The 245,980-nt window shown below is 33.0% G+C and overlaps 26 protein-coding genes and 3 long non-coding RNA genes across 53 annotated transcripts; 12 read left to right on the top strand and 17 right to left on the bottom strand.

Annotated features, from left to right (window-relative positions):
- Nucleotides 1-2,713: 2,713 nt before the first annotated feature.
- LOC105254246 (probable beta-hexosaminidase fdl) lies at nt 2,714-38,698 on the bottom strand. 5 transcript variants are annotated; one of them, XM_011262794.3, is made up of 8 exons: nt 38,215-38,698; nt 20,149-20,205; nt 8,001-8,144; nt 7,421-7,522; nt 4,800-5,062; nt 4,119-4,730; nt 3,240-3,969; nt 2,714-3,174 (listed from the first exon to the last, which is right to left on the bottom strand). In XM_011262794.3, the coding sequence occupies exons 3-8, from the start codon at nt 8,132-8,134 to the stop codon at nt 3,027-3,029; spliced, it is 1,989 nt and encodes a 662-aa protein (XP_011261096.1). In that variant the 5' UTR covers nt 8,135-8,144; nt 20,149-20,205; nt 38,215-38,698; the 3' UTR covers nt 2,714-3,026. The 5 variants fall into 5 exon arrangements, with proteins under 5 accessions (XP_011261096.1, XP_019883995.1, XP_019883996.1 ...); XM_020028436.2 differs by having other exon boundaries at nt 7,421-7,519; XM_020028437.2 differs by lacking the exon at nt 7,421-7,522.
- LOC105254244 lies at nt 11,625-28,256 on the top strand. 4 transcript variants are annotated; one of them, XM_011262788.3, is made up of 6 exons: nt 11,625-11,804; nt 22,762-22,926; nt 24,011-24,194; nt 24,276-24,636; nt 25,811-25,967; nt 27,180-27,497. In XM_011262788.3, exons 4-6 carry the CDS (start codon nt 24,470-24,472, stop codon nt 27,495-27,497), a joined length of 642 nt encoding a protein of 213 aa, XP_011261090.1. In that variant the 5' UTR covers nt 11,625-11,804; nt 22,762-22,926; nt 24,011-24,194; nt 24,276-24,469. The 4 variants fall into 4 exon arrangements, with proteins under 4 accessions (XP_011261090.1, XP_011261093.1, XP_011261092.1 ...); XM_011262791.3 differs by having other exon boundaries at nt 24,011-24,636; nt 25,823-25,967; nt 27,180-28,256; XM_011262790.3 differs by having other exon boundaries at nt 24,011-24,636; nt 27,183-28,256.
- A 216-nt stretch (nt 38,699-38,914) lies between the features above and the next one.
- Nucleotides 38,915-45,244, top strand: LOC105254247 (dyslexia-associated protein KIAA0319). Its single transcript, XM_025410236.1, has 15 exons — nt 38,915-39,306; nt 39,850-40,261; nt 40,398-40,567; nt 40,765-41,151; nt 41,228-41,453; nt 41,751-42,124; nt 42,364-42,475; nt 42,545-42,693; nt 42,810-43,000; nt 43,204-43,303; nt 43,388-43,708; nt 43,842-43,943; nt 44,021-44,206; nt 44,511-44,663; nt 44,732-45,244. Exons 2-14 carry the CDS (start codon nt 39,855-39,857, stop codon nt 44,660-44,662), a joined length of 2,877 nt encoding a protein of 958 aa, XP_025266021.1. The 5' UTR covers nt 38,915-39,306; nt 39,850-39,854; the 3' UTR covers nt 44,663; nt 44,732-45,244.
- Nucleotides 45,245-45,529: 285 nt separating this feature from the next.
- LOC105254248 (tripartite motif-containing protein 45) lies at nt 45,530-47,913 on the top strand. The gene is made up of 6 exons (XM_011262800.3): nt 45,530-45,721; nt 45,794-45,985; nt 46,241-46,494; nt 46,648-46,868; nt 47,109-47,309; nt 47,636-47,913. The coding sequence occupies exons 2-6, from the start codon at nt 45,807-45,809 to the stop codon at nt 47,858-47,860; spliced, it is 1,080 nt and encodes a 359-aa protein (XP_011261102.2). The 5' UTR covers nt 45,530-45,721; nt 45,794-45,806; the 3' UTR covers nt 47,861-47,913.
- A 1,300-nt stretch (nt 47,914-49,213) lies between these two features.
- On the bottom strand, nt 49,214-50,134 carry LOC105254254 (the record flags this gene model as incomplete). Its single annotated transcript, XM_020028435.1, has 3 exons — nt 49,214-49,353; nt 49,657-49,785; nt 49,870-50,134. Coding segments are annotated over 3 exons (525 nt in total), but the record flags the coding sequence as incomplete, so codon positions are not given.
- A 643-nt stretch (nt 50,135-50,777) lies between these two features.
- On the bottom strand, nt 50,778-52,131 carry LOC105254249 (peflin). Its single transcript, XM_011262801.3, has 4 exons — nt 51,912-52,131; nt 51,498-51,672; nt 51,099-51,377; nt 50,778-50,884 (listed from the first exon to the last, which is right to left on the bottom strand). Exons 1-4 carry the CDS (start codon nt 51,921-51,923, stop codon nt 50,793-50,795), a joined length of 558 nt encoding a protein of 185 aa, XP_011261103.1. The 5' UTR covers nt 51,924-52,131; the 3' UTR covers nt 50,778-50,792.
- Nucleotides 52,132-52,448: 317 nt separating this feature from the next.
- On the top strand, nt 52,449-55,157 carry LOC105254252 (survival of motor neuron-related-splicing factor 30). Of its 2 annotated transcripts, XM_025410250.1 has the most exons (6): nt 52,449-52,855; nt 52,966-53,189; nt 53,705-53,854; nt 54,122-54,127; nt 54,479-54,629; nt 54,723-55,157. In XM_025410250.1, the coding sequence occupies exons 1-6, from the start codon at nt 52,817-52,819 to the stop codon at nt 54,864-54,866; spliced, it is 714 nt and encodes a 237-aa protein (XP_025266035.1). In that variant the 5' UTR covers nt 52,449-52,816; the 3' UTR covers nt 54,867-55,157. The 2 variants fall into 2 exon arrangements, with proteins under 2 accessions (XP_025266035.1, XP_011261106.1); XM_011262804.3 differs by lacking the exon at nt 54,122-54,127 and having other exon boundaries at nt 52,451-52,855.
- On the bottom strand, nt 53,937-56,865 carry LOC105254250 (GDP-D-glucose phosphorylase 1). Of its 2 annotated transcripts, none has more exons than XM_011262803.3 (5): nt 56,570-56,865; nt 56,230-56,510; nt 56,039-56,141; nt 55,649-55,958; nt 53,937-54,161 (listed from the first exon to the last, which is right to left on the bottom strand). In XM_011262803.3, exons 1-5 carry the CDS (start codon nt 56,774-56,776, stop codon nt 54,064-54,066), a joined length of 999 nt encoding a protein of 332 aa, XP_011261105.1. In that variant the 5' UTR covers nt 56,777-56,865; the 3' UTR covers nt 53,937-54,063. The 2 variants fall into 2 exon arrangements, with proteins under 2 accessions (XP_011261105.1, XP_011261104.1); XM_011262802.3 differs by lacking the exon at nt 53,937-54,161 and adding an exon at nt 55,343-55,565 and having other exon boundaries at nt 56,570-56,864.
- Nucleotides 56,866-57,199: 334 nt separating this feature from the next.
- Nucleotides 57,200-60,750, bottom strand: LOC105254253 (probable DNA-directed RNA polymerase III subunit RPC6). 2 transcript variants are annotated; one of them, XM_025410266.1, is made up of 4 exons: nt 60,563-60,750; nt 57,709-58,330; nt 57,449-57,610; nt 57,200-57,383 (listed from the first exon to the last, which is right to left on the bottom strand). In XM_025410266.1, exons 1-4 carry the CDS (start codon nt 60,646-60,648, stop codon nt 57,309-57,311), a joined length of 945 nt encoding a protein of 314 aa, XP_025266051.1. In that variant the 5' UTR covers nt 60,649-60,750; the 3' UTR covers nt 57,200-57,308. The 2 variants fall into 2 exon arrangements, with proteins under 2 accessions (XP_025266051.1, XP_011261107.1); XM_011262805.3 differs by lacking the exon at nt 60,563-60,750 and adding an exon at nt 58,679-59,118.
- A 3,989-nt stretch (nt 60,751-64,739) lies between these two features.
- Nucleotides 64,740-66,402, bottom strand: LOC112638455 (28S ribosomal protein S5, mitochondrial-like). Of its 2 annotated transcripts, XR_003123005.1 has the most exons (4): nt 66,059-66,203; nt 65,691-65,910; nt 65,440-65,615; nt 64,740-64,751 (listed from the first exon to the last, which is right to left on the bottom strand). XR_003123005.1 is itself a non-coding variant. In XM_025410248.1 (3 exons), the coding sequence occupies exons 1-3, from the start codon at nt 66,285-66,287 to the stop codon at nt 65,738-65,740; spliced, it is 372 nt and encodes a 123-aa protein (XP_025266033.1). In that variant the 5' UTR covers nt 66,288-66,402; the 3' UTR covers nt 65,721-65,737. The 2 variants fall into 2 exon arrangements, 1 of the variants encoding a protein (XP_025266033.1); XM_025410248.1 differs by lacking the exons at nt 64,740-64,751; nt 65,440-65,615 and adding an exon at nt 66,211-66,402 and having other exon boundaries at nt 65,721-65,910; nt 66,059-66,180.
- Nucleotides 66,403-68,109: 1,707 nt separating this feature from the next.
- LOC105254675 (ejaculatory bulb-specific protein 3) lies at nt 68,110-69,056 on the top strand. Its single transcript, XM_011263500.3, has 2 exons — nt 68,110-68,598; nt 68,866-69,056. The coding sequence occupies exons 1-2, from the start codon at nt 68,391-68,393 to the stop codon at nt 69,024-69,026; spliced, it is 369 nt and encodes a 122-aa protein (XP_011261802.1). The 5' UTR covers nt 68,110-68,390; the 3' UTR covers nt 69,027-69,056.
- Nucleotides 69,057-69,250: 194 nt separating this feature from the next.
- Nucleotides 69,251-70,761, bottom strand: LOC105254676 (ejaculatory bulb-specific protein 3). The gene is made up of 3 exons (XM_011263501.2): nt 70,368-70,761; nt 69,800-70,026; nt 69,251-69,511 (listed from the first exon to the last, which is right to left on the bottom strand). The coding sequence occupies exons 2-3, from the start codon at nt 69,990-69,992 to the stop codon at nt 69,324-69,326; spliced, it is 381 nt and encodes a 126-aa protein (XP_011261803.1). The 5' UTR covers nt 69,993-70,026; nt 70,368-70,761; the 3' UTR covers nt 69,251-69,323.
- A 1,142-nt stretch (nt 70,762-71,903) lies between these two features.
- Nucleotides 71,904-74,012, bottom strand: LOC105254677 (nudC domain-containing protein 1). Its single transcript, XM_011263502.2, has 4 exons — nt 73,872-74,012; nt 72,794-73,775; nt 72,196-72,563; nt 71,904-72,103 (listed from the first exon to the last, which is right to left on the bottom strand). Exons 1-4 carry the CDS (start codon nt 73,984-73,986, stop codon nt 71,904-71,906), a joined length of 1,665 nt encoding a protein of 554 aa, XP_011261804.2. The 5' UTR covers nt 73,987-74,012.
- Nucleotides 74,013-75,195: 1,183 nt separating this feature from the next.
- LOC105254678 (decaprenyl-diphosphate synthase subunit 2) lies at nt 75,196-78,276 on the bottom strand. The gene is made up of 7 exons (XM_011263503.2): nt 78,014-78,276; nt 76,715-77,089; nt 76,523-76,648; nt 76,145-76,352; nt 75,723-75,989; nt 75,467-75,622; nt 75,196-75,371 (listed from the first exon to the last, which is right to left on the bottom strand). Exons 2-7 carry the CDS (start codon nt 77,041-77,043, stop codon nt 75,216-75,218), a joined length of 1,242 nt encoding a protein of 413 aa, XP_011261805.1. The 5' UTR covers nt 77,044-77,089; nt 78,014-78,276; the 3' UTR covers nt 75,196-75,215.
- Nucleotides 78,277-78,445: 169 nt separating this feature from the next.
- Nucleotides 78,446-84,716, top strand: LOC105254679 (ATP-binding cassette sub-family B member 7, mitochondrial). Of its 2 annotated transcripts, XM_025410235.1 has the most exons (13): nt 78,644-78,810; nt 79,200-79,487; nt 81,158-81,409; nt 81,483-81,690; nt 81,786-81,952; nt 82,047-82,325; nt 82,406-82,580; nt 82,708-82,865; nt 82,999-83,162; nt 83,281-83,410; nt 83,520-83,795; nt 83,872-84,131; nt 84,619-84,716. In XM_025410235.1, exons 3-12 carry the CDS (start codon nt 81,368-81,370, stop codon nt 84,124-84,126), a joined length of 1,854 nt encoding a protein of 617 aa, XP_025266020.1. In that variant the 5' UTR covers nt 78,644-78,810; nt 79,200-79,487; nt 81,158-81,367; the 3' UTR covers nt 84,127-84,131; nt 84,619-84,716. The 2 variants fall into 2 exon arrangements, with proteins under 2 accessions (XP_011261806.1, XP_025266020.1); XM_011263504.3 differs by lacking the exon at nt 79,200-79,487 and having other exon boundaries at nt 78,446-78,810.
- Nucleotides 84,652-88,676, top strand: LOC105254695 (uncharacterized protein MAL8P1.12). Its single transcript, XM_025410234.1, has 9 exons — nt 84,652-84,830; nt 85,160-85,272; nt 85,366-85,520; nt 85,604-85,822; nt 85,896-86,015; nt 86,204-86,430; nt 86,558-86,627; nt 86,717-87,165; nt 87,326-88,676. Exons 1-9 carry the CDS (start codon nt 84,769-84,771, stop codon nt 88,536-88,538), a joined length of 2,628 nt encoding a protein of 875 aa, XP_025266019.1. The 5' UTR covers nt 84,652-84,768; the 3' UTR covers nt 88,539-88,676.
- A 1,100-nt stretch (nt 88,677-89,776) lies between these two features.
- Nucleotides 89,777-90,961, top strand: LOC105254680 (trafficking protein particle complex subunit 3). The gene is made up of 2 exons (XM_011263507.3): nt 89,777-90,059; nt 90,333-90,961. Exons 1-2 carry the CDS (start codon nt 90,021-90,023, stop codon nt 90,828-90,830), a joined length of 537 nt encoding a protein of 178 aa, XP_011261809.1. The 5' UTR covers nt 89,777-90,020; the 3' UTR covers nt 90,831-90,961.
- Nucleotides 90,962-93,362: 2,401 nt separating this feature from the next.
- Nucleotides 93,363-95,640, bottom strand: LOC105254681 (lysM and putative peptidoglycan-binding domain-containing protein 2). 2 transcript variants are annotated; one of them, XM_011263509.3, is made up of 5 exons: nt 95,367-95,640; nt 94,889-95,209; nt 94,597-94,746; nt 94,371-94,491; nt 93,363-94,148 (listed from the first exon to the last, which is right to left on the bottom strand). In XM_011263509.3, the coding sequence occupies exons 2-5, from the start codon at nt 95,063-95,065 to the stop codon at nt 93,988-93,990; spliced, it is 609 nt and encodes a 202-aa protein (XP_011261811.1). In that variant the 5' UTR covers nt 95,066-95,209; nt 95,367-95,640; the 3' UTR covers nt 93,363-93,987. The 2 variants fall into 2 exon arrangements, with proteins under 2 accessions (XP_011261811.1, XP_011261810.1); XM_011263508.3 differs by having other exon boundaries at nt 93,745-94,148; nt 94,367-94,491; nt 95,367-95,639.
- Nucleotides 95,641-96,854: 1,214 nt separating this feature from the next.
- LOC105254683 (striatin-3) lies at nt 96,855-101,733 on the bottom strand. Its single transcript, XM_011263510.3, has 11 exons — nt 100,987-101,733; nt 100,477-100,580; nt 99,762-99,989; nt 99,365-99,566; nt 98,977-99,138; nt 98,706-98,847; nt 98,392-98,519; nt 98,123-98,301; nt 97,690-98,027; nt 97,172-97,483; nt 96,855-97,036 (listed from the first exon to the last, which is right to left on the bottom strand). The coding sequence occupies exons 1-11, from the start codon at nt 101,254-101,256 to the stop codon at nt 96,867-96,869; spliced, it is 2,235 nt and encodes a 744-aa protein (XP_011261812.1). The 5' UTR covers nt 101,257-101,733; the 3' UTR covers nt 96,855-96,866.
- A 37-nt stretch (nt 101,734-101,770) lies between these two features.
- On the top strand, nt 101,771-114,697 carry LOC105254684 (activating transcription factor 7-interacting protein 1). Of its 4 annotated transcripts, none has more exons than XM_025410214.1 (15): nt 101,772-101,923; nt 109,305-109,625; nt 109,802-109,909; nt 110,081-111,061; nt 111,450-111,778; nt 111,986-112,246; nt 112,338-112,658; nt 112,753-112,900; nt 113,024-113,205; nt 113,298-113,396; nt 113,508-113,562; nt 113,743-113,801; nt 113,915-114,014; nt 114,104-114,273; nt 114,367-114,697. In XM_025410214.1, the coding sequence occupies exons 1-15, from the start codon at nt 101,884-101,886 to the stop codon at nt 114,460-114,462; spliced, it is 3,270 nt and encodes a 1,089-aa protein (XP_025265999.1). In that variant the 5' UTR covers nt 101,772-101,883; the 3' UTR covers nt 114,463-114,697. The 4 variants fall into 4 exon arrangements, with proteins under 4 accessions (XP_025266000.1, XP_025265999.1, XP_011261815.1 ...); XM_011263513.3 differs by lacking the exon at nt 101,772-101,923 and adding an exon at nt 103,576-103,735; XM_011263515.3 differs by lacking the exon at nt 101,772-101,923 and adding an exon at nt 106,838-107,360.
- A 2,299-nt stretch (nt 114,698-116,996) lies between these two features.
- LOC105254685 (probable E3 ubiquitin-protein ligase RNF144A) lies at nt 116,997-120,376 on the top strand. Its single transcript, XM_011263516.3, has 4 exons — nt 116,997-118,774; nt 118,878-119,040; nt 119,162-119,484; nt 119,817-120,376. Exons 1-4 carry the CDS (start codon nt 118,091-118,093, stop codon nt 120,051-120,053), a joined length of 1,407 nt encoding a protein of 468 aa, XP_011261818.1. The 5' UTR covers nt 116,997-118,090; the 3' UTR covers nt 120,054-120,376.
- A 2,725-nt stretch (nt 120,377-123,101) lies between these two features.
- Nucleotides 123,102-131,266, bottom strand: LOC105254686 (activating transcription factor of chaperone). 2 transcript variants are annotated; one of them, XM_011263517.3, is made up of 3 exons: nt 131,083-131,266; nt 130,017-130,334; nt 123,102-124,511 (listed from the first exon to the last, which is right to left on the bottom strand). In XM_011263517.3, exons 2-3 carry the CDS (start codon nt 130,237-130,239, stop codon nt 123,634-123,636), a joined length of 1,101 nt encoding a protein of 366 aa, XP_011261819.1. In that variant the 5' UTR covers nt 130,240-130,334; nt 131,083-131,266; the 3' UTR covers nt 123,102-123,633. The 2 variants fall into 2 exon arrangements, with proteins under 2 accessions (XP_011261819.1, XP_011261820.1); XM_011263518.3 differs by lacking the exons at nt 130,017-130,334; nt 131,083-131,266 and adding an exon at nt 127,030-128,010.
- A 1,787-nt stretch (nt 131,267-133,053) lies between these two features.
- LOC105254688 (inactive hydroxysteroid dehydrogenase-like protein 1) lies at nt 133,054-142,435 on the bottom strand. 5 transcript variants are annotated; one of them, XM_011263520.2, is made up of 6 exons: nt 138,557-138,674; nt 136,997-137,187; nt 135,135-135,344; nt 134,516-134,752; nt 133,502-133,845; nt 133,054-133,291 (listed from the first exon to the last, which is right to left on the bottom strand). In XM_011263520.2, the coding sequence occupies exons 3-6, from the start codon at nt 135,292-135,294 to the stop codon at nt 133,070-133,072; spliced, it is 963 nt and encodes a 320-aa protein (XP_011261822.1). In that variant the 5' UTR covers nt 135,295-135,344; nt 136,997-137,187; nt 138,557-138,674; the 3' UTR covers nt 133,054-133,069. The 5 variants fall into 5 exon arrangements, with proteins under 5 accessions (XP_011261822.1, XP_011261823.1, XP_011261825.1 ...); XM_011263521.2 differs by having other exon boundaries at nt 136,997-137,155; nt 138,557-138,636; XM_011263523.3 differs by lacking the exons at nt 136,997-137,187; nt 138,557-138,674 and adding an exon at nt 142,372-142,435.
- On the top strand, nt 138,642-143,005 carry LOC105254687 (carbohydrate sulfotransferase 11). Of its 2 annotated transcripts, none has more exons than XM_025410242.1 (5): nt 138,642-138,788; nt 141,060-141,448; nt 141,611-141,898; nt 142,374-142,609; nt 142,709-143,005. In XM_025410242.1, the coding sequence occupies exons 2-5, from the start codon at nt 141,131-141,133 to the stop codon at nt 142,872-142,874; spliced, it is 1,008 nt and encodes a 335-aa protein (XP_025266027.1). In that variant the 5' UTR covers nt 138,642-138,788; nt 141,060-141,130; the 3' UTR covers nt 142,875-143,005. The 2 variants fall into 2 exon arrangements, with proteins under 2 accessions (XP_025266027.1, XP_011261821.1); XM_011263519.3 differs by lacking the exon at nt 138,642-138,788 and adding an exon at nt 138,983-139,130.
- Nucleotides 143,006-144,994: 1,989 nt separating this feature from the next.
- Nucleotides 144,995-146,462, top strand: LOC105254690. The gene is made up of 3 exons (XR_889462.3): nt 144,995-145,210; nt 145,510-145,664; nt 146,158-146,462. It is a non-coding gene; the product is annotated as an uncharacterized LOC105254690 (long non-coding RNA).
- A 1,396-nt stretch (nt 146,463-147,858) lies between these two features.
- Nucleotides 147,859-150,619, bottom strand: LOC105254696 (sodium channel protein Nach). 2 transcript variants are annotated; one of them, XM_011263531.3, is made up of 9 exons: nt 150,215-150,619; nt 149,880-150,096; nt 149,492-149,749; nt 149,270-149,417; nt 148,938-149,015; nt 148,583-148,804; nt 148,322-148,506; nt 148,132-148,235; nt 147,859-148,068 (listed from the first exon to the last, which is right to left on the bottom strand). In XM_011263531.3, exons 1-9 carry the CDS (start codon nt 150,498-150,500, stop codon nt 147,950-147,952), a joined length of 1,617 nt encoding a protein of 538 aa, XP_011261833.1. In that variant the 5' UTR covers nt 150,501-150,619; the 3' UTR covers nt 147,859-147,949. The 2 variants fall into 2 exon arrangements, with proteins under 2 accessions (XP_011261833.1, XP_025266050.1); XM_025410265.1 differs by having other exon boundaries at nt 147,859-148,235.
- A 346-nt stretch (nt 150,620-150,965) lies between these two features.
- Nucleotides 150,966-155,736, bottom strand: LOC105254691 (cAMP-dependent protein kinase catalytic subunit PRKX). The gene is made up of 5 exons (XM_011263525.3): nt 154,450-155,736; nt 152,915-153,077; nt 152,278-152,541; nt 151,572-151,902; nt 150,966-151,399 (listed from the first exon to the last, which is right to left on the bottom strand). Exons 1-5 carry the CDS (start codon nt 154,538-154,540, stop codon nt 151,253-151,255), a joined length of 996 nt encoding a protein of 331 aa, XP_011261827.1. The 5' UTR covers nt 154,541-155,736; the 3' UTR covers nt 150,966-151,252.
- A 2,538-nt stretch (nt 155,737-158,274) lies between these two features.
- Nucleotides 158,275-161,277, bottom strand: LOC112638454. Of its 2 annotated transcripts, XR_003123004.1 has the most exons (4): nt 160,748-161,277; nt 159,722-159,916; nt 158,568-159,351; nt 158,275-158,500 (listed from the first exon to the last, which is right to left on the bottom strand). It is a non-coding gene; the product is annotated as an uncharacterized LOC112638454 (long non-coding RNA). The 2 variants fall into 2 exon arrangements; XR_003123003.1 differs by having other exon boundaries at nt 158,275-159,351; nt 160,748-161,271.
- A 3,459-nt stretch (nt 161,278-164,736) lies between these two features.
- LOC112638456 lies at nt 164,737-166,672 on the bottom strand. The gene is made up of 3 exons (XR_003123006.1): nt 165,994-166,672; nt 165,831-165,885; nt 164,737-165,736 (listed from the first exon to the last, which is right to left on the bottom strand). It is a non-coding gene; the product is annotated as an uncharacterized LOC112638456 (long non-coding RNA).
- Between the last annotated feature and the right edge of the window lie 79,308 nt (nt 166,673-245,980).

The raw sequence follows: 245,980 nt of genomic DNA, 5'->3' as shown, positions 1-245,980 counted from the left end.
AACATGCACACACACACGCGCATACATACACACACACACAAAATTGTGTCTTATTTACATACATTCATCGTTGCGGACCGAAAAGTCGCATAACATAAGTATACGTACCGTTAATATCACCGTTCTAATCGTCATAAATTTTTTATTTCTTGTTTGTTAAGATCGTAGAACATTTTTGTTACGCATAACGTTTTTTTTATTTATCGAACTCAGTTTCGATCATTGCGATTAAAACGAACACGACATAAGAAATAACCGGAGGAGTAATTCGTGCGCATATAACTGTAATTTTGAAGTCTTTTAATGTCTACGTTATTCATCTTATACTATGACATCAAAAAAAATCACGAATAAAATAATATAATAAAATATTGATATAATAAATATATATATATATATATATATATATATATATTACATTAAATATAACGTAGTAAATGCCATAAAATCATTCAACAAATTAGATGCTATTTTATTAAGCGAAAAGCTTTTATCGTAAATTTTACTAATTAATTGTTATATATTTTATATCGCGTATATTTTAGTATCATAATCAAGGATGATTAACATAGGCATTTAACACCTTTAACATAATTGAAATTGCATATATTATATCTGAAAACGCACAAGAGAATTAGCTCCTCTTACAGCCATCGATATCAATAAGTACAGATATCCCATCATCTTTTTTTCTAAACTTGTATTATATTATTACTTCATATCCCCATCGTTTCGCCTTTACTTACTTATCTAAATTCTATCTATCGATTTACCTAATTATCTAACTAATTCGTCTTTATCTACATATATATCTAAATATTATATGTTGCTCCCTACGTCGTTACGAAATATTTACAAATTTTCGCGTGTTTTAATTCATAGGCCGTGTTGTACTACAGGAAATAAAGGAGACGAATTCCATGTTGCTTCTCTGCCATCATTATTCGCATCATTCAAATCCCATTGAAATTATTATAATCGGGCGAGCTTTTTTGCATGAGTTCTATTAATCGAATTTTTATTATGATTATACGAACATTATATTATGAATGCGGGTTTCGATTAAAAATTGCAATACAGTAACGAAATCTTAAAGATTTAAAAATGCAGATTATATAAAAGAAAAACATGAAATATATATATATATATATATATATATATATATATATATATATAATATAAGCAATATAATTTAATTCCTTTAAACTTTAAAATCTCTCAAATTATCGAGTTAAGGAATAAAGCAATATTTGAAAAGGCTGCAATTAAATTAATTATATTTTTAATTTATGAAAATAATTCTGTGTTTTATAGAAGAATAAAATACTGAAAGAAATATATTAAATGCTGTAAAGTTAAAGAATGTTACAAATTACACAAATTTGACATAGCTAATCTAGAATCTTACATAAATTACCTTTTTCCTAGATTGGAGATATCCTCAAAAACGTATCCTTCGTTCTCCACGCGTGCATAAAAATTATTCGACAATTATATTATACTCTGCCCTGAGTATTTTTGCGTTGAGAGATAAGTAGAAAGTTTGATTAGCCGACAGGTCGACAAATCTCATTGATATCAAATGTTCTCATTATCACCATTTTTAATACAGATCAACCATAAACAAGTACATATACACATACACACATACACGTACGCATATTCTCTTTTTCTCTCTTTCTTTCTATCAACATTCAAATCATGTCAGCATGACGATAATGCTTTCTATTTATACTTTCAATAATATAATTTCGATTTAGAAAGCTATAAATTACACAATATAAAATTTCTCTCTGCCACTTCTCGCAGCTATCATGTAGTCCTTTGTCATTGGTATCCTAAGTAGGTTTCGAATAACGCGTTAATAAACTTTATGCGTGTTGATAACGCACTTGAGGCAACGATGCGTTGTTTTATCCGACATCATTTACCGTTTCAAGGTCTTCACGTTCTTCTCGTTCTAATTGATTAACGAAACATGCTTGTCATTTCTCGATATTAGAACACATCGTACAATTATCTCAATTTGTCTCAATTACACATTATCGTACAGTATAAGATAATTAAATGCTCTCTCTTCATAACAGAGTATCATTCAGAAGTCTAGTTTCATCGAGTTGACAAATAAAGAGCAGTATGAAGAAACAATGATTATATTGTGTTGATTTTTAAAAAGTTCAAGAGCATAAAAAATTTTCATATTTTAATATGGAAAAAAATAGAATTAAGAATAACGCATAATTTCATAATACATTCGTATTAAAATTTCGTTGCAATTTAAAAATAATATATTTCTTCTTGATATGGAATTTATTATCAAAATAAGTGTTTAAACATAGAAAAAAATTAAAAGATCTGCGATATTTTTACATTAACGCAATTGAATTACAATTTGAATTTGAACATCATAATAATTAATAATTGCGAAAGCATTACACTGAAACAATTTTTACATTCTTGACTGCGATTCTTGTTAAGTAGACGCTTATAAAACTAAGCTCGCCAAAGCACTTTTCAAAAGAAATTCAATTGTCCTACGTTATAAATCATGTATTCAAGATAATCATGTATTCAAGATAATACATGTTGATTTAAATTCACAACTTACCTGTCGTCGCTTGTATAATCTTATAGCTCTGGCATATCTATGTGTTTACGCACACACAGAGTGCGTAAATGATGGTTTTTGAATCAATTATCATTCACTATATTGATACTGTCTTCGAAATTGTCTCGTATTTCTTTGACGTTTGTCGCATCTCGCGAATGATGAATATCATTATTCGATAAATTGGATGATTTATCGAGCAGGAACGATTGTCAAGTATGTCGACAGGTTATCGAGAAATTTCGTGAATCACGAATACGCGATGTAATTGCGCGTCGGACGAAATCGATTTCGACAAGGCTTGTGGTAGACATCGTCTTTTCTTACGGTGTCCCAGTTTCATACGATTATCAGTACTGCAGGTACAGCACTCGCGGGACGACTGATTGATAGTTCGCGAATTTCTAACGATCAGAGGTCAGAGACATTTACCGGGGTTCTGGGAACACCAATACGGCCACATGGACTCCGTCTTGATGCCTCTGCTATTCAGAATTTCGATGTGCATGGCCAATCTGGTGTAAACATTTTCATCCGTGGAATAACTATTCGTCGGTAAGTCACTCCTGAAAAAGATTTTCTTCGTAAAAATATTCCTAAAAATGACATTCTTCTATATAATATTATTTACCATAGTCGTTCAGCAAACGCTGACGCCCTGGGCCATAGTCGAGGTCCCAAGGATGATTGTCCAGTTTGCTCGTTCCAGATCGCCGCTTCGCCGCCGAGCACCAGAGGCAGCTGCTGTGGTGGATAATCCTTCCACGGACGATGATTGTAGACGGTTTGCCAGGTACGATATTCGCCGCACGCGGCTTCACCGCTCTCTCGCCACCTGCCAAAGCCGCAGTCCAGATACCATGCGTCTACATGCGAAAGGATTACGCGAAAGCCGTCCTCCAGTAAGTCCGGTGTTTCCGGCCAATTGCTACCACCCCAGGATTGGATGACATGGATCTTCGGATCGAAGTACATCATGATGTATGGTCTTTTGGTCAATGGCGAGCTCCATATAATCACTGCTTTCGGCACTTTATCGTGATTCGCCCGGATCAATCGTTGCAACATCTTCGTCTCGAATTCCGCCCACAGAGCATGATGATCTGTCATGTTCTGCGCCTGCATAGCCAAAGTGATGTTGCCGTACTGTGCCCAACATTCGAGGTTTACCTCATCGCCACCGAGATGCACCACATCGCGCACCTCGGTGAGGTCCAACAGCTCCCGGTACAGACCCTCGAGTATTCGATACGTGTGTTCGTTTATAGGATTCAACTGGCCGCAATTCGGCTCGCCACAATATGACGACCACGGCTGTTGATCCACGCATAATGCCAACTCACCGAAACCATGTTCCGCACCTAGCATCATACACAAAAATGATCTATTTTAGTAAATAAAAATTAATACTAAAAAATGTGACAATTCTAATAATTTTAAAATCATATAGACCTACGTAATATCTCTTTATTTTATGTATTTAGAATTAAGATTTTGCACTTGAACTTACCCCATTGCCACCCAGCGCCAGCATGAGCCGGAGAATCGATCTCGATGATGATTCTGACACCACGTATCCTCGCGTAATCGGTCAGATCCTTCACGTCATCGGGTGTGTAAATCTGATCGCCGCTGTAAGCGCCCCATCTCGCCATCTCCGGAAATTGTGCCGAATCGAAGGGAAAACTCTGAGAGTCAGTAAGATGCCAGTGAAAGGTATTAAGCTTCGTAGCTGCCATACCGTCGATCACTCTCTTCAGCTCCTCGACGGAGAAAAATTGCCTGCCGGTGTCGACTAGGAGGCCGCGATAAGGGAATATGGGTTTGTCCTCGATAGAAGCTCGTGTAAGAACACGAAGAGCACCCTGCTTGCCAGCGGCCTCGTCCCACCAGATCAATTGACTGAGAGTCTCGAGACCGTGTCGCAGCCCGAAATAACTTTTTCCCGTGATTCTGGCCTCCAGGATCTTCCCTTTCGATGCAACTTCCAGCTTGTATGATTCGTCGGTGTCCAGAGATAGAGTGGTGCCCCGTGCGTTATCAGCGCTCAGATATATGATGAATGTATCGATACCGGATCGACTTTTGGCGTTCAATACTTTGATCAGACTTCTGATGTTCCCTGCCATTAAATAAACATCTTTGAGATGTTCCAGGATACGCTTCTCTCCTTGGGTTTATCAACACTCACCAATGAAGACATCCTTCGCTTGCTCCAACAGATCCTTCGTTTCTTGGTCATTCGTATCGATAGTGACGAATTCGATTTGCTGAAGATGCAGGATGACACTGTCATCGCCGAGGACGACATTCCCAGTCGGTCTGGGCCACAATAGACGAGCGTTCCCTCCACAATGCGCGGTGCAGGTCGCCAAGGACGTCCTCGAGGATCTTACTGCTCGCCTCTCGCATCGATTTGCTACACATGCCCAGGACCACGGACTTTGAAACGTCCTACGAGTGTAAAAGTTGAGTTTGTAAGTTGGTCCATTTTACTTGCGTAATATTTTACGTGATATAATGTATATATATGATGCTTGGTAATTTATGTGACACGAAAAATATTGAAAATTTAATATCTCTTACATAAAAGAAATCTATTAATTTCTCTCTAAAAAGAAATAACTTATTTCTTCTCTAAATTTTATTGATCTATCTGTACTTTGTACATGTCATAGATTATCAAGTACTGTATATAGTTATGTTTTTTTTTTAATTATCTAGAGTTTATGCGACATTTGTTTTGTAATCGATATAGAAAGAGTTAAAAATAGATATGTTCAAGGATAGATAAGTTCAAGGAAATATATATAGTAAACAATGTTAATTTCAAGCTCCATTTTGCAGAGTTAAGATGGTTAGGAAATTTAGTTTGTCGCAATAAATGATCATATCTATTTTTATAAACGCCACATTATTTATATATTTATTATATAATTATTTGATATAATTATTGCAATCAATTATATTTCATATTTAATAATTGGCTCAACAATAGCGATAACAGACAATATATAAATGCATAAAATGAAAAATAAAAACAAGGAAAAACTAAATTACAAAATTAAGATTAAAGTTTAATATTATAAACAAATAATTAAGATAAAAAATCACAAGTTAAATTTATATTTTAAAACTATTTCATCAATATGTATAGTATGTACATATATACATAATATATACATATTTATTATATACATATTTATTTTTATTTTAATAAAAAGAAATATATCTTTATAAAAATAATTACCAAAATATTCCATAATCAATTGGAATCAGCACTATTTTATTATTAGATTGTAAGTCGTTTAATAACATGTTAATCAAATAATTTCGTAAATCGAAAGTGGAAAGAAAACGAATCTTTACAATTCTCTCATTTTGACAAAAAATATAAAATCCATCTTCGCAACTCATTTTCTATTCTTTGCCAAACTGATAATATCGTAACTCTGAGAAATGAAAAGCTGCTCATTACAATGGTAAGATGAATAAGAGTACAAAAAGTACCACTGGGATTGTTCGAATTAAATGTTCAGGAAAAGGAAGAGTAGAAGAGAAAAACGATGTTTGCTGATCGAAGCGCAGGAAAATAGTTGGCTAATCATGAACGGGAAAAAGTCTACCCAAAGTTAAAAAAAATGAACGAATGTATCGTTAGAAAATGAATGTTTCGATGAAATTCCAAAGGAAATTGCGAATAAAGCAACGATGATTTTAACTGATTAATAAAACCTTAAATTAGAATTATATACAGAATTGTAAAATTATATTTTATACTAGAAATTGATGCGATTGTCCATGAATAAAATGCAAAAAAAATTTCCTCTCGAAGAAAAATTTCCTTTTCGAAGAATCTTTTCAATCCTTCGCAATTTCATAAACTTGTAGCCAAACTTGCACTGTATTTCAAAAAGCAAAAGCGAGTTGTTTTCAAAATTAAGGCTGGGAAAATCGGGTTCGCGAAGCGGGTCAGGACAGATGCAACACGGTGCGCGAGCAGTATAATCTGCGAAATACGGAAAACAATGGTGCGCAACAATAGTGTACGTTTAGTATGATGGACGTGTTCGGGCAAGTGGATTAAACGAATGAATGTCAGAATGAGGTGCGACGTTGCAAGGAAAACGAGAAGTGCAAGACTAGAGAATATACGAGAGTTCCCACGCGAAAATTCAGAACATTTGGGAATTTGTTCACGAAGCAATCGACGTGTTGTAGGTCGCGCCCGAATAACGTCTTAATTGGGAGAATGATGTCTGATTGGTATCGGGTTAGCACGTGACTGGTTTCGAAAAGAGGAAAAAAAATATAACGAGATATTTATAACCCAAATATAATACATAGCTTAGCTTTTCAAAAATATATCCAATATATTTCAAATACATGTTGATATTTATATAGAAAAGATTCAATAAATATATATAAACAAATAAAGAGAGATATAATATTATTATGGATTTTATCTTACAAAACCTGTAACATTTGAACCTTTTTTTATCGTAAAACATAAATTTTATTTTTCTATAAAACTTCCAATTTAAACGCACTTCTTTTTTTAAAAATTAAAAATGTTTATTTTTATTTTCAATAACAATTCAAAATTAAATGTACATGATATCATTCAATGTGTAACTTGATGAATGATAAAGTTCAACGTATTTTTAAATATCTTTTTTTTTTCAAACCAGACACATCCAAACAGACCAATCGAGGCAAAAGCGGAGATGAATTCGAGCTTAAGGCATCAGAAATACGCGGTACAGCTCGTCTAGCTTAAAATTCCATCCCCAATCAGAAACTGTCCGTTACCTAGACTCTTCCAGATACTCGTAAAGCCGTTCCTCGGGTCCGATGGTGGTTTCATTACCCACCAGGTAATTAACCAAGCCGCGTTGCAAGTCCTCTAGTCTTCTTCGATGCGCGTTGTGATGCGAGAGAGAGTACGAAATAAATTCAAAATAAAAAAAACATGCAATGTGAAAATAATCAAAAGGCATTGGGGATTAAAATATATCGCGAAAAATAAATCTGGCCACGCGTTAGTGAAAATTATAGGAACATAAAAATTAAAAAGAAGAAAGGCACCTTTCGCACATATATGTTTCATTTAGTTATAAATCGGAAATATTTCCAATTTTTCTATAAATTTTCGTAATTTCTTTTCTTCATAAAAAATAATATACATATAAAATCATACATCGAAGCATGAGATAGCGGTGCCCAAAAAAAGTCGCCCGCTTTTCTAAATATAGGCAAATAAATCGACTATTCTAGATATAATTACTCATCCTCAAGAGTGAAACATCAATTACTATTTTTTTATCTGTCAAATCATATGTTTGAGGGAAAATAAATAGAATAAACTGTAATCTTGCCGGAAATTGCTCACCGACGAGTCGCAAACGGCTGCAGCGATGCGAGCGGCGGAGCATGAGCATACATGGCGATCAGCAGGACTCCGGTCATCAGGACGAGGAAGAGGAGAACTCTCCTCATCCATCCGCTGGGCATGCTACCCACCATTCTGGCGAGTCTGTAAATAAACGAAAGGGAAAAAATTATGTGTACGGTTGCCGGAACTCGCGGCTCGAACGAGCGGATTAATTAGATTGAGGCAATCATTTCATCGCAACGTTAGCGATATCTCTCATGTTTAAATCGTTTATCATTTCCTCGTCCATAAACTGATGAATAAAATTATTCGATGAGAAAAGCGCAAATTTCTTCCGCGTTTATTCTCATTTCTTATTAGCATTTAGCGTAACCGATTATTTCAAACATTTTTTATATAATTTCTATATAATTTCAATCGTGCTCTAACGCGTGAAAAAAAGATAAATATATTTAAATTATAGATATTTAAATGTATATTATATAGTCATATTTTCTCTATTTTCTGCTCTATTTTCATTTTAATTAAAGCGATAAATGTAGTCGTTTTTAATGATGGTTAATTAATACGTATTGTGAATTGAAAATTCTTATTTCCGGTCAGATCATGGTTACATTTCAATTTTAACACGAAGACAAGATGATTCACATTTACTAGCAAATGCACAACAAGGATATAGATGCGCATTCCTATTGCGAAATCTTGAGATGGTGACACATGAGAGATAAGGCGTGATTTACGTGGAAAGCGTGTCTGCATAAAGACACAGTGCGGTATATCTCGAGATTAGAGACCTGAAAGGAAATGCTCCTCGCGTATTTCCGGCGATTCTTCTAGCGCGGGAAAACGCGTTGTTCTTTTTCATCGGGCCAAACAACGAGAAAGACAGCGGCGAAAGTGTTTCGGACGTAAATGCACGCGCGTAAAAGCGCTTGCTTTCCCACTTTATGATCTCACGAAGATTTATGGACCTTTGCCAGGCATCGCCTTTCTGATATTATATTACATTTCCGTCGGAAACCCAAGCAGATTTTCATCCCTCGCGATACGATCCGTCGAGACATATCCGATGTTACAGTTCAGTTTCTCGATATAAATACGTTGAGGAAATTTCGTATAAATGCAATATTCGCGATATTTGCGGAAATCGAATTATTTCGCAAATTCACGTTTAATAAGAATATTTTAATGCTAAAGAAAATTTCATGTTAAAATTACATAAAATTAAATATTTTAAATATCTCAATAATTAAATAATAGATTAAATATAATAGATTTATAATAGATATAATATATTATATCTTAGGATTTTACCTTAGGATTATATAATAGATTAAATATATAATAAATATAATACAATGAATGATCGATTATCAGAGAGAGAGAGAGAGAGAGAGAGAGAGAGAGAGAGAGAGAGAGAGAGAGAGAGAGAGAGAGAGAGAGAGAGAGAGAGAGAGAGAGATATTATTCATTTATTAAATATTTTATACATATATTTTAAACACATACATATATATATACATATAGCATATATAAATATTAATTTAATAAATAAATAAATATATATATATATATATATATTTATTAAAATTTAATAAATGAATAATCTCTCTCTTTTCCTTTTTGATAATAAATAATCGATCACTCATTGTATTATGTTCTATTATATTATTTTTCTCTTTATTGAAAAATGCGATCTCATTTTTGTCAGAAAAACACGTTCTATTAACGACTGCTACATTTCTGAGATGACCGAGTGTTTATTTCGACTTCGCATCGTAAAGAGAAGCAGCATCGTCGAGTGTTGTTACTTATCGTGGTAAGTGATGGTGTCTACGGACCACCTGTCGAATTGCACAGAAATACACTTTGGACGAGCCAAGCTCTAAGCTTAGCTAGTTCAGCTCTCAAAATATGAAACGCGAAGACGGTACCGCGGTTCTGATTACTACATAGACAACACTTGGCACCTTGCTAAGGTGCTTAGACCCGGGGATAGGCACTTTAGGTTTGGATGCCGTTGTCCGAAATGAGTCACAATGTTCTACATGCTAATTTATTCCATCGTAATCATAAGCCTACCGTCTGACACGACAGTTATAAGAGAAGCAACACTGGTTTTAACAATTTTCGTGAACTGTTATTTTTAATTCCGAGTACGTATCTGATGTGTTTTGCATTTGGGCAACTCTAATGACATTCATGCACGAAACCAAGACGACTAAGCGAAATAGAACGGTACAAAACTCGAAAAAATCGATCGCAAGTAACGGCAAACTGATCGATATCAAACAACTATACTAAATCAAAAGGCATGACTCAGTAAATATCGTATCCAAAAAGAAAAAAAATGATCATAGAGAGTTTTGGCAAAAATTCTATATATGCTACATATTTTTAAAATGTAAACATTTGTCAGATGGAACTTTTCTTTGTCATAAATAAATAAATCTTTGTATAAATAATTAAGCAGTGAACAAGATAAATAAAAGATAACAAGCAGAATTTTACAATACACAACGAATCATTAAAGATATCAAAGATATTAATATAACTAAAAAGCAGAATTATACACACATGCACATTTTATATATAACAACATCACAGACATATTAAATATATTAAAAAAAATAAAATAATACATATATGTGTATATAAATTTTATGTTTTTCTTTTCCTGTAAAAAGATATAATAAAAATACACTTTAATATAATTGTGCTTAGTGTGTAATTACTTTAATCATAAATTAACATAATTACTTCAATATAACTACAATAAAATGATACAAATAATATTTAATTTTATTATACAATTCACGATAAAATATTAAGATAATAAAAAAGTTATATTAATAGGAATATGTGCTTTTAATCTTTCATAATAGGATTTCTCCTCGTATTATAAATTTCACTTTCTAAAAAACAGACTTGATCGACGATGCGAGAAACTAAACGACATAAGTACACTGTCCATACCACTAGATCACTGTCTACGTCACGTAGATCAACTCCTCGCATAAGACCACAATTTCCACGTCGAGAATCCAATTCGACAGAGATCGTTTGAATTTCGCACGACACTCGGATGAAATACTATACCGTCGTGATACCTATGTGACGACATCGGGAACCACGACGGAGAGATCCAACCGACTGACGATCCAACACCGCACCGCACCAAACCACGTTGTCCGAAATACACCCTCGCGCGAACGGGTGGTTTAACATTACCGCCACGCCGGTGCAAAGGCAGGTATAAAACCTTCTTCCTCTCTTTCTCTCTCGAGTAACGAGGGTGGTGGCGGAAGCGGGACTAACGCGAAAGAAAGAGAGGCGCAGCGACGAGGGTGAGTCGAAAGAGGGTGGTCAAGAGAGTGTGACGCAACGACGCGGACGACGAAGTCGAAGAAGGTGGGAGCGACGGCGGCCTCCGTTGTTCGTGCCTCCGGCACACGTGAACTATACCTAAATGCCGTGCCTGGCCGCGGGTCGCGTGGCGTAGCCAAGCAACGAGCGTGCCATGACCGTCGTCGCCGATAGTCTCCGACGGAACGGTACTAAGGACGGACCGGACGCAGAATTTGCCCGACGCAGGACGGGATCGTCGTCAACGTCTCGCCTCCCCGTGCGCGCGGTCGACGCCGCGCGTCACGCACGCGGCGTCGCACCGTCGTCGTCGTCGTGGTGATCAACTTGGAACGAATGGACACCAGCCAGGATTGTCATCGATCGCCAGAAACGGTACCGCAGGTGTTTAGCGAGCGACCGATCGACCAGCCTCTGTCGTGTACTGAGAAAAAGGTTGGTTTCACTTAGCAAATTGACACTTGTCACAGGGCAAACAGGTATCAAGTGAAATTGGAGGGTGCGATGTAGCTAATACCCGACGGATGGATTTATGTTTTGAAAAATTCTCTAGATTAAGTAGCTCTATATCTAAAAAATATCTGTTCAAAAATTAAAGATGAATTAACTTGAAGAGCTTTCTTAAATAATTGAAGAAAAAAATCAATATTGAATCAATATCTTTAGAAAATTAAATTTAGATTAATTTTTTTATTTGAAAAAGAGATAAATTAGAAAAATTCAACATTGCATTCTTCAATTAATAAAATGCTTTTATTGATTTTATTGGCAAGTAAATGAATTAAAAAATATTAATTTTTTTTTGTTAACTTTGGATTTATTTAGTGAATCAACTAATAGTTTCGTTTTCTCATCGATAATTTTCTCTTTATAAGTTGAAAAAATGCGTTTATTAAAACAAGGATTAAGAAATGTAAAATATTAAACAGGCTGTTTAATAATAGCAACATTTCGTGAGAGCTTCTAGTTCTAAAACAAATTAGCTGATGTAATTAGGTAATAAAACTATAGAATATTTAGATATAATTTCAAGTAAGCGCTTTTCTGTGTTACCTTGAACACCCTACATAAAGATCTCATTTGGCACGCTTAAAGCACTGCTATTAATATTCAAAGGGAAGGGAACCGAAAAATATATTTTCAAAAATTAAAGATGAGAATTAATTTGAAGAGCTTTCTTAAATAATTGAAGAAAAAAATCAATATCTTTAGAAAATTAAATTTAGATTAATTTTTTTATTTGAAAAAAAGATAAATTAGAAAAATTCAACATTGCATTCTTCAATTAATAAAATGCTTTTATTGATTTTATTGGCAAGTAAATGAATTAAGAAATATTAATTTTTTTTGTTAACTTTGGATTTATTTACTGAAACAACTAATAGTTACGTTTTCTCATCGATAATTTTCTCCTTATAAGTTGAAAAAATGCGTTTATTAAAACAAGGATTAAGAAATGTAAAATATTAAACAGGCTGTTTAATAATAGCAACATTTCGAGAGCTTCTAGTCTAAAACAAATTAGCTAATGTAATTAGGTAATAAAACTATAGAATATTTAGATATAATTTCAAGTAAGCGCTTTACTGTGTTACCTTGAACACCCTACATAAAGGTCACATTTGGCACGCTTAAAGCACTGCTATTAATATTCAAAGGGAAGGGAACCGTAAATCACTAATTTAATTACGCTTTAATCGAACGTAAATAATACCTCGAATTTACATCGTTTGATCCGTGTACAAGCTCATAAGAATACCAATATCCGAGGTCAATAATAATTGATATTCGGACATTAAAGATACTCCCTTCTGGCATTAATCGCAAAATGATCGAAATTTCGCATTTTCGTTCTTTAAAAATATTTGCGTATCTTCTCTCTCATAATATCGATAACAAATATATTCGTGAGAAATATTTATTCAGCTACTATATCGCGTACGCGAACGTGACATTGCATAGCAATGATCGTCAGCACTTGTGTGTGCAATGTCGTATATATCTCTCCGCTTCTAAGGACCTTAAATTATTCTCTGTACCTCAGAAGCAACGTGTAATACCATTGATGACGTCCTCACTCTCTCATCCCATCGCAATCGTTAGATTATAAAATGATATGCTGGCGCACGTCTTGCGGCAAGTCATCTTGCCAAGGATCCTCACGTGGCATTAAATCACATGACATTCGTAATCACGACAGCTTGACGGTATTAATTGTCATTATGAAATACATTCAAAAGCGGTTTTAAATACTTGGATAACCATGGAATATAATCGAACCGTCACAAATGAGTATATTATGTATGACATTCGATGTCATGACATCAAATACGGGAGCACAATTAGCACGATATTTCATATCCGGTGGTGTCGGATGCATTAATTATTGTAAAAAACATTTTTAGCAAAAAAAGACAGTAGACTGAATTAATCTGTATTTACAATAATCGCAGAATATAGTATCATTTCGATATTATTTTGTATTCTCATTATTGCTAACAATAATTTTCGATAATCAAGATACTGATAAACATTATGTAAAATATTGTTATTAAAGAGTTAAATTAAATAATCTAAGTATAAGTAAACAAAAATTGGAAAAAAATATGATTAATTAAGGATTATGTACAAGTATATATATATTAAGATTATTAGTAGTAAGTAATAGTATTAAAATAAACATGAGTAATAGTATTAAAATAAACATCTGTGGGGGAATCTAGCTATTTTTTTATCCTCCTCATAAAAAATATAGCTAATAAAAGTGAATCTAAATAAAAAATAAATCTAATATTAAAACAAGCACATACAAAATTAAGAAACGATTTAAGCGAAAAAATTAGAAATGTAAATTTCATTAATGATTAATTTAATATTGAGTCTTAGGTTACCATTTGAAAAATAACTTATTGAATGTATCTACTAAATTTACTGAAATTCTACTTTTCACTAATTGGATTCACTAAAAAATTTAAGATAGTAACTGTATGCTACATGTTCCACAATCAATTAACCGTTTTCATTAGTTTGATTGAAAATCTCGTCGCAATATATTAAATCATTTAAACAAAAGCGTAGGATATATTTTCTTGTTCCATTTTTTTATTGTTCTTGTTATATTTTGGATTAAATTTAGTATTTTGTTTGAACTAATAATTCTGTAAAAAAACAACTTCAAAAGCTTTATTAACGAGTATTTTATTAAATTACTGCCGTTTACAACTCTAATTTTACTTGTTTTGATTTTTTTGTGATTTTATATAAAAATGAGAGTAGTCAACAATAATTTATCATATAAAAGAAATAATTGAAAATTCAGATTTGCTTTGCATGACAATTCGATACGTGAGAGATTCCTTTTTTATCAAATCTTAAAAAGTAAAGAATATAATTTGTGTTTAATGTGCTCCTTATAATGATTATATTTATTCAATAATTACAAAATTAGTTTTCATTTAGTATGTCATCGACCCATAAACTCTTTGATCGCAACAATATATAACCATTTAATTATAATCTTCACTTATTATAATTTGCGGCTTGACTTTCGAAATACACCTTATAATATTGACGACCAATGTTTCAAATCCTCAATTGCGATCGCTATAACCATCATTTTAGCTCTTTTCAATTAATTGAGTTTAACGAGGAAAGCTCCGAGGGCATTATCTTGTGAAGATCGGCTTCAGCCAAGTAGTGAATCGTGCGCGTCAAGCTGAGCCGAGGCGTTCGATACAAAATGGGAAAAAGGCCGACGTGGTTTTGCGTGGTCGAGGGCGAACCCACCTACATCTACAACATCGGTGGAGGCACCCATGTAGCTCTATATATAGAACCCGTAGGTTATATACACCGTATGTTACGTGTCTACGACGCGTCTTTTAATCGATACATGCACGCAATCACGCTCGATGTCATATGTCCATCAGGCTTATTTAAAAGTGGTTTTGTTTGTATCATGTTTTTGCAATTTGAAAGTTTTGTTTTATCTGACTAATTGTAAGATATTATTCAAAAGATGTCGTGTCACGGCTATAAAACATCGCGATAATGATAGTTTTGTCCATAACATGATTTTTGAACCTTTAAAATTTAATTTTGCTTATCTGGTAATTCCAATAGTAGTAAAATATTCAATATAAAGTGAGGAAAAAATTAATAACGCGTTATTATAAAATATATGGTGATGATAATATTTTATTTTATAATTTTCAAGACGTAGGAATTTAATTTTAATTTATAATCAATTTTATTCAATGAGACTTAAGAGGCAAAAAAATTCTGATAATGCTATTATATAATAATAACATAATAATGAACAATGATAGCCACTTTGTGATCTTCTAAATTGAAAATTATGATTTTCTTTAATTGATAAGTTTATTTTAATCAATGAAACGTTGCCTCATGATTGAGAAATGCACAAGTATGATATATCATAATTAAACTTAATTTAGAAAGTCTTCGTGCTAAATTAAAGGTAATCTTATCTTTCTTTCAACTAATCGCTTTAATTAAAGATAATTAAAAGTGACGAAGCAATTACAGTCGGATAGTTCTTACATCTTAAATAATGAAAATAGCGTTAATGAATTTTATTTTCACACATGAAAATCGCAAGACTCATGTTTTTTATATAAATTTTGTATGCAAATAAGAATGCCATTAAATTTGAAAGAATTACTCAAGCAGTCAAGGTAAATGCAATTCCTCACCGTGTTTCTGTAAAATATATTGAAGTTCATTGCACCAATTAAATGCACTGGTGATGTGTTATAGAAGTCAAATTTGCACACGATACGAGTTAACACTAGGTGTGCATAATTTTCGCTACATATCACGTCGGGGAAACTAATTGGAGTACAGCGACATTATGTGACAACACCAATTAGCGAACCGCAAATAGTGTGAACATATGCTTTCCTAATGTGGTTACTTGCAGTCCTCGTTTATTTACATTTCATCCTTGTATCTTGAGAGTGAGTAAAAATTTCGACAATAAGGAGAAAATTAAAAAATATTTCATTTAAATTAAGAACTTTTAATATGTTTTAAAAACTTATACATGTAAAATGTGTTTCATACCTGTATTAAAGAGAAACTTGCACGATATTCTGTTTTTAATAAAGTTTAATTATTACAAAATCGAACGAATTAATGGAACTTCTTAACTAGGAAAAGATAATTTCGAGAACTTGTCGTGCAAAACCGATGATTGCGACGACAGATTTTCTTAACTACTTCCTTCTCATGAAACTTTTTGTAGCTTTGAAAAAATAAATGTTATAAATTTTAAAAAGAACAATTATATATACATATATACATATGAATATATTCAGGATGTCCCAGTTATCTTCCGTCATCTTTCAAAGACAGATTCCTGGGATCTGAAGACGATTTTTCCTCAACGAAAATGAGGCACTAATAATTTTCGAATTATAAGTGATTGGAAATAAGGGGTTTTTCATAAAATAAGCTTTGTAGAAATAAAATATTAACAACACACATTCTTTGATTAATTTTAAATAGAATTTACTTTAGTTGAGTTTTAATTTAAGACTTAATTGCAAAGATATATGATGATAAAAACATGCAAAAAATGATGACCTTCATTGATATTTTCGCTGAGGAAAAATCGTCGTCAAATGATCCCAGGAATCTGTCTTTGAAAGATGACGAAAGATAACTGGGATACCCTCTCTCTCTCTCTCTCTCTCTCTCTGTGTGTGTGTGTGTGTGTGTGTGTGTATACATACGTATATATGAACATATATGGTATATATGAATATGTAAATGTGTGTATGTATATTTGCATTGTAATTAATTTTTTTGTAATAAATCTAATAAACTTCTAATAGAACTTATATTATTTATACCATTAAGATACTCTCCAATATAATTAACTAATACACTTATTAATGCACTAATTATAATATGAAATATCTATGTGATTTTCATTACATTAATTACTAAATTAGATAAATTAGAAAAATAAAGAAAATAAAAAAACTATTATTATTAATTAACTTTAAAATTAAAAACAAATAAATTATTAAAAATTAAAAACTGCAATGTCAAACAATATCTATTATGTGTGTGAAAAGAAATCGATTAATTTTAATTAACAACAAAGCGATTCTTTTTTTACGAATTGTCATCTTGATCATAACATAAATAAAGAATGTGTGTTTAAAGATCGCGACGTTAATATTACGTAAACTGAAGTGTTCTAGATGTTTTAACCAACATCGATTTCGCTATCAGGCGCAGTATCTTTAGAATACAGCGTATTATATAAAAGTATACGATATGATGGCGATAACTGTCACGTCGATATGCCCGATACGAAGAAAAAAAACGAATGATCCGCACGTACATCAACGAATTGAACACGTAACGTGAAAAATATACCGAAACAATTTGGCGAAATTGGAGACGAATGTATCCACGATCGAAGTCTTGATATGCATAAATTTGCATTGTCGCCGATGCGCAGGAACACTCCGGTGAATAATTCGAGAGTTCCACTGGCCTTCGGAAAAGTTGCAAAAGTAAGGACATACAGAAAGAGCTTATATAGCCGTGGCTTTAATGCGGTTAATGTCGCTAAATGTCGCTGGGTCATTACTAAGGGGAAATGGCCCATAAGATACGACAGATTTCATTTATTGTTAGAAGGGGACACCTCGTCACGGTGACTGCTGTCATTGATGGTTTTTACAGTTTCAAAAAGCTATAAAGTACACAAGTATGGAGGAAATTGTGGATAATTAAAAACATTCCTCTTTATTCAAGGCTAATATTTAAATGACGCGAGTGACATATTCTATAAATTATTGAAGCTTTATGTGAAATATCTAATTAATCTAATTAATTTTTTCATTATTACTAAAAAAAACTTGTAAAATTATTTTCTAATTTTTCTCAAAGTTATTTTACAAATATATAATATACAAATATATCCATAAAGATTCAAATCCATATTAACGATGGATTCTATGGATATTGTTGAGAATCTACCTTGGTTGTTGAACGTATTGGAGAGAGGCTTAACTTGAAGAAGTAGATCAAAAGCACGGATGCGTTACGAACGTTCCATGATTAATACAAATTCTCGGCAGATGCCTCAATATTTAGAAAACAACTACCTCTAGTAGCCTTAAGCTTTGCATTTACCGTACGATTAATAATACATAATGATATATGTGCGAATGATATTTACTATCTCTTTCATACATGTATATGTAAATACTCTCGTTATATATTATTATAGATTTAATTATACAACATTCTACAAGAAAAAAAAATTAATACTAATTGAAATCAATTAAAAAATAATCATCAACAATCTGTTATTTGTATTAATAGTGTAAATAATAAAAAGTTATATATGAAAGTCATCTGCGATTTGTATCAAGAAATGTCGATGACCTCGAATGATTATCAAACTGTGAAAATTTCTTTAAAAGACCTAATCAGCAGATGCATATAACAACTGCAAAATACGGTACTATATCGTGAGAGAATATCGCGCTGTAGAGCTGATGTGAGCCAAGGCCGTCGATTAGCAAGAAAGCCCGATTGAAGCGTTCGAATATATGACACTGATACTTCATGAATTAAAAATTAAAAGAAATTGGAGAGAACTCATCATAATAGTTACAAATAGCTTCTAAAAATATACGGAAGAGGTTAGTTCGGAGAAATGTTCTAAAAGTATCACTAATAGAGAGAAAGAATTTACATAAAAAAATATTTGTTTTATATCAATAATTGTGTTGAAAACAATCGAGAATTAAAGATAAATTAAACTGCAGAAATGTAAACCTCTTGCATGTTTCATGGACAGTTAAATATTATTCAGAGGAAATCAATTTTTTTTCCCAGATAAAAAATCGAGATGTAAAAGTAATCATCCGTAAAAATCTATACAAGCATAAAATGTTATTTTTAAATAAAGTATGTTACACAATTGCAAAAAACCTAAATAAAGTTTTAACGTCGGGTCGAATATCGCGTGACATCATGGCCTCCTCAGATAATCAAGCAGGTGCATGGGTGGTTGATTAGGTTAAATGCGCAGCTGAATAGTCGGCGACTCTAGATCCGAATGGGGTAGAAGATAATTTGCCGTAATAATTGTTTAGGTCGATAAGTGCAACAATATTGCTAATATTAACCGTAATTGTATCTATCGAATACTGTTCTAATGAGATATCAATTAGTTTCGCTTCGGGTAGAAATAGTGCGATTATATGAAAATTTTCCTCTCGATTAGATAAATAAGAATGAATAGGAACGTGAATGAATAGGAACATGAATAATATGTATCAAAATATTAATGCAATGATAGATAATTACATGATTACATGATTGCATAATGCAAATCAAAGTACACGATTAAAAATTATTATATGAAAATTTTGATATGTATCATTAGCTTTTTTAGTATATTATCGACAATCAAATAATGGGGGCAAATAATAAAATTACTTAGAATAATTTAATAATATAATATAAAAAAGTATATATATTACGCATTACGCAATTAGATCTCACATCATATCTCTTTCATTAAAATTTATTGTTAATATATAGAAAACAAAAATAATTTGTTTCTTTTATTTAATGGTTTAAGAATTCTTGGGTTATGAATTAATTAAGAGCAAAGTTTCTACTCGTACATCTTATCAAGTAATTATCGTATATCTTTAAGTTAAACATAGTAAAACATAAATTACATAACACGCGTTTGTTCTATTTTACATTGTAGACTTACCTGTAATTCGGGCGGTCTTGCAAACTTCCTCATCTAACGTCTTTCATTTACGCGAATCTGCAACAAACGACATACATTCCCATTGTAAAGTCTGGAGTAATACAATTTCGAGCAGTGATCTCGTCTCTCGAATATATGATGTGCGAATTTTCATGCAGCGCTTCATGCTCACTATTTTTAGTATCAATATCAATCCAATCCATAACATTTTATGCTTGTATAGATTGCTTAAAATTCACTACGAGTTGCAATGATTTTATGAGTTATACCATCTTTTATCTATGCAGTCTCCGCCACACAGACATAAGTTTAATAGCCGTTATTGATTAGTTCGTCGCATAAAAGAACATATGATGTCATCGTACAGCATCGTACAACAGCGTAAACTATACTCATTATCGATTAAAAAAAAATATGTTGAATGAACTCCTTTCCTGATAAAATGACTATGCAATTAATAATGTATTGTAATAACCCAATAATATAGTATCATAAATAAATGTATATAATGTTTAACATATCAAATAAAAATATCTCCAAATTCTGATAAAATTAAATTTATATTATAAACTGCATCGTATACGTAATAAATGCAAATAATGTTTCAATTACTATTTTTTAATTTTGATATTGTCAGCACGTTAATATTTTATAAGGATTATTGTTATCATCTCGCAGATCATTTTAATAAAAATAAATAAATAAGTTATTTAGATAATTATTATATTAATAACGAATAAAATCGCAATTGAATTTTATTAACAATTTATGTATACATGCGAGGCTATAAATATTCCTAGAGTTTTACATCATACATTATCAAATCCGATTGCAACTTCATTAATACGCCAGGCAGAAATGCGGATACCATACCGCTAAGAAACGAAGAAAAGAAACGTATCAGAGTAGCAAAGTGAGGTAAAGACGCGGTCACAAGTTTTCTAGCCTTTCTCTTTATGTGCAGTTTCGCCTCTCACAAATACACGTAAAAGGTATGAAAAATTTGCATCACGTTGTCTTGAGAATATAAGCTAAAAATATTTCCAGCGATTCAATATTTATGTATTTGTTAAAATTAGACGTTGTGATTATAAATCAATTATTAATCGATTTTAAGACAATCTTAAACTTCATCAATGAGGAATATAAATCAATAAATTTTAAGTCTTGCGTTATAATATTGTGTATATATAACTCAAATTTAAATTAAATTAATTAAACAATTTTAATTTATACTAACGTTATATTAGTAACATAATGGAATAATTTATATTAATGAATTTATATTAATATTTGAATTATATATATATATATATATATATATATATATATATATATATATACACATATTATACGTCTATCATATCATAGAATAAATCAAAGATTTGAAATTTATTTAGAGCAAACCTTATTGAAAAAAAAAAACATTTCTTGAAATAAAGTTTGAAGTTTGAAATTTTCTTTTCCTCGATTTATATGCGCATGATCACGTTAAATATCTTAACCGCAGTCTAATAAATTAACACCAAGTGGATTATCCTTGAAATTAACTAACGTATCGGACGGTAAAATGAGTATTTAAAATGAGTATTGATCGCTATCTGAGAGTGGGACGACTCCTAAGGGAATATTCTCTCTGATATATTCTTGATGATATTTACTCTTCCAATTATATCGCAAAATAAACAAATGTAAATAGCATCGAGAAAAATAATATTATATACGTTATTTCATTTCGATTTTGAAATATATTTCCGTTAGCAGAAACTATCTCGTTAATGCGCTTATTCTGAAATTCACAAAGTTTATTCAACGAAATTGAAATTCTTATAAGCAAACAATTAATGAATTGATATTCTGTTATAATATAACAGAAAATAATAATGAAAATTGTGTCAAAATTAATGAATGAATTAAAAACTAAAAATATATATTTCTAGCGGTTTATTATGTTCATGTATTCGTTAAAGCTAGAAAAAAATATATTTTCATCAAGAGTGCATAAATAATAAACTTTAAAAATATTTTTAATTCTTTCATTAATTTTGACATGATTTTCATCATTTTCCTATTAAAGTAATTAATTTTATTAATTTATCCTTTATTTATTTAATAATTGTTCATTATATATATATAACGATTTCTATAGTTTTTTGTTTGATCAAATGATAGCTAATATCTATATCAAATTTCTGATATTCATTCAATCTATCATTTTTCACTTATCGAATCTAGAACTTGTGCGTATTCTTTTCCAAATAGATATTAAATAAATAATTTATTTTTGTTGTGTATATATATATATATATATATATATATATATATATATTCTATTTGCACAACAAAAATAAATTTTTTATTTAATATCTATTTGGAAAAGAATACGCACAAGTACTAGATTCGATATATATATATATATATATATATATATATATATATATATTTGCACAACAAAAATAAATTATTTATTTAATATCTTTTTGGAAAAGAATACGCACAAGTTCTAGATTCGATAAGTGAAAAATGGATAGATTGAATAAATATCAGAAATTTGATATAGATATCAGCTATCATTTGGTCAAACAAGAAACTACAGAAATCGTTTATTTACAGATTGTGATAAGGAAACAAGACGCGTTCTTTCTGACAGAAGACGAGGCTATCGACTGAAATTCGACGTGCTGGAGAAACGATGACGTGCGCGTTTCACGCGCGAGTAAACCTGCCTCCGGAAATCCGTAAAGTCGCGCGATCGCGGAGGAGTTCCTCGCACTACACGTGAGTACAATGAGGAATTCAATTTGGACCATTGGCATTCCGCGTGAATCGCATCGCGACTCGACTTTGCAAAAAAGCGAAATGGGCGAAATTCGCACTGTCGACTTCGCGACACGACGAAATAATGCGACGTCTGTGAGTACAATGAGGAAATTTTATCTACCGCAACAAAAACGCGTGATAAAAGTATCTCTGTTTAACGGTAAACGTACCGTTAAACAAAGACAATAATACAGGTCACGGATTGCGAAGAACATTTATTGAATTGGCACTATTCCAAACCGATTTATTGTTTCTTAGCTGTTAATTTAATGCCAGTTTAAATGTTTATTTGAAGCATTTAAATTAATATTTGCAACATATACACTCATTATTTTTATAAAATGCATAATGTTAATCTTTTTTAATAATTCTTACACAACTGTTATTTTTATATATCGATTTATCTATCATAATTTTATCATTGTTATTTTATATAGGTATAAAAATGTAGATATAAAAATGCACATAATATTTTTAATCAATTTTTCTCTTCGCATTTTAAAAGAAGTTAATTATCACTGTTATCACAATTATATCACTGTTGCATTGACATGAAACATATTCGCAGAAAGATTTAATTTTAAAGAAAAAATGAATAAAATCATATATTTAGTGACAATATACATTTGATTTCATTATTAATTTTGAAAATTAGAGCATGTCTTAAATTCTAAGTTTATTCTAGTTCAATTTAATTTATATATTAAATATTTTATTTATATATCTCAATATTATACATATTATTGCATACGAACACGTGTGATGACACAAGAATGACAGCAATTCTTTGATTTTTTCTATTTTTTTCTTTAAAATTAAATCTTTCTGCGAGCATGTCTCACGTCAATGCAACAGTAATATAATTGACTTCTTTTAAAATGCAAAGAGAAAAATTGATTTAAAAATGTGTATTTTTATACCTACATAAAATAACAATAATAAAATTATGATGGACAAGTCAACATATAAAAATAACAGTTGTATAAGAATTATAAAAGGCAAAAATTATGCATTTTATAAAAATAATGACAATGTATTCCAGATCTGAGGTTCATTTCAGCCGCGAAGATCCCCCCGAGCGATCTAGTCGATCGTAATGTAAAATCGATCGTGCTCGGGGGGAACCGAAGAGAGGAATGCATCCGGCGGGCTTTTTCGACGAGAGGCGTTTCCGGAAACGATAGACTCCTTCTCAGGCCGATCAGCAGCAATCTCGGAGTAGCACGGTTCGAGATTACTCCGCTCTCGATCTTTCAAACTATCCCGACTGATAACTATCAGCAATACTCTCCTTCTCTCTCTTTTAGCAATTACCACATATATCGATCTCGATGCACGAGATTTCTCTGGCAAGCCTAACGAGGCAGGAAGAATTACAACTCTAGAGAGGAAGGAGGAGGGATAATTAAATTCAGTTAATTAGCTGCTATTCGATGCTATTTGCAAAGAACAGGAAGAGATGCGATTAGAAGAGTTTTTATAGGACGAAAATAAAGACATAATGCAGAAGATAGCGGTAATGCAGACCGCGATACACAAAGGCTATAATAATGGCAGCAATGTTGATGCGAGTAACGCCCTGCCAGATTACAACGACTCGTCGTCGACCAGCAAGAGCGGTCGTTTCGACGCGGATCTGCACGGCAACGTTAACCTTCTTCTTGGTAGGTGAGTAACAATCGTGCCGGCCGATGCTAACAGCATGGTTTGGAAAGCAAACGTCATTAAATTAATTCCGAAGATGCCTTCTTATATAAGTCAATTTCATATCTGACAAGCGACCCTAATCTCTCAATATCTTAATATATTATATAGTCTGTATATTAAATTAAATCATTGCACGAAATAAACTTTAAATTGTCTAGATAGCCAATGATTGAAAATTCAATTATTCGAAGGGTGACAGGTTCAATAAATACATTAGAAATAAATTGACTATTGAAAGAACGCAAGATATTTCTTCGCAACAAGTATTATATTATTGTGAAATTGAATTTCATATGAATATAAATAAATAAGTAAATCGTGTATATATGAATATTAATTACATTGATACTATATATTTTTTCTTTTTTTAACATCTTTTAAAATATTAACTATTTGATAAAATATTAATTAAAATATTTGAAATTTCTTTCCGAGAGTATATTTATATTTTGCGAAAAATTAATAATATTGTTAACAATATTCTACAAATTAGAATTGAAGTAGTTGAAAGAGTTCTATTGTCATATTCCATATATATGAAAATAAATATTCATATAGACAAAATTAAATACGTTGTTAAATCTCTGGATAATTAATTTTTATTACAAGTCACTTTGAAAAATCTAAAATAAAAAGGTCTACCATAAATGTTAAATAATTATCGTAATTACCAATGATGTATAGTGCATTGTGTATATATTAAAGAAGAAAAAGATAAAAGTTATTTGATTTTTAAATACTTGTCGCGATAAAACTCTTCGAGCAAACATCGAAAAATGAGAAAGTTGCTATAATACAATAATTGTTCTATATCTCTTAAATTAATACCTATTCTGTCATCTTTCAAATTAACCTTTATTAATATGTTTATATATACGTTTAAAGTATTTTTGCGACATGCAGTTTTATCTAATCGCTGCAGAAAGTTATTTGTCAAAATGTAACAGGTGTTAAAAGTTACGTTTTATATCCATGTTTAATAATTTCCGCTTCCATTGGGAAAAATCGCACGCTCACTTTTTCACTAAGGCAGTCATCTGCCCTTTATAGCAGCCTCGTTTTTCCCCTGGATGCACGGGCACCTTTTTGCACAAAAAGCACCGTCTAAACATCGCCTATATTGGTTCGCTTTTAGCGCCATGATCAGCGCTGTGATCATGATGGTGGTGCTCATATGCTACTGCTGTCACAAGAACGTCCGGAAGCATCGACCACAGGAATATTCGCAGTACTGGAGGGCCGAGCCAGACATTCATAGTCTAGAAGTCTTTACCATGGATGCACATGCCATGGTAAGTGAAAATTTCTAATCGAAAGATTATTTTCATCGTAGATATTGCAAAAATTATCTCCGTTGAAATCATAATCTTTAATATTAAGTTTTTACACAAATATAAAGTGGAAATAAAATCTTTTATTAACTCTAAGAAGATATTAACTATAAATTTTATTAAGCTTTCTCTGCTATAAAATCTGTAGATTAGTTTAAACACTGGTTACGTTAAAAAAATGTATGTATGTGAAGAAATAATTTGAAACATATTAATTTATATGCTCTATATCTCTCTGAGTATATGTGTGCGTGCAGCCTTTTTATATTTTATTCTATCTTATTTTAATTATTGTTTATTATATATCATGGAATTTTTTAAATTCCACGATATATCTGTGCTTAAAAAAATAAAATCAATTCGAAATGCAGCCAGATATAGCGATTTATTATCCGCATACATCTCTGACGTTTGATTCACGGGAAGTCTTCTATTTTCGATATTAAAAATTTTCATAATGAGGTCTCGCTGGACGTTTTCCAAATTTTATCCACATTTACTCCGAAGCATCTCTTCCGAAAATACTTTTCGCTATATCTGGGATACTCTACAATGTTACATGAAGCTACTCTTAAATCATGCCATCTACTCGACATGTGCACCGCGAGTCGCTATTTCCATGTACCGACCTTTTACGCAATCTCTCATAGTCGCTCACCTCTTTGTGGTTGCATACACAATTAAATAAAAATTCGCATATCTCGTAGAAACCACGCCCTCGTGTTATACATATAAACAGGCCGCGAGAACAACGCCTGGAATTGTACACTGCAATGCGACAACGTGCATATTTCGCACCTTCGTCTTGAGAATGTCCTCAAGTTTACAGATGAAATGGAGAAATAAAACACAAAGAAATGGAGAAATAAAACACAAAGAACACAAAAGATAAAATATTACCAGCTTGCATAGTAACATAACTACAAAAAAAATTTTTTTAAATATGTTTTAAATATGTAAAAATTAGAAATTGGTTGATCATTAAAAAATATAATTTTAAAAAAGCATTTAAATATTCATTTTTATTATTATGCGGATGATCTATTAATATATTATTTATTATATTAATATATTATTTAGTTTTAGATTGAATGTTTGTATATCTTATTCTTTATATTTTTATTTTTTCACGTTTTACTCTCTTGCACTTCTAACAATTCCGTCTCTCTCCAGCAGTGTCTCGAGAGATCGACGGGAACTCAAGCCCATCAGGAAGAGGGAGTGTCCACATCTCTTCCGCTGTGTCCCGTGACCTCAGGTCCGCCGCCAGCTTACGAGAGTCTCATCTTCGACCCTCGGGCACTGCCCTCGCCGACCGACAAGAAAGACGAGTCTGACGATCCCGGTAGCATTATCTCGCCCCCGGTGAACAGCCTACCCAGCGAATCGGAGGCCAACAGGATCAACAAGCGAGAAGATGTCCCGAGGGACGATCAGGGTTTGCCTTCCTACGAGGCCGCCCTAAAATTAGAAGCTGACGGCTACGTTTAAGTGCTGGATAAGGATCGAAAACTGCTTCGAACTGCGGATCTTGAATCGTGAAAATTTCCGTCGCCGAGTCACGGATTTCAGAATAAAATACCATGATCGATACCATGGGCGGCTCTGATTGGCTGTGAACGATAGCTGTTGACAGCTGAAGTCATCAATATCGACGCGAAAACATCTGCAAAAGTTACCATTCCGAACGACACAGACAGCTGAGATTGGATTCTTGATTAAAAGAATAGGTTGAGAAACAAAATAGTTAAACTCATTTTCTAACTAGATTTGCCGTCCGAAAATAAGATGCAAGAGATTGTGAGCGCTTGTTTTTGAAAAATTCTGACAAACTTTTTTTATCTCTGTGTTATATTTAAGATGCACAAAAATGCAGAGTGATTTCAATCCAACGGATAAGAAAGAAAGATAAAAAGCAAGAATTCTTTTTGGAAATATAAATAGTATATAATATATGAAAAATGCATGTATAGAGGAAAATCTTACTATAAAGAAAAAAGTTCTAAAAAAAAGTTGAAACATTATTTTTTTCTCATCTTATTGAAAAGTTTCTGAGAAACTCGTAACTAGTAAAATATTACAAAAGATAAGTGCCTGAATTCATTATTTTTTTACGCGTTAAAATGAAAAAAATGAAACAAGATGAAACAAAGCATTGAGGTGAGACAATTTTTCCAAAGTACATACTATTTTTCTTTGTATCAAACAAAACGACACGTAAAATCTTTTCGAATAATTTTTTCGATATAAAATATAATAAAAGAAAATTTTCGTAAAATGTAACATTCCTCGATTTTTCTATTTTTCGATGATCTCTATGATACGTCGATAATATATTAAATGTAGAGCGTGTATGTCGTAGAAATATGCATATTCAATTTTAAATTGCGCCAGAAAAGAATATAGACAAGCGTACGAGACATAAGTCAATATGTATATGAAATATGTACATGTATATGAAAAAACGGTACATAAATTGTGTAGTCAGGCAGTGAAGAGAAAGACCTAATTTCACAGATAATTACATTTTATAGACACTAAGGAGAAGAATTCTTAACGGCATATTTTTCCCCTTAGTCATTAGTTTAAGAGAGCAAGAGAGAACGTATACAAAACGTGTCACCGTTAGATTTCCGTTTGAATAAACAATGCGCATAGCAATAAATGATATTTCGCAGAATAGTGCACGACATCGCGAAGTTTATGTACATTTCGCTGAGAGACTGTTTCAAAACCATATCATTTCACATACACCTTTCCTCTGTATGATAGGGCGAATATGTAAATAAAGATCTATGCATTTTATGTACATTCGATATGCATTTTCAAGCGTGCTGCGGCACGACAATCGCAATGATGATTTATTATTGTACACAGCACGAATATTATGCAGTGAGCGTCATCGATAAATTGGTGCCTATCACGAACGAAATTATGCCGAAATTATTTCGATTTATTTACATTAATATAAAGTTTATTGTGCGAATAAGACTTGCAAATAAGAATTTTTTCTGTCTCCAATTATAACTGCAATAATAATTAATGCAATGTATCATTAACAGGACGCAGATAATGTTGTGTAAATAATACTAATCGCTACGTTTCTCTCGCCTTGTACATATTTTAATAATCGAATCGTGAGATTATTTCATCGGGCTTACTTAATTGCGACAGCAATTAGCCTGCAGATTTGCAAGAGAGAAATGATAACCTTGATATCTAGAGAAAAAAATATTTGCTTGAAAAGGCACTTTATCGAACGAATCGCGTGTTTTACCGAACCGGCTAGCGATAAAATGCGATGCTTTTGCTAAAAGCTATCTTATTTAAGGTACGCGATACGGCAACGCGAAAATTATGCAGTAAAAGCCTTAATTGAGCAGACGAGTTCCATTAGCGTTCACCATTATTCATTAAATTTTTTCTGTGTCAGCGATATTATTTATGTACATTATCATTAAAGATATATAATCTAAAGAGGAACGATCGCTAATGACTTTAATCAATGCTAATCGTTCGAAATTGTCAGTATAGTTTTAAAATAATTGGAATCTACGAAGTATCAATATTATAAAGAATAAGAATCTAGGGAATCCACTTATTTCCAATCTCTTATGCACTGCAAAATTAATTAGTCTCCAATCTACCTTGATATTTTTGCTAAGAGAAAATCATAATAGGTGTTATATCTCAACTCGATTGAAAAATCTGTTGTTAAAAGTTAATGCGAGAAAAGTAGGACATATATATATATTAAAACATGTTTATATGATATCATCTCGATAGGAAATTGACTGATGTACGCGATGAGATCGCAAGGAGGAAACAACACAATACATCATACATGTATATCCGACGATAAATACGGGTAAAATACCACGATATCGACGAAGCGTCGCAAACTATAATTCAACAATGATTGCGCTGTGTCAATGACGATAAATCTAAGAGCGTAGTTACGTGCACGCTATCACATAATCGGTGTGATTCATTAAGTGCACGCGTGCAGGAAAAACAACTAGCATAAACGCAAAGTGTGTTATAAATATATATTTGCCCGAATAAGAAAACAGTTCATATTAGTAAAAATAAAATAAAATAAAGCTTTATATATTTCTCCCTTAAATGGTTCAATGATTCATAAATTTTTCATATGGAGCTTTAAATAACAAGGTAAATAAACTTATTTCCTTTTGTTACCTAAAAATAATTCATAAATATTTTAACAGATACTAAATAAGGCTAATTAAATTAATGTTGATTTGTTATTTTAATAGCACAGTATATTTTCAAGTATTATTTAAAATTAACTCTTTATATATCGTTTAATAATTAATGATCAAAAGAGAAAAATCGTAAAAGTAATTATACTAAAAAAATATATATAAAGTGTGTGAAAGAATCAAGTACAATGCAGACGCGAAGGATAAAATAATACTCGGTATATCTTTTAAAATCAACGTGAAACGGCACCGAGACAACATAAAATCATATATCGTGACGCGAATAATTACAGAAAAGTGCAAATTACGATTTACCCGCGCGTTACTTCGCCGCAGTTTTATCGTAAAACAACCATTTCATCATCGTACATAATAATAATATCCAATCCAAAACCAATATTACGTCATAGCTTACTATTGCACGTAGCGTCAATATCCTTTCATCACGCGATTTATGCGAAAAATGAAACCAAACAAAAAATATGTAATAATTAAAAATAATTTTCGCTCCGCAGCCTGATGATTTGCGAGGATTCTGTGGCAAAATCCGAAATACCTAATTGCTAACGCGATACGCATACGATTCATCTCGGATATATCATAATTAGATTATGTTTACACAGAATAACCCGTGTTTACATTTCCCAAAGGTGTAACGCAGAACCGTGCCAGTTGCTCCGTTATCAATTTAGCTAGTTGCATGACAGCATACACGCTTCCACAGATAAGCCGATATTGTATATAATACTTTTAGTATGCACATATTGCTGCTATGAAAGATATAGCAGAAAGAAAGATAGATGTTTGTAATATAATGCGATAATATAGCAATAACTCAAAATGTATTTTAAATAAAAATTTATATAAAAGCATCAAGTTAATAATAAATAAATTAGAGATTAGAAATAAATTAGTATAAAAAAATTTTTCAAAATAATGCATATCAAGGAAAATGTTAATTCAAAAAACCCGTTAAAATTGGAAGCAATTTTGAAATCAAAAAAATTTAAAGTTTCTTTAAATTTAGTTATTTAAAAAAAGATATTTAAAAATTGTTTTCAATCTTTTTGCAATTTTAAATATTGCATGTAATCAAAGTTATATAAGAACAAAGTGAAGTTGTTAAATAAAATAAATGTTGCGCGTAGAGCTCTCGAAATAAATTTGTCAGTAGAGCGATTGCAGAGTTTATTTTTCTCTCTGAGCTTCATAAAATACACTGTCGGGCAATTTTCCTTCATGGCTCTTCATTAAGTTTCAATCGGCCATTAAATGTATCGGTATTGCTTGATGCACGTATACGTATACATGCATTATTCAACGATAGTTTGGCGATTGTTCCGACAAAAGTAGAATAACTCGTTTCATGCAACGTCACAATATATTGACATCACATATATTGACTCGCAAAACTTTAAGCGTATGAAAAGACAACAGAATCGCGACAAACGTAAAATAATTATCCATGAAGAGATAATAAATAATTATCCATGAAAGAGATAATAGAATACGGAGGTAGACATCAATAACGCGATTTATGTCATCGCCCTCAATTAAAGCAACCTTTACTTTCATGCGTCTAGATTAGTAATAACGAACATGTTTCGCTGACGAACAACCTGTGCTTGTTAACCACATGGCAAATTTATGAAACGATGAACGTTAAAATGTCAAACAAATTGAAATTTTAATTATTGAAATAAAATTGTTTGTTTTATATACAACAGTTGATATAATTTTAAATTTCATTTGATGTTTGTAATACTGCTGTACTTTGTCATGTAAAATACGATGCTTGTCGAAAATGTCATTAAATGTACAAACATATAAACAGTATTCACTTAATATTTCTCAGTTCATATTTTTCATACAAAAGAACATTTCATCTTTTAAAATTATTTATCTGCCAAAGCTTATTAAAATTAATAATTAAATATTGCAAACTAAGAGACAAAATTATGCAAAAGAAAATCTCTCCCAATAATATTAATATTGATCAATAAATATTACTATGCGTATAATAATAAATTATAATTATAATTATGACAAGTTATCATAAACAAGAATTTTATATGGCATACATTATAAGACGACATAATTCTCTTCGAATAAACGAGTAATAATCTGATATAAAGCTGATATTACTCGGATTGATTTTTACGAGTATACTAGTATCCATGTCACGAGCCAAATTGTTTCAATGACCGTCGACTGCACGAGGAATAATATATGTGATAAGTAGTCCACGATGTGATAAGTAGTGTTACCATATGCCATGTACAAATGTCTGTTATCATTTTTGTCACTGACATTAATGCGTAACGATGAAATATAACGTATTAAAGTAATAAGATTCATTACAATTTAATATGATATTATTTAATATATGTAGTTCTTTCTTAGTCATTGGAGAAAAAAATTATCAACAAATATTTTGAATGCGCAAGGATAGGCAGCGGAACGAAGAAATCTGCCAGATTTGCAAGACTAATAAAAAAGCAAAACTAATAAAATAAATGATGGCAAAAATACAGATGATGGAAAATACAAATAATAATAAATAAATATAAAATAAACTTAATAAGTGATGTTGTTTAAATAATTTTTATCATTGACAATCAATTTTTGTTAGAATTTATTTTAATCTTGAGAGAAAATTGGACTGTTTCTTTAAGTTATTATGTATTTATCATCTGTATATTATGTATTATTATGTATTTCTCAAAAATTATTTTTTAAAAGAGATAAAGAAAAACTAAAGAAAATCAATATATATATATATATATATATATATATATATATATAATACTTTACAATTTAAATTATATTTATTACATATTAATTTAGATATATATTTTAATTGTATATTTTAATTTAAATATTATTTTTTCAAAAATTATTATTAAAATATATAATTAAATATAAAAAGAAGAGAAAGAGAGAAAACAAAGAGAGGAAAAAATAAATGAACAGAAGATATAATTAATTATATCGTAATATCATTATATCATAATATAATTATATCATCAATAATTAATTATATCATATAAAATCATAAATTATAATTATAAACATAATTATATGTGCATTTAGAATTATACGTTTCAGAAGACATGGTTCGTTGATCTTATACGTATCTAAACAATCACGGATTAGCTTGTTTACTAAAAATATGGCAAATGTATTTACAAGTTTACATATATATATAGATCATAAAATGAGTTTGACAGTCTTCCGCTGTAGTTTGATACCATTCGCTTAATAGGATATTTTGAACTTAAATGTCTTCTTTTAAGCTCACAACACATGTTTCTCACTTATGTGCATTCGCGCGAATGTATGTGTATTTACACGTCATGCACACTTAAGCACATCGTAAAGATTACGGAGTTTTTTTCATCGTTATATAAGATGTATAAAGTTATTCATTAAATGATATTTTTGCATCTGGAAATTGTCAGAGATTATAATTATTAAGAGATTAAATTGTAGAGATTATAATTATTATAAATTATATAACATTATAATAACATTCAATAATAAAATTTATAAGCGCTTTTTACTTTTTTTACGTTATTACAATTTATACATGTGCATACGATATATAAAATAGTGACAATTTTTATTTTTATAATATATATATTATATATATATATATATATATATATATATATATACATATATATATATATATATATATATATATATAGCATTCTATTATTCGAATTTTAAATTTTAAACTTCAGTTAACCTGGCATTTCTATTATGAGAAATTCGAATGTATGATATAATTAAGTATTAATTTAATTATGTCATATATATTCGAGTGATATAATTAGATTGCCAATTTGTTATTTCTAAATTCCGAATTTAAACTTTTATTAATTTCTCTTTTTTTTCTCTCTTTTTATCTTAATTTTTGGAAAGTTTAAATATTCAAAGTTTAAATATTCAGCATTGAGAGAAATCATTACTAGAAACCAGATAAACTAATGTGTAATATTAAAATTTATATCTATATTTTTAATACTAATTTCATACTAGTTAGAAATAGTGGAAATTCAAGATTCGAAAAATAAATTAATAATAAATTAGCATTTAATTATGTCATAAATGTAAATTTTGTCATAATAGAAATATAAATTAGTATATTAATGAATTTTAATACGTTCAAATAAGTATTTTAATCATATCTACTTAAATCAGTTTATGGAAAAAAGGATAGAAGATAAAAAAATTAATATCTCTCTTATCTTTAAAAATGATCGAATAAATTGATAATTAAATATTCATATACATAATTTTCGATGTAATCATCGAAAATTTTTTCGATGTAATCATCAAATAATTATATTTCTGATGTCACATTCAATTAACACATTTTCAACAATTCGTGTAACTTTACATTTTTTTAATAAGTGCAAAGATACATTTGCTCTTCAATATTTACATGAATTATTTCACCATCTTATCAAAACGCAAACATAATATATCTCTGCTTATGTAATATCGTCTACAAATATAATCTTTGATGATAACAAAAAAAATTATGACATCGATGAATTGTCAATAATTGGAACTTGATTTAAACATTCATAGAAAATTAATACTTAATCTGTATTTACTCCTATCGTGAAAATAATTTTTTCAACCGATAAATTCAACATCTCAAATATAATAAAACGTAATAAATGTTGTAATAAAAACAGCAATTATATGTAAAACCGTATATCGCAAACACATAAACAGAAAACGTAACAGAACGATATATTATAACGATATGTTATAACAACTTCGATAATAAAGTAATACTTCATTGAACTATTGTAATCGCGTATGCAAAGAAACGTATGTGCGATCATAACGCCAGCACGACGAAGGTATTATCTATAAATTATTAGTGAGATGTTTTATCTATTATATTGATATAGTACGAATAAATCGTGGATCGATAGATTTATCTGGAAAATATGGCCGATTAAATTCTATCCCACGGCGAATTGATAATGTTATCGCGACAAGTACATAATTCACATATTTTGCGATAATTTGACCATCGCATTGAAATTTTGCCATTCAATGATATTGTAACTGTCCCGTGATGAAATTTCAAAGAAAATTAATTACGCAAGAATGATTGATAAAAAGATTGATATACATTTTGTAAATAAATACCTACTGCCTTTGTATGATATATAACAAACGTTACAATTTAGTCAATATTTTTTATCTGGAATATCATTTTAAAATATATTATCGTCAGAAGAGAAATGTAGGTGTAAAAATACTCATAAATATAGACAATATTTTGAGAACGGATTCTTTAATAAAAAAGAATCCGTTTTAAGAATCTTTTTTAAGCTCTTCAATCTTCATACGTATTTTAATAAATTTTAAATAAAAATTTAATAAATGTTTTTAAAAAAAGAATGATATTTGATTGTTTTTTTTTTTGCGCATTTACATTAAATCTTTAAAATTTTTAAAAATATATATTTAAAGAAAAAGTCCAAGATGCAAAAGGATTATAGGAAAAGCTTCAAAAAAATACCAATAATGTTCTATAACGTTCTATAATGATAAATAGTCACGTAGTTATTATTATCGCCTTATCGGATTAATCGCCTTAATAGAAGAACAGGGAAAATTGACAGTTCGCTGGATCACGGTCGCACTTATTTACATAGAGATTAAAATGATTAAATACCCGCACCGTTTGGCTTCCATTACAAGCTGTCCTCGCGATCGAGCTGACCTTACACAACTTAAACACTGCTTTCATTTAGGATCGCTTCAGGATCGATTTCACCTTGAATTGAAAAGCGTACGCATGGGTGCGAAACGTATGCTTCCAATCAAGTGTGCACGCGATTCTTCCGAAACATGTAATTTTTAACATATTCGAAAGATTCAAGCACTACTTTATGCGCTTATAATTTGTAAGTATATGCTAAAGGTAACTTTATTTTAATATAATCCAATAAAAAATAAATCAATCTCTTCTTGGTAAAAATATATGAGAGATAACTTATTTTTAAAAGAGTAAATTATTTTTAAAAGGCGACTGCAAAAAAAAATTTTAATGAAAAAAATTTTATTTTTGAATTAAAAATTTCTATTTTTCAATTGTATTTTCTAATTTTTGAATTTTATTTTGACTTGAATCTTGATTTAAAACATAGTTATTTAACTCGCAAGAATTCATTATATATGTGAATCTTCGATTTTTGGAATTTTGAGAACTATAAGAAAATATAACAGATAAAAAGAAAAATTATCCATATTCAACAAGGCATTCTATTCAGGCGTCCTGAACACTTATTACGTAATATTACGGGATGAGAAAGCAAAAGTTTGTAGAATGCAATTAAATAGTCTTATTAAGCAGTCTTATTATTTCAATTGAAAATTCAAATTTTATATATCACTCCATTATTTAAATGTTATGATCTCATTTTCAAAGAGGACTTTACTTTTTAATTAGAGATTTAAATTATCAAGACATTTTTAATAACGAAAAAATTCATCAAATTTTAAGTTTGTAAGTATAATTCGAAAATCCATTGTTAAAAATGGAGACCGCAATTTCGATGATATTTTGTGTCTTAATTATTTCATAATACTTCTAGTCTAGATTTATTCACGAGTGAGGGTATACATTTCCGACGAGTTGCGCACGCGAGGTGCATACGCCACGATGCATCACGAACGCACGGTATGGAGCGAATGTAACGATCTGGGCGGCGAGAATGGAAAGGCGAACGGCAGATCGAACGCCAAAGATTCACATATATATATATATATATATATATATATATATATATATATATGTGTGTGTGTGTAAAATGCATCCGATTAGGTGACTTTTCGAGGATAAATTTGTTAGTAAATTTTAAAAAATAATACTTTCAAGAAACTTTTTTAGCATCTTTAACAAAGTATAAGTAAGCTTAAGTTAACAAATTCCTCAAACTATGGCATCTACTTCAGAGATAAGAAAAAGATTAAAAATTAAAATATATTTAGACATGTCATACATATAGAGAGAAAAAGGCTCTCTTTAAGTTTAGAAATATCAAATTATTATGCTGTATTACTTTCTGATATTAATTAATTATTGATATATATAATAATAGAACGACAACGTTTTTTTTTCAAATTCTAATGTCAAGTTTGTATATACGAGATCTATTCTCTTCAGGCATTTGACAGAAAAACATTATCAAAATAAAGACGTGCGCGTACGAACATTTTTCGTCACTTGTTGACATGTCCGTAAACTGAGGAAAGTAATAATAAATTCGGTTGGATATATTAAAAACTGTCGTATAAAAATTTACAATAACAAGTAAAATAATTAATATTTTTACGAATTATTATTATCATTGTATTATTATCGTTTGTATTGAATAATAATATACATATACTGATTTGTATTGAATAATAATATATACTTTAATAATAATAATAACTTGTAGTATTAATTATCGTATTATTTTTTTAATTATACTATTGTAAATTTGACAGTCATTCATATACGTCAGTGTACGCTAATGCATCCAAAAGAATTCGTTAGAACTAACGCACATTGTATTTAATCAGTAAACTATCTGTACATATTGATAAAGCACAGTATCTTTCTTTTTTACTCAATCATTTATTTACTTATCAACTCGATATATGCATCATGTCGACTAGATGACGTTTATCGACAAAATGCTGAAGGCAATATTACACATATACAACGACGTTTAAATATTCGGTAAACGATCGGGCATCCGGTTCGCACACGAAAGCCGGCTTTCAATTATGATAATAAGATACTTTCGGAGCGCGCATAAACACGCGATCCTGCTGAGGATGCAGAAACAAAGGCGATCGGGCGCGATTTTCTAGATCGCCGCGGGTCGCGAATCACGGGAGGAAACGAACGGGAAAGGAAAGCGGAGCTGGACCAAGCTACACCGTATATCAACTTTACTCACCCTAACCTTCCAGCGTGATGGTCCTTCGGGATGAGCGGCGTGATGCCTCGTCCCTCTGATCACACGGAGATGAAGACCCGCGTCCTTGCACGCGCGCGATGCGGGATGCACGTAGAGGATCACGCACGAGTTACGCGGCGGCGGAGGCATCAATGGATAGTAGGAGAGACGCGTGAGTAACGGTATGTCTTAGCCATGTCGGGAGAGGATCGACATAGTGGGAGCGAGGGAGGGAGGGAGGGAGGGGGATGGAAGGGAGAGAGACAAGATGAGAGTAGAGAGGGAGGGGGGACACGATTTAACGCGCGCACGCACCGTGTCAATTCGAAGAAACACCGCCTGAACTCCGGTATCCCCGTTATCGTCGTGATCGGCGTCGACTCCGGTTCACTCTCTCCCATCGACGACATGTAGCGAGATATATGAGAGAGAAACGAAATATACCTCTCCCCGCTCGTATATCACGTCACATCTCACGTAGATACCGAACCGTACTGCGCATAGTGTCGCCTCGGCGCCGACAGCACCGCGAACGGCGTCGATGGCGCCATCTTGCGTCAGCTGGGTGGAAGCCGCGGGCGGAGACTCGAGCGACCGGTAAGTGTCGCAATCGATAACCTCGTTTGATAACGCGGAAAGTACACAGTTGCGACGTCATTGGTGCTCGCTAATTTAGATGGCGATAAAATGCAGGAATGACAGCGCGGTAGTGACAGCTCTGATTATTTCGATTCCCTGACGGAGCTTGCTTGTCAAACGAAAATTCGCTCCGGCTCCCTCGTATCTGTTATCGTCGGTTTGTTACGCACGATCGTTATTCCGGCGTGCGGCAGGAAATATGATAATTACCCGTATAATTTAGACCGCGCCGTTTGATAATATAACATGCTGTTAATATATGATAAGCTGCGCACGTCTGCAGACTGCTTTAACGTAAAACTCGCCGGGCTAATAATCGTCAACGGATCGCAAAGGGATTCACGATTGCGAGGAAGCGCTAAAAGTGATACATGTGTCATAGAATAATTTAACAATATCTCTGCTTGGCCTCTACAAGTGTTTCATTTTGTTTTCACGAGTGCTAAAAACCAAGTACGAATTCTGCTTCATTAGTTCTATTATTGACATTGATCTTTTTCTAACACGATGCCTCTTTCGTTTTTCTCTACGTATATTACGTTTTTGTCAATTTTGATTAAAAATATTCGTGAATACTTCAATAAAAATCTATGTTTGTATCTTACAATTTATATTATATTGTATTTATTTTTTGTCAGCGAACATACACTGAGTCATGTTAATTCTTATTAAGATTTTTGTCAATTTTAATTAAAAATACTAATAAATAATTGAATATAAATAATTTGACAAAAATCCATGTGTTTATATTTTATAATTAATATTATACTTTACATTTATTTTTTGTCGTTAATATATGTGCTGAAACATTAGTTCTTATATTATAATTTGAAATTTTATATATTTTTTCATTATTATTACTCGAAATATATATATCAATATAGTACATTATTTTAGAAATACAAATAAATATAAAAATAATATTTTAATATCTCATATAATGTAAGAGAAGAAGAGAATGTACACTTATATACTACTTTAATTTCTTTCATACAGCTAATATGACTGGAATATATCACTTGGGATTATATTTATTGCTATTGGAAAGTTGCATTGGCAGTTATCCCAGATGGGACATGCAACTGCTGTGCTCGGATTTATATCCGCGAGTTTTCACAAGTTATTTACCTCGTGGCAATTTAACCGGTGGAACTTATACACAACAAATTCACTTGTCCAATATACAGGACTGTGTTACGGCCTGTTGTAAGAAACATCTGTGTAATGTAGCATTCTTGCATAATGGTACATGTTATCATGTAGAATGTGATAATTCCATGGTGTGTGTACCATTGTACAGACCAGAATTAGCAAACGATAATCCACCAAGCATGGTACTGGTTAGACCTGTGGAGAATAACAAAATGTGGAGTGATTTCTTAGATCAAGTTAATGATGACACTATTGGGTAAGTTTCAATATTAAGCAGATAAAAGTATATACTTAGCATTTAAAAATTAGAGAATAATTATTTGCTTCTCTTCTCTAAATATTATGATGATTCCTTTCTTTAATATATTGCTACTCATGTGACCCATATTTAGGACACTGAGTACAGATGGCACAGAACAGGATCAAATGTTATTTAATGAAGCAAACAAAATCAGTTGTATAGATCAATCAGGTTGTCTAGATAATGAAATTTGTGTAAAACATGAAGAGACTGATGTTGGAACTTGTCAATGTCCTTTAGGCTTTAAACGAAACATTGCTGGTATGTATTTTATTTAATTACTTATGCGATTTTATAAAATATATATTTTTTAATTTTTTTATTACATATACTTACATACATGTTTTTATTATATCTAAAATAAAATGTTCTTTAATCTTGTATCTATTTTATCATATTTAGAAAGAATTAATGAATTTGAAATTAGATTTATATTTTTAATTTCTTTATTGTTATAGGTACTTGTATAATGATGCATGAAATAGAAACTGCTGAAATTGGTGTAACTCCAGAAGCAAAAGCTCAAACTATAAAAGATACTACTACATCAATTAAACCAACTATGAAACAATTATTAGTCTCAGCAGTTTCTAAAGAAGTAAGATTACCAGAAAATGAAGTTACATTGTCCGCATATACAGTTCCTGCTGAACGGGGAAACCAACATTATAATTATGCTTGGAGTTTGCTTAGTCAACCAGAAGGACATACTGGAACAATGACAGATCAGAATCGTATTACTGTTAAATTAAGTAATTTATCAGAAGGCTTATATACATTTAAAGTAGCTGTAAGCAGTCCAAATGCCTATGGAGAAGCTTATGCCAATGTCAGTGTTTTACCTCGTGAGTATTTCCTTTGTCTTTTCTTTTACTACAAGAATACATAATATCAATTATTATTCGAATTTTTATTTTTTAGCAAAACGTATCAACCAAGCACCTATTGCTATAATTACTCCTGCTTCTCAAATTGTAAAACTACCAAATACAGGCGCGGTTTTAGATGGTTCGAATAGTAAGGATGATGATCGTGTCATCTCTTATCATTGGGAATTGCAACAAGGTCCAATTGGATATCAGCCCAACCTTGTAGATACACCTACGCTTCAACTTAATAATCTTATTGCTGGCAATTATACGTTCAAGTTAGTACATGGTATAATTGTTCTATTATATTATATATAGTATAATTGTTCTATTATATTATATTATATATACAATATTATATTATGATTGTGAACGATTATATAACAAACAACAGTTATTTTATTTTTCTATATTCTTAAATTAAAGAAATTAATATTCTTTATAAATCTTAATATTAATATTATTATATTAAAATTAAGTTATTATATTAATATTAATATTAAGTTATATATATATATATATATATATATATATATATATTAATATTAATATTAAGATTAATATTTATTTTTCAGATTAACAGTCGAAGATTCAGATCATGTTACAAATTCGACAAGTGCCAATATAACTGTTTTGAAAGTGACCGACTATCCTCCTAGTGCAAATGCAGGACAAAATGTTATCATTTATCTACCTCAAAATACACTGACGCTTAATGGTAATCTAAGTACCGACGATCGAGGAATAGCCAGTTGGGAATGGACGAAAAGTCCGTCCGATCAGAATAAAGCAGTGGATATGCAAAACACAAGAACACCTTACTTACAATTATCAAATTTAGAGGAAGGAATGTATACATTTGTACTTAAAGTAACAGATGACTCGGAGCAATCTTCCACGGCGGAAGTACATGTATTCGTAAAACCTCCAACAAATAAACCGCCAAAAGGTATTATTTTTATTATCAACATTTCAACAGATTGCACACAATAAAATTCTTATAAATAAGAATCATATGTGTAAATATTTATGTTAAAAATCAATTGTATCTTTTTATAAAAAGAAGAACTTGTGAAAAAGATTAGTATTTCTGTGCTTTTGGATATAATATATATATATATATATATATATATATATATATATATATAAAATTTCCTGTATAATCTCAATTCTTTAATTTTGTTGTAGCTGATGCAGGTGAAGATATAAGCATAGCATTGCCAGTAACACATGCTGTTCTAAATGGTACAAGAAGTAAGGATGATATAAAGATTGTTTTATATCATTGGGAGCAAATAAGGTATATATCTAATTTCATTCTCACATTACACATTTTGCTTTACACTATCATGTTATCATTGTGTTATAGTGGACCTAATAATGCAGAATTCACCACAGTCAATGAATCTATTACAAATATTACAAAACTGACAAAGGGCGATTATATATTCAAACTGACTGTTGTTGATGATAATGGAAATGCAGATTCAGATACAGTTAGTGTGAAGGTAACACAAAGTATGTATTTATAATTCTTATATATGTGTATATATATATATATATATATATATATATATATACATGTAATGTTATTGCACAATATATATATTACTAATCTAAAAATTATTTTCTAGATAAAAACGCACCTCCGAAAGCGAATGCCGGTGGCGATCAAATTGTAACAGCGCCGATCAGTGCATTAATTATCAATGGTTCACAATCGAATGATGATCTAAGGATAGGACAATGGCTGTGGACCAGAGATCAATCTAGTCTTGCAATTGGTACTATAATTCAGGATACGGACAAATCACCAGTCTTAATGGTAAAATTAAATTAAATTCATATATTGTAATATTAGTATTATATTTCTGATGTTCATTGTTACATATATTATAATATTAATATTAGTATTTCTTCATATTAATATTAGTTTGTGATTTTATATTTTTAAATGTATTTTATACATATCTCTATGTACATTATGTATATACAGTAAATGCATACATTGTGTCACTTTTTTCATAGCTAACAGATGTAGTTCCTGGCCGTTATGTTTTTCGATTAAAAGTAACAGATGATCAGGGTTTGAGCAGTGAAGATACTGTGTCAGTAATTGTAAAACCTGGTTAGTATTGTAATTAAAAATAATGTATTTTCATTTCTTAATGTTGTAACTTAAAAAAAAATAATATTTTCTTATATCCCATAGATCCACAATTATTACATTTAGTAGAACTAACACTAAACATTGGGGCTAGCATGCTAACTGTTTCACAGAAAAATTCATTAGTAGTGAAACTGCAGATGTTATTACGAGACGAGGCTTCGATTGTCGTACGAAATTTGAGGGCCGAACCTCATACTGGAAAAGCCGTATTAATATTTTATGTTGAAAAGAAGGGAGGAAAGACTACATTACCAGGTCCAGAAGTAGTTAAGAGACTGAAAGAAAAATTACTACAAGATTCTGGTCTTTTACAATTGTCAGTGGCTAACATAGATACTGCTGTATGTCAGAACAATTGTTCAGGTATATAACACAAAGACTATTACATATATAAAATTTTATATCAAAATATATAATATATATATTTTTAAAAATAGATCTAAATTTTTTATACAGTTAAGTTATATAAAATTAATATTTTTCATATCATCTATAGGTCATGGTGTATGTCATCAAGAGACAAGACAATGTCTATGTGAAGCATTTTGGATGCAGAACTTAATACAAAAATATTTTGGTAATGGCGACTCTAATTGTGGTATGTTAAATTTTCTTGTTATTTATTATTTAATACAAAATAAACTTGCGTATCTCATATCTCAATTATCTTTTCAGATTGGAGTATTTTGTATGTGATAATAGCATTGCTATCATTAATTGTATGTTGGGTTGGGCTTATTTGGGGATTTGTTTGCTTATGCCAAAGAATATACGCCGGCAGAAGACGTTCACTTCGGCCTAAGAAAAAACCAGCACGTTATTCTTTACTACAACCAGAACCAGAAGATGACAGCAGCGCATGTATGTAATGTTTTCATTATACACTCTAGTCGGATAAATAATAAATATTTTGCATCGTTAATATTATTAATGCTATAAAATATTAAATATAGATTTACAAATAGATTTTCTTTTGATTTCTCTATAAAATATTGTCTGAATGACAAAGTTTTCTTTTTCAACAAATTATTATTTTAAATTGCTTTTTTCGCTATAATCATTTTAACAACTATACTTTTATTTTACATATGTACATGAAAGTATATTAGAATATTAATAATTTATTTATTATTAAATGATTTAATAATTTCTGTGTGTATCACAGTTTCAACTTATAATAAGATGGTGTTATCAGAATCCGATACCGATTCTGATGACGTCTTATTTGAGCATCGTAAGAGTAAAAGTGGCAGTCATATAAGAAATGGTAAATCTCAAAATGGATTTATTAAAGTTGGCCCTCGAGTAAAGACATGAGGTAAGCTTACTTTATTATAATAATACACATTGAATTAAAAAAAAAAAATATGATTTTACATATTCCAGAAGTGCAATGGTAACAAAGATGCAAAGATAAATAGCGCACAATCGTGTGAGTTTGGCCAAACTTAAAACTACTAGTCATGAACTTTCATGGTGTAAATTGTGACTTATGCACCTTATATGAACGATATATTGTCTCTCCAAGATCGGTATTGGTAAGAATGTTCTAAGAAAGTAGATGAAGTCTATCTAAGTATATTATTTATAGATATGCGAAAATAATAATTCACTCTTCGTCACGTTACTTAATTCTAATCTTAAGTATTAATTCTATTCTGTACCTTTATTATTGTGATTCTAATAGCGCCAATAATTGGTGACATGACGATACAAGGTCGCATATCGTCAAACTCGAGAGCTTGTCCAAGTATTATATTATGGCCTTAGAAAATATTTAAATTTTAAAATTGATATGTAAACACCTATTATATCTATATGTCGTTTATATGTACTGCTTACTCTTTAATATGTACATTATCAATCTTATTTTTACACTATATGGATACTAAATAAAATTTAATATCCATACTTACATCTGTTTTTGTTAATTTTTCTATAAAAAACTCATTTATCCATAATTTCTCATATATCCATTTTATTCAAAAACCGAAATTGCCGTTTGTACTTTTCCAATTTAATGTTATTTATAGATATTCTTGTTCTTATATTAATTAGTAATTTTTTTAAAGAGATCTTCTCTAAAAGAAAATTTATTATATAGAAGATAGCTCCCAATACAAATAAATGTAAATAATAAATATAAATTTCTGCAATAATAAATAAAGACTAATAGATTTATATAACATACCTCTTTACAACTAGTATATAGTTAAAATTTTGCATGTCAAAGAACGTTTCACGCGCGTTTGGCTCGTAGCCTATATTTTAAAGTTATTTTTAACTCTATGCTATGAACAAGTTTCAAGTAGCAAGAAGATTTCATACTACCCGTTGATCCATTTTCGTATCTTTTGTTAATATTAATGTTGTTTGGTGAGTTATTTTATTGTGATTTATTACAACGTATATTTATTGTATTCATATTAATTGTATTTTATTGTGTAGTGTATTATAATCAATGGATCTTATGAAGTGTTCAGCGAAACGTTCTTCAAAAAGTTGTTGCGGTCGCGAGACTGCAGTAGACAGCGATCTTGGAAGCTACGATCATATTTATGCAAGTTTAGTAGAATACAAAAATAAAGATACAAATATCGAAGTTAATGTTAATGAACCAATAACAACGGCAAATAAACGGTGAGCGAAAGCTTCAAATTCACTTAGATAATAAAACCTAGAAAAAATTTATTACATATATATATAAATATAAATATATATATATAAAATTCATTTATCCTAAACTTTTAAAAACGAATTAAAAATATTAATTCATTATATTATGATCATAAAATTAATGACATAATAAGTATATTAGTTTCATTATAATTCTTAATTATATAATTTTTAAGATTTTTATGTTCTTGGATATATTAAAAGTGATTTTATTTTCAGCAATGAAGATTCCAGAAAAAAATATGCTCCTCGATTCACAAATTCAAACATTCTTACATATCAGCCTTCTCCTGTTTTTCCTCGCAAAATGGGTAGCGAAGTTTATGAAGAACCGAGAGAAATAATAGATCCATACAAATCGCACGATCTAAATTTTCAATGTCCTAGATGCGGACAAAGGATGGAAGAACCTAGACTTCTTCCTTGTTTACATCCTATATGCTTATCGTGTGTTTATGAATTGATAAATAAATGTAAGTGAGAATTGGCACGAGCAAAATTTTAGTTTATAAAAAAAGGATTGTTTTCCCAGTTGATACAATTGCTCGTAGTTTTGATTGCATTAGAAACTATTTAACTCGTAATGAAAATATATTTTCTATATACAGCTATTTTTCTATTTACAGCTTCGTATGTTTCACTGAAGAACAAAATACGGAATAATAATCAAATGTATGCTCAACACAATATTCGTGAGACATGCCCCTTATGCGATTCCTATTTGCCGAATATTAATTCTACCATACCGCCGCCGCATTATCCCTTACAACATCGTTTAGTTATGGATACTATGCGGCGTAAATTGGTTAATAGAATACTTTGCGACACTTGCACAAGTGAAGTTCTGGTAACGATTTAGATATTATATAATATACATATATACATATTATATACAATATATATACATACATATAATTTAGTTCTTTCATTCTTTATTATTATTGTCAGTTGTTTCCTTGATATCATTATATTGCAATATGATTTTATATGTGTTCATAATGAATAAATATTAGAAAAATCACACAAATATAAGAATTCTCGGGAATATCTTATAAACAGGTTCTTCTTTATGTTATTTTTTTCTAAGGCGCTTATCCAGTGTTCTACATGTTTACGTAATTTTTGCTCGGAATGCAGCAGACAACATGAACAACAGAATATGGCAGAAGCAAGAACAATTAAACATTTAATGAGACCTCTGTGGGAGGCTACCAAAATACGAAGGATCATTTTATGTCAAACACATCCGACGCATGCCTTAAGATTTTATTGTATCGCGTGTCAGCAGGTCAAAAATTCTCTTTCTCTATATACATATATATGATATTAATTCTCTTTCTCTATATACATATATATGATATTAATTCTCTTTCTCTATATACATGATACTGTTTAAAATAAGAATACAAATATATTATTAAAAGAAACAATTGATTTCAAATAATTGAAATTTAATAAATTATTGATATTTTTTTTAATTAAATAGTTATTTTAATCGTTTTGTTTGAAGTTGACTCAATTAATTTTGACTTATATTTTATTATAGTTTATTATATTTATAGTTTATATAATTCGATCAGACATGTGTCTAAACTATTGATATAAAATTTTCAGGTGACATGTAAAGAATGTATGTGGAGTGCCCAGCATAGAGGTCATGCCAGTGAGGATGCACTCGGAGTGGGAAAGAGAGCTAGTGCATACTTAGCAACAATGTTGCAAAAAGCAAGAACATTTCTAAATTCTTTGTTGATTCAATATAATAATGATGTATTTTCAAATAATGGTTCCGAAGAACTGCAAAATGTAGCCACACCTTACAGGTATGTATTTATATAGTTAATATTATAAATTGGGAATTATATAAATTATATTGTTATAATAAAATATGATTATGTATTTTGCACAAAAGCACTCCACAATATTCTTTATAAAAATTTATAATTTTTTTTACTATAATAAAGATATAATCTGTATAGTACATACATAATAATTTAATGCATGGGTCTCTAAATAAAAGTTAGTGTTAATATAGTATAATATACAATTGTCATGTGATTAATATGAAAGTAATGAGCAAAAGAGAAAATATAATGAGATAATTGTCATTTGAGGTATATAACCATTATACATTCCAAAAATATGATTAATGCAAATTTGGATATAGTTATTAGTTAATATTATAATAATCAAGTTAATATCGCGATCAATAATTTAATTTAGAACATATTATTGTAACTTGGAACATATATATATCCAAGATTAGTTAAGTATTGAAATATTTATAATTAATTAATAAATATAAATGAGCATTTAAATGAGATTTTTACATTTTATATATATATATATATATATATATATATATATATATATATATGTGTGTGTGTGTGTGTGTGTGTGTATCTATGTATGTATGTATGTATGTATGTATGTATGTATGTATGTATATATGTATGTATGTATGCAAAAATGTACAATGCAAATAAATATTTATTTATATATACAATGTATTAAATTTTGTCTAAATAAAGAAATAAAATTAATACCAAATAAAAAATAGTGTAAAAAAATAATAAATAATTTGTGTAAAATAATTATATATATTATATATATATATATATATATATATATATATATATATATCAGACATTGTTATTTTAATTTCTGCATGATATTAATGTTATTTTAATTTTGATTATTGTTATAAACTGTAACATACAAAATATAATACATTAAATGATAATAAGATAAGCTTTCTTGTATAAAGAAAAAATTATATATAATTCTAACAAATGAAAAATCTAATTCAAAAATTACATTTCTAAATTAATGTATCTCAAAATCATAAGATATAGAACGTATAATTATTGACACTTATCTCATATAAAATATACATACTTCACTTTCATAATTAAATATGGTGAAATTAACTATGATTCATAAGTTGAATTTCCATTAAAATCTTGCATAAAATTATAAAAAGATAAAAGTTTGTTAACTATTTAATTTTATATCTATTTCATTAATGTTCTTTGAATTTTAATGATTGAACATTTACGATTTTTTCTAAATTAAATTTTATATATCTAGAGAAAACAACTTATAAATATAAATTTGCACTTTTTATATAATATTAACATAATCAAAACAAATTTAAGAGACAGAAATATTTAAAAGATATATTTATTAATTTATTAAGACTTACAATGTAAGTTGATGCATAGTTTTTCGTATCATTAAGCAGCGTCCGTTACGTAATATAGATCCACAACAAGACCAATGGTCAACACCTGGATGTCCAATATGTCCATGACCACAACCTTTATATCCACCTTTGAAATGAAATATATTATTTTTATTTATTTCTCTAAAACTTTATATAGAATTTATTATAAAAATCGCCTTTATATATATATATATATATATATACATACACACACATACATACATAACACTTTATATTATAAAATCATTTTATGAAAGTATTATAAAAATATTGTTTTTATATTAGTTTTTATAGTTTCTTTTTTTAATTGATATATTTCAATACATATGTTATATATATATATATATATATATATATATATATATATATATAATTTAGAGATTACTTGATCAACGAAATTAATTCTTACCAGGCATAGTACCTCTACAGCCACAAATTATTTCCTTTTTGCCACCACTAGAACAGAATGTGCAGCAATGATAAATACCATTATGTGTAAGTTTTAAAGTTGATAGTCTTCCATTTTTGTACCAATGTTCTATAGTAAAATATAATACATATTATTTTCTATTAAAAAAATCTTCAATCACATCAATCAACAATCATATCAGGTACATCTTACCATCTTCTTTATCCATTGTCACACCTAATTTATTTAATCTTCTTATTATTATTCTAGCAAGTGTTAGTATTTCTATTTCAGAACCATCAGCAAGTAAATCATTTACTAAAGAAATAGCATCTAAAAGATGCCTCGCTTTTCGTAGTCGATCAAATTCTCGAATTCTTTCCTGGGCTTGTTTCGTATGAAGTAATAAAACTTTGTAATCTTGTAAATTTGAAACATCTGCATTATTATCAGAGTATCTATATAAAAAGAATTTAAAGTAAAAAATTATATAACAATAATAATTTTAAATATCTTATAAATATAAGGTAACTTATTACATGTAATAAGTTACTATAAAACATTAATTAAAATAATATAAATAAGTAAACAAGAAATTTGTTTAATACATGAATTGTTTCACTATCATTCTACATTCAATATATAAAAAATTGAGATATATTGTATATATTTTATGTTAAGCATTGTCATGTGATTTTTATAATACCTATCTTTTAAAAAATACCTTAATACATATACACATTATTACTTAAATATATGAATGTGTAAGAGATAAATGCATCTCTTATTGTCATTTGAGGTATTGATATATGATTAGAATCAGGATATGTAAATAGCGCTTCTTATATTTATTAACACAATGCTATTTCTTATTTTAAGGTCATATTACAATTAGACATAAATAAAAGCTTAAATCTGCTAAGCAAGTTCTCTAAAAGCTTAGAATATTTCTAAAAAATACAAATACATTTTTATAAATTTAAAAACCTATACACATAAACCTGTTAATTCTTATATTCCTTTATATTCTCAATTAAGATAATAGAATTATAGAAAAATAAAATTTGCAATGCAAGCTACAATAATAGTTGCATCAAGTGATAATTTAATTGTCTTGGTTGCTAAAATAATAAGTATTATATGCTGCAACTAAGAGCTACTCCCAAGAAATCTTCAAAATTAATGCTGATTGTTCCAGTTTGATCTGTATCTCTTGTTCTAAATGCCTCTGCAAAATGACGTTTTAATAAATCATTCCATACATATACATACACATATAAATAAATAAATAAATAAGTAAAAAAAAAAAAAATATATATATATATATATATATATATATATATAGAGAGAGAGAGAGAGAGAGAGAGAGAGAGAGAAAGAGACATACACTAATATACATAATGTTGTCTCTCTCTTCTACACACCTATAAATTCTAATTTACCTGTAAATCTTTGTATCTGAACACACAATACTATAAACTGATCAACAGTAATAGATTGATGACCACGAAGATCGCTCTTTTTTATAAGGAATTCAATAAACTCCGAACTAAGTCTATAACCCATTTGTGTTAAAGCTGCATTTAATTCACTTTCTTGTATACTGCCTGAATTATCATGATCAAAACCACGAAAAACACCAAGCCAAGCATTTATATAATTATAGAGAGCTTGGAATTCTGATACATTTATAGTGCCATTCTTTTCTTTATCAAACATACCTACAGATTAAATAAAATTCTTGCCATTATCTCTTTAATCAATTATTGCTTATAAAAAAACAATTGTTTAGAATTTGATTCTTATTAAATTATAAATATATATAAAATTTGGATGCATACCAATCATTAATTTGCATGCTATATCAGAGAAGGTGCCTCCTTGACCATTAGCTAATGCTGATTGTAATTCTTTAGCTGTTATTTGTCCACTTCCATCTTTATCCACCATGGAAAACCATTGATTAATATTCGGATTTATTCCAGATTGAGAATTAGTAGAACCATACATTGTATTCTTAAAAGAATAGAAAAAATAAATATAACTAAAGAGAGTCGTACATTTTCTTCGTACACATACACATTCACAGACAATTTATAATAAATAAAATAAAGATAAATGCCACAATTTCTTTATAATATTTATCTGTGCATTAAAATTAATTATGCACATATCAAGCAGTTCAATAATAACAAGTAAGATGATAAAGTTGCCATATTATTGCTATGTATATACGTGCAATTATTTATAATTACCGGATACGCCATGATTGACAAATTTTTTCAGACTGTCATCATGTAAAATTCTGTGTTACATTTGATTGAGTTATGCAATATTCACCAATTATCAACAGCATATACTTGAATCATCGACAAATAAAGATATTTTACTTAGGCGAGAGCACACAAATATATAAACAAATAGAGAAAAAATATGGCGAAACTTATTGGTACGTCATGATCTACAATAGATAACGGGTCTGTTCTTTTCAGCTGTACTGCTGCACTAGTGCAATAAGTTAGAAAGAGACAAACATACTTTCTTTCACTCTAACTAATTGCACTAGTGCAGCAGTGCAGCTGAACAGACCCAATGTAAGCCTTAAAAGATTGACCAATCAAGTCGAGTATTCTCTTCATACTTGACTGTGATTGGTCAATCTCTTAAGGCTCAAATTATCTATTGTAAACCCGGCCTAATTGAAATGTGATTGGTCAGCGTTTCAATCATATGACGTATCGTGTTCTCCCTTTTACCTTTCAACAATTCCATGAGTCTTGGAACGCAGTATAAGCACAATTAAGTCGCCATCTTGCAGAGTTTATCGCTTTAGCTATTTTTATAATTGATATTTCTGTTGATATCTTTCAATCGACATCCTTTATCGGCATCCTTTTTTTATCCATAATTATTTCTTTAAATTCTTTACTTTAATCACTATTCTGACATCCGTCCGTGTATTATGATATATTAAAAAAAAAGCTAGCAACATTGCATGTGGCAACACTGTTCGCATTTTGCACTTTAAACAAGGGCATTATCGAGAGGAAGTGTCGTGAGAGAAAATATCTTATACATATTTAGAAGGTGAAAGAAGAAGGCTGTGAAACGTAAAACGCTGTGGCTTCGAATAATCTGTTTCTCGCTCGAATCAAACATCATGGATGATTTGCAGAATTACAAGTTACAGCTCCAACAGGTAAACCTTGTTATTCTTTCTTAACCTCAATAGCGATTAATCAGATGCAAATGAGAGTCTTAATCTCGTTTACAGTATTTCTGCGTTAACTCGTATATTTTGTGTTTCAGGTGGAAGCAGCTCTCACGACAGATCCGAATAACGAGGAGTTGATAAAGCTGAAATTTGATTTGAAGGAAGTAATAAAGCTGACACATGATTTAATTAAGTCACAACAACAGGAAAAAAGACAAGCCAATGGCATGGATGCTAAAGATCCTATTTTGCTTGCAGTTCTGGCCAATAAATGGAAGGTCGGCGATCAATGTATGGCACCTTGGAGCGAAGACGGCAAGTGAGTACTCTATATGAATTTAATAATATAATTGCATTTTATTTTAATTTTGCATGGATAGTTTATAATGTATATCGCATTGTTATGGGAGCTGAACATTTTGTGAGCCATTACTAGAAACTGAAATATAAAAATATTGTTTAATAAAAAAAAAGTTTTGATAAAATTCTACAAATTCTTAGATAGTTAATTGGAAATTGTAAAGTTTTGGCAAAATTTTTTATTTTATTTTTTGAATTATTTATTTTTCAGTTAATATTGGATGGACTTCATTTTAAGAAAGTTTTAATTTGAATTTAAACTGCCAAGTTTTATTTAATGTTGAACATTAAAAAGTTGCAGAAAAGGCCCCAAGGGTGTTAAGCAAGTATTTATCTCTCTCATGGATAGACTTTCAAAATATACATATATTTTGATATATTAATATTTTGGCTAAAAAAAAGCTCAATAGCTATTTTAAAATAAAACTTGCGCAGCTTTCATTTTTTATATTATATTTTTGTAATATTTTACAGATATTATGAAGCAACCATAGACTCGATAAGCGAAGATGGAGTTGTAAACATAACATTCAATGAATATAAAAACACTGATGTCACCATGCTCAGTCAATTGAAATCTGTTGCTAAGAGGCCAGCATCAGACTGGGCAGATCAAAAATCAAAGTAAGTTATTTTTAATCAATGATATTCATAAATGTATCACTTACAGATTAATATTTTGTACAATTTTGCATGCATCTGCCTTATGAGAAACAAAAAAAATATAAGGCAATTACTAATCTTATAATTTTCCCCTTGTCCTTCTTTTCTGAATTGGCAACAATACTCCACGATTGATATGATATTTGGTCTGAAATTACTCGTTATTGCTCTCATCCTTTGCCTTTATCCTTTGATGTTATATGGTCTGTATGTATCATCGGGTTCCAGAAAAAGGTAACAAGAATTGTCCAATTGCTCTGGTACCATACTTTATAAAACAATTTAATAATTGATATAATTAGAAAAGAAAGGAATTGTATACGTATAATTAGTTATATATAAGTATTGTTTTACTATTTTATAAATATTGATTTATTGAAATAAGTATTAAATAAGCATTAAATTTTTAAAATTAATTATCAATAATAATAGCATGCACACATGTGAATTTTAACTTTATATTCATACATATATATGTACTTAATAGAAATGTTGATAGTAATGGTTTTATTTATTATTAATTACTTATAAAATTAGCTTATTTCCTATATTATTTATCCACATGATAGATTCATTCATTTACAGGAAGATGCAAGCAGCTGCAGTGGCAGGTACAGATCCAAACAAACAAAGAGAATATCTTAAGAAGAAGAAGCAGAGGAAATTACAGCGATTTAAGGAATTAGAAGAAGAACGTGAGTTAGAGAAAAACAAATGGTTAGCGTTTACCAATAAGGTATGTATAGTTGAAGAATTCATTTATATATTTATCTTGATTCATCTGACTTATTATAATAAAATATATCAATCTTGTAATTATTTTTCACAGTCTTCAAAAAAAGGCGTCATAAAGAAAAGTATCTTTGCAACACCAGAGAATGTGAATGGTCGCGTGGGAATTGGTACCTGTGGCGTTAGTGGTCGAGAAATGACGAAGTTTAGTAATGGAGAAAAATGGAGACGAGGAGCTTAAATAACTTAAATGTAAATAAATAGATTATTATCCTTATAACTTGGTGAGAGATAGAAGAGATTTTTGCAGAACTACTATTATATTAAATATTAAAAAGAGACTGCTGATTTTTCACGAAAGTTGGTATAGATCGAATCAATGCGCGCAATCGAAGAATGGCGATGATGTGCGCAAAGATGATAAATTTTGTTAATACCGACTCTGTAATTTCCGAAATAATTTCGGATTTTTTATCATAACACAAAATTAACTGCGATAAATGTGAATATCTTTTTAGATTAATGTTTCTGTTGGTATAATTTCTTTACAAACAAATCCATTAATATAAATAAATGTATATAAATTAATCCATGGAGTTAGTTAGTTTAATCCATGGAGAAAACAATATAAAATATTCATTTAATACATATTTTTTTTAATGAAACAAAAAAATTTATATACAATGTATACAACTAAAGAACATGGAAAATATTTCGATTAATCTTAATATACAGGTTTATTACAATGCAATATAAGAAAACTGAGGAAATTTATCATTCCATTATTCACTAAATTTTTAATATAGCTTTTATTTTCTTTTTATTTATTTCTCTAAAAAATATTTAAGTTTATCTTTTACTGACAAAAAATATTCATCTGTAATATCATTAAGAACATTGCTTACTTTATCCTCTGTAAGATTATTGTATATATTTTCATCTAAAAATTATATATATATATATGTCAATATTATTTCTATTCCAACAAAAATAATATATCGTAAACATAGATATTATTCTTACCCCTAATTGATAAATGCCCAAAAAGTTCACACACTGCAGGTATAAATGCAGTAGTATCTTTAATACCAGGAGACGGTTTTCTAGCCCAAATATAAATGCGTATATCATTATACAAATCATCATTAAGTCCTGATTTTGCTCGTGTAATGTATACATTGTGCGCCACTTGATGTGATTGTAAGTAATTCACTATAAGAAATGTTTGAGACACAAAATCCCGAATATTTTTAAAACTAGACAACTTAAGACAGAATCCTTTTGCTGGATAATTTATCAATAAGTATACATTGGATGTATAACTGCAAAGATCCTGACAAAAAAACAGACATCTGTAATGTATTGTAAATAAGTTTTTATAGTAAGTAAATAATTGTCAAATATATTAATTACAATGTATTCAAGAAGCATTTCATATTTCAAATAATATAAATGCCAGTGTAAATGATTAACAGATGCATGAGCGCATAAGCTATTAAAGATAGCCCTCAAAGACCTAAAGTGGAGAATGAAAAAAGAAAAATAAATAAATATCTGTTACATTAAATTTTGATAAATTTCTGATAATACAACACAATTATTACCATGAATTACTTAAAAGACATAATTCTGTTACTTTATAAAGACTATACTCTGTCATAATTTGTGGTAAACATTTTAAACGTTCTGTAAGAACTAAACAATGACCCTGTTCCAAAGGACTGGCATTAATTGCAATTATATCATTTGTGTCACCATTGCCTATATCAAATAATATTTCTTGTTGTGCTAGTTTAGTAAAATTAAAACCTATAGAATTAAAAGGTTGCAGCATAGATGTGACAGATTCTGGTGCACGTCTACATTGAGCTCTTTCTGGATTTAACTGAAATTACGATATTGTGCATTAGATGAAAATATTCTTCTTATAAATGTAGAGTATACCTGTGCAAGAAATCTATATTCTCCTTTCAATGATTTACTGCTCCTTATATTTAAAATATATCTGAATGCTTTAGCTTCTTCGGCTTGTTTCCAGGTTTGTTGCAAAATATTATCAAATTGAGACTCTTGTTCCTTATTTAACTTAATGATAATATTAAAATCTTTTGCATCATAAAAAAATGTGGGAATTTGCCTATGTGAAAGCATCTTGCAATCGTGTATAATTTATATTAAATCGCGCAAATTATTAAAATATATGTATGTACATACATCATTCAATCATTTCAGAAGCATGCTTTACACTGATATTACATGCATGCTAAAGTTTATCGAATATACCGATTGGCTGTCAGATGAAAAATTTCTAGAATATTTTAATAGTCTTCTAGAAATTTCGCATCTGAGCCAATCGCATGTCTCATATATTCTGTCACGTGATTGTAATATTGTAAACTTGATGCAAGGAATTTGACCAATTCGAAAATTTCTTTTTATTCTCCTATTATGAAAATATTTTACAAAATAAACATTTTATTGTTATTATTATGTTATTATACGTATGACAAATAATGAAAAAGATATAATCATTAGATTTATTTTATATATATTTATTAATATTTAATGTTTATTATTTTATGTGACACAAATCATGACAATATATATCATAATATACATTCATAATATACATAAAAAGATTAAATTAAAGTTAGTTTACATTATTTTTATTTTGAAAATAATTTTAATCTAACCATTCTCTGATGTATTGGCATTTTATAGGAGTAACTGGCCCATCATCAAAGCAATGCTTTCTCACCTGTGAAAAAAACATACAATAAGAAAAAAACGTAATAAATACGATATATTTATAATGTATCTTACTGGACACAAGCCACAAGGAGTTCTAATTAATCCAGGTGAAATGACTAAAGGCTCAATTGCTCGGTATAAATTACTTCCATCTCCTGCAAGTATTCGTTCGACCTTGCCATCATAAACTAATGTATTTAAAATCATTTCTATATTTGTTACAGATAATTTCACCTATAAATATAAGATTTTCTTTAGCTTTAATAAAGAAACAGAGATAGATAAATACATTTGATAATCAGAAAATGTTTTGATACATTTAAGAATATTACCTTACTTATTCCTAAATCTGAAATAAATTTCCATACATCCTTAGATGAAGCAAATGTCATGTTCCTTGCAGCAACAGGCCCAATATTACAATTTTTCGTTTTTTCTTTTTTTTGCTCCAAAAATCGATAACATTGTTGATTTAATACATCAACAAATTCCGTTTCGAAATCTTGATCTTGGTACCATGCACCACCAGTTATTGATTCATCAGGTTCTAAGTTATATAGCATATACACTTTTTTCTTACTTGCTGCTACAGATTTAACAACTTTAATGAACTTTTTGGTCTCCAAACTTTTCAGAATCTTTTTTAATTGAGTATGCATCAAATTAGATTTAAATCTTATATCTCGAGTCCATATTCCTTTATTCCCTGCTTCTTCAATAATCTTATATACTACTTTCTCTTCATTATCTGCACCCTTAACAATTTTTGTTGGATCTCTCAAACGATAGGAAAGCACTCCTGTTTGTTTATTATTATAAAGCTCAAAACATTCTTGCTTCAAGAGCTTATTTATAATTTGTGCCCTTTGATCTGGCCGTAAATCAGGGATCTCAATAGCTAAGTCCTTATCAGAAATACCTTTGTTGGGTCTCGCTTGTGCTAGAGCAATTATTCTATAAAAGATGCAAAATATGTATACAAAATAGATGATAAAAAAATAAGATTTATAAGCCTTATAAAAAATATATGATAAATTGAATAAATGACACCAATGATTGAAGCTAACTGCTTCATGTTCTTCAATTTATAATTTTATATAATAATCAATATTACAAACATAATTATTTAAAACAATTATGAGAAAAAGAAAATAATTTAATGCATTAATTTTATATTCAGCTGAAATTGCATATTTTACATCTTTGATATTCAAGATTATCAAAAAAATTAAACGCACTGATATTGTTATATTTTGATATAAAATTAAAAATATCTTTAATTAAGATGAGACGAATTTATACTTTTGCTCAATTGTTTCTAGCCCATCAAGATTTGTGTTTACATTTCGTTCTTGTAAGCCGCTGCCTTCCGCTTCCATTATAATATAAAATAATATTTACACTTCAAAGCATGAAATTTACGTTGATATAAACATTCGGTTAAGGTTAGGGCACCATGAAGAAGTATAGTGTATAGTATTAGGGCTGTGTACAGAAACATCATCCGAGTGCTCCAGGGTATCATTTTATCTTTGTTGTTCACTGAATGTTAAACAAGAATAAAATGATACCTAGTAAAGTCACTAGATTAACAAAGGACCGCAATTTTGATCTCAATAAGATAAGCTGGAGCAAAAATGGCGTCCGATAGGATAGATATAGGCTGCGATTGCTGCATTTCTCCACGCAACAACCTGGCATTTTTGATATTTTCTTCTTTTTCTGCGCAACAGAAGGAGTTTTCTCACCTCACACACAATAGGACAAAGGACAAACCAGGATCAAGATTAGAAAAATTGCACTTAATATAGATAGCTACACAAAGTGTGCACTATCTGCACTATGCGGTACTTTGTTAATCTAGTGACTTTACCCGCGAGAATGTCAAGGTTCGTTCGAACGCGTGACGCGCGTAAACATAATACACGCATGTATGTGCGCCAACAGCTCTTTTAAGAAAATACTCAGGACTGAAACAGTTTCACCAACTGGTCAATTGATGAGTTTTTTGTATCAGTGATTGGTAGAACTGTCTCATATATGAAATAGTTGAATTGAACTTTTTTGAAAAGTTATTCGTCGTTGTCGCGATATTAACGTCCGGAATAAGTGGAATATATTCGTAAGTTATATACAATTTTATTATTAATAAATAGTTGATTGCTCTCGAAATACGATACTCGATTATACGATAGGAATCAAAATTATAAATTATTACTTTGTTGCAATCTTTACGAGCAATGATTATTCTTCTATTTCTATTTCGTTTCTATCCTAATATATATGTGTACACACACACACACACACATTTAGAATTCTAATATAATAAATAAATATTCTCTCTGATATCATTTGATCTAAATATAATTTGATTCAGAATGCGCAATAAAACGATCGAATAAAAATCGGATAATTAACATAACGGAAATATATATTTTTAAAGTTATATACAAGTATATCTTAAAGTCACACACACACACACACACGTACACGTACACACGGATTAATTATTTATTAAACGATTAATATACTTCGTGAAGTTATTTCCATTTTTATTTGCAATTATGATCTTTAATAAAGATTTCTCATCATAATAAAAAAATTTTATATCGTTTATCAAAAGTTTAAATTAGATTTAAAAGTATATTATTGCCTCTTTTCGATAATAATTGATTATTTCACTGTACCTATTTCGTGAATAGCTATCATTACAGAGATCGCGTAGAGTTTGACAATGCAATAAAATTAATAATAAAATTCCAATAAAATTAAATACAAATTAATTATAATAATTAAATATAAATTTGTTTATAATTAACTTTTTCTACGTTGAGAAAAGTTTTTCGTTTCTTTTGGAATATCTTAAAGATTCTTTTAACTAAATTTTACAAAATATATAACTATTAAATTTATAGTATTTAATATTTAGAAATAAATAGATAATATTTCATTTTTATATAGATTAAGTATACGATATTATTTATTAAAAGAACTAATATATCTTTTATGGATCTTTTTGTTAAGTTAATTATTTAGATCTACGATTGTTTTACTGCATTTCAATCCGAATTATATATTTAAATGATCGAAAAATAAAACGATAATAAAATAATAAGCAATATATATCTATTTTAAAAATAGTGTATATAAATAATAAATAATAAATAATTTTTATAAATTACTCACCGCATGTCTCTGGCTGCTTCAGGCTCTCTCCCTGCTTTCTGACTGTCCGATACTTTTTCAGATGTCCTTTTCTTTTGTTGTTTCATCCTTTGTTGTTTCCTCGTAGCAGTCACGTATTCACTCGCGAACAAACAATTATATTTCAGTTAATTATATTTCAGTCATATACAGAAACGATCGCGAGACACTTTGCACGGCACTCCCGATCGCAAAATAATCATACGAGATACGTATTTTTATAATATTATTATTATTTTATTATTATTGCAAGAGAGGAACACAAAAATTACAATAATTCGCTCGATTTTTAAACGAAGCCAAAATCATGCACCATTCGATTCTTACACTAATTAACTATTTCTATTTGTTGATGTATAATATATGCATAATAACGCGAATCATAAGATTAAAATATTAAAGTAATGTAAATTGATGATACAGCAATCGTTTAATTAATATGATATATATGCATGCAGTTTAGGAAAGTTTAAAACATCGGGCGAAATCGAATTTCATTCTACGCAATGTTAAAGAAATAATTATTATTCGTAAAGTTCGATAATCGGAGAATATTGCGAGAAAATTTGTAATTTTTGCCCCTTTCGCTTCAATTTTTATTTGCAATAATGAAAGATCGCGTTTCGATGAATTTATCGTCGCCACAATTGCATTTATTATAAGAGTTAATTATTTGTCATTTGTAATAGTCGAATTATTATATTTCGATCTAATCGCGATCGTACCTTTAGGAAAAGAATTCGATAATACGGAGCGGTCCGTATCGCTACTTTCTCCCGTTGGAATGTCGCCGTGCGAATGAGGGGAGGTCGTCGCGTATATAAACAATAGCGCGCTACGTCACAAGGCCAAATGACGTCACAAGGTCGAATGACGTGTTAGCTCACTGCTGAAATATTTAACGCGTACTGTGACGTATGTGAGAATTGTATTTATATACAAGTATATTTTTAAAGTCACACACACACACACACACACACACACACACACACACACACACGTACACTGAGAAAAAAAGTTGTTAACTCGACTAAACCGTTTAACTAAATTATTTTTTTTTTAATTGAAATATCGAAATATTTAAGTTAAATAAATGTTATGTTAGATTTATAATAGTTAAATATTCCAATTAAAAAGATAATAATTTAGTTAAATGGCTTAGTTAAGTTAACAACTTTTTTTCTCAGTGTACACAGTTTAATTATTTATTAAACCTCACGAGATGTATTAATCGTTTAATAATATAAGTGTATTTATATCCAAGTATATTTTTAAAGTCTCACACACACACGTACATTGAGAAAAAAAAGTTTTTGTTAACTCAACTAAACCGTTTAACTAAATTATTATTTTTTAAATTAAAATATTGAAATATTTAAGTTAAATAAATGTCATGTTAGATTTATAATAGTTAAATATTCCAGTTAAAAAGATAATAATTTAGTTAAATGGTTTAGTTAAGTTAACAACTTTTTTTCTTTTACAATTAGTCTTTTCTCTGCCTACTATTTGCTTGTTTTATTACGCTTTTAGAAAGTAAAGTTCTATAATGTAACTTTTAATTTTGTATTTCATATGAAATTATTATTTTAAACATAATAATTTTCTTTCTTTGCATTTCTATCATGAATAGACATTTCCAACCTTTACTAAAAAAACTAAAAATATCCCTCAATTTTTTCTCTCTTCGGACAATTTATTTACATTTATATATAATTCTCTTTATTCCTTTAAAAATGAACATCGAGAACAAGGTACACGAGTATTGTAAATGTCAAAAAATGATCGCGCGAATATTATAGTTGTGAATATATAAAAATAAATGCAATATACTATGAATTTTCTACGTTATATATTGAATCGAAATTGCACAAAAGAGAAAAAGAAGAACAAGCCTATGAATAGACATTTCCATTTTTTATTAAAAAAACAAAATTAAAAATATCTCTCAATTTTTTCTCTTCCTTCAGGCAAGTCTACATATATGACCAATATGATTAATTGATTCCATCTTTATATATTTATCATTATGTGCTATTAATTAAAGCCGTAAACAATATTTCAGAAATCAAAGTTGTGCGAACGTTGCGCGCAGGAATGGCCATGCGCAGAAACGAATGCGCAGTGGTTCGGCCGCCATGTTGGCGCGTGACTGCTACGTCATACGCGTCATTGCTACGTCATAGGCGTCCTACGTGACTCGGAGTCATACGCAGTTACACGGATCGTCGTACGTCCGCATTTTTCGCGTCTTTTAACCGTTTTTAAACGAATATCGCGAGTGAATGAGCGTCGAAAGTGTCCAAGGATGATCGCGCGACTTTTATAGTGTGTCGATGGAAACGCGCGACAGCGATTTTTGAAGATATCAGTGATGGCGTCATCGCGAAGATGGAACGAAGTTGCGTCGCGTTATTCGCGCTCTTGATGATGATTATCGGATGCGAGCGAGTATCGGGAGTGCCGAATAAAGTGTCGCGCGTTCGCGATGATATCGTGTGCATCAAGATTGGAATGGGACGTCCCGAGGCGAGCGAGTGGAGCGGCCTGTGGAACAGCCGGTGAACGGTGAGTAGATTTGATTTATCATATTTGCGTGACAATTCATGCTCATTCGACGCTTATACAGCATCGCGATGTCTCGAATTACGTTCGAACAAATCGGCGCCGCATCATAATTCGATGCGATGCCGTGCAATTCAAATAAAGTCGATCGCGTGAAGATGGTTCGGCTAGAAGATTTCAAATTTATTTTATATACGCGCAGTGCTGCACAGCCTATCTCGTAGGGCTGCCAACTGTTAAACGATAAATTTTTTCGATCTAACCTAACCTAATCTAACCTCTCAGTGTTTTAGATGTCAAATGTAAACACAAGTGTATGCTGCCTGGATTTTATCATGCTTTCAAAAATAATATTTAATAATTTTTATATTAATATTAAATATTTAATTATTTTTAATTATTTATTTATTTAATTATTTTATATTAATCGTATTAAATGTGCGACATACAGTTTTACACATTTTAATGAGAAGCATATAATATAATTGGTTAGGTTAGATTAAATTAAAACAAGCTGCTGTGATTCATTTAACGTAATAGCATTAATTTGACGAATGTGCAGCTATTGAAGTTAAATGATATTTGTGGACACATTTTTAAAGTAATCATGAGTGTCTTATCTCATCTTGATTATATGAAATTAAAATATAAAATATTTATGTATTCCACATTAACATTCATTACAAGTTATTCATTACAAGTACTATATTACTTTTCTTATATCTCAATCATATTTCATCGATGAAGCTTTTCATATATCGCAGACAATATGATACTGTGTGTGGAATTTTACACAGGTAATACATGGCACAAAAATAATTTGTTCTCAAGTATTGTGCGCATTTCTCAAAAATAAATCAAATTAAATTATTTTAAGTAGAATCCAAAAATCACTACATTGCCAGGATCGTATCTTATTATAACTGCGATATTATCACCTTTTAATATGTGTGCGCAGTATTACATACATAAAATATATAAATTTATTTGAAAACGTACAGAAATCTTTATCTTATTTATAATATTTATGATATAAAAGAAAATTGCAACTCTAATGAAACAGAGCGGTGGAATAATTGGTTGATACTTATGCTGGTCTACAATATTTATCCTTTTTTCATCATTAGATTTTTGGTGCTTTTTTTATTATACAGATGTTATCTGTAAATATAGTACTTGTAATGTTGCTTCTGTATCACTGTAAGCACACAAAAATGATAGCATTTGCAGGTAATTATGTTATACTTATATATCATAAGAAAGAGAAAATAAAATTAAAGTTGAATACTGAATGTACTCTAAAGTAAATCTCATCTAAATAAATAAATGCATAAATGTGCGCCCCACATTCCTCATGAAAAAAATACATAATATTAATTTTTATGTATTATTATTTTTAGATTTTTATTCTTTTAAATTCTCTAGATGCACTTTTCATTTCTCCTCTCTTTCTTTCCAACTACTAAATATAGATTTATCATTTTTAATATAGATCTGTTATTTTTAGTGTACATTATTGCAGTAAGTGGAATAAAGAGCAAATCTTTTGGCACATTTAAAATGTACAGGAAAGTTTTATCTGATGCGTTTTTTTCAATAGAAATATCTGAAAAAAATGCATACGTCTTTTTTAATCTTAGTCTTTCTAAATAAAAATTAGAATAATAAATTTGCAAAATAATTTGCTTTAATATATTTTTATTGCAAACATATGAAGCAAAGTGCTCAAGGTGCATCACTATGAAAACATCGATAGAATAAAAAATAGATCGCATACAAAAAAATTAAAATATTTACATTACATATTTGATATTTCTGCAAATATTTTCATTATTTTGAGATTGATTTGTTTCATGATATATTGCAATAATTAAAGTATGATTTCTGATATAATCTGCCATGAGACTGCAGAGAAAGCCAGCTTTAATTCTTTTGTTCAATATTTTTAATAATATAATAATTAAATTAAAGTTCTATGAAAATATGCTTGAAATACTAAATAAAAAAGATTGTTTCTTATGTACAACCTTATATCTTATAGTTTAAGTAAACAAAAAATTATTGTTAATAATATACATATATAAATTGATAATTAAATAAAACAATTAATTAATTAATCGACACAATCCACGTTTTTTTTTAGCTTTATGTCTAACATATATATATATATATATATATATATATATATATATATATATATATATGTATATATATTTTTATAAATAAAAAATGTTTCTTTCTAATATAAATTAAATAAAAAGTATAATATGCCTTTAAATACTTTATATACATACCTGTTGCAATAAACCAATAAAGAATGCTTTTACATTCCTCTTTGTACTTTGGCATGCATATCCTTTATCTCGCAACACGCTTTTATCGCATGATGACAAACAAGCCCATTATCCTTCATGAATTTTCTTTACAAATATTTTTATATTCTCAAACTGTGTAAATAAATCATGTAACACTGAAAAATACAAAGTGATATTAAAAGAGAAGAAATAAATTTTATATTATATAGTATTGACAATTATTATCTTACCAGTGTATTCCTTGTATGTAGGAATATACATTAGTCTTTGACCAGCCCTATTTAACCGTCTTTAGGGATGCTTTGGCTTTTGATAACGCAAATCCAGCTAATCCATTTCCATTTCCAGTTACTATAAATGAACTGATTCTAGTCTTACGTGCTAAATTACCGGTCATACAAGTTATCATTTTATTTTCCAAAATCCAGGTTTCAAAACTTTCAAATGTATCTGCAGAAAACAAAGATATTAATTATATAAGATTCTAATATTTAGAACTGAAACATCAAAAAAAAAATTGAAAATAGACATCGTATCACATGATTTTTGTATGTGTGTGATTTAATCATTATAATCCAATAATAGCATAAATATTAACCTTTTCCAATAAGATTTGATTCAATGCTTCTGCCATCCATTGTAACACTCGTCCAACCACATTCCAATGGCGATAATTTTATTTGCATTGGTCTGGTCTGACTTTGTGGTAATTCCATAAGTTTTTGCTTTTTTTCAAGATTTACAAGCAATTTTTGCTGTTGAATTAATTCTTTTCCTCTAAACACAGGAGTGTTTAGACCAGGAAATTGTATCGGAATTTTTCCCATGCCAATAATTTGCTCCTTATTTAGCTCTCTCTTTTCACTACTCTTCTTGCTCTACCTCTGCGTCTTCTTGCATTACTGATACTTGTCACACTCTTTCATAATTCATCTTCAGGTCCTATAGAACAAAAGCACAGTGAAATACAAATTATTTTCTACTGTAAATATAAACTATTATCAAAATGCGATATCCATAAAAGTTCTACTTACTATTCGCAAAAAATATAGAGTTCTCACATTATTTAATAAAGTGACTATTTTTAATAAATGTGAATGATTGACAAGCAATAAATTAAACAATATTAAACAATAATATACCTGAAAAAATTTCATAATTTTATTAGAGTTAAATTGATAAATTAATTTTAAATACACATTATATGTTAATTACATATAATGATTTAGAGACAATGATATATTTCATTTGCATTACCATTGTTTACAGATTGAACATTTTTTATCAAATTATTTACAACTCTAAATATGTAGCATACGACAAGCCATTTTTAAAATCTATAAAACAAACAACAAAGTTGTTCATAGTTTTCACTCTGTTTTGTCATAGTCTGCTTTTAGGCGATCTTAGGCCGGTATTCATAGTCCGATCTTATATTTGAGATCGTCTTAAGTTAGTATAAGTCCTTATTATTATAATTAAACGCAAAATGTATATATTATAAATTAAAAAAAACAAATATAAATATCCTATTCTAAAAAAGGCAAAAGTCGATTCTCGAATGTATCGGTTTATCTCAAAAATCTCGAAATGTATTGTTGGCTCTTTTTGTCGCTCTGATTGGTTTTTATGGTGTTGCATGTTTCGTGTTATTTGAGTGTTATTTATCATTTGACATCGCGAAGATTATATTGACAGTACAAAGAATTGGTAAATAAGAGAAAATAATTTCGAAAAGGTTAATTATGTTCATAAGTATATATGTCATTAAAAATATATAATGTAACAGAATAAATGGTGCGCGCGAAGCGCGCGCTTTGTTTTGTTCTAGTAATACAAATTTAAATACATATCTAAAATGTTATATATATATATATATATATATATATATATATATATATATATACAGGATGTATAAAAAGTATCGGGACGGTAAAATATCTCGAAAAGAGCATTTAGTAAACATTTCAGAAAAAAATGATTCGGATAAAAGTTGTAGGATTTCAAAAGATCTATTTACTGGCGCTATGATGGATGATGTCGCCAAGATCAGAGCAAGATCTTCAAAACTTTATATACAATACGAAAAATGCAAAAAAAGATAAGAATTTTGCGAGATATATTATTATTCTTGTGTGTTTAATGTGTTCGATATAATAAATATTTTAGTTTCTAAATTATTTGATAATTATTTTATATTTTGCAAAATGCATGTTGTTATGTATTTGTATATCTTTTTTTTCTTTTGAAATAATTTTACACAAAGAAAAAATATATCACACTAAAGAAGGAGAAAACATTTTATATAATTAATATATACTATAAATATATACAATGTACGAACAAAAATAATGCATTACATATAACAGAAATGTGCATAATACAATAATATTTTTTGTATAAAAATTTCTTACGAAATTTGCACTAAAAGTAAATTTCTAACGAAATAAAGTAATAGTAACATATATATATATATTTGTTTTATCCATTACGCCTATTATAATTTGTTGAGAGGAAGTACAAAATTTATTCAAAGTAAATGCTAATGTATTATTTTGAATCAGTTTAGTTAAAGAAAATGAAACATCCTAAAATTTAATTATCCTAAAATAACAAGAAACTTACATTTTAGAAAATTTCATTATTTTTGACGATGTCCCTGGCTGATTTAATGACTTGACAAACTAGATGTCCTTGTCGAAATAATTTATTCACGCGATATCTCTTTTTATTCTATTGGAGAAAAATTCCAGTTTGCCTTCTTTTTTACGACAAATAAGGACCGTCATTAAATGACCATGATATCTTCTTTGTTCAAAAACGATTTTTTTCATCGTTCTCGTCACGTATAAATAGCAATTGGAAATGTCCGAGCGTTCAGTTTTAGCCAAAGATTTGGAGAGTGAAACGTAAATTTAACTTTTTTTAAAATGACTAGATTAGCTAGTTGCACATTTGCTTGTCTCGTCGCGACATTGGCGGTGCTAATTGCGCATGCAGAAAATGAAAAATATTCGAGCAAATACGATCATATCGATGTTAACGAGGTGTTGGCTAATTCTCACTTGAGGAATCAATATGTCAGATGTTTAATAAATATTTCTCCTTGTACTATGGGATCTGCACGCTTCTTAAAAGGTAATCTTCACTTTTTTTAAATTTATTATAAACTACTAAGAACAGTGTTTTGTAATGTAATTGATATTAACTTTTTATTTATGAAAACTAATTTTATATATTACTAATATATATATATATTTCACTTATACATCATATCAAGATTTATAATTTATATATGAAATATTTTCAAAGATATAAATAAGCTTGTTATATCACGTTTTATACTTTTAAATTGTTTACATTACAATATTTGTCATTTATTATTTTAATTATGTCTTTTTTTAGATATATTTGCGGAAGCATTTATTACAAAGTGTAAAAAATGTACGGATAAGCAAATATACATTTTCAATGTGATTACCGATTGGTTTACGAAAAATGAACCTGAAACTTGGAATCATATAGTGCGAACAACAATCGAGGAAGCACAAAGGAAAAATGCATAATTGATTATAATTATTAATTATAGTTGTCGGATTAAGATGATAATCTGATTAAACCTGACTAAAATCTTTTGCTTAAAATCTTAAAGTAATTTATTTTTTGATAAGTTTCATAAAATTTTTTGTGAAAAACTGGACGAATTGCAATTTTATTAGATGGAGATACATACGAACAGAAGTAACAACATTACACAAATTTTTATTTTATTTGCATGCGTTTTATATACAAATAAATGATATTGATTGACCGATAGAGAAACTAAATTATTCATATGTAATATATAAATGAAAACTAACAAATTATTCTACTTGTGCTAGAAATTGTTCGAAATTTGCAACATACTCTTTGTTTGGGTCATATTTTTCAAGAAATCTCGTCCAGAGCTCTGGTTTATATTTTTTCAAATGATTGCCTATTTTTCTTGCTCCTTGTCTTTGTTTTAAATTGCACTTTTCGCAAATTGTAGCTACTGCTTCTGGAAGTATACCTATATATACGAGAACATCAAACTTTATTTAAGTTTACCTCAATATATGTATATGAATAAATATGTTAAAATATCATTATTTTAATTATTTTATAATTTATAAAAGTTTGTATATATACATTTAGCGTTATATTTCAATAAATATAAATCATATAAATGAGCTGCTATTCTTTTTTTACTTATTTCTTTGTTTTCTCACTTAAATGCAATATTTCTCTTTGTGCTTAAGAAAAATATAGCTCTCTTATAAAACTGTTATAATAAAATATCGAAATAAAATGCACTTACGTTTAAGACTGCGTGCATCGGCCGTACAGGAACCTTTTTCGAGAATGCAATCCAAATATTGATTTAAAAGACGATCACTATTAAGAACTGCATCTATGTCTACATTGTCATATATATCCGTATAATTTTCCGTCCCTGAAACGAGTCCAAAGAACACGAAACTGGACAGCAATAATAGAAATGCGAGTTTCATCTTTTTTCTTATTCTTTCCTCGTAGCAATCTATACTATGTAAATTATAACAGAAAAAGAAAATTAATCCTTTTATAAAGCCTTTTAATTATTATAAAAAGGAATGAGAGTGATCCCTTTTTGATAAAAGGCGATAAAATAAAAATAAAATAAGATAATGAATATCGTAATTTCCATCAATTTTGAAATAATGATGAAACAATCAAAAATTTTTTTCATTTTTAACATAAATACTATATAACAGTTAACTAAATTAAACTAACAATTAACAATTAACAAAAAAATTTACAATAACAAGAATTTTTCAATATTTTATTCAAAGACATAAGTTTTTTTTAATATAAAAAAGAAGTATAATACAATCACGTATTCTCACCTAAGAAGATTTCTCTAAATTTTACGTACTTGATCAAAGTCCTCACGTAAAGGCACAAATTTCACAAGAATAAGATATGCTAAAATCAGCGTATATGAATGTGTTGGGCGAAAAAAAAGAGAGACACTCATCAAATGTTTATTGTGCTTGTTATTATTATTCTGAGTTTGTATCTTTAATGAGTAGCGTACGAACGTGAAATTTTACCTATACAACCTGTAAATATATAATATTTATGCAGAATTGTGCACAATCTGCAATAAAATGCGGAATCAATTTATTCATCATGTCACGTATAAAATCTTTTGAAACGTGATAATATGCGATTTAAATATTTTCAGAATCATTCGATACATACATTTACACTCTTTCTTCATGATTTTTACAATTTCAATTTTTATATGATATCTAAGATATATATATATATATATATATATATATATATATATATATATGTTTGTATTTGTGTGTGTGTGTGTGTGTGTAAACATCTATATATTTGTATATTTATTTTCATCTTGTGAGATTGTAATTTTAAATAAATACAGATAAAAAGAAGATCGGAATTTAAAATGGAATTGGATGGAATTTAAAATAATTAAAATTATAATATTTTTACATATATTTATATACAGGATGTTTCATAAGTGGTGAGCAAAATTTCAGGAATGGATTCCTCATGCCTAGAGAAGAAAAAAAAGTTAATCAACATAGGTCCGGAAATGATTAGCTTTTGAGTTATTAAGATTTTTGTAATACAAAATTTGGTCTCATTTCTCGTCTTAAAAATCCTTTTACAGACATCAACAATGTTTTTCAAGTTCGGCGGCCTGAAAAACATTGTTGATGCCTATAAAAGGACTTCTAAGACGAGACATGAGACAAAATTTTGTATTACAAAAATCTTAACTCAAAAACTAAGCACTTATAACACCACTTATGAAACACCCTGTATATCTTAGATGAAAGACACATAACTATAAAATTTACCCAGGTAGAACGTGAAACTCACTTAGGTGACTCACCTAGGTGATTTTTAAGTGATAAATAAAATCATAAAAAATGAATAAAATTATGAAAAAACCATAACGTTATAATGATGTCATTATGAGTTTCATGTTCTATCTGGGTAAATAAAAAAATAAATTTAGGATAAAATATTTAGAATTTTTTAAAAACAGATTCAATCATTTAGAATATGTTAAAATAAATAAATAGTTAAAATAAACATGAAATCCTAGTAAATTAGAATAATTAACATATATATATGCAAAAGAAATAATAATAATTTTAATTCTTCTACTTAATTACTATTTCATTCAAAATAAAATGAGCAAAATATGAAAATAAGCAAAGTATAAAATGTAAGAGATGCGAATAAAAAAGATGATGATAAGACTATATCATGCTATTACTACCCACCTATAGCTTATTTAAATACCCATATAATATACTTAATATATTATATTATTTAAAACTATACAATATTTTAAAAATATTTGGAATTATTTATTAATAATAAGTATCATCTAATTATCATAAATAAATCTGTAAACGATATAATTTATCTTTTGAAAGTACAAACAAATATTTTTTTGTAGCAACAGCACCCATAATTGGAGAAGTTTCACAATTTAGATCTATTATTCTTTGCTTGGCTGTCTTTGCTCCGTCATCAGGTTTCTCATACAAAAATACATGTCTGGTATGTTCTACTATAGCTATATACGAACCGTCTATGGAACAAAAATGTATATATTAATATTTTTAATTACAGATAAATATAAGATATATAATAAATTTAAAGATTTTAATTTTAATGTCTTACCAGCTGGAGACACACAAAATTTTTTATTAGTTTTACTTGCTTCGACATAGCCAAATCTGGGAAAATTGTGGGTATGTCTTATATCCCATTGAGTATCATCGCTCACATCATCTATTATCCAAACACAAGCATCGTGATCATGCCTTAGGCACACTGCTTGCCCATATTTTCTTTTGCATGTGAATAGCACATGATTATTGCTTCCCAATCTGGCTAAATGTGTCGTTGTTTGTATAGAAAAATTAATTCTTTGTAAGAAATTATCCTTTCCTTCTAGGTCACATTCTTCTAACTGCTCAGCATTAAATCCTACACAAGGTTGATCCCCTCCAGTATTACTATTCTGATCTGTACATAAGTGTGCTAGCCTATAAATGATGATATTACATATATAATATATATAATTATACTATATTTGTGGGTTGTATAGCATATATATAATATATTGTATAGCATATATATATTGTAATATTTGCTTCTATTATTTTGAAAAATTGAAATACAAGAGAATCATAAAAGTATTGTGCAGAATGTTAAATATACCATTAATATTACTAAAAAATGTATAATGCTAAAATATGTAAATTATAAAAAATACCTTGTATGAATTTCTGCAGCAAGAGCATCATTGGGTAAACATTCACCTCCTGTATCACCTTTGATTAATTCACTCCACATTAATCCACTTTCATATTTACTTAGATCAATTTGCAACGTATCTTCTTTAAATCTCCAAGTTGCCATATTCTCCTCTAATCTATGTTGGCATTCTCCTTGTATTAATATTTCATTTTCCATTAAAACAGACAATTCTAATGGCTTGACTTGTATTTTAGGCTGTTTATTGGTATGATATTTAGGTATTTTAATCCAAACAGTAAGCGAATCTTCATCTTGTGACCAGTAATATTTTGGAGTCTTTATTTGTAAATCAATATTTGACTGTTTTATTTCATCTTTAGATTCTTGTGTATCTTCTTTTACAAAATCAATATTATTTTGACAGATGGAATGTAAATAATTACCATTTTTTTCCACGTAGACATAATCTACAGTACCTTGTACCTTTAATAACTGTTTGTCTGTGTGATAAATATTCTTTATCTCATTTTCCACATATTGCAAGGTATAGGATAACAATGTGAGCTGTGTATATTTTTTTTCATCATTTTGTGCAATTGTACACATAGTTACAATAATCTTTAAATCTTTTTCTATATATTGCACATTCATAATAACTCCAGGTTCTATAGGACCCAGTGAAAAAACTTTCATATTCTGTTCTGTATTTCCTATTAATATCTCTAGTTTTTCACCGCCATCAGAAACTACTGAAATCTTATTTAAAGTAAATTCAATTGATGGATTGTACATTAGTTTTGACAAGTCTATGTCTGCAGTATGTAATTTATACATTTGATCCAAGGAATTCTCCTTATTTAAACGCCAAACAATCCAATCTTTATCAATAAACCAACACGACATGTCATACACATTTTTAAATAAATGATTATGAAATGCAAATAGTCTTGCTTCTAACCAGGATTCTTGATTATGATTTGGTTCTATTCTGTATACCTCTGAAAAATATTAATTTTTTTATTAAAGAAAAATATCGTATTTTTATGAAAAACTGTATCTACATACAGATTATAAAATACAAACTAGAAACTTACGATTTTTTAGTTTGATTTCAGAAATTATAGAAACAGCATCAGTAGAAAATTGATACTTTTCAAAAGATGAATTTATCAAAGTTCTATTAGGACGTAATTCAATTATTTCTGTCATAGTTGTCCTTGTGTGTTTTTATAAAAAAAATTTATATATCTATAATATATCTGATCTGCAATATCAAAAATGTGTCAAACAGATAAACTTTTCACAGGATAACCCAACCTTATAGCCGCGATTGTAGTACCATCTAGTATCAATCTGTTATAATAAAAATTCCTTTTTTTATTTTAGTAGTGATAATTTTGTTTATTCACCATAAAATTTTATAAATAAAAAAAATAATACAAGCAAATTAATAATATTAATATATGCATGATTTATATAAATTTATATATAAATGACATATATACATATATTCCAAAATATACATAATGCATGTATAAGCTAAAATTTTATTTAAATAAAACAGTAAATATAAAATTTAAAAAAAATTTTTTTTGTTTATGACTTGCTCATTTACATATTGCGAAAAAAGAAATTGTTACTCCAATTTATTTTAAGCAATAACTTATAAAATATTTACACTTTATATTGTGATATATTAACTGTAAAATATATAATAGATATATAATAATAATGAAATGTACATATGGAGATATATAAGAGAGAGTATATAAGGAAATATATATATATATATATATATATATATATATATATATATATGAGAAATATAAAAGGAAATGTAACATTAGAAAATTGCTCATGACATTAAAAAAGTTTCAAATTATTTTATTAATTTATCAAGATAAAAGCAAAAGATTTTTTGTTCCAATTTGATCAATCAAATGTTTTAAAACTTTTGTAGCATCAAACAGAGTGCATTTATAATTTAAAGATTTCTTATTTTAAATTACATTCTAAATAATACTATGTATATAAAAAGTAATTTAATATCAGTATTTTTACAATAGTAATATTAATCAATACACAAATGTATATATGTTTAAAAAATACTTGTAAAAGATATCAAAACAATCTTCATAACATTTTCTTATTAAGATATTTAATTTGCATATAAAAATATATCTATAATGTATTAGTATATTCATATATATTAGTATATTCATATATTAGTATATTCATATATACATATAAAAAATATATCTATAATATTCTAGTATATTTATATATATTAGTAAGATTTCAATAAAATATATATATTATAGTTTAATAAAATTTATCTCATAAAAAATTATCTTTATCTATATATCTTTAGCTTTTTTATATAAAATATATATTATGTTTAGTATATTTAAAAATAAGCAATAAAAATTTATTTTTAACTAAAAATCACCTATTGCAACAATAATATTAGATAAGGCTTTTCTTGCATCACTTTCTTTAAACACATTTAAAACTTCCATAGCTTTTTGCGAATGTTCCTTTATAAGTTCTTTAGTTAATCCAATACCTGGACCAGCTGCAACAATCTCAAGTACCTGTACACGATTATATCTCTCTCAATATTGATTCATTAAATATAAACTGGAAAACACAAATTAATTTGATTATACATAAATTATTATTATTTTACCTTTAAATAATCGATATTTTCAACTGATTCTAATCCTTTGTCAAGTTCAGTTAAAATTGATGGATCATGTTCAACATGAAACATAATTGGAGCAGCGCACAAATTATGCAAGATTTCTTTGTCTTTATTAATACATAAACCTAAGTCCAAGGAAGCCTGTACAAATGTTATTGTATTAAATTTTTAAATTAAAATTTGCTTATTATTAACAAAATGCAAATATATATTTAATGCATATTTTCTTAAATTATATTACCTGCCAAGCTAAAGCTAGATGCTTGCCAAACTTGTAACCTTCTGTTTGTATTTCTTTACTATGTCCAGCTAACTGCAATGTGGCTTCACAACTTTTTCCAAGCAATGATCCAGCACCATAAACATTTAGAAGTGTCCATTCTTTAAGTGCATAACCCGTACGATTTTCAGGTGGTATTGATGGTATAGGAAAATTTTGATTGTCTCTACATGCTACAAATTCTGCTTGACATAAATCTTTTACTGCAGATGATATTAAGAACACAAGCTGAAAAAAAGACATTAATCTTATTTTAGCTGTGTATGTACATCTTAAATTATAGAAAATATACTAAACTCTTTCTTTTCTCTTTTTTTTTCTTATAATGAATACACTTCAACAAAATTTATATATAAGCAAAAATAATAAATATGCATATTTACATCTTGATTTCTGAGAGATGCTAATTCAGCACAACTATTACTAAGTAAGTAATCACCACATAACAATGCTATTTTATTGCCAAAGGTCATATTGTTCAATTCTGAGGATTCCACAGACAAAGCTTCATTTGTATTTATATTTACCAATCCTCTATGTATCAAATTGCTAATGCGTATCATTTCTGTAACTTCAGCTAATGCCCTTTGACTAAAATTTGTTTATACATTATAGATTAATTTCTTCTTTTCCATGAAATAGTAATATACATTAATTAAATAATGGTAATATACATTATATGTATTCATAACCAGGAACATTGAAAAAAATTATACTTATATAATACTTATGAAATACTATGTAATATTAAATTAATATACCTATGTAATACCCCTGCAGCCTTATCTTCTTCTACTGGTTTTGCATTTAAATGACCAGCAGCTTTAGAGATTAATAATATAATGAGACCAAATACTTGTGTGTTACGTCCATTATAGATAATACTTCTGTTGTCAAAAAATATAGATCATAACTTTATGCTTACAATTAGAGAAATATTGTGTTATACTTACTTAGCTGTTTTTAACAAAGGATGATTGGAGCCAACCAACTTCCTTAAATGCAATGCAACATTTGCAATTTCATCGCTCAATAGCCACCTTAAACTTAAGAAAGACGTTGGATATCCAACAATTTTTTCTGCCTCCGACATAGTTTTATTCCAGTCTGTTTTCTGATTCACTACTACTTTGTTTTCAGCTTGATTAACATTATTAAAATAAAATTTGTTTTGTGTTGAAATACAAATTGTTCTTTGTGGTTGAAAAATCTTTGATTTCCACAAAAATGTAGTCACAGGAATGTTTTTCCAAATTTTGAATATAGTTGTATTTGCAGACATTTTCTCTATTTTATTTAAAAAATTATTACTTTCTTTAGTAGTAATCCTATAATAAAAATACATTATTTAGTCAATAATTCTTTTCAAAATTAGGATTCAATATTTTAACGAAATATTAATTAGGTTGTTCAAAAAGTTATTGCAGTTTCTTAGAACACAAACTAATTAAAAATCAACCATATCAAAAACACAATTATTAAAACAAGAACCAATATCAAACAAAATTATTATTATCAAAATGTAGAGCAAAGTTTGCACTTTAAAATGATATATAACATACATAAAGAAAAAACAATTTTGTGAAAAAAAAGGGATAAATCTTAAATAACAAAAACCATAATAACTTTATGGATAACAAAGTAATTAAATGATCAAATTTTTGTTAAAAATATATTAAAAGAGTAGAACAGAAAATAAACAGAATTTAATCAAAATCACAGTACAAATCAGAAGCTAAATACCTGAGAAACTATATGTGCTTATAGATTAATAAAACAAGTGTGTCCAAACTTTCTCTTTGGCCTAACTTTCGAAAAATTTCTCACATACAATCGAATCTCACATATACATTTGTAAGATTATTTTTTGTTTAAAATATACATTTAAACTTTTAAAAATCATTGTTCTCTCTGTCACAAAAAAAAACACTTTCAATATTTATGAAATTTTCTTAAATTGTTTACATTATTTATAAAGTATAAAATTACTCTGCTTTATTAGGGATGTCTTCCTTTAAATGGGGATGATTTCTCTTAAATTGTGTGTTTTATATTATCACAGCGAAATTTTAAAAAATATAAAATTTAAATAATATATATTTATGAACAAAAAAAAAAGATCGAGGTTATACGTGGACGTACTTGATGCGAAACCAGGTTAAATATCTTTTATTCACATCGTATAAAAGTTAAGACAGCAGAACATTATCATTAAATAAAATTGACAGATTTTTAATTTCATTAAGACTCACCAATTACTCTCGACGGGCGCCAATTAAATTAAATAATAAAAACAGGTGCACGTTATATATACACGTACGTCACTTGATTCATTCAAATCGAGCTCGAAAAAATAATTTTGACGTTGATATTTGATGCACTTGTGGAATACGTTGTACGCGTCAAAGTGTCCAGTTGACGTTACAAAAGCTTCGAATCATAAAAAGCAGGATCCTGTTTCAATTGGTCAATCAAACGCTTCGTAGCTTTGTAACGCCAAATGGAATATGCTAGATGAAAAGTATAAGAAATTTTTAATTAATTATTTATAATGTGTGTGTACATATATATATATATATGTCTGTGCGTAGGTGTGTACAGATATAGATGTATGTCGCAATTTCCGGAAATTACTGTACTTAAAATGAGACAAATATATATTTAAGCGTCGGAAAAAAAGAGAAAGCGAAGTAAAAAGTGCAAAAAGTGCAAATGCTATGAACAGACACTTCACGTGTCGCGTGTTTTATGGCTGATCATGGTTTAGCGCAGCTGATCACGGTTATATGATCGCTACAATTTTAGATGATGGCGTTTATTTTTTAATATTTATTTAGTATTCTCGATGTTGTGAGAAGAAATCGCAGAGAAAAAAAGTACAATGACAAGCATATTGTGTAACCATTTGCTATGCAAGACACCGTGCGACAAAAAGCTGTGGAACATGATGAGAAAAATGTATCGTACCAGTATTTCAACACGATCAATGTTGTCTAATAAATTCTACGTTGCTGGATATAATTCTACATTTTCGCTCCTTAACGTTAGGGTAATACAACTAACAATGTACTTATGAATTGCATTTTATTATCATGATGCTCAATCATTAATCATATAATCATTATATAAAAGCATATATATATAACATATACGGAATTTATACATTTTTGTCATAATTATTAATTATGATAATATTTTTTATTCTTATATTCTTTAATATGTATATATGTATTTTATATTCTTTAATCTATAAGATTTATAATTTTTAAATTTAAACATGCGTGTTATAATACAATTACAGTTAACTTGAAATTTTATATATTATATACAAATTATCGCAATGTAAAAAATAACATATGAGAAATCATTATTTGATTGATTTAAAGATTTATTACATATATAAATTTTTTAGTATACAATAAAAGATTATTGTTACAGCTTCTATAGATAAAATATCTATAATATCTGCAATGGGGCGAACATTGAGAAAACGTCGCCAGAAGAAGAAGCTCAACTTTATAAAATTGAATGAGAATATTGAAGAATCATTAATATCTTTAAAATCCTGGCTTCTAAATGAAAACTGCTTATCGATTCGTCATTTGATACCAGAATATTTTCCTCTCACAGGCAGAGGCTTAAAAACTTTAAAACATATAGAGTGTAACGAAGTATTGATTCAATTACCATTTCGAATGTTAATAACGACAGATACACTATTGCAGAGTAATATTAGATTTTTATTTCTAAATACCACTGATAGTTTTAACCCTCAATGTATGCTTGCAACATTTCTTGTATATGAAACACATTTAGGGATAAAATCAAAATGGTATCTTTATCTAAAAACTCTTCCGCAATCTTTTACAAATCCAGATTTTTGTTCCAATAAAGAGAAAAGAATACTACCAAGTTTTATTTTAAATTCTTTACATCAAGCACATAGATTAGAAAGTAATTTTTCTTTACTAATGAAAGCTGTGAAACATCTGGATATTATCAATAAGAATCATTGTTCTCATTGCAATTTGCATCTACGAAAAATAATAACATTCGAAAAATATAAATGGGCATATTATGTTGTTAATACAAGAGCAGTATATATAGATACCAAGTTATTGCGCGAAAAAAATATATTTAACATAAAACAACCTAATAATCTGGCTTTAGCACCATTTCTAGATTTATTTAATCATAATGTCGATACCGCTGTCAAAGTATCTATTATTACAGATAATAATCAAAATCAGTTTTACCAAATTATTACTTTAAAACCATTTGATAGAGAATCACAAGTTTTTATTAATTATGGAGCACATAACAATCTTAAATTGTATATTGATTATGGATTTTTCATTCCATGCAATCCATTAGATGAAATCTATTTTGATATCTTGGAAATACAAAGATGTTTTGATATCCCAAGAAGCAAATTAGATTTTATTACATTCAATAGTTTCCACAAGAATATGTCATTTACTCGGGACGGTCTTAATTATAATGCGACTGTGACACTATTTATATTAGGTACAAAATTAGAAAAGAATCGTTGGAAAATGAAAATATATAGCAAATCATTTGATCCATATGAATTCTGTTTTATTAATAAATTAGGAATAAGTATTTTAAATATGAAAAAAATGGAATATACACATGTTTTAAATAATATGAGAAATTTAAAATCTAAAAGTCAAAGTTTTTCCATTGCAATTGATCTTGTAGATGAATATATCAATATCTTACATACAGCATTTAATTATATAAAAGAAACAGAAAAAACTGTACATCCAAGAAATCATAATTTACAGCAATCTTAAGATTATTTATATAATATTGTTCAGTCTGTACAATATAAAGCATAGAATATATTGAAAATATTTTTTTCATATTTATATGTACATCTGATATTTTATTACATGTATTTAAGATATTCTATATTTTTTACAAAGTATATGAACAGAGAGAAAGTAATAAATAATGATCAAAATGTATAGTTTTTAATTTTCCTTTTAGTATCAATTGCAGATACAAATATATTTCTCTTTAGAGATATTTCAAAACTATTAAATTTTTTTTGAAATTTTTATTATATATAATTTATATATGTATTAAATTATAATTTATAAACAGTTTATCATATGCAATATATCTTATGCAAAATAAAAGTGATATGATTAGTTTTTATATTTCTTTCAATTATTTGTCTTAAATCTTAAATTAAATCTTAATTAAAATTAATTTAATGAATTTAATCATATATATATATATATATATATATATATATATATATATATATACATATACATATATACATGTTCGTAAATATATATTTATTTTACTTCTTGTAGGATATATTAATAGAGATAAAAACTTTAAATTTTTCTTTTTTATTATAGTATTGCAGTGGGAATGTAATTGACCGTGCTCAGAAGAAGAAGAATGTGCCACAATCTAAATCTGTTGTGCCACCAATTAAATTTTCATCAGTTGTTACTGGATTAACTGGAGCAAAGCCTGGGCAGCAAAAAAGAAACTGTTTTCATCCTGGCATTTCCGGCTTGAATAGAGATGTGCTTGATTTACACAATAAACAATCTATCACCAGTATGGATATGTTGAAAGCCATGCTTAGATACATATGGCCAGAAGTGAATATAATTTATGATTTATGCAACATATATTGCAATATATATACAACATATTTATTATGTATCTTTGCAGGATGATTCAGAAATACGACAAAGAGTTAAAATTGCAGTGGGTTTACTTGTTGGAGCCAAGATCCTGAATGTTTTAGTACCATTTATTTTCAAGCATGCCGTGGATGTTTTAAATACGCACACTGCAACAATCAATGGTAGTGCTCTAATGGATTTAACAACCGCACCTGCGACAGTCGCGACTGTAGCAACCTCGCTACTCGTAGGATGTAAGAAGCGTTATATTTTTTGGATTATTTTAATATTTCAATATGTTAAAGAATTGTAACAGTTACACATAATTTCAGATTAACGTTCTTTGCAGATGGAATAGCACGTGCTGGTGCTGCGGGTTTCAGTGAACTCAGAAATGCGGTTTTTGCAAAGGTTGCACAACACTCTATTCGTAAAATAGGCAAAAATGTTTTTATACATCTACACAATCTTGATATGTCTTTTCATTTGAGCAGGCAGACTGGTGCTTTATCAAAGGTAATATTTAACATGTACCATTTTCTAGTCAAAATCGAAATTTGAAAAATGTTATAATATTAAGATTTGAAAAATATTTATATTCTTTTCACAGACAATCGATCGCGGCAGTCGCGGTATTAATTTTATTTTAAATGCTATGGTATTTAACATAATACCTACAGTATTCGAACTAGCATTAGTTAGTACAATATTGGGAATAAAATGCGGGGTAGAATATTCAGCTGTAGCGCTTGGTTGTGTAGGCGTTTATTCCGTATTCACATTGGCTGTTACACAATGGCGTACTAAGTTCAGGATTCACATGAATCGAGCAGAAAATGAAGCGAGCAATAAGGCAGTAGATTCACTCATCAATTACGAAACAGTAAAAGTCAGTAATGAAGCATAAGCTGCTTACTTTATTTTTAAAAGAAACGAAAAGTATGTTGAAATATGCTTCTTTTTCTTTAGTATTTTAATAATGAAAAATTCGAAGCAGAGAGATACGATGAATCTTTAAAAAACTATGAAACGGCATCTCTCAAGACTAGTACAAGTTTAGCGATGTTAAATTTTGGACAGAATGCTATTTTCAGTGGTGCGTTAAGTCTCATCATGGTGTTGGCGGCACAAAATATAATAAATGGTATATGTATTATTTATAGCTACGACTATTACATTAGTTAGAAATTATAGACTAGTCTCAGAAACTGTTAGAAGCACTATTCATAGAAAAACTAATGCATGTTGTATTTATTATCTTTTATGTTTAGGTACTATGACTGTTGGTGATTTGGTGATGGTAAATGCCTTGTTGTTTCAACTCTCAGTTCCTTTAGGCTTCTTAGGTTCTGTTTATCGAGAAGTAAGACAAGCTTTTATCGACATGCAAACTATGTTTACTCTCATGGCAACAGACACTGCAATTAAAGTAAGATTATTTAAATGTATTTTTTTATAAACTTTTTATCCTTATCTATGAAATAATCTGTAGATAGTCTATATGTCTCACAAATAATTTTAAATTAATAATTTTAAATTTTTTTTCTGGTATTTATTAACAGTCAAAAGAAAATGCACTGCGATTTTATGTGACACCAGATTCCTCGGAAATTCAATTTAAAAATGTAAATTTCCAATATGTTGAAGGAAAATCTATTTTTAAAAATATTTCATTTACCATACCAAGTGGTAAAAAGGTTGCTATTGTTGGAGGATCTGGTTGTGGGTAAGATATTAGCTATATAAATTGTTTGCAAATGATAATACAAAATTTAATAAATATTCAAATGATGATTATCAATAACACAATTATTCCATGCAACATTTTATCTTTCTCTATCTAGTAAGACAACAATTGTGAGACTGCTGTATAGATTTTTTGAACCACAAAGTGGCGATATTTATATCAATGGTCACAATATTAGAGATGTCGATTTAGATGATCTCAGAAATTGCATTTCGATTGTGCCACAAGTAAGATCAATATATCGCTTTTTGCTATTTTGATGATTTAAGCTAATTATATTTTGCATACAAATACTTTAGTAGTACTCTTTTTATTATAATTCATTACAAATTTTAGGACACAGTACTTTTTCATGAAAGTATATTTTATAATCTACACTATGGTAATTTGAAAAAATCATCTGAAGATGTTTTTGAAGCTGCAAAAATGGCAAATCTACATGATTCTATATTAAAATGGCCACAAGGATACGACACACCCGTAGGAGAACGCGGTTTGAAATTAAGTGGGGGAGAAAAACAAAGAGTTGCAATTGCTAGAGCAATTTTGAAAGATAGCCCTATATTAATCTTTGATGAAGCTACCTCTTCATTGGATTCTATTACAGAACATGTCAGTTTAAAAATTTTTTTTCACATTATTAAAAATCAGTTATATATTGTTTTAATAAGTATTTCGTTCATAACAGAACATACTTGATGCCCTACGTAAAGCAACAAATAAACGAACTTCAATTGTGATTGCACATCGTTTATTAACAGTCATGGATGCTGATGATGTACTCGTTCTAGATCAGGGTAATCTGATTGAAAGAGGCACTCATGAATCTTTATTATCTATGCCAAATTCTCTGTATAGTAAATTGTGGGAAACTCAACATATGGGTATGAAGAAACTACAAGGACAAGAAGAAAGAAATAAAACTGAACAATTAAAAATGTAATTTAGGTAAAAAAGTACATGTAATATATAAAAATGAGTGAAAAAAATCTTTTTAAGAAATAAATATAATAAACAAAAATGTTACACATATGTAATATCAACAATTTGTTACAAATAACCATCTTCTAATTTTCATTAAGATTGAAAACAATATTTGTTATGAATGTTTTAATGGATTAAACATAATACAAAGTAATTTTTAAATAATTTGTATTTAGAATTATATGTGCTAATTAGATATATATAAAATTCCTATGTAAATTGAGAAATATTATCTCATCTATCCAAATAATTATTATATAAAGAAATATATATTATATAGAATATATATTAGAATATATATTATGGAATATATAAAGTTGAGAGATATTTAATATATAAACAATTTTACATATTTATTTGATTAAGATAATAAATAATTAAAAATATATTAAATATATTCTAAATACTAAAGAAAAGCATTGATTACTATATATCAGTAATGCTTACATAGATGTTGCCTTAGCAACCATTTGAAACAATTATGGATGTCGACTAGCTCACAAGGAGCATTTGACAGTTCTATAACAACTTGGTAAAGTTGTAACAAATATAACACGCAACTAAAATGCGAGTCGTATAATGCGCTGTGTATAAATATAAAATGCAAACTGAAGCATCTATCTTGCCGGTTGTACAGCTTAATGTGCATAGAACGATCAATAGGTAAATAAAACTTTTTGAGAATTCATCTACTGTTTATAGTATATTTATAAATTGCATTTCTCATTATAAATATTCTGTAAACTTTTCAGATAATACACAAAGAAAATATATATTCCTAGTTAAAATTTATTTAAAACATTTTTTATAAATATATTTTTAACTTATATATGCATCTTCTTAAGGTTCATTGTTATTTATTCCAAGTATAGTTCAACTGATATTATATTATACAATATTAATTATAAAAACGTTATAAAAAAAGAGAAAATTATTATAAATATTACAATATTTTAAATTAACATTTTATTTATTAAATATGTAATTTGTAGAAAACCTGATTCAAAACCCAATTCAAAAAATTCAACACTGGAATCTAAAAAGCTGTCTCTTTACAAAAAAACATTACTTCCATCAAACAAAAAATGCTTGAATCCTTTACTTGGTTTGTATAAAAGCACAAAAATTCAAATGTATTAATTATTTTGTAATACTTAGATATATATACATATTTATATACATCTATATATATATATAGGTGCACCATATAGAGGTAGTATTAAACAACAATCATTATCGGATGAACCAAAATCTAGTAATAAAAGTGTTCTTGGACAAAGAGTAATGTCAGCAAAAATGCTTCGTTTCAAGCAACTACAAAATCAACTAGCTGATGCACATTATCATCTCAATGTAAGTTTTAAAAGATATTCTAATATGTTCTATGTATTTAATATTGTATGTGAATATTTAATACAAAAATAATTTCTTTATAGGAATTAGCAAATGAAAATAGATTATTAAAAGCATTGCAGAAAAGACAAGATTCCGCATTAAAACGTTATGAAGGTACAAATGCTGAGCTACCAAGACTTATAAATTCGCATCATGAAGAACTGAGAATACTTCAAACAAAATATAAGAAATTAAAAGAGTTACATAAGGATACATGCAACTTGCTAAAAGAAAAAGAAAATGAACTTTATTCTGTAAATGTGAGTTTCTCAATTGATATACTAACATGTAATGTAATATTTAGCATGTATTTTAGAAAATTTTATTTTGCAGTCACAAAATAAACATCTATTACAACTTAGTAAAGATCGAAATCTTGAAGAGAGAGAAAAGTTACAGTTGCAATTATCTGACATGAACCATAAAATGCAACAACAACAAGAAACTATACAGGTAATTATCAATATATTTATTTTATAATAATAACAAAAATATATATAATTACTAGTTATATATGTAAAGTATTTTATAATAATAAAATATGTACTAGTATATGTAACAAAAAAATATGTACTAGTTATATATGTAAAGTATACTAATTATATTATGAAATTGTGACCGACAAAATATTATCTTTGCAGCTCTTACACAGAAAGCTTGCACTTGAAACTAAAAGTTTAAAACATCAATTACATGTTGAGATTTCTAAACATAAAGAAACACAGAAAAACTTGCAAGAAACATTAGAGAAATTAAAAAGCTTAGAATATTTATTAGACAATAGAGAAAAAAGATTATATTATAATGGTCAGTTGCCAATTTATAATAAAGAGAAAAATCTAGGTAGTCATTCTTTTACAAATCTCAGGTACAAAAATTATTATAATTTATTTTAATTATTATCTAAATTATTATATATCTCTATATTTACTTCCAATAATGTATATACATAAAATAGATCTATTAAGATTTATTAATATATGTCTACATTTTAGCACCTCTAATCCAGTTAAAGTATCTAGCAGGAGTAAAAAAAGCGAAACTAATATATCAAAGGACAATTTGGTGAGAATAAAATACATGTAACTTATGTATAATTAAGTATGAAATATTTAACAAAGATTACAGATTTTTTAAATGTGATATAATTGTAGCCATTATTGGATACATTGGCGTCTAATGTTGATGAAAAAGTAAATCGAACGACGAATAATACGAATGATTCAGTGGATCAATTGAAATCGGAAACAATGGCAAGTCTACAACAAATACGAAAGTTTCGATTGCAAAGGTCATCACATATGCGTAAAAACGCACATTCTATGGATGATTTAAGATTTAGATCTAAAGATCCAGAAATGAAAATATATAATGAAAAAATTACAAAAGATTATAAAGAAATGTTGGAGAAAAATGATTTGACTAACGATAAAAACGAAAGTGGTAAATTGCGAAAATTATTTAGCAAAATAAAAAAACAAAAAGAAGCGAATATCGAATTCGACCATTCATCTGATGACGGAGAGAATGACAGTATTATTGAATACGATATGAAATCTTATGTCACAGATACTGCACAAAAATCTAGAGAATTATATGCAAGGTATATATAATAAGAAAATATATGTAGTTTTCTAAAAATATCATAACACAAATATTATATAATTAGATTATTTAGCATATTCATTTTTGTTGTATAATTATTGATATAACTCTAATTCTCTTTATACTGTTTTATAATTATTTTGTTGCTTCTATTATAGATTAATTAGCAACACAGACGATATCTCTGATACTTTGGATGATATGATGAAGAAGACAAATATTCATTATAGTGATGAAGAAGAAGAAGAATTAAATACAAGTTTAGCAAAAGATGTTATGTTTCAGAAACACACGAGCAAATTAAGAGTATTACAACATTATAGAAATAAAGATATTTATGATAGTGATTCTGAATTTGATTCCGATGAGAAGATAGATACAAATGGGGATTCTTCTATAGAATATAAAACTAATAATTTTCAAACCGATTTATCTGAGTATACCAAATTGAGTAAATCTTTTAATGATGTTCATTCAGATGATGCTTTAGAAACAAAAGAACAGTCTATCATTGACAAATTAAAGGATGCACAACTACAAAGGATGTCTAATCACATTCTAGATAATCTCCATATGGAAAACAAAGAAGTTCCTCAACAATCTTCAAAGAAATATTGGCTGGAAAGACAACAATTTCTGGAGAATAATGAAATAGAAAATTCACCTATCGACATTAAAAAAGAAGATTACATAAAGGAAAAAGATGAAACATATTTGAAAGATAAGCCAGTATATATTGATGTATCATATAACGAGGTAAATTGTGACACAAATAAAAATGAAGAAATGAAAAATTTGCCAAGTCCAAAAAGAAGAGAAGCCAAAAAAGACTCACAACAAGTTTATGAAGAAGAATGCACAACAAATTCTGATGAAAACAATCCTGGATATAATTTACAATTAGAAGAAGAGAATCTTAGGCCTAGAGTAGAGGAAAAGCCAAGTATAACACAAAGCAATGAAGAAACATTAAATACAAGTAATTTCAATGTAGAAACAAAAAATAAATTGAATGTTTCGTTAGAAGCAGAGAATGTTAACATTCCCACTATTATTCAATCTCAGACTGAGCAGACTAATAGTATAAAAGCTGAACGAATAGACAATAAACAAATAAATGACAAAAAAAAAATAATTAATTATGATAAAGAAAAACTATTAGCTACAATGAAAGCTATTGATGACAACGAAAATATTGAATATCTAAATCAAGGATACAAGAATCACAATACAAACAGAATGCAGATAACGGAGAATTTATATCGTGGCTTACCTACACACTCGAAACCAAAACGCGATATTATTAAAGATATATTTGAAGACAACCATATAGAAAATAAAGTCAGAGGCACTTGCAGTAAATCTCATTGAGATTTGAAAAAGTAAATCTCATTGAGATTTAAAGATAATAGTAAATAGCACAAAACTTATTTTCTCTTTTTTCAATTCCATTAAACTCTATGCGCAAATATATGACAGATGTAGTATATTATAAAAAGAAGGCATATATATTATATTTTTTCTAGAGTATATGGAAGTTTTTATCAACTTGCCTGAATATATGCCACTGAATATTAGATATACTTTATTCAAAATAAACCACACAAGAAGAATGCATGTATTTTGTCTTTTAATAAAAAATAAAATAAATTTAAAATCTATCTCACAAAGAATAAATCGTATATTTGAATAGATGACCACATCACATAGTGAAGATTTAGATATTTAAAATATGTTCTATTTGACACTACAAAAATTTAAATTATTCGATTAATTAATCAGAGGATTCCTCAATCAATTGACGTCTCGATTGCAATCGGTATTCAACCGATTTCATATTTACATATTGAACCCTCTATTTTGAAATGGTCAAGAAACTCAATTCTTCCTTCTCAATTATCTCTTTATGTTCTAAAAATACAGAAATAAAAATGTCATTACACTTTATTTGTTATTCATTCATTTTCTCATTTTATGAAATTACAAAAAACATTTATAAGATGATTTACAATCAATTAAAAAAATACTATATTGTTTCTTATTAACAACAAATGAGATTATTTAAATTAATGTGATCATTTAAATTATTTTACAATGTGATCATTTAATTTACAACTGATCATCACGAATAATAAATAAAATTTCCTTCTCTCTACAATCATCTATTTAATTAATTATTTCAACATGCATTATTATACACATACATTATTAATAATTTGCCAGAATAAATATGTATGTATTAATACTTATTCACACACATTATGTAACTAAACATATATGAGAAAATAAGTGCACAAGGAAGTTGTGTTATAATAGCGATTTTATCCTTAAAAGTTACCGAATAGGAGTACTGATCATATTTTTTTACGATATAATAAAAATAGTGGTTTTCTGATATTTTATGTGAATAAATAAATATCAGATTAATAATAACGAGATATATTTTATGTATTTATTCATTGTATTATTATGGATGTCCCAGAGCATTATATACAAGCGCTTGTGAGTAGGTAGAGCGTCGCCGACAAATGCCTGAAAAAAATTGTGCACATTATATATTACCCTCTGAGAACATTGTGGACACTGCCTTCGTAATTCATGTCCACAGAGGGCGTAAGGATTATCTAAAGGCGGGTTCGATGTTCACTCGCAATAAATAGCAAATTAGTCAAAGTCTGGTCAAAGTAACATAAAAATTTTATAAACAAAACCTTAATAATCTTTAATACATATGATATATATGTAATATGGTCAGACTTATATTGTATAAATGTATGTAGACGGAAATAATATTAAATAGATATCAGCTAGTAGTAGTTTAACGTCGATTGTCACTTAAGGCAATTGTCAACAATGTCACGAACTGGGACGAAGCTTGACGCGAAGAAAGTGGCAAGTATTACATTGTTTTGTATGCACACATATTAATTTAATATCGATAAATGTAATATAATTTTTTTTTATTTATTTCAAGTATAAAATTAGTCTTGAAAGGTTATGGCCATTATTAGTTTCAAAAAATGAGAATTAATGATTATTTTAAATTTTAAATTTATAAATTTTAAAAATTAATATTAATATACCAGCCGTGTGTATGCATCACAAGAAATAATATTCTGATTTAATTTATGCTTTGTTTATATATATATTTGTATTATATTACAGAATTCTGAATTATTTACTCTAACTTATGGCGCACTTGTGGCCCAATTGATTAAAGACTATGAAAATGTGGAAGATGCAAACAAACAATTAGAAAGAATGGGATATAATATAGGAATTCGACTGATAGAAGATTTTCTGGCGCGAACTGGTTCTGGTCGATGTTATGACTTTAGAGATACAGCAGAGAAGATTCAAAGTGGCTTCAAGATATTTCTTGGTATAACACCGTCAATTACAAATTGGAGCCCAGCTGGCGACGAATTCTCTCTATGTTTCGAGACAAATCCATTGACAGAATTTGTAGAATTACCAGATAATTGTTCAAACTTGAAGTATTGTAACATATTAACTGGTGTACTTCGAGGAGCTTGCGAAATGGTGCAAATGGAAATTGCTTGCTGGTTTGTACAAGACCAACTTAAAAATGATAATATAACTGAATTACGTGTAAAATTTGTCAAAAGATTAGAAGATGCAATACCAGCAGGCGAGGATTGAATATATCTGTTATCTAATGTGCAAATGTTATCTATAATTTTATCATTTTAATGATAAAAATTTTGTATTTTGTGTTATAATAATTACAAGATATATTAGTCACATATGTATTTTCTCATATACTATTTGCATCTCATTATTTTTCATTTAAAAATAATATATTAAAGATTTTTCCATATATTACAGTTTATATTAATGTAACTATGATGAAATGAAATATATGATAAATTTATATATACATATACACAAAAATATAGTACATACATTATTATTCTTATAACAATGAATAACATTATTTATTATTTTTACAATAATAATATATTTCTCTATAAAATATATTAAAAAATCTTGCTTTTAAATAGCACTCTAATAGATAATCTTTTTTTCCACAAAGAATGCATCTGTCTATGTACAAAAGAGGTTATAAAGGTTATATTCGTATTAAGTGTCGTACGTAAAAAGAGGGTTACACGAGATCTTATTTAGATTTTTGCAATTTTATATATACTTTTTTCAAGTTGCAAAGAGAGTATAATTTCGAGGAACATATATTCCAATTGTAATATCTCTTACTAAAATAATTACAATAGTATAATTAATGCTAGTACCATACACTTGGTAAGTTTTGTCAATGTTGTTTCATTTTTATAATATATTACAATAAATTATATAAAATATTACATACTACAATTCTTCTCTTTATAATTTTAACTTATATTTTATATTTCTTCGTCAATCAAATATCAATAGTAATAACATTAAAACTTAATAATAACGATAATTATTTTTTAGATATATATTTTTAAATTATTTTTTGCATTATCTGTTTTTAGTATATCATGGAAGTGAGATGCAAACATTGTTGTAAATCTCTTTTTAAAGGTGACTCTATTTTATTTAATGCACATCATGAAATAAAGCAGCATCCAATAGATTTAGGATGTCAGGCAGATAATTCTGATTACTGTTCATATATGACTTCAGAAAATGTACCAGACTGGATTATGAATATTATCAATCAGGTATATTTTCCTTATTAGAATTCAAAAAATATGTTTAAAAAATATGAGATATAAATCAAAATAATTATTTTTATAGGAATCTTGGACTAAAGGTAAATTACATTGCCCATATTGCAACAGTCGCTTAGGATCTTTTAACTTTGTAAGCAATACAAAGTGTTATTGTAATAAATATGTAACACCTCCCATAAGAATAGTTAACTCTAAAATAGATATACTATATGAAAGAATAAAATAAGAGATAAACATAAAAGATAAACTGTTAAAGAATATATATTTCTATGTATATATATATATATATTCCTCTTTTATATTTATATATATATTCCCCTTCTCCATATACTATTATATTCTTTATATTTCCAAGAACAATTTTTAAAATTAAGGAAAATATAAGAAATTATACTTTAAAATATATTTTAAATAATTTTTAATAATACTTTATATATATATATATATATATATATATATATATATATGTGTATATATATATTTTATTTTAAATAATAATTCAGGTTTTTTTATGCAATTACAACATATTAAAAAATAAAATTTATTAGTTTATTATATATTTCTTTAATTTTTTATTTAATATATATTTACATCTTTTTTTTATATAGTCACAATTAATTATATCTTTCTTAACTTATACATATGTATTAAGACTTATATATATTTATAGCATGATGAGAAAAAAGAACGCATCGAGATATTTTAACATCATATATATACAATGTGTAACATTTTATATATATTTTTACAATAAAATTACACTGTGTGTGTGTATATACTTTTTATAGAGAACATTTTGTCAACTAATACTGCTATCAACAATATATACAGCATAAAATAGAATTTTATTAGATTATGTACAAAATTGGAAACGTATGTATATACATATATATATATATATATACCTATCATGTATTGTATATCAAAGTATATCAAGTCTGGATATAAATATTCCTTTTTTAAAAATAATTTGCTAATTTAACTACTTCAACTAATTTTTTTATAAAAATTATAAGTATAAATAAAATCTTTCTAACTTTTGGATCCCTTTATATATTTTGAAGAATTATAATTTTTCTGGAATTGTAGGAGATTATAATATTCACATAATTGTATGATATTATTTAAGATAGCTTTTAATAATATTATACTCCAACAAAATTGAATAGTATTTGTAAAAAATTTAATTCAATTATGAATTAATATTATAGGAATTAATTTTTTCATATCTTTATATTCCTTATAGAAATTTGTTACTTTTTCTGTTTTTATTAATGTTTGTTAATAAAAACCTCGTTAGGATTTTAATAAATAAAATGATAACATTTACACATATATATTTAATATTACAAAAATGTTATATATCTTGTTTTTTATTGCAAGAAAAGGAAATTAAGAATTTATAATAATAAAGTAACTGAAAAAAAATAAAATATATTATTACTAACAAATATATAACAATTTATTTAAAAAGTTGTATCATATAGATAGATTCCATAATTTAATTATATATGTAATTTTGCGCTATTTCTCTATTATGCAGCTATTTTTTCATAATGTTGCCTTTAGTTTTTTGTGATTTTATCACAGTGGTTTATAAAGTTAACAAAAAAAAAGAAAGTAAAAAAATGCATATGAATTTTTATAATATATACCTAGACAAAAACCAAGTATCGAGAAAATTTTACATAGAAATTTGTATTCAAGGCACATATGGTCCACTAAACGTTAGTTAAATAGTTACTATAATGTTCAAATCGTATAAAAGTTAGTTGATCTATTCATATTAACATGACAAAAAAAATCATAAAGTTGAAATACAGTGCATTCATTATGTGAGATTAAATTTTAAAGTTATAAGAATACAATTTTTTGATAGCAAAAATCAAAAAAGACAATACAGTTCAATTAAATTTATAAATGGATCAATCAACATTGAATATGAGAAACAATCTCCTATATCACATTGATATACAGTACATCCTTTCCTACAAGCTTTTTAATAACAATCGAATCAGGATATTACAACCCAATGAAACTTAAATGCTACAACTGGAACATTTCATCTTGTTGCTGCTCAAGTCTTTGTAAGGAAGTCTTTACTTTTTTTCCTTGTGTCATTACTACAGCAGTTGGAAAATTATGCATATCACTAGAGGACATGGGTCTGACAGTATCAGAGGAGGGTGTCGAGTAAGTATTCGACGTAGTAGGAAATGAGTTTCGTAATTTAGCAGATCCACGCCGTCGTTGTACATAAACATCATTGCTATCAGTACAGAATCTGTAACAAAATGATTTATTGATGATATATATATGATTTTTTTGGTAGTAAATATTATGCTTAAACTCGAATTTGTAGATAATAAATTATGAAAATGTGCTTTTATTTTTGCATATCTTTTTTATATTATTAGTTTAATATTTTATATATAACACATGCTTGAAAAAAATTCAAATTTTATTTGAGTTATATTGCATAAAGCACAGGAAATAACTTACTCACTGTTCCCTTGAGCACGTTTGACTTCTTTCTTAACATTAGCTATTGAAGAATCCATTTTAGCTAAGAAATCACCAACTGAACTTTCATCATCAATAGATGATATAGATGAAGGACTAGATACCTAAAAATATTACATATGCATTTGTAAAACATGTTTATTCTTAATGAAGTATAATAACATCTGCTTTTTGTTTCTTTTTAAATTTTCTTGTTAAATTTTACTTACATTTGGAGGGATGTCATGTTCTTCAGGAGCTACGGATTCGTTATTACATACAGAGGCAGAATTATCTGCATTAATAGGAATAAGCAAATGTTCTCGTAAAAATAAACTATCTGAAGCCCATAATCTATTAATCCTTCTAATTTGTTCTGTCTGCAAAAATTGATCATATATATATTGGAATCATTATTGCTTAAAGCAATATCAATATTTTGGGATCATTGAATAAAGTACAAATGTGACAACAAATGTAAAATACAAAAATGAAAAGATCTTGTGCATAAATAAGCCATACCGTAACTCCATATTTCAGAGCTATTCCTTGGAGAGTATCTGTAGGACACACTGTGTGTTTCACTAAACTCTCGGTCCTTGTCATGTGTTTAGCTGTACTCCCATACTTTTTTAGAGCCTTCCCAGTATCTCGAATATATCTACGCTCCTCCATCTCTCTAGCACCATTTCGCTCCATTGCTAGGCCTTTAAGTGATGATGCTCATGAGAGAGTAAGACATATTGTAATTCGACGACGTTGTTTCAAATCAATGAGTCAATTCAAGAATCAGAGAAGATCAAGAAGATCAATCTATTTTATTCACATCGTCCCACGCATAACCTGTTAAGGATTTTATGGAATTAGACAATTAAACGTACTATCAATTTTCAATCAAACCAATGAAAGTCACATCGAAAAATTCGCATTGTTTCACTAATCTCTTTTCTTTATCTCTCAGCATCTTACGTGAGGTGAAACTTAAGGATATAGCACTTACGAGGTGCAATAATAAACGATTTCTAAGAAGTTGGAAGCGCTTTCATGCCTGGAATAGCGTGCACGCGCGTGCGAAATTTTATCATTCTCTTGGGATCATTGATAATTTTTCTCGCTGATTTTCATCGAATTAGTCACGAGGAAAATCACGGGATCACACCGATACATGTACGATACGAGCGCTATGGCTGATTAACGTGATCGCACCTGGGTGCGAAAAACTTAGATATGCAATAGCGAGTAGTGCATCCATACTGCATTGCTTACTGAGAGATGGCATTATGTATCATATGATTCAAATAAAATTGCAATCGCGATAAGGTGCAATTTTGAAAAGTATATGGAAAATAATTTCATTTTCTTTAGGTTCTCTTTTGATCTGCGTCTTTAAAATTATTCGAAAAAATTTCTTGTAAACAAAAAAAAAAAAAGAGAAAGGAAAAGAAAACGTGCACTCCGTTTCAAATCACGTGGGACTGCATAGAAAATGAGGCAATCATATAACAGCACGAGAGTCTCGAAAAATGTAATCAATCATTTTTATTAGGCTACATTACAAAAAATATTTAGTATTATATTTGTACGAGATAAATTAAAAATAAAAAAATTGAACTTAAAGCATAAAACGGCAATATTTGAATTTCGTTTTGTGGGCATATAAAATAAGAAAATAATGGAATGAGATTTTAATAAAAAAATGTTCATTATAATACGTTACACAGTTATCTATTTTTAAATACAATATATTACAGAGAAACACACAATTTTTTATATAATTTATTGTTATTATAATATATCTATTATAATTAGCTTAGGATTATTATTATCATTACTATGTTGTGTGCTAGCCTCGATGAATATATAAGGCAGCAGGAAAAATTATGTGTAATGGGAGACTAATGCATTTTTTTTTAGTTAGGACAACTGTATCGTCGATTATTACGGTTGTATTAATCCCCAGTAGCAATGTGCAACAGTAACGGCGATATTGGTAATAAATAGTTAACGTAAGGATAAATATTACGCTACCGCGGCAGTGTACTTCCTGGATTCTGTGGGTAAGGGGCTGGTTTCTCTAATTATCGGGACTATATCGGCTAATATTCTACATGATAGACCCCTCCCCGCTATTCTCCAAATAGTATTGTGGCTACTCAATGATGATTAACATCAACAAGCAGCGCGTTTATATTTAAAATTATTTCTTTCCATAAACTGTCACAGACAAGAGTTACGGATAAAATTTTCATTTCCTCTCTTATATGAATATCTATACGATCAATTTGATTTTTTTATAAACCGGTACCTTGGAAAAAGGGATCAGAGAACGATCAGAGTTACAACAGAAATTGGAAATGTGTATACGTATGTGTATATGTATGCGGATGGACACATAAAGTTATAAGGCTATCTAAAAAAGAATAAGAGTACAAAAACTGCTTGATTTGATGTAATAATAGAAATTATTTTGATGCGAGTGTATCTCTTGGATTTACACATTTCACACAAACACTTTGGCGAGAGCGTCGGCACCAGCGCTTGCTATAAATGGTCTTGATGGGTGAAACGCTACGTCCAAAATACTTTCGTCAAATTTCTTCCGATGTGCTGTTATCTCCTGAACACAAGTCTTGTTGTCCATATTCCATAATCTTATACTGCAATCATGACCTGCATAATAAGAAGTACTGAATTAGAAACACTAATACACATGACTTTAAAAATTAAATTTTCATTAAGTATAATTACACATTTTAAAATTTCGTTATCGTGATTTAATAAATTATTTTCTGTCTTTATACTTACTTCCTGAAAGTAAGTATAGACCATGAGGATCTACAGCGAGACTAGTAACTGCGTCCAAGTGTGCTACCATCGCGTGAGCAAGAGTAGCTGATCGGTGATCGTAAAATCGAATATGCCGATCTTCATGCGCGGCCACAACAAGTGGTAATGTTGGATGAGCTACAACGCGATTTACGCCTTTCGTTTCGTTCGCCTCGAGTCGCGCAACGATTGCGCCAGTTTCAGTATCAAATACCACGCAAGCTCCTTCATAAGCTACGACCAGCTTGTGCGGCTCGTCCCTGATAAAGTCTACTGAAGTTGGTATGCCGTCTATAAAAAGAAAAATCATTATGACATATTTAATAATCTACAAATATACAATATATAGAAAAAACTTACATTCAATCAATATTTGCTAGATAAAGTTCTGCGAATTTGACTTTTGTGTTATTTTAAATAAAACTTGCTCTACTTGCTAATAATTATCTAACAGTGTTAACGCTTTAAGTTTAAAACATTATATAATATTTATGTACCTTGTTCCGAGACATATGTATTGAGAAGAGGTTGTGTGGCCTGTGGAGCCCATAATTTTACAGTTCCGTCTGCGCTGAACGATAGCATGGTAGCACGCAGATGATACATACTCAAACCCCAAACGGCATTTGTGTGTCCTGTTAATGTGTGACTAAGGACACTTGGTTCGTACGAATCGTACGGATCAATGTTAGCTGATGGAAGTGTCCAACAATGGATATTGCCATCTAAGCCACCACTGTAACATCGATTGCCCGCACTGCACATGGCTAGACACAATACAGGTCCAGTATGTGATCTGAACGTGTATAGTGGTTCTACATCTAATGAAGCTGACCTGCACAGAAAAGTATAACAATATTTTATATACATTTCTTTAAATATGTTGTAATTATAAATGTGTTATCATAATAAGAAAACAAGAATACAAACTTCTTTGCTGGAACAGTCTTATGAAGATTCCACAATTTCAACGTGTGATCATCACTTGCAGTGATAAGAACTGGATCTGTGGGATGGAAGACAAGTGCCCTAACAGCATCGAAATGCGATCGTAATGTATATTTTGCATTCCACGTTTTTCTGAAGGTTTCTTTTGTGGTGGAAACTATCTGTATAATAATATATATTGGAGGCATTAGTAAATTATAACATTAACTTTCAATATTAATTTATGAAACAGAAGAATTCTTTCAACTTACATCGTATGATATTTCCGCATCATTATTAACACATAATTGCTCTAATTCTCCTAATTCCAATGTGGAATCACCTTCTTTATTTGAGTGTCTTGGATCTAATTGCAATTCTCTATGCATGTCTATTGCATCTGCATTATTTGATTGCAGAAAATAACAATTAGTAACAAGCAAGTAAAAAGATATTTTAATATATGTACTGATGTAAATAGATATGTAAATAAATACTAGAATGTAAATAGATACTTTAAAATAAATTTGAAATATAAATCTGACATCCAAAATATGTGAATTATACAATAAGAACTCTTACTTACTCCATTTTGAATGAGAATTCTTTTCCAGATAAATAGAACCAGGTGGTGATTCTTCAATTTCTGTGAGGAGATTTAATTCGTTTAATACCTCTTCTGCTTCTGCATCTGTGTCAACATCTTCTCCTAGCAGGGGCATAGATGTCTGCAAGAGAAAGGTAAAAGTTATAAATACAGAAAACAGAATACACAATACATAATACAAATACAGATAATACTCATATCATAAAGTGAAATATAATGAAAGTATAGAAATAATAATAATAATAATTACTTTATTTGGTTTGGTATCTGTATTTGCATCATAAATTTCATCTTCCACATCTCCTTCTTCTTCTTCCATATCCATATCTGTGTGACCCAAGAATTCAAAATTTGCTATAACAGCTGCTTCTGTGTCTAATATCATTGCTTCTGCTATAGAAGATGGCTGTTGCTAAAATAAAAATATTATATTTTTATGTAGACATTATAGATATAATATGCAATATATTTAGATTTTAATCATTTATTTCTAATTTCTAAAATTTTGTAATAAATTTTTATTTATATACATTCACGTGCGCATATATATATACACGCAACAAAAATTATAATTAGTACTAGCATTAGTGTTTCTTTCTAAAAGAATTTATCTAAAAACATTTATTCATAATGTTTACCTTTTTTGGAGGATGCTGTTGCTTTCCCCGACGTACAAGACTTTCATTATATTCTTGTTTATCTTGTACTCCTTCATTTCCATTTAATGCTGGAGTATTCATTTCCTCTGTGTCTGTGTTATTGTTTAAACCGAGCAATGATCTTACTCTGTTTGACCGTACATCTATTATTGTATCAGTATATCCAATCTCTTGTAAATATCTAAAAAAAAATCTTTTATGAAGATTTCTTTCTTTTATCTTTTAAAATTAAATATTTTAGATTAAATTAAAATATTTATATATTTTTTAGTTTTTATCTATGATACAATAAATAATATATAATAATAATAAAAAATTTTATATATTAATAACTTAAAAATTATATTTTTCTGAAAACAACAAATATTTTACATACTGCCTTAGAAGTTGACGACCTTGTCTCCAACTAACATTACTGACAGATGTGAATGAAGCTTCTCCATCTCCACCTCCTCCTCCGCTGCCACCGCCACTACCAGCACTACCTCCAACACCACCACCACTTTCAGAGATATTGCACGTAGTATCTTCTTCATAAAGAGGTGGTTTGATATCTCCTTGCATTATTAAGTCGGTACCATATTTTAGTTTGTGATACCTTGCTCTATAAAAATAAGAGATAACATTTAAATGTTATTGATATAAATTATGGATGTCTTTAAATATAGATATTTTAATGCAATCACATATACTTTAATAATAATTTAATAACATAATGTTGAGAATATCTACCTCATATATGATATTCAATTAATTTATATAATTTGTATTCTGAATTTAGTGTATGTTTGTGTACATAATTAATTAAAAATATATTTATCGTAATATCTTATATCTTAATCTTTTTTTTTAATAGATAAAAGAATAATTATTTAATTATCTTATTACAATATATATGCATGTGTGTGTATGTATATACACTATGTGTATGTCTGTATGTGTACACATACATTAAATATTATACTTTAATATTCGAATATTTTGAACTAAAAATATTATTTTTAAATAATTTATTTCAATTTATTTTCAAATAATGAAGCTGTATGTATGTGCAATTATATGTATACGTACATAAATAATTTATTATTTACCTTTCTTGCTTAAGCGCATATTCTAACATTTTTATTCTCCTCACAAGATCATTCTTCAAATTTTCTTGTCCTTTCCTTTCACCTTGAAGGAAAGCTATCCTAGCCTATACAACAAAATACAAAGAAAAGTTAATTAATATCAAGAATTTATCATTAATGATACTATTCTATATTTCTTATTTCATAGTTTGCTAAACATCATTTACATTGGTAATGTCAAATAGCTCGAGTATCAAGCAGAGAGGCACTTCTTATGTTTCACATGGCAAATGAAAAGCAACAGTGTTACGATGTGACTATATATTCAAATCACAAGACATTCATTACTAATACAGTCTATCGCGAACATCTGTATTATCCTAAAGCTGACAATTGGTTGGATTTTTTTTACGTTTCGATGATTCTTCCGTCACATGACAGCTGAAGCAGTAAGTACGAAGGAATAATCATCGCGCGTCCGAGTCGACGTACGATACAATTACCAGTGGTCGAATTGAAATCCGTATATACCTGAAATTCCGCTCTGTCCAGCTCCCATTGGGACCTCTCGAGCTCGAAGCGGGCCCACTCGTGTTGAATAAAGTGCAGAATACCAGGCATCGAGTACTGCGGTCGCTGGTCCTTGGCATCGCCGTTGCTGCCATTGTCGCTGCCGCCCTGGTGCTTATTGTTGGCGATGGAGACATTCGCGCCGCCGGCCAGCTGGCCGTTATGATTTTGGGACGCGGGGCTACAGCTATCCTCCATTGTGGCACCACAAAACTGGCTGGGCACCTTCATTTCATGACACGGCGGCCATTACAGCAACTTCCCTTTCTTCGCCGAGTACCCCGAGAGTGCTCTCCGGTCGGACAATATATTTCGATCGGCTCGTCGGGAAAGGAGAGACAATTATCACGCATGCGGACGCGATGCGTGCGCGTTTCGCGCGAGAAAAAATTCGCAGTCCCGCTCTCTCGCGAGATCTCGCTCTCGAGCGACGCTCTTGTGGAAAAGCGGAGGAATCTCGCGCACACGGATGATCGTTTCCTCTCGTCTCGCCTTTTTGCTACGCCGCCCTCGCTTCGTCAACAACGGGTCGACGGGTGAAAGTTGTCGCGCGACATGCCTCGTATCCAGCTGCGAGGGTCCTATCTGCACTTGGCCGATCGGTCCGCGCGCATCGTCGTCGAAAATCTTAATCTTACCCTTCAATCGGCCCGATTCACCGACGACATTCACTACCCCCTCGCGGCTATCCCTTTCGCCGAGCGGATCGCCCGTTTGTTTTTCTAGTCCTTGCTACGCGGCGCGTTACGGCCTCCACGTCGGTTTTTATTGGCTGTCCGTCTGTCCGCGAGCCACTCCGACGTTCCACCTGACGCACGGAAGCTCCATTCATCTCTGCGCGACAATCTCTGTGGACCAATGATGTTGATCGCGCGACTGTACACACGTCGGTACGAACGTGAGTAACCTTGTGAACTGAGCCTGATTATTCCCCATTCAAAAATATCATATATGTGTATGTACTTTCGTTCTCCATGACGTCGTTTATTATCCAATGAAGATAAAGTAAGAGAAATTTGGTTGATTTATTTAAAAATTTCTTTCGACCGGAAAGTCTGTCGTTCTGTAAACGAAGCTGAGCATAATATATAATATGAAGGTTGCAATGAATTTTAGTTTAATGAGAAAAATTTACGAAAAAGATTTTTTTAAATTTATTATATGTATTAAACATCAATAACAAAACAACTATTTTGTTACAAGTACCGCATTTCAGATATGTAAAGTAGTAAAATCTTGTTTTCATCGATTTTTGATACTGGCTGTACTCTAGTAATTTTTACTCAGTCGATATATGATTTATTGAAATAAATTACAAGTTTAAATTTCCATGTACTTAAGTCATTTAAAACTATCTCTTTATATTAACATGGATTTTCAGCCGTCCCTCTTATTCCAAATATACAAGTGAAGAAAAATAACGATCATGTGTACAATTTTATGTATAATTTGTGAAATAATTACATTAAATGATGCTCGTTGTAATCGCTTTGAACAGCGCTACAACTTTTATTCTATCGAAATATCTGCATAATATTAGTAAAAAATTATGCATATTTTTTCATTTTTAAATAGCTTTTCTAAGCAACTATTATACTCGCAATAAAGTTTAGGTCAAATCATTTAATTTGATATAAATTTATATGAAGTGTCTCTTTCTTATTTTATAAGAAGAGAATATACTTCACTCACTTCAGTCATTTATGATAAGACACCCTATATATTACTATACTTACAGTAGACACACAATACACACACACACACACACACACATACACACACATTTCTTATAAGTGATGAACATAGATACAAATGATAAAACACAATAATACAAAGTAATATTACAAATAATATAATAAATATAATCATAAATATAATCATAATATAAATATAAACAAAAAAATAAGAACATATAAACAACAATTTTTAAAGTGACTTAAAAATTTGAATTATGATGCCATTATATTGTTGTTTGAAAACAATACTATAGTAACATAATCTTCAGCATGTTTATGTACTAATACTCAAATTACTAAATTACTTTGTATCATATTTGTACATAATTTTGTATGTAATCGATATACACTTAGTGACAACAATTCGTCTTGAATTCTTAATAATACATTTCGATATACTTATTGCTTATATTAGATTTGCGATAACGGTTACTATTAGAATCTTATGTGACTGTAATTGTAACAACAAAGAAAATATTTTTGTATAAGTGTAAAGCTCTCCGACCGAAGGAAAAAAAATGTAGCTAAAATTGTTGGTCGGGAATTCAGGTGACTTCGCGCATGCGCAAACGAGATTTCATGTGAAATATAACAACGTATGATATACGTCGATAACTCTTAGATACGTATTTATTAATGAATTATAATTTATAAATATAATTTAGACTTTAATATTCCATCTTACGCTGAGTCTTAGATTCATGATATAAATATATATGTACATTAATTCATTGTAATTTTGTCGTGTTTCCCCCACGTCAATGTAATGTAACGTTAGGTGAGGTAACGGTAGGATAAGCATTGGCAACGTTGCCGAAGTCGCTTGTTTAGATTGCGATGTTGCAACGTTATTCGATGGTCAAGTATCAAAAGTGTAGTTCCATTTTAGCATATTTATAATAAATATAACTTGTTTCCACGTGGCGAAAAGTATATACGTCACTGCCCGAAATCTTTCCACGCAATAATATAACGTAAGTTCATCAATTATCATCATTCTACTATCTTAACATGGGTCTTAATATGGTTTGGGTCTTCTACATTGAATTTTTCATCAAGAAGTTATATTCAATTCGTATTAAGTATTAAAAACTTTATGTCGATAATCGGATTTTGTCGAAATTTTATTTTATACAAATTTGAAAGTATTATAATTTTGAGCCTTTAAAATGTTTGAAAAATTATATAGGAAGAGAAAGAGAGGTTAAGTAGTCTACATTAGTCGATGTCCAAGATTAAATGATTTTATTTTTTATTTAATTTCTTTAAAATAATTGATGGGAATTCATCATATAAAAGAAGCCTTGGGCCTTAAGGCCCAAATTTAAAAGCTGTTGTTATTATATAGAAATATTTTAATATAGAAAAGGCACCATTTTAGATAGCACTATATACGCCATTTTGTTATTATTTCTTCTATAAATGGTTTTATTGATTTAAAGGTGATTATGAGATTTTTTGTGACATTTCGTTTTTTATATCGTATTAGTATCATAAATTAATAGTAGTATCATAGATTAATAGTATCATAAATTAATAGTATATATAAGTGTGCACAATAATTTAACGAAATTTTGCAAATATATCCGTACAATTTGATGAAATTTTATTAGATCTAATAAATAAATATATTAATTGTATTTATTTTTAACTTTATTCAAATTAATTGTATTTATTTAACTTTGTTCTATTCAATTATTTTTCCGAATTATGTTGTTTATTAATAAGATAATGCCATGACCGAAATGCTATTGATCGGTTTAAATGCATATAACATTAAATGATTATAACATTTTTCATTCAATTAATTCTATTTTTTTATAGAGAGAACTCTCTTTGTAGACAAATTTATATATTTAATAGATTTATAATGTTTTATATATAGGTTATGAACGTAATTTTCATAACTTTTTGATAATTGCAACTTCATATATATATATATATATATATATATATATATTTTTTTTTTTTATGTATTACAAGTAATATCAAATAGAATAAAAAGTGCATTTCTTGAGATATATATCTAATGTTTTATATAAGTTTGTAGAAAAAAATATCAATCGATACAAGTGGAATATCCATTTGATACTATTTCTGTATTAAGCAGAATAATATTAATTAAATATAATCAATCGTTGCAAAATTTTATCTTTGAGAATAAAATTATAACTAAAATACAACATAAAATTGAGAAACTACTTCGTAGTATTATGTGATGACATAGTATCGTTATTGAGATAAAAGTGCCAACAGATGGCGATACTTGTTCAGTTGAACCTTCACTTAAAAATAGTTGATTATATTTTTGACTTAATAATATAGTTAATTCTTATAATTACTCTAAATTCTTAATAAATTTTTATATATTTTAATTTTACAAGAAATTATTACTTTTATAAAAAACAAAATAGTGTATGTTGCATTTGATATGATTTAGAAAATGTTTTTTTTGTTTTTTTTTCTATTTTTTAATTTTTTTTAAATAATAAAAGAGCTTAGCAATATTTATATCCAATATTATACTTCAAAATCTAGTATGCATAATTTCTAAAATTTTCCGCATTGTTTATTATATTTCTAAATTCGTCAATATTGTAGTAGAATAGTTTGTCTAAAATTAAATGAGATAAAAGTATTTGTTATTATCTATTCCAAAGAATTTTGAAAATATACGCGCAAATTCTTGGGCATATTAGTGAATGAATTTTTACGATCAGTAAACTAGCTTAAAGTTGATAAAAACGCTGCATAAGTATATTTCATAGGCATATGACTGCATAATTAAGACTGGTCATTTTTCAAACTTTGAATAATTCAAAAAATTTTGTTCAGAATATATATAAGATGAATAATAGCAATCAACAAAGATTTTGAGATTTTAAAAATATTTTCTATTTTACACACACACACACACACACACACACACACAAAATGCTGAGTTCTCGCAAGTGGCGCCCTCGCAGCGGAATATCGAATTTCAGAGGGGAGAATTGGCACCAAATTAGGGCAAAACTGGATTCAAAATATCAAGAATTTCTTAAAATGATTAAAATAGATACCGCAGTGAAGTTGTATTCTTTTATCGATTTCTCTAATAAAAATATCTATTATTTTATTGTGAATCACCATCAGACTAAGAATTCTTTGTTTTCTATATGATCAAAAAATATAAATTATACTATACTGTACTATTTAACATACGAAAGAGAAGGAAGAAAGATGCGTTTCGATATTCACTGCCAGTACTGAAAATCTATAACGTGAACGTAACGTAAACCATAGATTTTCAATACTGACAAATCTTACTCTATAGTTTACGTCACATACGCTATAGATTTCAGTATTAGCAGTGAATATCGAAACGCAACTATAGATGTTTATCTCCTTGTACCGGGCACCATCAATGCTAGGGTCGGTCCTGATTGTGTTTGATTAGTTGAAGTTCTCTAATTGGAGAAATATGCAAATATTGATTACGTTATAATTAATACAGTATAATTACGTTAAAATTCAATTTTATTAGTAAAAAATACGAAATTTTCATCATATCACCAACATCGACATTTACCAGATATGTATGGACATGATTAAATAAAATAATAAAATATATTAACATTATTTCTCGAGATTAAGTCAAGAATCTATATTACGATCAAATACCAGACTTAAGATCGAAATAAGCCAACAAAAATCGATTGCTCTGCAATACGACGAAGAACTGCGTCTTTTCTCCCACCATTGATTCTGCCATTGGTGCGTTGAGTAAGGAGTAGAGGGGACTGGTTCATCAATTGCTCAATAAAATGAATTCCCCTCCATATAGCTAAAGCTATATATAAATCATGGAAAGATCTCATATGAACACAACATATGTTAAATTTTATCGAAAAATTGTTCAATAATTTTATCGAAAAATTGTTCAATAATTGGACACGATGGAATTATAAATAGGAAATGAACCATACATATATATATAAAGTAGTATAAGATGAAATGAATTATGCAAAGATGTTATCTGATAAACATAATGTTAAAATGATAATGATTGTAAATATGATTAAAATAGAACGAAGCATATGAATACAATGACTAAAAACGAATAAATACAATGTCACATGGATGGAAAAAAAATTATCATCAGTGCATTTTTGTAACTCTTCCAAATAGAAATGGTGAATTTTTGGTGAATAATTGCCAGAATGTGGTTAAAAATGAAGTTCTCGTTATTGCGCAGCAAATTCTGTCGTAAGAGCATTCTGATGCTTCGTGTACATTCGGCCACCTTCGGAACGAATCTCGGGGCCTAAATGTAATGTATTCCACGCTCGATGCGCAAACCTGTCGATGACGCTTGTTCGCGCGGTTTCTTTAATTCGCATTTGTGTCTGAAAATATTAGTGATACATAGGGCAATAATAACGATGTTCACGAATCGTTTTATTGTCGATCGAAGTGTCCCTGTTCGCTTCGTAGCATCTCTTTGGTGTTGAATAAATGTTTCATTGAAGCTTAAACCAGCTTGTGTATTCTCGGTTCTCATAACCTTTAATGCCAACACGAAATGATTTGCCCTTTTTAAGTGGCATAACTTTTAAGGTAATAACCTTAAAGTGATTTCATATAAATAAATGCGTTTCTTTTCGATTTTTTTAAAATTGTGTACATATATATATATATATATATATATATATATATATATATAATTCGTCAATATAACAAATCGTTAAAAATACCATATTGGAGATACGAAATTATGTTGAAAATATGAAACAATTTCGTTTTCAAATATGAAAGTTACATAGTTATTCGTTTATTATAAATCAGAATCAGAAATACGTTCTTTGTCCGCCATCTTTTGCTTCGCTATGCCGATAAATCGGGGCCTTTGGCCCTATATCAGGGCCCGATTTCATTATTCGATTTCCCTGAACATTATGCGTGATAATTGCTACATACTTTATAAATGCAAAGAACTTTTTGTTTTATTTAATTTTATCGGGACGTGTCAAACTTATGCACCAATCATATATTCAATAAAATAGTGACCTCGGACGATAAGCATCGATCCAGGCCGAAGACGCGCGCGCGCGCACGTGTGTGTGTACAGTAGCTGTCAGAATATTAAGATTCTCTCGTTATAATGAGAACTCTTATTATATTAATAATTTCTATATTATAATTATGGAAATATATAACTATAGAAATAAAAGAATAATAATTATCATTATTAAAACGTTAAATAAAAAATGCTACTATTTTCTTTCCTCTCTATAAAAAAAAAAATTCTTCAAAATAATATAAATATATCTAAAAGAGTAAGGCCTGGTTGCACCAATGTTATTTTAGCTTTAAGCGAGACTTAAATATATGTCTATCTTTATCTTTCTTTCTAAATAAATAAAGAGAGACATATATTTAAGTTTTGCTTAAAGCTAAAATAATGTTGGTGCAACCGGGCCTAAAGAAGATATTTTTAAGAAACAGTAATTTTTAAATATGACGCAGATTTTTTTGAGCAGACGATAATTTGTCTCAAATGAAGATGATCGGTTTCCGGATATAAAATTCCAATAGCGAATATCCATATTACTACATTTTCAACCATAAGACAGCTTCTATTCAAAAAAATTACATTTTATTTTATCAAACTTGTATGAGCAATTTTTTCAATAACATAATGTTAATAGTACATGTGTCGACAGATTGTTAGATCCTATAGGAATGAATGACAAATGACATGTTGTGTTGTATTATATAGACATAACCTAATAACAAATTGATAGCAGAAATTAAGTAGAATTTGTAAAACAAATTATGCTTGATTTCTACTATTAATAAACTTTCCATGTTGAAAATATGTTAAGGTTTGCCTAGATCTTTCCGTCAATCACGTTTTGTTGACAAACTAGACAAAATTTGTGCTCTGACGTACTTGTTACTGCCGATAGCATTACGTGCGTTAAATTTTACATCTTAAATCTATAACCCCTTTCTACTTTTAGATAGCATAACATTTTTGCGATATTTTGCAAAAGCTATTCTTTTTTATCTCTCGAATAAAATTAATTATATATCTCTGAGTTATTAAAATTTCGAAAATAAAAATTATTTGCTCTTGTGTTTTCTCTTGTGTTCACCTTTTCTTCTTTATTTGAAAATATTATATTAATATTTTAATACTTGTGCTAAAAATAAATTTATATGTAAAGGTTGCTTTAACGAAACAAAAATGCATCAACTATAACGATATCGACCTTATAATTCTTAATTATTAATTCGTTATTATTTGTTTATTTTGACGATTTTTTCGCGAGTACAAGTGACATGATAAAGATTATTGTCGTGTATATATGTATATATACACACACATAACATACACGTTGTGTAAACACTCAAAAAAATAAAGCAAAAAAAGAAAATAAAATTGTATATCTCTTTATCTCTAAATTGTACTATTTTACTATATATATTTCATGCAGTTTTTCATTGTTTGAACAACATTTAATTGACAAGATAAATATAAGATAAATATAATTGCAGTGATTTTTATTATACTTGTAATGGAGAAAAAACAAACTGGAATAGCGCATGATTCAGAATCCAGTTCTACAATCTCTTGTATTGATAGAATCAATATTGAACTGTCAAAAAAGATTAGTATTGATACTACTGATAATGAACTATCAAAAGAGAGAGAAGACGAATTATTATTTGGTGCAGAAGAAGAAGGAGATGATGAAGATGTACTATCCGATGATAGTTTGCGTTTAAGATTATCAGATGATGAAGATGTGGAGCAAGAAGATAATATAACAAACTCTACAAATATTACGGAATTTAAATTAAAAAATAGACAAAGTGGTATATAATTATTTTTTATTTATAAAACTTAAAATTAAAATTCTATTAAATTCTAATACACTATTAATTTATTTTTTTTATAAATTTTTTTAATATTATTATATTTAATTTAACACAATACAAATATTTATTTTTTTAAATCTTTATAGATATCATTATAGATATTTTTTTTGCAGAATATGTAGATGTAATCACAGAAAAAAATTTATGCTCTGACATACAACAAATTGTTGAAGAAGTCTACAAGCCTGATGATGGAAAATTGGAGCAGAAGAATAATTCAGGTAATATTTTTATAAATGACAAAAAAATTATAAATAATCACCAAACTAGATTAATTTTCTAACATTAATAAATTAATTTTTAAAATTGAATAAATATAATTACTATTTACATTATTGTCAAAATCTATGAAACAAAAAAGAAATCAATTACTTCATAAAAATTTGTTGCAGCAATTAAGACGTCCCAAAATTCAACATTATTCTTAGATGATACATCAGAAAACAAACGAAAACAAGATAATATATGTAATTCGGAAAACAGCAGTATGACTGTTAGTACATCTACAGAAAAATGTACTTCCAACTCTAATAAAGATTTAGAAATTACTGTTGCAAGCATTGAATGTTCAAATGCAGCATCTGAACAACATATAGCATTAGGAAATGATAATTTATCTACAAAAAATCATATACAAATAAATAATCTTCAAAATGCAGAACCAGTAACTCACAGTAATGATAATTTAAGAGAAACAATCAGTGATAATAAAGAAACGAATGCCACAAATACTTGTGAGCTAAATAAATTGGATAATGTAGACAGTAATAATCTTGTTATAGATTCCGCTAAAGCTCAGGTTTATAAAAGTGAAAAATTATCTACATTTGCAATTATTGCTAACAGTGATGATAATAATTTAAGCGAAAAAGTAGTAGATAAAACTTTTAATGATGATAATCATTCTGTAAAATGTTCATTTGTCGAAATTAATAATAGTCAAGATCCTAAAAATTCAATCAAATCTGAAAATTCTGATAATTCTGATTTATTATCTCATAAAGATTATGTTGAACATGTAAGTAAAACTTCAGAACACAAGGATATAATACAAAGCAAAGATACATCAAAGATACAACCTATGAAAAAAGAGAGCAGTACTTTATTAATACAAGATCAAAATAATTTGCTCAGTATAAAAGACAGAAATAAAGAAGAAATAAAGAAAGAAATAAAGAATGAAGATCGTAATATTAATGAATCTGTAACGCAAATTATAAATAATAATTCTACAAGTACATTGCAAAGAATTTTAGAATCTATTGATGTCAAAAATTCTGATAATGAGATTAAAAGTATAAATGTTACAAGAAGGAAACGATCGAAAAAAACAATTAATACAGTAGAAAATTGTGTTGAAGAAGACAAGCAAGGTAGGAAATATTTTATATTGGAAGTAAAATGTGATTCATAGAATTCTTATACAAAAGAAGAAAGAACAGAATAAAGAAAACGTGATAGAAATTTCCGTTAACAGATCTATGAAATTAATTCTAATATTTTATAAATTTATAGACAAATATATAAATAAAGCTTACAAAAAACTTTAGATTTATGTAAAAAAAAAAACTGATATATTTTTTAAGATTATTCTCTAACAATATTAGTTACAAAAAAATTTTGTAAAATAAATTACTTCTGCAGTCTTTGTGCTTTGTCATTACGTAAAATAGTTTATTTATAATTTTTGCTATATATATTTATATAATATATTTAATATATTTATATATTAAAAATTATTTTTACATTTTATTATTACAGGAAAAAAAGAAAACGGACGACAAAAAAGGAGAACTGCTAGAAATGCAGAAGAGCTAATCAGAAAAAAGTGTCTTAATAGCGATAGTGATTCTAGTGATTCTAGTACAGAACAATTTGTACCAGTGAATCACAAATTGAATCAGGATATACGTTCTGCGTCACCCCCTTCATTAAAACGTAATTGTTCAGACAATGAAATTTTTAATAGTGTTAAGAAAGTGAAAATGAGTATTAAATCTGAGGGAAAAAATGATATTACAAAATTAGCCTTTGTTGAGAAATTTTTCCAAAGGGATATGAAAGAAAAATTGCCGAAACTTACGCAGGAGGTAAAAATATATTTCAGAATAAAATATCTTTTAATAGTTTGCTATATCCCAGGTAGCAAGATGACGTCTAAAGACGTCTTAAAGACGTTTATGACGTCATTAAGACGTTATTAAGACGTCATTTGACGTCATTCTGCTACTAGGGATGTATATTTATTTTAGCACTTTTGCATATGTATTGTTATAATCGACAATTTGTTTGTGAAGGAACTGGAAGAACTTTTAATTCAGAAGATTGCGGAAACGATCACGATGCATAGTGAAATTGGACAATTGAGAGAACAAGCTCGCATCTCGGAGAAATATCAAGAAGTAATGCGTACAAAGCTGCAGCAATTAACAAAGCAAGTGAAAGATTTTGAAATGGTGGTAAATCGTAACACAATAGATCGTCGTGCGAATCCCGACAAGCCTGTTGCGCCTATAAAAATAAATAGATCCGTAGGCTTACAAGTCAATTTCATAACGGTAATTATCATAAGACATGTTTTCTAACATATTTAAATATGATATTCATTGAATATTATGTTAACAATGATTGAACTATATTACTCAATAGGAACATGGAATACAGAGCTTACGACAGGTACAACAAACCTCGCATGTTAAGCCTGTGACCGCTCCAAGTAATGTTAGTTCCTCACCAGCTGAGTCAAATAATAACAACAATAATGCAACAAGACGCAATGGTATCAAAACAAGATCGCCCCGACCTGCAGCGACTACGTCAACTCCTACAGTTCCACAGAGTCCGATACAAACGGCGCCTCTTATTTCTACTGTGACACCGGCGGCTCTAGTTGTTGCTAAACCCTTGGATTCCACACACACGCTAACATTATCTAGCCAACCCCCTGGCCTTCAGCCAATTTTACCTGCTGTGAGACTTATTCCAATAAATATTTACACAACTAATATATATAATATTGTACTGCTTTATATTGTATTAATTTAATTATTTGCAAATTCTCCAGCCACAACAACAGATTCAGACACATCCGCAACAAGCTATTGTTCTAAATGGTAAAATACAAAATCAAGTAAATCGTCCAACAGTGATAACTTCAAAACCAAAAAATAACGATCTTATTGATCTTACAGATGAAGAAGAAAAGAATAAATGTAAATAACTATTCTGTCTTTGCACATACATATATCAGTCATTAAGTAATATCTTCATATGATGAATGATGATAATGAATATGAAATTTTTATAATTTTTCTAATATACAAATTTTATTATAGCAGCAAATGTAAAAGTCACAGCTATAACTACAACCTCTATATTGGAGCAGCAATTAAATACGCCGAAATATACACAATCCTTCCAAAGAGTAATACAAACAATTCCAACAAACGTAGTTCCAATTACGCAACCGGCTATAAAAGTGATAACACCTAACCAGCCACCAGCAACTGCCCTTGTAGTAGGCATTTTATTCTTATTTCATTACAACATATATGTTAACCATGACATTAAGGAAAAAAAAATAGAAACTCATGAATATACTCTTTTTAGAATAATATGAATCCGCCCAGAGTGGCATATGTAATGCAAAGTAGTACAGGCTCACCAAGACAAGTACTAATAACATCAAATGCTAATCAGCAAGTACAGGTTAGTACTTTGCAGCAGTTTCGTTTTTTTTTCCTTAAATTTCTATTAAGATGACAATTATTGAATATTTTACGATTATTTTATGTATAAAAAATATCGAATATCTTTTAGATACGACCAGTAACTACATGTAGACCATCTTTTTCGACTGTTACCTATAAGACAGGTAATCAAATTATATTTTAAAACGTATATTGTGTGTGCGTGCGTGCGTCGTATGTGTACGTGCATATATATTTATAGTTTTTGAATATTAATTTTGTTATAACAAATATAGTAGAAAGTATTTTCATTTTGAAATATGTAGTGCTTACTATTTTATGTAATTTATTATATTATTTTGTAGGAATTGCAAATGGTACTGTTCGGGTATTAACCACACCAGTTCTGTCAACTATAATTAAGGTAAAATAAATATGTACATACATATTTATATACGTTCGTTATACTTTATTCTAATTATTCTTTATAACATATATTGGTTAAAATATGATAATTGTATTACTATTTTATTTTAGCATCCTGCACCATTGCCAGATACTCCAAGTTACGCAATGACACCTAACTGGAAACTTCCACCACCTGCTCCGTCGTTAAAGATTTCAAAAGTCTCAAATGGTATATTATAAATATTTCATTTTATAAATATGATTAGATTCAAATTTTAAATTGAGATTTTTAATATAGCATCAATATCATATTAATAGGTATAGTGCTATCCTGGAACATGAATCTGTCAGATAAATATGCAGATATTGCTAGTTACCAATTATATGCATACCAAGAAGTTACTGGTGTAAATCCTAATACATCATTGTGGAAGAAAGTGGGAGATGTGCGGGCACTGCCGTTACCTATGGCGTGTACCTTGACTCAGGTAAATATAAATAACATCACAGAGAATAAAATGAATCTTCTGGAATTATTTGGAATCCGCGAAGTATTATGCAAGATAATATTCTTGTTACAGTTTTCTGAAGGTAACAATTATTACTTTGCGGTCAGGGCGGTCGATACACATTCTAGAAAAGGACAGTATAGTATACCTGGTAATATTTCTCTATAAGAAAAAATGTGTTACATTTCATGATCTCCATTTATTACCCGTTATTTCTTACTTCTGCGTTCAACGCATAATTGTGATACAAATAGTCTATAGATCATTTAAAAATAACACGGCATATTACATCAGATCTAATTCGGCAATAACTCCTAACTTAATATTTCATTTTGAATTCTTGAATTTGAATTAAATAACTGTTCCTATTGATATTACTCGTATAAATGCTTCCAATTATATATGTGTGTGTATATATATATATATATATATATACATGTAATAGAATACATAACTTTCCTAATTTCATAATAGATACCTAGTTTTTCACATATTTATTTGGGACAAAATTCAAGTATTGATATTACATTTATATATAATATTTTTTTATCATAATAATGATTAATAATAATTGATGAGTAATTAATGAATGATGAATTAATAATGAATTTGTGAAATTATTTTGATGCCTATACTTTTTAATTTCTATTATTCATAAATATTTAATAAATTTTCACAATCTATAGGACCAGAAATTCTAGACAAAAAATTTCATGCACAACTTCATGAGTATATGTAATATTACTTGAAGACTGCGAAGGAGTATGTCATAGTCTGTTTGAGAGTTGGAATGATAAGCGTCAATAAACTCTAAGCGAAAGATAATGATAAGACAAAGACAATTGTAGTACAAAATATGAAGGAAATATTTTATATATTAGTTACTATACAATCTTTTGGCAAGATAGAATCTACAGATTATCATATAATCTTATTTTGTTGTAAGACAGTTATGTAATGATCAATACATTCTTTACTTTGTACTAAAATTGCCTTACTCTCGGACATTGTCTGCCGCTCAACATTCAATATCATTCAGTGCCAACTATCAAGTGATATACCGTGTTTACCTTTCAGCCAGGTTTTATTTAGTCTGTCTATTAACGATATAAGATTAAAACTTTTTCCCATTGTGTTTTTCTAAAGTGGGAAAAGAAAGCACTAGCTAAATTTAATTATTTAACTCACATTCATTCTATGATTTTTTTTAAGCTGGTATTTTCCAACAATAAACTTAAAGTAATTGACTATTATATTAAGAAAAAGAGAATGATATAATTTGCTCAATTTTTATACAGTTAAATTTGTATGTGTATTTGGATGTGTATTATAATGCTAATATGCATCATAGGAAAAAAATATCTTTTAACGAACGAGAAATGTTAATCTTAATTACTACTCGTATGTAAATATATCAATTATGTATCACTATTAATTATATGTAGATTATATAAGTATTTATACATGATATAGATTATATTAATTTAATTAAGTTTAATCAACTTCTCTTAATCCTATGATAAAATAAATATTAAAATTCTGTTTTTGTATTTATATGAATAATAAACTTTTCAACTAACTTTTTCATAACTTTTTATTTTTTTTATTTTTTAGTTTCATTTTTATATTTATTTTGTTCATTTTTTATTTGTGTGTGCGTCTGCAAGTATAAATGTATATATTATATAAAATTTATTCTAAAATTTGTTTATATATTTTTAGAGAAAATATATATATGAAATTTTATAATTATTTCCAGTATTCATTATTTTCTATTGTATTTATTATTTAATATATCACATAGATATAATTTATAGCAATAGAAAGATAATATATATTATTGAAATAATAATTTTAGAAAGTATGAATTGTACTTATAGTATGTACTTTTTTGCAATATATATGTAATTGGACAGTTCAATTGAATATATTTATTTTTATGTTATATTTTGTCAAAGATCTATTTGCTTCATTATTTATAATTATAAATGTAAATATTGAATTAAAAAATATCTAAAATATATTAATTTAAGATAGAAATTTATAGAAATATATTAATTTGATAGAAATTTATAGAAAAATTTATAGATTATTAGAATATTAAGAATTCAATTTAAGATGATGACTTGAACATGGATATATGTTCAAGTCAATTGGAGCTTTAAAGAGGAACTGGATGAATAAACTTTATATTAAAAATTAATAAATCTAATATATATTTTAAGATTTATGAATTTGATTGTAGAAAGCATCTTTAGTTTTTTAAAGTATAAAATTAATAAATAATCTGTGAGTTAAAATAAAAGATTTGCCCTGTAAAATTGAAAGTTATTTTCATGAATTTTTGTAGCGTTGTACAATTAAAATCGTAATACACTCACTATAAAAAAGTGAATATTTAAAGATAATGAGTGTTTTTCAGCAAGCGACACACAGAGGACACAGTGTATCATTTCATCCTTGTTGATTGTCGAATGTAAACAAGGATGAAATAATTCATTGTGTTACACTGTGTCCTCTGTGTTGCTTACTAAAAAACGCCCAATTTTTGCGATTTTGAGATTAAAGAGAGAATAAGAGGGGGAAAAGGAAAAGAGAGAGAGAGTGAGTGAGACAAAGGAAAAGGGGGGGATGCAGAAAGTGCAAAAAGTACTGTGGAAAGTACAACTAGACACAACATCGATGACACATCGAATCGCTCTCGACGGGAAACGGGATTTTGACGGAACGTCACTAGCTCCAGAATTACGCTTTCGTAGGCTCTTCTTCCGCGAAATCTCCGCTCTGTTGCTATCTCTTCCTAGAATTCCTTTATGTGTCCAGTACATATGCGCTAAGTGAGTCACACACAGGGTGTGATGTTACGTCAAAACAAAAACAATCTCACTACTGCTAATTGCGAAGATAAGTTGCGATTACGGCGACTACGACCGCGACGTTCTCCTCTAGTCTCTCGGTCGCTTCTCGAGCAGAAAAACGAACGAGGAAGCAAATGAGAGGGCGGAAGTGTTTGTATCGCGAATCGAATGATTTATGAACGCGTCGCGCGGATGTGTGTGCGCGCGCACACATACATGCGCATATATCGCGATAGCGTACGCGACGGCGATGGCAAAAATGTTGGCGAAGATCGCGGCGCGTTGATACAGGCGACAGGATAGAGTGGGACACGCCGTTTCATGTGCCGTGAAATACAGTGAAAGCGCGGCGAGCGATGTCTGGGACGATCGCGTGCGACCAATCATTAGCGTAGCGATCGCATCGGCAGAGGAGAGAAGCTGGGCGCATCGTCGTATTTCTACGATGTGCCTCGTTGCGACATTACGGTCGTCGTTGAGGAACTGCCGCATTCCGTAATCAGGTGATTCGTGTGTCCGTCTACCTTTAACGTCGTTTTATTTGTGACAATAATTCATCCGTTCGCCCGTTCCCCGAAACTGACAAACGCGATCAGCTGTTGTGTGTGACTGCTCGATACGTCTAATGTCTAATGTGTCTAATAATCGAGGATGTCCGTTTCGCGGTCTTGGTATTGAATCGAGAGACGTAATTCCGTCACGAATATATAAGTAACGTCAAAAACGCGACACAAGCGTTAATTCGACGTAATATAACCGGAATTAAGGATGTTTGTTGAACATCGATTTTTAAAGACTTAACATGCACGTAGGAATTATGTGCATAAGATAACGTTGAATGTCGAGGATTATGACGAACAGCGTAGAGATCTATCGATGTTTGTGCAACTCTTGGCTGCACCGTCTCATTCGTCATGTACACATGATTATCCGGGTTCATGCGTTCTGTTATTGTCAGCGGTGAGCAAACGACGACGAGCGCGACAGGGAGCTCTTCGCCGCGAGAAGATCGGCGAACGCAATCCTCGTCGTTTGTAACCAGCAGCGACGTACAGGGGATGCCTAGCCTACACTCGCTCGTCTTAAGACGAGCTCCGTTAACGGATATGGGTACCGCAACCAGTTCGGTGACTTCTGTCAATCCGCCCACCAAGCTCGCGGCTAATCCCAAGAAGATTGACAAGGCTAAATTTAGCGGCATTAAACTACCTCTGATACGCAAGGAAGCTAGCGTGGTGAATCTCTCTTTAACAGAAAGAAATACACTGGGTAAAGAGGTAGACGCGCCTCTCCTGCGACCTGAAAGCAGCGCAAGCCTGGAAGCACGAGGTGGCAGCTGGATGAGCCTGGGTCCTGGTGCTCTGAGAAAATGCGAAACCGCCGTAGGATTAAGTACCTCGGCTCTGGAAGGAAGACCGATCAACCGCAGCAGAGTATGCTCTCGCTGTTCCAGTTTGTTATCACTGGCGTCTAGCTCGCGTTACAGCTTGGCTGCTGGTAATTTCGTTCCTGCAGGTTCGCAACAGACGATTGGACGGATATTTTGTAAATTGTGTCTCGTCGATACTTCTCTTTCCAAGACATTTAAGATTGAGGGATGCGGTTGTTCCTATTGTAAAGATGTAAGTCAAAATTATTTCTGTAAGAAATCATTATCAAAGAATGTATGTGCATTTTGCTGTACACAAAAGAGATACTGATACTTATATTTTTCATCAATTTTAGTGCATGCGTGCCTATGTAGAATTTGAAATTGAGGAAGGTGCGTATGAAATTAGTTGTCCTGATGCTCAATGTGATCATGGCGCAATACTATCTTTGAAAGAGATATCAAGTCTTGTCAGTGTAGAACTTATGGAAAAACATTGCAAGTTTCGTTTGAATAGAGGTAAGCGATGCTGATTCTATATTTTTCCAATTAGAAATGCAAATTTAGTCTTTTGCACAATCTATGATCTATCATATCACTTATATTACAAATTATAATAATGAACACTACATATGTACAGATGTATCAATGGATAAAGGTCGTGCATGGTGTCCACGAGCGGGTTGTGAGACGATATGTTCCATAAATGGCAATGGTGGAAGCAGCACTCCTTTAGGTCCTGTTCATTGTCCCAACTGTTCTACCGATTTTTGTTCGATATGTCGCGAGCCTTGGCACAATGGGCCCTGTTCGGAACTTCCATTAGGAATACCGTTTGGTAGCGATCACATTAAATGTTGTCCCATGTGTTCTGTACCGATAGAAAAGGACGAAGGTTGTGCTCAAATGATGTGCAAAAGATGTAAACATGTATTTTGCTGGTACTGCCTAGCGTCCTTGGATGTGAGTATTTAAAACGATTGTTAAAAAAAATTGCATGGTCGATAACACACAAACATATACATATGCATAAGCTTTCAAAATATTTCATTTTTATATATTTTATATTATAATATATACTGTATTATTTATAGTGAATGTTTTTCAGCAAGAAGACACAGTTTATCCTTGTTGATTGCCGAATGCAAACAAGGATGAAATTCAATGTGTTACACTGTGTCCTCTGTGTCGCTTGCTGAAAAATGCCCAGTATATTTATAGTATATATATAGAAAAGAGAAAACTGGTGAAAGAATATAACTTATTGATATACCTTTAATTTATTCATGTTGTAGGACGATTTTTTGTTGCGACATTACGACAAGGGACCATGTAAAAATAAATTGGGACACTCACGTGCATCCGTGATATGGCATCGAACGCAAGTTATCGGGATATTTGCTGGTTTTGGCCTACTTTTACTTGTCGCATCACCCTTGCTATTATTAGCAGCACCTTGCATTGTATGTTGTAAATGTCGTGTTTGTGGTTCTTCTAGACTCGAACAGGAAGAAGGCGATACAGCAACATAGAAACTTCCAAACTTTTTAACCGATTTTCGTTTATTTCTTTGAATTGAAATATTTTTTTCCAGATTTCTATATATGGGAGGTAATAAAATTGGCAATTTATATAGACATATATGCATTTTGTTAAGTTTATCTTTTATTTTATTTTTATGCATTAAATGATACATATAATATAGAAGGGCAGAATATCTCTTGTCAAGTCAAGCATATTGTGATTAATATATATTTATGTTTTACTTAGATTGTTTGAACAGAATAAGAAATGATGTGCGCGACTCGTATCATTATACACACACACATACACACACATATATATATATATATATATCAAATATCGGTTTCTCCTAATATACATTTATTTTACATAGTCACTTAATAATTTTTACATGATGATTAATTTTTTTTATAAAATATTCTTTATGATGTGTAATAGTTATGTGATTCAAGCAAGTTTAATAATTTATAAATACTCATTATGATTTCTTAAATAAAAACATTCCAAAAATTTACATATATACATATATATCGCACCTCAGATTTATTATACTGCCGCAAAACATGCTTTACAATCGAGTTGTAAACATTATTCTTTTAAAATGGCGATAGCAGTATGCTGATTATTTGATTCTTCAACAAAGATTATATAGCACATAATGAAATTATACTTAAATTATAATATATCTTGAAACACACAGTGTGCGTGTATATCTATATGTGTGTCCGTATTAAAATATTGTGCAAGATTCAACTTTACTATTTTTATTGAGAAACGAATCTTAATGATCAAGTATTAGATTGTATAATATTCTATATTCTTGTTATTTTAATTTATGGGTGCTTTCACATGTTTACTTTGGTGATTTGATTACATGTATATTACATGTATATTAATTTAGAGAATGCGAGAATAGTAAGTAAAAATAATTATATAAAAAAGAATATCTCATCAATTATACATTTTATCATTGAGAAAACGCTTGTTATTATGTATTTAACACGTTTGTTATCGATCAATATCTGAGCTGTACAGTTAAAATGTTTGACATTAAATTTATAAATCAATATGTGCCATGTGATTACGAGAGTCTATGGAGAATAGTTCTAAGAATTCGAAATTTGCAATGAAGTAAATTTGCTCCGAAACGTGTTAATTACATTCACAACAATCATTTCTATTAAGCATATTAAGAAGTTTAGATTATTAAAGGTCACGAGTATGAATAATCAACTTTGGACAATAGTTATATGTTATCTCATCTGAGAAAAACAAATTCTTACCACAAATAATAAATGATATGAATATAAAGATATAAATATATATATATATATATATATATATATATATATATATATATATATATATATGATCATGTAATAAATATATGTGGTATTTTGTACATATAATTATAGATGCGCTTATATAAAACGAAAGAGATGATCAGACGATTTGGACGTTTGACGAAATGATGCATTTTTCGCAAGTAATGCGATATAGATAATTCAGCTGACACAATGCGTTATATGATACATATTAGTTACTGCATAGCTGGTTTCCACTATATATATTTTACATCAAAACTGTTAAAATATCTCATTTGTTGTATTAATATTGTATGTAAATATATAAAAGGACACATACAGTGTATGTGTATGTCTATACACACGTATGTGTAATTATGCATTTGAGTGTGTGTGCACTCGTGTGTCAAAAATAAAAATATAATGAATTAAGAGTGTTGCATATTATGTGTCTGTCTTTTCTCAAACATTTTCCACGATAGGAATATCTTTATTTATAAATTTTAAATTTATCAATATTAACGAAGCAGAAACGTGTCTAAAACATCCGAAAATTTACTTAAGACTTATGTGAAAAAAATCATTAAATATGTGTGAGTTGTATATACGTTTGTTTTTCTCATACCACAAAGCAGAGAAAGAAATTGCCCAAGGTCTACCAATCGATATCGGTGACGTCAAAAGCGAGAAATGCGGCATAAATTATTTGTGATTCGCGTTCAGCATGCGAGATTTTAACTGATAAAAAATAAGATAGAGATAAGCCTTTGTTTATTTAATAACTTGTAAATATCTAGAATCGAGTAACTTTTAAATTTTTTCGTGAAAATATATTTTTTCAACAGAATATATAAAAATATCACAAACGCCTTGAAATTATTCCGTTAATTTAATAGGCTTGTCACCAACAGAGCTAAGGAAAGAGAGTTCCTGTATATTGCTAAACTCTTTTTATTGCTATATTTATATAATCGAGAAATAGCTCTTCAAGCTCTTATCAAAATGTTTCTAGATTCTTTAACAAGGATCGGAAATCTATACGAATTATTGTATATGATAATATGATCATATAATTTATTTATATTGGTTTTTGAATTTTAGCTATACTTGTTGCTTAAAGTATTATAATATAATCTGGAAGAGATTAAAGAAAAAAAAATATAATTTTGGAAAGATTCACACACACACACTACAATAAAAAAATAAAATAAAATAAAATTATAACAGCCAGTAAAATGAGACATTTCTAATAAGGAAAAGGATGTTAGCTAATAGTTTTTATCCTTCTCAAAACTATTGTATATTATTTACATATAATTAGAGTTATTTTATCGAATAGTTAAATGCAAACATAAATCATTCATGAGATTATTTAAAAATTATTTCAGAATTTGTCCGGATGATTGATCATCACATTATCCAAAATATAAATTTGACAGATAACACGTGCCAGTCTCATTTGTTATATCACAGTATTACGCAATCATACATATACACAATATTATTTTAAATTATATCTTTACATTCTCTATTAAAATAAATATTCAATGCAGATTTTTTTCATCAAAATTAATAATAAAAGATTAATATTAGTGCATATGTGTGATACATTTATATTACATGTTATCAATGTGATTGTGTGAAGAAAATTTCAATTCAATTTTTGGATATTATATACACACATGCAACATAGACACATGATTTATCAGTCTATAAATATAAATCTAAATTGTGGAAATAAATTGCTGCTTGTTTTGTAGAACCCATTTATTATTTACTACATAATTTGCCATATGAAAGTATTATGAAATAAAGGATAAAAATTAATCGGAATGGAAAGATTCGCATCAGAGAATGAGATATGTTAGATAACTTGTAGAATGTGTACAGACAGCAGGTTTCCCCTTGTTAAAGCTAAATCGCATATTCCGACAATTTACACGTGTTATCTAACACACCGCGTTTGCCGATGTTGATGGACCATTCTTTACTAGATCGAAATACATTTTATTTTAATGATAAATCTATATTTTCTAAAACGCTGCGGTTATGTATATAAATTGTATGCACGTAAAATGTATATATTATATAACAAATATAGATGTTAAGAAATAAGAAAATTGCAAACAAATAATATATAAAACGGTAGTCACCGTTAATATTAGTACAATTGTAAAATAGAGTTAGTGCCAAAAAATATATAAAAATCTAAGTAAAATTAATATATATCTAATAATAAGTAAAATATACAAATGACAATAGATTGAGATTGTTGACAAATGGATTACTTAAGGAGACCCTTCGCCTTAAACAAATCTCTCATCAATCCCTTCAGATATCCTATCTCTCGCTGCAGATCTTTCACATCATTTTTCAATTTCTCGTTGTAATCCGCGAGTTCGCGTTCTTCGCCTTGTATTTCTTTGATCTCCTGTTTTTTCTTCTGTCTGTAACGCGTAGCCGCGTTCTTATTCTGCTCTTTCTTTCGCACTTTTTTGTCCTCAAGAGACGGTCGAGAATAGGGTTTATGACGATGTTTCGAAGAATCGTGAACTGATTGTTTCAGACTTTTTCTTTCGGATTCGTAACTCCAATCGGGATCGTCAACGGAATCTTCAGTAGAAATGCAACTACCACCAGAGCTAGTGCATGGACTTGACGGTGATGGTATATCCTTAGTGTGCGAACGAACGTATTCGTCTACCACTGCTAATTCGTTCGCAACATCCCCACTGAGTGGACTCAATGATATGTCTTCAGCGCTCCACTCACGAGTTGAGTCATTTACGTATAGCGATTCTTCCGCTGGAACGATATTGTATATCGAATGATCGTCAGCGAACAAGGGTTGCTGTACGGGCTGCAAAGTGATCAGCAGCTGCGTATCTACGTTAATCACTTCATGAGGGGGTGATTGCGGAGGAGTGAGCGTAGAGCAAGTCGGTGGAACGATCTGATTGCAAGGCGGAACGATCTGGCAAGCCTCGACATTTTCCAAAACTGTTTCGAACTCTTGCAAAAGAGTCTGCGTGTTATCGTGTTGCTCCTGTTGCGCTTTAACGTTAGTCGGATAGATCGTTTTATTTGGGTCGTTCTCGAGAACAGGAAATTGTTCGAATATGGGCAGGTCTGTTTTTTCCTCCAGCCAATCTGAGAAGGGTTCTGCAAGCAAACGGACAGAGATTTGATTAAAGCAACAAGTAATCGTTTGCGTTTGGCTTTCGACGACGCTCCGCGGAACAATTTGCGTAAACATTATTGCGCAATTCTTTTTATAGAGTCATGATACGCATGTCCGACGGCGCCATCGAGATCGAGAAACGCATTCGTTCTATTTCTAATTGACATCGCATATCAGCTGGCGCGCTAAATATGCGAACGACTTCTCGTGATGTATTTTTTCATTTGTGAACGAATCACATGGGCAATTATATTTCCTGGTAATGCGCACTGTTATTCGATAATGTAAGGCAATTCGCATGTCTCTAGAAATGCGGCATGAGCGGTAAATATGTAATGTCGATGAATGATCGATCTTCGCATTTTCCTCTACAATATTAGATTGCTTACGTATAATATATTTTAGAAATTACATTATCCATCTTCTTTCATGTTTTTGCAGTGACAATAAGTTGGAACACAATCTGCGATTTTTCCACAAATCTTTTTTCCTCATTTAAAAATAATATCGCACAGTTGTATCAGAACAAAGATTAATTAACGCAGTTGCACGTTCTTACAAAAAAGCAGTAGATATAAAATTATGAGATAATAACTTTATAGATAATACTAACTTGATTAAAAAAGTTTTAAGATATCTGTCAATAGTAAGCAATGATACTGTTATCACAATATGTATGAGCAATAAATAGGTGTGGTGTGTTGATACATACATACATGAACAAATAAATAGGTGTGGCGATCGATACACATATAATATATATAATTATATGTACATAGTTTCATGGACATTACTGATTTAATTAGAAAAATAAGTTCTTCATTTGCAATTTACTTAACTCGGAATAAGATGAATTCTCTGATATTGTAATGATTTATTATTCCGAACGCAACTAATGCTCCTGAAAAAATTTTTTATCAAATTTTTTTTTATTATTAATGAGATCACACTTAGTGTGTAAGAACTAAGACAAGAATCTTAAAGCGCTCCTTTTTCCTTTTGTTTTTGAAACTGTTTCTAAATGCTCTACTTGTATTTGAAGCTATTTTCGGAGATGAGGCTAAATAAGCGTTTAACAGAGGATGCATTCTTGAATAATGTTAATTTTCGCATTTTCTAAAACAGCCATGACCTATTTTCTTGTGAAACTTTGATCAGCAATTATTGGATATTATCTTCTCTTAAATACAGAGGGCAGAAGGTTAGATAAGAGCACTTCTCTGTATTTGGAAATCATATGTTGAGCACTAGATACAAAGAATTTTCAAGAAAACAAAGATTTGTGAGCGAAAACATTGCAAGATTCGAAAATTGAGATATATGCAGATGTACGCGTGTAGTATGTTTTTTTGTGATATGTACTTGCATATCGCAAACGCAACAAGAGAATATTATGTTCGCTCTCATAATTTTTATACTTTTTCCCTTTTACGAAAGGAATAAATTATCTTAAGTGCAATGACCGAAACATATACAAGTATAATTATAAACTGATTTTATAATTTCTAAATTTTATAGTATCTTTTAAATATATTAAATTTATGATCCTCTAAATATGTTAGACTTATAATGACTAATATATTTTGTGAAGAAAACATGTTTTGTAATATAATGAATGAGCTAATATATGAAAGAATGTTAAAAACACAGATAATAAAATCGATAGGAATAATAAGTTATTAATTTCTAAATGAAATTTAGAAGCTATGTTGATATATCATGGAAGAAGTATATTCTAAGAATTTGTGAGAATATTCCCAAGATATATTCTTATATGTTTGATATGTTACATTCGAATAGGCGACGAATCTTGGTGCAACATCATTTATTTTCATTTTAAATTTATAGGCTGTGAATACAGAGTTTCATCTGATGAGCGCTAACAGGAGAGTGTTTCAGGGACTCTCTAGTTGTTCTCAAATTAAAGGTAAAGTCTTTGAAGAGATAGTGTCAATAAATTTTCCCTACTTATCTAAAGAAAAAAATTATCTTAGAGTTCTAGATAGTTCCAGATAGAAACATTGATTTTAAAATTTTTTCAATGTGAGAAGAAACATTCCATCTGGTTATATACAAATAAATAATTTATTGTTAAAAAGACTAATTTCATGAGAGAGAAATAAAATAAGGAAAGAAAATACAGAAAATACTTATATATTTATATGTTAATATAATTGCAAATGTTGTCTAACGCTCGAGTTTCATAAAATAATATAATTTTATACATAAAAAATAAATGTTTAAAGTTATACGTCTTTTTATGATTAAGAGGAATTCATTATTACGCATATTTCTTTAAGCAAGCAACAATATACCATGTAACAATAACAATAATAAAATTATAAAATTAATGCAGAATTAAATTACATCCAGATGATATGTTTCAGTCTCTCTTTTTTGCTTCGATTGCAAATTTTGCCTAATGTGTCAAGTCTGAAATAACTCGCAAAATGTGGAATGGGAAAGGGAGAAGTAAGATGAAGCAGAAGAGAAACCTACCACTGTAACATAAAGCCATAGTAATCGCGCCTGACTTGGTGTTTTCCTTGTTGAGGAGGAGGAAGATTGCTGGATTTGGAGTATAACGTATCTAGCGTAATTTTGGGAAAGGTCGATGATGCCAATGATCGTTCCTTGGGTAGCTTGTGACAGTTCGTACAAATAAGAAGAAGGCGTGTGGGCCTTCCGCATGCAATGGTGACGGATTTAACAATCAACGTCTTTTCACGAGCTTCTGGGAGTTGACGATGATCTCTCGATTCCACGTGTAGCGATATGCGAACTGCATGCTATTATATAACATTAGTACACTCCACCATCGAGATGCTAGATCGTATACTTGGGTCGACTTTAAAGATGCCAGTCTCGTGGAGTTATCGATACCGCGCTTTCGTTCTTGTCAAGCAAGTGACGATGCCCATGCAAAATCGTCTTACGCTATCTCGAATTAGCGCGAGCTGCCACACAGATGTTTCGCAATAATTGATCCCGTACTTCTTCCAGACGATGGTCGTCGGCACAATACACGACCTCGTTCGAAATCCTATTGCCTCTGTATCGGTGATTGCTCAAGATGTGGACAATGTGAAAGATAGCGATGATTTTCCCAGACACGATGCAAGATCGCCGAGATACGATACGTGCTTTCGCTAATCAGCGTTGAACGATTTCGAGATAAACCACTTGTTCTCACTTTTCTTTGTTCCAGAGAACGAGCAGAGGAAACGAGAAAAATACGTGAAGATGTTGCTTTTATTCGTGAAATAGATGTACTGATTAGAGACCGTAGACGCGGGAACCTTATTTGTTGTGTAAAATAGGAGCCGACGACGGCAAGATATTTGAATACACGAGGTACAATGATATTCTCAGACACGAGATACGAGATGTGAAGAAGTTTGTAGACGATGGATAATTAAATACTCTGATATAGCGCGATGAGCGATCCAGTGAACGGCGATCGCGTACAAATCGTACTTGGTTGGCCTGTATACTGCCGTGGTACGACTCCTGCTTATCTTTGGACTTTCCCCTCTGTCGCCCCTACTCCCTCCGCACAATCTCGCCGTTGACAACACCGTCACCCCTCTATCAGTCCAAGCTAAAGCCATTTGCGTAGAGGTTAACCAGTTTGTCCCACTCTCTTTTGCAGAAAAAAAGGAGAGGAGTACACGAGAGCGACGAAGACAGAGAAAAAAAAAAAGAGAAATGTGTGTATCGAACGGTACCAGTGGGAAAGAATGAAAGCGAGAGGGGGATACGAAATCGAACGAAAATACCAGTTTTCACATTTTTTTTGCGCAACGCGGACAAATGTGAAAAGTAGGCAATTTTCAAGTCACACATATGTACTCACGTGCATTTTGCTATATCCTTTATTATTGCTTGCTCTCGATTATATTCGCCCGCGCGCATGAAGATTGCGAAGTATCTCTCTCAACAACATAAGGCAATTTTTTCTCGCATCACACTCGGAATATAGATATCAAGATACTTTATAATTGCTAATTTATAATCAGAAGCAGCTGTCCCTATTAAATCGTATTTAACAACGCCATTTAATATACCAATAAAAATGTGATTTAAAAAAATATTTTACCAATGAGTGTAAATTGTAATATAATTATCATTATGTAAATGTAATATGTGTGTGTATATACAATTTCATTCTATAAGCTTAGATAGAATTTTGTGTAGTATATATATATATATATATATATATATATATATATATATATATATAATCTTACAACTATATTTCACATTATTGAAAATTATATAGATATTTTGTATTATATATACATATATATCTTAAAATGGTATTGTATGAAAATATAATTTTATATATTTAAATTAGATATATGATAGATAAATATTGTAAAACTTTTATTATATTTATTATATTTATCTTATATAAGAACCCTGAATTTTTTATTTCCTTTTAATTATTTTGATAAGTCATTCAATGCTTATTAATAGATTATACTTTTTAAAAAACAAGAAATATCTTTATCAATGTTTGTATGTGATTATGAGAATAAAAAAATAATTTATGAAGATTATGAAGATTTATTAAGATTCTTAATAATGTTCTAGAATATTAGATAATTTGTTTTAATATGTAAATTATTTCTCGAATATTTATAATTTAACTAGAATATATATTCTCGCACTAATGTTCCATTGTTTGTGTATTAAATTTTATTAACAGCTTCTTTAATTCATTTGAAAGTTAAATTTATACAAACATTATTGTGTTAGAAATTTAATTTGTAATTATTAAAAGAAGTTATAAAAATATTTTAAAAATTAAAAACTTGTATCAAGTGTATTTGCTATTTTGTCAAATTTTTTTTCTAAAGAAAAAACTCAAAATTTACTATATAAACTTGACATAAAAACTTTAATTATATATTAATAATTCATTAATTGTATCAAAAAAATCCTAATTATATTATATGTCATGTAAAATCCTACATAATGTAAGATTAAAAATGACATTTCTCTTTCTCTTCAAATTCCAAATTTCTTTTCGAAATTAATAAAATCTTATCTCGTTAATTTATACATCAACAACTATTCTTATAAAAAAGATAAACAAAAATTAATATGTACTTTGTATTGAAATTTGTAATTATTTCTGTATTGTAGAACATATAAAATTATTGCTTATGTTCCTTTATATTCTGATCTTCGATTACTGACTTCTTGCTCTTAGATAAGAAGTTGAGAGATAAAATTCAAATAAATTTTTTAAATTTCTATACTCTTGTTTATGTTAATTATATTCTATAATGACAAGATATTTTTTATACATGTATATTTGAAACCTTTTAGAGAACATTTTAGAGAAGAAATTTTAACATATATATGTAATTATATATCATTTAATTTTTGATTTGAAAAAATGTGAAATATAATATCAAATATTATTATTAAGATTCTTATATTCAAATAATTGTTACTAATAAAAATAAAATAATTACCTTCTTTGATCCATTCGTCCAGTTGTTCTAAAATTTTCGTTGCCACTTGTGCACGGGAAGGATTATCATCATACATAACAGGTTCCGCAGCATTTTTAGAAAATTCTATAGACTTATCATCGAATAGAAACCAATCATTAATCTCTAATGGTGGTGTTCCACAGCCGGGAGACACCGGCTCGCTCTTCCACAACCACATTTCTTGGTCCAGATTGGATGACATTCTCAATGCAAATCGAACCGAGAGATATTAAAGAATGATGAAAAGAAATTTGTGTCGGATTAGCGACGTAGCTCGTAATGAGCGCCATAATGGCTCTGAAAAATAAGAATAAATTCCATATAAATATTGTAATAAAAGACTAAAAATATGAAATTAATTTTTAAAATTAATATATATAATGCACATCATTATAAACCTATAAATGCACACACACACAGATGCATACATACACACACACACATATATTTTTTTTTCTTTCTATTTGTTACATATTAATTTTAAGAAGAATGTTTTTCGTCCATAATATTTTAGAAATATAATAGAAATTTTTCGTCCATAATATTTTTTTTTTAATTATTATTATTAATTTTTTCCAGTTCTGTACACATTTAATTTACATTTAAAAAATAATGAGCAGTGACGTAGATGTGTAGATGTCAAATTTTGGATCGGAAGTCGTATACAATATCCCGTTTATTTACGAAAAATAATCTTCGATGATACGCACCGATTATACCGATTATACCGATGTCAGATGTCCAGTTACGTATAAACAATTCATGTCGCGTCATGACGCAACGCTAGGCTATCATCTGGCAAGATAACTCGGCGAGTTCAAAATAAATAACCCGTCTGCGATGCGAATATTTGGGTGATATATTAATGTAATATACAATTCGGGGATGATAAATTCATCGATATAAGAAAGCATGGTAATTTGTTTTTGCGATGACTCGCACTCGATGACTCACAAGATGGCCAGAGTCTTTTGTAGCACACGCGAGAGACTCGGACAAGCGATGTGGGATGCAAGTACTTTACGAAATAATCGATATTACTTACTCCATGATTACTTAGGGAGTGTCGGCACACTTGCGTGTGCAAGCTTTTCGTTGAACTACGAACTCATCTTGCACGTATTCTAGAACGCAGAGAAAATCCAAACGTCTTCCTTACAAGCTTCATGGATAAAGAATGGAAGGAAGAGAGAGCATGAGCGTCCTCTTCCGCCCGAGTTCGATCAACGGAGGTCACGTGACTTTTCCCTCCACTTTTCAGAGTACGTTTCACTTGCCGCTACCAACGCTTGCGGAGCCATTTTTCCTCATTTCATCTTTGTTGTTCAGCGAAAATTAAATAAAGATAAAATGACAATGCTCGGGAGCGTTGCAGATGTCAAGTGAAACGTATTCTTGGAAATGTATTGGAGAAATTGGTTGAATTAAATTAATATTGAAGTACGTAGAATCGTGACGTAAGAAAATTACGAAATTAATATTTCCTTACGTCATATCATGTGTAGATCGATTGCTTCAGAGGATGTTATTGCATTTCGAGAATATCGATTAATTATCGTACAAGGAAATTTTAAAGTTTCAAAAATTTTTCACATTATAATAATCACATTAGTTTTTAAGATTTTGAAAAATTTCACGTAAGTTTCACGTAGTTTTTATAATCAATTGTGTTCGACAAATTTGTGAAATTTACCATAGACGTATAAAGTACATAGATGGAGTATTAGCTGCCGATTAAATACACGTAAAATACATAGGTGGAGTTGTAGTTGCCGATCATAGACATATAAAATATATAGACGAGCGTTAGTGTAAATATATTTGTATAGTTGATAAGTAATTAGTCAATTCCTTAGTCAATATATTAATTCCTTAGTCAATATATTAATTAGTCAATATATCTTAATCGAAATTGCTCTAATTTTAGATATTACAAATACACATAATCGGTTGAAAGAAATTATTTTTTTTTATTAAATTAAACAGTGTAAAAAAATTTATCAAAATTAAGTATTTCATTGACGGACATTGTGGAACAGAAAAATCACAAACTATTTTTATTTTTATTAAACTATAATATATAAATGATACAAACGATTACAAAACAAAAATTACTTTTGCAACTTCATTTTCCATCATTATAATATATCAGACAATTCTTGTGTTTTCGATTTACAATTTATAAATATAGTACAGATATGCATCAAATAATAATTTTATTAATTACGATGGCAGAATTAAATATGACATCCCACAAACGCCAAAGATGTAATCATTTTTCTCTCGTCGTACAATAAATTTAAGTTCTTGATAAAAAATTTTGCTATAATTTTTTTATTTTTAACAAAAAATTATATGATCACTGATCTGATTATATTTTTTATTAATTATATTAACTTAACGTTAAAGCTTGCGTATCAATACATATAGTATACAATTTTCAATCGACATGGTATATTTTTAAATGACTCTTTCGATTTCGATTGAATAAATCTGCTAATAAATCTCTTTCGATTTCAATTTGAATCTGCTAATAAATCAAACATTAAAATATTGTTTATGAACAGGAATATTTATTTTTATATACTATATACTTATATGTATATATCCGATATATATTTCTTTATCTTATATATGTATATATATAATCTAATATATAATATCTAATATATGTATATATATCGAGTAGGATTTTACATAATCGTCTTGCACCTGCAATATTGTATAAAAATATTAAGTTGTTGAAGAGTTTGTTGAACATATTATCAATCTTCTCTCAAACGAAAATTATATTTATATCTTTTATAATTTGTATGTATATATATCTTTTATAATTTGTACCTATATATCTTATATTTATAAACTTATAACTATTAACATATTATATTTCTTTATTTTGTCTCTTTAATATTAAAAAATATAATAATCAGCAATTCGTTATAATTATTTATGTTTAATTAATTCACGAAAATATAAAAAATACTTATATAACAACAATATTATTGCAATGTTTTATTTAACATGTAATAATATTATTGCAATTTTTTTCCTTGTCCTTTTTGTTGGAAATAGTCTTGTCTTAAATTCTCATTGATCATTTGTCCAATTTTTGTCCTGAACCATACAGGCGATGTTAAAGCGAGTAATTTCTGAATGCTATGTGCCCAGTATCCTGTACTATTATCCATTTTACCAAGAATGGCAATGGCATTTCTTGAATAAGTTGCGGCATCAGGCACAAATATACTTGAAACCTGTGATTTTTAATAAAACGTATATACATTAAAATTTCAAAAGTAAGAGTAAATAAGCTTTTAAAAGAAAGCAAATCCAACAATCTTTGGAAGAACACTCAATAGAAAATATAAAATAAAAGTATAAAATTATAATATGTAGCAAATTTTTCTTGTACAAGAATTTTAAAAAAATTTAATTATTTTAATATTTAATAATAATTCAAGTACCTGAAGCCTATGACTAAATGCGTTCATTTTAGTATTGACGTAAAGAGGAGACAGATGCTGAACGGTTATGCCGTATCTAGAGTATTCCGCTCTAAGTGCCTCAGAAAAGCTCTTTACGTATGCTTTTGTGGCTGCGTATACCGTCATTAACGGCAACGGTTGAAATTCTGATCCGGAAGAGACATTAACAATCGCTCCTCGTCTATGTTTCTGCATGTCTCCGATAACCAGTCGTGTCATTAACGTAGTCGCACCCACGTTCACATTGATAATATCCCACAGTTCCGTTTCAGGCACCTCTCCAACGTACATGGGGTATTCATATTGCTTACCCACATTATTAACTCAAATAAAAAATAATGATTGAGATATTATCCAATTATATTTCATTGTATCAAAAAAATATTATTTAACAAGTTTATAGACAATATTACATATCGTCTACACTTTGTTCTATGAGAGAATTCTCTGATAGTTATGTTAGAAAAGAAAATAAGATTCACATGCATTTGATGGTCACGGATACTCGTACTAATATAAGCTATTTCTTCAATTCAAATAAGTTCAATTGTGCATCTGCTCATGATGAAAGCTTATTTTTTTCATAAAACAAAATAGATAAGTATATATGTATATATGAAAAGAACATTAAAACTTTGTTAATCGATATTCATAATCCGTTTTTATTTCCGTTTTTATTTCATCTTAAGTAATATCTTAATACGGTTCTGTTATTCACTCATAACATCTTAAGGCTATGCTTAGATCTTAAATATAGGAACGGATTATAAATGCCGGCCATTGACTATTTATATTCAATAAGTGAAATAAAATAGCATGATTATATGTCCGTCTTTAAAAAAATTTATTTTTCTAATTCTGAAGTAACGGTTTTATAAAGTAATATTGATTTTAAATCACCCGATTAATTTTAAATAATCTGATCTTAACTCCTAAGACTGGATTACGATATTCTTTCAAACAATTACAATTAAAAAATAAGCTTAATTTTACCTAGTATACCAACAGATATGTCTTGCAAATGAGAACGAATCTTGATAAAAGCATTTTCTCCTTCAGTGAAGTCCGCTGTTATAATTTTAATTTCGATTTTTGGATTTATTAATAGTATTTCTTGTTTCGTTGATTCTAGTTTTTCTAAATTCCTGCTAATTAGAATCAAATTCATGTTTCTTATTGCTAACTCTTTAGCATAAGCTTTGCCAATACCATCAGTTGAGCCAGTGACAACTGAAATATTTATGCTTATACATATTTATGCTTATACATATTATGCCACAACTTATCTTTATAATGCGCAATTAATAAAAATTTCTATATAGTTATATAATCAATTAATTTTGTTACAAAATTATTTTTGCCTTCCTCTTTTGTCTGTTTTTTTTAAAATTATCTTTGTTTTTCCTTTTTTGTTGTCTAAAAAAAAAATGTGTACAAAATGTGTACAAAATTATATAAAAAATAATAAGTTAAAAAATGTTGGAATTAAAGATTACACAAATATGTATTGATTTACGATTGATGTATGAATCTTCAAATTTAAAAATATAAAATTTATTTTTCGCAAGATTCTAAGAAATAATTTATCGTATAATTTATCGAAATAATTTACCAGCCCATTCGCCAAATTTTGTTCGTAAATCGATTGTTTTTCTATCGTATATCTGTATAATAATTTCCCATAGAGCACGCAAAACTTTCGTAGTTGGTCCAAGTAGAATCCAAAAACCAATTAAACTAACTAATAACCAAAATGCTATTGAGAGTAGCATTTTGTCTCGTTACTTTGTATTCCTATAATTATCCTTTATTTATAGGAATGCTAAAACAAAATCATATAGAAAATAGCTTTATCATTCCATTATATGTAAAATTTTAAATTACTTTTTTCAAACTTAAAATGGCTAATGTTTACAATATTAATTATACATAAAAAGATATTATAATATTAGTAAAGATTCTTACGTTTATCGATTAAATGCTCGCCAATAACGTCACTTGTTTGTATCGTTTTTTGTCAACAACGTCGAATATCAATAGTTATATCAATGTATATCAATAGTTCCAATTATATACATTAATAATGCAAGTTGCATATGTGGAATAATAATTTTATCTATTTAGAATATCTCTACTACTTTCAGAAATATGAAAATATTGTAATTCCATTATTCTATTATAAATATGTACGTCAAGAGATTGTATCAAGAGGTCTATATGTTAATAATAATTTTTTCGAGATGAAAGTGCTTCTGAAATTTCACGATCGTCTACATTTTTTTAATATTACTATATTTATTTATATAAATCGATTTTTTGCAATTTTTGCATAAATAATGATAAGGATAGGATGACCAAAAACTGAATAATTTATAAAATATTTTATATTTTAATTTGACATAATTTTATATAACTAAACTATGAGAGAAAGATAGAGAGATAAATATTGTAAAATATTTATTTTTTTATTATCTTGCCTCGATATAAATTCATATATAAATAATGAGAAAATCAATTGATGTAAAAATACGTAATTGTTTTTAAAAAAAATATGTAGCTGCTTGTTGTAAATTCATATTTTTTCTTAAAAATAACTATATATATTTTTTAGATCAATTGATTTCTCTCATTTTATATTTAAAAATATTGAGGTAACACAATCGAAAAATATTTTACAAATTATTTCATAATTTATTCATGTCACATTAAAGTATAAAATATCTTATAAACTATTCAATTTTTTGCCACCTTTATAAGTGCTTACGTCGAATATTGTGAAGAGTCGATTTATATAAATAAATTAAAGTACTTCTATTAAAACAAAGAAGATAATCTTGAAGTTTCGAAACGCCATCTATTAAGAAATTATTATTAACATTATAGTCCTCTTGATATTGTACAATTTTCGTAATTATAATATTTTCATATCTTTAAAAAAATAGCCAAGATATTCCAGGCATAAAGTTATATATATTATTATCCTGTACATACAATAAATCATGTATACAATGCATTTTATGCATGCATCTATATTTGAATCACTTGATAATGCAACTTGATATGCAATCGCTCTATGTGCAATTGGGACTATTGAAATATGTTGATAGGATGTAGAAAATACGAAATTATTAGCAATCTTTTTTTTTTAACAAAACTAATCTTTTTTTCATTTATATTTTTGAATATATTATTTTTATCACAATTAATTTTAAATCTGAGGTACTATATAGAATTAAATTTAATTTTACGCATTTACAATTAAGTTTTGTCTGGTAATAATTCACTTTAATAACTTCAAATTTTAAACTTTTTATATGACTACAGAGTCGCCATTTAAAAACATTCTTCTACGAAAGTGAAAATTTTAACCCAGAGGATTGTTACTTAAATAGACCAAGTATTTCGATAGCGTTACAAAAATAATCAATCGTTTCTGTTAATGGCATCTTTTAATAGCATATTTATTTTATCTACCTCTGCTACTGCGTTTCTTCCCGTATGTCCTATTTACTTTTATCTATGCGTCGATCACGTACTGAGTGTTCAAAGAACGAGGGTCGAAGAGAAACTAAACGTCGCTCGGGTGATTGTACAGAAGGCCAAGTCGAGAAGTCACGGCACTTTCTCCATCTGCTGAGAATCTCATGCTGCTATGCATTTTTTGCCTTCATGGTCCATATTACGTAACAAAATTTCGATTTTCATATTTAACTTTTATACATATTATAAATAGTTTATCAATAAAGATTGATATTATTTTCTTTGTCATACAATGGAATTCTATGCTTAGTCATTATGTTAAAGAATTCGCAATTTCCCGACATTGTATGTCAATCTTCTTAGATACGCTTATGTAGCAGAGTTAGGTAGCAGAAATAATCTCATTAATGATTTGACATTCACTCATGATTGTGGTATGTTGATATTAGTTTTTAGCCAATGATGAAGCTCATTGACTCACACTCGTTTAAGACCTATAATTTGCTCAAACTAATGTTCATTAATTATTATGTTTTGCAACTGCAGTGTATGTTGTAAAACTCATTTATCTGGACAATGTAATTAAAAATTTGACGAAATATATATATACATATTTTTATTATAAAATTTAAGATTAATATTCATTGTTCTTATAAATTCTTTTAATAAATTTTTTGAATCAAATCAATTTGGAATTGATTTGACTTTAGTGAAAATATCGAGAGACTAATTTATTTTTAACAGAAGTATATTGTTTGTCATTTTATTATAAATGTTTACTTTTTATGTATCTGACTAAACTTTACATTAAAATTTGATATTAAAATTCTATTAAATTTTCGAAATTAGTTGAAAAGTGTAATTTTATTATCTATTTAATTTCTGAAATGTATTTGTAAAAAGTCTATTTTTTTATAATCATTCATAATTGGAAAATTAATGACTGGATTTTTATATTAAGATATCAATTTTATTAATTAGCCAAAAAATCTATCATTAGAATTCGCAATTTCCAGACATTGTATGTCAATATCCTCTTATATATTTATCATAATTAAAATAGAAATAAACCACAATATATATTACCAGTCTTAAAATATAAAATAGTTATGACACAAATGCTTGCGTGTAATTTACATAACGAGATTACATCATAGCGCGTGTAATTGTTTGTACAGCAGATAAGTATTTTCAAGAAAGATCCTCGTATATGACACAAGTGAAAGCAAGGCGCATAAACCGCAAAGAGATGGAAATATCAGTAATAATATGCAAGATGCATGAATAATTAAGATGATATAAAATACGATTTAATTGTAAAAATATTTAAGAGACATCGAAATGTATTCAATGAATTCAAATTTTATTTCGTTTAAATAAATTATTCGATCGCTTAAGAAAAAGCATTTCATGGCTCGTTAATGTTAAAATTGATCATCGATAATACATTTTTCACGAAGTTTGTTATGAGGTCAGAATGGTCAGACCGGCTAATCAATTATGCATTATATGATTTTACATTATGTGGCTTTTGGTTTCTTTGAATATACATACCAACGAACAAAGGTGGGGAGGTCTGTGGATATATGAACCCCGGTTGAAAGAAGACTAACTGATCCGGGACAACCGAAAAGAGAACGAGGACGGAAGAGAAGAGGCGCGCGCAGCGTCTTTCACTTTACAGACCGGCACATCCTCGTTTCGTTCCTGAGGGCCAACCAAGCGACCTAAGACGATCGCCGACTGCTACTCCGATCGGCTGCTTGACCACTCCGTTCTTCTCACGGTGCGTATCCGCTGATATGTTTCGCATCGTCGAACGCGAACCCACTTCGTCGCTGTCATTGTTTTCGCTCGAAGTTTCGGGAAAGGTGAAATGAAAGGTGCCCTTCGGAAAACCTCGTCTCAAAGGTACTCTTCGAAAAAATTTGCCCCAAAAAATTTGTCGATTCGAAAGAAATTACTTGTTAATCTATCGACGCTCCGCTATTTTTGGAAGATCAAGATCTTCATAAAGTTCTGGAGAACATTGGTATGTTCCAAAGTACATTCCGAAGGATCTGCAAATTTGCTCTGATTTGGAGAACGTTCTATCTACTTGATCGTGAATAGAACTGGAATTACAAAAGTAAGTCAAGTATATTATTACAATATGGTTAAAATATTTTCAATATATATATATATATATATATATATATATATATATATATATATATAGCACGTTACGTACAAAATTTTTGGAATAATTACAATAATGTTCAATAAGATTTTTGATCCTCTTTAAAATACACATTCTCACAATATACGCTTTCTTCAATGAACGGATCTAAAACCTTTATGAGCATCATCTGGCAGCGCTCCAATTTTAATACCGAAAGACAGTCCTTGAGAAGTACAAAAAAATTTGTCACAGCTGGTTTCGAGCAACTTGCTTATTTAGGAATCACTTTTAATGCTTATGAAATATTTATGAATTAAGATATCCGGTTCGGCTTTTATGCACCCGTCATATTTTTTTTATAACGATTCGATCAATTTAACTCAGATACGAAGTCTGTGCCGATTACTCTTCGTACGCGTTACATCCATTCTATATTTGGATTTTTATATGTGTATGTAAAATATGATAACCTACATGTATTTTTTACACACATAAGCGTTACAATTAAATTCTGTTTTCTTCAACAAAATACTGATTGCGTTTGTTATTTAACCTAATATGATATTTTATAATAATACGATATTTCTCATTTTTGTATTTCAGATAAGAATTACTTATGTCTCACAAAAAGTAGTGATAAGCTCGATGATCTTCAACGCAAGATCATTTAAACTATATTATTATACTATTGTAAAAATTTTACTGTTGTAAAAATCATAACTCCATTTTTTTAAAAATAATAATAATGAATAATAATATCTTTAAAAAATTTATTTTTTTTCTTGCTAAATTTCTTGTGTGAAAAGGAATAGTAGATTTGTATGTGTATCCACAGAAGATAAAATTTTTCAATTTTCAATTAATTCTGAATACAAAACAACATTTGCTACCTATTTCTGTAATATAAATCATGAATATCAAAGAGAAGATATTATCTGCATTGTAGTACGATTGTACTTGCGTTTCTTGTGCTGTGACCGTAACATTGACCTAGAAAGTTACATTGCAGCTCATTTCCTTATTGTCTGTACCGAAGAAAAGAAAATGCGACGAATTGATAATGAAAAATATAAAATGAAAACATTATAAAAAAAGAAAAGAAGAAATATTGTGCAACGCAATGCCGTTATATGAATAATTAATTAAATACATAAAAATATATATATCATTTTATCATATCTTAAGCATTTTTAATAATAATTATGGTCTCTTATAATATCACTAACGATGTACAAAATTAGCTTAGAAATTGGTTCGTAAAAACTGATAGCACAATTAGACATCCTGTTAATAGTTGCTTCATTTCTTGTCCTAAATAAATCAGGTTTTCATATCCCCATCGATAACTGCAATTACCTACTTACATTTATTGCTAACAATTTATATATAAATTCATATATAAATATATTTGTTTTTCTTTGAAATTTTATGATAAAACATTATGCTAGATTTTAAATTTTTCCTGTAAATATTTTTCTCCGTTTAATAACGGAGATGATAATAAATAATTTACTTTAATTGTTCATAATTGCACAATTATATAAATAATACTTATGTGTTCGAAATATTCTGTAAATTTTTAAAATTATATCATCATGATATATAAATGTATAAAATCTGAATTATCTTATCGCGCACGTATTAACAAAATTCTCTAAAAAAGAGTGTTCTATTTCACTTTAACCGATGTTATCTCATACATTTCATAATGAATCGATAATTTAATCATAGTAAGCGTATTTCACTCACATATCAATTATATATATTTAAAAAATTGATAGTAAAAATATAACGTTTAAACTTTATAAAACAATTATAATTTTGCAATAATATTTTGGTGAAATAAAGAACTGTATAAAATAATAATAATATCCTGTTTTTTTTTTTTTTTTGCAGAATCAGATTTTTATAGATCTGTACAATATTTTACAAAGAAATTCAATGCTCGCAGTGAACAAGGAAAAACGATGGCAGGATGTCGAGTGTGGAGGATAATTTTAGTCGTTATCATTATGTGGGAAACGACCACAAACGCAAACAATGCGAACGTCGCGCAAACCACTGCAAATAAAAATGACAAGAAACTGTTGGAGCCGAACAAATACATTTATTCGTGGACAGGGCCAAATGCCTTGGTCAGATCGGCTTTGATAGATCGACAGGAAAGATTGCAATACAATTGTGAGCTCGAAAATAGTGAAGCAGATATCGAGTTAAATCCAGAATTGTTCAGAAATGTTCTTGTGGATGATTTGCATGAATTACTTTATTGTTATGTTCCAAAGGTTATTGCTAGATTTATTGTATTGTTCTCATTAAGATTATCTGTAATTTATGATAATAATAATAATACTGATTAAATTCAGGATTAAATTCTGTATATTTAAGAAAAAATGTTAAAGCTATTTTTTATATGTGTATTCTAAAGAAGCGATTTTATTTTTCAGGTAGCTTGCACAAATTGGAAACGCGTATTAATGATCGCGACCGGAAAATGGCCCGGTAATGATCCTTTAAAAATACCGGCCGATCAAGCTCATTCCTCGGGTACTTTTCAAAGATTAAGCAACTACACCTTGCCCGAGATAGAGAAGAAATTGGCGACGTATGACAAGCTGATTGTCGTACGACATCCTCTGGAAAGACTTTTATCAGCTTATCGAAATAAATTTGAGACTAAACACGAGAAAAGTGCAAAATATTTCCAGAGTCGTTTTGGCAAAAAAATCATCAAAGTAAAGAACAAATTTTCTTCTAATTGAAATCTAGTACAATTTTTTATATAACATTTTTTGATTGGAATTTATCTAAAATATTATAAATTTTGAACAAACTGAACAAACTGCGCGAATGTATGTTCAAAGTAATTTTACATTTATTGCAAAAGAAGTTGGATTGTGAGTCGCATGAATCCACATGCAAAAAATTAAGCATTATAAGAGAGCTAAATGCTTATTTCGTCAGTAATTTCATCATATTTAAAAGTACCGTATAATTGCGGATTCTTAGAATATAATTAGTAGTATTGTAGTTAATTGTGTAGGCTGTCTCACCTTCATGGTATTAACCGTTAATGATACGTAGATTCCATATATAAATGAAGAAAAATTATATAACTTTTTTTTAATATTAAAAAAGTTATGTAATTTATTAATTATAATCTTAATGAGAGACACAATCTTTAACTATGTTAATGACTTTTACTTACAGAAATACAGATCAAATGCCACCGAAGATTCTCTGAAGAACGGTGATGATGTAACGTTTCGCGAGTTCGTCGATTTCGTTACCGATGATTCCGAGAATGGAACTCGAAATGAACATTGGAGATCGATATACGAATTGTGCCAACCATGTATAGTTAATTATAATCTCATAAGTAAATACGAGAGTTTAGTCGAAGATGCTACGGAAGTTCTCGAACGAATAGGCGTCTCGTCTATGAAGTAAGCATATTATCACAAAGTTATCAAATTGTTATCACGAAGTAATAAAAAATTGTTAAATGTTAGAGTTACAATCTTACTGATAAATTATTTGCGCAGTTTTCCAGCTAAGCCATCAAGCAGTGAACCGACATCGAGAAAACTGGATAGATATTATTCTACTTTAAGTTACAAACAACTTCGTAAATTGGCAGATTTGTACAAATTAGATTTAAGGTTGTTCGATTACTCGTTAGAGGATGTGCTGGGATTTTCTCTGGCTTAAGTCGTCCGTTAATATTAATAGAAACAGGTGTACATGATGTACAAGTTTAATGTCAGATCACTAATGATAGCCTCGTGTTTAAAATCCATATAATATAAGCACACAAGACAGTTCCATGCATTAAGATAAATAATTACTACGTTATATATATATATATATATATATATATATATATATATATATATATATAGGATATTCTGAAATCTCAAATTTCAATTTTAATGATCAATTCTTTAAACGGATCTTTGATGAATACTCTTTTTATTATTAATGAAATGTTATACTACCTCATATATTATAGCATTGTGCTATATATTGTAGAATTCTTTCTTAAATCATTAATTTATAAGAAAAAAAATATATGTAAATCTTACCGTATATTTTATTTTTATATTTTAAAATATGTATTTTATATATTGAGATAACTCAGCATTATTATGAGCAAGCAATCAAAATTAATACATATAACAGATTCTTAGATATGTTAAATAAGCTATGTTAAATAAGTGATTGAATAAATACAAACTGTTTTATAGGTTGTAGAATATGCAAGTTTTTCTCTTTAATTTATCCTGAAATTCTTTTGTAATTGTATGCCAAAAGAATTTAAGGATAATTAAATTAAAGAGAATAAAAGAGAATCTGTGTTTTGTTTGTGCCAAGAGAATTACTATTGACTCCTAAAGTCGAATTTCTTGAAAGTTGTATGAAACATACAATCTTTATGCTTGCAATCTTTATATCAACAATTTATAGAACGAAATCTTCTCTAAAGATATTCCTTATTTATACGCATTTTATAAATACGTAAATACATAAATGTTTCTTTTTACTATTTTCGTAATGTGTCATATCGTATTTAAAGCTATTCCTTTGAACGCAGCCATATTTGCGTGCCTATGGATATTACATGGAATATGTATTAACGTCTATGATAAAATTCTATATGAATTTTTCTATTCAGAAAGAGGCCGTAAAGAAACTGTATAGTTACCAATCAATCATATTTTACAGATAAAAGTGCATAGTGTATATAGTATTGTCAATAGTATAATATGCGTTATATGTATTATGTATTCAACAATAAATTATATAATTAAAATATTGCTAATCAGTTATCTAACTAAACGACTAATTAATTATCTCAATTACTGACATTACAATTAAATTGACTCAATAAGATAGAAAATAAAAATAATCGAAATGTAAACTATAAAAAAGCCAAAACAGCGGAAAATGAGAATATGTCTATATTAAATTAAAATTAAAAATATCATATAAAATCAATCAATCTCTTTTCAATCTTTCTTCAGTAGAACGATGTATAAATTAAAATTTATAATAATTTTATTATTGCCTACATTTATATTGCCGTTATAAAACTATACGGCAATAATTTCTTGAGAGAGAAAGATGGATATATTCCGATATTAATATATTCCGTAAACCTAAGTTTAAATCTATTTTTGTGTAAATAACAATTTCTGTCAGTTTTTAGAGTAGCCCAGTTTAGTGAAAAATATGAGTGAGAAATATAGGAGTATCTGGTACATGTTTTTCACGAGGAAAACGTGTTACATAACGACCAGCTGGAGTTCAAGTCGGAAGTGTTCGTACATTGTGTTCTACATCGAGATTGATGCCTGACTAAACGGGATAAATTTAAACGGGAGCTCGAAAATGATGGACGGCCTTCTATTGGCGCACATCGGTTAAAGAGTGAAAACTTAATCGCGAGCAACAGTTTTGGCAGTCCCCAGAGTTGAATATGTTTCAGAATAACATGACGCATCTTGCAATTTCTAGTTATGCTAATGGACCGAAGCATATTAATTTCACAATGATCTTGAACTTGTCAATACTTATCTTACTTTCAATAATATTATTCGGCGAGACGATCAAAAATCATTTTTGTCAGGAAGTTATGTCTAACATTCACAATGCCTTAATATAACTCGAGGTAGCGGAATTCGTTATGTGCTCTCCGGAAATATTAGCCGATGGTGGGATCTCGTTTTCTACCAATCCTGAAGCAGAAGATGGTCGATGGAAAGGTGCGACATAGTACGCGCGAATGAACGGGTGGGGTTGATGATGGTTCCTGGAGGAATTTCGGGATCACAGAGGGTCCGAGTGCGTGGATCCTGCGCCGCGTGATCTAGTCTATCATTACACGTAAGACGACGAAGAACGCATTTCTGAATTCGAGTTACTTCGAAGTCAACAGTTTTGTGTTTTCATATATAATAATAACGTTTACAATCAAAAATAAAATTCCAAGCATTATAGCAAAATCTCGTTCAAAACATTCGCAAATTATAATAATTCAAGCATTAGTGAGTATCGCCGTTATTTCTCGAATGAAAACCGATCAATTGCCTGCAATAAAAGTAATAAAAATATTGAAAATAGTGGAAAATATTATGAAAAATGGAAAATGTTACATATATAATTTAATTGTAAATTGCTGAAAATTGGTTCAAAATATTTAAAGAAAGATAACAATTTATTGTTTTACTTTATTTGGCTATTACGTATAAACTTGCTGGTGTATAAACTTACGTAAAAATTGATTAAAATAAATTTTTTCGAATAATAGTAAATATAGTAATGAATTTTATATACAACAATATAGAGCGTGCTGTCTATACCAACCAAAAAATGCCACAAGCGGCCCACGAGACGCAGAATATTTTGATGACGTATTTCATTCTTATACTTCTATTAATCTCACTTTGGGTATTATACTCGGGGTTATTCTTTTAACTACAACAGACATTCCTCATTATGGTAAGTTATCATTAATAAATGCATTTAAATTTTATTTCATATGCAAACTATTTACTTGTATCAAGTAAATTCTTAGATTTTAAAAATTTTTTTCATATAATTTTAATTCCAATATAAGTATTATAAAATAGCATAACTTCCATTTCCTTTATAAATATATATCAAAATTATATGAGAATTGTAAAAACATTTATAATTTTAAAAATATGTTACTATGCATATGAAAAATTACATAAAACAAGACTACAATATTGAAGATTTTGTTACGTTAGTCATTGAAATCTCCGAACAGTAACGCAATTTTACTATTTATTGTATATAATTTGACAATAATTCTATATTCATCTTATGATTATTTTTTTGGACGTTTTATTATCAATTAATCATAATAATAATTGAATTCTTAATAATATAAATTAAGGAAATATCTCAACTTGCATTTAATTGATATCTTAAATATAATATGTATATTGTAATATGAATCGTATTTTAGGGCTGAAAAACAGAGAAGACATGCTTGTCAAAAGGCGGATGCATTCGAAGGATCCAAGATGGACACTTCATTCGCAAAGCTTACCATTATTTACTATATTTTCCTTTGGTGCCTGAAGATAAATGCTTTATACAAATCGCTTTCGAACTCTTAGTGGCCGGTTTTTACGATGAAAATGATTTAACAACATATATACACCAGAAAACGAAATGATTTGAAAAGGCTTACTTCTATTATCTTGTATTTTGTATTTTTTGCTGCTCTATCGTGAAAATTGGCCATCTAATAAAAATTAATTACTTATATATTACAATAATATATTATATCTTTTAAGAGATCACTAGTAATAGACACTTTATCTGAATTTAAAATGATTTATTATTTCATTAACATTTTTACAGCTAAAATGTACACCATCATTGAACTGTGTTCATAAAAATAAATATATCAGATTGTTTCAAGTGCGTTCATATCGGGTCCATTTCGTTTACTTTTATTTGATTACGGCATCATGTTCTTTAAATTGTTGTTTATTGTAGTACATTTTTTAATATATAACATCACATATATGATACCATAAAATAAATCTTTTTGTTTGGAATGCCGGCTGAAGTTTATTTTCTCCGGAAATAATTTACCATTATATATTGATTAGCTGTGACATTAAAAAACATAATTACGAAAAATAATTTTTGTTACAAAGTGCAACAAATATAGAACGTTCTAGAGACACGGCAGGTATACCCGCGAAAGATACGTGGGCGTTTACTCCAAAAATAGTCGATGCTTCCAGCTCTCAAAGTTCGACCATACGTTCACGTAGAACTAAATCAGTATTTTCGACAGCATTTACGAAAATAGATGACGTGATTAGTACACATTTCAATGTTGGGCAGCAATTAGCGTGCGCTGCATTAACGAAAAGCTTTCAAATATTGCATAAGACAGAGATTCCTGAGAACGTATGACACGAGTATCGAATTACTTGCTTGTTTTATTCGAAATTTCTAAAATATTCTTCGCGATATAAATATCCACCTTCCCATCCACGAAGTATCTTCTCTTTTTCACGTCGTCTTATTCAACAATTTTTATGTCTCATATATTCGCGAAATTAAATATCAAATTTATTGATCTTTAACTTTATATCAGGCTTTTTATTTTTTTATGCCATTTCTTTCACGTTCATAAATCTATCATATCTGTGATTCTCCGAAACATATCACAATTTTCATTATATCTGCATGTTTCTATTTCGAGAATATCTCTTATAATATTGCCAACATTAATAAACAGGTGTGCACAGGTGATGATGAAAAATATACTAAACGAGGTATATTTTGTGAAAATTAGTGCATCACATTATATAACAAAGACTAAACCTGAAGAAGGATCAAAAGTTACTATTATCCATATATTTGTAGATTATTTTCTCTACACAACTTGATTCTAGAGATCATCGGACATGATTATAGGACTCGTAATAGATCTTTTCACGGGCGTGGACTTAAATGTTACGGTAGCGCTCCAGTAACCGCTCGAAATAGATCTAATCGTTCCAGATTTGTGATGCTGACGATGCGATATTCGTGTGCCTGGTGTCCTGAAAGACGACACGTATGTCGACGGTGGCAATCATTTTTCGCACAATTATTTTTCCGATGATAATAAGATCGAAATATTAAAGAATTGCGTAATAGATGGAGTTACATATGTAGTTCTTTATTTTACGTACGATATAGGTATTAATAAAATTCCTCTGGGTATTAATAAAATTCTTGGTCGATGATGATTATTTTGATTTCTTTTCCTTATAATAAGAACGAAAAAATAATTCGATAAAGTAAAAAATTTCCACGGCGCTTATAAAACTAGCACCCAGTAAAAGACTAAATATGCCGCCCACGGACGCTAAAAAAATTTTAATTAAGATTTTAGAATCTATTCTTAAAATAGAGAAACAATCATTTTTACCTAGCAAATATAGTTCATCAGCAATTGGTATTGTAATCGTTTCCATAACTGTGTCGTATCCAAAAAATACTCTTAGAACAGCTTGAGAACTTGTAATATTTTTGCTGAAATAAATAATATATATATAGAAAAAAGAAGAGAAAAAAGCAAATATTTCAAGTAATTTTTTCATTATTTAATTATAACTTACTAAAATGGCAAAATATTAGAATTGTCATCATCATTTAGCAAAAGCGAGGAAGTTCGTGTTTCGTAATACACATTCCAACATGGATTCTGACATTCACACGTAAAATTTTTTGTATAGGTATTATGAAGGATCCGTATACGTTTCGTATTGTTATAGAGGCATTCGAAATCGCGCCATTCGCAGATCTGCAGGCATTATATTAAAACATGAAGCTACACATGTGTTGGAAAAGACTTCTTTTTGAAAAAAATCTCAAGTTACTCTTAAAGAATATTTATCTGCTACGGGTGCATAGTAATATGGTATGCAACCACAGATTTCTAGAACAGCTTCGATAGAACAACTAGTAAAACAATTTGAATATCGATATGCAGGAAAATATTTTAAGTTATTTTTGTCTATGCAAATCGGAGTCCATCCACCGCGAGAATTTCGACGATAATATCCGGGGAGATTTCGCTTGGTAAATGGAACTATAGAGACCTACATATAAAATAAAATCACAAAGTAGTTAGATATTATACAAGAAATATCGTAAAAAATGCTTAATCATTTTTTTTTATAATGTCGTGTAGAAAAATTTTACAAACATATTTTTGTAAAAATATTTGATTACCCGTAATTCTTCGCTTGCTTGCAAAAGTTGTCTAGTATATATGGGTCCGACGTATTCCAAAGGATGATGGCAGTATATCTATTTTAGAAAATATGTTCATACATATATTTATCAATATATAATTAATGTACATTTTGAATATATGCAATTGAAAACATATAAAAAGCAAATATCTCCATACAAATGGTTTATGTGACTATAAATACATTTCTTGGTAATATGTAAAAATAAAATTATTTTGCATAATGCCATATTAATATGCATAATTAATGTTAAATTAATATGCATGTTAATGTTAAAAGTGTAGAAATGAAATAGTTAATTTTTTATACCAAAAGACCGTAGGAATTTGTTGAATATTTCACGTTTTTATCTCTCCCATTATGGCTATTGGGCAACAAATCTCGTTTCACAACAACGGTAAGACCGGCTCTTGGTCCAAATAACATAGTTGTGCGAAGATCGGAGTCCTTCGTGATCCTAATTCGAACGAAACAAAACTACTGCATGAAACAATTATATCAATTTAAATATAATTAAATGAACATAATTACTTGTCGGTTCGTATATCATCTTCGAGAACATAATTAAAAGAACAACATAGACCTGAGTAAGCATAAGATAATTTGAACAATTCAGTACAATTTTTTTCATCGCCATCCCACCAACAGATCTCAAATAAATCTTCGCAAGGTCGCATAAGTTCTAAGAAATTTATCAATGTTAAACGATTTATTTTTAACAGTGCGTCCAAATCGTTTATGTACTTCCTATTGCCAAGTACATGTTCATTTGCAAATGATGGCCCATATCTGAGAAAACATGAAAATTTGTTATTAATTATAAGAGTTTACATATTATCAAAGATGTTTTTTTTTTTTCAAGAATTGATGTTATTTGCTTTTGTGTAAATTATATACATTATTAATGAAAAATGCATACTTGAGTAGTAATTTTGCCGTTTTGTTACTCATATTGGGTGGTAACTGCAAACTTCGCAATACTTTTTCCCGCCTTGTACTTGGTGGAAGTACTAATGGACAAACAGTAATAGCTGGGAAAGGAATTAAAGCAACTGGGGCGTGATATGATTCAATGACAGTGCGAGTTGGATTATCTCTGTAACGTATCCAAGTTTTCCGAAACATCCAAATTACAACTAAGAGAAAGAAATCGCTTATATCGGATGAATCTTAATACACATTAAATGTATTATTGCACACTTATAATTAAAATATAGAATATTTTTACATGTAAAGCATATATTTGTTACTTACACGCTAAACTGCTGATCATGATAAAAGTCCAGAAAAGCTTCCCGAGGATAGTGGATTTTATTTGTAACTTGCCAAGATATTTCACGCCATGTAGCGAACTTTCATATAGATATTCTTGCAGAAAGCGACGAGCAATTTGTTTTGTACTTCCTGTTATTTCATCGCCATACGAATCGATGTTTTTGCGCTTGAGTGATTTATTGTCTATTCTCTTCGAGATTTCTATTTGATCCACTATAATTCTGTTTACTGCATGTTTCTTTTCCCGGGAAACGTTTAACATCATGATGCAGACACACTAGAACACTCTCTTCTTAATATTCTCCCGATGATCACTGTCGCAGAATGCTTCGCTTAATGTATCGACAATGTTTTTTCTACGTTAAATTGCTTTATACTGTTGTTTGACTTGAGAATCATGTTGATTTTATCGCTCGTAAAAAGCTATATTGTTGTAATCAAATATGCAAATGTCGCATGTCAAGATTCACTTTACATTTTTTATACTTTGCAATATTAATCAAATCGATGAAAAACTATTATATTTTATTACCAACTAAAAAACAGTATGTGTCTTGAATGGTTTTATTTTCTGATAATCACTGAAAGTATAAATCGATTTTATTTAAAAAATTTAGAACGCAATATAATATACATAGCAACATAAACTAACTTGTAATTTTTAAATTATTTGATAAGAGAATTATTATATATAAAATATATAAATTCGTCAAAAAAATTCGTCAAAAAATTCATCAAAAAATTTTCCATCTTTATTTACAGAATTTCACGAAAACAATGAAACGGAATAACTAATCTAGAGAACACACACACATACAAATAAATAAGCAGCAACCAAATATAAAAAGTTATATATACAGAATAGAAAATTCATTATCAAACATATATCAAGTAACATCAAATTATTTGATCACGTTTGTTCTATATCGCAGAGTGAATTCTTCTATCTAATGCACATAGTGCCTTGATGAATTTGTGTGCAAAATATTGTGATTTAATGATATTATCTTATTATTGTCAAAAATCTTGAAAAAGAGCCAATTGATCCGGTGGTAAAGGTGGTTGGGAACGCCAGTCGGTTTCAGGATAATCATCGAAACAGCTTGCATCACCTGGCGTTTTCACACGTGGCCTTATCGGAGGTGTCAAGGCTCTTTGCGGTACCTGTGAATATGGATCGATGATTTAACAATTTACAGGATATAGACGCATGTATACGCGCGCGATAAAACTAAATTAAATATTAATAAGATTAAATATTAATTTTTTTCATTTCTATGTTTTATTTAATTTTGTATTGCATCACATGAAATTAATTAAATTGATATAAAATTACCAGAGGCCACTCGACTAATTTAAACCATCGATGCCTTTTGACGTCTTCAGCGCCCTGCCTCATATTTCCTAATCTTTTCGTTCTGTCAGCGACTAATAATTTCTTGATGAGATCTTTCGCGATAGGATCCATGTGTTTTGGCCATTCTATCCTACCGCTCAGGATCTTTTCATAGATTCCAAAAGGATTATCGTCAAAGAATGGTGGATACCCCGCCAACATTTCATATATTAAAACGCCTAATGCCCACCAGTCTACGGCTTTGTTGTGTCCCTTGCTTTGAATTATTTCCGGCGCCAAATATTCTGGAGTACCACACAAAGTCCATGTCCTAAAAATAGATGTGTTAAAAAATAGATGCACATGGTCTCTATCAATGTGATTTGAATTTTTTATGTACAAGAATTAATTACTATAAAATTTATGTACAAAAATTGAAATTAAAAGGAAAAGTAATATAAAAAAAGGAATATTAAATATATATACATAACAAGTTTTTTAGGATATTTGATATACTATATAAATAAATAAATATATATATATATATATCAACTATTAAAAATTACATATTTTAATATACAAAATATTAAAATACTTAGAATAAATAGAATATTTTTTTATTTTTATATTTTTATCTTTTCCTGAAAAAGCATTTTATCAACAAATAATTTATTTTTCTAAAGTATTCTTCTTTTAATTGACCCACCTATCTGTAAGTTTTTTCGAAAAGCCAAAATCAGTGATTTTCAGGTGGCCTTGACTATCAAGAAGAAGATTCTCAGGCTTGAGATCCCTGTAAACTATGTGTTTACTGTGTAGATATTCTAAAGCACAAACTAATTCGGCTGCATAGAAACAGCTTGTAGGTCCGGCGAACCTTCCGGCTGCTCTTAGGTAAGAAAAAAGTTCTCCGCCGGCAACAAATTCCAGTAGCATGTATACCCTGGCTTCATCTCTGCCACTCCATAGCCTGAAAAGACGATAGATTTGAAAACAAGCTAGATTGTTACGCGAGCAAAATCTCAACTTTCGCTCTTCTGATTGAAAAAGCATTTTCCCTCGCGAGAACGCATCGATTTCTCTCGCCTCTATCCAACTGTTTAATCGCGATGCGGTATAAACTAGTCATCAGCATTTGTATGTAACATTTGTACACTCTTTCTAATCTTGACAACGTTTTAACGATCTTCGCATAGATCTTTTCCTTGATTGACAAACGCATGAATTCTTTTATCGATATTATTACATCGTACATTTAAATAATAATAGGGAATAATTACAGATTATTTTAAAATAATGTATTTTTTTATGTGTTTAATAATAATAACAAATATAATACTTACATGTTGACAATAAAAGGATGTTTAACTTCTTTCAGAATTGTAATTTCATTGCGCACATGTTCAACTTGTTTCAACCTGATCACGTCGACCATGGAGAGGATTTTCAGAGCGAGAGGTGTTCCATTGTGACTGCAAAGAACTACTCTGCCAAATGTGCCTGTCCCTAGAAATTGTATCGAAACTTGTAGATTATTATTAATTTGGATTTGCGCGACTTTATTTGTATCTTAAAATCTTATAATCTTATATAATAACAATCTTTATATCATCAAATTAAATTTATAAAAATGTTACCATGCTTCTCTTTGACGCAAGATGCTATTCATTAACGAATTATGCTCCGTTTTTATAAATGAAATTCAGTACAATAATGATTTCACGAATAATAATTATACTTGTCATTGTGGAATGTTATTTACTCGAACCGATTATTGAAGTGACTGTTAATTGCTAACGTTCTTGGCATTCATCTTAATGTTGCAAGGTATGCTCTGTTTAATGCACTTTCTCACGAATGTGCAGATGACTCGGTTGTTCTAGTTAACATACCGTGACTAATTAGCGCGCGCACAAATGAGCCCTGGCTAAATTAAACCCCGAAATTGACCGTCACATTGTAGCAAGATTTAGCATATTTATACGCATATATATTGTTCCGAAAGAGAGCACGGTTTGTATCGAGTAGCGATGAAATTGGCCGCGTAACAAAAACGGCACGATACATACACGTCGTCTACCTACAGCTTCGAACAGGTGTCAACGACGAAATGCTTCCGGTGATGGCGTAATCGCTTTAAATAATCATGCGACGGATACGAATTTAGATATAACGTCGCGTAAATGGTCACGAATAAAAATTGACCGTGCAATACAGGAGATTAGGCGTTTAAAAAATAAAGAAAAAAAAAGAAATTTTAAAAATTAAAGTTTCTTTTTTTAGAGTCGCACACACATTATAATTTATCTCACGAATACAGGCTAAAATTAAAAAAAAGAGAGAGAATTTCGCACAAACACACATATATATACATATATACACATGGATCGAGTATCTGCAATTTTCTGACTACTCTCCCACATAATTTCGACTTCAACAAGCAGTTAAATATACACTGGATACCCTCTCACTCTCCGGTGTCCTACTTCCTTACTTCAAGAACGATACGCTTTATTCCTTTTCGCTTGTTTATCTTAAACTCGCGATTCAAAATATTATTTTTTAATTAATTTGATTGTATTGTATCTTTATTGTTATATATATCTATACAATTTCCTATCGATAATTTCTTGTATTATCAAGTAAAAAAATTTTTTTATTTGTAATTTTATATAAGAGTTTGTAATCTTTTATAAGTATATTCAAAAATTAAAATAAAGCAATTAAAGATTTAAATTGATTTATTCCAACAATTAAAATACTTTCACATATTATACAGGTGAGAATTATCATTAAATAAAAATTATAACAATTGTATCTACAAGGAAGCATATTTTTAATTATCTTTTTGATTAGGATAAACACATTTCAGACTTACCGATAGTTTTGATCATTTCCAAATCGTCAATGTCGTATCGCGGTGGATCCTCTTGAGATCCCTCATCATCGGATGTAGTATCTCCCGACATCGTTTACGGAGTACTGTCAAGCCGAGCTTCGTCAGAGAAAGTTTCTAATTTATTTCTCTCTCGACACGTGGAAAGAAGAAAGGAAACCCCCAGTTCAACGTTCCACACTGTGATATTCTTAGATCACGTACTGACGACGACTCGTTCTCATATCTGTTCTTCGTGACCTCTGCTCTTAACGTCGTTTGTGAAGTTTTAATTAATTGTCAATGTAATGCAGAGGTAAATTCAAATAAATAAAAATCACTAAGCGTTTTAATTGTCTTTGGAAATGTAACAAGTGTTTTCTGAATTCCGTTAAACTCTCCTGAAAAATTTTTCTTTAACACGGTCAGTATTACTTTCAAAAAGTGCTCCCCTAAAGTACTGCTCGACTGCAAGTCGAGACAGATGTTCGTGTCAACGATTGTCCTTCTCTCTGCCTCTCACTCGGAATGAAATTGTGTGAATAGATTTTTCATAAATATCATTTACCAGTGTCAAATGTGTACTGCAATAAAACGCATGTTTGAATATAGAAAACGAGTTTGCTTTCTATGTTTTCATGCACGGCAATGCGTAAAATCGTTAAACGATTTTGTTAGCGACTTTTATCTCTAGAAAGGAAGAGAAAGAAAGATAGAAGGAGTAATGAATAAAAAAATCGAATCTCTCCGATTAAATATTCTGGAAAAATATAAATTGCAAATGTGAATGTTGTTGCAGTTCTTGCTCAGGGATATCGCACGTGTATTTACAATGAGAACGACAGCAATCACCGTTCACTTATTCAGGTATCCCAGATACAGACTTTATAAGTTCGCTAAACAAGCCGTCATTCTTGATTTTAACTTCAATGCATTTTACACTGCACAATTCTGAACTTTGAAATTTTCATGATTCAGAAATAACACATTAGTTAATTTTGACATGTAACAATTGAGTATCGCACGTGCGTAATTGCCTGTTATTGAACCGTATGCTTCCCAGAAACGTCAAAACTACACCAACACCAATGCGATTTCTAGCAGCAAGTGCTTCGAATGTATATATATATCGCAGCAGAATTTTTGTTTCTCATTCATCAAATCAATCGATTTAATGATGGACTTAATAGTGATCTCGAACTCTGACTAAAGGATGATTATTATGTCATCCGTGGACCCTGCACAACATGCGATGCAGATGCCAACCAGAACTAAACTGGTCACCGAGGGATCTCAAAAGGCTGTCTATCCTATCCTTCTGTTGCCCCCTCTCTTTCCTTTGACCCCCCATCCCCTATTCGCTCCCACTTCGCGCGTGCTCTCGCTGAACATCGCATCTGCATCACGTAGAAGAGATTTATAGAAATCGTGATCGATGTTCGGAGATCGACGCGAAATATATGGATTTCTTCGAAACAAAAGCGAAAAGCTGTAGCCAATAAAGCCAGCGCAAAAATACGAATCGTTGGCTCTAAATTATGGTCGATCTCGTCTTGGCACACGTCAATATAAGTATACGCTTGCGTCAATCTCCATAAATACAGGGACAGCTTTTATCAAAGTTTATTTTGAAAATCTCGAGATTAATCGCAGTGTCACCTTTTTTCCAAGCGGATGAATCCGATATGCTAAAAGCTGTTTTATGAATCACTCTGAACGATGACTATGATTCAAAATTTTGAACGATATACTCATCGAAAAGAGAGACTGCTGCCTCGAAAAAAAAGTTGACAAATCTCTTATCAACGTATTTCACTGAAACATAGCGACAAGTTAAAAATCTTCTGTGAATCAAAAACCATCATGGACATCCTGAAGCATCCTCGTACCGTTTCATAAATCGATTATATGCCATTGGCTGTTGAAAAACGGTCGGAGCGAGTTTTGCTGACGATCGAGCGATTCCTTCGAATTTCGACTTATTTTTGAATTTGGCGATCGTCCAGATGCATTTTGCCACCGACGCTCGACGTCGCGATGACTGACGATACCTATTGGGCCCCGCTACCAATAAGCCCCCATAAATCGCGACTTTTATATTTATCGCTATGCATTCTCGATCCGCGAATATATTGAAAGCACGACATCGAAAAAAAAACATCATTATCAATGAAAGCAACGCAAACATAATTTCTAACAATTTCATTGATTCGAGGTCGTGAAAAAAAGTCAGGATGCGTAATAGTAAATTACCGTCACGAGTTCATGACTACATCCTTTCATAACTGATATTTGACGTTTCATGATGTTGTGTTTAACGTCAACATCTGTGCGATTATTATGTAACAAAATAATACAGCATAAAGTTGTAAACGAGAATTGCATGTTACGTATTGCGTCAGCTTGCTTAATAAATTATTAGCTTACACCTGTTTTAATCATACAATATGACGATTGAACTTATTTACGCGATTGAACTTATTTAACTATTTTGTCAACATACTTTTCTGTCTGATAAAGCTTGAAAAATTATCGTTGCATGTCGATCTTGTATTGCTGTGTTTCGTTCCATAATACGTGGTACATAATTACAGAGACTAAACTAAAAATAATAGTTTCCCGGAAACTCCATCGCGCTATACCATTCGATGCCAAAACGAGAGAATATAAGCCTTAATAATTATATATACCGGCTCTGTACAAGTATATTCCGAAATATCCTGTGATTATGAGACAACGGTCGATGTCTTTACGAATGAAATAAGCAAATGTGTACTGAATTATGTAAATGCTTTGGTCATCGATTACTTAATGAAATGCAACAATAGAACTACGGTTACGTAGCTGATCGGATTTAGAGATAAACTCCGTCTATTGAAACATGTGTGATCTTTTTGCTAATTACATACATTTTTAAAATATAAATTGTGCGAAAAAAAACAAATTTATATGATTCTCAATGACACTTATCTAGAAATGTACTGACATTCTTGATGCAAGTATATATTTAACAAGAAAATGCATTTCGAAAGAGGTGTCTGATGCTAAGAAAGAGAAACTGACATTCGAAACTATTTTTTTATACAATCGTATCGTTAACACTCAGACCAGGACATCAATATTAAATGACTGCCGCCATATATCAGTTAGCAGCAATGTTTACGCTAACTCAAAAAACAAATGTGTTTTATGTTTACGAGTTTCGCCAGACGGATGCTTTTAACGTCACTTTACAGATGCGAATGAGGCTTCAAAACTATCATCACAATCGATATATTTGTTGTAAAGTTCTGATTTTAATTCTAAGTCAATATTAGCATTCGCGATGACCATGATCGAAGATTGATGGCCAGTAAAACAACCGTGAAAACAACGTGCAAAATGTGATCAACGTGATCAATTAAATACATTACCAGAGACAAATAGTTTGGTTGTCAATATTTTTACTACAGATCTAATTCCCTGATCGTAATACATATAAAAATTTACTTTTCGAAAATTTATATTAAAAGTTTATGCTGAAAAATATAAAAGTTTATTTTTCAAACTTCTATTTACTTTTTTAAAGATAACTAACCGTGAAGAAACAGATATTTCAAATTTCCACAATTTGTTTCATCTATTAAAGTTCTCACATTTCATTCTGTTTCTATAAAAAATATCTAAAAAATTCTAAAAAATATCTTATTTATTTTAAGTTTCTAAAAAATATCTTATTTATTTTAAATTTTGTAGTAAAATAAACTTTATAAAATTTGTCAATGTAATGAACTAGGATCAGAGACACTTGTCTCTTTTGTTTTTTTAAAAAATTTATCAGTCTGATTCTTGGATTCATTTACTAATTGCGTTATTGGTACACATAGATGATAATGGTTCTCATGTTATGAACATCACGTTTCTTCTTGTTTGAAACAAAACGTTTGCATGACGATGTCAAACTGTAAAAATGTCTGTATCTATCTTTCAAGGACAGCGAGTCTAGGAAGTCGTTGGTCAGCATGATGTCAGCATCGCCCACGATTTCTGGATGTAGATCAATTCGTGTGGGTATCTAGAAATCAAAAGAATAGATACGTCGTTCAAGAATACGTTACCGCAAAATTGCCTCATTGCTATACCATTGTTAATCCTTCTATCTTTGCCAAACTTGTACGTTCAAGCGTCCAATTTTCTAAACGTTGCATCCGCTGTGTCATTGATTAATGTACTTCGTTAGGTTTGACATCTCCGACAACTTCATTATTTTCTTCCCTTGAAGCTACGATAATAAAGACTATAGAAACGAAGAGATTTGTAGGCATGCTTCGTGTCTGCTTCATGCTTTTCTCAATAGTTACGAAGCCGACATTTTCCATAGCCTAACAATGATTAGCATGAGTCATCGACCTACCTTGTACTAGTATATACGATGCTCAAGTGTGCATCTACATATATACGGATAAATTTCTTATTAACCATATGTAATGTGAAATATGATATAATGATTCGACCAATTTTCATTCCCAAGTTATTTGTTCAGAATTACAAGACGATTTTCAATAGATTTGATGAATAGTATTATTTTTTATTTGCGCACAATTGAAGAAATTTTTATTAAAAGAACAAGATTTATCTTTGCTACGTTCATCTAAAGTTCGTGTCGCGAGCTATCTCAGACACGAACGTTTGTGTACGTGTATGTCGTGATGACTGCTTATAGACACGCACACACGTACGCAAAAGAGAGACAGGCGAAAAATATACACGTGCGTGTAGCTAATCGGAGGTTCCCAGGGAGCATGAAGGTTTCGCTCCGTGTTTTCAAGCTTCTACAAGCGATCCCACGGCGACTTCCGGTTCCGCGCGTCGACTTATCCGCTTCCCGTTGCTACGACAATTTTCCGCGAGTATCACGCAGGGGTGCTAAAAAAAAGTAATAACGCTGTTATGTGCACGCACAGGTTACGCTTCGTTTCTTCATGCAAGGATCCAATGTTTCAGAATTTTATCGTTCACTGTTAATTACACATGCTGCGTTAATTATACATTAATTCCAATGAAATCTCTCGCATCGTTATGAATTATGAATGAATGTAACTACGAAGTTTTCGCGATATAAAGAAGTACAATCGGATGAAAATATCTCAACAACTTGTTTATTTATAGAAAAATGCGCTATAGACCCCAACATGGAAAAATGTGAACGACCGAAAGATTTAACGCAGAAATGAGACGTTACGTGTTTTTCTTTCCAGCCCGTTTATATCACGCTCAACATGGCACAGGTGCTTACCTGGCGAGTCAGGATGCAGCCAGGCCTGTCCGTTCGTCTGATCGTCGTGCAACTCAACCTGAAACCGGAAGCGCCGCTTTCTGGCCTGCTGCCCACGAACAATGAGATCGAGAGAGATTCCTGGGAGGACGTGAGCACGATCGAACTACGAGGTGTTTTATCGACATCAAAGATCGAAAATATTCATTTCTCCAGCTGGAAACATACGAATTGAAACTTCACGTCCAGTTGCATAAGTCGTGCTTAGAATATCGCGTGCGTACTTACTTCCTGTATTGTTTCAAATTAAAAAAATATTAGATTAATTTCTTTGTTTTATGCTTATTTAAATTTGCTTTATATAATATATGTTAAGAATTTTGTCTAACATTTTTTTTAAATTTATTTCTCAGTTAATTCATAAGTATAGTACACGTTTGCAGATATATTTGACGAGAAAATAACTTTTAAAAAATGGTTGATAAAGCATGGTTACCGATATTTTCATAAGTATGGTAGACACACCGTGATACCGTACAAAGCGACACGGAGACAATCGAGAAAATCTTTTCACGGCCACTATCGTCACGTGGCGCGCGTACGTGCAGCAACAGGTGTGACGCAACAGGTAATCAAATGCCGGTATTACGATTCGCTCTTTGTCGAATCTACCGACTCTATTTCGTGCTTATCTACGATTCAAGATTACATCCCCTGCGTATTATTTTTTCATGATTATTTCGAGAATCAGTGCGAAACTTACCGGTTATCCTTACCCGGATACTATTTAGAGCATATATCGTGTACTTTTCTCTTTCTGCGCTTATAAATCGACTTAATATACTTTTTCTAAGAAAAATATAATAATTATAAAAATCAAATTGATAGAAAAATCGAAAATATAATTTATAGAAAAATTAAAAATCAAAATTATAGAACATGGAAAAGGAAGAATACATTTGATAAGTTAATCATAAATCATATGCAAGCAATTTTACGTGACGGAGTAACTCGAAATTTTACAAAATTTCTTTACGTATATATTACCTTATTCTCGATCGAAATTCCGCACGAGCATAGGCGCGAAGAAACTTCTATAGAGCTGTCGTTGCTTTTTCCGCAAGAAATGACGAAGAGTGTGCGCATTGACTTGCCTTAGTCGCGCGACAGGTGGTGTGTGACATGACTTAAGCCGCGTCGCGAATCTGTCTGAGGACCTTGACGTGGCCTTTTTTTTCACCGGACATTTTCTTCTTCTTGCCTGTCCGTTTCCGGTTGGTCCTGTCTTCCCTCCGTTACGCTTCTCTCTTTGTCTCGTCGTCGTCGTCGTCGTGGCCGCTACCAGCATTTTGCTCGACAAATGCGCTTCTCCGTGACTATCATCCGCGACGCTTTGCGGTACGTTCTTGCACAGGAGGAGGTCGTTGCTCGTTGCCAAGCGGTTGCTTGCCACGTGTACGGACGGCGCTTCCGCGACTCGAAAAATAAAGGAAATAGGGACGCGCGAACTGCTGGTCGTAATAGTTGCATTACAAAAAATCTCGGTTTGTCTCAATTTATCACGTCAGAATGTTGATTATTTCTCAAAAACAAGAGTACAAAATTTTTAATCAGAATTTAAAAAATAGAGACTTGGGACACAACTTGCATCTCTCTCAAAGATTAATGTGAAAAAAATGGACAGATTATTATATTTAATATTTTGCAACTTATATTGCAAAGGAGTAATTTTTTGCTAAGTCTAATTATTAAATTAATTAATAATAATATTAGTGATTACCATGGAAATTTACTTCGAAAGGACTTATAAGAATCTATAGGATTATAATTATAATAACTTGTGACGAAATGAGATATTCTTGCCTCTCGTGTGATTGATACATGGAGCGAACAATATTCGAACGAGTTGTTCGACCCACGTATGAGTTTCTCCAATACATACGTGTTTGATGTTTATAAACCGATAGCGAGCGTCGATGGATGTTTAGTGCCACGAAGTGTGCAGAAGAAAATGATTTTCTGGGCTTATCGCGTCGTGAAGCCGGACGCTGTGTATGACACGGGAGCTCCACGGGCTTGTTGCTTAAAATTCCCCGTGAATTCTTCCAGTGCCATTTACAGAATCCAAGCCAGTAGACAAGCCAGAAAAATTGAGGAATTTTCCGTCTCGAGTGTGTCTTTCTATTGAAACTTTGACAAAAAAATTTGAAATTTATATCGATCATCTTCTAATGATCGATACATCAGTAACATCTGAGAGAAACGCCATGTTGCACGATTCTCTAGATATTCACGATCGATAAAAGTCGTTTGTATCATTGAAACTTCTTTGCGAGACCTGTTATATTTTCTAAATATTGAGAGCTGTCCTCTATCGCACAGCTATTGTCGATTCGATGTCGCATTGAAAGATAAGTCCAGAATAAATCAAGGTGAAAAAATGTAGCAGCATAATAAAGATTGAACGATTGAAGGTTGAACGATTATAACGAAGTGATATAGAACGAATTATTAATCTCACGAAATACAATTGCGACAATGCAAATGAATCTTGATATTAATAGTCCAATAGTTAAGATTTACTTTGAAAAATTTCGAATCACAAATAAAGGATCCTGGAATCAATTTGATTCGTCTTCGCGAAGCAAAACAGAACTCGTAAACGAGAAAACATAGTCGGAGGAAACGATGAAGTGGAATCCTTGGAGTTCATAGTTTGTCGATTACTCCTTTCCCCCTTCTTGTTCTTCCGTCATGGATCGATGACTCTTCCCGGAAGCCGTGTCTGCTAGATCTCGCGGAGCGCGTTATGATTTGTTCTCCAGGTGTTCTCCACGCTCGTCCTTCAAACTCTTGTCTTAAGTCTGTCTTTCTTTCTCTACTCTTACTTCTCTGCTTCTCGACCTGCTCGCTCTCACCCACACAATCATTCCCACCTATTCTCTTTAGGTTCGATCAGCGCCGTGCTGTCGGGTTCTCCATGTTGGAATATGCCTCCTGTCCTCTTCGTTTTTTCCTTAGGCTGTAATCTGAAGTATCCATCTATCTCTTTCTATTTCTCTCTTTCTCTCTCTTTCTCTCTTTATTGTCTTTTCTAGTTATTTCTCATCATTATATCAGAAATTACATAGCCTCCTCTAGTTAGAGGTTTATTAATATACTTAAAGTTGATTCTTCCTTGATGAAAATTTTTATTATTAGTCGTAACTAATTTCAAATGTTCTGTAGTTAAGAGTATATTTTTCTGTAGTTAAGAGTATATTTTTGATACAGTATTTTACTTCGCGATATAATATAATCAATTTTACTAATGATCGAAAGAAAAAAAAAACTCAAAAAACCCAAAAAACATGTTAGCTATCGTTCTTTCGTGCTGAGGTTCCTTTTTTGCCTCTTTAATGAGTAATACAGTCAAACGGTTACGGATAGTGCGGTTTAATTTCATTGGCTTCATACCAATTAAGATAAAATTGATCCGCGACCGTCGAAAATGATCGAAATGAAATTCACGCGCCGAAATCAATTTTACGTGTAACGCGACGAAATAATTTATTTATGAAATGAGAAAGCCAATATATATGTACGAGAGAATATAACACGCGTTTCTTCAAGTTTTCCCGTCTGGTTCTCACGATTCGAATCTTCTCAGTGCGCCGTGTATATAGTTGCGATTCTTCGTCGACTATCTGCAAGTCTCTCTGTTCTCAAGCCATTCTTCCGGTCATGCCATCATTCTGGTTCTCACGGTTTATTCGAACATCGAGAAACGCGCTACGGAAATGATGGCCGCTTGCAGAAGCCTTTTAATACGTCACGGTTAAATACACTACATAACAATTGTGTATTTTAAAAATAATCTGACTGCATTCCTCCGTTTAGCGACTCGTGTAACCTCACTGAGAGATCTTATCGAATCTTCAAGTCTCTTAAAGAGAAACATAAAGTATATTAGTTGAAGTGTTTCATTCTTCTTCTCATTCAACGAAAAATATATTCTGTTTTCTAGCATAATCTGATAATTCTGGTACTTGACAAAACTGCAGTCGTTAAAAATAACTTATTTATATAGAAATATTGTGTGTGCGAATGTTCTTACTGCAAAACAGCTTATGAATACATTTAATCATATAAATTGTATTCGAATAATAAATACTGTTACGCATATATATATGATGCGAAATAGTAAATAATAAAATATTAATACTATTAAAATAAATACAAATTAATACTATTATTTAATTTCTTATCATTTCTTTAATATTTACAGTACAAAAGTAGAAACTCTTTATGAAAATATTATTCCTGCTACAATCAAGATACGTTATAACAAGATATAGATTTTTTTCTTTGATAAATGCAAACTTGTGGGATTATATCAGACGTAAAATTTGTATTGCCTTGCAAATTGAGACGCAGCAATTGTATCATCAGACAGTGCCCATTGATTTGTATAAATCAAGATATGCAATGATTGCGAAAATGCGCGCGAACGCGTGTCTCGGACGTGTTTAAGCCCCCGTTTCGCGATCTCGTAACTCTTCGAACAGGTTCTGTGTGACCTCGACTTCTCTTCTCGTTGGAATGTCCGCTTCTCTTCGTCTTTCCTCCGTCTTTGATCCGTGCTACAATTTGCCGCGCGATCCTGATTGCTCTTCCGTGTTTCGATCGACGCACGATGATGAGTCTGTATCGAAGGCACGTGATTAAAGGAGATATTACATGGGCGGTCAATTCGTGAGACCGTCATTCTTAAACTACCTTATTAATTCACATTCGTTGTGTAATAATTAAAGCCAATGATAAAATAATATTAATAAATGCGTTAATATAATGTATATTCCATAAAATGAATAATTAAGAGTGAAATCTCTTTTTCTTTTCCTAGGAATTTTCCAAACTTTTTTCTCAATCAAAATATTAGAATATTTCATCGACGTGTTCAAAGCATATTTAAGACACGTTTAAGATATAAATGAGCGACTTATATTTGTGAATCTACGCGAGGCGCAGCAAGTATTGTTACTCAAGTTGCGGGGGAAAAAACATGATACAATTTGAGCGAATAAAAAGTTTCTTCTCGGATTAGAGAATAGCACCTTGGTACCGTGACGAAAGGATTTCACGGTGACGCAATGATATCTAGGATGAGAAAATAAATGAATCAAGGAAAAGAGGATAATAATTGGTAGTGGGAGAGAAGAGGGATGAGTCTGTGAAAACAATAAAATATCAAACGAGTCCCGGGACAATGGCCCCGACACTTCACTTCATAACTTTCGAAATCTTATTAAATCATGTGGAGACTTTCGCTGTTAGAAACAATATTACCGCGAACGAGTTGATGAATTGCAGCACGTGTGTCACATTTGCATATTTAAAAAAGTGATATAGGCGACAGACTAAAGGCCAGAAAACTTGCATTTACAATTTTATCCGATACGCGTGTTCTCATACTGCATATAAAGTTACGTAATTTCCAACGATCCGGCAACGATCACGTTCCTCTTATATTACGACAGAACCTCGCGGGATTATTCGCCTAGAGTCTCTTAAGTATTACGCTACATTTGATACTTAGAAAGCCGTTTGTAATTCGTATCGCGCGGAGACAAAGCGACGTTCACTTACGCGAAACACCAAGGATTCGCTTTATCATAGAGGAAGATGATAATTTTGGATTTACGTCATCATATGTAGGAAGAAACTTATAAACGCTTGTCATCGACTGGCATCATTCTTCTGTCCCGATGATGCTTCCGTTCTTATTGCGCGATTTCTCAGCGAGTCCATGTTTTTCGTACTGAGGTCGGAGCCGGCGAATAACGGTCGCCGATTCTCGAGGACACTGACCCGATGAAAATCTCGGATACACAAGAAAGAGAAACCGTTGGGAATGTGCCCCTTCGCGGATCCAAAGAAATAGATTTCACCGCGGCGATCATTACCACCGACAACAAAAAACACCGATATTCAGTCCGGGATATAATCGTTTCCTCTACGAATGCGTTTAGAGAACGCATTGCAATTTCGTTCGATCTGGAAAAATAATTATGCGGAAAATTTTATTCGCGATATGTAAACTTTTGACAGGTGCGATATTTATGAATATTTTTTGCCTTCACTCGAGTACCTTTTGCCTCGCAGCCATAAAGTTACCGTTGATCTGACCGTCGATCGATTTCGATCTAAAAGGGATAAAGATGTCGATCAGATTTAATCAATCCTTCCATCTTAGTAATATCCGTCCGTCGATTACCCTCGTTTCTCTCTCGCTGTACTGAATGAGTATATACCTGATGCCGATCGCTATCGGTAATGACCTCCTCCTTACAATTCTCTCTAGGCTGGTCGTGCCCGTCTCCTTTTCTTCCGCAGGTACGTACCGCTATGAGAGGTCTGTCAAAATTTCACTGTTGTCCGAACCGGTCGAGTCACAGCCAAGTCTCTCCATAGTTGGCGCGAAAAAAAAAACGCAATTTCAGCGATCGCAAAAGTCTTGACGCAATCGACCGTTTTCTCCTAGAGGATACAGTTCGCGCACCAATGTTAAATAATATCAACATATATCCGACAGTACGAACGACGCGCACGCGGAAGAGAAAAGAAACGGGAAAAGATGGTAAACGAAGAAAAGGATGAAGAAGAAGAAAAGACGAATCGAGGACAAAGACGAAGAAGAAGAGTTGCGCGATTACGTGCGTACATACGCGGAGGAAAGAAAGGCAGGTACGAGAGGAAAGGCTTTTAAAGTCGAGTGCAAGCGCGCGCGGACACCGAGAGGACTCCGAACCGGTTGCTCGAAGTGACGTGAGTGAACTGAGGCTACAGGCTGGCAGGTAACGCCAGGTAAACCCCGGCCGAGTGGCGGCACACACGCGGGAGAAGAGGAAGGTGGCCGGCTGGGTGGCTGCGCCGGCAAAGCCAGCCAGCCAGCCAGCCGTAGAGACAGTCAGCTCGGTCAGCCGACCTGGGGAGCCAGCCTGCGGCCCCTGAGGCCGCAGGAAAGACGCGCTGTTGGGACGGAGAGGGACCGTGGGACGTAGGGCGGCGGCGGCGGCGACGGAGGATGCGAGGGGGAGGGGAGGGCCCGAGGGGCCCGGAGAGAACGCGGACGCGTGGTGGGACAAAGGGGAGAAGGTGGGGAAGAGAGACAAGGAGAGAACCCGGTGCGCTGCGTGTGACTCAGCTCGGAATGAGCGAATAGGCCAACAGCACATAGCAAAGGCTGCGCCGCAAAGGCTACGTGTTGTGTACGAGATACACACGTACACATACTGAGTGATCCAGAAGTGACGGTACCCTCGTCGTCGCTTTTTCCGGTATCGTCGTCATGGTAGCGATTGAGAACCTCGCGTCCGTGCAAGCAATTAATGGCGTAATCATTAGCGGTTTGAACTTACGCAATTGCAGGAGTACGTTGACTCTGAATTGAGTTGCGATGATATAAATTCTGACAGTATAAAGTAGAAATTATCTCAATGACGATGGTATCCCTTAAATAGGATGCGCGTATATTTTCGTAAAGATACAACCGGGATACCGTTCGGGTAGCTTTAAACACGCATAGGAAAGAAACAAGAATAGCTCTCGATTCCAAGCAATCGGACAGGCTTTTAATGTTGTTCACGGTTATATTAATATTATGAATAATCTTTCGGGCCGGTAAATGATATTATACGCGCGCCGAATCGTAATATGTGGTTTACACGCTGATTACATGTGCGTCATGGGAATAAGTTTCCACGGTTTATTTAATAAACCGCGCTCGCGAGTTCACGCTGCGAGTTTATGTTTGTACGGGCAATAAAATCTCTGACCGCGCGATTGTGGCCAGGCGAGCTTATTTTTCTTACGAATTAAGACTCACGGGAGATGAACAATAGTCGTTGGCTATACATCGTTCTGAGAACGGAGCATCCTCCCTTCCGCATCCTCCTTCTCTATTACGTCAATGTACCGTAATCTTTTAGGAGCAGATCAACGTAAGAAGAAGCCAACTATTTCTAGACACCGAGTGGATTTCGAATTTTCATTCAGTGCTCGATTCAAATAATCGATCATAAAAATTTCTCGATCAAAAGTCGACGCAATTGCCCACCCGGTACATCGGATACTAACTATACCTGAATCCAGCAGAGCGTGACTTTTCACGTGTAGTTACGCCAGAGTGGGGCGTATGAGCGTACCCTAGTATAGAGCAAGATAGACTTTGATAGAATTTACACGGCGGCTTCTGAGAGTCAAGAAACTCTACTCGAATCATACGAGAACCATAATGGACACAAATTATGACAGGTAATTCTTCATATTTTTTCCTTCTCTGTGTCCTTCTAAACGAACTTTTTAGCGCATTTATTTGGCGAAGGAAGAGACGTTTCGTCATCGCTTACGCATCATCCCACGGACATGGCGGACATTATCTCATTCAAACGGATCGTCATTAAGCATCGCCGATGCGACGTACTTTACTCCATTCTTCGACCGAACAAAGAGATGACGCGTCGTCAGGTCCATTCGCAAATTTTATTAAATTAGTATCGACGATAATTACCTTGGTAATTTGTCGCGCGCGGTTTATACCTTTTGACAATAACTAGACCGACCAAAGCAAAATATAAGTGTTACGGTATAAATATCTTCCGTCGTAATCGCGGATTTTTTTCGGGATAATCATTAAAGAGGATGTTAATAAGAAATGAAAAAATTTTTTTACAATTTAAAAATAAAAAAAACGACGTTTTTATATCGTTTTTCATCCAGAAATTTTATATAAATCTTGTATAGGAAAGAGGGAATATTTTAATATTATAAGAATATATAAAAGATAATACGCGATAAATCTGTTCGCCAAATATGATCACAAAGTTTATGATAATACGATATGTATAAAGATTTTATATAGTTGATGAAAACTATCTTAAATAAATTTCTTAATATATCATACTTTTCTTTTCTTATCTGCAAATTTAAGATTCCAGATAAACTGCTTTCCTAACTGGGTAACATCGCTTCCATGAAATCTTCTCAACGATGGAATTTATATTGGACGCAAGTTAACTTCATCTTGTTCCATCAAAGACACACGCTGTTCGTGCGCGATTTTGCAAAGTAGTTGATAATATATTCTCGTTGTGTTTGTGAACAACATAACGTGCACCATCTCCCTCTTTCCCATATTCTCCGTGCATTTTCTCATCTAACATCCATCGGTGCATCATGGTTCTTCTGGATTACCATGACCATCGCACGGCGCAACTGGTCTATGTGCATGGAGAAATGCAGCTGATGCGCACGGCTGAGTCCTGAGGTCAGCGACTCGTCGACGAGTTAGTGGAGCGCTTAGGCTCGCTTCAGAGATTTTATGAATTGGTGCATGGTGGAACGGTGCGGAAAAAGAGAAAGGAGAGGAGGAGAATAGCGAAAAGAGAGAGAGAAAGAGAGAAAGAGGAGCTAAAACGTATCTATCTTTTTTCCGATTCAGGTAAAAGAAGAATCTAAACAACGAATCCAAACGTGCATTTTTCTATCAAAAAGAACAATTTTCAAATTCCTAAAATTTTTACGTGCGTGTGAAATAGCACCAAACTTGCTAAGCAGGAAATTCTATCTAAATTTTCGATAAATTCAACGCTGCGAATATAGAATAAAAAAATTTAACTTACGCTAATCGTTGCGTTGTTTTTATCACCGTGGATAAATATGTACAAACTATATTTTCATATATTTCTCTAAATTCGTCAAAACTATATTTCCAGTCGCTTATTAAATAATACGCAATGTCGGAAATACTCAATTAAGTCAAGAGTCTATATCGCGTTAGTAGAGAGAAATTGCTAATATTTGCGAATCGTTCAGCGGCTCGTTCCTCCCACTTTGTCGAAACGTTCGCGATGACTGATCCACGTGATCGACTTCTTCATCTTGTACGTCTTCCTGGTCCCACCGTCGGCTTCTTCCTTTCGCCGGATCGGTAGTTGCTCGACGGAGCTACGGACGTGATTTTCCCCCGCCTTCCATCGCGCGCGGCCTCCCGCTTCGCTTCACGGTGTTCCGCTCGCGAGCTGCGGACTACGCAGGTGCATTAACCGGACATTCAGCACCGTAACGCCGTGAACGAGAAAGAGGGAGCATTTCTAACCACTAGAGTCTGCCGCTGCCATGAGCAGATGGTTGGGACTCGAATTCCTCCGGCGCCCTGTACTAAACCGCGGCGCTTAAATCTAGACGCGCGAGCGTGCACGATGGTGTTGGGTAGTGCGGTCAGTCGTCTCTTCGTGGAGGAATGTTACCCTCGGCTCCTCTCCGGGATTGATAATCGCCGGAGAAACGAATGGGAGAGCTGAACAGTCGCACGTAGAAGGATTTATTTTCAATACTCGGCGAAAGATACTCGCTTTTTTCATACAAATGCAATTAATCTCGAGGAATATGAAGGGTGTGAAGTATAAAGATCGAGCGATTCCGATCGTGTAGTTTTCTACATCTCATTTTTCACACACACAACATTCCACATTCTAATATCCGTCTTTCGTTGCATATTAGCCTTTGTATTTCCTTAGTGATTTATTAATACCTCGAGAGCAATTTTCTCAAGTCTTAAAAATACAGTTAGGTTCGTAGACTTCTAGCCCTGTTTGGATAAGAACGAGCACTATCCTGTTCCTTCGTATTCATTGTTGCTTTAGGGACTTTACGGATCATTATCGCATTTACCACGTTTCCATGAGAACAATCTAACAATACCGCCCACGCAAATCTTACGAATCGTTGGCGAGCAACGCATACGTCGTGCTCGAACGCGAACGCTCCTTTCTATGGTACCTATGGATGGAACCAACCCACCGCAATCGCGTAAGAGTACTTTTGACCATGACCTAAGATCAGCGTCGTTAGCGGCAAGCGTTAAAGTCTCTACTATGCACATTCGTTTCCTCTTAATACCATAAGGCGCTCCGAGCGTATCGCCCACGCAAACTCCGAGATCAAGAGAAGGGACCATCCTCTCTCGGTACTCGGATTTCGCCTACCTAACGACTTCTCCCATAACCGCATCATCTTAGATGAAACGTAGTTTCGGACGCGCCATGGTTTCACGATCTTTTGACTACCAGCCAAGGACGCTATTTTGTATCACATGTGCAAATATTCGACATCGTTAGACAGAGAAACGATATAAGTCAGTAGTCAATTTTTGTCATTTAACGCGATTTTGCAGCTGTCCAGCTCCGAGTTTTATTTGTCTGAAACGTAAATCATGATAAATATGAACGACTAGAATCAGACAGCAACATTTACATGCTGTCTAATTTTGTTGGATATGCGACATTCAGCTTGGAGACTAGTTCTATCGACGATGAGGCGATTTTGGCAGTGCGCCAACATAGAAAGCATAATATGCGCGAAGGCGACAGGTTACTGTCAGACTTCGACAGGTGTGCAGTCGTAGTTTCGGCCCTGCCCGCCTGACTGACTGATACAACCATATGCTGCTAACGACGACGCAGTTTTTGGCGACGTTATAAATAAAATCCCAACAGAAATTAAGATGCGGGGTCTAAGACAACATCTGAGAATATTTACTGGATGTTTTTCACGATAAATTAGCTTTCGTCACGCTATCGAGAAAATAGAAGGGTCTACAGATTAAAATAAAGCAAAAGTTTCTTAGAGTGATGTTTACAAAGATATATTCATGAAGATCAAAAGAGAAAATATTTTGCAGGATATTTAATTCAGCCGAGAAAATGATTTTAATTTAATAAAATTAATTTTTCTTATTAAATATTAAAAATGTATATTAATTTATTTATATTTATCTTTGAAAATGTTTTTATTATTTTATGCGTATTATCTTTGAAAATAAAATTATCTTATAAGAAAATTCATTGAATAATAAAATTATACAGTACAATATAATGTGTAATAATAATATAGTATATATAAAATAATGTAATATAAATTTTTCCAGCAATTATTAAGCAATAAAATGCATTGAGAAATGTCTTTGCAAAATATACACGACATAAATGTCTGCGAGAGAGATTTCTCCAGTGCGATAGATGCTTCAAAGAAAGTTTTCATGATATTGCCCGGATCACTTTTATGGCAAACACCGTTATAGCAGACTTGGCTGGCCCGTTTGCTTTTATCCATTTATTTCCTGGACTAACCAGTAGGGCCACCATGTGGGTACTGATAGCGGTTAGTGGTGACAGAAAACGTAAATTTCCACTTGGAATAACGCAACGTCGACATGTTGATTGCGATATGATGCAAATCTCGTCATTGCAATCGTAATACTACATTTTTTGCGCCACAAGAGTGATTAATTAACAATAATGAGTCCTTTCTCGAGCTAAAGCTACTATCTTATGTACCCAGCAAAGTATTAAGATCCATTTCCGAGGAACAAGAGTAACACAAAAGGGAGAAGAGTAAAGAGAGACGCAACTTGTCTTCGCGGGTTCGCGTCACCTCACTACTCGTTACCCCCTGTAGTTGTTACACACGAGAAACTGGTTTCCCCGACCCGCGAGGAGCATCTGACCGCTATCCCGCATCTATCTCGCAGCCGCGCGGCGTATGCACCGAAAACGTCCCAGAACTCGTAATGCTACAACAATGTTAAGCATGACCTCGGTTCCGTCCGCCCTTTAACTATCGCTTTTCATCGCACCAGATAAAAATTCTCACATGAGCATAAATTGCGTCGTGTGCGAGATAACGCCCTAGATCTTAAATGCTTTATTGTGAAACTTCGGCATCTGAGACAATCTCGATCATTATCTTGAATATCACCAGCATTCGGTCATCGGCAACGATCTCGGAAAATTGATGACGAAACTTGTTACGTTTCATCACTTTCGAAGGTGTGACACCGTAAAGATAAAACGCTATCGTGGAATATGGCGCGTTTGGTGTAATTTTTTTACGTGTCTCGTGTATTGTCTCCATGGAACATCTTATCGGAACAAACAAATGAGTCGACGTTCCTGTGTCGGATTCTTCGTGGAATATTTTTCTTCGTACCTACGTGACGGTTACCTCACCCGGTTCACCCCTGTGAGAATCACATTTCCGCCACATTACGAATTCCTCTTTGTCGACTCTACGGGCTGACGGAAGTCGGCTATCGTGTGCTGGTTCCCGGCCCTGACCCTACACGCGCGTGTATTTTGTGCCTCTCTCCCCTCTCGAATACACGCGATAAACATGCCCTACAACCATCATAAAGTTATCACGGCTTCGATATAGTCGGTCTTTGGTGAAATTAATTACACACAAATATGATACGCGCATGCACAAGATGAAGAATTGTATAAATTATTAATTCAATTCTACTTGAGAAAATAAATTTGAATTCTAAAGATAAATAATTATTCTTAATCTTCTTTTTTGAGTTTATGACATATATACATTTATTATGTTTTGCAATAACAATCAGATGCTGCAAAATTGTATTTTTCTTCTACGTATGATTTATTAACATCTATGATCAAAATTCAATTCAATTCAATAAGAAATTATAAACAGAATGTTTTGATATATGTCAATAACCATCATCTCGAAACAGTCAAAATGGTACACTTAACTCACAATTCACAACTTTATATAACAGGTGTTGGATGATGCGCGCTGCTCGGCTCGCTTCAACAGTTAAGGCTTACAGTGTCGGTGGTTCGCAGGCAACAAACTGTTTCGCAGGTGAAGCCTGCAGCTGCAAATTGAAGTGGAGAAGGTAAGCGAGAGAAATCGCTTTATTTGACACGGAGTCATCTGGAGAAACTTGGAATTATATTTTCTAAAAATGTCTTTTGAAAAATAAAACTATATATGTGTTACGCATAATTCTAGACGTAGAATAATACAATCAAAATAAAAAGACAAGATAGAAAAAAAGGAAAAGAGATTTGTTGCAATTAATAAAACAATAGTTAATCACATAATCATCGTTGATTATTTCCGGTCTCATGCTGATCTTTTCATAGAATCAAGTCATCACGGACATTTTATCAATTAGCGTTCTTTTCTCTCGTTTTTAACTTTCCGTAACTTTTTATCTCTTCGCGCTTTAAATAGCCAGGGCACTATGCTTCTTACAAATAATGACGCCTTAGGATGCAGCATATCTTAATCTTGTCAGTAAACCGGCTCCTCGAGCCCTTCGATTGATGATCCTATATAAAGATGCATACGCCGATAATACTTACAACTACGTTGAAATAATCTAAAGCTATAGTTTGACCGATCTCTTAGCTATATTTTCTCAACTTATTAAAGAATTAAAGAAGAGGGTTAAAAAGCTTTGTATCACGATATCGTTCTTAGATGTCAGACACCGATACTGATAATGCATGGCAATAATTTTCGAAGCGTGTCATGCCAGCGCAAGCATACGATTCACACACAAAGAGAATTTTAATGCTTTGGTAGTTTCGTTCAACAATCAAATTCCATTCATTTACGTATATATCTGTAAATTTTTGTTTTTGTCATTATACTGAGGATATCTCTATATAACAATAAATTGTAAATTCTAATATATTCTATACAAATCATCTTTTGCTGTGTTCCCTGTAATTCCGATAGATATGTGTGTATAATTATTTTCTGTTATTCTTTTCTATCTCGCACGACTTGCTTTTTAACTCGAGTAAGTATCATTCCATGAGTGCAATATCCCATAATTGCAAGCGGTCAGCATTGACCGTGTAAGACAATTTATGCGAGGAAACGAGGAAGAATTCATTCGGTCGACGCCGTCAGTACGCGAGGAAGACGCGGTTGCGCGCCTTCCCGCTTGTAATGCCGCATCGGATTATTAACCGGCAACGGGAAATTTAAGTCATGGAAAAGAAGCAGCGTGCACACGCTAATAGGTGGCCGCGGAACCCAGGCATTTTCTAATTCAGCGCGCGGAACCGCGGATTCGCCGGGCGAATCGCGTATCGCGATTTCCGCTACGCGCGTGTATCTCGCGCGATACGCGATTACCCGCGACGACGATCAACGGCGAAAAACGCTCGCGTTTAAAAGCGCAATCACCATTTGCCGCGCGCCGATAATCGCGACGTCTCGTCGCGCGTAATGACGGTAACGACGACGGATTATTTTCCGCGCGTGCATCGTGTACCTGGCCGCACGCACGCTCGTTTGCGGCCGCGCTCCGCTCCGCTCGTAGCGCAGGCAACGAAGCGCGCTACGCGATTTTTCCGCGGCTCCGTTCGCCGGCAAAAAGGTCAGCGCACCGCGACGCGGCGGGTTGTTCGCCACCGATAGAACACACATTGCGTGTGATGTGTGCACGACAGGTAAATGGTACCCGCGCACCGCGGCCAGAGTCGCGAGCACCACGCGGAGTCAGAGTCGCGCGCGTGAAAGGCGCACAGAAGTGGAAACGCCGCGGCAGATTGGCAAGGGAACTCGCCTGCCTGCCTGCCTGCCTGCCTACCTGCTTACCTGCCTGCCGACGACCGAGTTCGCCGCCGGAGACACGGCTGGCCGCCTGTGGCTTCGCTCTGCCGCTTTTCGCCGAGTCTCTCCTTTTCTTCCAGAGAGGTGCTTGTCCCTCATCTGCGTCCCCCTTTACCCTCGAAGCCTTCCTCAGCGTCGCTCCGCTGGAGAACTCGACCGAGCCGCCGAGTTGCAACCCTTCTTACTCGCTCCGTCAGCTCGAGGTGGTAGATAGCGCGTTCTCGTCGCAGGTGCATGTTTATGGAGTGTCCTGGAAATACGAGAGAAACGATGACTATCTTTGATATCTAGTCTTTGGTATTATACAGATTTTATGGCATACATTATATATTTTTAAGAAATGATATTAATGATATATTTTAAGATTCGAATACAAAAATAATAAAGTAGATGTTACGGCAAAGGGTATAGTTCGCCGTTAATGTTACGAACCGATAAATCATCCATCGCAAGCCGACAGATGGTTGCATATGATTTTATACTGACAGATCGTAAAAGGCGGTCTGATGGTAAGGTCGAACTAATTAAGAAGTAACTCGAGGCCGATGATTCGTGAACTTTACTTATGCCAGTTTAATTACGAGATATACGACGAGCCGTTAGTCGCGGTCGACGTAGATCGACTCGGATAGGACTTTTGAATGCAAGTATCTCAGGCCCGTTATACGCGTTACATCGCTCATTGAGCGTCAGGTAAGAATAAGGTATTTGTAAAGGATAAAAGCTCTCTCTTGGCGTACCGTCTAAAGATCTCAATGCGGCTTTGATCAACGTACTTAAAGCTAAAAATATCTTCAAGCTACAGATACATAAGCAACCAACATGAAAGGCAGAAAAACTACCTTTAATAACATGTTCTAAATTGAGGTAACATCAACAAGTTGATATTTCATGTAAAAGGTAAACTAAATAAAAGATACAAAATATATTAATTTAATTGATTTTATAAGTGACTATTACACACATATAATTCGCGCTTATAAATATTTATATTTGCAAAGGAGTCCCATTTCCTACTATTCAGCTGAAAATAATTAAAAACTAGCACATGATTCCGCCTTTATAATATAATCTAAATTTCCCCTTGCCCCCCCCCCCCTATTTTAACGACGAGTTGTAAATTTCACGCATCACCCGGTAGAAGATCAAGCCGAGTGCTCTTCTCTTCGTCCCGGCAAGAGCATCGCGCGCGGTGGCACGAACGAGAACGAGCGAGGCTCACTCTTGCAGAGTGCCGCTGTTAGCGCATCGCACTATGACTAATTACGAACTCGCCCCACCGATACTTTGTAAACGCCGGCATCGCGAGTCATTGTTCCTTTCCACGTCTCTGCGCGTTCCTATGACTGCTTTACTCCGCACATCGCGAGACTCTTCTTTTTTCCTCCTTCCATCTCTCTTTCTCTCTCTCTCTCTCTTTCTTTCTCATTTTTTTCCCGTCTTTCCTCGAAGGAATCGAAGCAATAGCTCGTGCCTCGAGCACGGCATGCTTCTTCCCAGGGACGGATTTGGAATTTTGTGAAAAATTGCCACGAATTTTTCTAATGTCCGCTGACTACTCCAAGTTAAATACTAGACAAGTTAAATAATAGACTGTGCTTTACGACCATCAAGCATTTTTTACTGCCACTTGTAGTGAATATACTAGAGGAAGATGATGGAGAACATAAATTAATTTGAATTAAACTTTACGTTATTCTTATAAATCTTTTTAATATATAAAAATATATTAATATTTATGTATTATAATTTATTTTAATTATATAATATTTTTTTATTATTTAATAATTATTAATTATAATAATTTATGTTTAGAAAAATATGTATAGAATTATTATACAGATTGTATTATTCATGAATGCTATGTGATTTTATTTTTTAATAGATGTACTCTTGATGTAAAGAAAAAATAATGTAGAGAAAAATAATAGTACCAGGCATTTTCCTGTCTAATTAGAATGTGTATGTACATGTATATATATACTTGTCTGTATTTTATCTTATTCATAAGGAAACCACATTCTATCGTATGCAACCAGTTTCATAAACTCGTTTAACGTCGATATCATAAGCGATCATCAGTATTATCTTAAATCTAACCTGTCAAAATATATATATATATATATATATATATATATATATATATATTGTATTGAATGATTTCGCGAGTGGATGACGATTAATCGTAATGTACGAATAGAATACCATTTGATACTTTTAAGATAAATGTAATGATAGTAAATATAACTAAACAGGTATTTATATATTTTTAGGTAATCCGCCCCTGATTTTTAGCATTAGTGGTTTCTCGCCTTCGTGATTTAAGAAGAAATAATTTACCGTTTCCGGCAACATACACAGCTCAAGAAACCGTGTCGCGTTAAAAAGAAGATATGGAACATAAAGTGCGAGAATCACAAACAAAAGAATTGCATTCTAAAAAAAGCACCGTGCAGTGATTTCTTTATCTATCGAGAATACCGTTCCATGGGAATATTTAGTAATATTGAATTCGCTCAGTGTAAATATAAAACTGTAAAAAAGATGTTATCCAAGTGTTACTAATAATGAAAGATAATTATACAATTTCAGAAAAAATATATTGCAACCACTTATTATATTCGATTCATTATTGATTCCTATCTTATAACGTTATTCTCATTTATCTTACAGTGAAGATCTCAGATATTACTAAATGTAAAATATGTTTCGGAAATTCTTACTATAAATCGTGATACATGATAATAATAAATAATCATTTTTATCTTTCTAATTTTGCCGCGCGATTTCTCGCTCGATGATCTCAAAATAATCATTAACTTTGCACCTGCATCTAATCTTGCAATTTGCACGTACTTATGCATCAATGCCATTGTTTCAAGTGACACTGTCGACGAATCTTTCCACGAATAAACAATATGCCTTAGAGCCTGAGGAGACACGGAAGATAGGAGTACATCCTGTGTCGTAGAATTCCCCCTTCATGCTCTGCTGCTTTTACTTCGTAATGCTGATTTTCTAAGTACCCTTCCTCTCCATGGTGTACTGACTTCAAACGAGGGAAAAAAACCGTCATTCGTTTCATGCTGACTAGGTTGACAATAGACTCTGCTAATCAACGTATCTCGATCATTTTCCCTTGGCGGCAACATCACTTTTCCCACAGACCTTTGATGAATCTTTTTTCTACATATGTCATAGTAAACATATGTCATATAAACTTCTTTTATTCTTTTGTGTTTTAAATTTTAATGTGTTTAAATTTTATTGTGTTTAAATTTGTATCAATCATATTTTTCAAATTTATTTTATTTGATAAATTTTCACAAAAAATTAAGATGCTATTAATTTAATAATTCTACATTAATTTATATTATTTCTTTATTTTTGTCGCACTAACAGTAATAATTAAAGTTGCTAGAATAATTTTGATAACTTATATAGCAATAAATTTAATATTTTCTTATTAAATGTCTTATTAAATACATTTAATACATAAAATAATATAATTATTATATTATAATAATTGCAATATGACTATATTTATAAATATTTTGTACATTGTCGGCAGTAGGTAGGTTGATGAAGACAGGTGTCGGCAATGGTAGTCACACAAGTTTGCCGCAGACGCTTTGTTGAAAGCAGGTATCTGCAGGTTCGAAAGATTCTTTCGATATATAGTTATTGCTACCTATTATATAACTAGTTTTAAATTAACATGTTTGTAAATTTAATACACATAGGTAGTATATATCTTAAAGTTTACTCGCTTATATTTTTATTAATAACTAATAATGTCAAAAATTTTGCTTTCAGCTGCTGGTAATCTAGACAGCTAAATTGACAGAATGTAGTCAACTTTCTCAAAGCTGACTTAAATTTTGTTTCGTTCTAAAGCAGAGATGGCAAGCCTTGTATATATTTATTAGTATATTATAATAATTATGTCATAATATGTTTATAAAAGTGCATTATGTGTATTTTTTAACTTTAAGTAATTAAAAGTTATTTAACATTGAAAAACTTTTAATTTTATCTTTTTGAAAATTTAATGTGCCTTTACATTGATCACAGTATAAACGTAATATTTATTTACAGAATATTTCATATATTAAGCAGAATTTTAAATATTTTAATTATTGTCCAATGTTTGTGAGCAGAGAGGACGTATTATCGATTTTTAAGATATTAATAAATGAAAGAAAGTCAAACGAAACGATTTACAACGTTTACAACGTTTCATTAAAATGTAAATGTTCACCGCAAAGGATTAAAACTTACTCCTTATACATTCCTCCCTAAGTCTGCGTCAGTAACTTCCGGAATGCGTTTTGTGAAGCTGATTTCCAAGGCGAACTTGTCAGAGTCAGGAAGGGCGAGAGGGCAAATTAAATTGCGCCGGCAGAAGGCAATTAGCAGGAAGAAGACAAAAGATACGACAGAGGCACAAAAACCAGAAGCAGAAATGTTACGACTTAACGAGAGCGAGTTTTCTTCCGATCATTACACACAACGAATAATACGTGTCGCTTTATTTTAGCCGAAGTAAAGCCAGACAATCGTGGTGAAACGGAAAGGTGTTATCTCCACCGCTTATACGGTTTAATTAAACGTGGAATATTACTCTGCGTAGATATTCTTATCAGATTTAATGCTATTTTGCTATTTGATAGCAAACATAAATTCAGTAAACGTTACCCTTTGTGCAGCAGTTGTTCCTTGCTTGTATATCCTCGAGGATATTGTTATTTATTCTAATTATAATAATTTGCTATTATTGTTTATTGTATATAAGACACATATATTTTTATTAATTATGTATTTAAATTATTTTTGTAATTTTTAAAAGTTGACCAATGCTCGCTTGTAAAACTCCTTTCTCAATTAATTGTATATTTTTTTATAAATGCCTTTTTACTGTCAACAAATTATTCACCTTTTGTCATCTCTATTTTCTTCTAAAAAAAACAGATTTGGTTAAATTTAGAGAATATCAAGTTGTGTGAGAGTGGAATATACATATATTCGTAATTCATAATGTGCGCGCGCGTGTACGAAAACACCTTAATTATTTATCAATATTCCTAAATGTCTCCGCAAATTTAGTTATAGATATTAATTATCTCTGCTTTTCGATAAAGCTAACAGTTGATATTGCTTAATGGGAGATGGCGTTAATTAATTAAGCGTTCAATTACGCTCATGAGAGTTGGAGAAGAGTCGTCAAAGATGTCGAGTAAACGTTGTGTAGCTGCTCGAGACGCTTGTTTATTCAAAGAGAACTCGCAACGCAGCCGAGTATCGTAGGTCTGACAAACGCCAGAGAAACGTCGGCGTTTTGCAAAAGCGCAAGAGTAACACAACGTCGCCCACATACACTTTGGCATTCGCGACATGGCCATTATTTGATCTGGCTAGTAGTATGCGAATCGAGCACGTTGCATGCTTGTAAACGTATCGCAATATCGCGTATATCGCGTGTAGATGATCGCATTTTTTATTGATTGGTCTTTTTCAAATTTTTTAATAAAATTAATAATGAACGATCAATAGAGGGTTTTCCAAGTTTTATAAACGTGAACAAAAGCTTCAATTCTGGCAACATGATAAATCCCTGTTTTTCATATTGTCGTAAACAAGATGGAAATGTTCGATAAAAACAATATATTTTTAAGGTCCGTTGCATCGAATAGAAATATCGAAAGAATAGAAATCGATAAATTAAATTATTATTTCCTGCAAAATATATAAATTGTCAAATAAAGTCATTCGCTTATTCGGAAATTCTGGGTAAATAAATGAAATGTTTGCTTGTACAAAGAGACTTTACAGTCTGAGAGCCACATGCCATATTTTTCTCGGAGCTCCATATTTCTGACATATACCGGGGAGGACGTTCCTCGCCAACTAAAGACGGGAATCGCACACGTGCTCCGAGATCATATGCAACTCATAAAGCAGTCAGCATGTCTGAGTAATAACGCTTATTAGTCTAACTTGGAGAAACATAAATGTACATTTTTTGACGCAAAGTCGCACAGTGTCGTGGACATATCATTCTTTAATATATAAATAATCTTATCTTAATTTGAAGCAATATACATATTTATTAAAACAACAATCTAACTTCAAAAATAAATACCGAGTGTTCTTCTGACTCAATTTCCCAAAGCGATCTTAAATAAAGGCGTACTATTTGAAGCATTCGAATTGAATAGAGTTTCATTCAAACATGGCTGAATAATTGCCAAAGAAATTCATTAATCGCGACGCTTTTAGCGGCAGCTGCAACCACGAAGAGCTCTCTTACTCCGAGAGTCGCGCTACAAAACGCCTCTTTGTCGAGTCTGCGATTCGATGGACCCACAGCGACGTGACACGGTGGTCCCGCTTCTCGAAAAGATTCTCGAAAAGGGGTCTCTCTACGCGAGCCGTTGATATAAGCCGACAGAAGTATCCGGGATCGCGTGTACATGTGGTATCGCGCGAGTGCGAGCGAGAAGAACCGTGATTCTCGTGGGTACCGCGGACTGATTTGAGTTAGCCACACGCCGAGCGAATCAATCACGTCGCACGCACTCGGCACACATGCCGTTAATGTGCGCGCGTCCTGGGACCACCAACCGCCGTTGAAGGGCCCCGAGGATTAGGGTGCGCGCTTCCGTTTTGAGGATAATTACTCGGCACGTCTCTGCCGTATGTCTGATCCGTGCGAAGAACTAGAAGAGTGTGTCGCGATCGAGCGTATCGAGAAGAGGAAAGAAAAAAATCTAAGGAAAAAAAGAAAACAACTTTGCGGGGGTGACTGAAAACGCGCGACAGGTTCGTTACCGGCCGAATACTCCATCTCGTCTCGGCTAGAATTAGACGAGGATAATTGCCTCTCTGCGCGTCGACGCGGACGCTGTTGAACGCCGAGCGTTACACGTTAACCTTTAACACCACTCGTATTTCGCTCAGACGATAATATTACGCGAAGGGTTAGGCACCGAGTTCCCATCAGCATTTCCACCCTTATTAATTACACATGATTTAAAGTGCTTGTAAAATTCGTATAAGTTTTCAATGTATCAAAAATATCTGAATAAGTTTATGTGTAAAGAATGAAATATTCGTATTTCGGAAAGCCTGATCTTGGTTTAATCGATTTGCATTTAAATTTTTGATTAATATTTCGTAATTGAGAACTTGTATATTTATTTTAAATTAAAACTTGGCACGCAATGAATAATGCAAGACGGCAAAATAATCTTTTTTCTGTAATTATGTTTATTATTGAACCCGCAACCAGAATGCCATTCCGGCGCGTAACAGCTCTGGCGGCTTATTGCACCGCGCTTTGCAATCTCGGATCCAATTGGCAGGTTCCGGTGTCGTTGTGCGAATATCAGAGAATTTTCCCTGGTATCACGGTCGTCGTACTAAATTAACATTTCTCACGATAAATGAATTTCCCCGGAGTCCACGACCGAATTGAATTTCCTGTTACTTTTTCGCTTAAAGAGAAAGCGAAAGAGAGCGAGAGAGAGAGAGAGAGAGAGAGAGAGAGAGAGAGAGAAAGAGGGAAGAAAGAGAGAGTTCAGCTTGTGAAACTCTATTTCCCCCACCTTCGCGGTTACTAGTCGGTAGTAGCACCACTAATGAGCTCGATTAGGTGGAATCCTTTTTGCCGTAAAGTTCCGAAGGATCGAAAGTGTTCTCCTTTGACCTTTTGATTAAAGGCTTTGGACTTGACAAATATCCAAGACACATGAACAATGTAATTGCATCGTATATTAAAAGAAAGGGAGTAGAATAAATTAATATTTTAATATTTTTGTGTTCCTTGGTATTCCTTTCTCAATATTTGCTGTCGCTATTTTGTGTTGTCAGTATAAGTATGCTATCGTTGTTTTCTCTTCGATTCGCTAGCGGAAATTCGCGATACGATCCGGCACATGAGATCGCAAATGCAGTTGCGCGCGTAATTATCGAGTGACGCATAACGTGCGCCTCTCTGGAGGATTAATTAACTCGTTCTGCCCGCCGGACACTGGCTCATTATGCGCCGTCGAAGCCACGGCGCGCGCGGCGTGTAACCCGCGTGTAAGATCAATGAGTGTGAAGGTGATACGCTCACGCGTGCGGCCAGATCGAGACACAATGAGATATGGGATTAAAATGCAAGGAGCAATTGCACCACCGCGGAATATATTAGACTTTTCCTAAAAGGAAAATGATTTGTTCGATTTGTCACCCAGGATTTTTTCTTGATGCTTGTTGCGTCTCTCGAAATTCGTTTATTTCATCGTCGTGCGCGTAGGTAACGTTAGATTCTGTCCCTTATTACTGTATCTCATTTCTGTATTTCATCGTCCCAATCCCCTAAGTCCTCACCTGTCTCTCAGACAGGCAGCAATTTAAAAGTCGAGCGCGCCCACCATACAACCCGCATCGCCCCGTTCGCTGTCAGTCCCGCATCGTCATCGTGGACCGACATCATTTTTTATGGAGTCGACTCGATCTTTTTTTTTATGCGAACACCGTTGTAGGTTGGGGAAGAAGGTCTTCTCTGACGAGCGGTTCACATAAATTTTCATTTCGAGAATACACTGTAATTTACGTTCCGTTTTCGAAGTCGAACAAGGAGCAGAGAAACGGTAAACTCGAAATGCGCTCTCAGATAAAAATATCGTACTAATTAGTTTCAATCCCACGTCGCGCGGTTTGGCTGGATCGATTGCTTTTATAATTTTAAAAAGTACCGCATAATTAAGCAGCGCGAAACAGTTTACCGTTCGCGACGATCGAATGGCTCGCCCATCGCGAAACTTTTTTACGCGCGCAATTATTCCGATAGACGGCTTCGTCTCGAGTCCGCGCCGCCTAATTAACTTTCGCCGAGCAACTCGCGATAATTCGCCGTAAAAGAGCTTAATTCGAGGGGCCGCATTCAAGTTTAAATTCGCGAGACGAGCGCGCGTCGATATTTCCCATGTGTAAAGTCCGCCTTAAGGGACAGTCGCGCATTATCGTGCGACGGGTAGCCGGGACGAGAGTCACGAGGGTGGACTGCATAAATTCGGAGGCTGCAATTGGCGCCCGAATACTTTTACAATTCAAATTATGGAAATCTCGTGGGTGTACGCGCTAACCGGCGTAGCTGCCGTTGCTGCGTGTACGTCGAGAGTACGAGCGGATTTATTCCTCGGGACTCGGAACACGAACCACGTTCGGTGGCGCACACGCCCGTCTCGTTCTGCTCCTCTGTCTCTGGTGTCGGGTTTGTGGGGTCGGTTAGAGGATCGAGGGAGAACCGGGGATGAGAGAGAGATATCCTCTCGAAAATGTCCGGGATCCGCGTAGTGCTACCGCACGATAAAGGGATATCGCAATCGCCGATTCTAATTCTATAATTCCACGCTTAAGCCTACGCACACGCATAGACACACGCATGTGTACATGTACTTGATGTGTCTTGTAGGGCGCATTTTATCTAAATTTGTGTCGCGTGCGTATCGTTTCATCTCCTTTAATGCCCGTCGCGTTGCGTTCTCGTATGCAGCAGAACGAGATACTTGAAAAAACGGCGAGACTTTGAATGGAACGTACTTGAAGTATGGAAATTGTACTTTGAAAAAGAATGGAGGATCGTTGAGATAATTTTAACATTGGTGCTTGTATTTTGGGAAAATGATAAATGGAGAATTGCTGCCCGCATTTGTTAAAGAGTTTTTCTATATCCATTAATTTTCCATCTCCGCAAGTTTATCGTTGCTTTAAATTTTATGCTCATTCTCATTATTTGAATATTGATAATATTTATGTTTGCGGCAAATAAAATAAGATATATACATATAAGAATATATGTACAATATTTTTATATATTATATTAACACATATATAAATAATTATTGTCTTTGATGATTAAAAATTGATTATTTATTCTATTCTAGCAATCCATTTTATAATAGCTACTGAATATATAATAAGTTTAATATACGAAAATTGTTTCTTTTTTTAATATTTTTTAAGAAAAGTTTGCATTATTCTTCACAAAATTTAAAGTATATAAAAATATTTTTCTAAATATATTTTTTACGCAATAATGACGCACATAAACACGCATGGTTGACGTGTAGGTAATTGCCTGTCAATATTAACGATTTCGAAGTTCAACAGGGTTGACACGGGTCTCATAGGGGCGACAAAATCTTTGCACACATGTTTTCAATAAAAAATTAACAAAACTATCCCAACTTTTTCATTATTGAAGACGCGTTTCCCGGCATTCGTTATCGCGGCTCACGAGCTTTCACATTTTCCGACAAGCGTAAGAGAAATTTTTCATAGGGACACAGCTCGGAGGTGTTTTAGACTTTTGATTTGAGATTTTTGTAAATGTCCATCTGGGGACGCCGAGGGAGTTTCTTTCTGTGACTTTCTTTCCGATTCTCACGTTTAGCGTCCCGCGGGGCCGGCGAAGAAGAAGTTTCGACGTTGAAAAATGCAAGCCGAGACTTGCGGCGCGACGGATATTTTTCATTGATGCCTCTTTTTCTCTAGCTTTTTCCGTCGCGATGCGCCAACTATCGGCACAGCAATAATGCGCGATATGATCAAATCATGAAAAAAAAGTCCCGACATTCGGTGATTTGTCTCCTCGTGTCTTTCGTGGAGCCTCAATCTCCTCGATCTCCGTCATACACGATATGAAATTCCACATTGAGACAATATTCCGGGTGTAGGCAATATTGAACGAGTGCCTGGCTGAGGAGACATTGTACTCAATATAATGGTGTACTACGGTTATTTGAAAGAGCAGATCATCGGAAGATGTTTGACGTTGCAAAGTATCGTTGGAAACATATTCTTTCGTGCTGTGAATGTCATAAAAAATATACCGGTGCTCTTATGTATGAAAGATATTTTATACACGCGTGAAGATTTTACAGCAAATATGATTTCTTCCAATTTTTTCCCATTTTACCTCAAGTTCGATATCGTTTCGTGTATCTTGTCGGATCGGCCAAATCCGAGAAAGGAGATAAGTTCGCGCTCCCAAGACACTTAGTCCATTCGTATATTAGATGAAAAGGGGAATTATTTGATTAGAGGGAAGTATATCCGGAGTAAAGGAAGCGGAAAGGAGTAACTGGCCTCACGTGAGAGTTTATCAAATTGGAGGACTAAACGAGGAAAGTTTTCTCGCAACTCTCGAGAATATAAAAGAAATACAATCTCTCTCATTGATTTTCTCCCACAGACTCTATTACCACTTCTGTGTAATTATTAATATCGCGAGTGGATGTAACGCGTGACTATAACAATCGATCCATTATTAAACCTCTTATTTGTAGACATTATCGCGCACGAGTAATAAGTTTTTAATGTTGAATTGCACATTTACGAAAGCGAAAAAACGAGAAAAAGAGAACGCTCGCGATGTCTTGCACTTGCCGCGATGTTTGCCGTTGCATCACTTTCATTCGAAGCAAAAAGCACAAGATAAGCTCGACAACTTAGCCGCTAAGCCGTTCTTTCTCGGGATTATCAGCTCGAGCTCGCTCCTTTCGCATCCCTCTCGCGAGCGAATGTTGCGCGCAACCCTCGTTCCATTTCCTGCAGACAATACCTATATCCTGTCTCTTTCCCGGTCTCTACCGATCCTTGTCGTCCCTTCCCTTGTTTCTCTCTTCTTCCTCTCTTTCTCGCTCCCTCTTTCGCGCGGCTCCGCATCTCGTTGTCTGGCATCCCCAAAGTCTGGAATGACAGACAGCGCGGTCCGAGGGGTTGACGTTTGCCGAACGGATGAAACGCAGGAACGTATATTTGTTCGTTTGGACCCTCGTGAGCACGAAACCGTTACCTTAGAAACGTCAAATGCCTTGCCACATAATGACTTGCTGCGGAACAATTAGTGCGCGCCGTTAATTGAATCTTCATAAAGTATGTCTATGCGATATAGAAATCATATTTCATTCGTTAATTCGGCAATGATTGCTATTGTCGGCATATATGAGCGATAGAATATATTAGAGTAAAGTTACAAAATTGAAGTGATTTCTATATAAATTAGGCAGCTTTCTTCGTCTCCTCCCTTTTTCCATACAGTACTGATAAAAGGGGAAATAGTATATATTATCCCCTCAATCCAGTAGATGCGAAACCGTGAAGGGACATCAAGTCGTGACACCGCAGGGACTAGAGGGGAAAAGCCGTGACATTCGTCGGAGAATCTTGATTAAATAAACATAAAGAAAGGCGTTCGTCACGGATCACAGAGGAACGGAGACATATAGTAACATGTAAGACATGTAAGAATCTTGACAGGATATGTTTCTTACGGGATTTTTAAGTTTTTATTTTTTATCAAGCAATAAAAATTTATATAATAATATAAAAAAAATATTTACGGGGGAAATCACATATTAATTACATACGTATCATCGTAAAATTGTATGTACATGTATAGTCCATTCTCTCTCTCTCTCTCTCTCTCCTCTTTATATAATTCACATTAGTAAAATATAATATAAAATGATGTAAAGTGATGGAATATTACTAGATAATGTTTTATATATTTATATAAAATAAGACGACGCAAAAAATTCAAGGAGAACAACGATGATGTCTCAAAATTGTTCTACTTTACATGAACTTTCTATGACTCTTGAAACTATCTTAATTCAGGGATACTCGAAGAATTTCTCGCGCGTGCTTTGCGATTCACACATGGCACGTAGTTTATGTAGTTCTCAACTGGAAAATCTAAAGGACCCTACCGTGTTGTAGTTCAAGGATAATGAAATGATTGTTATGCATGGAAAACGACTTGCAGGAGCTGCCGCGAAAAATAGAAATTCAAATGCGAACATTTCCATAGTTTCAAATTGAAAATACGGTTGGTCTACAGTTTCTTGTTACTTTAACAAATTTCAACTAATTTTGCACTCTATGTTGTTTCTAATAAAATACATTATTTAGCGGGAAGTTACGCTAGGTTATATGTACGGAGAAATCTCGTTCAGTCAACAAGCACCATTCTATTATTAAATGGCGAAGGAAGGCTATCTGAAAATCTCAGTCTTATGCAAATTTATGCAAAGTTAAGTCTTGCTCACACAACTGGCATTGTGTACGGATTATACTGGACGATATAGTAACTACTTTGACTACACCAGTTTGAGAGATCATTCTATCTTCTTCCCCAAGTACGTTAGTCTTCAACGATCCGCGCATACTTCTCGAACTTTAGCAATACACCGACTCGTAATAACACCCTAATTCGTGTTCTATCATCGACCATCGTCTATAACCCCTCGCTAATACAGTAGCGAAGAAGCAGAAGAAGTACGAGAGCGAAAGAAAAGAGGGTGAGAAGCGAGTGTTGGAGGAGAGGATATAAACAAAAAGCAAGAAGAAGAGAGAGAAAGAGAGAGTCAAGAAGAAGAGAGAGTAAAAGAGAGAGAAAGAGAAGAGAGAGAGAGACAGAGAGAGAAAGGGACGAAGTCTCTGGCATAAATCACAATTATAATCAACGTGCTCGAAAGTTACACCAGGGTGATTCCCTTTGGCCCCCGCGACTCGTCGTGGCTCTGCCGGCGTCGCTTGGAAATTTATCGTCCAACTTCGGTTTCCTTCAAGGTCGGCCGCACCACTTTGCATATATCGCTCTTCTTCCACTTTTTCGCGAGTTCTCTCGCTAGAAAAATCGACTCGTTTATGTTGCGCTAGATACGCCGGCGGAAGAACGGAAACGGGTCTGCGAAGAAAAATAAAAAGCGGAGGGCAAACATCCCGTGAACTTGGAGCGGATACTTTATCTAGTTTTGATGAACTGCTCCGAGTACGGCGTTTTGCATTGCAGTGCCAGCGATTTCGAAACTTTTTGCTATTCACTGCTGCAAATTGTATTATCATACATTTCGCTATACATTTTTCATCGTCGTACAAATCTGTAAAAGATTGTAAACTATCGAGATTCATTAAAATAAAATTGTCGAGCTTTGACCTCGTGTCTTATAAAAATATTATGACGACGACGATGACAAGATGCTAAGGCTATCGATTTCGGGGGATGAGTCCGCGAGATGACGAGTGAGTCACGCCGAGGGTGGTCACGCTTCGAGATCATGCGTAGACTCTTCTTCACCAATAATCGACAGGATGTGACGATAGCTGCGTAAAGTGCGGGCGTGCGGCATCGAATTGCGAATCGAATCGAATCAATCGAGAGCATCGTAATTCGAAAGGCACGGAGGGAGTTTCCGGCAGCAACGAGCACGGCGTATAAAGTTGCAGGAGTAAATCTAGTTTCTTCATTACGGAGCGCGACCGCTCGATCTCTCGAAGGGAACTACCGAGAAAGTAGGGTCGTTTAGAAAAGTGCGGATTTTCTTGACTGCATCTATCCCGCCGGGCGAACGGCAAAACTTTCCACGATGACATCGCCAACGGCGATTAACGGAATGACAAAGTCGAAGTCCCGTAGCGTCGCATCTTCCAACACCGCTGGGTGAAGATACGCGCGAAATGGCGAAAGAATAAAAGCAAGGAAGACGCATACTTCTCATTTTCGCGTATTTAATGCCACTCTCAAGTTCCCGATTTAAATATCGAGTGATGATACGAGATTGCGAAAGATAGTTCTAATTGTAAGATAATTATAAAATATACGGTGTGGCATAAAGTTTCTTCGCGCGCTTACGTGAGTCGCATAATTAAATCCGCGGCGCTTGCTCGGTAACGCGTGCAATGACGACGAGTCTAACAAGTTCCTCGAAATTAATTCGCTGCGGTTCTTCGCATCGCAATAAGCCGTCTGTTCGCCAAGTTCGCCGACGAATTTGCTTAAAGCAATTTTCCCAGCGGACCAGTTGTCGCCGCCACACTATCGTGTAACAGGACACTGACCTCTTGAAAAGGATAATACAAATAAATGATAATTTTTCGTGAGACATTTCAAGGTTTTGCATAAATCTCTCTTCATTTGTAATGCACTGTAATGTATCGTTTCAACACGCAATTTTTGGTCACGTCAATAACAGGAAGAAGAGATAAATTATTCCAAAGAATAATAATGGACAAGTGAAATACCCTTAGTTGTAGCGCCTAGGGATATAGCTCGTGAAGGGAGAAATGTGCACATACGAGGGGGAGTCTCTGAAAAATTAACATTATTCTTTCCCATAGGGCATAGAAGAATCCTCGTAGTGCTGCGCTTGATGTCGCGATGATTTAAAATCGATAACGACCCACCCAGGATACAGAAGTCAAAGTGGCCGATGGCAAGGAACTAGGAATCGGATCGTATTATCGTAAAAGATACAGCAGTGTGCTGACTCTTCAAAGAATCGCTTGGAAAGAAGAGAAGCAAGAAGACGAGGAAGAAACGTAAATATACGATGACGCTAGCATAGGCCTTCCTGTAGATAATCAAAGATTTATATCTGAAAAGTGCACGCGTGTACTCACGTTTAGGGTGATACGTTCGCGAGGAGAACATGATCGACGTGATAGGAAAAGTTGATACGCTAGCATGTTTCGTTCAAATAATGTTTCCCGATCCCAGATGCTAGGTAAGCAATATATATAGTATATGCAAGTAAAAACGAACGGCGAGATGAATTAGTGTCTCTCGTGGCTCTCTGATCGCGAGATACGTCGCTTTTATGTTAATAGGCGCGTCCTCGAGCGCGTATCTGCGGATTACGCTGATGGATATTCGCGAGATAAGTCGCGTATGCGTATCCACCGATTTTGGCGATATCGCGGTCGACATCATTTACAAATGGAAGCAAGCAAATCGTGCGCACGATTACACACGAATCGATAGAAATATTGCGCGTCGCTTTTCAAAGCTTTTCAAAAGGTACGATATATTTTGTGACGATGGTAGAAATCCTTTAAAGCTCATTAAGTGCGAAAATTGTAAATAAAACGTAAATTGCAATAGAACGGACAAATTATTATGATGGTTATAACAATTTATAGTTTTACATCTCACATATTTTTCATTATAATAAATAAAATAAACAGAAAAAAAAAAATATATATACATACTGTTTATATATTTGTTAAAAACTAAGCTTATATATTATATATTATATAAGCTATTTCTCTGTATAAGTAAATAATGTGAAATGATAAAATTATATATTGTACAGTATAAATTCGAAACGCATCTTAATCTCTGATACATTAAAATTGAGATAAAATTCAGATTAATTAATCAATTAATCTTTATTGAATCTCTTTCCTTTAATGCCAAACGCTTCCTAAATATATTAAAAAATATGATATTTTTAGAAGATATTTTTAGAAAAAAAATTTCAGACAATTTATCATGTTTCAAACGGGATATGATAAACTAATCTCATAAACAGACTTTAAAAAATCCTAATATTTGCATTACTTATAACATTCACACTTATCTCGTGAACACATCCAGCTCGGACATTAGCATACTTAATGGTCCTTTGTTTGGTTAACTTGAACTACGAATGTTGCAAGCGACACGGTTCGTTAACTTGACCGAATCAAATTACATGAATTTACCAACGCCTCCGTGCTATTTTATCAAGAATCTATAGCGTTGCTTTTGGAAGGATTCAAATTCGGCGAAATTAATTCGAATGGAAGTTCATTTAATTTCGAAATTCAATGCGTTTAAAAAAAATTTATTATTTAATATTTATTAGAGTCCGATAGTATTTCTTCAGATAACTTTATATAAAAAAATGCGTTTGAAAATGAAACGTTCTGCATTTAACTGCAAATTTACTCCATTTAAATGATGTTATTTTCAAATATGATGTTATTTTCAACAATAATATCGAGATTTACCTCTTTCTTTTTTTCATTCTTGTTTTATTCCTATGAATATGTATTGATAATGAAAATCTATATAATGATATACATAGCGATATAAATGTATAATAATGGTAAAATAAAATTTTCATTATATAATAAAATTTATTTGAATCATTGATTCGTGTGAACATAATTTGAGATATCGATTAATATGTCCGCGCTTGAAATATTAATAAAGTGTATAAATAGCTTTCAAAATGTACAATAGAGTATACATCGTGAAACAAAAAAATTACGAAAAATATTTATTTAAATTTAAAATATTTTAAAAAAGAAATCTTAAAATTTATTAATACAGAAATAGCTACATATATACACATATTTATTGTGTCTGTGCGCTCATTTTTCTTTTCTTCATCGTTTACTGTTCCTTTACAAGTATAAACATCTTGTGCAATTAACTGAGAATATACGATTAATTGAAAATGCCGTGCAAAAAGAGAGAAAAAGAGAGAAAAAATGCAATTATTCTAGTTCGTTGGCTAGAATTGCGCAATCGTAATTAATTAAGTTTTCGTGTGTAAGTATTGTGTAAATGCCATGAAAAAAACAAACAAACGATGAACAAAAGAGGCAAAATTTAAATTGATATCGTAGAATGAGTAACTTATAATATGTTTTCGTTTATTATTTTTTATATGTTGCATATAAACTCTCAATTGTTTATTTATATTTCTGTATTAATGATCTACTGTACATCATTACGTAATATGAGCATAAAATATTCTAAATAGTCCAAGTATTGTCTTATTATGTTTTTGGATTTCATAAAAAAATATGAGTTTAAAAATTATTATTTTAAAAATTATTATTTTTTAAATAATTATATTAATACTTACTTTAATGATGTTCGAAGTTACAATCGCTCCAGATTCACTAGGTAGACATGGTTAGACATGATGGGCGATGTGGTACGTCGCATTTGTCCATGATACACTAATCGTCCGATACTTTTTTCGGCACTCCCGATATCACATCGATAAAATATTAATTACAGTGATCGATTCCGTACTTTTGACACTCACGATACTCGATTGAAATCTGCATCACAAATTTCTCGACGCGACTGCACGCGAATACATTAATTTTTAGTTCCGATTCCGTTAGACTGTTTAGTCTAGTCCGATTCCGGGATTCCGAATTTATATACTCGGAGTTATACGTGGGAATATACTCACGTTTGAAAATTCTAGTGGAATTTGTCTAGGTATTTGCGCTGTCGATAATTTATTCGCGATTAGCTTTGACAGCTGTCTGAGATTTAATGTAATTAAATATAACAGCAAAAATAATACAACATAGTTTTTTTATCTTTCGGCCGACAATAATATTACTAATTCCATTTAATTAAAATACGTGATACGTCTAAACGTATTGCATTCGATTTGAAAATGGCTCTTTGAGCGGGAATTAAAGATGCCTTTAAATGTATTATTTGAATCTCAAGTTATTAAACGTAAATATTTTTTATATTTTACTTATTAAATATAATATTAATATATAATATTTTATAACACATGACATTAATATGTTTATTAAACATGTGAAACGCAAATATTATATACATATTATATAATTTTTATTACTAATTCTTAACATATATTGCATATATGTTATTACAAATTATTAGTAAGAGTAAATATATCGAGGAAATCAAATTTAACTACAATTAATGTATTACATAATTTAAATAAGTGAACATTACACTTTAATCTAAACATTCATATGATGTTAACATTGATATTATAAATGAGATAATGTCGCGTAGACGAAGGAATTTTTCACTGCGTATCGCGTGAAGGTGAGCGCGATCACGTGATCAAATTTTTCGCGACTGGCCCATCCCCACCCCTCTTACGTAGTTTAGTCGGAGCGCGTAGTCGGGTCGTGACCGCTCCGTATTTCCGCGTTTATTTTATCAGTTCAGACGAATCTTGCGTGCCGATAAGTGTCGAAAGTACCGAATATTACGACGGGCGATCGTCCTGTTGTATCGATGCGATTCGTGCTGTCTTAATTAATCTCGATCGCGACCGGTTTATCACTACACTCTACTACTCGTTTTGTTGGAACAGTCCATTTTTCTAACAATAAGTACGAGATAATATTCGTCCGCTGAGTGCTCCGAGTGTTATTCAGTGCCCGAAATATCAAGGAGCATCGAAAGATATCGAAAGAAGCATCGTCGAGGACGTCGGGAATTACTATAACTGCGAGATTAATTATCGTGGACATTAATCATTATTGTTCGCGATATTCCCGAATTCGTCCGCCATGACAGTGACGTATGCGATATGTTCCTAATGAGGATGAAACAAGTGTCCAGCAAATAAAGTACATAGACTTAAAGATAGAGTGCGCATCAATTAAAGGGGAGAGGACATTTTCTTTCCTTGTTTAACCCTCTCAACTACGCAATATTTACGACAGTTACGAATATTCCAGTGTGTTGAAAATCCACGCAATCACAATCGAATGTTTCTTTTGATACACGTCATCGTAACATTGATCGTCTTACCGTATCGCCGTGTGAAAGACTTGTTATGTTGTGAGACATTCTTCGCGAGTATAATTGAGCATCGGAAAAATATACGGGTTCATTTCAGTGTTATCGACCGGTCCGCGCGATCACGATCGAACGTTTTCCTAATAACCTCAATATTGGACGCGTCTCGTCGAATCGCTATTCGTCGGAAAACTACGTTTATTTTCGTATTATTCGCGAATGTATAATCGTGAGTCGGGAGTGCCGAAAAAGTATGCGGGCGTTCAGTGCATCAGCTGATCCACGAAGTCACGATCGAACGTTTTCCGACATAACCGCGATATTGGACGCATTTTATCGAATCGCTATTTGTCGGAAAACTACGTTTATTTTGTATTATTCGGGAGTGTATTATCGTGTGTCGGGAGTGCCGAAAAAATATGCGAGCGTTCAGTGCGTCAGCTGATTCGTGAAATTATGATCGAACACTTTCACGATACACATAATTAATTGCGTTTGACCGAATCCACGTAATTTTAGTATATTAACTCTAAATTTTGTATTTCATCGAATCGCTATTTATCGGAAAACTATGTTTATTTTGTATTATTCGGGAATGTATTATCGTGTGTCGGGAGTGCCGAAAAAATATGCGGGCGTTCAGTGCGTCAGCTGATTCGTGAAATCATGATCGAACACTTTCACGATACACATAATTAATTGCGTTTGATCGAATCCACGTAATTTTAGTATATTAACTCTAAATTTTGTATTTCATCGCATCGCATTTCATCGAATCGCTATTTATCGGAAAACTACGTTTATTTTGTATTATTCGGGAGTGTATTATCGTGTGTCGGGAGTGCCGAAAAAATATGCGGACGTTCAGTGCGTCAGCTGATTCGTGAAATCATGATCGAACACTTTCACGATACACATAATTAATTGCGTTTGACCGAAACGTAATTTTAGTATATTAATTCTAAATTTTGTACATGATTGCGATTGAAAAAAATATAAATCGCATTTATTGGAAGTGTTCGTTTAGAAATACGCGTTTAGTGTTGTTCGCGAGTGTAATTGAATGCATCGAAGGACATCAATGGAGATCAAGGAGCAAGGGATCATGGATTATTGAAACAGGACCTACTAGTCATCTATGGTGAGTCGAAATATATTTAATATATGTATATAATATGTACGAAAATATCATTTTCCTCGTCTTCATATATATATGCAAATAGTGTCATAATATAATTATCGTAATACAAAATACAAATAAAATTTCTTCTCGTAATGAAATATCGTCTAGAAAATATTATAAAGCAGTAGAAGAGGAAAGAGATAAGCAATTTTCATTTTTGAAATTTATGTATTTATGAAAAATGATAGTACCCACACAATATAGATATAATTATCGTAATACAAATAAAATTTCTTCATATCGTTTAAAAAATAATATAAAACAATAGACGAGAAGAGAGATAGACAATTTTCATTTTTGAAATTTATGTAAAATATAATACATATTATATACATATAATACACATATTAATATATTTATTATATAATATATTTATCATTAAATAATATATATTATGTATTATTAATATAATTACAATTATACAATTTAATACATAATTACAATATTATACAATTTAATACATAATTACAATATTATACAATTTAATAATACATAATGTATATTATTATTAATATTAACATATTATTATTATACGAAATTATATCGAAATTGCGATGGATGACAAGATGAGTACGATTTTTCGGCGATCACAAATCATAAATTAATATATATACGCGAGCGATGAGTCATTGTCATTAAGCGAACATAGTTGGAAACTACTACTCGGTGCATGAACAGGCAAAAGGGGAGCGTTGACATTAACGAATCGCATACGTGTAAATGAAACGGCAGCGTGCTGTTTCGCGCGATTCGTCATTGTAATAATTTGTCTCGCTCTTTTTGGCCGGATCGGCGAAACTCTCGCGAGAGACGCTAATTTAGCCGCGTTTCGCTCAAGAACTTCGACATTCTTTTCATTCTCATTTTCTTTCCCCCGACGTCCCTCTCGCCCTCTCTCCTCTGTCGTTCCGTTCCGCTTCCCGCTATTGTGCCTTTTGCCGTGGCTCTCTGGTCGTTTTATAGCTTCATTAGAAGCGAGGGTTCTCGTTTAATAATTCATTGGGGGAACTCGGCCTCGTAGTATCGCTCCGACTCGCCTCTGTCTGTTTTTTGACGAGCAATCGGGTATCTTTCTTATCGTACTTTGTTGCCGGCGAAAAGAGATGAAAAATGTTCGGTCCGATGGGAAATGCAGCGATATATCGGGGATACGCCGTATTGTCGTAAAATATGTATCTTCAAATGGACAGCCGTTCTCGGATTTCTAGCGAAAAATAAGTTTCAATAAAAGAAATCCATATATTTGATTGACTTTGATTATTAAATCGAAACGTTGGAAAAGCAATTTTCATTTTTATATTATAATATTGGAGCTTGCCAAAATCATTCGAAATAATATAATTAATAATTTAATTTACACTTGGATCTCTAAAAATATTAAACGCACAATATATATTACACATGACAGTTTTCTCGCTAGCTAATTTTCTTTACGTAAAACTCGTCCTTATCGTGGATTTTGTAGAGGAATGATACATCGACGTTATGATCATGTTATGAGATCGTATACGTGTAATCGTAAACCAGCATGTTACAATAAACCATTGTTGGCCCTTCCGAAACGTGGAAGGGAATAGCGAGTGAAGAGCGGGATAGGATGTCTTCCGAGGCACGTTTTATCCGTAAACACGTGCGGCGCGCGAAGATGGGAGGAACGTTGCGAAGAAATCCTCGAGATAATTACAAGCGGCTTCTCAAAGCGAAAGTCTCGGATTCATCCGCCTTGTTTTCGGGTTCCCTCGAGAATCCAGCCATTTCGAAGGAAATGGTGGCTCGTAAAATAGAGATAAAATATTGCCCGGCTATTTATCGAGTCATTATTACCCATAGAGATCCAATGATGCGAAGTTACTCGAAGAAAGAAAGGCATCTTCCTTCCAGTATGTGCGGCATGTGGAAAAAATTCTTGGAAAAATAGTCGCGATCATTGCTTTCATTTAGGAAACAAAGCTGCGCTCTTACGATATAATTAACTTCGTGATGTAATTGTTGTAATTTTTTTTTAATAGACTAAATTTGTTTTGATCATGATATTTGAAAATATTATCTCGTCATGTGTAATTAATCAAATTTATTTATTTATTTATATGACGATGTATAAAATTGTGTATGTAATCATGCCAAAAAAATTATATATTATTACGTACTCTTGTGACATGTTAAAACTTGAAAAAAAGAACTCATTTGAGTGACGAAAAAAATTTCACGCGTATCATTGCGTGTGCTAAAGTATTATACTCTCGGTTGAAGTTTAATTTTACGGCTTAATTACGGTAAAAGATCAGCTTTCAAAAGATTGCAGAATTAATCAACGATGGCGATACGCCGTATTATTCGTACGCATGAAACAAGTGAGATCGAATTGTGTAACATGCCGAAACCGACAAGTTAACTTACACTTTGTTTCAAGGTTCATTATCCTCATTCTCGCGCAAGTAAATTAAAAAAAAAGCAATCTGGAATTTTTTTTTATTCTTTAATCGTTGAAAGATAAAATCTCGTTTTACGTGTTTCATACCTTTTATAACTTGTCGACAATGATATCTATGAGTGGATATATTAATCGAGAAATACTAATATAATAACTAATATAATATAATAATACTTTGATATATTTTGTGAGATCAGCTGAGAGAAAACGTTCTCTCAGCGAGACGCACACTTCCTCGAGAGAAATTTTCGAGCACGTACATGTTTATTGCGCGTGGTTCGAGCATAAAGTATCAATTCCGATCTCCCTACGACGTGTTTACGACGCCAGAGCGGACTAACTTTATGTCTTTCTTACAAACTTTACGAGACGCGCACCGTCTCTGAGAGTGCGTCCGCGAGTGCTCTATATTGGCCGTTGTACGAGGAAGAAGCCTTAACTCGTGTCAGTCGAAACGTCCGTCGCCGCTTGTTGCTAGTTGCTGCCGCTCATGCGAGGATCTATGCGAAATCCCGACGCGATTCGGATTACGCGATGCTGTTATGGGCCGTTCGCGAGACAATGGATTCGCCGAATCGAACGGAATGTGATTGTGCGGAAGATAGATAGTATTGTCGCGTACGAAGGCTTCCCGCAGGCGTGCTGTTTATCGTGAAATTTATATCGATCGGTCTAAGGCGCGCTTCAAAACGCGCCCCATGAATCTCGAGCGATTTTCGGAATACCCCGTAGAAATTGATGGCATTAAAAATCTGCTCGCGTCCGCGGTTATATACCGTAGAAATATTTTACGCGACACGTTTTAATTTTTGAAAATATATACAGATATATACACACGATGACAAATGTGTCGTGCGGCCATTACATTATTCGAACATGAAAAAAATATAGATAGAGAGTCGCTGTTATTTTATATTCATAAATTCCCTTGGCGAACTGCCACCGCGAACATTCGATTAAATCCTGCAATCTCGCGTGCGATCACTTTGGCGAATGTCGAATATTTCATATCCACCAATTAGAGCGCTTCTCAGTGATCAAAATGCCGCGTCCAGATAAGCATTTATCAGCTTCGACGAACGGCTAAACTCGTTTTCCTGCGTCGCGATTAAAATCGCGACGCAGGCGCGCGCGTGTGCAAATATTCCCTGCCTCGTCTCACTCTCGCCACCGAGTATAATTGAGTTAGCCGTGTGACACGTCGTGCCATCCCTTCCCGACTGATGGGTGCCGGCAGCAGGGCGGTGGCGTCCGGGGGGACGGTCGGCTTGTTTCGCGAGCGCGATGGAGATTCGGCCGGTTGCAGCTGCCGCGTGCAACGCCGAGGTCGGGGCGGGAGCCGATAAAACGCAAACATTTAATTAAAAGATAATCAACTGGATTGCGTGCGGCGTCCGCTAATGTTGCAGAACGGGAGATAGGACCCGGGCCGCACAATATCGGTTCTTTATGCATATGAGCGCGGACCGGGAGCCGCGTCGCCGCCGCTCGCCTATGTGATTTAATTTTACACGAATATAAATTCGTATCGCACCCACGCGCCCGCGCGCACGCATACACAATCCGATACGCTGCCATCTCCGATCAGCGACCGCCGACTATCCGTGCCGAAGCGGAGGTGGTGGCGGCGGTGAATATCGGGTCGATTTCCTATTAATTCGTCCGTGATGCGAACGTATGAGACGATAAAAATGTAAGAATCTGTCAGATACACATTTACAAATTTTAATTTACTTTTCATATAAAAAATTCAATATATACAAGGTGTCCCAGTTCCGTCATCTTTCAAAGACAGATTCCTGGGATCATCTGATGACGATTTTTCCTCAACGAAAATGTCGAGGCACTAATAATTTTCGAATTATAAGTGATTGGAAATAAGGGGTTTTTCGTAAACTAAGCTTTGTAGAAATAAAATATTAACAAAGCCACATTCTTTGATTCATTTTAAATAGAATTTATTTTAGTTGAGTTTTAATTTAACTTAATTGCAAAGATATATGATGACAAAAATCGGGAACATGCAAAAAATGACGGCCTTCATTGATATTTTCGCTGAGGAAAAATCATCTTTAAATGATCCCAGGAATCTGTCTTTGAAAGATGACGGAAGGTAACTGGGACATCCTGTATATCGAATACAGAGTCTACCTATTTAATTATATTACGCGATTAAGATTCTAGAAATTAATGTATTAATAATATGTAATAGACATATAAATCTAAAATGGAATCACATATCTGTCTCTCTCTTATTTTGGATGCAATGTCCGACTAACAACGGAGATAAATTCGTGTCCAGTTGCGAACGTGATAGCGGTTAGGATAGCGCGAAGAAACGGCGTGAAAGAGTGGCGGCAAAGTGCACGATCGTCGAGAATATTAAGCTCGCGGTCACGTACGCCATTACCGAAGCTAATGCAAAGCTGCCAGTCGTTTTATGCCATCTGTAACCGGATCTTTCCCTTCGACGACGAACTGGTGCGCTGCTCTGCCTCCGTAGTTTCTTTTTTCTTCCACCCCCTCCGCCAAACCCTCGCCGGTTGCCAATCGATTCGACGTGCGTTCGATTAAAGAAGGCTCTCTCTTTCCTACGTTTATTTTTACGTTTCGTCTCGTTCTATCGCTCGACGTTTCCTTTTCGCTTTCTCGCACGACCTCTCGCTTTCCCCGCGTTAAGAAGAAAAGTGTCCCGAGATTTTTTCGTTCCCTTTCTTTCACCCAACCCGGTGGTTTTCCGCCCTCGATACTACGATTTCGGCGAGTCAGTATTCAGCGTGCGCAATCGTTTTTCTAGAAACGGCGTGATAAAACCTGTGGTTTATAGGTAAAATTCCTTTACTCGAGTCCTGAATATATTGATTTCCGAAACGTACGTTGCGAGCAATGTAGATTTATTTCTTTGTTCAAATCGACACTATGAATCACGAGTCACATAGCTTTTTTTGTTATTCCACATACAAATTTACGAAAAATCCCAATATTTTATTCCTTAGTATTTTTCTTGGTAGTATTATATTATTTTCAACACATTTTACATGACGACTATTGATTCGTTGGTATCGGAAAACGTTTATATATAAACCGACAATGTTGCGCGAATTCTTTTAGGTACAAAAATGCATCAATCTTTCGGTTAACGAAATATCTTTTTTTATATGATCAAAAATTTCGTAGGAAATATTCCGAATAACATGTTATTATATTGGGTTTAATTTAAATTTGTATATAATTTGTTTTGCTGCAAGAGATATGAGTGCATTTTTACGAGAAAATGCAAAAAATGATTAAAAACCATTCTACACACTATATTTATTATTTTTTAAATGAACGGTATTTTTTTAAACAATGATAAGTTATCCAACAAATTGCAGCATAACAGACGAACTAGCAGGTAACAGATGTAAAGGAGTATTATAAATTATGAAGCAAGGACGTACTTCGTTAGTAAGCCTTACTCCGATCCTTTTAAATTACGCGTAAAACCCTTTAACGCCTTAATCGACGCGTTCATGATTCAAGAATTCATTCCCCTCGCGAATAAAGTTTGTAGCTTTTTGAAGTCGACCAGACCGACGTTCGTCAGCATTAACGAAGATTAATTAAATCTTTAAGCGAAACATCTGAATCAAATATAGTTTATAAATGTATATTCTATGCTTTTTTATATTTTAAATAAGATTATAATATGGAAAAATAGCGTCTCGTTAAGTTGAGCTTAGTTGAACTGGATTAATCGAAGTCAAGATGAAGGGCTCTAGAGAGTCTGCGCTATTTTACTCCTCGGCTCTTTGTCAATTCCGACCTGTGCGCGGTGTAAAAGCGACGGTGACCATTTCCGACAATGGGAGCAGCAGGTTCGATCCCAGGAGCACGATTGTGTATATAGTGTGCTATAGAGAGAGAGAGTGAGAGAGCGACAGAGGAAGGAAGAGAGAGCGACGCTCTTTGAAAGGGGCCTTCAGTGGCGCGATTATTGAAACCGAGTGGCTCCTGCAGCATACAACGTAACTGCGGTCATAGCATGCATATGTATGTGTGTCTCGCGATAATATTATATAGATATAATTGGAAAAGAATCGCGCGACGTAGGCTCGGCAAAGATTCCCAACGATCTCGGGTTACACATCATGCGGGTCGGGACAAACGGACGAACAAGGGCGGAATGGACAAGCGGTCGATTGACGATAACGAATGCTAATGGATCGGATGAGCTAATTTACCTTCATTAATCGATTGGTCTTCGAGTTTGCCTTCGACGTCGTGCGCCTGAGTCATCCGGATGGAGAGAGGATCGTGATCTACTCGGGATGGAGGGTGAGAGGGACGGATCCGTACGTGTGTATGTGAGAACGGGCGTTAGGATGACGCGAGGTAGTAAACAGGGGCTACTTTTCGCGCAGGGGCTTTACCGCGGGCAGGTCAATAAACTTCTTCCGTCTATCGACAGGCGAACAAGCTGGTGAGTGGCGAGCAGGGGAGGGAGGGTCCTCTTAAAACGTCGAAATTAAATTCCACCAGGGGTGAGACGTGCCTCTCGCTTTAAGGTCCACCCTTATAGCCGTTCCCCGTTGGGCGTTGCGCGCTATTTTTTTCCCCCGTAATCGTCGGTGCCTCGTAGCGCGTCCTTATTTCCTTCTTTCTATTCTGCCTCCAATGCCATTTCCTTCCCCGGGCGCGTTTCTTAAACGAGGGGCGGTCACGGAGCTCTTTCCTCCTGTACGAAGAAAAATATACGCGATAGTTAGACGGTCACAGCGACGCCCGCCTATTTCGAAGCACGACCCGAGGGGTTTTCCATTAAGTGCTCTACGTTAAAGCTCGCGTGCGGTCACAGAGGATGGCGGTGATACATTTTCGGCGCTTTCTTCACGTTTCGCCATCTTCACGTGCGGTGAACTCCGCGAACTTCCGTCTTCCGTCTGGAAGTAAATCTCCGTAGGAAGCTCGCGCTCGTCCGCGTTTGAAACGTAGCGAGTAATTGCGCGATAAGGTTTTGCAAGACCGTCGAGGATAAGCTGCGACGCGATCTCTCTCTTTCTTTTCCTTTTTCCTCCGCTCCGCTCCCCTCCTCCTCTCGCTCTTTCTCTCTCCCTTTCTTACTCTGCAAAGGTAAATAGGTATTGGAAATTCAATTATTGAGCCCGCTTTCCTGTCGGCAGTCGACCTTCGTTATTTTTAATGAACGAGCACTTAGAACGGGAACGAGGAGGCAATCCGGGAAGAAGAGTATATGATCTTTCAGGATCACGGCTCCGCTCTTTGTACCGCGCTACTCTGTGAGCAACGATTATCGAACCGATAACGAGATCGTCTCCGTGGAAATTCTACGTACTCGTGTAATCTCCGTAGAAGCACAAAGAATCGTACTCAGTGCGATAGGTATATAAAATGTAAGAATATTCATGCGCGCGGGTCCTTTCTCCGCACATTTTTTGCTCGCCTCTTTTTCTCGATACAAATGTAGTTAAAGGTACATAAAAGCATTTTTTTATTTTTTTTCGGCAAAATTCCGCCGTTGATTCTGCAATATCACGATTGAAGATTTCCTCCTGCCAAGCAAGATGAATTAAAACTCTAAAAGCTATAACTGGGCATAGTAAGTCTCCCTGCGCTTTGTGCTCTATCTATTCGCTATTGATTTCCTCGCGAACTTTGATATCGGCGATGGATAATGGCGGGAATATTCTGCGAACGTAATTTATCGCCAATAAAGTTTCCTCTTTATAATTCCTTTAATACGGTCTTTCAAAGATTCTTAGGAGTCTATTTTGATATCTTGCGCTTTCGAGAGAGAGAGAGAGAGAAAGAGATATGTTCTATTAAATTAATTCTATTTCATTTCTTTCTCGCTATTGATTATTTCGAGATAGAAAGGATTAATTATCGGTGATATCGGAATATCAATGTTCTTTTATTCAAGCGTTCTTTTCTTCATATGCCCGAATGCATTTGAACGTGACAATTCGCAATCGATGAAAGCATGCATATTTTATTGATTATCTCGTCATATTTTTTTCGCGAGGCGCGATACGACGAGCAAATTGCGATAACGATCGTCAATTATCGAGTGGCCTCAAAGGACGCGCGAAAAGGAAACGGACGTTGTATTTTTACGCTTTTACAAAGCTCCGACAGTTCGCATGGCGACGGAGACAATGGAAAGGCGCGTTGCACAATGTGCAATCGAGTGGCATCGGCAATAAAGAGTCGCGATCTCGTAATAAACAGTCCCTGAAATAGAATAATTATTTATTACTTGCCATCGATAATGGTGACCGACGCTATTCATTATCAAGGACCGACGGTTTTACGATATTTCGCTGCCGTTTGCAGGAATATCCTTGACGGGGATAACGCATACGAACCGGACGCGCGCTGATGCATTCGAGCGTGAATCTAAGATCGATCGAAGTTCGCTACTACGGAATCTCTCCTCAGAAATGGTAATTACGGGATTCCTCCTTTTGTTACGGCAGTTGCTATCGCAATAACGAGTTTTACGTAATTTGCAGGGAGGGGTATTACTAACACTTAAATTACGAATAATAGTGGGGCGCGGATTAAATCAAGTACACCGAGCTCTCTATAATGATCGACTGCCGCGCGAAGAACTTTATAGGCCCCTATATACGTACATGTATGTCTCGATAAAAATTACTAAATATTGTTATTATTACTTCGATCGCGATATCCTCGATGTACTTGTACGTTATCTGGTGTTAAAAATACATGGCAGTAATCTCGTCGTATAATTAATACCCATACTTAATACTACTTTTTATAATAATAATTTGAATATATAACGGTATAGATGCGTTCTGATTCGTCACAAAGAAAGATAAAAAAAATTGAAAATCCTCGAATTATGTCAAGAATGAAAACTCGCTGTTGTGCGTGATGTATATCTTTTTTTAGGATAGCCCGTATGCGTTTTATAATTATTTTATTATTTTATTTTGATCGCGATATTCTTGACGTACTTGTACTTTATCTGGTGTTAAAAATACACGCCAGTAATCTCGTCGTATAATTAATACCCATACTTAATACTACTTTTTATAATAATAATTTGAATATATACAGATGCGTTCTGATTCGTCACAAAGAGAGGTAAAAAAAAATTGAAAATCCTCGAATTGTGTCAAGCATGAAGCTCGCCGTTGTGCGTGATGTATATCTTTTTTTTAGGATAGCCGTATGCGTTTTATAATTATTTTATTATTTTACTTTTGATCGCGATATCCTTGACGTACTTATACGTTATCTGGTGTTAAAAATACACGGCAGTAATCTCGTCGTATAATTAATATCCATCCTTAATGCTACTTTTTATAATAATAATTTGAATATATAACGATATAGATGCGTTCTGATTCGTCACAAAGAGAGGTAAAAAAAAATTGAAAATCCTCGAATTGTGTCAAGCATGAAGCTCGCCGTTGTGCGTGATGTATATCTCTTTTTAGGATAGCCCGTATGCGTTCCCACGTGCGGCCAAACAGGATGCGCGAAATCGTTCGAGCGTGGTAAGACCGATAGCGACGCGCTCTCCTTCGTGGCGGTTTTTCAAGCGGGCCCGCTGGGCGTTTCACGGTCGCGCGACGCCAGACTTTGAGCCCGGCCGTGGTCTGGTCTATCTGGCCCATTACCAGCCTGGCACGTTGAACGCCCTCGTAAATCACCCAAGTGGCTGCTCGCGTTTGTTGCCGCGATTTCTTGCTGCTAGGGAGAAGATTTCTCGGGCTCGTGCGTGTGTGTGCGCGCGCGATGGTAGATCGTTTGAACCGTGCCCCATCTCGCGAAAACCGCGCGACGAAATGTTTACGCGCATGTAAGCTCGTTTTACGGCTTGATTCTCCGTTGCCGTTGTCTAGGACAAGTTACGGCAAAGAGAATTGCCCATATTGTCTTTACGTCGGACATTCGAGCGACATTTGTTTAACTCTGCGTCTCCTTTGAATGCGAGATCCGCAATGTTGCTCCCTACTATTGTTGTACGTGTCAAAATGAAATTGCGATATATGTACCGTAATTTATACGGACAGCTTTATTTGAAATATCACTCGCGAGTGTCTCGAGTCGAGAAAGAAACTTTGCAAAATTTCTGACATCTCTCAAACGCTTTCAGAAAGGATTGAATATGAAACACGCAAGAATGCGAAACACTATTTAGCGCAGTTAAGTTCGAGCAAAGTGTTAATAGTGGCCACGCCATTATAGACTGTTGCTATCTAAGATGAAAGATAACGATATATCAAAACGCGATCGCGAGAAGTACAACTAAAGATTTCGGCACGCAACGTAGACACGGTTCGCGGCAAACGTATACTTAGCGAGGTAACGCGTGTCTAGCGACGAACAAGGAGATAGGCTCAATGGCACGCCTAAATATCGTGTGCGAGACTACATAAGAGGTGGGCATAAGAGACGGGACGCGTTACGGAAAGTGCCATAGCACGCACCATATCGCGCCGTGGTGCGTGCCCGAGTATTTGACGCAATGTGAAATCGCGTTAAGGTCGACTTGCGCGAGAGAGATGACTATCTTTATTCCGCTGGGATCTTCGTCCCGCGGCCGCCAGTAGTCCCCTGCCTCTCCTCTTATCTCGTTCCTCGAAACCATAGATCAGCCCGAGACCGCGTTCTCTCTCCTCAGGTATATTATCCGCGTGTTCGTGGCGCGCTAAAAATACCGAAACCCCGAAAACGGGCGTTAAGATAGCGCTGGGCGTGACCGAGTCTGGAGGTCTGCAGGCAAACCGCGCTTAAAGAAGGGTTACGGCGAAGTAATGGTCCGTGTTGAGGGGGCAGGAGGCGCAGACGAAAGGACGAGGGTGGTGTCGGTGGTTTCTTTTTTCTCGCTGCACGCACCGACGATAGACTACTACCTTACAATAGTCTAGGCCTAAGAAATGGAAAATCAATATCGGTTTTCACGTACTCTCCTCCTCTCTAATTTCCTTGCCGATCAATCTTGAATCGCATCGGGAGAGAGAGCATAGTAGATTTATATAAAGTGTCTTGAGCTTTTGTTCCTCGAGATAGACTGTCGGTATAGATTGCACTTAAGTATCAAATTGAATTTCTCCTTCATAGCGATAAAGTTCTTCCGCCCTTTTTTCGTCCGGAGAATCTCAAGATTAATTTGACAATATTGGAGAATATTACCATAGCGAAAGAAGTTGTGATATCTATTTTTTTACGTGCAATGAATATATTAAAAATATGTCGAGAGAGATATCGTTCGAGGAGAGGCTGAGAAATCTGAACAGAGGAAACACCGGGCAAGATGCCAGTAATTCGAATGAGAAACTTCTCATCGCGCTTAAGAAATCATCGCCAACCGTCGTGCGACGAATGCCTTTATCGCAGGTCTTAACAGAAAACTTTTCATGGATTTGAGCTCAATCGCGTTTCCGTGAGCATCGACTATTAATACTTCGTACTTGAGTCGTTTTCCTTCGTCGCTTTCGCCGAGACTCTTTTTCGCACTGGCAATCTTGTCGATAATAAGTTCTATAGAAAAATACTTTGGGCGCCGGACGAGGTGCGCGAATAATTTAGAGAGACGCTTGGAAAAATATTTTTCGATTGAAGGACCGCCAATGCCGCCTGAGTGCCGTCTTTTATAATTCTCTCCCTCTATGCGCGCAACTTGAAAGCTACCCCAGCAAGTTGTTTCTTTTAACATTTTTCTCTCTCGTTCGAATTTTCGAACTATCCAAGTCCCGTTCCACGTTTTCAATCGCGACGATAACAGTCGCGACTTTTCGTTTTCTTCATTTACCAAAGCAATCTTACGGCAGCTCCAACAATGATAACCGATATCATCGACGATAGCATTATAGACGAAATGCGAACATTCATTTTAGTAAGAGAAGACATGTGATTCTTTTTGTTTAGAGTCGCAAATCTGTGTGTTTTAGCATTAAAGAAAATGAGACTAAAACATGTCTTTGAAGCTCTTAATATTTTTTATACATAATGTAACATTATACACTATACTGAATGTAGTGGTAATACTATTTTATTATAAAAAATTTATTCATATTTATTTGTGTAAGAGAAATGCATGAAATAAGATTTAATATATAATATAAAATTAAATTTTTATAAATTAAAAATTTAATTCTTGATTATACCGTTTGTAAAATATAATTATCCAAAAACAATGTAAAGTTTTACGATATTGGAGATATTATAAGTAGAATTCAAAGCGAGAAATACGTTGATAAATAATAAAAACTTTTCGGGTGTAAAAGTAGTAAAGGATGCTTTAAGAGGCTTGCGATCGTAAATTCGAAAATAATTTGAAGCATTAAGGGAGTCGTAAAGAGGCGGTTTCACCAAACAATTTTACCGGAAACGACATTACAATCAGAGTGGAAAGGCGGGACGCCTGAAGTTTTCCCATAGCAATATCTACCCCAGCGGCGAATTAAAATTTATGCGCCAAGAAGAGAGGAAGAGAAAGAGAGAGACGGAATCTTGAACAAACAATTCTTAAAGTGCTGGAACATGTCTCCGTTGTATTCTTGTCGGCACATCGTTTCGCTGAAATTTATCCTAATAAGAGTAGAATTCTTTTCTGTAGTGAACTCTCTCTCTCTCTCTTTCTCTCTCTCTCTCTCTCTTTCTCTTTCTCTCTCCTCCCTCCGGTCATTGACGTTTGCAAGACACTATTAATATCCATCTCGCAGAGAGCTCATACTTGCAATTCCTCCGGGATGAGAGTTAGGCAGCTCCGGGGCGTCATACTTCACGTATGCTTTTGCATCGCGATTTAAAACGCGATGACATCGCGTAAATTGCATCCTTCGTAAACGTCTTTCAACGAGAACGCGATCCTTAATGATGAAAACTACCATCGGCCGAGAGTATGATGCCATGCCTTTAAGAAGCATTAAAAGCGTTCTTTTCGATTTTTTCTTTTCTTTCCTGGTTCTAATTGAAATTTATGCGAGGGTGTGCCGCAATGTTTCGCACGAGACAATTCTTAGAGGTAGCTAACCTTCCCTATCCGGCGACTTTGGGGGTATCTCCAAGTGTATTTCTGGGTCAGGGTGACGAAACTCCCTTGATATATATCGCAGATATATCAAGAAGGGAAGAGAGGGAGAAAGGAGGAGAGAAGGAACGACACGACCTTAGAAAAGCAAAGAAAAAGAGGTGAGAGGTTTTTCTCTCGATAGAAAGTTGAAGGGGAGGATGAGTGCTTCTACAGACAGAGACGGAAGAATAAATGGCATTATATGCGTATATCTCCTCTCCGCAATACGCGCGCTTCTGCTTTTCTCCTTCTCCGCGAGGCCATCATTTCCAGAACTCTGGTTCCCTTGTAAACGGGAGCCCAGGATCCGCGTGATGCATGCGGGCTATTTGCAGTGGAAAAAAAAAATAAAGAGGGACCAGCGAGAGTTCTGTCCCACATTTTTGACGGGTCGCTGGTTACGCGCGTCACCCTCCCTCACCGTCGCGTCGCTTTTTGTCCGTTTCTTTCCCTCTGTTCTCCATTTCCTCTGGAGCGTGCATGAAGATAATGCGCTCGGTATCGCGTATGGGCGAGATTTCGACGTTCTGATTAAACCATTGCGTGTTACAGCCCCGAATGACGTTTACGTCGACACTCCATAATTAAAAAAAATATAAGCTGTTTTTATCTCGTTTACACGGATAAGAAACGACTCTCTTGCGCGAGTATCTAATGTATCTATTATACATTATCTTTATTACAAGTGACATAATAAAATGTCAATAATTGAAGTACTAGTTAATTAAATTGATTCGGAAATAATGTGTGTTATATGAAAGAAATATAATATTTATAGAAATATAATAAATAAAATAATAAATAAAATATCTTAAATTATCTTATAAAATTATTTAATAAAATATCTTATTAAATTAAATATCTTAAAATTTCCATCATTTTGCATTTACTTGTACAATTTTACTTGTACATGATTTTTTTATTTTTGTATAAACGATAAATTGTGTAAAAATTTGATAATTGAAATACAGAATAATAAAACAATGATAGTCTTAATTTAAAAAATTTACAATAAATTAATGTTCTAAATAAAATAAACATTATCACTGCTTTTGAAACGTTGCAATATAAATCATCGAGCGATTCTCTGCGATAAATATTTCGTAATCGGTAGTTCGATAATTGACATTTTCTATCACGGCTTCAAAAATATTTTAAAATATTTTCGCCAGACTAGGTAGACAGGAGACACGTTTATCGTTAATACTCATTAATGTCCATCTTTCAAGCTCGTCAATCCCTCGAAACGCACGCTCAGTCAACCAAGTTACACTAAAAGGCAAAGACGCGGGCCTGATTCGCGGGATTAAATATTCACATCGTTACCGCACTCGCTCGCTCGCTAGGTCGCTCGTAAAGCATCGGTTATTACCTGTCACTTGGTATAAAATCATTTTAGAATTTCAATAACCGGCCACCCCATGCACCAATCTACCGGTCGGTCGCTCTCGGTGGCATTTCTCTTTACGGGGTGAGATCCCTTGTATCGGTCGGCGAGGCTAATGGCAATCCTGAACGGACTTCAAACGCAATGTGCGGCTAGCACGTATGCGAGGCGCATGCGATAGGCGAGGTGTGGCGAGGTGTGGCGAGGTGAGGTGGGGTGAGGTGAGGTGAGGTGAGGTGAGGTGAGGTAGGTGAGGTGAAGTGAGGTGAGGGGAGACGAGACGAGGCGAGGCGCGACGCGGCGCACGACGCGGCCAGTAATTATATTGGCGGCCGATGGGTATCGCCTTTGACCGACTCGATTGCACGGTAAGCAGACCGCGAAGGAAATTACCGAGCGATCGACGTCACTATGATGGACCCTTGGGTCAGCGCGTTGCTCGCCGAGGGCCTGAGAGATGGACCGTTCATGAATGATGATTGAATCTTTCTCGGAAGACGTTGCGGACATATTAAAATGATGATTGGAGACTGATGTAGTAACAAGAATAAGTATCTGTCAATTATCTTCATATCATTTGTACCGATACATAGTTCACGGTATATGTGATATCGCGATATCATATGGAGAGTGTTATGATTAATTCTACGTAAAAGAGCAATCTTGTATATTTATCGTACATTAGAATATCTCTTATAACACAATGCCTAATTCACTGCAACGTAATGATAATATATGTATGATGCATGATAATATTCATAAAGCACACAATCGAAATCAGTTCGCATAACGTGCTTATTAAGGCAAACGAGCCACGAGAATTTGCGTATTGCGAAATATGCACAGCTTATTACGTACGCGCATCTAATCGCCATTGGTGGGGGACATAAATTGTCAACATTGCGAAAGTTTAACCAGCTGGTCCGTTCAATTTTCCCGAAGCTAGAGTGAGAGAAAGGGAGAGGTAGATAGACGGATGAGATTTCATGATTACGAACGGCCGATCGAGGCGGATCCAATTTTCAAGATCTACCAGCCGTTAAGACAAGCTCGACGACCGCAAGGACACGGTTCGCATATTAGTTGCGAGGCACTTTCTCATTCACGTTGCCCCGCTTTACCCGGTAGAAACAATTTCCTTAAATTTATGCACCCCGGTGCGGCGATGACGATGGCGACATAGCTACCACCGATGCAGTCGAGCTCGTAATATTTTCACGGAGGAAGTAAAAAAAAAAAAAAATAAAAGAGAAGAGACGGAGGAGAAATAACAAAGCATAGAGGGTACCCGAGGGCGGAGAGGAGACGCCTTCCGCTTCTCTCTCGTGACGTTATCGGGCTTTCAGCGTTTCCACGCCGAGGAAACGCGCGACGGGCGGGCGATATTGCACCCGGGGAATCGACGAAGGGGACACACGCCGTCGATGCCGATAAACGCGCGCGCGAAGCCTTCCTGGACCGCCCTTTTCGGCCATGGCGTTGCGTTTGCATTCTCGCGCGACCCTTTCGCGCGCTTCGCTTCGTCGAACGAGGGGAAAAGCGAAGCGTAAAGTCAGCGGACGAAAGTACTGACGCGTATTAAATGCCCCGGTGTTTGCACTCGCAAATTAGTACTCGACTCGCGAGCGAAAAAGCGACGCGTTGACAACGCGAGAATACGAGTGAATTTCAAGTATTCCGCTCTTCTATCGCAATTATCCAAATTGCAGTATGAAAATTTCGAGCTTTTTAATCTTGAAAAAATTTTAGATTATATATATGTTATGTAAAATTTATTCGCGAGTCCAGTTTAGCAGCGAAAATTTTCAATAAAACGGCCAGCTCGCGATTCATAGGGATGCCTCTCGATATATATATGTAATATAGTATGAGAGACTAGAGGAGTTATATCTTTGGATAGATCTCCAAATGACCGAACGGTTTTGAGGTCTTAAACGGGGGTGTTTCGCTACCCTGAAAAATAACACGCGCTCGACGGACACGTGTAGCAATTAATCAGCTTCGGGGGTGGCGGCTTGAAGAGGTTGTTGCCGTCAGAGGCAGATGACGGCCTGCGGCGGCATCGTACTGTATTTTATACGGTGTCGTGTTATGGTTTTGCGGTGCCCGCGGTCGTTCGCGTGCAAGTAGAACGGGGCGTTGCAATTTGGCGGCAATCGTTATATTCGGCACGATCACCACCACTCGCTCCCGCGAGTCATGTCTCGCGGCACGCACCAACGTACGAAACGCGTACGAGAACGCACACGCGTAACGCTCTCGCGTTTATTTTTTAGACTCGATTTTGGCCCATGGCCGCGGGAATTATCATCGGCCATATCGTTCGGCGGCATGTCCTTCGCTGGTATAATACGAGGGACTGATATTTTCCGGTCCTCTCTCTTCGTACGTCAATGTCGAGCATAACTGACACGCGCGCGCATACACTCTCCCTGTAGATCAAACTTTTATTCACTGATTGCGGGATGCAATTTCGCCCTTGAGCTATTTTCGCGCTATCGGTAACGAGAATATTCTAACTGACAGTGAATCCACGTTCCTCTCAATGGGATCGCCCTGCGTTTATACCGATTGTCACGAATCCTAGGCTCCGATTTATATGGATCATATTTTCTTTGTTCCATATTTAAGGCATAACTCGATTCTCTCAGGTGTGTGAAGGCTCGTACCTGTCCGTCTCGTCGAGTAGGAAGGAAGCTCGACGAGGGAAGAAAGGCATCTCCGGATTCTGAATGGTATGATATCGCGTTACAAGATAACAACGGCACAATAGGCTTTTGTTAAGGACTGCCAGGGTTCTTTATTAAAGTCCTATTGATTCCGTGTGACCCTTCGCGAACCGAGCAAATGGTTTGACCTATTTCGCCCGCGCTCGTTATTATTTTCTCTCGTGGAAACTCGAGCTTTTCTCTCTTAAACGAATGGCCAGGGCGAGGCGCGCGCGCGAATTGCAGATAAGAGGGGGAGGATATAATCCGATCGGCTGTAACCGTCATAAAATTCGCCGACTTAGAATCGAGATGGTGGGATTTATCGAGGCGGCGAAACGGAATATTCTATCGTTTCCGTGCTCGGTTCTCGTTCCTATGAGGAATGAGACGGGGATCCAAAGTTTCCTCGTATAACCTCTCGGCACATTACCACGTGTACGGTAAATAATGTGCGGGTAAGCGTTAAATCGTCCGTTAACGTATTATCGCCCGAAACGATCCCGAGGTAAAGGCTCGCACGTATTCGAAGATGCAATGCACCGACGTGTTATACGATCTGCTCTTTCGCGACGGGCTCGCGTATTTATGCCGCAAATAATTTTCTTCATAGCGTGGGAATTATGGTTTCTTTCTCTCTCGATTTTTTTAAATAAGTGGCAAAATAAAGGATACCCACCTCAAGAGCGTTTTGCGCCCGTAGGGAGTAATGTTTATTAAATTCACTTTTAAAGGTAAACTGTCAAAGTAGACTCGTAGATTGTGATTGTCAGCAAAAGAGTCGCCTTCGGAAATCATAAATAACTGCCAATCGATATATGCAATTTTCATACATCAATAACCGTATTTGCCACGATGAAACGTTTATATATATTATTTGGTAAAAAGGCTTTGAACAGAAAATGTTGAAAATGGAAGAGATGAATCTTCTAAAGAATGTTAATAAAAGCCGAAGAATTTGCATTAGCAACAAAGGTAAATCCCCTAGATCGAGTGCGTGTTTATCGTCTTTGCAATAATGCCCGATCGTACTTATCTATAGAGACTCTTTTCTCCGTTAATTGAAACTTTACGATGGCTTTGAGCCTTTCGCGGTGATTGTCAGCGCCCGATAAAGGCATCATCGGAACGTTGAACCAGACTTCCCTTTTGCGGCAACAGCCCTCATCCGCTAATCCGCTGATCGCTTCGCCGAACAGTTGTGGTAACGAAATCTATTTTCTATAATGTGCAGTGAATAATTTTATATATTTTTTATATATATTTTATATATAATATAAAATCATTCGAGATCAATCTGCGATATGTAAAATGGTACGCATTTGATGTTTCGTGCATTTATTTGCATGTTATTACATATTCTTTCTCAATTTAACACACACACACACACACACATATATATATATAAATTTAATACAATCTATTGTCCGGAAAATGGATTTCTCTATAAGACATTGATTAGTCTCGGTTGTTATAAAATGGATTTACGTCATATCTCATTTTATTTGTGGCTTTGTTCGCTTTGTATGCAGGAAACTCGTGAATCTTTATATGACATGTTAAACTAGAGAGAAAGGAGATAGACAGACAGACATTCTAGACAGTAACAAGAACTAATAGGCAATTTTTTATTTCGTGTTACATTCTTTCTCAAATAAATGCGATCAATCACATATTTTAAATTGAATCAATCACATATTTTAAATTTTGGTAAAATTGACAAGAAAAATAAGCGAAAAAATATCCCCTTGCCTTGCTATTATATAGACGGCGTGCGTAAACATTTGCAAAATATATTTATATATAATTTTTGCAAAACTTATATCGTACAAATAAATATACATATGGGAAGAAGTAATGCAATATATAAACCTCTAACAAATGCTAAATTCGGGATCCCTGTACGCTAAAGATGAAAGTAATTTATTCTTATTCCTGGATCGAGTACTTCACTTTATCCATTATTCCTTCGACATTGAAATTCAGAAAGGTAGCCTCTAACATATTATTCAATTGAAAGGTAACGCATTTTGGGATCACGGGGAGTCCCAAGATAACCCATATAGAGATTAAAGAAAAGTGCATTATATAAAGGACAATCATCCTATGTTGTTCTGTAAATAGAAAATATTTTACGCAACTTAAATCTAAACGTCTTAAACTTTCGACTTTTATATAAAAATAGATTTAAGTCGATTATCGTCTTTACTTTTTTTACAGAAGACTTTCGATGTGCAAAATATGCTTCACGTTAATATTTTAATTTCGAAAACGCGATTTAGTTTTGTTAAATTTTTTATCGTAACTTCATTTTCTGATAAACGTTTTAGCGATAATTAAAATAAAGTTCATAAAATTCTGTGTATATATTATCGGCCCTAACGATCGTTAACGTTTATTTGCTGTCGAGTTGGCAGAAAGCGCGGCATAGGAAATCGAAACGCGAACATATAATAAAAAAAATACCAAGAAAAAAGGTACGGCTCGTTGAGAGGAAGTCCGAAACCAATTCTGGCGTGGACTAAACTCGGTATCGGCGAGAATTTCCGGATCGATTCCGCGTGGAGGGCTCTTCTTTATACAATCGACGGTATTCTCTTTACTCTCGCTCTCGACAAATTAACGAGCGTAATGTAGTGCAGTTAATTTTTTTCAGACATGCAGCAGGCTTATGTACGGGAAAAGCGCCGTTTCGCGTCGAGTGGAAATACGCATCGAATACTTTTTTCGTTTGACCAGTTTAATATTTTTTATAATTACAAGGAGAATATTAACAAAATCGCATGCAATTTTTTGCGCAAATATGTGTTTCGCTCGCATTGCGTATCACGTGATAAATCTTTTGTGATATATTTCTGCTATTTTAAAATACACTTTAATTACTCGAACGTTGCAAAATTTCAAATTACATTTTGTTTTTAAGAGGTAAAGCACTTTGCTCGAATCATTGATTTTCAAAGTTGCAGATATTACCGTCTCAGACGGTTATTCCGGATCAGACGGTGCCGGAGGATACCTTGAGAGCAATTACTCGAAGACGAATTGTGCGCTGGAGCGTACCTTTAATAGATTTGTTACTTTCGCGACGATAAACCGGATATAATCTAAGTTATATCTAAGCGATTCGTATCACTTTTTGACGCTTGGACGGTTAATCGCGAGTTATATTTCGAGTTTAATCGGGCGATATCATCCCCGCCGAAGCGGCTGAGCTATCGCATGCAAAGCCGATTTTCGGCAGCTCGGATGCCGACTCGGCGGGCAATCCCGTCGGGGATGCGGGCTGATCGAAATCGATGGCGCGTGCGATTTGAGAATCGGCTGGGGTAGCGCGTGTAAATAAAGCGTCAAACGTTTACAATGTAGGAGGAGGATAGGGCGAGAAAGGACGACACACGCGCGCGACGGACGGATCGGCGTCGGCGGACTCCGCCGCAGCCGCATGTCACTCGGTTTAACCGCGTGTCAGTCGATATCATCGCGCCGAGTGGAAATCTCTGCTATTGACAAGCGCATGAATATCGTTAATAATAAATAATGCCCCGCAGATTCGGCCCCATTCCCGCTCGCTCTTGTCTCTTTTCCACTCTGTAGGGATATCATGCCGGCGGTGCCGATTCGATCGAGCAGTCGCACGTGGGAGAGAGAAAAAGGGAATCGAAAAGCCGCACTCTTGTCGCAATCTCGGTAGAGAACTGTTTTTTCAATGCCGCTCGAGTATCGTGCGGTGACCCCGAGTGACGTGTGTCCTTTTTCTTTTCTCTCCTTTTCATTCTTTCTTTTTCGTTTACCGATATTGATCGTGCCATACGTATATGTGTTACATAATTACCGAATTATTTATCTTTGTTCGCTGAATCCTGGGCATCTCCTTCGCCACATAATGCGAAAATGAGACGCAACGTTGATTATTCTCTGGATAACCGGCGGATTTGGGAGGCGCGCATTTTCGAGCCACGTCGCAATGAATCGCGCCGCCGAACAAAGAGCAAAGGGACGATATCACGTCCCGTGAATGCGGGTGATATCGGTCAATATTAATTAATCACGCGCGATTGGAAGCGCGAGCGATAATCGGGATTTAATTGACACGCGGATATGTTTCAACTTAAAAATGCAATCGCTTGTCTGAAACCACTGTTTCGTATGTCGCTTGGAACGCGTTGTCGCAAGAGTTGAGATTTGCATGATTCTGGAACGTAATTAACTTTTTGTGCAATGCGAAAAGGAAATTGCGGGAATTAATTAAGACGGTGCTCGTTCAAGACAGCGCGATATGTGCCTTCATCTAGTTCCGGAAAAGGAGTGTTCGTATAAAAGGGCCGTTCGCGTACGTGTCTCGAGGGCGGCGCGTCTAGGAGTCGATGAATATGCAGATGGGTCTTTCTTTTTGCCTTAATCTTTCTCTCCCCCTGCCTTTCCTTCCCTCTGGCTCTCATCTGTGTCAACGGTTCGATCAAACAAGTATACGAGAAACGAGAGAGAGGGCTGCGGAAATTCGCAGCTTTGGGAAAAAAATTCTTTGCATTTTTAACGCGCTCCATCGCCGAGCATACGCGCGTCCACATGGAACAAATTTCATCTATTGGGACGAGCTGTCGTTTGCTGGTTTTTTTGATTTTTGAGCGCGCGCATCGTATCCTGATCCACCATTACGTTCGTCGTTAGGACCGTACGAGAACCTGTTTTGTCTATGTTGTACCGGCGAGGAAGTTTGCCCGTGGTACATACGCCTCAAGGGCTGTTGCGTTAAGATCCGATGAATATGTAGATTCCATTCGCCTGCTCACCCTCCCGTCTCATCCTTCGATTCTGATACGTTCTCGAAGGCGTAGTCCGTCTCTAAAACTGCAGCTATCTCGTTGTTGGATTAGAATAATATCAAGAAAATTTAATTTAATTGTAATTTTGCGAAAAGTATAAATCATTATCAAATATATACAATATATAAGCAATTTATTATAATAGTTCAATATATACATAATATATGGAATAAAACATATATTTTACATAAAATATATACTGCAGCATAATCTGACATATAGAAGCAGGTTAAATATTAATTCAATTTCATTTTTAATAATATTTCTCTCTTGTATACAAATATATCTAACAATACGAGCGGTAATTCAGAAATGCGAGTGTCAAGAACGCTATTAAATCAAGTATTCTAATCAAATTTCGTCTCGTGCACAGCTCCTATCACCAGATAGCACTCCGACATATCTTATTTCCGCGCCTTACATATGTATACGCATTTTACATATTACATGTCATCTCCGGCACGGTGTCATGTTTACAGAGTGCTCCGCCAAGGAGTAGGAAATGTTACGATATAGTAGGTGCTCGCGGAGAGAAAAGACGAAAGGCGGGCGCAACGCTTTGCCGTTCCTCCCGCTCGCTCCCGAAATCGCGCCGGAAGGAAAGAGCTCTTGCATTATGCAAAGTGACATATATCGCGGCGCGTGCCAGAGAGACGGAAGGAAATACGCGCATTGTACTCGCGACGCGCATCTTTGCGATGGTTCATAGATCTTGCCGTCCGTGTTCGCGTTTCGTGTCCCGCGAGAGAAGAGACGGGAGCGCTCTTGCCGGTGAACCGCGACGATTCGGAAGGAAGAGGGGAAGGGGGGAGAAAGGAGATGGTCTGATACTTATGGAAAACAGACATCGGTGTGTGTGTGTGCGCGAGATCCGCGCACGTGTTGCCGTTGACGACGAGATGTCATTTCGCGCGCGCGCGCGCGCGCGATTCCGACGCGGGGTAAATACGTCAGAGAGCGGCGCGGCGCTATTGTCGTATTAATGGAAAGGATTGCTTGTTCAACCGTGTAACGGGAAGTAGCGCTTCGACGGATCTAAATTGAAATTCGATTGTCTGCCGCGCTCGCTCTGTGTTTGCCCCGCCGCCGACGCAATTGTCGGCTCGTAGACAGAGACAAAGATAGCACGACTTTCCGATGGCTTGAAATGTTGACTGGTGGCTCGTGTGAATTCGTAATGACTATCGGGACGCGAGAAATGAAGGTCTTTCTCCGTAGTGATTGGGGGAGCCTGGGATTGCGAGGGGAGAGACAGGGGGAACGACTGCACGGCTCGTCGACGAAAGTCTCGACGTTTACGGAGGAAAATGAGACAACGAGCGATATCTATGCAAATCACTAGCGGATCTTCACATCGATAATGGGGGGATGGGGTTTCTGCAAAATTATTTGATTTAATATTTTTGGTTTCATGCTTAGCTTTATTTTTCTTTACGTATATATTTTAAGCGGATTCAGCAAAATTAATTTCTTTTAATTTGCAAGGGGGGATTTTAACCCCCCAGGATCCGCCAGTGATGCAAATCATATTTCAACTCGAGCGAGCAGAGTTTGGCGAATATCATTTTTCCAAGTTTTCTTGACGATTGTTACTAATAAAAAAAATATTATATCACGTACCAAGATAATGGCATTAAAACAGAATTAAATGATATATTCGTATCCATAGCATAGGTATTGTCAAAAAATTGATTGTAATTTTCTACATCGATCGCTTTGACCAAACAAGGCATGCAGACCGTTATAAACAGGGCATTACGCGCTTGTTACATGCTATACGCAGAATCCCCTGGTTTCCGCTTCAAAGGGATCGTATCGATACCGATGCGATGCCGGAGAGAGGCGCGACTCGCAATTAATCCAACATTCATATCGAGGCTGGTATCGCGCGTATGGTCGATAATGCTTGGTCGGATTCTAGACGTTCGCCGGTATAGACTTTCCCATGACATAAAGACAAACCGTACGCATACAGGGCGGCCCTGTCACGTTCAGATGTAAACCAGACTCCCGGGTACAGCAGTCTCTACCTACCTACCTACCTACCTGCCTGCCTACTCTACCTATCCGGCGGAACACGCGTCACGGGGGGGAACCCGTCAGGAACACGAACACCGTGTTCCCGCTCTGTACACCTGGCTGTAATACACACCGAGAAAGCACGTATCATACATACATATGTATTGTGTGTGCGCGCCGGGTGCACATGCGTGCGTGAGTTAATGCTTCGCGTGCGTAACCGCGAGCGTAAGTTGTCGCACGGTGGATATATCCGGACACGACACCAGTAACTTCACAGTCTGCAGTCCCTATAGATGAATCGGGCTGTGTGTCTTCTGTTCGTGTCGCTACGAAATTTACGTATACGTACGTCGTTCGATGTACATTTATCCCGGGAGATGAAGCTCGCGGGATCGCATGTTCGATCGAATTTCATCACGCCGCTATTCAGAAATTAGAACCGCGCCTGGCTCGACGCGTCCTCCCAAATGACATTTCCCTCGTCGCGCGCGATTCAGACATTGATGCTCTCGCATACGCGGCTCTACGGATCGTCGCGAGAGTAGTTTCGACAGTAGTTTTCCGCCTCGGGCTGGAAGGATGGGCCAGGACGGAAGAATGGTCCGTCGTGTATCTCCGCTAAGTCGTGTTATTGCGTCGCGTGAGAAACGGGGTTCTCTACGGCGCGTCGGAGATCGGGCGATGCAACTGTGTTTGCTCGAGAAGTCGGGCCAAATCCCAATGTACACAGTGACAAAACGTACAACTTAGAGCTTAATATCCGAAGCGATGTAGGGATGATGTAAGGGACGATGTGCTCACGGGACGACGGACACGAGACGTAGAGCAGCGGGTCGGAATATCCGCCTTGACATCCCCATTAAATCATTCATCCACCGGCAGCGAATTAGCATCCGTAAACAATTTCCCTCTCTCCAGCCTGTATCGCCTTGATATTTGCTAAATGTTATGAAATTAACGCGCGCGCGTCTCGCACTTCTCCTCTTCGTGTACCGCCATTCGTCCATTCACCCTCGAGGGTCTCCCATGGCTCTCGAGAGAGAATCGATAATGGTCGCGGGGACACGTTGGATATACAAAGATTGTTTATCTCCTGGAAAAGCTGGCGAGCTTGTCAAAGTGTCGATATCCGGTATATACGGTCGACTGTGTCATCGTTGTTCGGTCTCTCGAGTCAAACCGCCGTAAAAGAGAGACTTTTCAACGAGCGCGAGCACTCGAGAATTTTGCGACAGTTGTACGCCCGACATAAATCTCTCTCGAGCATTTTTTACGCTGTTCGGCCAGGGAGATTATTCCGTGCACGCGTGAGGCCCCCGCTCTTCTTCTCTTTCATTATTCGCACAGAAAGAATCCCGGAGAGCCCCCTTTGGATCTAAATCATCGCAGATGTGCTCCAAAATTAGACGAGTTTATCAAATTGGAAAGCTAAATGTGCCCATTTCACGATTCATCGATTATACGATGATAAAAATAAATTAATAATATTGATTTATAATCCCCAATGCAGTATAATTATGATATATGTTGATTTAATTATAATGAAACTAGGTTATATTCGTCAGTAATGAATAAACCAGTAATGAGTTCGTAAGCAATAATTATATAGGAACGCTTATTATTCGCTGATTAGATTATTGATGTCATTTAGATATTTTATTTCATTAAAATGAATTTAATTTTATAAATTTGCATATTTTGGATTTCTCTTATTTTCTCATTAAAATAACGAATCTTTTCTATTCATATTTTTATAGAATATGATTCAATAAATTTTTATAGAATATGATTCAAGAAATTTTAAAATTAATTAATACTTTGGATATAAATTTTTGGATTAATACTTGATGCGTTTCGAAGTTATTAACATTATTATGCTAAAGTACAAATTACAATAATTTTTAGAGAAAGTAATTATATATAGTATATCTGGGATGTGTGTGATTAGCAAGTTTTCTATTACTTAGGCCCATTTTAGATGTGTAATTGCGACATGTATCGAATTGAATGCAGGAATATAAAATTATTAAATTTAAATTGAAATCGTGCGAGCGTATGTAGCTTTTATCTTAAGCTATAATTTTTTTATTTTTTTTTACATCGTTGTCTTTAATGTCCATTTTGTAGGCACCTATGGAGATTGAAAATGTGATCTTTTCGTTATTAGAAACGATAAGTTTTAGGAAGGGATTCTCCGATTTCTAAAGCGCAGTTTTGCTGTGATATTTCGCGAGGAAAAGCACACAACTTCGGATTTTTCTCTCTCTCTCTCTCTCTCGTTCTATTCATTTTTGCGTTCTCTTTTAAAGTAGAAAGAGACTTCTAACTATAATGCTTTTTCAATCTCATAGACCGAAGAAAAGGCGACAGGACACGTGGGATTTGGAGCTTTAGGGGAACTTTATGGTAAGCATCTTCGATTTTCCGTTAAGGTTATGGGTCGCAGCTAGATGTACGAATCTGGCTTACAGACGGGGTCTATTTTACGGATTTTCGAGGATAACCTATACTTGATAACGTCCTCCCCGAAGACGATAAGTCGGAATCCTCTGTCGAATGTGGATTTCAAATCTTTTTACGCTGACATAAGTTGCGAGAGAAGATAAGAAAAGATAAAAGGAGGATTTGTAATGGTATATTATGCGCTTATGAAACTAACTGAGCGTAAATACGCGCGAGTTGAAAATAAAATAAAGCACGAGAATCTGAAATTTGATAGTCGTCACAAGATTGTAATAGTCGTATAACGGTATTTCCTCAGAAGTTGGGAAGTAGTTGAGCGATAATTTATTCCGCCATAACGAGCGCGATGTTGTAAAGGCTTGACACTGTCGTTCTAGCGTCGTAAAAATCTCGCTTATATTGTCACGAATGCCGTTTGTTGGCCATCGATCCGTCGTCGAGATGTTAACAATCAGAGCGCGGTAACGGGCGCATCTGAAATCCATTTTCAGTTTAGAAACGAGGTCGAAGAAACTCGTTGTTGAATCGGAAAAGAGGGAGAGTAGGAAATTCAAAGCGTCGAGGGCAAACACGGGCGCTGACATTGTGTAAACATGCTGTGACTACCCTCGTCCACGAGGACGACGAAGAAGAAGAAAACGACCATGTCGGCGGCGATGTCGAAGAAGCCTCGCGGCTTTTCGAGAAATAGGATATTCTTAAGATATGTCTTAAGATAAAAATTAAATATCTCACATTACCATATGACTCAGTGTATTCATTTTCTAAAATTAGAAATTATTAATCTATCTTTCTGCTACATGATTTTAAATCTAATTCTTATTTATGTTGTTTTCAACAAATTTTTGATAAAGTATAATCGATTTGTACTAGTTTTATTTTTTTATACACGAGTGTACTCAATAACGTACGTTTCTGTTATACTAAAAAATATTTCAGTCTATATGTTTTTGGCTTGTTCTTACTGTTAATGCTATTTATTCGCCACATTAATTATTTATTCTCGATCGAGCTTCTTTAGCAATGTAGAACAAGGCAGAAATTATTTTTAACGAGGTCATTGCTTAAATATGGATTTCTCTTATTGTTAGAGTTCAAAAGAACGAACGAGAACAGGATACAATCGAAAGCATTCATTTCCTAAAGGTTTTGAAAGGAATAATAAAACGTGACATACAGACAGCAGCCTCTTTCTCTTATCTAAGCCAATATTTCTGCTCTGTTTATATCATTTTATGTTTCAGGTAATATGAGATTTATAAGTATACTGATATATAATCAGATATCACAAATTTTTTTTTAATCGCATCAACTAATTATGAGTCATATTTAAGAATTTAAAAACAGAATATAAATGGAAAAAGAATTTTTAAATGAAAAATTTCATGTGAATTTAATATATATTTTTAAAGAATTTTACATCAATATTAAAAAAAGGTGTGTATATGAAATATTGATTTAAATGGAATGATTTTAATAATTTTTTTAAATTTACATCTTGAATTTTTTTGATCGAGATATTAAAATGATGAAAATATAACATTAAAATTAACATTTTATTTGAACCAAATGCTTATTATACGCACAACTTTTCATATATGCAAGTGATAAAAGTATCATTTTCACGCGAAGCAAAAGTACGGACCTTAATGCTGCTCGGCAATGTTACGATCCTTCCGTGCCTCGAGCTATTTCTCAAAGTACAAGGCTGCACTTCGCGATACAAATTAGTTGGTACGTTGGCCGTTGCCTAAGTAAATCGCGGCGCGAAATTGACGTTAGCCGTTCACAGAGAAAGAGAGGGAGATAGAGCGAGATAAGTGCTTTCCTCTTTACATCTTACCTTCAAAGATAGAGTGGTGAGTACACGTCGTGGAGGAGGCTCGCAGAGAACATGGGAGTAAGTAACGTAGCAATGCCGCTTGCCTCCGGAGTACGTAAATCTCCGTGCTGGAACCGGAACTCGCTTAGCGGCAGATTTAGTACGAGGCGTCGACTCCGCCTAGAAACCACGGAGGTTTGAGTTAAATGGTTTATGCAAGACCGAACGAAGCGGTAATGAAGTTCTCCCGCCAAGCGTCGTGTACAAGGATAATCTACGAGATCCTCGATTTATCGTCCGTTTATAATACGTTTACGTTGCCGCGTGTATACCTCGTGGTTCCTATAAGTAAGTGATGCGCGCACTCTTTGATCCGCGAGATGATACGATCGTTTTATTCGCACAAAATTCCTTCCATAGACTCAATGAACGTATCACAATTATATAAGATTTTATATATCATATTTATTTTATGTATAATTTCAAAAAGAAATATGAAAAAGATTTTATAAAATCATTTTGACAATTATTTACGAATACACACGAGAAATAACTTTTTAAAAAATTTTACGGCGATTCACAAGATTTATATTTATAGCATTTTATAATGGTTTTTAAAATAGGAAAAGTTCAAAGTGTATTTTCTAGATTTACAACGCGTTTAATCTTTCACGTTTATGTTTACGAGTGTGCGTTATTTTTATACGAATGATGCGTGCACAAGATAAAATTGAAACGCTTGATCTACGTGAATATATGGAAACTTCATTCAAAGTTTGATATACTGTAGCGATATATTTGGTGAATTGGATACGCCGGGTTGCCGACCTCTATCATAGCGAGGGTGGCGGAAGCGGAAGGTATTACGCGAGGGCAATCAGCGTGGGGAGTCGATTACTATCTTAACATACGGATTAGTTCAAAATTTGACATCAAATGTAATTGCAATGATGAGGAATAAAATTCGGCAGAGGGACTTTTCATAAATATCTTGGAAGTTTTGATTTTATTAAAAAATTGATTTGATAGTCTGGAAAATAAATTAAGAGGTAGTTACACGGATAAAGTGTGAAAATCCGTTTTCATAGCGTCAAGTTTTCTCAAACTGACAAAAAACATTATCGCCAAATATATCGACAGTTCTGTCTGGCTGGCAGAGATTAATATACTCCCGCAGCAACGTGTGAAACATGGAAACACATCCTCAATATATATGGCGGATAAGCGAATCGCCGGCACGTGCTAGCAATAAGAGGAAATGAAATTGTCGTCAAGATCGTTTCCCACTCGTTCCCGTGGATTCTGTGCACCCTTTGGAAAAAAAGGAAAACGATCGTGAAAGTGTGCCATCCCCTTATGCGGAAGATATCTCTAACCGTGCTTGCACGTGCCCTCGCTTAAACGAAGAAGAGACGAAGGTCGGCCGACAGAAGCAAAGCGAAAAGAAATAAAGCAACATGGAGAGCCGCATGAGATGAGAGAGAAAGAAAGAAAGAAAGACAGACAGAGAGAGAGAGAGAGAGAAGGAAAGACGGAGGACGCGTCGTGAGAAAAGCGAGAGAGGAAAAATGGTAACGCGGCCCTCCATTTGTAACCAATGTTTGCTTTGCCTCGTTGGTCGTTGAAAGCTTTTACACCGCCGGCCGCTCGAAAAGCTACTTGGTACCTGCCAACATCTATACGGTAATTCAACTCGCATCTCCGCTAATTACCCGTCAGGGAACGTTAATGCGGCTATTGATCCTCTTTCATGTCGTGTGCTTTTGCATCTCGCTTTTTAAACATGCGCATGATGCGCAAGTATCCATTTTACGCTTTGCATCGTTCTCGATGAGTAAATGCCACATTGGAACACGAGGGATTGTCCGAGACGTGACGATAACTCATTAAACGCGTGAAATTATTTCATGACGCATCGCGACATTGATGTTAATTGTTATCTGTTAATTAATTATTTCTTGTCATTGTAAAATTCTCGGATGTAAATTCGGATATTGAGCGTATTATTAATTTCTATGCAGAATAATTTACAATTTCGTTATTTTAGTACTTCGTTCATTTTTTAAATATGAAAGATACATTAATTATCTATATCATACGTGCAATTTTTTATTATATATTTGTGACTTTTCCGAAAGTTATCTATGAACGTTGTTCTAAAATATTTTGACACGAGGCTAGAAATAATTCTCGAAATCATTTAAGAGTTTAAATACTAATTTTTTTCATAAAGGAAAATTCACTTGGGATTTATGTTTTATAAAAAAGAAACGTTACGAAGAAATGAACGTAGGAGTATGCCGTTAATCAACCATACCGCCGACAAAACCTAATAGGTTTCAATTAAGATCGTTTACCACTTGTATTTCCATTTTGCTTCGTTAAAATTGTGTGAACGAAAATCGATATCACTGGAAACGCTACAAGATAGTCTAGATGCTTCCTCTAACATAGGAATAATTAATAAGATAAAATAATTGTGTAAATTTATTTCCTGAAGAGACACAAGTTAACATTTTAATTTTATTTATAGATTATAATTATTTTGTATTGCAATAGTCACGTGGACAGCCTAATTATCGCGATGATTACAATTATAATCTCATTATAATAATTCGTACTTTCAATGTCGGATGCATCATTATCTATAATATACCGTGATTGTCATAGTCATACAAAACAATTCTATTATGTTACACAAATGAAAATTGTAATGAAATACATTGCTATCGTCGACTTAATACTGAGGTGTCTATTTGATTAAAACATAACACGATGATGTTAACAAAATCTGTCATATCTATAGAATACTAACACAATGAATTGAGAAACAATAAACTATTTGAATACACGCCTACATATTGAAATCGTTCAATAATTAAGAATGATATAGATAGCATGGATAATAGAATTCATACGAGTTCCTCTCGCGTAAACGTCATTATTAATGATCAGTCGGCGGAATTCTGGTCTACGTTTCATGTTAGCAATCATTCACAACCGTTTTCAATAGTTCACCACTCAACGTTTCGATATATGTCACCGTCCTCGCTGTTTCTCGACGGCATAGCCTTTGAATGACGCGATGCAGTCCGCGGAGAGTCACGAGACTGGATCTCCATAGATCGATGGATCGAGCGATTCAAGTAATCTCTCTTTTGCTCGCCCATTCACTATTCCGCTCTACCGTCCTCGATCTCTCTTCCAGCGGCCCTCGTCACCTGAGTAAATTTGGCAAACGCCGGTATTAAGGACCCTTCGCGGTACACGAATTTCTACTCGTCGGTTCTACGCCATCTAGATAGACGCGGCCACCCTCGCCGACGAACCAGAGCCAGACTACACCGAGACTGGTAATGGAAATGGGAATTCGTGGTAACGGGGAAAGTCAGTTCGTCTCAAAGCGAAGCTCGAATGCTAAATAAACAGCGGCGGCGCGTCTTCACAGGAGCCCCCTCTCGTAAACATATATCGACGATTGATTGATTAGCGTAATCAGAGTGCGATCATTGTCGCTCTTGTCTGCGGGAAGCTCGTTTGTCTCTCGCTGTAGTTTTCTTAATCGGACGAGAAAAGTTTGACGAGGATGCATTTGTCACTGAAACGTTCTCGTCTTTAATGAATTAACTAACATTTATATATATATATATCTTCTCACTTGTGTATAAATGTATAATTTTGTATTTTGAGATATATACAGCTGATTACTCGGATACTTTCGCCAAGACTTGGTATAAGAAGATTAATTACGAGACAAAAAGCGCGGTATGGAATTAACTGCAAGCGACATAATCCGGTTAAAACATCGGTATACAAACTTGGGAATGACTGTGTCGACAATTGTTTTGCTACAAGTCGCGAAAGTTTTGTTGATTGAAAAGTCGAATTTCTTGTGGCTATAACCGCTATTTCCTGAGAAAGTCGACTTTCTCAGGAATTTTAATGAATGGAAGCATTCGCTATTCTCCGCTACGCAGATGTAAATGTAAAATGCATTCTTTTGTCTCGCGAAGTGAAGATTGAAGAAAGAACGTCTCTTCGGCGCTATAAAACCTATTGTATTAGCAACTGGAGTTAAATTATGCATCGCAATTGCGCGACTTCCGCTTGGTGATAGATGTAAACGTGGTTTACTGGAGATAACCATACGTTAAATGTATTTAAATTTTCATTTTGAATAAATTATAAATTACATTTATCTTAATATCAGAATTATGCAAAATAGACGTGCAAAATGGACGTTCGTTCGTTCGTTCGTTTGAAGGCTCTTTTTATGCAGATGACGTAATAGATACGGAAGCGCTGGAAAACGTCACGTTTGCCAACGTTCCGTGTGTTGTCTTTCGACGCGAAACACTTGTCATTTTCAGCCAGCCGAGAATACGACACTGCGAATATCTCGCTGAGAAAGTGTGAATTCTTTATCTCCAAGATACAGGAGGCTTGACAGTTTGCCAATGTCAGAGGGATAAAAAAAAAATAAGGCGGCAAACGAAGGCGTCGGGCCAGTCTTCGGATATCAAGCGTTTTCTTTTATTTTTATTCTCGTGGAAGGCAAAATGCCAAACTATCTCAACTCGACGTATGGTAAAAAATATTTTCACGCTTGCGCGAGAGGAAAAGCATGAATTTCGTTAACAGGATTTACCGAGCGCCCGATACCATCCACATTCTGTTCAAACAATTCTTTCTCTACGGGGCACAAGTGCCGTACGTCAAAAGTAAATATTCGCTTATCGATAGACGGCTTTCGTGACCGGGAGAGGTTTTATCGTTGGCTCGGATGTGTCGGCTTCTCCCCGTGTTCGGTGTATTTAACGGGCCGTCAGTTCATCCAGATTTGCGTTGTTCTTCATTCTCGCGCGCGACAAAGCTACCACTTCTCGCTCTCGTGGAAAGGATAAGAGATGGAAAGAAAATAGAGAGAGAGAGAGACGGACTCTGCTTTACGAGTATTTTTGCGCGTTGTCTTTTTACGCTTTCGACGCTCATTTCGCCGGAAGAGTCAACGGTCACGACCGTCGCGTTTCCGGTTACGAGTACCGTATATATGTATACCGTTGTCGTAATCTCGATCGTATCTCGCACCTGATTACACGGAAAAATCGTCGTTTCCACGCGACGATCGAGAGAGAAAAAAAGACTGAAAATGCAACCGTCGAGACACGTGAGGTCAGAATCGTGGCTTAATGTCATCAGCCGCGTGTACCGGGAATAACATTCGCCATGACGACGCGCCAGTTCTTTATTAAAGGTCTGCGCGACGCGGCTTTGAAACGTGATCAAACGCGGCGACTCTATAGCGCAAACGGGCAAGACATTTTGACGGATGATGAAGATCAACGAAGCTTACGAAGGAAGAGAGCGAGCTGCCGCGTTTCGCCGTCATTCGAGATCGGCTGAAATATTTGCATAGAAATATAGTGGTAGAGAAAATACAACCAATCAGAGCAGTGCCAGTGAATAATAGATATCTGGACTGGTTAATTAGAACGATTGTAATTAACAGGATAATTGACAATGCTATGTGCGCGTTCGTGTTTCGTATCGGCTAATTAATTGATATCGACATCGCCAAACAGAAATTCACGTTTCGCATACACGAATACACTTGCCGATTATCTCCACGTTGAAGGATTTCAATTGATATTTATTTTGTATAGGAATGTTGACGAACTAGGGATAATACGTAATTATATTAAGAATAAAACGCAATTAAATACGAAGCATTTTTTTTCAAAACGGTTATCATATATTTGTATACAAATATATAAAGGCAAAATTTATTTTCGTTCCGAATGACTAAAGCTACACAGCTGTAAGAATAAAAAATTATTTTGTACGTTACAAGATTCTCAGATGAAGGCTAAGCGCCAAGTAGACTGGACTACCGGGGCGTGACGGGGAATTAGTTAAGTAGGCATTATTAATGAGTCTGGCGGTGCACCGAAGGTACCAGATTGTACGACACGCATATTAACAACTCGACGTTAAGAAGTCTTTGCGTAATATACGATCACTTTCCGTGTTAAAATGTGGCTCACTGCAGGAATGCATTTAATTAATGCAAAGAATGAATTTTAAAAATTTGAAGAGAGTACTAGAAAACATACGTAATATCGGTAATGCTTGCATAAGCAACTATGGAAAAGTATTATTAATGGAAGAATAAGAGATATTTTATTGCACTTTTTTCATATAGATTTATCATTATAAGATAAGGTACACAATAATAAAACATTAAAATCAGAGATTTATAACTTTATTTATTTATTAAAATATTATCTCTATTTTTATTAAACATTACAAAAATATGGAGAAAAGAAAAATCGGGAAAAGAATCAAAATTAGGCCAAATGTGAAAGTTTTGTTTTCACAAGAATTTTAAAAAAATTTTTTTTGAAAATTTATATAATATTATAATTCGTTTAATTTATTTTCATAAATATGACATAACGATAATTTAAATAATTACTAGTAGGCAATTTTGTGCTCAGAAAAACAAGTATGTTAACATGTTGACTATAATTTACTAATCTTTAACAGGCCAGTTATTTTATTAAACGAATTAAAATTTTTCACAGCAGTTTCAGGTTTCATCGATTCAAAAATGTTTGCGCGGCGTTCGCGATAACTGATTTAGTTTTTAGCGTTAAAAAATCAATTCGAGAAGCTTATTAAAAAGAACGTTTTTACGAACTCTACTTTTACAAGTAGATGAAAAAAAGAATTTGATAGTAAGGCTTTCATGGACCGATTGAGCCATTCGTGCGTCGAACTCGTTCGGCTTCGGAGCGCGCTCTTAATTAACTCTTTTATAAATATCCTTACAGGGCATCCCTAATTTCACTTTGCTATGTTGCAATGAAGGGAAGCAGTTTCGCCATCTCGTTGCCTTCTGGCCTTGGCTGCTTGCTCGTCCCGTGCTCGAGCAAATATAGAACGAGCCGCGGGAAGCTGGCTCGTGTTAATTATCCATACCACAGTAGTTTCTGTCCCTTCCTCTCTTGCGCTTTGCTCTTTGTCTGTCTTCGAGTCTGTTCTCGATAGTCAGTACACAAGTTTGTTACCAGTGTGGAGGGTAAAGACCGAGAGAAATACCGTGAAACTAGTTGAAAAACAAAACTGATGTAGAAAGAAGAAATAACTTTTCGTGTGCGAATATTTTGTCGCAACCAACGATAGGAAACAGTCTGTTACGATAAAATTGTATCCACTGGAAAGAAACATCCTAAATGAGTTTATTTAATTGTGAGTCGCTAGAGCAGGATAAAACAACCGATATAACTCTAAAATTTACGTTATTAAAAACAAGAATTTTAGTATAATCGTAATGTCTCCAAGTTTCACCTGAGATGTATAATTTTCCGAGACGAATTATAAAAATTTCTTCTATAATACACAGTTCTTTTACTGAAAAAAATCGTAATTCAATTATTTTTTTTCGAAAGATTGATTAATGATAAAAAAATGCAAGATATGATAAGCTATACATTTTTTGTTTCAATAATTATATCAGTTGAAACAAAAATAATTTTTCTAGAGTCAAAAAAAAATGTCTTAATTATATTTTGATAATCTTTCATGCGTAAATATATATACACATATATAAACATTACATGTTCTTGTCGATGAATTCGAATTCTCATGATATCTTACATATTTCTTCCACGCATAATTGATGAAAAACGAGCTTGTTAGCAGATACAGGGATAACGATATCACACGATATAGTGTCGTTTTTCATGACTGTAATTATCGCCCTTGACCTTGCTACCAGAATTACACGATGAGATCTGGTGTAACCGAGTGGGTAGTTTCGTACGTCAGCCCCGAGCGAGCAATGTGGATTATCCGCAGCGATCGATCAGTTCTCTAATAGCTTGCTCAGGGGTAGGGGCGGTGAGATAATGCAAAATTGATGAGTCCCTCCGAGTGTTTGTAATCCCGAGAAATATATTGAAATTGCCGACGATCCGGTACCGACGCTTGAAAATGATTCGTCGGTTGCCGCAATAATTCTGGATGATATTAGCGCGAGAAGGAAGTTTACGATCTTCTGCCGTGAATTACCGATTTGCCGATAGTATTTGACATGCCGTCGCATGTGGCCGAATAACGATCGTAATTCCGTAGTCCCACGAATCACCATTGTCGGCACGAATTGCGATTTTGCCTTTCACCCGCGCCGCTCGGATTCGTGCGTAATTAGCCAACTTTTTTTACGATTGTGAGTTTCCCCGCGAAAACCAGTTTGCTTGTCGAATGAAATGTTGTCGGCGCGTGATTCCTCGGCTTGTCGGACTATACTAACTACTGATATTTTCCAAGTGATATAAACTATGAGGTATACAGTGTGTAAATGAGCATGGTCGACGAGTAGCATTTCTGATTATAGCTTGACTTGACGTTTGCGACCGGTGTTATCCGTTAAAGTATAACACCACATATGTAATTCTGATTTCATGTTTGCGCGCCTTGCGCAGGTTCTTGCGAAACGCGTGCGACTGTTTTGACAGAGAAAATAATTTATCGCATATTCATACATATGGATAAATGTTATTTGATAATTGAAGATCATGATCTCTATAAAAGTATGAAACGGGGATACATTACTAAACGGAGATACGGCACTAATCCTCTTTGATGTGATACTGTAACGTAATTCTCACTGGGGAACTTTCTTGCAACAAGATTTGGCTTTGTAACAGGAGAGTCTATTCGCGTGAGTGATTCGTGCCGAAGCACCTTCATAAAGGTGCGCGCCGAATCCCCTTGGATTCACGTGTCTGTCTGGGAATTCGCTCGATGTTAACCAGTTGGTGCATATTAATTCCGAGGGATGGAATATCTCGATCTTTGAAGAAGCCAGAAAGGGAGACGAAGGGGGACGAAGAGGGAGAGAGAGAGGCGTACGGATAGAGAAACTGGCAATACGGACGGATTCCTTTTGCTTTAAGATACCTCCGATCCTCACGAACGATCCTGGGATTTCTTTGTGGGAATTCTTCAGATTGGTCGAGAAAGCGGAGAGGAGTTTTCGCAATAGATGAAAGGAGGGAAGACGGAGGGAAGGAAGGAGTTATTAATGATTATCGAACTCCTAGGGTTCTTCACTTTGGCCACCATTATCGCTCACCCTCTTTTCCATCGTTTACTTCCTAATTAAATCCTTATCCTTCGTATTTTCGCGCGATTAAATGCGAAGCGCTGTATTAGTGAAAATTCTGTCAGGATTTAGGCGCTAGAATTTGAAATATTGGAATGCGAGTCTCGTGTGCATGCATGACATCATTGCGCACGCGTGTATATTTATCTGCGTTTCGTGCTCACGTACACCTGCGTGCGTTTACATATGACGGTGTGCCATGCGGCATGTGACTACACGGAATCGGGGCTGTAATTCGATTTTGTTAATGGCATTCCGCTGTGTTGTAATTTTTAAGGAGCCCATGCGGTCGCTGAGAGAATCAGATAGCATATTAAGTGCGATAGAAGTGAAAGTTCTGATGATACGTTTCAGGACCGATTGCGCCATCGATTAAGATCGCCCGATTGAGCACGATTACGCGTTGATCCAGATGCAGACGTTGTCCTCCGCGCTATTCGAATAATAATTGCCAAGTTCTTTTAAGTTAATTAGCAGATTGTTGGAAGAAATTGCATATGCGTGCTCTTTAAACATTAAAATTAGAACGGCGATCAACGTTAAAATATTCGGCAGACGTTGCTTTAATAATTAATTTATTCTATCCGCGTGACAGACACGAAATCATAGCGTAATATGACAGTTGATGTGGATAAGGAGACATAAAGATATAAACGGAAATGCTTATATTTAAGTTATATAGACATGAGGGTCTAATTAAAATGGAATTTAAATAGGATTAAGGAGGTATCATTTATACAAGATTTCACGTCACCGTCAGTAAAATTATGGTATAATGTGAACATGTAGCGAATATAAATGGCTTCTTCACGTGAACATACAATTAAGGACTGATTCGCTGAATAAAACATTTGAATAATTATTTCTTTAAATAACGATATATATACATACACTTAAAAGATGCTTTCACGATATTTTTGAAAGGATATTATTTGGAAAGTTTAAGACAACATATTATTCAAGCGCAGTTTGAAATCTATTTGCATTTGACATTTAAAGTTTCTAAAAAATTTATCCTTTGTGATAATTATAGTATATTAATAACATTTCGAAAATATCTTATGAATTTCAACACTAGAGTAACCTAGACTAGATTCGTTTCAAAGTCATTTTAAGAACAATTTGTTAAGCAATGCTGGAAATACTTTTCTAGTGGATGAGTCGCATTTATATTTAAAATCTCGTTTGTGTGTTTTATATATGTTTAATCGCGACTACATCGTACGATATAGATATATTTAGAGAAGTTATACCTCCTCCTTCCTTCTTCCCTCGCACGTGGAAACCCACCGAGGTTTTGTCGGGTTACATTCAGTATGTCTTATTTATTGCCTCTCGTCTCTTCCGTGCCGGAGGTAAAGAGAGGACATTGGGGTGGTGGGTCCCCACTTATCCACCTTGCACTTTCATAAGCCTGGGCTCGTCTCTCTCGCGCATACGTAATCAGCCGCCAGAAAGAAGCTGCTATACCGAGATAAAGTCGCAGCCAGCGAGCTCTGACGAGAAAGAGAAGGAGAAAGAAGAAGAAGCAGAAGAACAAGAAGAAGATGAAGCGGAATAGGACAGTCGGAGAAGTAAGGTGTAGGTGCGGGCAAGATGGAGAAGAAAAAGAAGTAGAAGAAGAAGAAGAAAGAGAATGATGAGAAGGAAGAGTCCGAGCTTAGTCAAATGCACGCTCCGGGGCTCTGCATAACTTGTCGACTGCAGTCTTTCACTCTTTTGTTTCGCTTACTTGCCTGATCCTGCTTGGCCCTGCGTTCCTACTCTATCCCCTTGTCTTACTTCCTTTTTCACAACGACAACCGTCTTTAATATGATTGGAATAGTATCTCGGGAATATCGAACCCTACTTAAGAAAACCGCCTTAAGATCGCGGGTTTCGATTATCCGCCTCCACGCTCGGCTACGAGTACTTTATAGGAAAAATTACGACCGCGCGAGGGCAGCGATTTCTAGCGAATGCTATGATGTAGCTCGGGAAAAGAAAATCTCGCGAGAAAGAGGGCGATGATTCGTGTTATGTATAAGAGTTTATTTTATAGAGAATTTACAAATGGGCGCGCGCGATGTAGACCGAAAGCATTCTTCAGATAGATTCGAGTTAACTTTCTAGTATAAACCGAAGAAATTAACGGAAAGTTATATAAAGTTATAAAAGTTACATAAAAGGTATATAAAAATTTTTATTGCGCATAAAGAAATTTTACGGAGAGATTATTAGTAAATCGAATCCATGCTTGTTTTACCGAGAGTCTCTGACAATAAATTACAACATCTCGTACTAAAGTAGTTTAAAAGTATAATCCAAATGCTTTTAGTGGTCAATTAATCGACAGAATAATAGTAACGCGAGAAAAATGTTCGGATAGACTCAGATTAAATCGGATTTTAAATATGAAAGCGTCGCAGATGGACGAGAACCAGATAGAGGGAAAGAGAAGGACAGGTATGGAAAGGAAGGAGGAAGCAGGAGGGAGAAGTGAGCTCGAAATTACATTATGCATGCGGCGCCAAGTACACTCGGTAATTACTCGTATTAATAGAATCAATCTCTCGTCGCACATGCTGGGATGACGTTTATTAGGGACACGTGTTCGCCGTGGAGGAGGCTTTATGCAGTGTTATCTGGTATTCGGCAGTGGATGGATACGCGGAGCGTGATGTCGGCGATGCACTCACTCGTCGTTGTTTATCGAGAGGCGGCGGCGAATTTTTACACGCCTGATGCACGCGCACCTGCTTAATCGAAATAACGCATTTTTAATGGAGATTCGGCGTATCGAGAGCCGCGGACATGTGGCGTTCTTCATTTTATTCGCGACGTGTAAACATTTGAATTTATTACGCTTTGAAATCAGGCAGAATGATTCATCGAGACAGCCATTGAAATCCGTCAACATTCTGACGAGCACGTCCCCGACGTGAAAAGGTTGTTGGCGTTATTGACGGAGGCATTAAAATCGAAAACAATCGGAACGGAATCGAAAACGGACTTCTGTTTTTCGCGTGTACACACGATGCCGGCACCCTATGTGCCTGCTCTCGCGAAGGGGTAATCAAACAAATCCGGCGGCATAAGCTATAATTAATTAAATTCAAATAAACGAGGTAATCGGCGCGACAGATTATTCATTCGACGGTAGGATTACACGTATCTCAATGCTCCTGATATCCGAAAATTTACACACGTAATTATTTCGCGAAAACAACGCGTTCGCGTGTTATTTGTCGAGTATCGTGGAAAATTTTGATAATTGGAAAACGAAAAGTATAAATTGTTTTGTCTTCAATTTTGTATATATGCACATTTTATATAAATTGAAATATTAAAAAAAAATATTTTAGTCGGGAAAATAAATCTAAGAAGAATTTGAAAAATAATCGAGTTAATACGAGAAGATAGGGGTCGTAATAATATCGTATAAACAGATTTACAGTCTTCTCGAACCAGGTAGGAATGGAGAAAGGTCTCGGGTCATCATCTCTCTTACTGCTTGGTCCGATCTTTCGGAACTTTCGTTCCCACGTTCATCGGCTCGAAACAGAGAAGTGAGATTCACGGTGAAACTTTAAAAAGGAAAGTGTAAGTTGCTCGGAATCTTAATATTTGGGATAATATGCGATTACACGAATATAGCATTATCGAACATGAATTTTACGATGTATATTATGTTGTTTTCGATGTATATTATGGTTTAAATGCTAACGATATACCTTTTCCTCATTTCTAAAATATTTCTTCAAGAAAGATAATTATAAAAATATAAACATATAATAAACACTTATAATCATGAATTTTTCTATAGTGTTTAAAGTATATTTTTATTGTAAACGAGAAAGGAAGCAATATAAATTGTAAGTTTGTATGTGACGTAAAAGCCACGTATTCTTAAAACATGGTATCAAATAAACGTAAATTTATCTCTCAATTTAACGTCGGATTAATGTTGGAGCTGCTGCCGATCGCGATCACGATCTTTAACTGGTTTTCGCTGACGAATAATTTGATTGCCGGAATTCATGAAACCAGGTTTCAGTGTTTCAGCTGTAGCAATTCCGGCGCCATTCGGCCGGCCAGTCGCGCCGGTAAGTTCGACGCACGGTAGCGACGATGGTTAACCCTTAACATGTATGCGCTATCACGTGCACGGCACCGCTCGATTGCCGGTCGCAGATATACAGTATACACATACACACCCGCGCGCGCGCAAACACCAGTTTTACTGTCATTCATTTTATCGGCGGGAAAATCAGAACGCGTTATAGGACATCGCGCGAAACCACAGCGATCGGCACGACGATAACGACGTCGTTATGTTTGCGCCGGTAGCTGATACGTACATATATACGGGCTACGATAAACGCGCAGGCTAGACTCGCCGGTTGGCGCCGTTGCAACGATTCGTCCTCGTAATTGTTAATTAGCACGTCGGTGGAACGAGATGGAGCTGACGTGCACTAGCTCTCGAGCGGGTATTTTAACCGCGGTGTTATACGCGTGTCTATCTAGCTGCGGCGAATGATAGAAGTTTGACTTCAGTTTTAATATTCCGCGAATCCATCTCGAGTTTCTCGAAGCATTCCATATTACGACGATAGTTTCGCTTAGATAAGCGTAAGAGATCGTTTCGGTGAATCGCGATATACATTGAGATTTATCCTCCCTCGTCCGGATAACAGAAGGATATCTAGTATGATCGTAGAATGTTTCGTTGTCGTGTAAGATTGGTTACGTGGACTCAAAGAAAGTCAGGTTCATATGATTATTTTTTTTAGCGAAAAGTATTCTTTTAAAAGCCGATTTAATTATAGCTGTGTGGCTATTTTACATGTTGAAGATATTTATACTTCTTGAGAAATTTTATTTCCACCTCGACGAATATTACATTGTTCTAGGATTGAATAATGCGCATCGGGAATCAGTCATTAACATGAGAATAGGAAGTTTGTATTTTAAATATAATGCTATTATCATCACTGTGATTATCACGACGGAAATGGCAGTCCGGTAATACTTTCCAACGTAGGAATAAAATGTCATTTGCAGAGTTTCTCAGTATAAGCTTTTTTCAGTGCATCTAATTATCATTTATTACAGGTGTCCGCGAACTTTCAGTTGCGAAAACGTGTATGCGATAGTAAGCAAATACGGCGACACTTGATAATTTTAAAGCTTCTTTTCAAGTCGCGCTTAAATACAGTTTATATGCCGCATTTGCACCTACATATTACTCGTCGCGATTCCTGTTCCGATAAATATTTGCAAGTATGACTAATGGAAACATTTCATATCGAAGCTGGTCTCTATGCAAATTTTACCTCGCGCGAAAACGAAAGGATTACACGATGAGATTTTTCTCTCTTTAGCCAACTACTATCATCCGCGAGGTAGTATAGTTGTTCCAGAAACTAGTTACATACTTCGACAATTACACCGAGCGGGAAAGACGGGAAGCCGCGGGACGGCAGCTGCGTAACTTTTATTACTGTCACGCTCGATTACGCGTGTGGATGAAAAGTGCGAAGGTCCCGCTCGTAAACGGAGAAAAATAATTAGCAATAAATGTTTGCCGGTCACGTAATGCGGGTATAGCGCGTTCTCTGTCTCCTCCGTCCGTAATAAAGCCCATAAGTGAAAATGCGCGCCGTCGATGATGGAACAGCGGGACGTCCGTTCGCTTATTTCACGTTGACGCGAATGATGTTGGATCATTAATATAATTTTCCGCGCAACTTGTATGAATCGGACGTTGATTTTCGCAATGTCCGATTTTACGAGCGATCGTAATATTAAATGAAATCGGTATCCTTCGTTCTATTGTCGCTCCGCGAAATATTGCAGTGTATCGAAGAAAAAGAAAATCAATTCTCTATAAATAATATCAAATCAGAACCCGCGTTGTATCTTTATGATCTCGGGCGCGAAATAATTAGGTGAACGCTTTTATGTATGCAAACATCAACGAGGAATGCCGTACGTGATCTGAATAAATTGACGCTACGATAATATACGCGCTTATTAACAAGCGTCTCTTCAGAAAAACCCGAACGCCTTTACCTTGAAGGTATTTGCTGCGGCTATTGCTTTTAATTATTACTCGTGCCAATAATAACTGTTGATTTATAACACTCCCGAGACATTACATCGTTTACGGCCTATTACTCGAAGATTTACGGTTAATACATGATATTCCGAAGCAAATGTGCGCGCTCATCGCGATTAAACGAAAAGAAACGTAGGACGGTGACATGACTCGGTCGCGCGAATATCTTGGGACGTTTGTCCGAATCGTGCAGCGGGATGCGCGTGATTGTCAGAGATAAATTCTGACTGATTGTTTTGTCGCGAGCAGACTTCGCGCCAATTAATCGTCCTACAAAGCGCGATCAAGCTTTTCAATCTGGGAAAGTAGCTAGCGAAAGATTGCGATCGGCCGTTCTATATCGTACTTTGGAATAAATTTTCTCGCTGTCCGGCGGTTAACAGTAGTGAACAATGAGACGAAGCGTAAATGGGCGACTCGAGGTAGGAGCGCGCGCACCCCCGCACCCGTAATAACGACGCCGAGCGAATCGGCCGGACGGTGCGTTGAGCCGCTTGCGGCAAAAACAATATTGAAATTCGCGCTTAATGCCTCGTGCAAAATTACCGCGCCGCGCTCACAAAGGTGGACTAAAGTGTGACGTGTCGCCCCACCGTGTGGAATAAAAATCTCATTTCCGCTCTATGCTCGTGCGCGGCGACGGGACGCGACGCGACGTGCCTGCTTCGGAGCTTTTCGTGCCGAGCGATCGTAAACCTGGCTTAAATTAAAGCCGCGACTTTTTTTTCAGCGTTCCAGTCGCGTCGCGATGCGAGCCTGATTTACTCTTCTGCTCTTTTCTCCTTTTTTCCCTTTCTTTTTTTTCTTTTATGCCCGGATTTAAATTGCACTTAGCGTTGCGCTCGTTTGACGAATGAGCGCTATCGAATTTCTCAGGACGAACCAAGATCGATTGATTTATCGATGGATCGGATACTAGACTTGGCGAGATTTATTCAAGAACTTTGGGAAAATATTATATGCATCTTTTAGTGATTCCGCCTAATGTCTTCTTAACAATAGTCTTCTTGACAAAAACGGTAATTTTCTAGATAGATTATATTTATATCTCTTTTTTATTTTTACGGGAAAATAAGAGAATGATTTTTGTTTGATCAAAATTTGTAATTTTGATGCCCAATATTATAATAATCGAATATGTAAAATAATTATGTCATTTATCAATTTTCACATACATAGTGAGCATTTTATCATATCGATGAATATTTAACGTTAAATTCGATGATTGACGTAGAATGAAGAATGTCTGGCCATGATAAAATGCCAGATTAATGGGAACCGAAGAATGGACCACTCGATTTTCTATTCTATCATTTACATATGGACCAAGTTTGGTTGAAGCCGACTGCAAACACAAGCCTCATTTAGAGTGGTCACTTTCGAAAGCACTCAGCCGACTCTCGAAAACGCACCATGAGTCCGCATGTTGGTAAATCGAGTTCTGATAAAATGCCATCGATCGCAATGGTTGCAATAGCAGTAAAGTTATTATATATATCAGTTAGTATTTCAATATTACACATATATATTGAATATTAATTTTTATTATAATGATAATTTCAGTCTTTGATGTCCAATGTCTGATTCTCTCTATTGATTAATACGATATATTTATTGATAAAAGTTTCATTGTGTTAAAGAAGTTATTGAATATTTTAAATTTTCATATGAATAAAATATTTTATATGAGAGTTTGAAATATTCAATAACTTTTTTAATATACATAGATAGAGAAATATTGTGACACTTCAATGTATTATTTTGATCTCGTCAAAAGTGGAAAAAAATTAAAAATTCTTTTTACTTAGCTGTTGAAAGAATCAATGACACAATCAATAGCTATGCCTCATAATTTCGATATAAATAGATGATCAACTTTGAGGTCCGAATTATTTTGATTTGAGGCAATCGTTTCGATCTTGATACGAAGTTGTGCGATATTGAATCGCCGATACGTCGCGAATAATCAAAATAGCGATCAAAATCACATTGTATTCTTCCTGCTTCTAATATTATCGAGACGTGCACCGACTTCTCTTTCGGAGACCACCAGGATCGTCGTGATACCGGTTTTCTGGCGGGTTATTACGAGGCAGCTTCCCGATGATGCTCGGCAGCACAAAATTCTTTGGTACATCGTGTGAACATACGCGATGGGCGAGAGAATTGGGAGATGTTACATCCAACCGATGAAGGTTTTTTTCGCGTTTCATTCAACCTGATCAAACATTTAGTCGTTATGTAAATTGGTACGTTGCATTTTTAGGACAATATACTTTTCGACGATACTGAGGCAGCGTAAGTTGGTGTTTCGAATTTTTATTCAAAACAAAATAGATTAAAATAGATTAAAGATTTTAAAGTAGATTAAAAAAGAATTTTGCAATAGATATATTAATTTTTATTAATTAGAAATGCATGTATAATGAAGATAAAATGTATAATTTACGTACGACTACATACACGACGTGTTATTTTAAGTAAGAATCACATGGTGGTCGTTTCAAAACTCTTTGCGAAGTCATATAACGGAACGGCAAATGTCAGTTTCCCGATGGATTTCTATTTGCTTAGACTTAGAGTATACTACTAATCTGTGAGGTTACGAATTCATTGTCCATCCATTCTCCGAAGGTTACGCCAAAATTTGCATACTTCACAGACATGCATATATGCATGTCTTAACACACTTTTAACGGTGATTTAAAAATTTAACAGTGATTTAAAAAAATGTAATATTTAACAATTTAGCATTTAATCTCTAATATTCCGAGCATACGAATTACATATGATTCGCATCATTGTATTACATTTTACTTGCTAATATGTGTAAATTTTCAAAGAGGTAGAGAGAGAGAAAGAGAGATTACAATAATAATCAAATCCGAATATTTAACTAGCGTTGTTCATGCTTCAAATTAGGGACTGCGGCATGCGAGGTCATAAATATACTAAATATCGACAAGTAATATACTTTACATAACAATCCCGTGAAAATAACCGACGTATGAAATGGACACGCGTCATTAATATCGTTGAACAAATCGCGCGATACCAGCTAACTCGCTTGCCGCCCACTCGAAAATCCCCTGCCATTCAACGTACTGACTCACGGGAATTGTGAACATTCAGGTTTTAATAGATCTCTATTTGCCCGATACGTATCGTTCGCTGCCTCGGCACCGAATAAATCCGCGTATCCATATCTGAAATAAATTCTACTAGCTGCGTAAGCTGTTATTGGACCACCTTGATACCAACTTATACGTGATAAATTAAATGCATTCTGGAAATATATTATTGACTCTCGAGTAAAAATAAAATATGATTAATTTCACGTATTAACGCAATTCTCTCTAATTAATATAATTCGTGACGCATAATATACAGCTTTCAAAGTTATAATTGTCTCTTTAACCCGTCTATGTAGGATTACAATATTGAAAGAAATATGAAAAAAATATTTCTGCCAAATATTTCAATAAAATTGAAACTCTGCTAACGTTTCATGAAACTTTCACCGAATTGATTCGTAAATCAATTAAACCAATTAATACGCAATTCGAATACGATATCGCGCGAATGAATTTTACTCGGTTCGTAACTGGCGTTTCGCAAATCGCCCGACAGCACGCGCTTTCACAATTAAAACACGAAGATCCGTGCACGCACGTGCGATATGTCAGCCATGAGGTTACCGAGAGAGCTATTCAATTTTCAACCGATTTCTATTTATCCCTGGTTAGAACACGGCCAGTCGAGCAGCCGCGAGGTCCCCCATTGTTCGCGGCTACTCTTTTCATCTCGCTGGACACCGCGCGCGGAGTGTCTGGCCGCCATAAATCGCAACGGACGAGCACTCGGAATTCTCTGGTGTCGCTTCGCCGACGTCGACTCGCCGCGGGAGAGAAAATCGCCTTTTGTCCCTCGGGACGTTGATAATTACTCATGCAAACGAGTCGTACGAGTCGTCGGCTTACGAGCACGGCCGTTGCAAACGTGCGCGAGTACGGGGTGTTGCGAAAGCAATGAGTCGCCGCAAAAGAGATGGCCCGCCGCGAGCGCGAAACGCTCGAAGAAGTTACCGATACGGTGAATGCGCATGATTGGCTTTGGCGATTATCGGGCGTAACAGGAACGCTAATAAGCGTCGCATTAATTATCCAGTTAACGCTAATATCCCTTTATGACTCGTTAATGGGCCCGTCGGTACGACACGCAAGCGTATTTTAAAATACTCCCCGATTCGCTGCTGCTGCGGTCATATCGACGTCAGGAGCGACAAATGTGCGTGACTTTTTTTTTTCGCAGGACACGACGAAGTAAATGAGTTTTTTTATTTTTTTTTTACTTTTGCCGACTCTAAATGACGGGGTCATAAGCAAACGCGGCTGGAATAATTAATGGTTATAATTAGCAGGATCGGCAGAAACTTGAATGCGCGTTTGTTGAACATTTTGGTATGATTTAATTGAAATTTTGGGAGAAAGCTGGTATTACGTGTTCCTTCGTGACATTCTGTGTAACGATGAGCACGCTTTTTCTCGTCTTTCTTCTCTATCTTATATCTGTTAATTAGAATAAACAAGTTGCCGACAAGCAAGCCCTTATAAGCGCTTATCGAGCGCTCGATTAAACATCGCGATGTTATCTTCTGTAACAACGAAGAGTCTTCTCTCTCTTCTTCTTCTTGAAGATCTCGTAAACTCGTTTCGGTGACACGATACGAAATAAAAACGGACAATGACAAGCACGAGAGACGGCAAGGCCAAAAATACGAGGGAAAAAAGGAACCAGCGGCTTTCTTATTTCTCAAGGTGCACATGTGAGACATTCGAGCAACATGTAATGTTGGGTAATTGCTCGATTCGGCCATTATAAAGTGATGCATTTTATTGCACCAAGGATGCAACTGCAAAAATCGAGTTGCCATCAGTGATTATCGCGATCGTCGATTTTTTTTTATTTTCAGAAAGATTGTGAATTACGTCGCGGTGAGATGAATCAAAATTAAAGATAATAATAATATAATATTCACACGCGTTGCATATATTTATTACGCAATCGATCGTTTCCGTTTCGTTGGCGAGTGTCTCTCGTTCTTTAAAATTTTTCGATATTCAAAATGCCATACGCAAATATTTTTCCGTTACTTATCTCTTCGATGCGATTGCGAAAGATTTTTGTCGCGTTAAACGGACAGTTGCCTCGGGTTTTACGTATAAATTGCGCGACGATCGGCGAATGATAGTTCGAATAAAATAAGTGAATAATAACAATACGAATTTTATTGTTCTTCGCGGTCGAAGGTCCGGTGAGAGACGTAAAATTTGTCGCTCGCAGTCTTTTTAAGCGACTCGCGTGGGAAAACGAGTCGGGAATATCGAAAATTTTGTGCAATTCTCAAAAAGGCAACTTACCACTTGAATTTACGTCAAGTGAATGATGAATGAATATTATTTTTCTTAATAAGTTCCTCTCTTGTCAGATTAATGTAGCGAGACAATCGTAAAAAGTGATGATGATTTATGCGCGTTATTATAACAGTAATAATAACGAACGTATACAGATATGTAGCTTTTCAACAGTCGCATGAGAGTGACAATTACTCTTAATTATCCGTGCTCAATTACGGAAATTCTGTGAAGCTGTATCCGAGCGATATCGATTTTGTTTTCATTAATCAAGAAATCAAAATAGTATCGATTGCTTGTTTTGCCTTATATATCTCGACGTGAAAATAGAATTAGAAGCGTGTTGTCGAGGCAATCACCGGCTGCGTGACGTTCTTCGCACGACGTCCTGGAGTCGACGGGCTAGTCGGGATTACGCGATACGTCCGTCAATGCTGGACCAATTAACCTTCCTTTTTTCCTTCTTGCTCACGATATATCCAATCGAGGGGAGATTGAAAGGACGGCTTCTGCGCGGGCTGCCAAGCACCAAACGGGGGTGGAATTACGTTGCCTACTTTCCCCCTGGATATTAGGCGCCGGATTAACTGTCGAAGCCGACGAACCACTCGACCTTTTCTCCTTCATTCTGCCGTCTTACCGTCGTCCGCGAAATTGCCGAGCCCCACGCACCTGTGTCTAACAGACGTTTGCTGTACAAAGAGTCTCGAACGTAAATTTCTTTTTTAATATGATTTACCACTTGACAGATTACTATTATTACTATGTTGCTTATGTTTAGATATATAATTGTGCAATCTCTGAAAAAAGAATTGTAAAATATCTAAAATTATAGGCTGACATGCTTTAATAATAATTTGATATGTT

This window comes from Camponotus floridanus, unplaced genomic scaffold (assembly GCF_003227725.1).
Source record: "Camponotus floridanus strain SB8 unplaced genomic scaffold, Cflo_v7.5 scaffold30, whole genome shotgun sequence".
NCBI lineage: Eukaryota > Metazoa > Arthropoda > Insecta > Hymenoptera > Formicidae > Camponotus > Camponotus floridanus.
Note: the sequence above shows the minus strand (reverse complement) of the source record. Positions and strands in the feature narration are given on the sequence as shown.

Excerpts from the sequence above, each read along its gene's own strand:
- LOC105254246 (XM_011262794.3), bottom strand. The coding sequence starts at position 8,134 with ATGGTGGGTAGCATGCCCAGCGGATGGATGAGGAGAGTTCTCCTCTTC. Across the intron at positions 5,063-7,420 it reads GAGTATCTGGAAGAGTCTAG|GACGTTTCAAAGTCCGTGGT; the intron begins GTAACGGACAGT and ends TTACACTCGTAG. Across the intron at positions 3,175-3,239 it reads GCGTTTGCTGAACGACTATG|GAGTGACTTACCGACGAATA; the intron begins GTAAATAATATT and ends AATCTTTTTCAG.
- LOC105254244 (XM_025410210.1), top strand. The coding sequence starts at position 24,470 with ATGCAGAAGATAGCGGTAATGCAGACCGCGATACACAAAGGCTATAAT. Across the intron at positions 24,637-25,810 it reads GTTAACCTTCTTCTTGGTAG|CGCCATGATCAGCGCTGTGA; the intron begins GTGAGTAACAAT and ends GTTCGCTTTTAG. Across the intron at positions 25,968-27,179 it reads CCATGGATGCACATGCCATG|CAGTGTCTCGAGAGATCGAC; the intron begins GTAAGTGAAAAT and ends GTCTCTCTCCAG.
- LOC105254247 (XM_025410236.1), top strand. The coding sequence starts at position 39,855 with ATGACTGGAATATATCACTTGGGATTATATTTATTGCTATTGGAAAGT. Across the intron at positions 42,694-42,809 it reads TAGTGTGAAGGTAACACAAA|ATAAAAACGCACCTCCGAAA; the intron begins GTATGTATTTAT and ends ATTATTTTCTAG. Across the intron at positions 43,304-43,387 it reads GTCAGTAATTGTAAAACCTG|ATCCACAATTATTACATTTA; the intron begins GTTAGTATTGTA and ends TATATCCCATAG.
- LOC105254248 (XM_011262800.3), top strand. The coding sequence starts at position 45,807 with ATGGATCTTATGAAGTGTTCAGCGAAACGTTCTTCAAAAAGTTGTTGC. Across the intron at positions 45,986-46,240 it reads ATAACAACGGCAAATAAACG|CAATGAAGATTCCAGAAAAA; the intron begins GTGAGCGAAAGC and ends TTTTATTTTCAG. Across the intron at positions 46,869-47,108 it reads CTTGCACAAGTGAAGTTCTG|GCGCTTATCCAGTGTTCTAC; the intron begins GTAACGATTTAG and ends TTTTTTTCTAAG.
- LOC105254249 (XM_011262801.3), bottom strand. Across the intron at positions 51,378-51,497 it reads AGCATGCAAATTAATGATTG|GTATGTTTGATAAAGAAAAG; the intron begins GTATGCATCCAA and ends TTTAATCTGTAG. Across the intron at positions 50,885-51,098 it reads TCAGATACAAAGATTTACAG|AGGCATTTAGAACAAGAGAT; the intron begins GTAAATTAGAAT and ends GTCATTTTGCAG.
- LOC105254252 (XM_025410250.1), top strand. The coding sequence starts at position 52,817 with ATGGATGATTTGCAGAATTACAAGTTACAGCTCCAACAG. Across the intron at positions 52,856-52,965 it reads ACAAGTTACAGCTCCAACAG|GTGGAAGCAGCTCTCACGAC; the intron begins GTAAACCTTGTT and ends TTTGTGTTTCAG. Across the intron at positions 54,630-54,722 it reads GGTTAGCGTTTACCAATAAG|TCTTCAAAAAAAGGCGTCAT; the intron begins GTATGTATAGTT and ends TATTTTTCACAG.
- LOC105254250 (XM_011262802.3), bottom strand. The coding sequence starts at position 56,776 with ATGCTTTCACATAGGCAAATTCCCACATTTTTTTATGATGCAAAAGAT. Across the intron at positions 56,511-56,569 it reads AATATAGATTTCTTGCACAG|TTAAATCCAGAAAGAGCTCA; the intron begins GTATACTCTACA and ends TCGTAATTTCAG. Across the intron at positions 55,566-55,648 it reads TGGGCATTTATCAATTAGGG|ATGAAAATATATACAATAAT; the intron begins GTAAGAATAATA and ends TATAATTTTTAG.
- LOC105254253 (XM_025410266.1), bottom strand. The coding sequence starts at position 60,648 with ATGAAACAACAAAAGAAAAGGACATCTGAAAAAGTATCGGACAGTCAG. Across the intron at positions 58,331-60,562 it reads GAAGCAGCCAGAGACATGCG|AATAATTGCTCTAGCACAAG; the intron begins GTGAGTAATTTA and ends CATCTTTTATAG. Across the intron at positions 57,611-57,708 it reads CAGATTTAGGAATAAGTAAG|GTGAAATTATCTGTAACAAA; the intron begins GTAATATTCTTA and ends TTATATTTATAG.
- LOC112638455 (XM_025410248.1), bottom strand. The coding sequence starts at position 66,287 with ATGGGAAAAATTCCGATACAATTTCCTGGTCTAAACACTCCTGTGTTT. Across the intron at positions 66,181-66,210 it reads GAATTAATTCAACAGCAAAA|ACTTATGGAATTACCACAAA; the intron begins ATTGCTTGTAAA and ends AAAAAAGCAAAA. Across the intron at positions 65,911-66,058 it reads ATCAAATCTTATTGGAAAAG|ATACATTTGAAAGTTTTGAA; the intron begins GTTAATATTTAT and ends TGTTTTCTGCAG.
- LOC105254675 (XM_011263500.3), top strand. The coding sequence starts at position 68,391 with ATGACTAGATTAGCTAGTTGCACATTTGCTTGTCTCGTCGCGACATTG. Across the intron at positions 68,599-68,865 it reads ATCTGCACGCTTCTTAAAAG|ATATATTTGCGGAAGCATTT; the intron begins GTAATCTTCACT and ends GTCTTTTTTTAG.
- LOC105254676 (XM_011263501.2), bottom strand. The coding sequence starts at position 69,992 with ATGAAACTCGCATTTCTATTATTGCTGTCCAGTTTCGTGTTCTTTGGA. Across the intron at positions 69,512-69,799 it reads CGATGCACGCAGTCTTAAAC|GTATACTTCCAGAAGCAGTA; the intron begins GTAAGTGCATTT and ends TCGTATATATAG.
- LOC105254677 (XM_011263502.2), bottom strand. The coding sequence starts at position 73,986 with ATGACAGAAATAATTGAATTACGTCCTAATAGAACTTTGATAAATTCA. Across the intron at positions 72,564-72,793 it reads GCTGCAGAAATTCATACAAG|GCTAGCACACTTATGTACAG; the intron begins GTATTTTTTATA and ends CATCATTTATAG. Across the intron at positions 72,104-72,195 it reads ATTTTGTGTGTCTCCAGCTG|ACGGTTCGTATATAGCTATA; the intron begins GTAAGACATTAA and ends TTTGTTCCATAG.
- LOC105254678 (XM_011263503.2), bottom strand. The coding sequence starts at position 77,043 with ATGTCTGCAAATACAACTATATTCAAAATTTGGAAAAACATTCCTGTG. Across the intron at positions 76,353-76,522 it reads GCTGCAGGGGTATTACATAG|TCAAAGGGCATTAGCTGAAG; the intron begins GTATATTAATTT and ends AACAAATTTTAG. Across the intron at positions 75,372-75,466 it reads AAAATATCGATTATTTAAAG|GTACTTGAGATTGTTGCAGC; the intron begins GTAAAATAATAA and ends AATCGTGTACAG.
- LOC105254679 (XM_011263504.3), top strand. The coding sequence starts at position 78,643 with ATGACAAGCATATTGTGTAACCATTTGCTATGCAAGACACCGTGCGAC. Across the intron at positions 81,410-81,482 it reads TTAGATACATATGGCCAGAA|GATGATTCAGAAATACGACA; the intron begins GTGAATATAATT and ends GTATCTTTGCAG. Across the intron at positions 83,796-83,871 it reads TGGATTCTATTACAGAACAT|AACATACTTGATGCCCTACG; the intron begins GTCAGTTTAAAA and ends CGTTCATAACAG.
- LOC105254695 (XM_025410234.1), top strand. The coding sequence starts at position 84,769 with ATGCAAACTGAAGCATCTATCTTGCCGGTTGTACAGCTTAATGTGCAT. Across the intron at positions 85,273-85,365 it reads ATGCTTGAATCCTTTACTTG|GTGCACCATATAGAGGTAGT; the intron begins GTTTGTATAAAA and ends ATATATATATAG. Across the intron at positions 86,431-86,557 it reads CATTCTTTTACAAATCTCAG|CACCTCTAATCCAGTTAAAG; the intron begins GTACAAAAATTA and ends TCTACATTTTAG.
- LOC105254680 (XM_011263507.3), top strand. The coding sequence starts at position 90,021 with ATGTCACGAACTGGGACGAAGCTTGACGCGAAGAAAGTG. Across the intron at positions 90,060-90,332 it reads AGCTTGACGCGAAGAAAGTG|AATTCTGAATTATTTACTCT; the intron begins GCAAGTATTACA and ends ATTATATTACAG.
- LOC105254681 (XM_011263508.3), bottom strand. The coding sequence starts at position 95,065 with ATGGAGCGAAATGGTGCTAGAGAGATGGAGGAGCGTAGATATATTCGA. Across the intron at positions 94,747-94,888 it reads CTCTGAAATATGGAGTTACG|ACAGAACAAATTAGAAGGAT; the intron begins GTATGGCTTATT and ends CAATTTTTGCAG. Across the intron at positions 94,149-94,366 it reads CGTGCTCAAGGGAACAGTGA|ATTCTGTACTGATAGCAATG; the intron begins GTAAGTTATTTC and ends ATTTTGTTACAG.
- LOC105254683 (XM_011263510.3), bottom strand. The coding sequence starts at position 101,256 with ATGAAGGTGCCCAGCCAGTTTTGTGGTGCCACAATGGAGGATAGCTGT. Across the intron at positions 100,581-100,986 it reads TGGACAGAGCGGAATTTCAG|GCTAGGATAGCTTTCCTTCA; the intron begins GTATATACGGAT and ends TTTGTTGTATAG. Across the intron at positions 97,484-97,689 it reads TACATATGTCTCGGAACAAG|ACGGCATACCAACTTCAGTA; the intron begins GTACATAAATAT and ends TTCTTTTTATAG.
- LOC105254684 (XM_025410214.1), top strand. The coding sequence starts at position 101,884 with ATGATGTTGATCGCGCGACTGTACACACGTCGGTACGAAC. Across the intron at positions 113,563-113,742 it reads GACTGTTACCTATAAGACAG|GAATTGCAAATGGTACTGTT; the intron begins GTAATCAAATTA and ends ATTATTTTGTAG. Across the intron at positions 114,015-114,103 it reads GATTTCAAAAGTCTCAAATG|GTATAGTGCTATCCTGGAAC; the intron begins GTATATTATAAA and ends TCATATTAATAG.
- LOC105254685 (XM_011263516.3), top strand. The coding sequence starts at position 118,091 with ATGCGTTCTGTTATTGTCAGCGGTGAGCAAACGACGACGAGCGCGACA. Across the intron at positions 118,775-118,877 it reads GTTGTTCCTATTGTAAAGAT|TGCATGCGTGCCTATGTAGA; the intron begins GTAAGTCAAAAT and ends CATCAATTTTAG. Across the intron at positions 119,485-119,816 it reads ACTGCCTAGCGTCCTTGGAT|GACGATTTTTTGTTGCGACA; the intron begins GTGAGTATTTAA and ends TTCATGTTGTAG.
- LOC105254686 (XM_011263517.3), bottom strand. The coding sequence starts at position 130,239 with ATGTCATCCAATCTGGACCAAGAAATGTGGTTGTGGAAGAGCGAGCCG. Across the intron at positions 124,512-130,016 it reads GGACGAATGGATCAAAGAAG|AACCCTTCTCAGATTGGCTG; the intron begins GTAATTATTTTA and ends GTTTGCTTGCAG.
- LOC105254688 (XM_011263523.3), bottom strand. The coding sequence starts at position 135,294 with ATGCTACTCTCAATAGCATTTTGGTTATTAGTTAGTTTAATTGGTTTT. Across the intron at positions 134,753-135,134 it reads AAAATTTGGCGAATGGGCTG|TTGTCACTGGCTCAACTGAT; the intron begins GTAAATTATTTC and ends TAAATATTTCAG. Across the intron at positions 133,846-134,515 it reads CATATCTGTTGGTATACTAG|TTAATAATGTGGGTAAGCAA; the intron begins GTAAAATTAAGC and ends TTTTTATTTGAG.
- LOC105254687 (XM_025410242.1), top strand. The coding sequence starts at position 141,131 with ATGGCAGGATGTCGAGTGTGGAGGATAATTTTAGTCGTTATCATTATG. Across the intron at positions 141,449-141,610 it reads TTTATTGTTATGTTCCAAAG|GTAGCTTGCACAAATTGGAA; the intron begins GTTATTGCTAGA and ends TTTATTTTTCAG. Across the intron at positions 142,610-142,708 it reads ATAGGCGTCTCGTCTATGAA|TTTTCCAGCTAAGCCATCAA; the intron begins GTAAGCATATTA and ends TTATTTGCGCAG.
- LOC105254696 (XM_025410265.1), bottom strand. The coding sequence starts at position 150,500 with ATGATGTTAAACGTTTCCCGGGAAAAGAAACATGCAGTAAACAGAATT. Across the intron at positions 149,750-149,879 it reads ACGGCAAAATTACTACTCAA|ATATGGGCCATCATTTGCAA; the intron begins GTATGCATTTTT and ends ATGTTTTCTCAG. Across the intron at positions 148,507-148,582 it reads CAGATAAATATTCTTTAAGA|ATCTGCGAATGGCGCGATTT; the intron begins GTAACTTGAGAT and ends TAATGCCTGCAG.
- LOC105254691 (XM_011263525.3), bottom strand. The coding sequence starts at position 154,540 with ATGTCGGGAGATACTACATCCGATGATGAGGGATCTCAAGAGGATCCA. Across the intron at positions 153,078-154,449 it reads GGAAATGATCAAAACTATCG|GGACAGGCACATTTGGCAGA; the intron begins GTAAGTCTGAAA and ends TACAATTTCTAG. Across the intron at positions 152,542-152,914 it reads CATCCTTTTATTGTCAACAT|GCTATGGAGTGGCAGAGATG; the intron begins GTAAGTATTATA and ends TCGTCTTTTCAG.